The sequence below is a fragment of the Rhinolophus hipposideros genome, assembly GCF_964194185.1.
Source record: "Rhinolophus hipposideros genome assembly, chromosome: 9".
Taxonomy (NCBI): Eukaryota; Metazoa; Chordata; class Mammalia; order Chiroptera; family Rhinolophidae; genus Rhinolophus; species Rhinolophus hipposideros.
This window is the reverse complement of record NC_138055.1, coordinates 50,520,314-50,801,451: the sequence shown is the minus strand read 5'-3', so window position 1 is coordinate 50,801,451 and position 281,138 is coordinate 50,520,314. Positions and strand designations below refer to the sequence as shown.

General features: G+C 47.2%; 14 protein-coding genes across 35 annotated transcripts in view; 10 read left to right on the top strand and 4 right to left on the bottom strand.

The window, feature by feature from the left end:
• Positions 1-4,545: 4,545 nt before the first annotated feature.
• On the top strand, positions 4,546-7,664 carry C1QL4 (complement C1q like 4; the record flags this gene model as incomplete). Its single annotated transcript, XM_081059542.1, has 2 exons — positions 4,546-5,082; positions 7,198-7,664. 2 exons carry the CDS (start codon positions 4,546-4,548, stop codon positions 7,375-7,377), a joined length of 717 nt encoding a protein of 238 aa, XP_080915668.1. The 3' UTR covers positions 7,378-7,664.
• A 1,052-nt stretch (positions 7,665-8,716) lies between these two features.
• On the bottom strand, positions 8,717-14,785 carry TROAP (trophinin associated protein; the record flags this gene model as incomplete). Its single annotated transcript, XM_081060259.1, has 15 exons — positions 14,739-14,785; positions 14,506-14,657; positions 14,221-14,407; positions 13,545-13,699; positions 13,326-13,463; positions 13,048-13,130; positions 12,488-12,540; positions 11,906-12,027; positions 10,860-10,973; positions 10,669-10,752; positions 10,525-10,584; positions 10,141-10,275; positions 9,359-9,980; positions 8,907-9,100; positions 8,717-8,764 (listed from the first exon to the last, which is right to left on the bottom strand). Exons 1-15 carry the CDS (start codon positions 14,758-14,760, stop codon positions 8,717-8,719), a joined length of 2,169 nt encoding a protein of 722 aa, XP_080916385.1. The 5' UTR covers positions 14,761-14,785.
• Positions 14,786-28,659: 13,874 nt separating this feature from the next.
• PRPH (peripherin) lies at positions 28,660-34,902 on the bottom strand. 6 transcript variants are annotated; one of them, XM_081058084.1, is made up of 10 exons: positions 34,767-34,902; positions 31,377-32,108; positions 31,104-31,164; positions 30,823-30,918; positions 30,276-30,443; positions 30,050-30,175; positions 29,750-29,970; positions 29,596-29,645; positions 29,300-29,379; positions 28,660-29,053 (listed from the first exon to the last, which is right to left on the bottom strand). In XM_081058084.1, exons 2-10 carry the CDS (start codon positions 32,060-32,062, stop codon positions 28,988-28,990), a joined length of 1,554 nt encoding a protein of 517 aa, XP_080914210.1. In that variant the 5' UTR covers positions 32,063-32,108; positions 34,767-34,902; the 3' UTR covers positions 28,660-28,987. The 6 variants fall into 6 exon arrangements, with proteins under 6 accessions (XP_080914210.1, XP_080914212.1, XP_080914213.1 ...); XM_081058086.1 differs by having other exon boundaries at positions 28,660-29,050; XM_081058087.1 differs by having other exon boundaries at positions 31,536-32,108.
• Positions 34,903-44,633: 9,731 nt separating this feature from the next.
• On the bottom strand, positions 44,634-165,680 carry TUBA1C (tubulin alpha 1c). 7 transcript variants are annotated; one of them, XM_081058318.1, is made up of 8 exons: positions 150,957-151,136; positions 149,389-149,488; positions 148,317-148,374; positions 145,526-145,566; positions 74,373-74,525; positions 48,091-48,313; positions 47,801-47,949; positions 44,634-45,720 (listed from the first exon to the last, which is right to left on the bottom strand). In XM_081058318.1, the coding sequence occupies exons 6-8, from the start codon at positions 48,209-48,211 to the stop codon at positions 44,746-44,748; spliced, it is 1,245 nt and encodes a 414-aa protein (XP_080914444.1). In that variant the 5' UTR covers positions 48,212-48,313; positions 74,373-74,525; positions 145,526-145,566; positions 148,317-148,374; positions 149,389-149,488; positions 150,957-151,136; the 3' UTR covers positions 44,634-44,745. The 7 variants fall into 7 exon arrangements, with proteins under 7 accessions (XP_080914444.1, XP_080914446.1, XP_080914443.1 ...); XM_081058320.1 differs by lacking the exons at positions 148,317-148,374; positions 149,389-149,488; positions 150,957-151,136 and adding exons at positions 164,163-164,247; positions 165,543-165,680; XM_081058317.1 differs by lacking the exon at positions 148,317-148,374.
• On the top strand, positions 114,208-118,298 carry TUBA1A (tubulin alpha 1a). Its single transcript, XM_081058315.1, has 4 exons — positions 114,208-114,348; positions 116,413-116,635; positions 116,775-116,923; positions 117,108-118,298. The coding sequence occupies exons 1-4, from the start codon at positions 114,346-114,348 to the stop codon at positions 118,086-118,088; spliced, it is 1,356 nt and encodes a 451-aa protein (XP_080914441.1). The 5' UTR covers positions 114,208-114,345; the 3' UTR covers positions 118,089-118,298.
• TUBA1B (tubulin alpha 1b) lies at positions 151,302-154,660 on the top strand. The gene is made up of 4 exons (XM_081058314.1): positions 151,302-151,492; positions 152,879-153,101; positions 153,243-153,391; positions 153,576-154,660. The coding sequence occupies exons 1-4, from the start codon at positions 151,490-151,492 to the stop codon at positions 154,554-154,556; spliced, it is 1,356 nt and encodes a 451-aa protein (XP_080914440.1). The 5' UTR covers positions 151,302-151,489; the 3' UTR covers positions 154,557-154,660.
• Positions 165,681-165,853: 173 nt separating the features above from the next.
• LMBR1L (limb development membrane protein 1 like) lies at positions 165,854-178,030 on the top strand. 5 transcript variants are annotated; one of them, XM_081058789.1, is made up of 18 exons: positions 165,896-166,264; positions 168,862-168,946; positions 169,362-169,415; positions 170,039-170,072; positions 171,095-171,234; positions 171,400-171,503; positions 172,050-172,176; positions 172,697-172,765; positions 172,908-172,972; positions 173,308-173,380; positions 173,456-173,539; positions 173,636-173,712; positions 174,543-174,620; positions 174,769-174,842; positions 175,057-175,147; positions 175,247-175,313; positions 176,725-176,886; positions 177,088-178,026. In XM_081058789.1, the coding sequence occupies exons 1-18, from the start codon at positions 166,193-166,195 to the stop codon at positions 177,153-177,155; spliced, it is 1,524 nt and encodes a 507-aa protein (XP_080914915.1). In that variant the 5' UTR covers positions 165,896-166,192; the 3' UTR covers positions 177,156-178,026. The 5 variants fall into 5 exon arrangements, with proteins under 5 accessions (XP_080914916.1, XP_080914915.1, XP_080914918.1 ...); XM_081058792.1 differs by having other exon boundaries at positions 166,015-166,264; positions 169,362-169,918; XM_081058790.1 differs by lacking the exon at positions 169,362-169,415 and having other exon boundaries at positions 165,854-166,264; positions 177,088-178,030.
• Positions 178,031-179,496: 1,466 nt separating this feature from the next.
• Positions 179,497-184,267, top strand: DHH (desert hedgehog signaling molecule). Its single transcript, XM_081059256.1, has 3 exons — positions 179,497-179,947; positions 182,694-182,955; positions 183,237-184,267. Exons 1-3 carry the CDS (start codon positions 179,645-179,647, stop codon positions 183,860-183,862), a joined length of 1,191 nt encoding a protein of 396 aa, XP_080915382.1. The 5' UTR covers positions 179,497-179,644; the 3' UTR covers positions 183,863-184,267.
• A 1,088-nt stretch (positions 184,268-185,355) lies between these two features.
• On the top strand, positions 185,356-198,106 carry RHEBL1 (RHEB like 1; the record flags this gene model as incomplete). The annotated part of the gene is made up of 9 exons (XM_081058962.1): positions 185,356-185,500; positions 195,086-195,214; positions 196,223-196,290; positions 196,572-196,654; positions 196,743-196,799; positions 196,999-197,046; positions 197,375-197,471; positions 197,608-197,901; positions 198,044-198,106. 9 exons carry the CDS (start codon positions 185,356-185,358, stop codon positions 198,104-198,106), a joined length of 984 nt encoding a protein of 327 aa, XP_080915088.1.
• A 2,914-nt stretch (positions 198,107-201,020) lies between these two features.
• KMT2D (lysine methyltransferase 2D) lies at positions 201,021-241,206 on the top strand. Of its 7 annotated transcripts, none has more exons than XM_081060893.1 (55): positions 201,021-202,350; positions 206,639-206,724; positions 206,979-207,105; positions 207,291-207,514; positions 207,640-207,749; positions 207,909-208,071; positions 208,410-208,575; positions 208,676-208,790; positions 208,932-209,089; positions 209,295-209,440; positions 209,579-211,168; positions 211,261-212,369; positions 212,818-212,928; positions 213,272-213,382; positions 213,995-214,099; positions 214,832-215,013; positions 215,187-215,351; positions 215,447-215,556; positions 215,649-215,696; positions 216,356-216,577; positions 216,798-216,917; positions 217,018-217,131; positions 217,349-217,485; positions 217,570-217,717; positions 217,915-217,980; positions 218,159-218,269; positions 218,475-218,612; positions 218,718-218,802; positions 219,029-219,270; positions 219,380-219,453; positions 219,663-219,713; positions 219,836-221,653; positions 221,760-221,942; positions 222,028-222,164; positions 222,373-224,315; positions 226,006-226,129; positions 226,269-226,353; positions 226,425-226,506; positions 226,617-226,849; positions 226,950-229,847; positions 229,970-230,110; positions 230,234-230,401; positions 230,560-230,719; positions 231,373-231,448; positions 231,609-231,784; positions 231,875-232,005; positions 232,698-232,830; positions 232,909-233,036; positions 233,210-234,350; positions 235,213-235,349; positions 235,450-235,580; positions 237,286-237,571; positions 237,797-237,870; positions 237,995-238,103; positions 238,258-241,206. In XM_081060893.1, exons 2-55 carry the CDS (start codon positions 206,676-206,678, stop codon positions 238,348-238,350), a joined length of 16,884 nt encoding a protein of 5,627 aa, XP_080917019.1. In that variant the 5' UTR covers positions 201,021-202,350; positions 206,639-206,675; the 3' UTR covers positions 238,351-241,206. The 7 variants fall into 7 exon arrangements, with proteins under 7 accessions (XP_080917019.1, XP_080917020.1, XP_080917024.1 ...); XM_081060894.1 differs by having other exon boundaries at positions 212,818-212,931; positions 217,018-217,122; XM_081060898.1 differs by having other exon boundaries at positions 212,818-212,931; positions 219,929-221,653.
• An 88-nt stretch (positions 241,207-241,294) lies between these two features.
• PRKAG1 (protein kinase AMP-activated non-catalytic subunit gamma 1) lies at positions 241,295-252,028 on the top strand. Its single transcript, XM_081060913.1, has 12 exons — positions 241,295-241,398; positions 245,331-245,379; positions 249,049-249,158; positions 249,347-249,428; positions 249,527-249,585; positions 249,726-249,771; positions 249,872-249,926; positions 250,196-250,322; positions 250,429-250,594; positions 250,749-250,786; positions 251,050-251,196; positions 251,303-252,028. Exons 1-12 carry the CDS (start codon positions 241,390-241,392, stop codon positions 251,405-251,407), a joined length of 993 nt encoding a protein of 330 aa, XP_080917039.1. The 5' UTR covers positions 241,295-241,389; the 3' UTR covers positions 251,408-252,028.
• Positions 252,029-254,975: 2,947 nt separating this feature from the next.
• Positions 254,976-259,073, top strand: DDN (dendrin). Its single transcript, XM_081060905.1, has 2 exons — positions 254,976-255,186; positions 255,590-259,073. Exons 1-2 carry the CDS (start codon positions 254,978-254,980, stop codon positions 257,487-257,489), a joined length of 2,109 nt encoding a protein of 702 aa, XP_080917031.1. The 5' UTR covers positions 254,976-254,977; the 3' UTR covers positions 257,490-259,073.
• Positions 259,074-269,232: 10,159 nt separating this feature from the next.
• Positions 269,233-272,291, bottom strand: WNT1 (Wnt family member 1; the record flags this gene model as incomplete). Its single annotated transcript, XM_081060912.1, has 4 exons — positions 272,172-272,291; positions 271,204-271,457; positions 270,255-270,520; positions 269,233-269,721 (listed from the first exon to the last, which is right to left on the bottom strand). Exons 1-4 carry the CDS (start codon positions 272,273-272,275, stop codon positions 269,233-269,235), a joined length of 1,113 nt encoding a protein of 370 aa, XP_080917038.1. The 5' UTR covers positions 272,276-272,291.
• Positions 272,292-279,281: 6,990 nt separating this feature from the next.
• The window catches only part of WNT10B (Wnt family member 10B), a 5,616-nt gene continuing 3,759 nt past the window's right edge, over positions 279,282-281,138 (top strand). The window contains exons 1-3 of the mRNA XM_081060911.1: positions 279,282-279,456; positions 280,390-280,509; positions 280,639-280,901. Coding sequence (XP_080917037.1) covers positions 280,436-280,509; positions 280,639-280,901 — 337 coding nt within the window. The 5' untranslated portion in view covers positions 279,282-279,456; positions 280,390-280,435. The remainder of the gene's footprint in view (positions 279,457-280,389; positions 280,510-280,638; positions 280,902-281,138) is intronic.

Here is a 281,138-nt window from a genome sequence, read left to right as displayed (position 1 = left end):
CTAGCAACTGAGCACCCGTTGGGTGTCAGGCTCCATAGTGCTAGGGATGGAGGGTGGGGAGCACGCTGAGCCAAGGCCCTGCCCTGGTGACTTCTCACACAGGTCTCCCCGGAGATGCGTTCACTCCCCACTCCTTCCTGCTTCTCTGTCCTTCTACTGTCTCCGATGCCATTTCTCTTCTCCAGGGCGGTGAGAAGGAAGACAGGAGATCAAAACTCTAGTTCTAGAGCTGCCACTTACAGGGTGATACAGGACAAACCGTTTCTCCTTTCAGGGCCCCAGTTTCCTCATCTGTAAAGTGAAGACAATACATCCCCCTCTGAGACGTGCTAGGAGGATGTAATGAGAACTTTAATGTGAAAGCCCTAACATACAGTAAGCACGAAATAATGTTATTTCCCTTTCCATGCTATCAGGTGGGCCAAGTTCCTTTCTCTTCACACCACAGGTCTGGTGCCAGGTAACCCAGGCTGCTTCCAGTTCTGTGTAATCTTAGAGGTGGAAGGTGAAAGCCAGAGTGTGTGCCTGAGGTAGGGAGAGAGGAGACCCACATGATGAATGACCCTGATAAGTGAGGAACAAAAGAATGCAAGGGGGGAAAAAAGTGTTTTCTTAGATCTTAATGTAACATCAGTCAGTTGGTTCCTCTCCTCTTACAGATGAGGAAACTGAGGCTTGTGGAGGTTACACTGCAAGTGACAGGGGCAGATTGCACTCCCAGGATCTTCCCACCCATGAGCCCTCAATTGCTCCTCTCCTCACCCCCTTTCTTCCCTTGAGGGCATCTGGGTCAGTGACAAGAAATGTGGAAGAAAGAACAAAAAGAGAGAAACTTCAAGAAGCCAGGACCTTTCTGCTAGACTTCATAAAATTTTAACATGAAAACTTCCTCAGAGTAGAAGGAACACATCACATGCAAATCATATGCTAATTGCATGCTAATCCAAAGTCTGGTCCTCAGAACTCTGAGGCACACCGGGCTATAAGCCCTGGGGGAAATTCTTGGGAGACCCCTGGGTTCCATGAGAGAACAGGTGAAGATGGGTTCCATTTAGGGTGAGGTTATGGAGTTAGGATTCATTTTAGGATTGAAGAAGAGTCAAGTTTATAATTTGGGGTTAGCATCAGGGTTAGTGCAGAGTCAAGGATGGAAGTTAAAGCAGGATTCAGACTGGGCTGTGCTTTTAAATAGGGGAACCTAGAGGACTCCTTAAAGTCATCTTCTCCCCTTCCTTCCCCCATCTTCTTTATCCCCGCCTCCACTCCTCCTATGTCCTGCAGCACACCCTTTTCTGCCTATTTCCCATTCCCAACCACACCACCTTCCTGGGGCCTCCCAGTTTGGCTGCCTGAGAAGCTCTGGGTAAATGGTCCCAGACCCCAGCCTGGGCCCCAGCATTTCCTCTGGAGCCTAGACACTTAGCTTCTGGCCCCAGAAGCAATGGCAGGCCTTGACCCTACCAGGTCCCTCCTTGGTCAAATGTGACAGCTGCAGGGGAAGCAATAAGGACCTGGTGAGCTGGCAGCTTCATTCCAGAGCGTGGGGAAAGAGCAACAGAACATGAATAAATTCATGGAGCTGGCCCCTCAGCTCCCTGTGAGCCAAGCCTGCTCCCCCCACCACACACACCGGCTGCTGCCTGCAGCCCTGCTGGTCACCGCAGCTCAAAGCCTGGGCTGGGGCTGGGAGGAGAAAGCAAGCTCCAGAGGGAAGAGGGCTGGGACCTGAAAGGGCTGAGGTGAGGGGCTCAAAAAGAGGGAGCAGGAGAGCCGGGTGGGGAGTGAGGCTGAGCAAAGAGGGCCTCTGGTGAACCGAGGGAATAGGAGGAGTCAGGAGAGGGGTGGCAGGACCTGGGGTCGATGGGGCTTGAGGATTGGGCAGGGGAGGCTGATGTGAGCCCAAGCCTGCTCTCTCTTCTCTGATCCATCCATCATCCAGCCTGGGGGAGCAGATCCGGAATTAGACATGCATGGGGCCGACATGGCCCTCAGCCCCCCGAGGAAGACAAATGGCGACAAAGACCTTGAATAAAATTTGTATTTATGGTTGGAGGAGGAGGCTCCTCCCCCACTGACTGCCAATTCTTTCTCTCCCAACCCTTTCAAGCATGTAGGGGCCTCCCTCCACACAGGCCCAGCCTCAGCAACCTCTTTCTCCTGCATCATTATGGGCTGGGCGATGCAGGGAAGGGGTACAGGAAACAAGAAAGGAGGAAATCACCTTCCACCCAATAATCATGCCCTGGTTTGTCTTGTGCCCTTCACTTAACACATCACATTCCTATACATTACAGTCCAGGGTCTCCGAACATCCCCACTTTGCCATTCCTGGAGCCCCTTCTCCAGGCCCTGGCGTCCCTGTGAGCAAGAAATTTCCCCCAGAGAGGCAAGACTCTGAGGAGGAATGCAGCCACTAGCTTTTCCTCTGGACCCTGTCCCCTTACAGAGAGGGATCTATCAAAGCTTGTGTTCCTTCTTGGTCATCTGAAATGGCAGATGCGGTCACCTCTCATAGGAGGGCGCCTAGCACTTAATCTGCATTTTGGTTATGGTCATTTGCATAACCAACTTCAAACCCCTCCTCAAAACATTTATTATGTGGGGGTCCAACTTCTCTGGGTTTCCATCTAACTATAGAGATTTGAGGAAGGAGGAAAGAAGGTGGCAGAGATCCTAGGGGATGTCTGGGACAAGGGGGCTAGGCAGGGCGAGTGGGACAAATCTGCCTTCTGACTCTTTTCTCCAGTAGGTTATCTGCTCTTCAGTCCCGGGATAGAAGAGATGGCATTCATTTATTTGTAGGGTCTCACATTTAGGGACTAAGGGGAAGACAAATACAAAATCTCCCTTAAAATAGCCCTCACAAATACACAAAGACAACACACAATCCACAATCACACTCACCCAGGTACACACAAGGCCAGGGGCCCAAGGCCACATCCACACTTGCCAGCATACTGTCACAATGCACAGGCCCAGAGCTTACCACTCTGCTGAAGAACAGCCCCGCCCCCGCGTCTTCCCCACAGTTGATATGTCACATTGGAGTCCGAACACGGACCTGGGTGTCTCTCTGCAGCGCGCCATTTACATTTCTCTCTCGATCTGTCAACCTGTCTCAGCTCTGGTCTGTCTCTCTCCGTCTCTGTCTCTCCCTCTCCCCCTCTGGGGCTGTCAGTCTCTTTTCCACACTTTGTCTCTGTCTCTGTGTCTCTATCTGGCTTTCCCTCAGATTTCTGTCGCTCTTTCTCTGCTTTCCGGCTCCCTCCCACAGGCTGGTCTGTTTTCTCTCTCTCTTGCTCCCTCATTCTCTCCGCTGCTCTGCGCCCCCAACATTGGGGGGGGGTGTCAAGAGTAGGGGTGGCTGGAGATTTGCCTTTTCCAGTTCAGGCCAACGTATCTGCTGAACGCTTCACCATTTGTTATTTGGTCATGGGCACTGCGGCGTGTGGGGTAGCGAATTTCTCTTTTATCACCCTTCTTGGTTTGTTTGTTGGATTTTTATTTTCCTTTTTGTTTCTTTTCTTTTTTTGGGGGGGGTCTCTTTAGCTCAGGAATCCACCTCTGTCTTATCTATATATCTCGACCTCTTTTTATCCCATCGCTCTTTCTGGCTTTCTCTGGGCTCTGGGAATACCTAACTCCGAGTAGAGGATGAAAGTAAGGATAGGATGGGGGCAGTGAACCCCTGCACAATCGATTCAGAGAGCCGGGTAGCAACCGAGAGGCTGGGGGCCCGCTGGTGGGAGCCGCCGCCTGCCCCGCCCCCGCGCTTCCTGCTCTGGTCGCCAGGGGTCGCTCCGCCCCCGGCCGCTTATAGCGGCTCCCGGCGCGCAGCTGCTCTCACCATCCGCACCGCCGCCCTGGGAGGGAGGGGAGGAAGGTTAGGGACGCAGAGAGGCAGCGCGCTAGCAGGAGAGAGACGCGGGGCCAGGGCGCTAGCAGGGGCTGGGGCTGCGGCTGGGGTATAAAGGCAGGTCAATGCTCGCCAAGAGCCAGAGCGCAAACCTACGAGGTCGAGTCCGGTGGGCACCACCCAGAGAGCAGAGCCCGGGACGTCCAGAGCTCGGAGAGTAGTCCCCTTTCCGGCCGGGAGCAATCCGTCTGGGGACCTAGGTGCAGCCATCCTTGAGAAAGCAGCTGTCCAGAGAGCAAGCATCCTACATCTGTAAGAAACCAGCCGTCCGAGAAGCCGCAGATGTCAGGCGCCCGGGAACGTTAGGCTGAACAGGAGGGTAACAGAGGACCACGGGCTCTGAACCGTCGGGAGCTGCCCCTGGCCCAACTCACGCGGGGACCTCCGCCTTGACGGAAGGTTTGGGGAACGGCACCGCTGAGGCGGGAGCCTGCAGGGGCGGGGGGGCCGGGCGCAGCCGTCGGGGGGGTCCCGACCCAGGCCCGAGCCCGGCCACCGCCTCAGGGGCCCGCGAAGAGCCCCCGGCCTCCACCGCCATTGCGCCCAAGAGTGAAGAGGATCTTCTGGCCCTGGCCGCGTCGCGTCTGAGCCGCCGCAAGCGGGTGGTGGGCGCGGCCGTCGGGGTGGCCATGGTGCTGCTGCTGCTGGTGGCTATTCCGCTGCTGGTGCACAGCTCCCGCGGACCCGCGCACTATGAGATGCTGGGTCGCTGTCGCATGGTGTGCGACCCGCATGGACCGCGAGGCCCAGGACCCGACGGCGCGCCCGTCTCTGTGCCCCCCGTCCCGCCGGGCTCCAAAGGAGAGGTGGGCCGGCGCGGGAAGGCAGGTCTGCGAGGACCCCCGGGACCGCCAGGTCCCAGAGGGCCACCAGGAGAGCCGGGCAGGCCAGGTCCCCCGGGTCCTCCCGGCCCCGGCCCTGGCGGGGTGGCGCCCCCTGCCGGCTACGTGCCTCGCATTGCCTTCTACGCGGGCCTGCGGCGGCCACACGAGGGTTATGAGGTGCTGCGCTTCGACGACGTGGTGACTAACGTGGGCAACGCTTATGAGGCGGCCAGCGGGAAGTTCACCTGCCCCATGCCAGGTGTCTATTTCTTCGCTTACCATGTGCTTATGCGCGGCGGCGACGGAACCAGCATGTGGGCAGATCTGATGAAAAATGGACAGGTGAGATGACCCTTCCCCACCCAGCCCCAGATCCGTGGGGTAGCTTTCTAAATCTCCCTGCACTCATTACACAACCCGATCCCCTTCCCCAAACAGCATCACTGAATCCAGGAATGCCAGGCTGCCAAGAACTCAGAAACAGCTTCCTCTAGCCAAAGAGGAACAGGGGTCTGAGAAAGGAAACGACCTGCCCAGGGTCTCGCGGAGCGTTAGGAATGGTATCTGAATTAGAACTCAGGACTCAAAGCGTAATGCCTCTGCAGCTACTACCTCACACCCCAACTATAGGCAACGGTACACCAAACCTCTTTGGTGTCTTGCCCTGCCAATTAACCTCTTTTCTCATCCTATCTTGGGCTACTCTCTCTTCTGGGGCAGCCCTCCTGGCCTTCGGGTTTCCCAGCCTCGCGATGGGCGAGTTACCTGGAGTCTGGCTCCTTGAAATTAGAATGGAATCTGTGTCCCAGGCAGTGGGCAGTCAGCAGCCGTTCTGTCTGGGGTCATTCAGCTTGGATTTTTGAGGAAAAGGCAAAAAAGAAGGAAAACACTCTTTCATTTGCCATCAGTTCTACTGCTAGCCCCAGGGCCTAGGGCCAATTCTAGAGCGCGCCTTACCCTCAGCTAATACTGAGTCTGTAGGCAGAGGTGAAAAATGGTATGGCAGCTCAGCGATCAGCCAGGCGGGATGAAAGAACGGGTTTGGGGGAGGAAAAAGGCAAAGGACAGATAAAGCAGAAGCCTTGGACCCCGGCCTGGTCCAGAAGGCCGCACATCCTCCTTGGCAGCCTCTGGCCTCCGTGTTCTGTTGCCCCTGTCCCTGTGCTCAGAATCTGAGTCACTGCCGCCTTGACTTGGGAGAATAGCCCCAAGGACTTAGCTCGAAGACCGGGACACACGTAGAGCAAGTGAGAGGCCTGCAGGGGTGGGGGTTGGGTTAGGTGCCTGCGCAGGGGGTAAGGTTGGGGCTTAGCGGTGATCTCTTAGTGTAATTGGGTAGTGTTCACCCTGGCACATCAGGCCTGCTCACCCTGGCGGTCCGAAACCTTGGTCCTGCTACAGCTTCAGCACTGTCCGGCTCCAAGACCCTTAGGAACTGCATGGGGGTCTCCTCCCAGCAGGCCGCTAGGAACCCAAGGAAAGGGAGTGAGAGTGTGTGTGTGTATGGGAGTGAGAATGTGTGCAAGGGAGTGTGTGTGTGTGATGCGAGTGTGTAAGGGGGTGTCAGAGTGAAAGTGCGAGAATAGAGCATGTCTGTCTGCATGTGGCACTGAGTAGGTGTGCGTGGTCTATGTGGGGTGTCTGTGAGCGGACGGAGGAGGCAGTGTGTATCTAGAGGGTGTCGGTTTCGGAGGGGGCGGGGGCCGCTCGGCTCCCACTCTGTATTCCGCGGCGTGGGCGCTGCGGGCCCTGAGGATGGTAAACAGTGATTAGAATAATGATGAATAATTAATGAGTTAATAACCAGTCCCCGAGGGACAGAAAAAGGGGGTTGGGAGTGGGGCTGGCGGCCGGAGGCGACCAGCAGCAGAGAGGCCAGAGGGGAGGAGGGGGCTACTTGTTGGGGCAGAAGGCGACCCCACGTGGGGGAGCCAGAGGCCGCTAGGAGAGGAAAAGGGCACCCCGGAAGCTAGAATGCATCATTGCAACTTCCCATTTAAGGCCTGCACCATTGCTTACACACCTGTACCCTATCACTGGGGGAAGGGAACGCAAGTTTAGGAGGCCAGATGGGGTTCAGAATTTTAGAAATTATCCTACAGCATAACTTGAATTTTTAAATGATCGGAAGAATTGTAGCAAACTCCTATAGCGTTTTCTACGTGCAAAGTTCTGTTCTAACACGTTTGACATGTATTGTAGTAGCTCATTCAATCCTAACAACCTTAGAGGACAGGCTCTGTTATTACCTCCCACCTTATGGTTCAAATTGAGGATTAGAGAAGGCGTGAAACGTGATGGCGGTGCCTGCCGGCCTCTCCTTGTCCTTCCCCGCCCCTGGAACCCGCTACCCTTGCGCCGCCTTCCTAGGCCCAGATGCACCTCCTCGGCTGGACCTCTCTCGTCACCCCAGCTCCGCACAGGGCGTGAGGGGGTTGTTCTCTTCTCTCTCCATAGGTCCGGGCCAGCGCCATTGCCCAGGACGCAGACCAGAACTACGACTACGCCAGCAACAGCGTCATCCTGCATCTGGATGTGGGCGATGAAGTCTTCATCAAGCTGGACGGCGGGAAGGTGCACGGAGGCAACACCAACAAGTATAGCACTTTCTCCGGCTTCATCATCTACCCGGACTGAGCCGGGCCCCGTCCTCTACTCGTTTGACCCCCATCCCCCATCCTGCTCGCTCTTCGCCTCCACTCTCCTCCTCACCCACCTGCAGCCGGCACCACCCAAGGCACCACCCCATTCTTTGAGAGCCTGGTGATGGAGCGGGCCCTCCCGCTCCTGGAGGCGGCCTCAACGGGCGGGCTGTTGGTGCTCCCGAGTATAAGCGGCTGGGGAGCCGAGGAGGCCGGGCGGGAGGAGGGGGAGCAGAACAGTTTGCGCGCGCGGGGCCTATGAATGCCCGTCCGAGAGGGGCGAGGGTCGTGACCCTCTCTTCTGCCAGAAGCTGGGGAAATATCATTTTGGGAAGGAGAGAACGGAAACAGAAGGAGACCATCTAGGCGGGAGGGGACATTAGGATGCGGTAGGCACTGGTCCTCTGTCATGACAACTTTCTCTCACCATCCCCTCCTCCCCTCATCTCCATTTTCAGGCTCCAGGCTCAGGCCTTGGCAGCCTTCCTATGAACTGGAGGAACTAGTGAATTCTTTCCTAGTATTTAAAACTCATTCTGTACAGTCCCCATTTCACCCTCATCCGGGCTGGGACCTGGGGTACAGCTGCTGCTGCTGCTTCCAATAAAGTGAAGTTAGAGAACCTGTGTGCCTCTTAACTGGTGCACAGAGTGGGGACAAGCGGCTGACCCTGTCCCTCACTCTTCAAAGATTCCCACCGTACCAGAGGCAAAAGTTGAGTTCTTTGCAAGGCCTGACTCTGGGGGAAGAGGGGTCACCCAGGGCTTCTGCTGTGATGTGGGAAGGGACAGGTGGGGTGGTATCAGCTTCAGGGGAGCTTTGAGCCTTACATTGTAGGGAGACACCAACCAGAATGATACAAAGGAGAGTTCTGCTTTCTGCCTGATGCAGAGGTGCCGACCAATCTAAGAGGAGGAGCTCTAGGGGGGATGAGGGGGTTACTGATGGCTCCTGGAAGTGGCGCTGATCTCAAGGACCAGAAAGAAGAGCAGTTCCCCAAAGGCCCACATTTGTCCCCCAACACACTCAGAGCTTGCTGAGTGGGTGAGTAGGAGGACATCCCCTCTTCGGGACAGCTCCTAGGTGAGGGAGCCTGGGGGATCCTGAGACAGGGCTGGCCTGGCTCGAAGCTGGAGGACACTGCCACCGTGTGGGCAACTGGAGAACAACAGCAGTAGCTGGCCTACGTCAGACCCGAGGGAAACAGACATTCCGACACTTTAGAAACTTTATTCAAGGACAAAAGGGTGTCGGCTCCCAATCCCGTAGACCGACAATAAATAGGGCTAAAAGAAAGGAGTAAGGCAGGGCAGCAGGGGCTGAAGACAGATGCCTCATGATGGAGAGTCCTGAGGGGCAGCAGAACCAACTGGAATAAAACACTGGAGAGAGAGACGACCTTGTCACAGCCCAGCCATCCTTGAACTGATACACCCCTTCCCCACTGACTTCTGTAAAGGAGCCCAGGTCGAACCCCTGTCCCACTCCCTACTTCCCACAGGCGGCTGTGGATGGGAGGCTCACCAGGGCATCCTGCCACTCCAGTAACGTAGCCACAGGGTTGGTGCAGACCCGGGAGGGGCCTGGGGGAAGGGCTCGGCTGGTGTAGAAGGCGCACTCATCATCCAGGCGTGCTTCATGGAAGCAGTGGATGGCGGTCAGACATGCTTTGAGGCGCTGCCTCAGGGCCAGGGTTCGAGGAGCCAGATTGCTGGGGCCTGAGGGCCAAGGGCCACAGAGTTCAGGGTGGGCTCTGGAGTCCTATACTCCCACTATATACTGCCCTTTCTCACTCCCCCACCGAGGTCCAAGCCAATAGTAGCACAGGGCTGGAGGCCCAGCTCCTCCATTCTTCCTGAAGGGCAGTCAGACTGGGGCGGGGTAGAAGCCTGGGATCAGCTGGGGCAGGACAGGGGGCCCGCTCCCAGCGAGAGATTAGGACCTTTGTTCACAACCCCTTCCAACCGACTCCTTACCTGCCTGGCCTGTTGGGGGCCTCAGAGACTGGAGTGAGCAGATAGGGGGGCTGGCACAAAGGGGGCGTTGGGAGGAGAAGATCACGCTGGTGGTCGCTGGAGCCCACTGACTGCAGCAGGGCTGTGGGCTGGCCTCTGGACACTTAGGTGCCAGGGAGCACGCTTCTGATGTCCCAGGCTCTCCCCTAGGGGAGGGCTCTGGGAGTCCAGTCTGCCCCTGGAGGGATTCAGGATCCACCAGAGGGCAGGCCTCTGATACCTCAGGCTGTTCCTGGGTCATAGGCTCTGGTATCTCGAGCTCCCTCCTCTGGCAGGACTCTGGGGGCCCTGGCTCTGCTGGAGGGCGGAGTTGAGCTACCTCAGGCCCTGCTCCAGGGCATAGCTGTGGTTGCCCACTCTCTTCTGGAAGGCAGGGCTTTGGCAGTCCAGAGTGTTCTAACAGTTCATGAAGGTGGAAAGCCCCCGAATTATGCTCTGGGGCATTCAGAGTTCTAGGAATCTCAGCTAGCAGGGGCTGAAGTTCAGCCATATCCAGAGAGGAGCCTCCATTAACGGGGGTACACTTGCCCCCGGCCAGCCCCTCTACCTCTTGTTGCAAAAGCTGCTGCAGGATACTGATGCGCTGTGGGTGGGAGAGAGTACGCCAAGTGTGATGTCAAGATGTGAGTTCAAGTCTCTCTCCACTACACTGTCCTATCCCCACACCCCTCTCCTCCTGCGTCTCCCTCCCCAGCTCTCTCACTGCCCAGCAGGCATCAAAGTTGTTGCCCACACAGGCCCACCTGCATCTTCAGCTCCTGGATGTTGGGGGTTCTACTAGGGTGGGGTCCATGAGGAGTTGCCACAGGTGGTTTCCCAGTCCCCTCCTGTAACCTTATACAACTCTCCTGGTCAAATAACCGGACTGCAATCTGCTCCTGCCACATGGGAAGAGAGGGACCATGTGAGGAAGTCCCACTGGGGGAGGAAAACTAGTCTGAGTCTCACCCTCATGAGGAAGGGATCAGGTCCCTAATTGAGAAGCCCTAGACTGAGATTAGGAGAGACAGTAGAGAAGCAGGGAGAGTGGGAGAGTTAGGTAGCTTTCCAGAGAGCCCACCTGCCTCAAACTGCTGGGCCTCAGGCTAAGAGCGAGATCTCAGCATGGGAAGGCTTTCAGCACTTACCCAGGTTAGGGCAGGCTCTTCAGGGCAAGACTGAGGGGAAGGGCCACTCAAACATCGGGCCTGGGACAGAAGTGAGATGTCATAATTCTCCCTGAACCCATCCAGTCCCTTCCTCTGCCAGCTACCTCCTGTACCCTCTCTTACCTGCTGATCTCTGGGGGCAGTTCGGATGGGCGTGAACTGGGTTTTGGGGCGAATGGCGAGATGCCGTAACACTGAATATGAAGCCTGGGAAAAGATGGGGATGGCTGAGCAGGGACAAAACCTAGATCTAGCAGGGAGCCCAGCCAGACGGTTCTGCCCTTGTCCAGTCCCCAGGAACTGTGGGTACAAACCAGAGCTGAGGGGCCAGGGGAAGGAACACGCTGAGCCAATCCAAAGGGGGATGGACGGGTGACGGATGGTAGCAGACGGCCAGGGGAGGGCATCAGGTGGCAGACACGGCTATCCTGTGGAAGGGACAAGGAGGAAGAATGATCCCTCGCCCGTCGCCCTTCTAGATCTTGTTCTCACTACAGCAGCCAGTGTGATTCTCTTAAGACCTAATCAAATCATGTCACTCCCTTGTCCATCCCCCTCCCCATGGCTTTCATCTCATTCCAAGTAAAAGCCAAGGTCTTACAATGGTTTATAAATCCTTACCCAGGCTGATCCTCTAAACTTGCTTCCTGTACTTGTGTACTTGTGTCCTCACTGGTGTCGCCTTTTTGCTGATCCTTAAACACACTAGGCACATTCCCTCCTCAGGGCCTTTGCACCTGCAGTTCTCCTGGAATGTTCTTCCCCCAGATATCTGTATGGCTCCCTCCCTCAACTCCTTCTGGTCTTCACTTAAACATCACCTTCTCAATGCGATACCCCTGCCCAATCTATTTGAAATTGCAGTAGAAACCCTTACCCCTACCTTCCACTTCCCCTTTAGTGCCATATTTTCTTTACAGAGAACTTAGCATTCGACGTATTTATACTATATATTTTACAATGCATTTACTTTTTGCCTCCCCCTTCTAGAATGTGAACTTATTTACTACTGTACATCTAGAACCTAGAGCACTGCTTGACACACAGTAGCTGATCAATTAATACTTGTGGAGTGAATGAATGAATGCTTTGGTTAACAAATGTCAGATTGCTCAGTACTGATCTGATGGTGATACAAATATATACCAGACTGTGATTTCTTACGCCCAGGCCCCACTCTGGAGGCCAGTCCCACTCTGGAGAGGGCTTGGGCCCATGGAGAGCAAACCCAATCCCCATTAACATCTGACACTTAGGACTGCCTGGCTCACCCCCAATCCTCAGCGCTAATTGCTGCTGGGGAATTCCACCAAGCATCACTCCTCCCCACTGCCCCCATCCCAGGAGGGTCCGATCTCACCCTGGTGTGGATTATCTCTCCAGTTTCTCTTAATGGAACCCACTGGGCCGGACCGAGGGGGCCACCTCCTCCTTCATCTGCGTGAGTGACAATTTCATGTTCTCCTTCAGGGAGAGAGGAAGCTAGGAGAAGACAGGAAATGTGCTATAGTGTGTGGAACACCCACCAAAGTCGGCCACAGGCTTTGTAACCGCTAAAGAGGGTATGACAGTTTGACAATCCCCACTGCCCCATGCAGCCCCATCCAGCATCTCCTTGGAACCCAGAACTATCTCAATAATCACTTATTAATCTGAACACCCTGAGTGGGCTCAGTGTGGCGATGGCTCTTCGGGGCTGAGGATAGAAGAGTGAGTGGAAGGTAAATCTTGTACGAAGTGGCAGGGAGGGTAGAAATGGGGACCACTTCCTTTGACGCAAGTGCAACTGGGCCAACCTCTGGCCTATCAAAGTCTCTTCCTCTCCCGCTCCCTCTGATCTGGCCTTTCCCCCTTTCCCCTAGCCTGCTGAGCTTTCTCGTCTTGCTCCCCACTGCAGGCATCCCACCTGCCCCTGTTCTCTCCCATGGCCATAAACACTCACCAGACTGGACTGGGGTCTCCAGGAGCAATCCCGAGGCCTGGCTCACTGAAGTCCTGATGACAATAAGGGCAGCAGCTAGCAGTCACTGAGTACCAAGTGTGAGCTGGGCACTTTGCTAACTGCTTCACAAACATGATCTTATTTAATTCTCACAACACACTCTAATGATGACACAAACATTATTCTCATTTGACAGATTAAAGAAATTGAAGCTTGGAGATTCAGGGAAGCTTACATAACTAGTAAGCACTGAGAGTCAGGAATCAAACTCAGATTCCGTTTATTACACAGTCTGTGCTCTAGCCACAAAACAAAAGAGATAACACTTCTCGTTTTTGTGCCTTTCCTCCCCCTACAACCTGAAGAAACTGATGTCCTTCTGAGGCCTGGCTATAAGGGTCTGAATCCTATTCCAAAGGTTCACCCTGGGCAGTCACAGGTTTCCCTCTTCCCCTCTTGAGTTGGTAGGAAGTCTTAAAGCTACTGGAAGGCCCCCGTTTTGAGGGACCCTTGTATCAGACATTGGATCATTCTTTTCTAAATGACCCCCTCCTTCTCACCAGCTACTGCCACCTGTCTCTCTTCTTAGCTCCTGGAAGCTGGGGCGAGCTGAGGAGTAAACGGAAGGTTCTGAAGGTGGAATCTGACCCATAAAAGCAAAAGAAAAAAGCAGAGTCAGAGGTGGCTTCCAGACCTTCAGGCTTTACCACCAACCCCATATGCCTCCACAGAACCCCTCTGGCTCATCACGAGGTACCTTCTCTCCCAAGGCCAAGTTTTGTCCCTGGAGGGAGCTCCCAGAAGCCATGAGTATCATCAGCCCCCCAAGGGTACTCACCGGAGCCTCTAGCCTCTGGGTGTACAAGGTCCGACTGCGGGGTCCTGGTCCCTCCAGCCTCGAAAAGCAGGAAACTCTGGCAGGGTCCAGTCTGTGGGTGGGGGTTCTAGGGGCCAAATATGCAGAGGCCCGGGCACCCTGGGATCCCAAAAGAGGTTATCAGCTCAGGATTCCCTCTTCAGTCCACCCAAACTTGATCTCCTCATATCCTCTCATTACCTGGCCCCTCCGGATGGTGCCCTGGTTCCCTCGAACCAGTACTCTCTGAGCCAAACTGGGCTGGCGCCCCAGGTGACAGTTCTTCACCCCCTCACCTGACAGGATAGTGGCCAGGGCCTCAGGGTCAGCCACAAACTCTATAACTCCTGGAACCTCTGCAAGAGAAGAGAAGGAAAGGTGAGGAGGAACAGGAAGGGGAAAGGCTGAGGGGTCAGTTACCCGAGCGTAATCGCCTGGAGGTGCAACAGTGAGCCAAAGAGATTCGTATACTTGGACTCAACTCACCAAATGTTCACAGAACTTTATGTAACATACTATCCTAGGCGCTGGGGCCCAAAGATGAATAAGACAAAGCTCCTATTCTCAAGAAGCTATCATCCAACTATAGAGAGGTAACAGACTCAAGTCAAAGTATGGACAATTTATAAAAGAGTATTGCAAAGTATTAGAAGACAGAGCAATTGATTGTGACTGGGGAGCTGGAAAGGCTTTAGAAGAGATGACATTTTGCTGAAGAAAGGAGAGAGCTTCTAAGGGCAAAGAGCTTTCCAGGAGCAGGGCCCAGGACTCATAGTCAGCAGGAGACTGGAGGAGTGTAGAGCACCCAAAGCCCGCTATGCCCATCCCATTCTCCCACCCAGCCAAGAAGACTGCGCTCTAGGCCTCCAACAGGTACCTGTCTGGGGAGGGGGCCCAGGCCCCACATTTTGCATCCTAGGGGTAGGCCTGAGCTCCCCCAAGGCGTTTCGGAGCTGGGTGCTCCCCATCAATCTTTCTGATTTCTCTGTTTGATGTGTGGCTTTCGGCCTGGGGCCTGCTGAGTCAACCAGGGGACGCTGAATACTGAACTTCTGCTGCAATCTCTGGGGGAAGGGAGGACAAAAAGTTCAGCGTTGCAGTGCATTGCTGGTATGTGCTGCCTCGTTGTAGCTACTGTCTTCTCCCACCAGGCCCCTCTTACCCTTGGATCTTGATTCTCCTGGTCCAGGGCGCAGGGTTTGACCGTGGGGAGAGGGGGGCGTCTCTTTGAGCGTACCGGAATCTTGCTAGGGGTGGGTGATACACCCCGGAGGAGAGGATCCTTGGTTTGGAAGGTGGTCATGATGGCTACCACTGAGACAGAGAAGAAGGCAGGATCAGGGATCAAAGGTCAGGCAGTTCGGAGCACCGGTCCGGTCCTCACATCCCTAATACTTCCATCTTCGCCCAAATCCATGCGCCCAGAAGACTACGCGCCTGCAAGGCCGCCCTTCTGGGTGCCACCTCCAGGCACCCTGAGCCTATTTTTTCGCCCCAGGACCTCGAACTGCTTCTCCTCTTTAAGATCCTCCACAGCCCTCATTCCCTCCAAGATCGCCGCGCCGCACCTTCCTCGAAACCCCTCAGGGTCGCCCCCACTGCTTCGCTATTTCCCTGACTCGGCTTCTGCTCCAGCTTCTTCCCCAGTTTGTAAAATACGCCGAGCTCCGGATTGGCTGGCCCGCGCCCTGCAGAGGCGTGACACCTAACTCAGCCGTCCAATCCGCAGGCTTCGGGGGCTGGGCCAGAAACAGGACTAGTTGTCGAGCCACTTTCTGGCCTGGAAAAAACTGACAGGGCCCGGTCGGCCAATCGGAGAACGGAGCGCGGGCTGGAAGGCGGGGCAAGAGGAAGGAGGAGGCTGCGCTGAGGCCCGGGAGAGCGTGGCACCCGGAGCCTGGGCCACAACGGGCGCCGTCCTCTCGCGAGGTCTCGGGACTGGCGACGGAAGGGCCACTCTCGCGGCATTGTGGGAAGGGCTGTGGTCCCGGTGACCGCTCCCGGCGTGGGCGGCCGGTGGGCACCGTGCAGCCAGCTGCGACCTACGCGCGGCGGCAAGCGTTGGGGACTCCATTCCAGACGCTGAGAGAAAATGTCTCCTGCGGGTTGTGCCTGGGACGAGGCAGCACTCTCCCCCGTATTCTCAGCCTGTCTGACTCCACTGCCAGTTTCGAGTCCTCACATTTGTTGTGTCCCTTCCAGTCTCTGTCTGCAATGCCTTTTTTGGCTTCCATTCCGCGCAGTCGTGCCTCCAGATTGATGTTCACCGTCCCTTCCGGAAAGGCGCCCTCCTGGAACCCCTCCACTCACAACCCACCCGAGTCTAAAGCGGTTCCTTGGTGAGGTGCTCTCAGAGAGCCGTGTTTGTTTCCTCGGAGCATGTGTCCCAGGAATTGTGCACTCACCAGTGTGAACATAATACGTTTGTTACACGCGGTCTCTCTCACTGTCTCGCCTTGCGCCCGGCTGGGGAAAGCACTCAGTATTTGTTGACTCAATGGATAGATGAATAATTGATCGAATGAATGCACGGAGAGCCAAGGAAGATGGCCAAGAAGAAGCAATATTTGAACGTCCTCTTTCAAAAGAGGACGCTATGTGAGTCTCTAGGAACAGTACTTGCAAAGGCAAGCAGACAGGAAAGAATGTGGAGCGTTCCGAGTCTGTAAGAGTGGCTGCAACGTCGGACGTAAAACTAGAAAGATGGTCTGAGTTGAGGGAAAGGGAAGGTGACCTCACCCCACTGACAGGCGCTGTGAATATACCAACTCCTCGCCATCAGAGCAGCGGGGATGGATGCTGACAAGCGCTATGTGCCTGTGAGGCCCTTCGCGAGGCATTGGGTACAGAGAGGACAAGGCTGACGTTTGAAGGATGGGGAGGCAGCAGGTGGAGGTTGGCGCACAGTGGCTTTGCATGCTTTTAAGGTAGTCAGCACAGCGCAGGTTGCTCCTCATCTTCACGAACTTGGAAACTTGCATTTGTCAGACGAGCCATGGTAGACCTTCAGACTGACTCACACCAACCAAATTCATAAGAGAAACGGAGTCATTTACCAGGAGCCATACATCTTTCAATATACCCAGTAACCACCTTCACAGAATCAAGGTACAAGAGAGATTGGTTTTCTATTAGAAAAGTCTTTAAAAGAGCCAGTGCTCAGAGTATCTGTCACGTGGTCAGAATGACCTGCTTCTGTTTGTCTTTGCTGGCACCACTTCACTGTGCTTGATATATGTTCCTTACTAGGCATATATGCTTGTAAAATATGTACAGTTGTGTATTAGTTTCCTATTACCGCTATTAAAAATTGCAAAGGGAGGGGGGCTCTAGAATAGGGTACATGGGGTCTAATATATGGTGATGGAAAGAGAACTGACTCTGGGTGGTGCACACACTATGTGAGATACAGATGATGTATTACAGAATTGTACACCTGAAATCTATGTAACTTTACTAACAATTGTCACCCCAATAAACTTTAATTTTTAAAAAATCGCCACAAATTTAGTGGCTTAAAACAATACAAATGTATTCTCTTTCAGGCCTGGAGGTCAGAAGTATAGAATTAAGTGTTGGCAGGACTCCCTTTCTTCTGGAGGCTTCAGGGGAGAGCCTGTTTGCCTTTTCCAGCTTCAGGAGGCTGCCAGCATTCCTCAGCTGCTGGCCCCTTCTTCCATCTCTATAACTTCTGGCTCCTGTAATCACATTTCCTACTCACTCACTTTTGCTTCCTTCTTATAAAGACCCTGCAATGACATCAGTTCTACCCGGGATAATCCAGGATACTCTCCCTATCTCAAGGTTTTGAACTTAACCATACCTGCAAAATCCCTTTTGCCATATTCAGGGGATTCACAGATTCAGGGGATTAAGATGTGGGCATCTAGGTGGGGGGAGGGGCACTATTCAGCTTACTGCAGGTTGTTTAGTGTATGTGTTTTTCATTTGTATAAATCACATTGCTATTTGATTCTGTTTTTACTTTTTTTCAGTCAACTCCATGTCTAGGATCCATCCTTATAGCTATATATAATCTAATTCATTGCTTACAACAGCCTCATAGGATTCCATAACAGGCATCTATCATACTATACTTATCCATTCCCCATTTCCAAAAACAGTGCTAGAGAGTTATCTTTTTACTTGGTCCCCTTTGAATCCATTCAAGAATTTCCCTGGGATATGTCCTCCCCAGGAGTGGAATTTGTGGGTCACGAGGCTTATGTACGCTTAACTTCACTACCACCAGATTATTTTTCAGATCTGTAGCTGTTTACACACTTAACAATATTACTTGAGAGTTCTTATCACCTCTTATCCTCTCCAACACTTGATGTTACACAGCTTTCTAATTTTTACATTTCTAATGGACTCTTGATTATTTTCAATTGCATTTCTTGATTGCTAGTGAGTTTGAGTGTTACTTCATATTCTTGTTAGCTAAAAGAGCTTCACTGTCTTTGAAAAGCCTCCTCATATCCTTTGCACATTTTTTCCTATTGACTTTCCTGTCTTTATTCTTGTTGATTTATAAGATTTCACTGTGTGTTCACATATTAATCCTATGTCCACTTTAGACATTGCAAATATTTCCTTTAGGCCTGTAGAGAAAGATAATTGATTTTCTATCTAGCAACCTTAATGAACTCTTTTCTTGTCTATTGATTCTGCTGGGTTTTCTATAGAGATAATTACGTCTTCTGCAAATTAAAACAGTTTTATATGTTCCATTTCAGTCTTTACACCTTGTCGGGGTTTTTGTTGTTGTTGTTGTTGTTATTGTTTTGTTTTATTTTGATGGTTTTTTCTTACATCATTGTACAGATCTTCCGATACTATATTAAATAGTAGCAGTACCGGGACAACTTGGCTTGTGGGAAACCATCTAAAGTTTTACCAAAGAGTAACTTTGTTTTTCCAATAACTTTGTTTTTTGAAACTATCTTAAATGTACAGAAAATTTACATGAATGGTACAAAGAACTTTTTTACTCAACCATGTAAGAATAAGTTGCCAATATATTGCCCCATCTCTCCCCTCACCCCATACTTCAGTGTATATTTCCTGCTAACAAGGACATTTTCCTATATAACCACAATAAAACCATCAAAACCAGGAAAAGAACACTGATACATTCCTGCCATCTAAACTTCAGACCCCATTCAAGTTTCACCAGTTTTCCAAGTGATGCCTTTTATGGCAAAAGGATCCCGTCCAGAATCATGTTGCATTTAGTTGTCATGTCTCTTTAGTCTTCTGGGAAAGTTCTTCATTCTTTACTTTCATGACCTTGACACTTTCGAGGATTACAGGCCAGTTTTTTGGTAAAATGTCCCTCAATTTGGGTTTGTCTGACGTTTCCTTACAATGCTACTCAGAGTACGCATCTTTTGGTAGGACCGTCACAGAAATGATGCTGTTTTCTTTCTGCTGTATCCCATCAGGTGGTGCCTGTTTCCATCTGTCCTGTTACTTTGATTACTTGATTAAAGAAATATCTGCCAGGTTTCTCTGCTGTAAATTACTCTTTCCCCTTTGTAATCAATAAGTATTTGGGGGGGGAAGGGGAGGAGAACTTTGGTATTATATAAATATTCCATTCTCATTACACTTTCACTTTATTTACTTAATTACATCAGTATGGACTTATACATCCCTATTATATTCAGTGGATTATTGTCCACTGACTAATATGGTTTATTTTCATACTCAAGTTGTCTCTGATTTAGCCAGTGGCAGCCCTTCAAGTTGTCTTCTGTATCCTTCAGCATGACTATATCCTTTTAGCATTCATCATTTTTTAGTTTTCTTTTGTTTCTGGCATAGCAACATGTTTCAGGCTCAATTTATATTTTCCCTGAATAAGGTCTGGAATCAGCCATTTCTCCAAAGACCTTTGGTTCCTTTGAATGGAGAATGTTATTTAAAAACCAAGAACTGGACACAAGATGTGCTCATTGCTATTAGGACGTGGCTGCCTCAGGCCTCCTCGGTGGACAGAGCAAAGGAACACTCTCTACATTCATGCGTGTGCACACACACACGCCACATTTACATTTATATTTATTCTAACCTAAATAGATTGAAAACCATGAGTTCAAGACTGGTCTTTAAAAAGCATCATTTATCTGTTTTAAAATACTTCAAAGGCTTTCTATTGTCCTTACAAATATCTTAAAAACTTGCTAAAATAAGGTAGGCTCTCTTCTCTTTGCCAGACTCCAATTAATGAGTTGAAATAAAAAATTTTGCAATAAAAAGAGACCAAGATCAGCCAAAAAAGCATTTTTCTATAGTTGTTTTATTCTAAAATTAATATACCTAAATGTTAAGTAAGCATCAAACGTAACTTAGGGTGATTTCTTAGCACTCTGCTGGTGAGGTTTATTCTTTCATTTCAAATATTTGAGGTTCCTTTATCTTAAAAGAGGTAGCAAAGAGAGGTTTGTGTGTGTGTTTTTTTTAATGATCAAGTTCTATGAACATGGCCTGGTAACTGTTTCCTAAAAGAAAGGTATGTCACAATTACCCTTTTATAATCATTACTAATGTATCGCTTCTTGGCCTTTTGGCCAAGATCAACTGTAGTATAATCGTTACTTGTGTAGAAATGACTAACAATGACGTCAACCAATTGTAACTTTTCCTTTCTCATGTGAGGTATTAAGAAGCCAGCATTTTCCATTCTCTAACAGAAATCTTTAAAAATAGAAATCATACTAGTCTGGGCAAAGAGATATAAGAATTTTGTTGTATGTTGTAAAAATGTATAAATTAGCTCTTAGACTGGACAGACCTTAATTCAGTAACAATACCATGATTCCCCAAAAATAAGATCTAGCTGGACAATCAGCTCTAATGTGTATTTTGGAGCAAAAACTAATATAAGACCTGGTATTATATTATATTATATTATAGTAATTATACTATAGTATAGTATAGTATACCCAGTCTTATAGTAAAATAAGACTAAATCTTATATTAATTTTTGCTCCAAAAGATGCGTTAGAGCTGACTGTCAGGCTAGGTCTTATTTTCAGGAAAACAAGGTGGTGATAATTTATTAATTCCATTTCTTCTCCAGAAAAGGAAATATTGTAACATGGTTTATTCTAAAGTGTTTTATACAGTTGCAACCAGAATTAACCAAAGTTTTTCCAGAGTCTTATGGCTTATAAGGCCCTGCCTCCTCTCCAATGTCATTTCTCTCCTCTTTCACTGTGTCCTTTGTGTATGTTTTTTTTTGGGGGGGGGTAGGGGGGAACAGGACTTTATTGGGGAATAGTGTGTACTTCCAGGACTTTTTTCCAGTCAAGTTGTTGTCCTTTCAGTCTTAGTTGTGGAAGGCGTAGCTCAGCTCCAGGTCCAGTGGCCGTTGCTAGTTGCAGGGGGTGCAGCCCTCCCTCCCTTGCAGAAGTCCAGCCGGCAACCTTGTGGTTGAGAGGACGCGCTCCAACCAACTGAGCCATCCAGGAGGCAGCTCAGCTCAAGGTGCCGTGTTCAATCTTAGTTGCAGGGGGCGCTGCCCACCATCCCTTGTGGGACTCGAGAGTTGAACTGGCAACCTTGTGGTTGAGAGCCCACTGGCCCAAGTGGGAATCGAACTGGCAGCCTTAGGAGTTAGGAGCATGGCGCTCCAACCGCCTGAACCACCAGGCTGGCCCCCTTTGTGTATGTTTTTGATTTATCCAAATGAACACTTGAAGGGCCTTTCAATCTCAGGACATACACCCATCTTGTGTTTTGGAGAATTTTTATTGAAGTCTGGTTCGCAGCTGGTCCACCCAGACTCACTGAATGAGAATCTGCGTTTTAATAAGATCCTCACGTGACTTGTATGGCTAAAGTTTGGGAAGTTCTCGTTTTCTCTATTTTCTCCCACTAAAACTCCTGTTGGATAGATTTAGGATTTTCTGTCTCTATTATCCACACTTTGAACTTTTATACTTTCTGTCTCTTTATCCCGTTGTAAATTCTGGAAGAATGTAGCCCTAATTTAGTCTTAGTAGGATCATTCTGGGATTCTTCAGATGAACTGTGTAATATGTGACATATGTGTAATTGTTTTTCTTCTGTATATTATGATGTTTTGACATCTTAAAGAAAAAACACACACATGCTTTCTGACTGGAGAGAGACTGCCTCTCCAGGGCAGTCTTAAAGATAGCAAAGGAGCATTCCTTTGATAGGCAAATGAACCAATCCAGAGCCATATTTCCTCTATCTGGCCCACACACCCCAGGAGGCAATATTTCTTTGCCTTAATCTGTCGGGGACCAGGTATCAGGCAACTAACGACCACCTCTATAGTTTAGAGCCTGCCAAAATTATTCAGACTCGTCAATCCCAAACTATTCACCCTGCCCTACCTTGCCTTTCCCTTGGGAAACTCCAATAAACGTGGTGACCTAAGCTCTCCTCTCCTTCCTGTCCTCTGCCACTGGACAAAAACCCACAGCTTCCCCTGTGACCTTGAGTGGCATGTGGTAACTCCCCTCTCTAGGACCTGTGAATATAATAAACATCGTTTTCTGTAATCTCCTCTTGTGCCACACCTGACTAACCTTCAAATGAAAGAACACAACAAGCTAAGTTTTACATTTAAACAATTATAATATTTATTTCCAAGATCTCTATATGTTATTTTTTATAACCACCTATTTTTTTATGTAGATTTTATTATTTCTTGTCTCTCTAACATTGTTAATTATATTCATTTGAAATACTGGTTCTACTTGGTCTTTTCTGTAAGCTCTTTCTAGTTTTTTCCTTGTTTTCTCAATTGAGGTAAAATTCACGTAACATAAAATCAACTATATTCAAGTGAACAATCAGTGACATCAGCATATTCAGTGTTGTATAATCACCACCTCTATCGAGGTCCAAAACATTTTCATCATCTCTGAAGGAAAGCTCATGCCCATAAAGGAGTTGCTCATTCTCCCCTCTCCCTCAACTCCTGGCAACCACCAGTCTGCCTTTCATCTCCCTATTCCAGATATTTCACATAAATGGAATCGTGTGTGTGTGTGTGTGTGTGTGTGTGTGTGTGTCCTCTTGTGTCTGGCTTCTTCCACCTAGCATAATATTTTCAAGGTTCATCCATGTTGTAGCGTGTACCAGTACTTCATTTCTTTTTATAGCTGAATATTATTCCATCATATGGCTAAAGCACACTGTGTTCATCCCTTGATGGACATTTGTATTGTTTCCACCTTTTGGGAATGGTGCTGCTTTGAATATGAAGGTACACTTATTTGAGTTCCTGTTTTTAATTCTTTGGGGTAATATCCAGGAGTGCAACTGCTGAGGCCTAAGGTAATTCTATGCTTAACTTTTTGGGGAATTGCCAAACTGCCAAATCTGCCAAACTGCCAAATCATTCCACAGCAACTGAATGATTTTGCATTCCCACCAGCAATGTAGAGCAGTACCAATTTCTCCACAATTTCACCAATATTTGTTATTTCTTGTTTTTGTTTTCCTGTTGTTTTTTTTTCCCAATAGCATTCTGGTAGGTGTGAAGTGATGCTTCAAAGTTTTAGTTTGCATTTCTTTAATAGCTAGTGATGTTGAGCATCTTTTCATGTGCTTATTGGCCATTTGTCTATCTTCTTTAAAGAAATGTCTATTCAAGTCCTTTGCCTATTTTGTAATTGATATGATTAAGTTAAGGATTTTGAGAGGAGGGAGATTATTTTGGATGATGTAGGTATACCTAATGGAATAACAAGAATTCTTATACGAGGGAATCAGGAGGATCAGAGTCAGAGAAGATAGGATAACTGAAGCAGAAATCAGAGTGACGTGATTGCTGGCTTTGAAGATGGAAAAGGCCATAGGCCAAGGAATGTGGGCAGTTTTTAGAAACTGGAAAAGGCTTTCTAGAGGAACACAATCTGTCATCCCATTTTAGATTTCTGACCCCCAGCATTCTAAGATACTACATTTGCTGTGTTAGGCCACTAAGTTTGTGGTAATTTGTTACAACAGCAATAGGATATTAATGCAGTATGAAAAGAGTTTGCAGCACATGCTCAAACTTTCCCCTTGAAACAGAAACAAAACTTTGATGTTTAGCCATTGAAGAATAATTGGAATTGTGACCTTGAGTTCACAATTTATGACCGGTCCCCTGTTACTCTGCTGAAGGAAGCAGTTTAGGGGCCTATCACCCCATTCTCTTACCTACAGGATAGCCAAGTCCACTCAACTCTGCATGAATCATCCCATTTAATCTTTACAGCAATCCTACGAAGTAGCTACTATTGTTGTCTCCATTTTACAGATGAGGAAACTGAGGCAAAGAGAAGTGAAGAACCTTTGCCAAGGTCGTGCATCTAGTAAGTAGAAGACCCAAGATTTAAATGCAGATTCTTAACCACTATGTGATCTGTTAAATAAAAATTGTACTTTTTATACTCTTCATTAGTTGAAAAATATTCGCTTGAATTATGGGATTATATAACAAGTATAAGTGTCAAAAACAGGTTTAGGAACAAATACAGCCAACATTTGTTATGCATTTAGCAACATTTGTTAACCAATGGGAGCAGAAGTACACAGGGAAGTGAACAACCTATCAGGCCCAGGAACTTAGTGCTTTGGATATCTGTCAATATGTCTCATAGAAGGAATGGAGAGTGTCAATTAATCTGACAAGGCTAGTAAGGTGAGCATCTTCCATGATAGGAAGTGAGAGCAGAATGAAAGAAAGCCCCAGAAGTCAGCATGCAATTGTTATTAGGCTATGGAAGCCACGGGACAATTGAAGCCTATGAAAAAACTATGAGTAAGAAAAAAGCAGGGTAAATGGTGAGTTCATTTGCTCATTGTGACAGGAGCGATAGAAACAGCAGGACCCTGGGTCAGGGAGCAATGTGCTCCTGCTGATGCAGGGGCTTCCTGTTGCCTTTCAGTCTCAGAGAGGCCAGATGGGGCTGCAGAGCCCATTCTTCCTGTGAAGCCAGGTCACTCAGGTGTTTCTGGGTTCTTGTGAAGCAACTCCCATTCTACCCCAGGCAGCTAAAATTTTCTTCCTCCTTATTTCCATGTGTAACCTCAGAGTGAACTCTCCCTTGCCTGAGATAATTGGTTAGTCTCTGTTCTTTGCAACCCAGATAACTGAACTCCCTCTTCCACCCACTGCAGGTGGCCCCTGAGGAATTACCCCTGGTACAACGGTGGGCACCTCCCTGGGGCCTGAAGGTGCCCAGCACAATCTGGTTCTCTCTAGGAATAGTATGAAATAAAGGTGGCAGCATCCTTGCTTTTGAGATGACCTTCTTATAAATGTTCTGCAAACTATCACCCTTCTCCCAACACGCAGAGTACAATAAAATCAATGGGGTATAAGCTTTCTTAATTACAGTCAAATCCCAGCCCTGTCTCCTTGAGGTTAACATCAGATCCCCTTGATTAAAATTGGATTTTGAGTTTTCCTAAAACTCTTCCATCACAGCCACGTCTGAGGTTGTGTCATTTCAATAGGTGGCTGGCTCTAGACAACTTGATTCTTTCTATTTCTCCGCAGCATTGAAACATATTCAAGTCCAGTCATTTTCACTTTTTTTTTTAAAACCACAATCCAATATAAAAAATAACTTTATATCGCAACCTGGTACACATTTATACAAATATATTGAAAATAAAAGTTTCACCACGCTCTAAATGTTTCTATTCTTTTTCCTTTTAAAACGTTGATCTTGACACAATTTTATAACAATGTTTCATAATGCACAGTTTGAAAATTACTAGTCTAGTTTATCTTTTCTTCAACGTTTCGCTTCTCAAACAGGTCTTTCTTTGTTCTCTCTGGTTCTCTTTAAACAGTCACCTCTTGAGAGAGTAGTTTGCTCTCCCCTTTCTCATATCTCATTCACTCTTCAATTGACCAGGTTTTGTCTCTAACCCTACCCTGCCCAGAAGCTGCCCTCACTAAGTTCTCTTCCTTGCCCACCAGCCCCAAGTTTTCCAACTGTTATCTTACCTGAGCTTCCAGCATTCTTTGACATAGCTAGTTGCTCCCTCCTGAGAGTGTTCTCTTGCTGCGGCTTCTTGAGGCTGCAGTCTTCTAGTTTTCCTCCTATATCTCTCTCTGCTGGTTAATTCTCAAGATTATCTTCTGCTGCTACTCTAGGAGTCATCCAAGGCCCTTCTCTTTCCTCACTTTATACTCCATTCTTGGGTAGTTTCATTTCTTCTCATGTAGGACACCTGAGAGCTCCCGAACCCTTCTCTTCAGCTCAGTCACTTCTCCTGGTATCTAATACAAATCACAGGCTGTGGGGACAGAGCCCCAGAGAGCAGTTTCCAGGCTCTCGGCCTCACATAGAAAGGTGCTGGCTCAGGCCATCAGCTGTGATTGGCTGGCCATCAGCTGTGGCCAGTTGGCCGTCAGCTGTAACCAGTGAGCCATTGGCCACTAATATAACTGCCGTGGCTACACTAACAAAAAGTGGGGGCTAGCAAGAAGATGGTTGCTGGCAAGCGTGGATTGCAATTAGGACGGCAGGTTGCGGACAGTGTGGCTCCTGCTTCCTATGTCTCCAACCCAGCCACCAGAAAGAATATAGTAGTATGACTCCCCTATCTATGGCTCCTTGGGTGTTCCTTTTTGGCCTCACCATGTCCTGCGTTCTTATGTGGGGAGCGGAAGACTCTGCCTGTCACCCCGTACGACACAGGCCACAGACTCTCATGTGAAAGTTTCCATACTTGAAATTTTGTTTACTTGAAAACCTAAACATTTGAAACTCTAAAGTTTTTGTCTGCTTTTCTGTAGTGATTGTTCTCCTTTGAGGTAATAAGTGCCACTGAATGAAAGGGAGATAAGGCAAGGGGTATAAAGAATGTGAGCATACCGCCATAAAATATGATAATATATTGCCATTTTTAACAATATGGATGGATCTTGAGAGTATCATGCTAAGTAAAATAAGTCAGATAGAAAAGGACAAGAACCATCTGATTTCACTCATATGTGGGATGGAAAACAAAAAAGCAACAAACAAACAAAACAAAACAAACAAAAACTCATAAACACAGACAACAGAATGGTGGTTACCAGAGGGAAAGGGGGTGGGGGGCGGATAAAGTGGGCTAAGGGGTCAAGTATAAGGTGACAAAAGGAGGATCGACTTTGAGTGGTGAGCACATAATGGAATATATAGATATATTATAAAGTTGTAGACCTGAAAATTATATAATGTCATTAACCAATGTTACCCTAACAAATGTAATTAAAAAAAAGAATGTGAGTATATGTGTACCATGTGTGGAGGGTGATGGTGGTGGGGAGCCTGAGCAATACTTGCAAGGGACATCGTGGTTGGTTCCTAACATTTATTCCCTACCAGACAGACAGCCCACGCCTCTGTGCCTTTCCCCTGGCCACTATTATTGCTCCGGGAGTGGACACACCAATGGCTAAAAGAAAGGACTTATATCTCATCTCTGGGAGGAGGTTTTCCTCTTTCCTCCACTGGATGCTTCTGGCAGCCATCTTGGGATCATGAGGAGAACCATCCCAAGGACAAAAGTCCCCTCCAAGGAGGAAAGCGAAGAAGAACCATGGACAGAGCTTGGGTCCTTGATGACATCACTGAGCTGCTGAAATCAACCAACTTCAGAGCCTGCCTACCTACCTCTGGCTCCTTGTTACGTGAGATATTTCTTTACTTTTTCTTTTTATAAATGGAGTCATATGCTATTTGTAGCAGAAACCATCCTGATAGATTCAGTATCTCAAGATATCCCATCACACCTGAACTCCAAACCTGTGGATCTAACTGCCTGCCAGCCCTTCCTCTTGGTTGTTCCATAGTATTTCACACTCAATAAGTTTAAAATTGACCTTGTTGTCTTGCCCCCCACCCCGTTCCTGTGAAAGGTCCCACCAATCTGCCTGGTTGTTCAAGCCAAAACCTTGGGTCATCTTTGCTATTTTCCTTTCTTTCACCTGCCAATCTCTCCCTAGGTCCTGCAGATGCTACTCCTTGAATATTTCTCAAACCCATCCACTTCTATGCCCACCACCATCTCTGGCATGTTTCACTGCAACAGCTTCTGAATTGGTCCTCCATCTCCTTCCAGTAGTTTCTGCACACTCAGTCAGAGTAATCTTTCTAAAATGCATGCCTAAATACTTCATTCTCCTGATTAAATCATTTTCTTTCCCCTTTCCTTAGAATAAATTCTGAATGCCTTGATATGGCGTATAAGGCGCTCATTTCATCTTTCCAACCTCAACACCATGACTTCCTTTCTATCTTTTATCCCAGTAGTATAGAACTACTTTCAATCCCCAAACTTGCTCTCTTACCTCCTGGCTGACTTATCTACCTAGAAAATCCTCCGCCTCTCCCTGCTTCACTTGAATAACTCCTGCTTGTTCTTTGGTGCTCAGTGTGATGGCCCCAACTTTGGGAAGCCATCCTCACCCTAAGGCTGGGTTAAGCGCTCCTTTTCATGTTGCCACAGCGCTGTCTCCTTATCTCACTCATAGCACTCATCACGAGGTTGGAATTGGTTGTTTATTTGTCTATCTCCCCCAACCCAGACAGTGAGCTCCTTGAGAGGAGACTCTGGCTTATTCCCTACACCTAGCACTATAATTAATTGAAGATCATTATAAATCCAGAAGTGGATTTTGACTTGAAGACAAGGGTAAGATGGAATGGAGTTGGAAGACAGCGTGGAAGGAGACATTTTCAAACAGGGGAAGTGATGGTGGCAGCAGAATCTGATTTGCTGGTTAGGTGTTGAGTAAGTTTAGGTGGGTGGCAGAGCCAGGCCAGAGGAAAGAGACCATGAGGCAGACATTGGAACCCAGACAAGAGATGATGGTGGCCTAGACTAGTGTGGTGGCCACGGGGATGGGGAGAATGAGTTGAGAAGTAAAATTAACAGAATAGCTGTTTGCAGTGAGGGGGGAGTGTGGAGATAGGAAAGGAGTGTAAGATGAGAGATGAGGTGGTCCTAATTTGAGCAACAGAGGTGCCCTCTTCTAGGTGGGGAATCCAGATCACAGATAGTGGAGAGGGAGATGAGGGGTTCTGTTTTGGACATGTTGAATTTGAGGGACCTATGGGACACCCAGAGGCCTCTGGATGTTCTGGGCTGCAAGTGGGGAACAGAAATTAAGAAGGAATGGACCGAGAGGTAGGAGAAAATCCAGAAAGGTAGATAGGAGTCATAGGTGCCAAGATTGCAGGATTCAGAAGAAAAATGACTAGAGACGAGGGGAAAATACTGCTGAGCCTTCTCCCCACAGGTACCCCCCACTTCCATAGACACAAATGCATTGGAGAGGTTTCTCTTGACAGCAGTTTTATTTGCTTTGAAAGTGAAACTCAGACCCTGGCCCACCCCACTGATCATGGGATCATGGCAGGAGTAGATTGGACCTGGGGACCATTGACCTCTTACCAGGATGAGAAAAGGGGAAGATACGGGTCATATTTATATGTAAGGCAGGGAGAAGCCCAGCCACTGCAGGCTGGGCAGGGCTTGGCTAAAGGCCAGGGAAGTGTACCATCCCCTAGACACATGCAGAGGGAGAGGAGACCCATTCAGGACTGGTTAGGGTATGGGCTTAGAGTAGGCCTAGGGCAGGGTCAGGGAGCTCTGGACCAATGGGTTCAATAGCTGTGAGTAGACTTGTCCAGTTCACTGCGCTGTTCCTTCTGGGATTCTGTCACCACCTGCTGAGATAAAGGCATGTGAAGAGCACAAACCATTCAGCACCATTCTCCTTCCAGCTCCTTTGGGGCATGGTGTCCCCCTCTCTGACATAAGCAGCTGAGGCTCCAGTCTGTCTTCCACTTTATCTCACTTGCTCCCTCCCACCGGAAGAACCACTAACCCAGAATCCCTAAGATCAGCTGCAGCCAGGCTGGGGCTCAGAAATCATACGAAACAAAGGGCTCCTGGTCTCAAGTGACCCATCTCACCTCGCCATCCCGGGTCTCAATGGTCTTGATCAAAACCATCTTCCGGCTGTGGCTGTCCTGGGGAAGCTCCATTTCAGGCACTGGAAAAAGCAGGTGAGGGGTGGAAGGAAGGACGCTTGGGGTTTCCTTTTAAGCCCCCATTCCTGTCAGTGAGGGACGGGACTTAGGATGAGGGGCGAGAGTAGACCAGGACTCAGTAGTTCACCAATCCCAGAGCAAAGCCATAGCAAGAGTCTGGTCAGGGCAGAAGTGGACAAGGGGACAGACAGGTAGGAAGCCAGGTGAGGGAGACTCACCAGTAGTCTTTATATTTAAGGACGCAAAGGAATGGACTGGCACGGAGATCCTGCGGGGAAAGCAAGTGGGGTCAGCTGCTCTGCCCAGGCTGCTCCCTTTCCCTGAACACCCAACCCCCCACGCCGCAGCCCCCTCCCCCAGCCCCGCCCCTACCGGCTCTCCTCGCCCTCCAGCAACTTCCGGTAGGTGGCGATCTCGATGTCCAGGGCCATCTTGACGTTGAGGAGCTCCTGGTATTCGCGCAGGTGTCGCGCCATCTCCTCTTTTAGCTGCCGCAACTCCTCCTCAAGGCGCGCGGCGCCGGCCTGGTACCCTCCGGCCTCCAGGGCAAACTGCTCCTCCAGCTCCCGCAGCTGTCTGAGCAGGGCTTCGTTCTGGCGGGGGGCAGTGGGGGGCACAGGTGGAACAGCTGTCGCCGTCCACCCTAGGTCGGGCGCGCAGCCTGGTACTCACCGTGCTGCGCAGTCCGTCCACCTCGCACGTCAGGCTCTGGATCTGGCGTCGGGACTCGTTCATCTCTTGCTTGGCCTGGCGCAGGGCTTCGTGGTTCCGGTTGGCGGCGTCGGACAGGTCCGCGTACTGCGGGATGGGGGCGATCCGTGTGTGAGCGGGCGGCACACGCCCTCGCCCCCGCGCCCTACCCTCCCAGACCCTCCCAAGTTCCCCGGGGCTCTCGCACCTTGGACTTGTACCATTCCTCTGCCTCCTGCAGGTTCTTCGCCGCGATGCTCTCGTATTGCGCGCGTATGTCTCTCAGCGCCGCTGTCAGCTCGGGCTTCACGGTCGTCTCCACCTCGATCTGCTGCACCTGCTGGTTCTCCACGCTCACCTGAAGGTCTCGCAGCTCCTGCCGCCCAGGACAACACGACGTCGAGTTCGCCGCGCAGATCCCACGCGGGCCGCGCAGTTCGCGGACAGAAAAGAGCAAAAAACACTTGAATGAACACAAGGGGGCGCCAGGGAGTGCAGCACACGAGACTGCGCCGCCTGAGCGCCTCGGGCTTGGAGCCTGCGGCCAGGTTCCAGGGTGCCGCTGCGCTGCTCGCCACCAGGTGGCGCAGGGGCGGGAGGCAAACCACCTGTGGACTAGGGTTGAGGGGCTGCATGTACCCAATCTCACTTCGTTTCCCCAGGGCTATTTCTTCGCTCCACCCGCCAATCTCCCGGACCCGAGGAGACGACCCCCAACCCCCGAAGCCTTCCCTGACATCCGGGTATATACCCACCTCGTCGTGCAGCTTCTTGAGGAACTCAATCTCATCCATCAGAGATTCGATCTTGCGCTCTAGCTCCAGGCGGGCGAGGGTGGCGTCGTCCACGTCCTGCGTGGGATGGCAGTGGGGGTTCAGGAGCAGGGAGGGGCTGCTCAGCCCGAGGACGGGCCAGGCCCTCTCTGTCGGCCTCTGAAGGCTTATGGTCACCTCCCCGCACCCGCAGATGCCACCCTGCACACGCAGGCCTGGGGTCGGGGTGGAGAGACGGGCGTCGACTCGGGGCCGAGGCTCACCTTGCGGAACAGCACGAGGTTGTGCTCCGCGTCCTCCCGCTTGCGTGTCTCGTCCTCCAGCCTGGCGTGAGGAGTGGACAGACACCGAGCTGCGGGCTTACCGTCCTCCCCGCCCCCCAGGATCGGGGGTAGAGGCTGGCACTGCCCGGGACTCTGAGGAGGGGGCTCAGGCTGCCTGATGGACGTGCTCCCACTTTCTCTCTAACGGGCTGGGAGCTGAGCTGGGGCCCCGTGATACGCAGGGCAGACATAGTCACTCCCCCTCTCCCTCACCTCCCCAGAGACTCAGCAAAGTGGCCGAGGGAAGGCGAGGACGCCCCGCCCGCACACGCCCGCCGGGGCTGGCCGGGGCAGTTGCTCCCTCGGGTGGCTGGCGGGGAGGGGAGCGAGCAGCAGCGCTTCTGCGGCCACCGGCCGGCCCTGCCCCCTGACCTCTGCTTCAGCGCCGCCAGGTCCTCGGCCAGCCCGTCGCGCTCCACCTGCACCCGGTCGCGCTCGCGGCCCAGCAGCTCCAGCTCCCTGCGCAGCTCGCGCAGCTCCTGCTGGCACAGCTGGTCGGCGCGCGCCGGCTCCTGGCCCCGGGCCTGGCTCAGCTCCCCGCGCAGCACCGCGTTCTGCTGCTCCAGGAAGCGCACCTTCTCAATGAAGTTGGCGAAGCGGTCGTTGAGCTCCTGCAGCTCCTGCTTCTCGTTGCTGCGCGTGGCCAGGAACTCCTGGTTTAGGGCCTCGGCCATAGAGAAGTCGAGGCGCTCCGAGGGCAGGCGCAGGAGAGCGCCCGCGCTGGACCGGGGCACACGGAAGCTGCCCAGGCGGGCGGAGGAGCTGGACGACGAGCCCAGCAGGCGGCTGCCGGAGAAGCGGGAGCTGGACGAGTAGGAGAAGGCCCCGGGGGACAGTGAGGGCGGTGGCCCGAAGGTGCGGCGGTAGGAGGTGGCCCGGAGGCCCGACGGGTGGCTCATGGCGGCCGAGGACGGGCAGTCACCGCTGGCAGAGTTGGTCCAGGAGCTGCAGACCGCATGGAAGCGGCTTTATAGTCCTGCGGGCTCAGGGGGGGCACGGGCAGCTCCTCCCACTGGCCTGACTGTGCTGCTATGTGGGGAGGGGGACGCCCCACCCCTGCGGAGCAGCAGGAGCGCCGCACCCGCTATCCCTGGTTGCTGGCTTCCCGCCTACTTGGTTCCCCCTGTTGCTGGCAGGGAAGCAAGCAGGGATGGCGACTGCAGGCAGGCCAAAAGCAGGCAGGATTGGAGGTCAGCACCTTCCAACAAGTATCCAGAGCTGCAGCCTAGGATGGGAGGGCCTGATTTGAGCTGGGGTCCCTGCCTGAAAGAACTGGTAAAAATTGGGGAATAGGAGGACTGGAGGTTGAAGGACAGGTGTCTGGTACATGCGTAGGGAGGAGGCGGCCCAGGTGGATGGAGAGCTGGCCTGGCCAAGGCCCCACAGCCTGTACCTCCAGTTGTCCCCTAAAGGCTAAGCTCTGCTTTCACCGGGTGTCAGCTACTCCCTTTGTCACCACACCCAGGGAGATATGGGGGACAGGAGGGCAGAAGCAGCTGAGGAGGGTGGGGAAGGGCTGATCTCTCTGTAATCCCTAGGGCCCTGTGAACGGTTGCTGCCTGGCGCCAGCTCTGCAGCTAATGGACTGGCCACTTCCCCTCCCCCTCCCCTGGACACTTGGCCAGGGGATGCCTGCTGATGTCTCAGCTTTAAAGACACAGTTCCCAAACCTGGACCTACCCTGGGCTGCAACATGGTGGGGACACCAGAAGGGCCTGAGGGAGACTGGGCTGGGCTCTGGGTCCCTCTAGGCAGGGTCTGTGCCCTGCCAGAAGCTGAGCTGAGTGAGCACCAGTGTATGCTGCCTGGCTTTCCTGGATTCTCCCTTCCCCCAACCAACTGCTGCTCAGTCACAGCCTTACGGGAACCAGGGCTATTTGTGAGAGGAAGGGGAGGGGGCTGAAGGGTGGTACTAGCTGCTGCCAAGGCTCAGAGATGGACAGACTGGCAGGAACTGGTTCCCAGTGTTGGGGAGTTGCAGGTACCCAGGGATGGAAGGTGCTGGATGGGGAAGAGATGGGGAAAGAGAAGGTGCCCATCCCTAATGGTTCAGGGACTGAATGAGGAGAAAGAAGGCCCCAGAACAGATCTACAAGCCTGTGCACACAGATACATAGATCTAGTAGCACTATGTGCACACACATTACACAACCACACACATCACATATCCCTTCCTAGCCTCTCCCACCCTGGAGTCAGCGGAAAGGCTGATGTCTGGCCTTTGCACGTCAAATGGCTTCCACTACACAGGCACAGGCTGCCCAGGAGTGGACAGAAGCAGCTCGGATGGTCTGCAAGAGTCAGGGTGATGAGGCCTGCTGGGTTTGCCAGGAGCCATGGGGCTGTGGCCGCTGAGGACTCCAGGGCTCTCCAGTAGGGACAGGTCTGCCTCCGATTGGCCCTGAGGACAAGAGCTGGGTGTCTGGGGAAGCAGATTTGGGACTCTGGGTTGGATCTCTGGCTGAGACAGTAAGGAGGGCGGCTCCCTGGCAGCCAGCTCCTTCAGCATTGCAGGGCAGAGGAACCTCCCTTCTTTGTGTGTGTCCTCTGAGATGGGCCAACGCCTGCCTGCCGGCTCACATCCCTACCTCCTTCCTCTCCTCTCCAGGCCCCTCCTTCCTTCCGGGCCATTAGTCTCTCCCTGCTCAGCTGCCAGGTCCTTCTCCTTGATGGGTCTGGTTTGGTTGCCAGGGGAATGGGAAGAGGGAGGATGGGAGACAGTGGACCGATGGATAAATCAGGGCCTGTCCCTACTAAATCCTGGGAGCAGGGAGAGATAGGGTCCTGCCTGGGCCTGGGGGTGGGGTTTTGGCAGGTGTGAGGAGGGGACTGAGGAAGGCTTGGTGCTTTCTGCTGCAGCCCTAGGCTCTGAGGCCCTACTGCTGTGGGCCTGGAGCCCCACTGACTCCAGCCTAGGCCCTGCCCTGCCCCTGTCTGCCATCCTCCAGGAGCAAACTGGGAGTCTGAGCTACTACTGCGTGCGGACAGGCAAGCAAGGCCTGGGAGGACCAGCTTGGGCCCTGTCTTTATAAGGAGCTGCTGGTAGACCTGGGCCTTTGCGAGTAGGGGCCCCTTGGGCTGGGCCTGACTTCCAGTTGGGATTCCATCCCCTCCAGTGCTTAAGCTCCCACCTCCTCTCCCAGATGCCTCAGAATGGAGGGGACCAGGGCTTCCTCTCAGGGCTCTGGGATCTGGGGAGGGAATAAGGCTGGGGCCTGTGTGGGGGAACCAGGCCTGCTGGCAAGGCAGAGGAGACTTGTCCCCCTTATTCAGAAAGAGCCAGGCCTGAGAGGTCTTGAGACCAGAAGGAAAGTAGGAAACAGTCATGGTTGAGAGCCAGGGCTCTGGTATCCAGCTGCCAAGCTTCCCGTCTGACTCAACACTATTGTGTGAATTTAGGCTTATTACTATGGTCTTTCATGTTTTTTGGTAAAATGGAGATAATGGTAACTTCTACTTTATATTTTAATCCTTATTTTAATCCTTTCTTGGAAGGATTAAATGAATAAATACATGTAAAATACCTAGAACACACACAACAACAACTGAAAATGTAAGCTAGTTTTATTACTATCATTATTGTTATTATTATTATTGACTTACCGAGTGATATTGTCAGCTCCCTAATACAGTGAGGATCTGAACTTCTTTTAGATCGTCCTCACTATTGGCTACAAGCAGGTCTGGACCCAGGGTGGAAGGAGCCAAGTACTTCCTGGCTGAAGGGAAGGTGGCCTCGTCTTCCTGTGTGGGCAGGTAGTACACTGATTAAGATGGAGACTCTGGGTTCAATCAAGGCTCCACAACTTAATTAGCTGTGTGCTTTGGGTTTGAGTGAGTGACTTAACCTCAGTTCACCCCATTGCCTTTATCCACAGGTGGGGATGATAATTATAGTACCTCCCTCATAGTGCTACAATCCTTACGTAGTGCTTGGCACACAGGACTTGCTGTATAAGTATTAGCCAGTGTTATCAGCAGCCTCCTCCTTCTGCTGCCCTTGGCTGCTCTGGTGAAGTCTTGGAGAGAAATGGCAATTGGATGCCTTCAGAGATTTGCAAGGAAGGTGAGCAATGAAGTTTAGGTTCCTAGCAAGAGAGCTACAGAATGATGGGCCTTGGACTCAAAGCTGAGTGGGGGCATGAGAGGGTGGGAGATTGGCAGAGTAAAGAGGTCCATAGCTAGACTACCAGGCAAGGCCAAGGAACAGTCATAGTACAAAGAAATTGAAAGAGGCACTGAGGGTGTGGGAAGTTGTTTCCAGAGAGCAGGATGCATGAATTTGTGATTTTGGAGCTGGGGTTGGGGTATTCATGGATAAGATTCTCAGGGCATTTCTAAGGGAGTGAGCAATTGAGGTAGATTGGAGGAAGAGGTCAGAGAAGAAAAGATCAGGGCACCAGCCTAGGCACTGACGAGCTGTGTGACCCTGGGCAAGTTACTTGTCCTCTCTGAGCTTCAGTTTCTTCATCTGTAAAATTGGGAGGATGACACCTTTCTCCCAGCAGTGCTGTGAGATCTACATGAGTTATTGTACATAAAACAATTAGCAAGTTGTGAGACTCATAGTAGGTGCTCAACACTGTTGATTGCCTTCTTCCCCTTCCATGTGACAAGAAACAGACACAGAGGAGCAAGGCTATAACCCTAATTACTTGAAACTAAGTGTCAGCTGGGCTGTCCCCGCCCCTTGAGGTCTAAGATTGGCTCAACCTCCATCCTACATCCCGGGGAACGTCCAATGTCTTCCCCCAGGATCTCTGCTTCCTCCTTATATCCCTAGCTCATGGCCCTGCTGCTCCTGAATTGGCCAGCTTTACAGCTGACTCAGCAGTGTCCCAGATACGGATTCAGTACTGCCCCTGGGTTCCCGCAGTCCCCCTCCCCATCACATGTAGGACCTGAGGCTCACAGGTGCAAAGCTGCCTGTCTGAGGCTGCACAGTTAGCTAATGGTGGCGGCCTTTCCAGGCAGGCTCATCCTGCTGCTGTCCAGCGCTCTGTGCCTGCTGGAGCCAAGATGAGCCTCCGCCATAAGGAGTCCAGCTGCGGTCTGGCTGACAGAGTGGCTCCACCAGAGTGGAATTCCTTCCCTATTATCTCCATTTTGGGATTCCACTCCTCCCAGTTAGGGAGCATTCTGGGTATCTTTTCCATCCTTTTCTCACCGTATCGTATAGTCATAGCTAACCTTTCCTATGTTCCAAGCATTTTACACATTATTACTTTTTTAAAATCTTCACAATAACCATATGACAAAGGTGTTATTATTATTCCCATTTTACAGTTGAAGAAACAGGCACTGAGAGATTAAGCAACTTGTCCAAGGTCACACAGCTAGTAAACTAGTAATCTGTTTATATGTCCGACACCCCTTCTCCCTGAGGGCAGCTATCAGGTCTTATTCACCTTTGTGTCCACGGTGTCTAGCACAAGACTTTGGTCAAATAACTGTTGGTTAAACTGAAAGGTAACCCTGAGGCACCTGAAAAACATCTTCCCCATGGATGTCAGTCTGGAAAATAAAGAGATGTGTTGCTGCCACCTACCGGTCAGAAGCCAGAATGACATATCTGCAGTCTGAATGCATCCCTACTTACTGAGTTCAAGACTCAAGGCTAAGGGAACGTTGGAATTTGGAGGATGCTTCAAAATTATTACGACCTCCTTTTTACAGATGAGGAGAATTAACCCAGGGCATGTAAAATAGAATAGCAGCACTGGTACTTGGATTTCAGAGCCCTGATTTCATTCTTCCCATGGGCTCTAGGACCCTCCTCTGCTCCCACCCCCAACTCCACCCCCAGAAGCCAAAAGCCAGGGAAGGGGGGCGAAATCTGCCCTCAGCTCCCCGGTGTCCTCTACTATGTCCGCAATCTCCAGTCCTGTATTAACCATCAAATCGCATCTCCACCTGCCTATCTGACCCTTCCCACCAGCTACCCCTCAACTGAAGAACAGAGAGCAGCCTATGGCCCCAGAACGCTAAGTGGACCTTCCTTCTCCTGGTGTGGCTTGGGGACCTGACTTTGAATCACCTGGGGCCCCACTCAGATCTTCTGAATCCCTGGAATCTGCATGTTAACAACCTTCCAAGGCGATTTTAATGCACATGAAAATTTGAGTTTATCTGGATTATGATTTTTCTTTAAATTGTTCACCTTTTCCCCCATTTTATTTGTATTTTGAAACCCAGAGAAAAGTTGAAAGAATGCTACTATGAACACCTGTATACCCTTCTTCCAGATTTACCAATTATCAATATTTTGCCACAATTCCTTTGAAAGTAAGTTTCAGACATCATGATATTTCACCCTGCAACTCCTAGGAAGAAGGGCATTTTCCTACATAACCATGGTACTGTATATTAACCCATTCTTTAACTCAATATACAGTCTATGTTCAAATTCCCCCAATTGTCCCAATAAAGTCCTTAATATCTATTTTCCCCAATCCAGATTCAAAGATCAGGAATTATATTTGGTTGTCACCTGAGCAAAGGGAAGAGTCAGAGCATAGGGGTAAGGCTGAAATGAGCTTGGCATGTTTGAGGAATTGGAGAAAGGTTGGTGAGAGAGGTGGGAGAGGAGAGAAGGCGAGGTTAGAGGAGTGGGAAGGGGTCAGAACACGTAGGGCTTTGTAAATCAGAGTACAGTTTATAGCTTATTTTAAATGCAATGTTCGAACCTACTTGGGATCCTGGATTTAAAGAAAAATAAAGGCTCTTGCAGAAATTTGTGTGTTATATGCTATGGAATGATTATCCCTGTTTTCAGGTGTGAAGATGGGAATGTGGTTGTGTAAGGGAGTGTACTTGTCCTCAGGAGGTTCTTGCAGGAGTGTTTAAGGGTCATGAAGAGCCATGCCGTCTGCACCCTCTTTCTAGTGGGTCAGTCCACTGTCTTCAGCACCACTGCACTGCAAAGCAATGGCTCTGGTTACTGGGTGAGTGAGACCAAAAAGGAGCAGTTGCAGTTAGTCACACTGCTTGTCAGAATAGAACCTGGGGCTCGCGTTCTGGTCTCCACTTGATTCTGCAGTTTTTTATCAGAGATTGTGCCTGATGAGAGTTTCTCCCTATTCCCTGGCAGAGGATGTGCAAGAAACCTGGTCCCAGGCCTGGGCCAGTCACCGGGCCTTGCTCTCCGCATTAGGAAAATAGTAAAATAAAGGGCGTGGATGAAATTTCTGATGTTCTTTCCGGGCATGTAGGTTGTTGAGTAGGGGAGTAGGTAATCAAAGAAGCATTCAGTAAAGATTACGGTGGCTCTCAGAGCACTGACCCCAGTGGCTTTCAGCTCTTCCTTTACAGGGTGATGGCCTCAGATCCTCCAGGGGGGAGAGCCGCAGTCCCCACACAAAGAGGGAGGGGAGGGGTACAGGAAATGGGGCAGCCTGTCATGGGATGATGTGAGCCGTAACACCCATGTGATGTCATCCCCAGTCGAAGGTTCATGTTCAGAGTAGACCACAGTCATGGAGTCCAAGGAGGGCAAGGAGGGCAGAGATTTCTTCCCATACCCTCAACTCCATTTACTGGGATTGCTCGAAGGAACAGACTTTATGCAGGCCCCCCTGGCAGACACACTCCCTCCCACTACACAACTTCCACGAGTCCCTCAGTTTGGAACCCCAGAAGGTTAGAGCAGATGGGAAACTCTGGGATCATCTAGGGACCCCTCCCTCATTTTCCTAATGAAGACACTGAGATGGGAGGCAGCACTTACAATTCTGTGGCTGTGAAGAGATATGGCCCTGGCTTATGGCCCCTGCTAGAGACCTCAGTCACCCCTCTCCCCAGGCAGGGACAGGGACTCCTCCCCATCAGGCCAGCCGCCAGGAGGCTCTTTTCTGCAATCATGACACTTTTGCCATCCATCTCACCCCATCTCCTGCAGGGAGAGTCTAGGTGACAGCTGAACAGACAAGTTCAAAGGGTCTGATGCCCTACAAACTGCCCTGCCTGCCCTCTGCCTGCAGACCACAAAGGTCGTTGTCTGACACCTGGGATCTCCCAGCCAGGAGATCTCCCAGCCAGTGAGGGCCAGTTGTCAGCTTCGGTTAGATGTTCTCACTCCCTAGGAGATTTCTCTCTGCAACACACTTCTGTGCTGGTGCCTAGCTGGAGGGAAGGGAGGTAATGGAGGAAATAGAGATGGAGAAAGGGAGAGGGGAGGGAGAAGATGAGGGGTAGGGTAGAGAGGGGAGAAGGAAGGAAGAGTAGAGGAAACCAAATTGGTCAGAAAAGGAGAAAAAGCCTTTCTCCTTTCAAGGACCCAAGGACCCCACACAAGGAAACAACTAGAAGAGTGAACCCTATTCACACCCTAGAGTCCCTGGTATCTGGTCTGGTCCTTGTTTAAAGAGTCATCTGGCACCACCCCCCTTGTCTGCAAGGGCAGCTCACAGCTCCTTAGGCTCTGGAAGATTTGGGATTGCATTGGGATCAGGCTCTTTTGGGCCAGGCTTCCTCGAAGGGGTGGTTCTTTCCAGTGGGCCTCCTGGCTCTTCGATACTTCGCAGACTGCTCCCTCCACAGTTGCATGTAAAAGGGAAGGGGCATTTTTTTGGGCCTGCAGATATTCCCTGTCTGCTTTCAATTTATCGTTTAAGTTCAGCGAAGACTCCTGGAAACACGGACAGGAAGAAGCAGATCAATTTGGTTGACTAGGAACTTCAGGCAGAGGAAGGCCAAAAACCAAAGAAATGGAGGGACGCATGGAATCTTTACTCTCCTGGGGCAATATTTGCACTGGAGAAGGGTTATACAAACTTAAAAGGGTTAGAATATCATTATTTTACTAAACGTTTCTATGCACTATTGTGTAAGGCTTTAATATTAAAATGCTTTTGGCAGGAAGCAATGGAAGACCCAAATCAAAATGTCCTAAACAATAAGGGGGTTTATAATCTCACATAATGGAAAACCCAGAGGAGGAGAAGTTTCAAGGCTGGTTAATTCAGGGCTCAACATCCTATCAAGGACCCCAAGCTCTTTTCATCTTTCTGTTGTGTCACACTCAGGGTATTAGCTTTTGTCCTGTTTCCCCCTCGTGGTCATAAGATGACAGCAGCAACTTCAAGCATCATGTACCCAAGGGTTGCAAAACTAAGAATCCTTTCCCTGCATTCCTTTTTAAGAGCAAGGAAAATTTTCTAAGAACATCTTTCCCCTGGCCCCCAACCAGCAGACATTACCTCACCTCTCATTCCCATAATTGCACCACATGCTGGTTCCTTAACCAATCCCTGACAAGAGAGCTGGAATAACCTTGATCAGCTTAGACTAGGATTTACTCTGGTGGTGGGGAGGCCCAGGCCCCGCAATGCACATGGGTGCCCAACACCCGAACAGAACCGGGTTATGTTGGCAGGTAAAACAACCAGCTGGGATGGCTTTGGGGTAGATATGCAATAGTGGCTGCCACAGGTGACCACTCTTCTGACTTGTGCCATATACTGCCTTGAATTAGGGTTGTGCCTATGTGATCTGTCTTTAGTCCGACAGGGACAAAAAAACTAAATGTATTCTCTATAGTACTCAACAAAGTGACTTGCACCAAATAGGTTCTCCCAAAATAATGGAACTTAAAAACTGAAATGATTATTATTATAAAGGCATGATTGAATATCATTACTTTTGCCAAGAGCATTTCAATATTAGTTTACTGTCAGGCTGGACATCTCCTAGAAGCCAAATGAGATATGTGATAAAAACAGTGTGGGGAGGGGTGAAAGCAGTGAGATTGAATTGATATCCAGCCCCTTATGAATTAAACTAACTTGTGTAATTATGAAACTAGTAGACAAAACTGTGTAATTATGAAAGCTTTATATTTTGTTCTCATTTTTAAAAGAGAGGAAAAGTAGTCTGGTGATGAGACAAGTGTTTAAAAGCATTTTTGGTTTTAGGACTAAAGAAGACACGTCTCTAGTTCTGGAAGGCTCATGGCTGCTGAATATTTCTCTCCTACTGCAGACAGTGAGCAGTATGAGAGGAAGAAAGAACTGTTTCCCCAGAAACTGCTCAGGGCTGACAAACTCAGGGACACCAGGCTCTTGGAATGAATGGGGCAGTGACAGGCTGAGATATCAGCAAAGGGGACTTTCTATCACGGGGCAGAGGGTGGGAACCTTTCCCACCCAACACATTGGGTCTGTTTTCCCTTCGCCTGCTGCAGCCCTGTGTCTCCCAGACAGCTGCCCTGGCATTGGGCTCCCAGAGCCATCTGCCTGGATCATCTCTGCCGTCACCCCGAGGCCTGGCTGACAGAAGCTAACCATTCTGGGTCCAGTGCGCAGGGGAGTGATGCCCTAGGTGTGAGCTGTCCTGTCTCCATGGCAGCTGGTATCTTGTCAGTAGGCGTTCAGAAAGATGGTAGCAGCTACCCTGCAAGGACACTGTATCTCCACGACCTGAGCGTTGATGCACTCAGTCCAGAGGGAGGCCTGGACAAAAAAGCCTCCTCACCGGGAAGCTACAGTTTGCCTACTGGGGACCAGCTGGCTTTGCTTCTCTGGAACAGTGTACTGTCACCTGGGCGCTGGAATAGGGCTCCTGGGAAGTGATCTAACAATCAACGGCATAACAAGATCTCCTTTCTGAGGCCATCGCTCCAGCCAGTGTTCCACACAAAGGCTGGCCACTGTGGCCCTCGTGCCTGACATGGCCCAGGACCTGGCCCTTCTCACCCAGAACTGGAAAGGCTGCCAGGTGCGATGGCCACTTCCCCTGGCACTGCTCGTAGGCTGTTGGGCAGAGTGGAATCAGAGTTCTGGGGTCAAATTTCAGTTCGGCCACTTACTCTGTAGCCTTAGGCTGGATACTTAACCTCTCTGAGCTTTGAGTTTTCACTTCCTCCACTATGGAAATGGGTATAACAACATCTCCTCACAGGGCGGTTAAGATCATGAAAAACTCCCACCCTGACAGAACCTCCCCTTCCTCCCACAGCCCCACTCAGGGTTGCCACACATCTTCCGGAAGTCTGAGGCCCGAAGACAGGCACTCCCCAAGCTTGAACCTACCCAACCACCTCTGTCCAGACTGTGGGCTGCTTGACAGATTCCGCTGCAGCAGAAGCGTTTGCCAATTGCTTCCCGCTTAGGGTGACAAGTGGATAGGCCAGCACGTGGCCCCTCACAGCCATTCTCTCCCCTTCACCCCATCTCAGAACAGCCATGCCTGGGGCTCATAAGGCCCCCAGTGGCCAGGGGCCTCCACAGGGTGGAAGCAGATGGCTTCTCAGGTCAGGCGAGGGCAGTCCGAGCCAGAATCTGGGGCTCCAGCCAATCTCAGAGCCTGCACCCACTCTCTTAGACTCTCTCCATTTATCCCCATCAAGCCTCAACCATCGGCAATGGCTACATCTGAGTCCAGACTTTCCATTTGTGCTCAAGGGCAGATCAGATGATTGTCAGATACAAAGCAGTGACCTAGACCTTGGGATATGTTTGTTCTTGCTGCAGGCTAACTTCTATTCACTCTCTCACCAAGCCAGAAGGGAAAATCATCTTTGCAAGGACAAATCCCTCCCCAACCACGAGCACTTTGCTCTTCCAATGCCCCAGGCTCTGTTCTGCTGGAATATCTTTTCTCAGCTACTCTTCTTTCTCCCCTCTCCCCCACTGTTGTGGCTGCTTCAAGGTTTCCAACCTTTTCACATCTTAGCATGAAGAAATGACTTACCTGTAAGGCTTACTGAAGTAATTGGAAGGGCTGCTCCTGAACAGGGTGACTGGCCCAGGAAACCCCTGAATCCCATCTCAGGGCGCTGTGCTCAGGAAACACTGGCTCAGAGAATGGACCTCTGCTATTGTGGGGTGTCACACTCGGATGAAGCTGGATGATTCATCTCCTCCAGTACTCACACTGTAATTGACAGATTTCCTATCTTGGGCAGGTCTTCGGGTGCCCCTCTAGTGGCTAGGCTGGCTGGCCGGCCTGTCCATGATTTCTTTTCTTCCCAGACCCCCCCATGCTCACGCTGCAGAAATCTGGTCCATCTGAGAAGCAGCAATAGCTGCCTTTGTACTCAAGGATACGACAGGGCTACGCCTTGCCCTGCTGGGCATAAGGCCAGGGGTGCTCTTGTGATGAATGAGGTGAAACCCTCCCCAGCACAAAGTTGAAGCATCTCAGGCTGGAAGCAGTGCCCTCAGTGCTCCGAGATAGAATGGGCCCATTTTTTTGGATGCTCTCCTCTAAGAGTAAGGGGTGTAGGTGAGCAAGGCCAGGGGTGAACACACCAGTCAGGACAATGACTGAGCAGCATCAGGTCAGTCAGGGAGGAAACGTGAACACGCCTGCAGCTAAACACCTGCCTCCATCTCCTGCTACTTGTGGGGCATTCCACTCAGACCACCACCCAAGCACCAAAACTGCTTCCTCCCTTCTGCATGACGCCTGGCCTTTTGGCCGTCCTTCTCCTTTTCCATTGCTCAGCACAACTTTATAGGCCACACAACAGTACCCACATACTAACCTCCAAGCTGTCCAGCCCCCCACTTTCCCTTTTCCCCCCACCCTCACCTTACACTTAAAAACCACTTCTAACAGGTGCTTAGAAGAGGGTCCAAATTGGGGCACTCTCCTCTCTCTAATCTTTCCTACACATTCTTCAATTTTCCTTATTATTCCCCTATCTCAAACATTCCTCACGACATATACTGGATCAAGTACCAATATTACAATCCGTGACTACCGGTATTGTAATTTTGTGTCTCAGCAAACTTCAATTTCTCCAAGCAGTTAACTTGTAGATTTTGGCAATATATGGACTGTATTAGCACAATTCCAAGTTCTTTCCATGTGACAAATATTTTATTAAATACTGACAGCAATAGTGAAGGCACTCTGGCTAGTTACTTGAATTTTGGCTCCACCATTCACTACCTATTTTGCCTGCCCTTGCTATCACAGACGGTTAGACCAAGCACATCAGACAGAAGCTTGTTAAAATATGCAGTATCTGAAGCGCCACCTCAGACCTATAGATTTGGATCTGCATTTTAATATCTACGGGTGATTCACATCTACATTGAAGTTTGAGACGCACTGGCCCAATCTATCTGAGCCTGTAGCCTTATGTAAGATGATTTCATCACCATTCATCAGTTCAGGTCTAGGGGCAGCTGGTTAGCTCAGTTGGTTAGAGTGCATTGCTCTTAACAGGGTTGCTGGTTCGATCCCCACATGGGCCAGTGTGAGCTCCGCCCTCCACAACTAGATTAAAACAACAACTTGACTTGGAGATGATGGGTCCTGGAAAAACTTAAATAGAAGTTTAAAAACAAAACCCATTAATTCCGGTCTGTGTGAAACAGAGAAATTACTTAGCACAGTACACTGCACACAGAAGCCATCTGAAATGTTGATCGAATGACTGGGTGGATCCTCTGCCAGCCTCCATCCCCAACTGGCCTTGACCAAGTGGGGCAAGTATTTACTGGGATATAGGTCAACGTGACATTCAAAATAATAACACCACTTTTATTGACAAGTTAGGGACACAATGGACTTCACAGAACAACAGAAATAAGACAATCCCCACATGCTGGAGTGTAACATTGCAGCAGACAGATTAATACTCCTCACCCTCATCATCTCCCTCAACACTATCTGCTCCAACCTCCTCATAATCCTTCTCAAGGGCCGCCATGTCCTCACGGGCCTCAGAAAACTCTCCTTCCTCCATACCCTCACCCACGTACCAGTGAACAAAGGCACGCTTGGCATACATCAGGTCAAACTTGTGGTCCAGGCGGGCCCAGGCCTCAGCAACAGCTGTGGTGTTGCTCAGCATGCACACAGCTCGCTGTACTTTGGCCAGGTCTCCACCAGGTACCACAGTGGGGGGCTGGTAATTAATGCCAACTTTGAAGCCAGTGGGACACCAGTCCACAAACTGGATGCTGCGCTTGGTCTTGATGGTGGCAATGGCGGCATTGACATCTTTGGGAACCACGTCACCACGGTACAACAGGCAGCAAGCCATGTATTTACCGTGGCGAGGGTCACATTTCACCATCTGGTTGGCTGGCTCAAAGCACGCATTGGTGATCTCTGCTACAGTAAGCTGCTCGTGGTAGGCTTTCTCAGCAGAGATGACAGGGGCATATGTGGCCAGAGGGAAGTGGATACGGGGATAGGGCACCAGGTTGGTCTGGAATTCAGTCAGGTCAACATTCAGGGCCCCATCAAATCTGAGGGAAGCAGTGATGGACGACACAATCTGGCTAATAAGGCGGTTAAGGTTAGTGTAGGTTGGGCGCTCAATATCGAGGTTTCTACGACAGATGTCATAGATGGCCTCATTGTCAACCATAAAGGCACAATCAGAGTGCTCCAGGGTGGTGTGGGTGGTGAGGATGGAATTGTAGGGCTCAACTACAGCTGTGGAAACCTGGGGGGCTGGGTAAATGGAGAACTCCAGCTTGGATTTCTTGCCATAATCAACAGAGAGACGTTCCATCAGCAGGGAGGTGAACCCAGAACCAGTTCCCCCACCGAAGCTGTGGAAAACCAGGAAGCCCTGAAGACCTGTGCACTGGTCAGCCTGCAAAAGAAAAGGGTTTTAATTTTAGCCTTGGTGAAAGCTGCAATGACTTCTTTGAATCCATAATTACGTTGATCAAGATTTTAAAAATCTTTTGAGTATTTGCTAAGAAAGCAGTCATAAAAAGCCTCTAAAGTGCTAAGTGATTCAGAGAAACTTTTCACAATCAACTCCTGACTGGCAGTGGGGTGGGGTGGGAATCTGCTAAAACGCTATTTATAAATGAACTATTTTCACTTATGCAAGCAGAAGAACCACGAGGTCTGGAATGGATGCAGGGCCCAAGTTTTAGTGACTGGGAGGGCAACCTCTGGTGCCCCTGCTGTGACCACAGAACAAAGGCAACTTCGTATCAGTTAGAGAGCTACCAAGTATAGGCCTGGGACCCCCAGCCCTGTACAGTGGATGTTTTATAGATCTGGCAGCTGCTTTCCGAGCATAAAACAGAACAGCCGGACTCCAGTGCCCTGGTACTGGAGTCAGGTTGGATCCGGATCCAGCTCTCCTGGTTCCTTGCTGTGTGACTTTGACCAAATTCAATTCTCAATCTCAGTTTTCTCATTTAGTGAACGAAGGAGAATAGTAATCTAGTAATCCACCTCAGGTTGTTGAGAATTTAACAATTTCTTGGAACAATGCTTGGCACAGTAAGCACTAGTTACCAGAAAGCCTATTTATTCTGGGAAAGGTGACTTACTGTCACAATTCCATGAGACTTTATGTCACTGATGCTTTCCACCACATAACTGAGCTATTCTGGTTAGCAACCTGCAACTCTGCGAAAGAATGATTTTGACCTTTCAAATGAAGTATTCTGTTGACAACCCTCACTTCTCAAAGGTGCTCAGAGACATGTGGACATTCTCCACCAATCCCTCAGTTCCCTTTTCCTGTGGGTCCATACACTGAATGAGATCAAGGTACAGGGAAGACCCTAGTCTACCAATCACATCCATTAAGCCTCATGAGGACACAGTAATAACACCAAGGAAAAATGCAACTGTTTTGGTTTCACGCCAGAACACTCAATGGCTTTTACTAGGCTTATTTGTGCCGAAAGGCAGGTTCTGATTTCCAAGCCAGTGCTTGTAGCCAAAGCTTGAGTTGTAAACAGGAACCATCAGCCCAATTTTGCTGGGAAGACTATGATCAACATCTGGAAAGGTAGGAAGCCATGAATGATGCAAATCCATCCTTTTTAGAATAGACCAGCTGTGGCTGGGCTTAGTATGTGATTTTCCTAAGCTCCTCTAACCCAGCCTTCATTCTTGGTGTTTATTTAATTACTTACAAGCTGCATAAATGTCTAAGGAGCAAAGAGTCAGCTTATCATCAGACTCTTAATTAAAATGACCCAAACAGAACACTTATCAACTTCACGGATATGAATACAGCTGCCACAGGGCCAGTCCACACTGCCCTGAACTGTAGGAGAAAAGCAAGTCTACTGCTTTTTGTATTTGTATCGCAATGCCTCCAAGCTTCAAGGACTGTAATAAAGGAATGCCCCTGACTCCTCTTTCAATGTTGTTGGAAGTTTCCAGTGTTGGCCATTTCTAGTCAGTCTTATACTGGCTTCTTGAACACTGAACTTTTTGTATTAACATAAGGCACCAGTCCAGTTTTTTTTTTGTTTTTTTTTTTTACTACTATGATCAATTAGTTGCATGTCAGATCCAGCCACCTACTAACTCAGTGTGACTTAAGATAACCTGAAAAGGATGTCTCAGCTTGAGGAAGGGAAGCTGACTGATTAACATGAACGAGGATGTTTAGTGGTCTTAAATGTCAGTAAAACTGTTAAGGCCTCCCAGTTCTCCCCTTGACGCCAGGTAAATTGTCCTCACTGAATGAGCAATTGACCAAATCTGCTTTGTAAGACATAGAAATAAGCAAAAGAAAACTCAGCCCCGCACCCAAACAGTTGTTCCATAACCCAGGACTGTCTGGTTTAGAAGTTCAGTTACTTAGTGAGTAGTCTAAGGCTCATTCTAGTGTGCAAAGAATGATTCTGGTAGTTTGATCTCTCTTAAAACTGTAAGAGAAACTCTCACCCCACTTTAAATAAAGTACACTTTACCAGCTTCCGAATTCGGTCCAAGACAAGGTCAATGATCTCCTTGCCAATGGTGTAGTGCCCACGGGCATAATTATTGGCAGCGTCTTCCTTGCCTGTGATGAGCTGCTCGGGGTGGAAGAGCTGGCGGTAGGTGCCAGTGCGAACTTCATCTGGAAAAGGGAAACAAAGCAGACACCCATCACCAACAACCCGCACAACCTGCCCAACCCCAGGGCATCAACAGAGCCCCCAGGACACACATCCTGTCCCAGACCCCTGGGATCTCACTTGGGTGACTGAGGTCAACTCACCAATGACCGTGGGTTCCAGGTCTACAAACACTGCCCTGGGCACGTGCTTGCCAGCGCCTGTCTCACTGAAGAAGGTGTTGAAGGAGTCATCTCCTCCTCCAATGGTCTTGTCACTTGGCATCTGGCCATCGGGCTGGATGCCATGTTCCAGGCAGTAGAGCTCCCAGCAGGCATTGCCGATCTGGACACCAGCCTGGCCAACATGGATGGAGATGCACTCACGCTGTGGGAAGGAAGAAAGGAAAATGTCAGAACATGACACATCAAGTGGGATATTTAGGAATGATTCACACCCACATGACTAATTAAACTTCAGGACAGATAGATATGTTAATGAACTACTAGGCCAGATCAGAGACCAGACCCTTCCTTTGTAGTCACATTAGCTATTCAAGGTCAGGTTTCTACCATTTCAAAAAGACAAAGCTGCTCTATAGCAATAGACTTCCCCCAGTTCTGGGGAAATATGCCTGATTCCTTAAAGGCAGGCAAAACTCCCCCTGGTAGCTCTGATTCATTTCTGTGTGATTGTGTAACTACTGAGCTCATTCTGGTCTCTCTTTAATCCTATTCTTTAAAAGACAAGAGCTTCTCCCTCTTACTTGAAAACCAGCTTAAACCAGCAAACTACAGCTGTATGACTCATGGAGAAAACACCAGAGAAGCAGCAGTTAGCTGTATGTTAAAAATTATGGTCAGGGGCAGCTTTTTAACCCTGTGGAAGAATTTAATCTTAAGGGAAGAACATTTTTCCTTCGCTACCAACTTATATTGAGGGAGGGGAGATGGGGGGTTGACACATGGTGATGAAAGTTCAAAGTGTCACCAAGACTTTCCTAACAGTTTAAAAAATTAGCTGTTTCCTAGTAAAGTGTACATATACCTCTGGCACTAGGAAAAAGTCTACAGTTTTAAGAATTTAAAGATACTATAGGGAAAATGTTTTACTTGCTGAACAAAATCATTTATAAGTTACCAAACTCATTCCTGCTCAGTAAAATAAGGCACTGAACATGTGTACCCACAGACTTGAGGGAAACAAAGAAGGATGTTTATTGTATTTCATCATAAGTTAGATTAGCTACCTTGGAGACTAGCAGAGGGCTTTCAAAGTATTGACACTAAATAGCTCCCATTACATTTTCTCCCAATAAGAGGGTTTCAAGTTTTTAAAAGTCACTAATAGGAAACTAGTCAAAGAAAATTCAACACCAGCTAAGATCTCAGTCTAGTTTCATAACCCAAGATAATAAAACCCCAATCACTCACAACCTTTGACTTTCGGTCCCCTCCTTCCCACCTACACTCCCCATAAAACAATCATGGTCTCCTGACCACATACATCAGCAAGCTCACGATTCACTATTGTCTCCTCACCCCGTGCTATGGCTGTGGGAGAAAAGGGAGTTGTTTGTTCTAATGAACCCATGACTATTTACCATTGCATCATGTTTACCTTTAACTGGACTTGGGAAGTTCCACAGCCAGAGAAAACTGGAGAGAACCAGAGACCTGTCCATGACAGACCCAGGCCCAAGGAGATACAGTATCTGAGAAGATACTCTCAACCCAATGAAGTACTTCTTCTGTTGAAGCCTTTTGAGCCCCCCAATTTTCATTCATTGTGCAACCATCTGGCTTTCTCCTTTAGACTGTGCTTTCCACTCTCCCCTGGCCATTAGGAAGATGGAGAGACACAGGTGATGGAGTCAATTAGTCTAGCTTTAACTGGATAAGCTGCCACTGTCTCTCATTAAAAAAATAAATAAAATAAAATGAGGCCGGATGGCTCAGTTAGTTAGAGAGTGGTGCTCATAACACCAAGGTTGCGGGTTCGAATCCCACATGGGCCATTGAGCTACACTCTCCACAACTAGATTGAAAACAACAGCTTGACCTGGAGCTGAGCTGGGCCCCCCACGACTAGATTGAAAAACAATGACTTGACATGGAGCTGATGGGTCCTGGAAAAAATGTTCCCCAATAAAAACAAAACAAAGAAACAAAACTAACCTGTGGTTACTGAAATAGGTCTGCTGCTGCTCTCCTGCCCTTGTAACAGTCACACTACTTTCTGAATCACACTTTTACCAGTATCTTTTTGGTCTTGCTTGGTGACAAGCACTCAAGCAAGTTGTTACAGTCAGACATACTTTTGGTTAACTGTGGTAGTCCCTCAAGAGTTTAACTGGACTATTCACTGTATTCCTTTTTTAAAAAAGGATACTATTTTGAAACATTTGATATACAAATACTGGTTTAAAAGCGTGTCTTATTTTAGGCAGACCGCCAACAGAGGTTCTCTAAGACAACTGTGTTCAATACCTCTGCAAACTATATAGAAAACGCTCAAGTTGTGTATAATTTCATGTTTCTTTAAAACTAAGAATACACTGTCAGTACTAGTTTACCCTGTGGTTTTGTAAAATATCCTTTTATGGACTTGTTTTTTAAAAAGCTTCAGCTATAAACAGCCCATTAAGTAAGCACCAGAAATGCGGAATTAGACGTGAGGAGGAGCCTGCCTACATCCTTTAGGTGGATTGGTGTGGTGCAACTGGAAGCTCTCCCCAGAGCCCCACCACAGGTGACTCAGCAGCGAGTCACAGGGCGCTGGAGAGGTGGCGCCAGAGTTTGCACCTTCCGTGCGGAAGCGCCCGAGTGCTCCAGGTGCTTCCACTGCGCAGGGGAAGGTGAGGTCATTTGGAGGGGTATGGGTCATTTTCAGTTTCCACAAACCCATGGGGGCCGATGTGAAGGCTATCTAGCCTCTCTTGCACAGTGGCGGGCCATGGGACGCTGCCCTCACTAGGATCAAGAGGGCTTTTTATTTCCACCGAGGGCACTGCTCGGGCCGCGTGTTGGAGCCCGACGAGGTGTCTGCCGGGTGAACTCAGCTTTCCCAGTATGATCACCAGATGCCAATTTGCCTGGAGGGGTCCGGGACACGGTCCCACGTGCAACCCGGGTCCCGCCACCCCTTGGGACTGCTCACTCTCCCCTCCACACCACCACCCGGCCCCCGCTGTCCCCCCCCCCCAACTCACCATGACTGGACTTGTAGGGCTCCGCGGGGCTGGAAGTGGCGAGGGGTACGGCGACAAGAACCTCCCACTGACAGACTACCAAGGAGTCCGGGGGAGAATGACCGGGCGGCCCGCCCTCAGGACTTTATGTACCCCTTCCCCGGCCACGTGTCGGCAGGGCGGGCACCGGACCCGCCCTAGGCCCCGCGGCCCCACCTCCGAGCTGCGCGGCTCCGGGCCGGACGCCCAGCCCTGAGCGGCCGGCGGAGAGAGGAGGGGCGCGCGGTGCTGATTGGTGGATTCAAAAGTTCAAACCAAACTCTTCGGAAGGAGCCCCAAGTCCGGGAAGGGGAGGAGACATCCTGTGGCCCGAGAGTGGGCATGTTGGGTGGGGCAGAGCATGGTGGCGGCGACTGGAAGGGCCGGGAAGGCGGGGCGTCTTGGCGGGCTGCAGTGGGGTGCGGTGGCACGGGGTGGCAGGTATACGGAGCCGAAGCGAGGAACAGCGCCAAGTGCTGGGGCAGAGCCGGAGCCCCGGTCCCGGACCCTCTAGGACGGCACGTGGCCTCCAGCCAGCCCTCTCCGCACAGCTCCCTACGAGGCCCGGCCTGTGAGCCGCCGGCCGCTCCCGCCTTGCCGATTCCCCGGGGCCGCCGCCCTCGCCGCCGTCGCTTCCGGACAAGGCTTGTTCCGCGTTCCAGGTCTTAATCACCACGAGCCAGCCCGAAGCCCTTAGTCTCACCTTTTTGGTTGCTTTTCTTTACTCGTTTTCCTATCTCCATTTTTAAATGACCCTTTTGGTTCCTAACACAAATCGCTTTACAGTTGATGCAAAGCAGGTTGTTTTTTTCCATCAGAATACTAGCTTCCATTTTTGATTGCTTACTCTGCAGAGTAGCCTGGGTTGTTTTTGTTTACACTATTAATCACATTCCATGCACGCAACAAACCCAGTGAGTTATCTCTACCTTGTACTGCCTCATTACATACACCGCTTGCACTATCCCGGCTACGTTTATTTCTCAGAAGTGTGGGGGTCTGGAGTGAGCCTTCCCCAGAATGTGCAATCCTGGCATGCAGCTTATTTCCAGCTGAAAACAATGAAAGCCCAACAAACTCAAGAGTTTTTACCTCCCCCTTACCTGCCTAAAGAGATTCAGATAGAAAAACCTGCTTAGAGAAGGGAACCTTAGTATATTCACCTTAGCACATAAACATCAAGTGGCAGACAGAATCCAAGCACAAACCTGTTTGCTAGATTCCTCTTTGTGTCCCATTGTTTGTAGGTGGCCCCCAAATGTTTGCTCTTTCTCATCTACTTGTGAATTGCCTACTTTCCCCTCCTTTGTCCGAAGTGACATACATTTCATTTTGTCTTGCTGTTTTTGGAATTTCCAGGCTTCTGTGAATTCTCCCATGCACTTGTATTAAAATTTGATTTTCTGTTGTTCATATGCTGCATGTCATTTGAATTATTCGACCAGCCAGAAGAACTGTTACCAAACTTAGGTTTGGTGCCACTTGCCAACGAAGAGACCCCAAAAATTAGAGTGGCAAGGGTTGGTGAGACAAAAAGTGTTCTTTATCCTAGATGCGGGCAGCTAGGGAAGATGGCAGACTAATGTCTAAAAGTAACCCACCTTCCTCGAGCTAAAAGGATTAAGAGGTTTTCTAGGTAGGTAGGTAAATGGGAAAAAACAAAGGAAAGCAGGCTTCAGTGCTAATAGTTGACAAGTCGTCTCCTGGGGTCTTCTGAGGCCTCAGGTCAGCCTCAATGTGATCTTTAATCTCTTTGTATGTAGCCATCTATGGAAAAACTGTTAGGGAGTTGTCAGAAACTGGTAAAGTTGTGATCGTGGGTCCTGATGTCCGGACATCTGAGGATTAAAGAAGCTGCTCTTTTCAGGGTAAGACATTGTTAATTAACGAGGTGTGGGTAGCCTTGAAAAAAATGGCCTCAGGGTTTTTGAAAAATAATTTCGGGAACGTAATCAATAATGTTGTAAAGATTTTGTAGGGTATCTGATGGACACGTGTCCCATTTGGGAGACCACCTCAGGGAAGATGTAGATGCTTGATCAATGTACTGTACACCTGAAGCTGAACAATAATGAATGCCAACTATAATTTTATATATATAATGTGATGGCTCCGTGCGATGTCGGAGGGATAGTGGAAGGGGGATTGGGGGGGGGGTTCACAGTGTGAGGGATATAAATGATGAATGTCTAAGTATTACCTTGTCTTGTGCACCTGAAACTAATAATAATAATAAAAAAAAGGGAACGGAGTTCTTCAGTTAATCAGTGGGAGGAGAAACAATGAGGAAACAGCTGCATATCAAGATGGATCAAACTGCAAACTAGCTAAGTTTAGTTACATTACTGATCTACCAAATCTCACCCTCACAGAACTAACGGGTAAGGGGCAAGTCTCCCTGCTCACTCAGAAGCATCCTTTATTTCAATTGTTTTTCTTTCTCTGCGACTTCATCATGTTATCTTAGCTCTTAAATTCCTTAACCAGCTCTGGGTGAGAGAGTTCATGGAAATATGCAGAGAACAAAAGTGACTGCTATACAGAATAGAAGTTTAAGTGCTTTTTTTCTGAAGTAGAAAAAAGGCAAAAATGAAAGCAAAAATGGGTTTTGGATACAGAACTCAAAGTATACTCCAACTTATACACACAAAATGGATACTGTGGAAATATGTACAGAAATTCTTTTTCAATATACAGTACATAGTTCATTAAATGTTTACTAAATACTTATTGTATGGCAGGGTATTCTGAAATTTGAAATAACTAGCAATTTAGTCTGTTGCTAAATATTTTAGTCTTAATTAGAACTTTCCCACTTTGATTCATTTCACAAATATATTTAGCACAGTTCCTAGGTGCTTAGGAATATGTATGGGAACCAAACTGACAGATCTCTGCCTTGTGGAGAATAGGGAAGAAAGACAATGAACACAAATAAATAGGTTATATAATTTGTTAGCAGGTGTAGAGTGCTGTAGAAAAATAGAGACCAAGTAAAGTGGAATGGGAGTTTTAAGTCGAGATGTTGACGTCTTTGTGGAGGTGGAGATGCCCAGTACACAGCTGGATATGAGAGTCTGGATCTCCAGGGAGAGAGATCTGAGTAGAGACATACATCTAAATGCCACCCTAAAGTCATGACATTGGGTGAGATCACTGAGGCAGTGAGTATAGAAATAGAAGAGAAGAGGACCAAGGACTGAGCTCTGGGAGAACCATCAAAGGACAGTATGAAGGAACAGGAAGTGAGTTAGGAGGAAACCCAGGAGTGTGAGATCCTGGAAACCAAGGAGGGAGTGATCAGCAGTGTCAAACGCTGTCAAGTAAGATGGGAACTCAAAATATGACCACCTGATTTATCCACATAGATGTCACTAGTAACCTTGAGAACAGTTCAGCATGGCAATTTAAAAATAACAGGCATTTTATTTTTAGATTGTGTTTTCATATGATTCATTACAAAGTATTTTAATTTTTCTTCCTCTCACTGCCTACCACCTCACATTCAAGCAGATAACCCCTGTGGAATCACAATATGTTTAAGGGCTTTGTAGTTTTGATTACCTTGGTTTGGATTCTGGATTTTCTTTTGTTTTCTATAATAGCTGTGGATCTTTGAGCATATTTCTTAATCTCTCTAAAGCTCCTCCCTTGTAAAATGGGGAGAGTATATAACTCATCGGTGGATACATTGTTATGAGGATTAAGTGACATAAATAATACATAGTACATACACATACTAAGACACTAAGTAACATCTGTAGTTACTAAAAGATGGTCGTAGACAAAATTAGAGATGAAGATGCATCCTCTTCCATTTTAAAATCATTTCAAGTACGTATTGGGATCCATATTTAAGTTTGCTGCCCCCTGCTGGATTTTTTTTTTTTTGAGGAAGTGGTGAATCTTTCCTGGGTAGACAGTTAAAAATGTAACCTTTATCAAAGTAAACAGGTCTTTATGGGTCTAAAAATTACTGAATGAGGAGAAGCAGAAACTAATCTTAGTTTCCATTGGAAATTTTCCAGAAGTCACCACAAACATGTTGTGTTATTAACAGAGCCAGTGCTCTACCGTTTTGGGTGACAGAACTGTGGATCGCACTTCTCCTTGGGTTCCAGGTGTCACTGCGCCATATGAAGGGATTGAACAGGATTATCTTTAAGGCCCCTCCCAGCCCGTATTTTTGTGATGTTGTGACTTGTGAGCTGTACATGTGAGCTGTTCAAAATAAGCAAAGTTGAAAACATGCTTCATTCAGTGAGTCTTCTAAGAATCACAAGTATACTACTGTATTTCCCCGAAAATAAGACCTAGCCAGACCACCAGCTCTAATGTGTCTTTTGGAGCAAAAATTAATATAAGACGTGTTGTGTTGTGATGTTATATTATAAAGACCTGGTCTTAATATCTATAAGATATCTATTAATATCTATATGACCGGGTCTTATATTAACTTTTGCTCCAAAAGACGCATTAGAGCTGATGGTCCGGCTAGGTCTTATTTTCCGGGAAATACAGTACATAAATACTTACAGGTGGGGCTTTTGCTGGAGTCTTACAATGTTTTAGGGAAAGAAGTGCTGCATACCTATTCTGGGGATAGGGGGAGCTTGGACTTTAAATTGCTGTCACATAGCATGTCCATAAAACATTAGTAAAGAGAAAAGAATTCAGAGAAAACTGAGCCTTACGTGTTTTCAATCTAACTCCTGTTTTCTATGTTAGGATACCAGTAATACTGAAAAATCTGTCTTCAGTAACAAATTACATGTTACAAATAATAATAGTATAGGGATATTTTGTGCTCGTAGAGCAATTTATAACAAAATATGTTCTACTCCAATAGTGCCTGGAGGAGTTTTCAAAAATAAGTTTTTAATAAAGGTATTTATTATGGAACTGTGGAAAATAAGGTCCTGAGACTTAAAATAATTACCCTAAACCACAAGAGGTGGAACCCAAAATAAATGCTTAAAATGACAGTTGCCTCTTCCTTCTATGTCCTCCTTAGAAGTTGCTCTAATTCACAGGGAAAGGAAGTTCTAGAAAAGGCACTTATTGAATTTGTTGTCTTAAGGCAAGGCTACTACTAATATAACAAAAAGGGAATTTGTTTGACTTTCAAGACCTCCAAAGGACAGCTAGGACTTCTTGCAGTTAAGTTCAACCACCTTCTATATGATAAGCACCTTTTAAATCTATGTATTGCAAGGAAGTTTGTTTTTTCTTCTTTTACCCGCCCCCCCTCCCCAAATACAGAAGAGCAGAACATTATCTTCTAGGTAATAAGTTATTTTCTTTTTTGGGAAAAATAATCCTTAGATTCTTTAACTTTCACTTACTGCTCTTTTTATCCTGCAAATATTTGCAAACTTTATAACTTTCTTACACATTCTTTCCAAGTTCTCCTCCCCCGTGATGGGAGGAGCAGTGTTTTGGACTTCTTCCCTTTCCTCAGGATTCTTCATGTGAAATGCTAGCTCCATTCTGGGAGATTACCAGAGAAGATTGGCTTTCATCTCTGAAATTTCACATTTTATTTCCACTGAGACATCATTTGGCTTGTTCTAATCTGCTTTATATTCCCTAAAAATATAATATTTCGAATTGTTTCCTCACAGTGACTAACTAAAACAACTGAGTAGGCTGTGTTTCCCTTGTATTTCCACTGTATATACTACAGCTAGGCAGGCTTTCTTACTCCAAGCTCTTTCTGGCCTTTCTAATTAATAACCATTCCCTTGCTCCCCCCCACCCCCATCCCTTTAGGATAGACAGGTAAAATTCTCTTGCAGAAAATTAAAAGGATCTACTCTCATTCTTCAATTATCTACATTATTTATCTAGTAAGTGGACCTTATCCTGGAATCTGAAAATCTTTTCTATTTATGGCAATGTTTATTTAAAACTTTTATTTATTCATATACCTTAAAAGTACCCAGGCAGCCCAAAGTGGAAGGCCCCTGAGGATCTTCTTTCCTGTGACTATAACTTCTTGCCAGCAGCCCAGACAGGGGGATTTACTTAGAGCTGTGACACTCAGGATAATCTTTCCCCTTTCACTTTTCCAGGTATCTCTCTACCTGTCCCCTCCTCCTCCTCCCAAGACACAGTCAGCCATTCTCAAGTACACTAACTATTTGTTTTTTCCTACCTAATTAGTACAATAATACCTAATACAAGGGAATATCAGTGCATAAATTATACACAGTTAGGAAACTTAGACGTGAAACAGTCTCATGTTACTCAGGTAGTTCATTTAATTTGGCTCAAAACATTCGGCCTCTTCCAGTGCCTGTTTCTACCTACTTAAGTCAGTGGGCACCTCCCTAACTAAACCCCTTATGATTCTTTTGTGGTGATTCCCCTACTCATTGGCCTGCTAGAGCCTGCTAGAACTAATTGTTAGATTTTTCAGGAATTTTGTGGGCCAGTTGGACATCATGTTGGTAGCTTGATATCAGTAATGGTGGATGTATTTACACCATGGATATCGGTGACTACTACAAATTAGCCTCTCACCTCCAATCCCAGCTGCTTGTTAAACATTTACCAGCACATCACTGCCCCTCCTTCCACACTAGTCCAAGTCAGGCCATTTCTCTTAGTTCTTTCAGTTCTGGCATAAAAAATGTCTTTTTTTGTTTGTTTGTTTTTTGTATTAGAGCTTAGCTAATTCCCTGGCTTCAGGCTTAACCCTCTCCTCACCGCCAACCAAAGCCCAAAAGTCAACCTGGCTTCTCCCAATTCGAGCTTCCAGGGCTATGAAAAGCTTACCTCTTAGCCCTTCCAATCCCACTTAACTCATTCATCATTCTTTTCCAGCTCTTCTATCTCTCAGGTCCTCAAAGCCCCCATTCCTCTACTGCCCCACACCCTCCACCCAATATCTCCACCACTGGTACCAATGTTACACTCTGGGCTTTCATCCTCAGACTGAGACGTTTACATGCTTTACTTAATTCTTCACAATAACCCTGTGTACAGAAACTATTGTTACCTTCATTTTACAGCAGAGGACTTTGAGGCTTATGGGGTGAAGTAAATTTATCTAAAGACACATTGGCCCAGGCTGCCTTTCGGGGAAATACAGGGATTTCGAGGAAATCCCAGGTCCTTCTCTGGGATCCCCACCCTTTTCCTTGGGAGGTTGGCTTTAAAGCTCTCATTTTTGAACCACTTTTTCCCTCAAAAACATTAATATGAAACGACTTTTATATCTACAACTCTAATTCCATGTTTATTTCCCCAACTCATCCACACCTGGAATGATGCCCAAACCCTTCAGCTATAAGACACAGGGAAGGATGGGAGGCTGGCACATAGTTCTAACAGATGTGGGCCTGTACTCATAGGCCTCTATTTTTACAGCATTTGCTATTTTGATCCACTAGTCCATGTACTTTTACCCTTACTGTCCAGCTTTTTCTGTTCCGATAGAGTCAGGAATGTAAAACCTTTTTAGAAACCCCCAGAGAGTTTTGCTTGTTTCTGCTAGGTTGAGAGTTCCTCATTTTAAATTACGTACTTCTTTGTATTGATAAGTTGTGGTCCCTACTGACCTTGTAAATGGTTATGTGGAACAGCCTGTAACTACAAAAATCAACTTGCTTATCCTGTTCCGTTTATTTGTACAGAACCCAAGGGACAGAGCCCAGTTCACATGCTCTAGTGAGGGTGGGGAGGGAAGGAATTCTTTGTGTTCCAAACAGAAACAAATTTTACATTCGGGCTGCTATTCGCCTTTACTCTGCCTGAAACGACCGATAGTAAACCAGAATGGTTGCAGAGGAAAGAAAAATTAACTCGGAATGTAGGTCACTGAACAAGCTATGAAACCTGTTTTCTTGATGTTGGTTTGCTTGATTGCATTGGAGGTTTCATGGCCTCTGGTTAGGGCCCAGGCAGCCTGCAATAGACTGAATGTTTGTGTCATCCCCAAATTTTTACGTTGAAGTCCTTTCACTGTGATGGTAATAGGAGGTGAGGCTTTTGCCAGGGGAGCCCTCATAAATGGGATTAGTGCCCTTATAAAATGGACCCCAGAGAGCTCTCTTGCTATGTGAGATACAATGATAAAATGGCCGCCTGCAACGTGGATGAGGGTCCTCACTAGACCTTGGCCATGCTGGCATGCTGACCTTGGACTTCTAGCCTCCAGAATTGTGAGAAAGAAATATCTGTTGTGTGTAAGTCACCCAGTTTATGGTATTTTGTTATAGCAGCCTGAGCAAAGACACAGCCTAACCACAAGCACACTGTTATGGAAGCAGAGGAAGATGACGTCCAGATATCAGGGAAAGCAGTGGTTACTTACTTAGCAAGTAACAGAGTTATTCTGACCTCTAGAGAGAGGACAGAATAAAATGCAAAGACCCTGGGGGACAGCGAAAGACCCTAGGGAGTAGGGAAAGTGAAGATTATAATAACAAAATATTAAAGTAAGGACTCTTGACTCCTCAGGGACAAGAGTGTGAACTCTCCAAGTCATTATAACTAGTGGGGACTGGGAATTCTGGTTTCTGGTGTGATTAAGTAGCACAACCTTTGGCAAAGTACCTAGCTGTATTGCATCTGAGTTTCCCCATTTGCAGTATGAAGATAATACCTGCTGTAAAACAGCCTTGTAAATAGATCACTGGATTAAGATTTAGGAGATCTGGATTCTAGTTATAGTACAACTAACTAAACAGGTCATAGTTTCATCATTTGTAAAATAAGATATAGCCTCTAAGATTCCTTATATAATTCATTTTATATAATGCCCTGAAAGATTTTCTAGAAATGTAAAATTACATTATTCTTTCTTTTATTTAATAAATATTTATTTGGCTCCTAGTGTATACTTGGCACCGTACTAGGAACTGAGGATAAGACAAGGCCCCTCAAGGAGTTTATGTTGCATTTAGGGAAGAGGTGGGATGTAGGAAGAAAAATAAAGCCAAGTGAGAAGTCTAGAGAGTAATGAGTGCTACTTTACCTAAGGTGGCAAAGAAGGCCTGTCTGATTTGAAGGAAAAACTGAGCTATGTGGGTGTCTGGGGGAAGCATATCCCAAGCAGGGGGAATGGATGGAACAGTGTGAGTGAGGGGAAAAAAGCAATAGGAGATCAGGAGCGAGATAGAGGTAGAGGTAGAGGTAGAGGTAGAGGTAGAGGTAGAGAGAGAGAGAGAGAGAGAGAGAGAGAGAGAGAGACGCCCAGACTGTGTAGGTTCTTAAAGTCCACCATAAGGAATTTGGCTTTTTCTCTGAGTGAGATTGGAAGTCACTGGAAGGTTCTAAGCAAAGTGATGACAAGATCAGACTTTTGTTTTAACACGGTCACTCTGGCTTCTATGCTTAGAATAGACTGTAGGGAGGCAAGAACGGAAGCAGGCAACCCAGGCAAGTGGCTACTGTAACCATCAGGGCAAGAGCCCAGGGTGGTAGCAGAAGAGATGGTGAGATGTGGCCAGATCCTGGGGAGGAGTTTCTGGTGCATTGGATGTGGGTTGTGAGAAAAAGAAGAATCAAGAATGACTCCTAGGGTTTGGGCCTGAACAACTGGAAAAATAAGAGTTGATGCTAAGATGAGGAACACTTTGGGAGAACAGATTTATGGGTAGTAAGGAGCAAGGAGATTAGGGTTTGCTTTGGGGATGTTAAGTATGAGATGCCTGGTAGGCATCCAAGTGGAGAATTGAAGAAGGAAGTGAATATGCATGTGGATCCCAAGGTGGGAAGGGACCAGAACTTCCAACCCAGATTCTTGAGTTTCTATATTAGGGAGTCCGGTCTGGGTAGACTAGGAGTGCCTGACAATAATAGCCTAGTGGCTAAAAAGGACACTGAGACCCAAAATAAAGTCACCTTGAGGAAAGGGGATGTCTGGGCTAGGGATGCACTTTAAGACAAGACTCCAAGTATTGACGTGGGACCACAGCTTGTGCTACTGCACAAACAGCACCAGAGACTGGAAGCCCTTTAGAGCCCAGCCATCCAAGTGTGTGTGCAAATGTGACCTGGGAGAGCTAGTTCCCTGAATGCCTGGAGTTGGAACACCACCAATCTGCCTAACTCCCCGGTGCCCCAATTTGGAATGTACACATCCCAAGATTTTTGGACAGTTTGTGAGCCTTCCTAATAGGAGGGACACGCTTTGAGAGGTGTTGTCATGCGGGACGTCAGGCGGGGTCTCTAGTCCCGCTCCCCACATAAGAACGCAGGATATGTTGAGGCCAAGAAGGAACACCCACGAAGCCACAGGTAGGAGAATCATACCACTATATTCTCACTGGCGGCTGGGTTGGAGAAATAGGAAACAGGAGCCACACGATCCGCAACCCTCACTCCACCGCTTGCTAGCTCAGCCTCCATCTTCTTGCTAGCCCCCATTTGGTGCTAGCGTAGCCACAGCAGTTATATTAGTGGCCAATGGCTCACTGGTTACAGCTGACAGCCAACTAGACACCGCTGATGGCCATCCAATCACAGATGATGGCCATTTACTACCCGAGTGAGCACCTTTCCACGTGAGGCCGAGAGCCTGGAAACTGCACTCCTGGCTCTGTCCCCACAGGTGTTCACAGTGTAGAAATTGGTGTTTAATTGGATCGGAGCGTGAGGGACATGAAAAGGTTTTAATCTCTGGAAACTGGGCTGGTAATCATGATAGGAAATACCTAGAGGAGGTGTGTGTTTGGGGGTTACTTCTATTTTTTTTTTATGTGAGGCTGAAGAGAGAGTGCTTTTGGCCTTCCCGTAGAGAGTTTGGATTCCTTCAGAACACACAAGTAACGAGGTCTAGTAAGCATGGGAATCTGGACCTGAAGCTCAAGAGGAATGCAAAGACACCACTGTTGTAGGGCTGTCATGACAAACACTCGTAAAATTTCTTTGTGATCAATCTTGAAACCTATGTAAATTATATAAATTAACCCATATAAATAGCTCATTGTGTTTTCCAAATTTACAGAGAGACACAGGAAGTTAAGATACTCTCTCATCTTCCTCAAACACTTCTCACATTCTTCTCCACCCACAACTATTGTATGATTCTTTTACCCATCTCTTTCACTCATTTCCCAGCTCTGGGAATAGCTGCTCCCAATCTCTCCTATATCCTTCAAGATCCTAATTACATTTACCTGTTCACTTCTGGCAGATAACCTAGATTCCTAATTTAGTGACAGGATTACAGGATCAAACCTGACCTCTAACTGCGTCCATCCTATCCTCAACAAAATGTCTTTCTTGTTCCTGATATTATCGTCCCTTTCATCTCATTAGGGTCCCCTCCAATTTTATTAATACACTTGTGCCCTAGTTTTTATTCCTGCTCATAGTCTCTGGGATCTTGCTTTATAAATTAACCCCTTTTCTTGACCCTTCACTCTCTTTATCTACATAAATTAGAACCAAACCACCATAGTGTCATTTCTGCGTGAGTTACTCTCCTGTGTCTCGTCCCTTTTATTCACACTTGTGGCTTTTCTTTCCATCTTCCCATTCACCTCTGAGCTCTAACAGTATCCCATTCCACTTCCCCCATCATGATTTTAATTTTAAACATCCCACTATCCAACCACCATCTCCATCTTTCCAGCAAGAGAAAACCAAACCCAACAACCCTTCTGCTTAAGGGGGACTGACAAGCCATTGATCCTCCCACCTTTTCACTGTCCTTTACCTCCTTATGTGCTCAGTCTCTCCTTCCATAGTTATTCTATAAGTATGCTCTTGCTTACACCTGCAACAGCTCGTGCTCCATTTTCTTTGTTGGGCTTACTTAGCAAAACCTCAAACCTGATTAGATCTAACCCTGCCTACCCCCTGCCTGGAGGCATGGCTGTGGCATGTTGACAGACCATTTAAAATTCCTAACTACTAACTCCAGTGGGCCTTACATTGCTCAGCAGACATACTATATTTCCCTTCACTTTCCCCCTCTCCTAAAAATCTTTTTATATCTTCTTCACCTCTCACCCCCCAATTCCCTCCCCATTCTCACTCTCAGTTTATAACTTTGTATCCTTATTTGCAGAGAAAATCGAAGCAATCAGAAGAGACTGTCCACAAGCCCTCCCTACTACATCTTCCTTATTAAAATATAATTTTCAAAAAGTTAAAATTGTGACTCATAGAATAAACACGTGTCCAAGATTTATTAACTAAAGAACCAGTAAAAGGATAAAGCAAAGAGCATATGAGGAACAGGAGTTGATATATTTCATCAGAAAAGTTGCTTTAAAAATATTAGAGTAAGATTGCTAGGTTAGATACAAAACTGGTTAATATCCTACAAGGCAAAAAAAAAAATCATAATCTGTATCTTTTCCATAAAATAAAATCATTTATATTTCTCTCAGATAAGAACTATTTGCATTGCTATAAGTTTTCTTTAAGAAACAGAGTTGTAAAATACCATAATCAATAGTAAGTAGAAAGTCAAGCAAAGGTACCTGCCCCTAGAAAAATCGGGTAATTCCCAGAAAAACTGCTGGACAGAGCACAGTCCTTTACTAAAAAGATACCCAGTGATCCTGTTTGCCTATTTCCAGATTTGGGGTGATTCTTAACAATCTACCTATTTGTGACTGTACCCATGTATTCTTGCCTGTCTTCTAATTACTGAAGGCAAACTGTCCATGCTCTTATTCAACGTCAGCCTTTTTACTTGTATATTAGATCCCACCCACTTTTGCCTGCTCGAGGAGATCACTCTAGGGATTCTCTTTTCTTCAATGTTTAGCATCAAGACATGATCTTCCACCTTCAAAACAACCTCTCTTGATTTCGCTTCTGCCTGTGGGTATTATCCCACCATTCTTATCTATATAGCAAAGAATTACCTACAATCACTGCCTCAGGTTTGTCTCCTCCATTCCTTGATCCTACTGGACTCAGGTTTTAATCCTCACCATTCCGCCAAAACTGCTCTCGTCAAAGTCACCCAGGACCTCCACATTACCAAATCCAACGGTCAGTTCTCAGCCCTCATCTTATTTAACCTATTAGCATCATCTGACACTTGATCACTGTGAAACACTTCACTTGAAGTACTTTCTTCACTAGGTTTCCAGGACTCCTCTGGGTTTTTCCTGGTGGTTCTTTTTTCAGTCTCTGTTGTTGTTTCCTCCTTAGTCTCCTAAACTCTTAACGTCAAGGGCTCAAGGGCTCTTCTCATTCCTATCTACACCAATTCCTTGGCTGATCTCCAGTCTCTTGCTCTATATACGCTCTATACACTGATATAAACATATGTCTCCAATTTAGAACGCTTTCCAGAATTCCAGACCGACATACCCACTGTCTGTGGGCTTTCTCTGCTTGGATATATGATAGATTCCTACACCTAAGCTCCTAATGTTCCTGCCTAAACATGCTCCTCCCCTTTATCATCTCAGTTAATGACAATTCCATTCTTCTAGAAGCCTGGGCCCAAAACCCTGGAGTCATCATTAGCTCTTAGCTTTCTATCACTCCCATCAATCCATCAGCAAATCCTGTCAGCTCTGCCTTTAAAATATACATATCAGTAATTTCAGCACTTTTCACTAGCTCCAATGTAGCCACTTTGGGCCAGTGCCACTGTCCCTGATTCTTCTGCTCCTGCCTACCGTCTACCCCTGGCAGAGCAGCCAGAGTGATCCTGTTAAAATGTCAAGTCATATCGCTTCTCTACTTAAAGTCCTCTAATGGCTTCCTATCTGTGGTAGCTTGTCCCCAGGATGGCTGCCATCAGTTCCTTAATCAATTGCCAGCCCTTCACGGACAGAGAGCCCAATCAAGCCTGCTCTCTGCCCTATGCAACTACTGATCTGCTTTCAGTCTCTATAAATTTTTCTTTTATGGCCTTTTCATAAAAGTGGAATTACATAATATGTAGCCTTTTTCATCTGGTTTCATCTTTGACTTAGCATGCTTTTGAGATGAATCCATGTTGTAGCATGTATTGGTATTACATTCCTTCTTATTGCTAAATAGTAGTCCATTATATGGATATAGCATATTTTGTTTCTCCGTTCATCAGTTCATGGATATAGGATGTTAGCTGTGGGTGTTTTGTAGATCTTTCATCAGGTTGAGGAAGTTCCTTTCTAATCTTTGGTTTTTGAGTTTTTATCATAAACAGGTTGTATTCTGTCAATGCTTTTTCTGCATGTATTGGGATAATCATGTGGGTTTTGTCCTTTATCCTATTAATATGGTATATTACCTTGATTTTAGGATGTTAAGCCAACTGTGAATTCCTGAGATAAATCCTACTTGGTAACAGTGTATAATCCTTTTTATATATTGCTGGATTTGGTTTGCTAATTTTGTTAAGGATTTTTGCAATGATATTCATAAGGGTCTGTAGTTTTCTTATAGTGTCTTCATCTGGTTTTAGTAACAGGGTAATGCTGCCTTCATAGAATGAATTAGGAAGTGTTCCCTTCTCTGTTTTCTGAAATTGTCAAGTATTGGTATTATTTCTTCTTCAAATATTTCATAGGATTCACTGGTGAAGCCATCTGGGACTGGGCTCTTCCTTATGGAAAGATTTTTTTAATACTAATCTTTTTTTTCTCTTTTTTTTACTCGATATAAATCTATTCAGGTTTCTGTTGCTTTTGAGTTGCTCTTGGTAATTTGTGTTTTATTAGGGATTTTTCTATTTCATTTAAGTTGTCTAATTTATTGGTATATTCACAATATAACCTTGTAGTATTTTAATTTTTGTAGGGTAGACATTGATATCTCCTTCTTTATTCCAGATATTGGTAATTTGTATCTCATCTCTTCCCCCCAACCCCCCACCCCCCACACAGCCACTCCCCCACACCCCCACCATCACCCCTCCCTATCTTGGTTAATCTAATTAAAAGTTTGATTTTTTTTTTTCAAAGAACAAACAATACAGAAGCATTTTTTCCTTCTGTTTTTGTATTTTATTGATTTCTGCTCTAATCTTTATTTCCCCTTTTTTTGCTTGGCTTTGGTTTACTTTGTACTTTTTTTTTAGCTTTTTACTTTAAGGTAGAATCTTGGGTTATTGATTTGAGACCTTTCTTCTTCTCACATAAGTGTCTCCCTAAAAGCACTTCTTAGCTGTATTCCAGAATTTTTATGTTTTCATTTCATGCAGTTCAAAATATTTTAAAATTTCCCTGGTGATATCTTTTTTGAACTGAGGACTATTTAGAAACCTGTTTAATTTCCAAATACTTGGGGATTTCCCAGATTTCTTTTTGTTGTTGGTTTCTAATTTAAGTCCATTATGGTCAGAGAATGTAGTTTATATGATTTGAATTATTTTAAATTTATTGAACACTTGTTTTATGTCCTGATATATGATCTATTCTGGAGAATGTTCCATGTGCACTTGGAAAGGATGTCTATTCTCCAGGCCTTGGTTGGAGTTCTATACATGTCAATCAGGTCAATTTGGTTAATAGTGTTGTTCAAGTCTTCTATATCCTTGCTCATTTTCCATCTGGTTGTTCTATTTGTTATTGAGAGTGAGGTATTGAAATCTCCAAATATTATAGAATTGTCATTTATCTGTTCAATTCTGTCCATTTTTATTTTATGTATATAATTATTATCTCTTCCTGATGAATTGATCCCTTTATCATTATTAAATGTCCCTCTTTGTCTCTAATACCATTTTTTTTTTTACCTTAAGTCTATTTTGTCTGATATTAATATAGCCACTCCAGCTCTCATCATTACTATAGCCGTGGTATATTTTCTTTCATCCTTTACTTTTATCTATTTATGTCATCGAATCTAAGATGTAGACATCTTATACTTAGATCTTGCTTTTTTATCCAACCTGCAAATTTCTTTTGATTGGGATGTTTAGACCTTTCACAATTAATGTAATTATTGATATGATTTGATTTACATTTGCCATTTTGGTATGTGTTTTCTATATGTTTCCTTTCTTTTTTGTTCCCCTATTCTTCTTTTATTGCCATTTTTTGTGTTAAATATTTTGAAAGTGCTGTTTAATTCTTATGTAGATTTTTTAATCATATATTTTTTAGTTTTTTTCCTTCTTGGTTACAATATACACTTAGTTTACTATTATCTATATTAGATTAATACTAACTTAATTTCAGTAAAATATAGAAACTTGGCTGCAATATAACTCTATTCCTCCCCCCTTTGTGTTATTATACTCACATATCACATACCTTTATACTAATATTATTATTGTAGTTTTATTTATATTACATAATATATTCCTAATGATTACCGTCATATATATCACATACATGTTATAACCCATCAGTATGTTGTTATAATTATTACTTTATACAATTTCACATCTTTTAAAGAAGTTATGTGAAGAAACAAGGAAATACATATTTATAGAATATTCTATATTAACCCACATACCTACCATTTTCAGTGCTCATTTTTTCTGGTGGATTTGAGTTACTATCTGATGTACTTTACTTTCAGTTTGAAGGACTCCCTTTAGCATTTCTTGTAGGGCAGATCTACCAGTAAAAAAATCCCCTCAGATTTGTTTATCTGGGAATATCTTAATTTCTCCTTCATTTTTGAAGGACGGTTTTATGAGATATAAAATTCTTGGCTGTTAGTTTTTCTTCTTTCACACTTTGAATATGCCATTTCACTGTCTTTCAGAGTCCATCGTTTCAGATGAGACATCTCCATTGTTTCAGGTGAGAAATTAGCTGTCATATTGATGTTGCATATGATAGTGGTTTCCTCTTGATGCTTTTAAGATTTTTGTTTTTGTTGTTGGCTTTCAACAGTTTCTATGTTGTGTTTAGGTGTGGTTATCTAGTTGGGTTTGTTGAGCTACTTGGATGGGCAGATTAATGTTTTTAATCAAAGTTGCCAAGTTTTTGGACATTATTTCTTCAAATATTTTTTCTGACTCTCCTCTTCCATTACACATATGTTCATATGTTAGATGTTGTCCCACAAGTCTCTGAGGCTTTCATTTTTTTTTCCAATTTTTATTCTTTCTATTCTGCAGTGGATAATTTCCATTGATCTCTCTTCAAGTTCACTGATTTCTCTTCTTGTGCCATCTTGAATCTACTTTTGAGCCCCTCCAGTGCATTTTTCATTTCAGGCACTTCTTAGCTGTATTCCAAACAAGCTGTATTAGCTTATTTTCACCTCTAGACATTATACTTTAAAATTTTAAAAATAATTTTAATACTTTCTTGTGGAGAATCTTTATTTGTTTATGCATTATTGTCCTACTTTCTTTTGATCCTCTAAACATGATTGCTTTTAGTTCTTGAAACTTATTTATAATATCTGCTTTGATGTCTGCCTGCTAAATCCAACTTCTGGGGACATTCAGAGATAGTTTCTACTGACTTTTGCTTTCTCTGAAAATGAGTCATACTTTCCTATCTCTGTGTTTTTTATTTTTATTTATTTATTTTAAAGATTTTATTGGGGAATGAGAACAGGACTTTATTGGGGAACAGTGTGTACTGCCATGACCTTTTCTAAGTCAAGTTGTTGTCCTTTCGATCTTAGTTGTGGAGGGTGCAGCTCAGCTCCAGGTCCAGACGCCATTGCTAGTTGCCGGGGGCACAGCCCACCATCCCTTGGGGAGTCGAACCGGCAACCTTGTGGTTGAGAGCCCACGCTCCAACCAACCGAACCATCTGGGAGCTCAGAGGCAGCTCAGCTTAAGATGCCGTGTTCAATCTTAGTTGCAGGGGGTGGAGCCCACCATCCCTTGCAGGACTCGAGGAAGTGAACTGGCAACCTTGTGGTTGAGAGCCTGCGCTCCAACTAACTGAGCCATCTGGGAGGCAGCTCAGCTCAAGGTGCCGTGTTCAATCTTAGTTGCAGGGGGCGCTGCCCACCATCCCTTGAGGGACTCGAGGAATTGAACTGGCAACCCTGCAGTTAAGAGCCCACTGGCCTATGTGGGAATCGAACCAGCAGCCTTCGGCGCTAGGAGCACGGAGCTCCAACCGCCCAAGCCACCAGGCTGGCCAGCTTTGTGTATTTTATTGAAAACTGAGTATTTTAAATAATATCTTGTAGCAACTCTGGATTCTGATTTTCTCTCTCAAGGCTGTCTTTTGTGTTTGTGTATTTAGTAACTTGCCTGGGTTAAATCTATGAAATCTGTCTCTTCTGAAGTGTATGACTACTGATATTTCTGCTCAGTTTATTTTTTCTTGTTTTTATTTTTGAATCTGGTTTCCTAGGGGTTGCCCATGTCTAAGTAGCCTAATAGTCAGCCAGTAATGGGACAGAAATTGTGCTCAAACCCTTCAAGCCAGTAAGGATTCCATCCTCTAATAATGAATTTGTATGCGGGCAGGGAAGGATATTCAAAGTTCAAGCTGTTTTCAATTATATTTGGGCTTTTACTTTTACTTTCCATTGAGCCCTTTCACAGCTTCTCTATGCACAAACCCTCCAGGTCAGCCAGAAGTATAGGTCAATCTTAGGCTCTCTGTTCTTAGCTCAGCCAGGAATACACTTGCCCCAACCACAACTGTAACCACAGGTAAGAAGAATCATTGGCCTTCTCCTGCTCCAAATCAAGTCGGAGCCCTCTTTGTGGCAGCAAAGCTGCTGGTCCCCCGACCTGGCAAAATCTCCATGCTGACTGGGCTGGAGGGAGGGCTGGGAAATGGGATTCTTACTCTTGGTAAGAATACCACAGATTCCCACTGTTATTTCTGAACTCCAGTAGTTGTTCAAGCACAACCACTTCGCAGATTATTACATGCTTTTGGTCGATTTTCAGAGTACTAAAAATGGCTGTTTTCATCAATTTTTTCCCCCCAGTTTTGTAGTTGCTTTTTAGGGGAGAGGATTTGCCCACCTCCTCACTTGTCATAGCTGGAAGTCCCACTGTCCTCAATAAATATATGATAAGTGAATAAACCCCATGTAATCTGTCTCCTACCTTTACCACTCTGTGGAAACTGTCCTACCAAAAATTATCAGTTGCGTCCCAGGCACTAAAACAAGCTCTGGGTAAGAAAGACCTGGGTTGAATTCCAGCTCTACTCAGTAATTGTGCATTTAGCAAGCATACTTATCTCTCCAAGTCTTGTTTTTCCCCCCTTCTAGTAAATGGTTAAAATAATGCCTATGGTGTTACTGTGAGGAGGGTGGGGTCTGAGTCAGCATCTGGGTGGATACTTCAGGGTTCTTTTCCAACATAGTGTTTAGCAAGAGGCCTGAGCTCCTATTCAGACTGTGAGTCTGGGACACCTCTTGATCTCTGTTATTACCCTTAACTCATTGGAGACATAACTAGTGGGAATGCAAGGATAAGATCATGAAAATCCTTTGAGACTGAATCTATTATACAACTAAAAGGTATTATTATGCCTTATTGTGATGTTCTTTAGGAACTTTGAGAAATCCCTCTCTCTGGGAAATTTTGGTCAGTGTAGAATTTCTAAAATTAGGGAAGCTCCTAAAATTACTCCCCTAGCTGCCTTTTCCTCTGGACATTTTAACCATTATAATGGTGCTATCTTCTGAAATACCAGGATTACAAATGTAAATCCTTCTTAATCACAAACTCTCACATTTTTAGGTGTTTCTTTTTCTAAGAACGGAAGGACATGGCTCCCACATCAGAAATAAAACATCAATTTGTTGGTTAAAAATGCAGAAGTAGGAACATGGCCAAATAGAATGCTTGGAATTTGAAATGAAAACAGTGTGGCGAGGCCACCACCATTTAGGGCCTTACTGGAAATATAGCTCTTTCTGCAGGAAATGCATGTTTAAAAACAGAATGAAAAACAATTGCTCCATGTTCTCTTAAATTTCTTCCTTATTGTCCTTCCTTTAATCAGCACGCACTATTTACCATTCACTGATGTTACTTGTTTTTTCACGTGTTAGCCAGGCTGCCAGCTCTGAAGACAGGCGTGGTAATTCTATGTATCCTCCTCGATGCCTGGCACTGTTCCTTGCTATCACCTGCAGTCAACAATTATGTTCATTTTTATTCCCTTACTCAGAAACCTTCAGTGACTCTCCACTGCGCCTAAAAGTGGTCCTCAGACTTTTTTTTCTTTTTTTGGTTGCATGTGCTTATCAACAAACTAATATATACACATCCTCTCTCTAATACAGACACAAGTAATTTATTTTAAAATTATTTCTATACGACTGTACTTCTATTTTATGTAAATTATAAACATCTACCAAAATAGAAAGTTTAAGAGGATGACATAAAAAAGTATACATGGGGTTTGTAATATTTTCTCTCTGCATCTCTTGCATATCTCTTCTTGTAGGATAACATCTACTTTCTTTTAAAACTATAGGCTTCAAACTTGAGAGTATACAGCATAGCACATGTAGTATTAAGGGGCTTAATTTCCAAATTCTGAACTACCAAGTATCCCATCTCCTGAAAATTACCTGCCTGCCTGATTTCTCTTTTCCAGCCTCCGCTTCCCAATTGCTCTGACCCTTCACAACAGAAAGGCAACCCTCAGCCATCCTGAACTTTGTCCCCAAATGAAGGGATGATTTGAGAATGCATCATGCTTGAGGGAGAATCTCTTGAGAGCCAAGTAGGAAATGCTGACAGGGTAGTTGGTAGCTTATTTCACCCCCTGGACAAATTCCCGGCAAGCTTCTGTGCCTTGGACAATGGCTATCTTAGAAGTCACAAGTGAGGTGGTGGAAGACATTGTACCGATATATTGTTTTTAATTAAAAAATGAAGCTAAACTTTTTCTGATACAAAAATAAGTCTATTTATACACCTGAAACTAGTATAAAATAATATTGAATGTGAACTATAATTGAAAATTTTTTTAGAGAACAAGAAATCTATTTACTGACTAGTTTGACCATGCAGACTGGTTTTGTCAATTAAGTCATATTTTCCACAAGTGGAAAGAGCTAGATCTGTGACCCAGGTTTTTGATGAAAATATATACACTCAGGCTCCCAGGTTCTCTGTCCTGTCTATGCCTGTGGATGTGCTTATGTTCCTCCATTGAAAACACCCTTCCCTCCCATCTCCAGTCTCTGTGTGTTGAATTCCTATCTAACACCTCCTTGGTCTGTGAGGCTAATTAGGCATTGAGAATGCAAAATGAACATAATAAAGGCCTTCGCCCCATTTTCATAGGCTATAAGGATCTAGTACAGGAGACAGACAGATAAGCAGTGACAAGATAGTATTACAGAACGATGATGGGAAACCATGAGGTGTTGGGAACTCAGCCAGGGGCACGTGGGGGCGAGGGGAGGTCAAGGAAATCTTCTCAGAGGAAGTGGCCAGAAAGTCAAGTCCTACTGAGGAGCAGGAGTTAGCCTGATGTTTTGCAGGGAGGGAAGACGAGAGGACTTATCTACGCTGAGAGAACAGGAATGAGTTGAATTCACATTGTTAAGGCAATTTCTCTGTGAAGTCAGAATTTTGACCACAAGAGACAAACTTATCTAACTCTAGGGTCCAGATATAAATTTCTACCAAGTTCAAGCTGTTTCATGTTTTTGAGAGAATCGTTACATTTACATTCTCTCAAAAGCCCAATTTAGAACAGGCTAAAAGTCAAGGGAGAGGTCATCTCTAGAAAAAAATGTCCTCACTTTTTGCCAAACACAAAATATCTGAACCCCATCCTCAAATGCTGGGGGATGAGTAGCCTTTTTATACTGGTTCACCAGAAATAGTGCCCAGCAAATACTCCTGGGACATCTGTGAAGAAAGTGACAGGTAGTTTGTGTATACGGCTCTGTTCTGAGGGTGTAAGCACCCTTTAAACAAACAAGTTAATGAAATAAGGAGAACCACCGAAGAGAAAATATTCAGTTTCCAAGGACTGCCTTTTGTCACACAAGAGGAAGAGACTGTGAGGGTGCAAGGTATCTGCTTCTCACTGCTGCACCTCTGATCCCCAAATAAGAGGCCCTGAAACCACCTTCACTAAGGGATGTTCAATTCTCCACTTCATGCCACCACTCACAGTGCTGATTTGTTATCAAGCTATTTATTTCTACGAAAGACTCTCTTCTACAGATGCATTAATAGAAGGGAGGCGTGATAGATGTGGCATTAGCCATCAAATATTTCCTATACTGGTCACAATTTGGTGCCCAATAACTTTTTGTTCATTCAAAATAGAAAACATACTCAGTCTTCTAGTTCTCTGATACAGTCCACCCATGCACCATCAGAATAAATTTTTATTTTATTTCTCACCCTGTTTTCTTAGTTATCTCCTTCAAACACCCATATGTAGGGTTAACATTTTCTCTATGACACCATTTACTATGGCAGTAGAATCAGGTAGGTCTCATCCATGAGGGCTTAGTTACTGAAGCACCAAAGGGTGTCCTTATAAAACACTGACTGTATCTGACAGTCACATGACATTGACCCCAAGGACTACATAACCAGTGAGGTTCCAACAGGCTATCTTGTTGGTAAAGCTACTTCATCTCTTTCAGGAAAACCATTATAAGCTCATCCCAGAACACAAAAACTCATTTTTGTTAGAAAGTTACTATCAAGTTCCGGAGGGTTAGAACCACGTTTGATAACATTTTTCCATTACAAATGTTTCCTATCAGTGATACCGTATTTTTCCAGATGGGTGGGCCAACTGTAATGTTGCTCTAAAAACTGGATTTCTATCAGTTCCCCAAGCATTTTCTGATTATGGCCTTTAACAAAGTTTGTAACAGTGGTGTCTGCAGGTTTATGTTGATGTCTATAAATGTGTGTGTGTATGGATTTAGACCGTTGTGTAGAAAGGGTCTGAAATCTCCTAAATAAAAAAATCTTCAAGTTAATCAGAACTGATTTAAGAGTTTGGAAAATGGTAGCAGGGCTTAGGGAGCTTATATCAAAACATGACCAAGGCCACATTTTAACATCTCCCCACTCTCAGATTAATTTTATGTCTGTCATCCTCTTCACCTTTAAAATTCCTTCCATTCAGCAAAATCAGTTCTATTCAGGAGAGCAAATACATTGTGACTGATGTTCCTGATATTGCCCTGTGTGCAGTGATGGAAAATTAGTTTTCCTTTTCAGCCCTGCATCTCAGAGACGTGCAGGTGTAATGAAATTATGTCTCCTTTTCTACCAAAGCCCCAGGTTTTCCTAAGAAGACATGTAAAAAACACATGCCAGTTCATTTACACCTCAAAACTGAGACCATTTTCTTGCAGAGGTCAGTTTAGTTGTTTTTTTTGTTTTTGTTTTTTTTTTGATAGGTGACTGCATGTGAATGCTACCTTGGTGCCAGAGCCTTTCCTGGACAAAGGCTGGGCCTTCACCCACAACGCGACCTCTCTTTCTCCGACAGGGCCTTGCAGTGTCGCGGCGTGTCCAGCAGATGGCGCCGCAGCTGAATTTTCGCGAGCCGCTCCCTACGCCTGCAGAAGAACCTGGAATAAACAGGAAGGAGAATTTTTTTGTTTTCAAGCACGCTAGTTTATAACATATATTGCCTTCTCTGTCGGGTTAGAAGATATTTTTATTTGACTAAGTTGAACTGCATTTGAGATATGTAAAAAGTCAGTGATTACGCAATCCTTTTTTTTTTTTTTTTTTTTTTTTTAGGGTTTCCACTCTTACAAAGGACCCAGTTAGAAAGTTTGCAAGTAGCATAAACTATCACATGGACATAGTGGTTCACGTCACCAGGGAGCGCTGGGGGAAAAAGGGCGGCCTCAGAAAAGACCAGCAAGGCGTGGCAGGCGGAAGCTTCGTTGGGCTGCGGCGGAAGTGACCTTGGTGGCGGGCAGGGCGGTGCCGCTGGCGCCCCGGAAACAGCGCCGCCTGCTGGTGAGAGGAGAGATAGCTCGGATCTCGCCAAAGCCAGCGGCGGCCCTGGGAACGCTTCGACCCGACACAAACATTGCAAACACCGCTGCACTCCGGGTGCGGGACGGCGTGCCCCCACCAAACAAAACTGAAAGTCCCGGGCACAACCACAGCAGCCTTTCTCTTGAGAAGAGAAACCTAGAAGCCCGGAATGGTTTTGGTACACGATGTTTCAAAGGGTTGGACTGTTTTTAATGCTTCCTAAAGCTAAACAAGGATGGATTTAATTTTTGTGGTATAATTGTCATTTAAGACAATCCAAATGAAAGTGAAAAACAGAACCTGAGAGAAGCTCCCTTTCATTTATCCTATCCTACTTTAAGTTATTCACAAAATATGAAAAGAAATGATCAGAAATCAAACTGGAAAAAACAGGCAAGGGGTTGAGTTTCAAGGTGGTTGCCCTTATTTCTCACTATGGCCCCTCATTTTTATTCCAGGATTGTTGCAATGCCATTTCTAGAGTCCCTCCTCCTCTCCCCACTTCCTTTTTCTCTTCAGTCATTTGACAGGAGCCTCTGCAACCATCTGCTTAGAACACGTCATCGTCATCCACTGGGAGAGAATTGTGGTACCACCTTTCTCCCCCTATGGCTGAAGCGCACAGAAAGGAGATGAGTTGCGCTTCTGCTCTTGCGCCAGCGTGATTGCTGGGAATTGTAACCTGCAAGATGATGTCAAAGTGCAGCTTCTCCCTTTTTATGCTGCACATAGCTTAATGTTGTCCTTCATTAAACAATCGGATGCTTTCTCCTACAGAGCCCTGTCCTCCACGTTGCCCAAATGATGTGCTAATAACCTTCTCGTCCTTCTACTTACAAAGACTCAGTGCATTAAGTGTAAGAATCATACATCTCCATTTTTCTTCGAGTAAGGGAGTGAAGATCCATAGCTGGACAGTTTCATTTGGACTAGTCATGCAGTTTATCAGGTCCCTGTTCTCTGATGTGAAAATTCCCGTCCTCCTTCAGGGCATAACTATCGGCATAAATTACAGGCTCTGGTTTGAAACAGGGCCCTTTCTTTTGTCCAGTAGCACCAGAAACACCACAATTAGGAACCCAACTGGAACAGAAGGCTTCTTTAGGGTCCTGGAGATGGAAGGTTGGGCCCCCAAGTCCTGTACATGACCATCTAGGCTGTAGCCTTCACAATCTGGATCCAAGTACGTGAGCAGCGAGAGAGCTCAGCATTTGGAGGACAAAGAGCAATGGGTATACAGTAATTTAGTGAACCAGGGTGTTAAACAAAAGTTTTAACTTCCACGGCTGAAAGTCTTTTTAAGAGAAAGGGTTTATTAGGCCATTGCTAGCAGAAGGAGGAGGAGGAGGAGGAGGAGGAGGAGGAGGAGGAGGAGGAGGAGGAAGAGGAGGAGGAGGAGGAGGAGGAGGAGGAGGAGGAGGAGAAGGAGGAGGAGGAGAAGGAGGAGGAGGAGGAGGAGGAGGAGAAGGAGGAGGAGGAGGAGGAGGAGGGTGAACACACAGTGTGATTTATAGAGGATGTAATACAGAATTGTATACCTGAAATTTATGTAACTTTACTAACAATTGTCACCCCAATAAACTTTAATTTGAAAGAAGAAGAAGAAGAACAACAACAACAACACTTGGGGCATGGAGTCTAAACCACCAGCAGCATGGTTATGCAGGAAAGACAACATGTCTGTCTTCCCAGAGTTTTGCAAGCACTTTCATACATCAAGCAGGGGGAGAAAGATGTAAGCCAGTCTGAAAAAATTTACATTAGCTATAAACAAAGGGGATGGAAAAAGGTGAAACAGGGCTCATTTTGGGATAGGCTCAACAGAGTCCTCAAGGAAGAAGTGTTTGCTCCTGTGGACTAGCTCTGGAGAGCAAATTGGAAAGTTCATGTGTAAATAAAAAGTGGAAGCTCCTGAGGTTCTATGGTGCCTGGCTGTCTTCTCTTTTGGGTAATCGTGGAAATAGCCACCTGGAAATTAATCCTAAATTCCAACAGACATACAGAAAATGTGAGCAGTCTTTTGTCAGAGCTGGTCCACAGCTATTAACAAGCTAAACTATTCTGTCTCTTCAGCCACTGTAATTTTAATTTAGATCATCTCAGAATTTTTTTTAATTTTTTTTTTTTTTTGTCTAGGGACAGGCTCCACGGTGATGCCTGACATTTCTTTATTCCCAGAGAAACAGAAGTAAAGGAGAGGAATATCTCCCTAAGTGTTACTGTGATATAAAAGAATCCTTCCGGGAGAGGATACATGAACAGGGCAGCTGATAACATTAATACTGTGCGAGCAGGCACACATCTCCCCACGTCCCCAGGACTGCTGATCCAAGTGTTACTAATCAGTAGGGATCCAGCTCTGAGTCTCTCCTGCTACAGTCCTCAGAGGGAGTTGGCTCGGATAGCTTCTCCAAGGGGGAGGGGTGCCCACTTTCTCTTTGTTCTTCATTGGAAAATGGGCTCTCTCTCAACTCTCATACACCAGCTGCTTTCACCTCTTGCAGGAGGGCAAAATAAATTAATTGCCAATAATGATTTGAAAAGCACATTTTTGGAGCTCTGAACACTGCCTGTGAAAAAGCAAGGTCAAACTATAGAATTCTAACATGCTGTAAGTTTTTATTCTGGGTTTCTAGGTAAAATTTTCAGAAATGTGCAACTCTTTATCAACTCAAATAAAAAATAATGGTGGTGGAGATAAGAGTGTTTTGAATCCCTCGTAACCTAATAATGACATGTCCTGCACCTTACTCTTAAGAATCTCTTCATTCAATGTATTTTTAAAATTTTCTCTTTGATTTCTTCATTGACCCATTGGTTTTTTTTAATAGCAAGAATCTCTTCTTCACAGAGGTATGATTTGTTTTTACGTATTTTATTTATTTTTATTAGTTTCAGGTGTCCAAAACAATGTAATAGTTCGACGTTTACACCCCTCACAAAGTGATAACTCCCCTCCCCCATACAGAGGTCTGATTTAATGAGCAAATTCCTTTGTCTGCTAATAAATCCCTTCAGCAGCATAATAGAAGGGCTCTCTAAGAAATTACACATTTTTATGCTGCACATGATTATTTTTTCTCATTAAGAATTAAGAATTCTTTAACATAGCTCCTTTAAAAGTAGAAACATTGAGAATTGTCTACCCCTGATTTAAGTGTGGAATTAAGACAAAGGGTGCTTGTTCTTATATTAGGAATAGGCATGCCACTCCCCAAGCACTCAGAACATCTGCTGCCTGGACTGATTCTTAAACCAAAAGCCACACATGGCTTCTGCACTTGACAGCTGAGGTGGCCTTTTATGTCCAGTTGGAATTTCAGTTTGGGCTGGCTGGAATGGGTGCACACACCCAACAGAATGTGGGCTGTGTGGGTTAGAGAAAACTTACTGGGCTGAGATGGACTAGGCTGACATTTTGGAAGTACTATAGGTTTATTTTCTGGGAATTTACCTCCCAAAATAGGTACTTTCAGTTCCTTCAAATGACATTCTTAGGCTCTTTAAGACAGTTCCTACTCTTCCGGGATTTTAATCTGCTCACTAAATATCAGCTATTTTGTCTGGAACAAGAGAATATCTGCACGTTTCTATTTAACCAAGCCTTAGGCCATATGGAAAGCAGCTCCTCACCAGCTCCAGGCAGCTTCATTTTTTCCAGCACTCTCAAGAGGAAGTGAAAACAACCCCCAGCCAGGAAACCAGCCCTGCATTAGGATCTGAGGGCTCAGATTCTATAGGTGAGGCCCAGGCCAGCTTCTAAACCAATTCTGAAGCTAGATAAGGAATAAGTAGGTGTTAAAGGTATATAAGTGTATACCTTTGTAATTAACAGAATTTTTTTTATCATGTAGCCACTGGGCATGTATATTCAAAACACTACCCTGTGTTTATGTTTCTGTCTGTTACCCAGAGAGCGTATTACCTAATGCCTTTCTCTGACAGGTTCAAAGTTCTCCCTGGTGTTAACCTTGGACATTAAGGCACTTAACAACTGTAAGCACTCTGAGGGCACGAGCGTGTCTTCCACTTCCTTTACATTTCACATAGTACTTAACAGGGTATTAGACATATAGTAGGTACTCAGGGAATACTTGGTTTTAAAAAATATTATGGATTAAAGGAACAATGAATGGCTGTGCTTTAATCCTGAGGTTAGGCCTGCTTTTATTGTCACGTCTGAGGAAACTGGATAGTGATACTTTATAGACAAAAAATGGAAGTGGGGATATTGCAAATTCTCTGACTTATAATGACAGCCTCTGACTTTTCTATATACCAGAAACTATATAAGTACTTTACATAAATTATCTCACTGAAACCTCACTACAACCCTACAGGCGAAGTTTACTATTGTTACTACCCTTATTTTACATAAGACAAAACATTACCCAAGCTACACAACTAACACATAGCCACATCAGAACTTGAATCCAGAGATCAGTCTCCAAAGTCCATGCTTTTAGACACATCCTTGCTCCAGAGTATCTAATAACAACATTCATAACTCCATTTACTAATTACCCTTCTTCGAGGAATTGCCTCACAACGGAATATCTGAAGTGGGAGGGAGAGAAGAGGGTAAGCAAACACAATTCATAACTTACAGGTCTCAGTCTGCATGGTTTTGATGGTTTTTCCTATGAATTATCTCATTTAGTGCTCACAGCACCCTGTCAAGTATGTTACTACTATCTCTTATATGTAAGAAATACACCTCTGGAGAACAGGTATGGTAAAAACAAAGCAAATGCTAAAATTCAGAGGCTGAGAGGTAACAAATCTACTGATAACACTCTGCCTGCTCTAGGCTTCTCATCTCAGCTCAGAGGGCCAGTGTAGGTACTTCTTACATTTTTTTCCTTTCTTATTAATACTCCAATAAGCCATAAAGCTTATTCTGTCTCTACATGTTGCATAAATACAAATATAGTTCAATGTTATTTGCTGTGTCACTAAGGCATTTCAAAAGCAGAGGCAATGCAGAGAGGAAAGAATAAAAATGACAGTGCATAGAATGCTCTGTAACAATTTAAAAGAATCAATTAGATTTAAACATACTGCCAGGAAAAGATCTCCAGAAGGCATAGTAAATTCAAAAACAAACAAACAAAAACCCCCACAAAACACAAGTTCAGAATAAAAAGTACAGCACGGTACCATTTATGTTTTCTAAAGTCACACAAAACAGCATGACACACACACACACACACACACACACATCTATGCAAGCTCACATAGAAAACAAGTTGGTTATACCCCAAATTGGTAACTGGTTTCTCTGAGGAGAGCACTGGGTCCAGGGTGAAGGTGTATAGCATTGGCAGACTTTTCCTTTATCTTTTACAAGATAATTTATTCAGATAACATGTGTGTAAAAGAAAAAAAAAGAAAGGACAGAAAAGGAACAAGTGATTCTGTTAAAAAATAAAAGGTTAGCAACATGCAGTCAAGGCAACTACATCTCAAGGTATGAATACACCAAACTGAAATCCACTGCGTCATTCAGGTCCATAAAAAACCAATAGATTAGAAGAGAGTCCTCAGATTGGCATTATTATTATGAATTGGATGATTTTTAAAATGTACTGTCTTCTGGCTCTACCAGAAACACGGTACTGAGAAGTACAGTAGAATTGGAGCGCGATGACAGGGGTTCAAGGTCTGAGTCTGCATTTCTCTGCAACCTTGGACAAATTTCTCAGGGCCTTTGTTTCTTTTATTTATCAAGTGAAGATAATAGTAACATACTTCACAGGATGCTTCAAGAAATAAATGAGACTTCGTGTGTCTCGCCCGACCGCCAGCAAGAATACAGTGGTACGACAAAAAAAAAGAAAAAAAGATAGAAATGAGATAAACACAGGAAAGAACAGCAAAATCATGCAGACTGAGGCTTATAACTTATAATTGTGTTTGTGTTTACTCGCTTTCCACTCTCCAACCTCAGATAACGGTTTTTTCTCACACCTTTAAGATGTCTGAATGCTCCACAATGATGCAGAGTAAAATTAACACACCACTAATCTTTGGTGTAATATTTGCTGATAAGAGATAGGCCTCTGTTATTTGAGCCTTTAGATTATGCATATGCATAATTTTTAAGCTTCGATAACCTGTATTCATGTATTTATTTAAAGGAATATATTTATTTGATTCCATTTATAAAAATAAACCTTTTTCCTGTGAAATCCATTTTTGGTACTACCTTAGTATCAAAGAACTAAAATACCCAAATCAGATAGGCCATTGAAAGTATAATCCAAAAATTTAATTTTTTTTCGCATCTTAAAATGTGCTTATTTGTGGACCTACTGAAATTTTAGGTTGTTCTGAAATTTTGAGAATCCAATTATAAGCCTATAATAAAAAGGATTACAAAAATAATAGGAGAAACATTAATATCACCAATATAATTAAACACAAAAGAAAAACATGAACAAATGAATAAATATCAGTTGCATGCACACAGCACCATGTCCAGGCTGCACAATGTAACTATTTTCAATTATAGCCTCACCTTTGAAACAGAGCCAGCTTCTCCTCTGCTTTTGTGGGACGTACATGTATTAAAAAGCAAAGGGACCTGAAGATTTCTGGTGAAGTAAATAAGAATCCAGTTTAAGTTGTTTTGCAATTTGAGCTCAGAAAGGAGCCATCTGAAGGAACCAATTCCAGGCACACAAAGCACACAGCCCTCCCAAGCGCCTCCACCCCATACCCTGGGCTGTCGTTTCAGAGCGGGGCACCCATTGTTCACTTTCTTCTACTCTAATTGGACTTGACAGATTGCTCTTTCTAGCTAGCCTGGCTGTTGCCGAGAACAGAGAGAAGAGATGAGGCTGACTGTGTCATTATGCTCTTGGGATCACTGCCCGCATCCCCCATCCTAGTCCACAGACACGGAAATGCATCCTCAGAAGTTCAAATCTGTTACCCTTCTCCTCCTCTAGCCTTGGTCTTCATGCCCTCTGGCAGTCTCCACGCCATCGACTTGTGTTACTTTTAATACTGTGAGACTGTGGGAGTGGAATAATTGTGCTCTAATATTTTTCATGTTAATACTCTGACCTTTTGTTTCCTGCAGGCCTGGGGGGCAAAGAAGACCAGCTTTGGAAAAGGGAAAGATACTGCAGTTCCACCCGGAGCCAAGAAATACTGACGGCTAATGAAACCGAGCCTGGGAAGGATTCAGGCCCTGGAGCTGCCTCCATGCGTCTGAAGCAAATCCTTTACCCTGCTGCCCTCAGCTTCCATATCTGCAAAATACCACTAATAATTCTGGAACCTATACCATATCAAAAACATGTTATACTAGTATTATAAAAGAATTAGATAATAAAATGACACAGCTGGAAATGATCTTAGAGATCATCTAGTCCAATATCTTTGGTTGAAAGATGAAAAAAAACACAGGCGAAAAGAGGGAAGTGACATGCAATGTCATAAAACTCGTTCACAGACTTTAAACACCTGGCACTGAATAATAGCCTAGGTAACCAGCTTTGTCACTAACCTGCCTTTCCCCAGTTTATCCTATGCTTGATAATATATTACATTGGCCAGGAAAGCAACTTCATTTGAGGAAGGAATTCTCCTCACCCAAGGGTTATGTTTTCAGAAATGCTTCCCTTTACTGAGAATCCAATGGTCTTGTACTAGAACCTGAGTTAGTCAATGTACATTACTCTCAACCGGCTGGAGGTCTGGGGCCCTGCTCTCAAACAGGCATGGCCCTGGCCTTGACCTAAATCTGTCTGTACCCACAGCGTCAAGAGCTGTGAGCAGGAGAGACTGTTAGGAATTTCTTCTTGGAACAACTCTAGTGTTTCACAGGTTGTAATGTAAACCCATTCATTTATCATTCCTCACCTACTCATAAGCATTTGTTAAAAGCCACTGTTTTGCTATGCCCTGAGGGCTGATAAGAGTACCACATTGAGTAGGACACACTCAATAAGCCTCAGAAGGAGCCAGCAGTGCAAACATTTATGTGCAGTGGTGCCCTGTGGGGGCCGGAATGGAAGGAAGAGATGGTCAACTTTCCTTGGTTGGGATTTAAGGAATCTGAGAAACATCATAGCAGAGGTGACACTTGAGCTGAGCTCTGGGAAATGTAGGTTATTCTCCAGGAAGAGGTGAGGCAAGTACATGATTTTCCGGCAGGGAGTGAGCCAAGTGTTTGGGGAAAAAAGAAGTTTTTGGTCTGCATAGTGTGAGGAAGTGTCAACCAAAGATGAGATAGAGAACTCAAATTTAGGTAGAGATCAGAGAAAACATTATAAGACAAAGGAAGAAATTTGGATTTTATCGTGTCAGCGCCTGGGAACCATTGAAGAGTTTCAAGCAGGAAAGTAACATGATCCGAATTGCACTTTAGAAATTTGGCTCTGATGACTGTGGAAGATGAACTGGGGCGGGGGTGGGAAGCAGCAAGGCCCAAGGCAAAGAGACTTCAGGAGCCAACTGCAAAAGGTTAGGTACCCCTCGCTTAGTCTCTTCAACAAGTCCATGGGAAGGATCAAAGGGAGGGGACTATTTCAGTTTCCAAGGGGCTTCACCTACACCCAATGTGTGGACCTTGTTCCTGCTTCAAACAGACCAACTGTAAAGAGAAAATTTGAAAGACAAACAGAGTAGTAGATAATATTAAGGAACTCTTGTTAATTTTGTTAGATGTTAACAGCAATTAATGTTACTGTGGTAATAGAATAAAACAGTGTATTGAAGCATTTATGGGTTAGATGTCATGATGTCTGGATTTGCTCTAAAATACTGTGGAAATAATAGATGAAGTAAATATAGCAAAAAAGTTAATAATTATTCAATCCAGATGATGGATATGTAGGGGTTCATTGTACGCTATGTATATGTGAACATTTTCAAAATAAAAAGCTAACATTGTAGGCAAAGGAGAATGAGTACCTAAATTAAATAAGTTAAATGGAGAGGAGGAGAGAGCGTGATAGTAAAAAGGCAGAATTAACAGCACTCAGTGACTGGTTAAAAGTGGTCATTGAAATTGAAGAGTTGGAGTGATTTCCAGGCTTTTGCTTGGATGTCTGAGTACATGGGAAAGTGTCTACTCTTTCCGGCATGTAAAATTGGAGTTTCAGTGAAACGCTGAGTTAGTCTTGTCCAGTAGGCAGTTGGACTAGAAGATTTAAAGCTCAGGAGAGAGCCTGGGCTGGTAGAGTGGATCTGTGAATTGTCAGCTCACCAACACTTAGGTTGTGATTCAAACCATTGGTAGAACATCAAGGGTGAGAGAAAGGAAGACGTCTAAGGAAGAAGCCCAAGTCACACTTACATTTTAAAAGTGGGGAAGAACTTGCAAAAGAGGCTGAGAAGAATATGAGAAGAAACAGAAAAAAATAATTTCTGGTGAATCTCAAGAAACAAGGGGTTAACAGAATCAAATACCCCAAGTTAAAATATGAAACCCATTGGATTTAGCATCTAAGTGACAATTACCAAAGAACTTTCAGGAAAGTAATGTGCTGAAAGTGAATGAAAGGAGAGTTCATTGAAGCCTGGAAGATGGGGGGAGGGCTGGATTGCATGGTCCTCACAGCAGGAGGGAATTGGCAGGGAGGTGGCTAGAAATGGTTTGCAAATGGGCAAGGTCTGGGTCCAATGGGATGACCAACAACGTCTGTTCAAGGAGGCGAAGTGGAAGTGGATTCCTGTAAAACCAAGTTCTGGTTAGGCAAGTAGGAGGGTGCATTCTGTAAAGAGATTAAGAATATAGGGACGGTACAGTGAAACAAAGATTCCCGAGGGCACTGTGGAGAGAGTTTACCTTAAGATCAGCAATATATGAGAGTCAGGAGGGCAGAGGGGATTGTTTTGACCTCTGACTGGCATATCTTAGCAATTTCTTCAATGGTCTCTCATATACAATGCTCTCCACTCCATACCATTTTGCAGGTATCAAATCTGGGAAATCTTTATAAAGTACAGCCTAAATTATATCAAACCCTTGCCCCAAAACTTCTTTCATTAGCTCCCAATACCTACTGGATTAGGTATAATATAGGTATTTAACCTGATCCCAAGCTGCTTTTTTCAGCCAGGTCTTTTTAGGTTTGTTTATTTGCATGTTTTTATTTTGTTTTGTTTTCCTTTTCATGAAACTTCCTTCAAGAATGCTAGGCTATTCACTATTTTCTGAACATATTAATTATATGAAATATTATAGAAAAAAGGCTGAGAAGTGTCTAGCATACAGTAGCATTCAACAGTTGCTAGTTTTTGGATACTGAACTATTTATAATTCCCCTCCAACCACATCATGCAGTTCTTTTTTTCCTAAAGTCTCTTTCTTTATGTCCCACAGCAAGATTCATCCCAGGTGTCACCTATTCTATCTGGGAGGCCTTTCCTGAGTTCTCAGGCTGGGCTGTGGGTGCCCTTGTCCGGGCATCAGCAGCACCTCTACCTCTCTTGACGCTCAACCTATTAGATCTGCTTGTATGTCTTTCCCTCAGCAGAGTATAAGTTTCCTGAAGGCCAAGTCTGGTTTTCTTTGTTTTGCTTTTACATATTTATAGCATCATTATAGCATTATAGCAGCATTATAGCTAGTTATAGTAACTAGCACAGTACATGGTACTACATATGATTTTTTAAAATGATATATTGAACAGAAATTCACTCCCTTTCCTCTTTAACTGCATTTTTATATGATATATGATATGGTTTCTTATACGATATCCTCACCTCTAGTCCTGAATGGCAATGGACCTTGTTTTTATCACCCCAGTGTCCCTTGCTGTTCTTCAGGCAACAAGCCTGAACGTGTTTGTGAATTCTCTGCTCTTGGTCTTTGTGGTCTGCATGAGGCTCCTCCACCCCTAGCCCCACGGTGGAGAATTAGACCCAGGCCTAAATCATCCAGTTATGGTGGCATTCCTGTGGTCTCACGGATTGGCTTGTGTGAAAATGTGCTCTAAGCCTTCCCAGAGTAAATCTCAGGACTGCAAAGGTATTGGATAAGGGGTTTTTTTTTTCTCTCTCTCTCTCTGCTGGACGTGGAGTCAATAGGGGGCAGGGCTGCTGTAGTCATTTTGATACAAGGGACAAGACTGTTTAAAAATGAAAGCAATACGTGGAAAGCACACAAGCGAGAGAGAAACAGAGTCTTGGTGATGGAAACAAAGCTGAATTCAGCCATGAATTCGGGGGGGGGAAAATACACACACACACACACACACACACATATATATGTATATATATGGTGCCAAAAAAATGTATACACATTTTAAGCAAGGAAAATTGAAATTGTATTAAAATTATAATACTCAATATATACCGATAACAAAAGATGAATACAAGTCACGTTTGACTTCTGCAATTACAAGAGGTGCTCAAAGTGGTTACCATCAGCGACTCTGAGCACCTCTTGTAATTGCAGAAGTCAAACGTGACTTGTATTCATCTTTTGTTATCGGTATATATTGAGTATTACAATTTTAATAGTTTTTCCTTTCTTAAAATGTGTACACATATTTTTGGTACCCTCTGTATATGTCAGTTTGTGTTGGGTTTTCATTTGCAACAAAACCATCTTAACTGATATGATATTTAGGGATATCTTGGCACATGTGAGTTTAATAGATAAACAAGTTGTGAGGAATAGCAATTATTTATTTCTATAGGGGTAACTTGACAATATGTACTTACAGCCTTAAAAAAGATCTTCCTTCCGCAGAAGGATGGTGGTGACGGTTGCCAGCAATGTGAATATAGTTAATGCCACTGAACTATACACTTAAAGATGGCTAAAAATGGTAAACTTTATGTTATATATGTTACCACAACAAGAAAAACAAATAAAAGAAAGAAAAAGACCAGGAATAAAGGCTTATAATCTAGTTAATACATGAAAACATAGGAACAGGAAAGCTTGCTGTGCTGTACCAATAATACTAGTAATCATTTTCTACTTATAAAAAATGTATTGGGCTGGCCTGGTGGCTCAGGCGGTTAGAGCTCCATGCTCCTAACTCCGAAGGCTGCAGGTTCGATTCCCACATGGGCCAGTGGGCTCTCAACCACAAGGTTGCCAGTTCAAATCCTCAAGTCCTGCAAGGGATGGTGGGCTCCACCCCCTGCAACTAAGATTGAACACGGCACCTTGAGCTGAGCTGCCGCTGAGCTCCTGGATGGCTCAGTTGGTTGGAGCACATCCTCTCAACCACAAGGTTGCCAGTTCGATTCCTCGACTCCCCCAACGGATGGTGGGCTGTGCCCCCTGCAACTAGAAACAGCAACTGGACCTGGAGCTGAGCTGCGCCCTCCACAACTAAGACTGAAAGGACAACAACTTGACTTGGAAAAAAGGTCTGGCAGTACACATTGTTCCCCAATAAAGTCCTGTTCCCCTTCCCCAATAAAATCTTTTTAAAAAAATGTATTGAAGGGAAATAATTAAATAAATATACAAAGTATGTTTATCTGAGCATTATTTATAACATTAATAGGGACTGGCTAATAAAATTATGATACATTCAAATAATGGAATATTATGTAGTCATTAAAATGATAAAGTAGATTTATATGCCACTACTTATGAATATACATATTACAGTGCTAGAAATATTGGAATTATATTACTATCAAATGGTTTCACAAAAATAAGGCAAGGCTTCTTAGATGATTTATGAATTGGAGCCAAATGGTCGCAGGAAGGACACCACTCAGTAACTGGTAAGAGCTAAACTGATCACTCAGAAAGAATTTACTGTTCCATTGACTGTTAGATACCACTGGTTATAAGATGCTTCCTGATTTCAGAGATGTTAAAATGTGAAGTATTTATCTTACAATCAACCAAATATAATATATTTGGGGTAGAAAATTGTGCATGGAGATGAGTGGGATGGAGGGAAATGAGACATGAAAATCATTAAAATAAACTCAAGAGGAAAAGTGTTTTAAGGTTTATAGAATAAAATTATTTTACACCTGCTGAAAAAAGGCTAATGAAAGGCTTTGAGGAGGGATATAATAAGGTGGTCACAAAAACATGCACTGAAGTTTAATTTTGTCACTAAAGGAAGCAAGCAGCTCTCCCTGCTAATTTGGACACTATATATTAGGTAATAGTAAGTGTTAATTCATTTACATTTGTGAGGTTTCTTTCTCTATTTTTTCTTAAATGGAGAGGAGGCTTGTAATTTTAGCTTCCCCCTCTCCTGTTTTAAGAAGGGGTTTGACAGCTGAAGAGAGAGAAAAAGGAATGGGAACAATTAATTGCTAGCACTCAAGGAGAAGGATCAAATGCTTACATTTTTCATGTAAACAGAATTTAAGAAACTTAAGACTTCCCGGTAAAGAGTGGGTAGAGTATTCCTGTATTTCATTTATCTTGTTCAAAGCGTTATTCTGTTGCAAAACTCAGCTACTTCTATCCAAGCAACCTCACAAGTTAGGAATTTGACCAGCTGTCCATGAGGAAATGGGCTTAAAAAAATGTCAAGCATTCTCTTCCTCTCTCTCTCTGTCACACACACACACACACACACACACACACACACACACACACACACACACACACACACAGATTTCAGTGCTTAGCAATAAGCCACACATATACTATTTACTCACAAAGCTTGCTCCTTATTTTCAGTTATTTTTCTTCTCTGTAAAGTGGGAGGCATTAGGGAAGGCAAATTGCTCTTCTTTAGTTACTATGATTCACAGTGAGTTCAAGGCAGGCCCCCAGGACCACTGCCACCAGCAACTGCTGCATCCATCACATTATTGTAAGGTCCTCCCATTTGACATAATTACTAGCCACAGACAGAGGGACTTGACCAAAAGCCACAGGTGTGGCTCTAGGCAAAATGCATTGGTAAATAAATTCACCTGATAGGATGTTAGATCTAGAAGGAAACCTAAAGAACACATAAGCCCTGAAATTCCTAACCTTTGGTAAGCAAAAAAAATTCACCTTAGGAGCTTTTGAAACATCTCAGATGAGGTCCCAGGTTGTATATTTCTCAAAAAGCTTCAAAGGCAATTCTGCTGTGCATTAAAGGCTGAGAATCACTCTTCTAAACCCATTCCTTTTATTTTACAGATGGTAACCTGGGACCCAGAGAGGTTGCTGGCTTGCCCAAGATCACGTACCTGGTGAAAAGCAGAATCAAGACTAGAACTCAAACCTCCTGATTCTCAGCCCAGGCTCTTTATTTTTACTCTAGCATCCTGTCCCACTGACTTTTTTTCCTCCCCGAATATTTACTATTATTCCTTCCTAATACATTTGAAAATGTGTAGTTTAACCATTGGCTATTTAATCAAATCATAGTTCCAAAATCTAGCATTTATGAAAGAAGTCAGCCACAAAGGACACGTATGATTCCATTTATATGAAATGCCCAGAATAGGCAATTCCATAGTGATAGAAGTAGACCAGTAAATTACCAGGAGCTGGGGATGGGGGTGGGGTGGAAATGGGTCAGGGTTTCTCTTTGGGGTGATGAAAATGTTCTAAAATTAATTGCGATGATGGTTTGCATGAGTCTATGAATATACTAAAAAACATCAAATCATACACTTTCAAAAGGTGAGTTGTATGGCATATAAATTATATTCTGATAAAGCAGATAAAAAAAATCTAGCACTAACTCCCCACTTGTTTCTGAAGAATAATTCAAAAAAATTATTTCTTCATTCTTCGACATTTCTTTAAAATTATAGGCAGTCTCCTTAAATTTAGATCCCTACTTAGCTCAATTTCCCAGCACTCTGTACCCCCAACAATAGATTAATCTTTCCAGAGCTTAGTCTCACATTTAGGATCCTTGTCCGTCAGGCCACCAGACTCTGTGTCTTTGCCAAGATTGTTCTTTCCACTGAGACGTCCAATTTGTGTGTTCAAGGCCTAGCTCATATGTCATCTTTTCAAGCGTGTTTCCTCTGCACCACACTAGAAGTGGTCTGCCTTCCAGAGTAAAAGAGGTGACATTTTGACCAAAAGTTTTGATATCACATAACAAGCGTCATCAGCCTCCCAATCTGGAATCTTTGGGCCCTTACCACCCACCAGTGACCCCTTTCCCTAAGTGAATGCCGCATTTAAGTTTTCTTATTGCAGCACCAGGTCTAGCATCCAATTCTGTATGTTATTTTGTTTGTTTTTTGCTTTCTTCTTCCCATTAAGCAATCCTTCCCCCTCCTCTTTTTCCCACCTCCTCCCTCCCTACTTGGCTTACTCTTCCTAAGTATTCAGGACTCTGGAAAAATGTCATCTCTTCCTGGAAGTCTTCTCTGACACCTTCCCTCACCCTTAGGATGGTGGCCAAACTAAAGTACTGTAATGTCAAGGGAAGAATAGACAAATAGATGAATTTGAAAAGTACTAAGAAGACAGAATTGGTAGAACTTGCTAATATGAAATGTATGTAAAAATAAATAATGAAGATCAAACAGAATAAACAGCAAACCTGGAAATAAGAATTGGTAACAATTTAGAGTAATTTCATAGTATATGTTTTCCAAGCTTTATTTATGTCATCTGAAATTTTAATAAGATGGATCCTCTGTGTCCTTCCAACCACTTCCCTTTGCTAATAATATTACTTTATTGAACCAGGGCTTTTAATGACTCCTTGCTAATGCACAAAGCCTAAGCTCTGCTTTGTTTTAAAGGCCTTCAGAGCTGGTCCAGCCCTTCTCATCAGCTCCACCCAGCTGTGGTCAGGCTGGCTACTCCATCCTCCTGCACAGGTCTTGCTCACTCCTGCTTCTAGCACTTTTGTACCCCTTTGCCCGGGGCAGTCCTTCCCCTATGCACATCTCACTGGCCATTCAAAGCCCAGGTTCATGGACTCTTGCCTGCCTGGCCCATGCCTCCCTGTGCCCTCTGAACTCCTGGACCATTCATAGTTGATAGCATCTAATTTAGCACGTAATTATATATGCTCATCTAACATAGTTTATTGTTGTTTTAATGTGTGTTAGTCATGTTTCCCCAACTAGGTTATAAATTTATTGAGGGTAGGAACCATGATTTATACTTCTTTAAGATCGTAAGTTCTGTAATTAAACTATGCTCCACTCTTGGCTCTCCAACTTTCAAGCTATGTGACATTGGACAAATAGCTTAACTTCTCTATGCCTTAGTTCCTACTGTTTAAAATGAGATAATAGGAGCAGCCGCATGGCTCAGTTGGTTAAAGCATGAGCTCTGAACAACAGCATTGCGGGTTCAATTCCCACATGGGCCAGTGAGCTGCGCCCTCCACAACTAGATTGAAGACAACGAGCTGCTGCTGAGCTGCCGGAGGGGCAGCCGGATGGCTCAGTAGGATAGAGCATGAGCTCTTAACCACAAGGCTGCCAGTTCAATTTCCGCATGGGATGGTGGGCTGCACCCCGTGCAACTAAGATTGAAAATGGTGACTGGACTTGGAGCTAAGATGCGCCCTCCACAACTAGATTGAAGGACAACTACTTGGAGCTGATGGGCCCTCGAGAAACACACTGTTCCCCAATATTCCCCAATTAAAAAATAAAAGAGAGAGAGATAATAAAAGTCCCTATTTCACAGGGGTGTCCGTACGGCTACATGAGGCAACACGTGCACAGTGCCCACCTGGCACACTGTAAGAACTCAGTAAACAGTAGCTATTACCATTGCCCTCACATTGCACAGCATATCATCACTGACCACTGAGGAGATGCCTAAAATTTATTTTTGCTGATTTATTAGGTTGGTGCAAAAGTAATTGCGGGTTTTGCAATTATTTTTAACCTTTTAAACTGCAATTACTTTTGCACCAACAGTAGGTTGCACGTACATCTCTTTTAGGGACCTAAGAGAATTAGAAACTCTTGTGTGGAGGCACAAAGGTGCACTTGTACAGATAATAATTATTTTTAAATGTTTATCAGGATGATTCTACTTCCCCAGTTTTGAGGAGCATCTCATCATGGCCCTCATGTCTTCCCTCACCTGGGTCCTGGCACCCAGGTGAGGGAATCAAGAGGGTTATCTCCGTTACTTCATAAGAAAACAGGGACAGAGCATTAGATGGCAAAATAGAACTCAATTAGATGCCTGGAGTATTCTGGGTGCCAAGTACCAGTCATCTGCTAAGAATTCATATTAACCCCCATTTATGTCGTTTTCTGCATTGGATTGTACATACCTCAAAGAAACAAACACAAATTACTGTATTTACCTGTTGGTAGTTGAGGAGACAGTATGTCTAGTAGAGTGCAAAACAATAATAAAGGTGCTAAGGAAATTAAAGACCGGAGGCCAAGCTCTAGGCACACACTATTATTATATTTTATATTCTACCAAGTATCATGCACGCCTCTCCCCTCAATACTCTGCAAACGGACTGGCTTCAACCAGCTTATCTGGAAGAGCCAAAGACTTGAGCCCCATGTGGTCCCCGGAAGCATGCTGGTAAAATCCTTGGGACTCATGTGACTATGGGAAAACACATTACTGCCGTTGGGGAGGAAAATGAGACTGCAGCTGATACTACATAGATAGTCGTGGGAGCTGTGCGGGATTCATACCATCATAAAAGATCATAGAACGTGAATTGCTTTGTAAAGAAATTCTTTGAGGTTATTCCTCTTCTTTTACATTTAAATGTCGTATTTTCCAAATGAAAGATTAAAAACTAAAAGCTGCTTGAAAAACAGAATTGATTTACTTATTTTAGGATGTTTAGGAAGATACAACACATGGGGGCAAATGCACTGAAGCACAATCCCATCTGCGGATGGTTCCCTTTGTCCAAAACGTCTTCAGAGTGGTGGATGAGGGGCCGTAGCTGTCGGGCGGGTGGGAATCAGATGCAGACGTGGAGGGAAGCCAGGGGTGTTGTGAAAAGAGTGAGCACACCTGGCTTCCAGCCTGGTTCCGCCACCTCCTGGCTCTGCCTCTTCATACAGGTCACTCCACTTTTCTGATCCAAGTTTCTTCATCAGTAAGATGACCCGTGAGGGACAGGGAAGTCATCTCTAAATCTCTTTCCGGCCCTCACATTTTATGATTCTGTTGAGGCTAAAAAAACCTAGGCATTATTCTGCACTTTAGATTTACTATATCCCATCAATCTTTCTTTCTCCCCTCCTCCTCTCTCTCCCTTCTTCCCAAGCCCTCCCAGCAGGCACTTCCAGTTCAGGATTTGAAAAACAGTCCCAACCCTAAAAATATTGGTTACAACGTGCTCCTTACATTTTTCCCCCTGGAGGTTTCTAGAAGGTATTCGCTGAAAGCTTGAATTTAAATTTGTAGTTTCAAAGAAACAGGAAGGATGATGACACCAAATGTCTGATCTCAGGGCAGTTTCCCTACATGAGCTGAACAGTAGTTCCACACAAAGCTAATGAATATACTGCTTCTCTATTTCCCTTGAAATGGTTCCTTAGCATTAGGATTTCTCTAAAGTCTCTGTAATTGTTCTAAACCACACTGAGTCTTTCAATACTGTTCTCTGATATAATTTCTGAACAAGCAGTCAGCATGAAAAAGGACTAGGTCAGCTCTCTTTGTGTGTCAATGGTTGGCAGCACAGCTCCTCTGGGATGTGTCTCCTGGCATCCACCCAGCCCAGCTATCAACAATAAAAGCTTCTCTTTGTGCTGCCCGTAAGTCATAAATAAATCTCCTCAATCCCACCTGTTTTCTGAGAAGAACGTCAACTGTGTCCTTTACTTTGGGTTAGAAAAAGAGACAGGATTGCTGCGTTAGAAAAATAGTTTTCAATGTCCACTAAGCAATTGTTCCTTTCATTGTTTCCGTACTGCCAACATTTAGATGTGTAATTTGAGTTACCGTTCCTTTAGTTGCCAGGTTCTGAGACTGAACTGCTTTCCCACTTTATGCTAATTGCCTTTTTGAAGCTGCTCAGCCCTAAGCAATTCTCCTGTGTATGGGAAATTAGTTGTGGAAGAAGAGCTCATTACCTGAGTGGCAGGGAAGGCATACCCTGCAGTGGGGGAACACCATACGAGGGCAGGGGCAATGACCCACCTGGCTGTGGCTTCAGGAACTCTAGTAAACATCCCCCAGAAGGCGAGAAGGCCAGGACTACTGGCCTCTGGGAGCATACCAGGCACCAGGCTGGTACTAAAGGAAGGACAAAATAGAGTTCCTGTTTAGCTAAACAAGAAAACAGTCAATCTCAGTTGCAGCCCAAACAGGTTGGATTTCTTAAGTGCCTCTCCTCAAAAACCTCCTCTGAAACATTAAGTCTCAAATTACTGTTCTGAGGTAAACATTAATTTTATTTTCCAGTAAGATGTAGAATGAGGTCAAGCACATTATTTTCTACTGCAGTCAATGTTGGAAGTAAAGAAATCTGCTGAATCCATTTTCAAAACTACATGAATGAATCGTTCCAGCTGATTCATCATTGAGGTCATATGAGCAACATGTTTCCTGGGGCATTCAAAATGAAAGTAGGGATTTCCCTCCCACCCCGTCACATTCCACTGGCTATAAAAGAGGCCCAGAAGGACCAGAAGTGAATATTACCAAACAAAGTCTCCTTCGATCCCTATAAAGGGAAATAGATTTCTGTGTTTGTATTTCCTTCTCTTCTTTGTTGTTGTTGTTGTTGTTGCAGCCTTCGGAGTTAAGAGCATGGGGCTTTATCCACCTGAGCCACCGGGCCGGCCCTATTTCCTTCTCTTCTAATGCCAAACTCTCTGCAAGAGAACTTTGCACACATTCCCACAATTCAGACAGATTTTTTCACCTGACTTTTTCAAAGTTATGAAATATTTTATATAAACAGAAAAATACATTTTAAAGCCTAATAAAACCAGTGTCCATGAACCCACCAACATCTCAAGAAGCACACCACCACGAACTGATGAAGCTCCCGGGGGTCCCCTGGATGGCACCCCTGACTCCCCCACGGAAGAATGAGGAAGAATGAGCCTCTCATTCTCTTGTTTTTCTTGATGGCTTTGCTACATATATACGCATCCCTGGACAAAAGTGTTTGGTTCTGCTTGCTGTCTGTATTAGTTTGCTAGGACTATCCTAACAAAGTACCACAAACTGGGTGCCTTAAACAATGGAAACGTATTGTCTCACAGTTCTGGAGGTCAGAAGTCGGAGATTGAGGTGTGGGCAGGGTTGGTTCCTTCTGAGGGTCATGAAGGAAGGAGCTGTTCCAGGCCTTTCTTCTAGGCTTGTAGATGGCCATCTTTTCCCTGTGTTTATCTTCCTCCTAAGCGTGGCTGTTTCTGTGTCCAAATTTCCCGGTTTGTATAAGGACACCAATTATATTGGATTAGGGGCCTACCCTAATGGCCTCACTTTAACTTGATTACCTCCTTAGAGACTTTGTCTCTAAAAAGATTGCGTTCTGAGGTACGGGCAGTTAGGACTTCAACATATACACTTTAGGTGGGAGACCCAATTCTACACATTAAACTGTCACAAATAGGGTTCCCAGGGAAGCAGACTCTGAGATGTAGTTTAGCACACACAATGCTTATTAAGGCTTGTGCTGGGGATCAACATCTGGGGAAGAGAGGGCAAGGAAGCAGGATCAGGTAGAGGAATGAGTCAAATTGTGATGCAGGCCCAACAACTGCCTTAGCAGACCCTACAGGGTGCTCTGGAGCAACAGTGGCCCTTCAAAGTTGTCCCAAGTTGGGCCAAGATGTCCTAGGCTTCATACTACCACACCAATCAGTCATCGGACCTGGCCATGTTAGGACCTGGGCCACCTGGGGTGAGGAAGCTTTCTGCAGCTGAGGTGGTCTCTGCAGGGACTGACAGCTGGGGCATCTGCCAACTCCCAGCAGCTGGGGCAACAAGCCCTCAGCTGGGGACCTGGGCAGTGCAGCATAGAGCCCAGCACACTAGCTTTGAATTATACAAAAATGGAATATGCTGTATGTCTTCTGCAACTTGCTTTTCAAAAACTTTTGTGAATATTTTCAAACATATTCAAAAGTAGAGAGAATAGTATAATTAACCCCTATACACCCATCACCTAGATACTTGTACATCAATTATCAAGATTTTGCAACACTCTCTTCAACTATCCCTTTCTTTTACTTTGATTTATTATTTTAAAGCAGACTTCATATCATTTCACCTCTGCATACTTCAGTATCCATCTCTAACAATTATGGACATTTTCTTACATAACCTCAATGTCATTATCATACCAAATAAATAAACAATTCCTTGGTCCATATTCAGATTTTTCTGATTATCCAAAAGGATTATTTTTATAATTCATTTGTTTTAATTGGGATTCAAATAAAGGGAACACATTATTTTGGTGATGTCTCATCTCTTAATCTAAAGCAATTCCTTTTCCCTTTTATCCTCATGCCATTGTTTTGTTGAATAATTAAAATAAAAATAAACAAATTAAGAATGTGGTTCAGGTTGTGACAGTTTGAGCCCTCTATTTTACAATGCTCTATTGAGCTTTCTTGTAATGGTATCATCCTTTGACGATCTCGGCCTGAATCAATGATTTGACAGTAAGAATTGCAAAGTGATTTTCTAATTCTGTACTTTTTCTTACATTAGCTGAAATTATTTTGTAAAAAAGTGCAATTTGGTTGTCTGAAACATAATTCATATGAAAAACACAGGATAAAGCTTAATTCTTTCCCTTTAAGTTGTCTGTTTCCAGAATATAATGATGAATGTTTTTCGTTCTTCCTCTTTAAAACCTCATTATGAAATCATGATTTTAAAAATATTATCAGGCCGGCCGAGTGGCTCAGGCGGTTGGAGCTCCGTGCTCCTAACACCAAGGCTGACGGTTTGATTCCCACATAGGCCAGTGAGCTCTCAACCACAAGGTTGCTGGTTAGACTCTTTGACTCCTGCAAGGGATGGTGGGCTGCGCCCCCTGCAACTAGCAACAGCAACTGGACCTGGAGCTGAGCTGTGCCCTCCACAACTAAGACTGAAAGGACAACAACTTGACTTGGAAAAAAGTCCTGGAAGTACACACTATTCCCCAATAAAGTCCTGTTCCCTTTCCCCAATAATAAAATATATATATATATGATCAGTGTGCTTTCATCAATTGCAGTAATTGTTCTTTTAAATGCTTATCTTGTTGTTTTTGACCAATAGGAGCAGCCTCTTCATGTTAGCTCCTGTGTCCTTTGGACACAATCCCACTAATTTTTTGAGAACTTCCTTGCTTTCTGGAATAACAAAATGTCTCAGGCTTATCTTGCACATTTTATGCCCCAGACCAGGAATTACCCACTTCTCCAAGGAGCCCTGATTTATTTCTTTTTAAGTAGGAAATATTTGTTTTTAAATAAACTTTTGTTGTAGAATAGTTTTAGATTTACAGAAAAATTGTGAAGCTTGTACAGAGAAATCTCATATAACCCACACACAATTTCCCCTATTATTAGCGTCTTATATTAGTATGGTACATTTGTCACAATTAATGAAGCAATATTGCTACAGGATTATTAACTGAAGTCCATATTTTATTCGGATGTCTGGTTTTTACCTAATGTCTTTTTGTGTTCCAGGAATCCATCCATCACACCACATTACATTTAGTCATCAGGTTTTTTTTTACATTTACTCTTCAGGCTTCTCTTGTCTATGACAGTTTCTCAGACCTTCCTTGTTTGTGATGACCTTGAGTTTCAAGGAGTTCTGGTCGGGTATTTTATAGACTGTCCACCAACTGGGATGTGTCTGATTTTTTTTCTCACGACTGACGGGGTGATGGCGTTTGAGGAGGAAGACCACAGAGGTAAAATACAGTTCTCATCACATCATAGCAAGAGTACCTGCTATCGACATGCCTTATCACTGACGGTGTTAACTTGGTCATCTGGCTGAGGTGATGTTTGTCAGGTGTTTCCACTGTAAACTCACTCTTTGCTTCCCTTTTCATAGTGCAGTCTTTGGAAGGAAGTTATTGTGCACAACCCTAAGAAGTGGTCCATTATGCTCCATCTCCTTAAGTGGGGAGTATCCACATAAATTATTTGGAATTCTTATGCATGGGGGCTTTGTCTTTCACCTCCATTTATTTATTCAATTATTTATTTATATCAGTATGTCCTGATAAATATTTATTTTATATCCTAGGTTTTAATCCAACTACTTGACTTATTTGTTGCTCAGATTGCTCCAGCTTTGGCCATTGGGCTCTTTCAGTTGTCTCCTGTTTCCCTCCTGTGTCCCCATCATTGTGAGGTTTTGAGCACTTCATTACTGTGTAGCACTAAAAGATGCTATATTTCTTGCCCTAGTCCTATAATAATCCATTTCTCCAAGGAGTCCTGGTTCCTTTTATTGGAGAATGTTATTAGCAACACAAACTAGGTGTACTTGTTGCTCCTGGGGTGTCACTGCTTCTAGGCACCGTCAGCTGACAAAGGCAATATATGTGTATGTAATAATCTGTACATGTACACACAGTATTTCTATATGTAACATTGTATCTATATTAGGCTAAACATGGGTTCATACCGATGTTTCCAACTCTCACATGGATCATTTCTGCTTTCTCCTCTTGCTTGTCTGTAACTTCCAACTCCAATAGTAAGAAAGAAACCTGGCTCCCACCATCTGCCGTCCATTTACTTAATTGTTCAATTCCAGTATACATGTATAGTGGTTTCAGAGTTGTTAACATGTACCCTCATGGGAAACAACTTTATTGACTATAGTGCTTTTGTACAGTTCTTTTGCCTTTAGTCTTACAGACTCCACTCATTTCCAAAGTTACTTAGATCAACACCTTTTCTTCCAATCTTCTTCAGTGAGGTTGTTTCACACATTTGTAATACAATTATATTATTTTATCACATTCTATTCTGGGATCCCCGGGCCTCATAAATGATTTAGGAATAGTTTTTAAAACTCACAATCTTGGTGCTAAGGGAGCTCTTTTTTTTTTTTTTAAATAAATAATTAACTTAAAAAAAATTTCTATTGGGGAATCTTGGGGAACAGTGTGTTTCTCCAGGGCCCATGAGCTCCAATTCGTTGTCCTTCAATCTAGTTGTGGAGGGCGCAGCTCATCTCCAAGTCCAGTCGCCGTTTTCAATCTTTAGTTGCAGGGGGCACAGTCCACCATGCCATGCGGGAATTGAACAGGCAACCTTGTGGTTGAGAGCGCTCCGACCAACTGAACCATCCGGCCGCCCCTCGGCAGCTTGTTGTCGTCAATCTAGTTGTCTTCAGTCTAGTTGTGCAGGGTGCAGCCCACTAGCCCACATGGGAATCGAACTGGCAACACTAGCCATCCGGCCTCTAACCAACTGAGCCATCCGGCTGCCCCACATGTGAGCTCTTTGATCCTGGGATGTCATTATTTCTAGGCCTATTCAATGAACAGAACCAGGAAATAAATTTTTTTCATGGCTATAAAAAAAACTTGATGGGCTATTGCAGCTGGCTATTGCCCCATGGCTCCATACCTTGTGTTTCACCTCTCTGCTCAGTGTGAACACTTAGGACATTATCGATTGTATCACCTGGGGAGGGACATTAGACCCTCCTGTCCTGTCAGTTGCCAAATCTTGAAAATCTGCCTCCAAAACTCTTCCTTTGGATTGTTCCTTTCCATTTTCACTGCCACTAGCCTAGCACCAACTTCCTCTCTTGAATCTTTTAAAATCATATGTCCATTTTCAGGTGAATTTGTCACAAGACAGTAGGGTAATTGGAAAAATAATAGGGTACTGTTAATTTTGTTTTAAAATAGATACCAGTAGTATGCTGAGCCATGGCATGGGGCCACATATATAAAAATCTATGCAGTGAATTTCAAACAGTCAATTTACCACTGATTAGTAGGTGAAGAAATCAATTTAGTGACTTGTGACCAGAAGTTTAAAAAGTGAAATAGAATAGAATAGGATACAAAATATCAATGAATATTATGCATAAGAAGAGTACTTTTTTGTTTTGGGTCTATAATATAAATGTAAAATGTATTTTTTACAATGGGTCAATGGTCAAAAGGTTAGAATAACACTGAACTAGTGGTATTTTATATGTTCTGTTAGAAAATTATTGGAAATAACCTAAACATTACTCTTGATCTATATTTAGCAAGAAAAATTATACCAGAAGGCCTATAAAGGATTAGAACTCAGACTTCTTGGGTTTGAACTCTACTCTTTTATTTACTTGGTGACTTTCAGTAACTTACATAAAAGTTTTGTGCCTCAATTTCATCATCTGTAAAATAAGGATAATCATAGTACCTATCTCTGAGAGTTGTAATTTGGAACAAATGAGTTAAAACCAACTAAAGTACGTAGCACAGACCCCGGCATGTAGTAATAAATTAAGACATGTTAGCTATTGTTATAAATATTCTCAAATCATTCAGCAACATGTCAGGATTTTAAAATCCCATTTTTCTAACAATTACCATTCCAAGTCAGGTTATAAGGCTTCTCACACATAGGGACTAGGCCTGTCATCTATAGATTTCAATAAAGATTGTTTCAGTGACCATCACAGAATCCAAAAACCCACCTATAGAGGCTGTTATGAGAAAACCATGCTGTCGCTGCAACCTGCCTCGTACCTTCTCTCTTGGACACTCCCAGATATACTCAACATTCTGAAAAGAGATGGATCATATCGTAGCCTGTCCTGTGTCAAATACTGAACATAACTTCTACCAAGTCTTCTGCTTGAGGGCACATACTGTATGCCCTCATTTACTAAAACTTGTATTAGTACACATCACTGAGCAGAGACTTCCTTTCTTTCTACTATAATATGAGAAGTCCAGCAACACGATGCCCAGGACATGAAGATGGACTACATTTCACTGAAGTTACATTGCTCAGGCATTGCTCTTTGAGAACTCTTCTCCTAGTGGTTTTTCTGGTAAATATTTAACAACTGTCTCTGAGAGAGAGAAAAAAAGAATCCTGATTAGTAGCATCAGCTAATTTCTATGGTGTAAATGCTCCCACCCTGACTAATTTCAAGCGACCCCTGTGATGTCTGAACACAGATTTGGGCAGAGGTGCATACAATCGGTTCGCAGGCCCCAGCACACCCCCTGCATGGGACTATTTCAAGTTTTCTGCCCAGTGTGGATGTAAGGATTAATGCTTTCATTTTGTTTTTAATTATCAGATGTTTCTTTGTTCTGAAAATACCATTCAGCGGACTTTTTGGTTATGCAATGTGAGAGGAAAGATTTTATTCTGGAATGAAGATTTTGAGACAATGTAGCTCCAAGGCACTGAACCGAGCTCTGGATAATGTAAAATGTTACAGCTCTCCAGATTGTTCTTTTAAAAAGGCATTCCTTTCTAAATTAGAATTCAGAACACACAGTCCCTAAAAATGATCTCCTGTTCATATTAGATAAGGAAATCAGAAGAGGAAATCAGATGAATTCAGGAAGGTTCTAGGGGCAAGTCCGCCTCACACTGAAAAGAACCACCAGGTTAACTGGACTGGGTTGCAGAGCCTAGTCAGAACCATCCATCTAAAGACCCCCTGGGGTGTTATTACATACCAAATAATCTATATTTGGGGAAATGTGAGGATGGGGAATTGTGGGGTCTGGAGGATTGTCCTGGTGGGGCCTTTATGACAAAGCAAACCCCAGAGGCAGCAGACATTCTGAGCTTCAACTACCCTACCCTACAAAAGGACGGAAGGACTCCAGAGCCTATGCTGTTTACCTTGACACCATGATGTACTTACTACGCAATTTATTCCCATAGAAAAAGCATTCTCGGGGCCGCTGAATGGCTCAGTTGGTTAGAGCTCTTAACAACAAGGTTGCGGTTCAATGGGATGCTGGGCTGCGTCCCCTGCAACTAAAAGATTGAAAACGTGAACTGGACTTGGAGTTGAGCTGCGCCCTCCACGACTGCATTGAAGGACAATGACTTGGATCTGATGGGCCCTGGAGAAACACACTGTCCCCCAATATTCCCCAATAAAATTTTTTTTTAAATTGTGTTTTTTTAAAAAAGCATTCTCTATTAAACAGAATACATAGAGTAGTGGTACGGAGTCAAATACTGGAGCTAGATAGATCCAGGTTTGAATTTTCATTTTGCCATTTATTAGCTCTGAGAGACCTTGGGTATATTATTTAAGTCCTCTGAACCTCTGAACCAGTTTTCTCAACTAAGGGAAAAAGTGAATATTATTGTTCCTACTTTCTAGAATTATTTTGAAGATTAAATTAGATAATACAGTACTTAGCCTTGCTTAGGTGCTCAAAAATTAGTAATAATCACATTTAGACACATTTTCAGAGGCTAGATGCCTGATACGAGTAGATATTTATGTCATCTCAGCATCAGTCTTTCCTTAATATCAGCCCAGATTTGCAGATGTTCCCAGGTAACTTCAGAGATATAACTGTCTACATCTGGAAAGGCAATTTGCAAAAACCAAAATTTAAAGTCTACACTTGCACAAGATGGCTTAAGTGGGCTGTACTGATCTATGAGGTTCATCTAAATGTTTAATTTCAAGACATGATGTCATTTATTTCTGGGGATGATGCTGACATGAATCTTTATCAGAATCTTCTGGACTCCTATTTGAAATAGTACCATCATTTGTACCATGGCTTCTGTGGTCACTAAGGTGATCTCAAGCTCTCATTGATGGGACCTTCTTGCCTTCAGAACTGGAAGTCGTCCGAATGTGACAAAAATGTTCTTGTCTGTGTTCCTTGTCTCAGACTCTTTCTTATGCATTTAGTTAACTCTGGTGACACCAGAATATAAACCTTATTTTAATTACACCATCCTGCAGTCTCCTCTCAGCGTTCTGTGCTGAGAGAACTGGCGTTCATGAAGAGGAAGCTGAGGATGAACTCTTTGTGTGAAGTCTCCATTTTGCACTGATTTTCACTGCACACAAGATGGACTGTGTGCAGTAGGACCATTGAGGATAACAGGCACTGGATTTTGTGTAACGATTTTTATCTCTGGTGTTTCTGGCACTGATTAAGGTTTCAGGCAAACAGAGGCACTGAGGACCTAGCAACAATCGCTAGGCAGCTTCCTGGTTGCCAGCAACAGTAAATACCACAGAGACACAAAGACTCAACCTTTCACATGCCCACAATGAAACCTGGAGCCTGGTTTCTTATTTCAGATACAACAGGGTCCTCCAGGTAGAGACAACAGATTCTTCTTTCCCCCAATTATATTAGATTTTCAGAATTTTGTACAGAAACACATACTTCCCAGGAGCCTGTACGACAATCTTGCTTCTAAATTTATGCAAGAACACTTATATTCTAACCTCCCTCTTAGTGCTGCCCCTGTTTTACTCTTTTGAGGGAGAAATGAAAGGAAATAGTGTTGTATACTTGACTTTGGAATTTTAAATAATGCATGACTTGTTTAATGTGTCTGTAATTGCCAGTCTTCTGTAAATTATCATTGATTTCCACCCTTCTGAAAATATGCAGGAATACCATCTAAAAGATTGTCCTCACCAACTTTATTCTCTAATTTGTTTTTAGAAAGATAAAAGCAAACCGAATATGAAATAGAAGAACCCTGGCAATTTAAGGTTTTTCCATGACTCAGTCAAGGAAATTGCGTAATAGCCTTCCTCTGCCAACCTCACACACACTTATTCTCAAATACCTCACTAATTTCCTGATTCTATTTCTCCACCCCTATCATTCTTTTTCCATCTTTTCTACATACCATTCGCTTTTCACTTTTTTCTCTAAGGCTGTAAAATTCTCTAGAGTATAGTCATGTAGTATGCAAGGTGATAAGGAAAAACTGAAGTACCCCCAAGCTTGCAAGTCTGTCTCCTAGCAACTGTATATGTTGCTTAGTAACATGAAGGGTTAGGAGTAGTCTCTCTGACATATCTAAACATACTAAAATCATTAAAAAAATTAATAGTGGGACTTACGTGTTAAAATATACTAAATCCAGAGACAATCTTACCATGGAGGGGACTTATTTCGGGCCATGCTATCTTGAGTAAACCTCTACATCTCTTATAATCTGTATACTACAATAACAGATTGCTGTTCTTAAAAGCAGCACAGCCTTTTCTAATCCTTTCTCTTCAAGACAATGTTTGAGGGAAATAAAGAAATATTTCCTACATGATATTTTAGGCTGGGCAGATGAAGAAAAATGCAGCCTTTCCTCTCTTCTGCACATGCATAATTGATTTTTAAATCTAAAGGAAGATGGAGAAATGTTTCCTAAAACACCTTTTTAGGCTGAGCATCATTGAAAGTTGCGTCTTTCTGGATTACGGTTGTCTAGACAGTAATTCTCTGTCAACTTATCCAGGAGTTATCAGAATTTAGAAATAACTGAACCATACCACCCGAAAGCATTAAAACTCTTTAGTTCCAAAATGGTAATTAATTCTAAGAGAACACTACTTAGTAATTCTAAGAGAATTAGATCTACTAAATCAGACTCTCCAGTGCAGGAACTGGAAATCGGTATTTTTAATGAGCACCCGAATTTCTTCAGCACATGTAGGAAATACTGGTGTAGAGGATGATTCCAATATGTTACAAAGGGTTGTCTTCTACTATTTGGGCTCTTGGATTTATAGTACATGTAACACTTAAAGAAGAACCTTCAAAGACCAAGTCCTAAATATTCTGCCACATCCTCCCTTTGAGCTAGGCCCTTTGGCTAATAAAATTGGTCAAGTTTTAGACAATTAGTCATTTGTTCATTATGCAAATATTTATTAGGACAATTTTGAAAGATAATTGAAAGAATTTGGTGATCAGCTGGGATTAATTTAAATGAGTTAATATACATAAAGTGCTACAAATAGTGCCTGACACATAGTAAGTATTATACGAGGTTATTATTTTAATCTAGCTTGTTAGACTAGAAAGATGGTGACAGTGAACCGATAGTGAGACTATAGAAAAATTTAGAATATAGAATAATGAGGAGGGTAATGGAGAAAAATAACTAATTCCGTTTGGATAGACTATATAAATTTGAGATGCCTACAGGTCATCCAGGGGGTTAAAACTAGTAAAAAAACAAAAAAATAAAAATTAAATTTAAAAATATATATATGTGTGTGTGTGTGTATATATATATATATATATATATATATATATATATATATATATATATATATATCTCCAAAATGGGGGCATATTGCATAAAACATTTTTAAAATGAATTCTTACTTTTTGTGTGGCTAGCTCCATATAAAAATGGACCAGTTATAATTCCTCAGTATTTTATTTCTAACAATATCAATACATCTATAAACACTTTTAGAGATAGTACATTTTTTTATTCACTAGTAAATCAGTCTCACCCTGGTTTATCTGTAATATGGAATTAATTAAGACAAGGATTTGAGAGAAAAAAGAGAAATACACATTGGGATGGTTGGGGGAGGGGATTATGGAACTTCTTTTGATTACTATTAAATCCCTATAGCCACGGCACCATGGCAACCTTCCCAGTCTGCCACCTAATTTCCATCCGCTTTGGGGGCACGGTGGAGGGACGACACAGAGGTGGTTCAGTGTGCATTCTTCTGAGTGTGTGTAATTTGAGTTAATGAAATGCAACCAAATTATAAATTGAGTTTCATGGAAAACTGAGATCATCTGTCTTTTCCACTTCCTTCTCTTTCTTTTCTCAGGATGCTTCTGAGCCTCTTCAAGTTTTGTCCCTTTTTCCAAATGCCAGATTTCATCAGTAGGCTTGGGTAAACCACTTCCCCAATGTACCAGAGCAAAATTACAAATTAAAATGTGTAGCTCTGGACATAATATATTTTGTTTAAAAGAGTGGTTCAGTAAATTACTGAACATCAATGAGTAACCTCAAAGCATTTTATTATAATACCAGATATATATTTTTAACATTACAGAGTACAGGAGTTTATTGTGTTAATTTATGTCTTACTTCTGGAACAGAATTCATTAATATTTATCTCTGTTACATACATAAAATTCCTACCTAAAATAGATGAAATGCAGTTACCAGAAATACCAGAGATAATTCTTACCTTCATTATCCAGAAAAAAACTAGTATTTAGTAATATTGCATTGTGTTGACCAGTTTGAGAAAGATAATATTAAGCTTTAAATAAAACTCTAAACCCAGGTGTGGGGTCATATTCTCAGCTAAATTGCTAATGTTGGAATTTGGCCAACGTAAATGCAGCAGATAGTCTTTTAAGGCCACACATAGTGAGAACCAATTCACTCCATACATGGATCAGTACTGAAGCCTAAAATAAAGATAAATGTAAATTCAGCATGTCAGCATAATCATCTCCATCTTCTTGTTTAAATTTAGTCTTTGAAGTATGTTTTTGTTAGAGAATTTAAGGAAAACCTACTTGCTTAAATGTCTCCTTTTACACTCAAACCGACACAAGGAAGGCAGTGTGAGGTGGACAGGTATGGCCATTCCACAAAGAATGCAGAGGCAGTGCTGTGGCGTAAAACAGGCAACACCATAATGGGAGGAAGCTGGGGAATGTAACCCAGTTCTTTCTGTCCGGAAGCTCCTGTGCTGATCCCGCTGTCACAGAACTTGACACAATGTATTGAAATAGTAGTTTCCGTCCTTGGACCTTGAAACAAGTTTTATGTCTTTTGTATCAAACCCATTGCTGTACATTTATTTCCTCTTGCTAAATCTAATGAACAGTCTTCTGTCCTTACTAACAACCCCTCTGCAGTATTTGATATTACTCAGCACTCTACTTTGATACTGTCCTTCCTTTCTTTCTGCAACATCAATGGCTTCTGCTTTTCCTCCTCCTTCGGCCAGTGCTTCTTTGTTTCCTTTTCTTTTTTCCCCCTTCTTTCTTCCTCCTCCACCACCCCCACTCCAGTTCAAGGTGTTGTTTCTCAGTCTAGTTGTGTAGGACACAGCTCCCTGGCCCATGCTGGTGTTATGAGCCTTGCGCTCCCCCCACCTGGTCGTCAGTCGGCTGCTCACAGCAGCTCACGGCAGCTCTCTCCGGCTGCCGGCCACTTACGCTGGCTGCCAGCCACTCACACTGGCCACCAGCCATTCATGGCAGCACACAGTAGCCCACGGCAGCACATAGCAGCCCGTAGCAGCACACGCCAACCTCCGGTAGCTCACGGCAACCCAGCTCCAGGGAGAGCCGTTGTGCACAGTCTTAGCTGTGGAGGACGCAGCTCACTGGCCCATGTGGGAATCCAACCAGTGACCTCGGTGTTAAGAGCAAGGCACTCCAACCGCCAGAACCACCGGGCCAGCCCTTGTTTCCTTTTCTGACACTTCTTTCTCTTGCAGTCTTTCATTGTCTTTAATTTACTAAGTGTGTTCCCAAATCTGGTAAATTAACCTAAATATCCCCTAAATCCATCTCTTTCCTTCCAATCTATCTCTTTCCTTCCATTAACCTTAGGCTGTCATTGTGAAGCCTGGTTGACTACAATAGCCTCCTTAATAGTCTCCTTGCCCTTCTAGTCCATTCTTTAAAGCTATAATGGTCTTCCTAATCTGGTATAAATTGTGACAAAAACAATTGAACCCAGGTCTGCCTGACTCTGGAGCTGGTAACCCCATCCTTCACACTTTGCTGCTCCTTATTCCTACATATCACCAGCCGCTCTAGATTCAACCTTCTATATATTTCCTAAATATGTCTATTTCTTTCCATTGCCATTACAACTTCCTTAAATCAGCTTATCATCTACTAACCAGCAATCTTCTAACCAGTCTCTTTGCCTTATGTTCCCCCATCCCCAACTCTGTTCTATCTATTCTCTCTGCACACAGCAATCAGAAGAATCTTTCTGAAATGCAAAGTTCATTATTCCTCTTTCCTTTAATGGCTTTCATTGAATTTAGAATAAGTTCCTTTCATAATTGATTATTTGCATAGTCCTCCAGCCTCATCATTTTCTAGTCCCCTTTTCTAACACGTTATGTAACAAACCGTAACAAATCACCTTCAGTTTCTGAAACTCACCCAGTTGTCTATGCATTTGCATATACACTCTCTTCCCCATTTATACCTACTACTATTTATTTTTCAAGACAGTCCCAAGTATCACCTCTTCCAGGAAGTCTTCCTGCATTCTCTACACCACACTATCCCACAAAGACCTGGAGTTTGTCTATAAAAGCTGAACATGTACATGCCCTATTACCCCACAGTTCCACTCCTAGCAGAAATACATATGGCAGAAATTTGTAAATATATTCACCCAAACACATGTACAAGAATGTTGGAAACAATGCAAATATTCATTAACATTGGGAAATGTATAAATTATGGTATATCCATAAAATGGGGTACTACACAGCAATAAGAACAATTTTCAACTGTATTCAATGGTATAAGTAAATTTCACAAAAATATTGAATGAAAGAAGTCATATATAAAAGAGTATATTCTATTGATATAAAGTTCAAAAACAGGCAAAATGAATCTATTGTGCTAGAATTCAGTGAGGATTACCTTTGAAAACGGATAGTGAGTCAGTAGTGGAACAAGGGGAAGGCCCTTCAGATAGTGATAATGTTCTGTTTCTTGATCTGCATGCTGGTCACATTAGTAATAATGTTAAGTTTGCAAAAATTCATCAAGTTGTACATTTATGATTGGTGAAAATTTATGTATATATGTCATCTTTCAATAAAAAGTTTTCAAAATGAAGACTAAAAAAGAAAAAAGGCTTCTCACTTGGTAAACATAATTATATGTGAATTGTATTTCCCATTCAGTGGCATAACTTGAAATTCTGGGTTGCACTTGGAGAATTCTATTCTCATACAATACCACCAGTGTATAATGCTGTTGTCAGTAGGTTCCAAATTTACATCTCCACCCCTCTAATCCTGACCTTTATCTGAGCAGTGCCAATCTCAGATTCCCAGTGGCCTCCAAGACTTCTGCCCTCAATCCTTCTATCACCTCAAACAGTGCAACATTCAATTTGTAAAATCACATCGACTGATTGGTCCTGCCCTCAACACCCTCTCCATAACACAACACACACCAACACATTTCCTACTTAAACTTGCATCTCCTCTCCAAGTCCCTATTTCTGTAAAGAGCACCATTACCGTTTCATTTTCCTAGTTCTTCAGGTTCCAAAGTTTAAGGGTTAATTTTGACTCTTTCCTTTTTAACCTCATGTCCAACCAATCACCACTGGAATTCTTCCTTTGGATGTTCTTTTCTATTATCTCTTCCTATCCATTCCCACTGTAATTACTATGGTCTGACACCTTCTGCTTAGAGTATTGCAATAACCTCCTTATTGGTCCCCTTAGCACATGTCTCTTTCCCTATTCCACTTACCTGTCAGATTAATTTTATAAATATGCTGTTCCCTTCCCTTTATTCTTTTTTTCCCTAAAATTATAAAGGCTTCACACTGTCTATGGAAACAAGCCCAAACCCCTTCAGACTGGAGTTCAAAATGCTTTGTTAACTAGCTCCACTCTCCCCATAAAACACATTACTCATAATTCCTTTGCATGCCCAAGTTAATTTCTTTGCTAATATTATATTCCCTATTTAAAGTACAATGGTATCAGATGATTACTTTTAATTCACTTTTGTTTCTCCTTTTTATTTTCCTTTTCCTTTGTGGGAATATCTTTATGAACTCATGGGTTTATATTGTTAAAAGTTTTATTATAAAAATTGCATAAATACAAAAATGCATAAAACACAACTTTACAGCATAACAAATAATTATTAAGCGAACATTCAGTTTTTATATCCCTTTGCCTCCCTTCTCACTATCAAAATCAACTCAGGAAATGATCTGAACTTTAATGTAACTTAAAAAAAATATGTCCTCTCGGAGATTTTTAAATATAAGCTTTACTTCTATTATGGAATTGAAAGAGCCATATTAAGGATTTGGGATCTTCATCTTAAAACTAACAGGCAGCCATTGATCTGATTTATGTAGTAGAGTGACATAATCTATTACATTATATTATATATACACGATCACTCTGGCTGTTGTGTGGAGACTGGACTGGGCAGGGGTAGAAATGAACATAGAGAAAATATAAGGGGACACTGAGTTTGTCCAGACAAGAGATGATGTACTTACCAGAGTAGAGGCAGTAGCGATGGAAAGAAAAGAATAAGATTTGAGACACATTTAGGAGGTAAACTTGACAGGACATAGTGACTGAGTCTATGGTGGTCAGAAAGGAAGGGGAGATGTCAAGAATAATTCTCATTTTGGATGTAAGAAACCAGTTGTATGCTGCTCCATTTACTGAGCAAAAGAACCTTGTAGGAGGTGCGTGTTTGCACCTAGTAAAGACAACTCGTTCAATTTGGGATACCTGTGAGAAATCCAGCCAGAGATTGAAAGTTTATGACATAATCTGGATCTAAGAAGAGATGTCAAGAAGTCATTAGCGTACGGAAAGGATCTGCAGCCTTCGGAATGAGTGCACTTACTATCCACTAGGAGTGGATGAAATCGCATAGAATCAAATGAGGAAAAGGTCTAGGACTGCTCCTTGAGGAACTTCAACATGTGAGGATTAGGAGAGGAGAAAGAAACAGCAGAGACCGAGAAAAAAACAAAAAATGTAGGAAAGAAACCCAGAAAATGTAGTTTTTGAGGCCAAGGGAAGAAAGTGTCTCAAGAAATAGGTAATAGGGGGGTGGGAGGGAGGTAGACAAAGGTAAAGGGGATCAAATATATGGGGGTGAAAGGGGATTTGACTTTGAGTGGAAAACACAATGCAATATACAGATGATGTATTATACAAATGTACACTTGAAACATAATTATATTAACCAATGCACTCCAATAAATTCAGTAAAATTTTAAAAAAAATTTACAAAGTGAAAATAAAAGAGAGATAATAGTCAATTGTGACAAAGCTTTCACAGGTCAAAAGGAACTAAAAAGTATCCAATGGATTTAGCAACAAACATGGAAGGCATTTGGTTTTAAAAAAATGGTAGGAGCAGAATCCAGACTGGAATGGATTTAGGGATAAATAGGAGGTGAAGAAGTAGGAAAAAAGTGTTAGACACCTCTCTTGTTTCCTACATAAGTTATGATCCAACCCCCCCCCCCAACACACACAAACACATGCCATTCTGAAACCTATATACATGTACTTGTTTTATTTCTTTAATTAGATTGGATGAGTGTGGTGAAAAGAGACCATGTTACTACCTATAAATTCTCATAGTATATAGAATGGTCCAGGGCTTACTGTGGACACTTAGTACATGCTTATTGTATAAAAAAATGTAAAATACTTTATTAAATACTTTTAAATTACTAATCATGATAATAATGAAAATAATGAAATTAAACAGAGAAGCTGTTTAATTCAACAAACATGTATATAACGTCTACTGTATGCTAGGCACTTTGCTAGTGGCTAGGAGTCACAAATTCATGGAGAAGAGGCATAGACACACAAATAAATAATTTAAATTCCACAATATTATGAAGGAAAAATGTTTTAAGCTAATCTTACTGTGTACAAGAATGAATCCATTAGTAGAATATTTATTCATGTACACTGATATAAGTTAAAGAAATTGGGGGCCAGCCCGGTGGCTCAGGCGGTTAGAACTCCATGCTCCTAACTCCAAAGGCTGCAGGTTCGATTCCCACATGGGCCAAAGGGCTCTCAACCACAGGTTGCCAGTTCAACTCCTCGAATCCCGCAAGGGATGGTGGGCTCCGCCCCCTGCGACTAAGATTGAACACCGCACCTTGAGCTGAACTGCCTCACTGATGGCTCAGTCGGTTGGAGCACCGGCTCTCAACCATAAGGTTACCGGTTCGACTCCCGCAAGGGATGGTGGGCTGTGCCCACAGCAACTAGCAACGGCAACTGAACCTGGAGCTGAGCTGCGCCCTCCACAACCAAGACTGAAAGGACAACTTGAAGCTGAACGGCACCCTCCACAACTAAGATTGGAAGGACAACTTGACTTGGAAAAAAGGCCTGGAAATACACACAGTTTCCCAATAAAGTCCTGTTCCCCTTCCCCAATAAAATATTTAAAAAGAAAAAAAGAAAAAAGAAATTGGCAGTAATAATGAGAAGTGAACTAGTAAAAACATTTTTGGGGGGCCTCCCATAATTTGCATACTATTAAATCAGATGAAGAACAAAAAGATTAGTTATTTTCCCTGCTCTCCCATTTATATATTTAAGATTATCAGTGCTCAAATAGTCTATTTCTGACCTAGATCTTATTGTTACTTATGCCCAAGGGGAGAAAAAAAATCCTCATTTACATAAGGAACAGAATGGCTCTGAGATAGAATTACAAAGAAGAATCAACTACATGAACCCTTCTCTCTTTGATTTAATTCTCAGTGTAAATGGCATAAGAAATTGAGGCTATTGGAGAAATGACATATTTCTTTTATACTGTAAAGAAAATAAAATTCAAGACTACCCTTCATTCCCAAAATGAGATTGTACACTTTATCAAGGTCCAGCAGTGTCTGATTTATTTCATTATTAAAATTTTGAAAGAAGTATTTTCAATGAGCTACTTATTTAATCCTTACACTCCCCCATGGCATTTTATTCTTACTTTTGTTAAATGGACTTCTGAGTTCAGAAAGAAGCATTCAAGTTGTCCTTAATTTTCCTGTGTTTTTACTGAAATATACTTTTGTTTTCTAAAGAAAGATAAGATGATGTTGAAGATTATTTTTCCTATGAAATGTGCAAGAAGTGAATCATTTGTGTGTTGGTTTTTCCCCCCTAGGGAAGACTCTACTGCAGCAAATGTGAACAAGTAAAGCAGAGCTGTGGGTAGCCGGCTAGAAAAATCCACGGCCACTGCCGTCACACCACAACCTGCAGCAGCTGTCTCAAGTCCATCCCTCCCACGCCGGGCTCTGCCTGTCAACCCAGCAGGAATGAATGCGCTCTGCGGAGCACTTCAAAAGGTGCTGCAGACCCTGAAAATCTGTCACTGAAAGCCGAAGGGAAAATACAAATTTTCAACTTTGTGGTCATAACAAACCTCTTAACCTTTGAAAATTCATTAGCAACGTCAGGTGGTACCCAGTTCAGAGTCTTAGTCTGCATAGCCCTTCCTTGTTGAAAATGGAGCCTTTCAAAGTAGCAAAAGAATGTTACTGCAATCCATTTCCTAGGGGGTGAAAGCAAAGCCTTTTTGTCCCAAGAGGCAATTGAGCAACCACCAGTCTCTAGTTGAATAGCCAGCGTGTGAGGCTGGCTGCAATTCCCACAGTTAGAAGCCTAATCTCGGAGGAGATTTACCAAATTCAGATAAGAACAACATAAAAAAGAAATGCAGTTATTGAGCTGACATCACAGACTGGTCTGTAGATGGAGGCAACATTCCAAAATAGTCTTCTTTTTACATTGTGCAGCTCTCCTCCTTTTAAATTTGGTGTCAGTTATTGTTTTCATTCCAGGAAAAAGAACAATGCAGAATATAACCGCATGCACAGGTAGTATTAGCTTCTGAACTCAATTCTTTCTCTTTATATTTTCTCAGTTCTATATCAGGAAACAATGATTCATTTTAAGGGAAAATACACTACATAAACTACTATTACATAGACTTCTGGTAAAGGAATATTTCTAGTAAAATTATTTACAGTATGTTAATTAGAGCGTAATTATTGCCACGTGAGAACTACTTGTGTGCTTCCATATTTAGTATGGTTATTCTTTCCATCTTCCGTTTTTGTTTAGCTATTTGGGAAGGGGTACAAAAGATCTGAAAATAAAACTTGAACCTGAGAAACCCTTTTGGATGACTTTACTATTAAACTTTTTAAAAACTAAAACAAACAAACACATTTACCCCAGCCATTTGAAGCACCATTCCCCTCTTCTCTCCTACTTTATTTTTAAAGCAATTATCGATGTTGGCTCCTCACGGAATGTGGTCGAGTTTAGTATGGACTTTAAGGGAGAGACTGGAGCAATTTTCCATTAAATATTTCATCTGAACATAAATTCTGCGACTGAGAGTTGGGAAAAAAACCTTACATTGGTGATTTTAGTTGTAGTTTGAGGTTTAAGCAGCATAAAATCATCCCAGCCTCTGTTCTCTTTCTTCCCTTTTGCACCCCCTCCTCAGCCCCACCCCACAATGGATGCTCCGCTGACTGTTTTCGCTCCGTCTCTTTGTCTGAAGGATGCAGTCTATGGATGCTAGGGAAAAAGGGGTGGGGGAGAGATTACCTCATCCCATGTCGCTTGCACCAATCACCACTCTTCTGTCGTGGCTTCTCCGGGCAGATTGAGGGGTCTGGACCAACAGGAAAAGGCCCCAGCCCATCCCCATGGTGACCGAGTTGTATATAGGGAGCCGCATCCACCCATGTGCCGCAGGTTCTCTTACATCGACCGCCTAAGAGTCGCGCTGTAAGAAGCAACAACCTTTTCCTCTCAGCCATCCACCCGGCAGCCGCAAAGCAGCAACCATGGTAAGAAAGACTGTGTTCTCTCTGGTGCTCTGTGGCCATTGGGTGGGGTCAGCCCCCCACGGTCTGCTTGGAAAATCTTAAGCTCTTTTCCTTTACAACTTCTTTGGGTCAGGGTAGGTCGCCTTACGCTTTGTCGGAGAGGTTAAGCGTTGTGTGCCCCAAATCCTTGAGCCTGGCCGCTGCCGCAGTGCGGGGTGCAAGCAGGAGCCCGGCAAAACTTGCGCCCGGGGCGCGGCAGCACCGTGGGGGAGAACAAAGGCGGCGTGGAGGCGGGTGTCCTGCGAGGCTTTCAGAGGCGCCAGAAGCCCATCTGTGGGCGTTGAGAGGGTCTGGAGCAGGGAGAGGGGGCCGCGGCGTCTCCTGCCGGCCCGTGTACGTGCACACTGTGTTCGTGTGAATCGGGGAGGCTCTTTATTCCCCGCGTTGTTCCCCAGGGGCAGGGAGAGGAGGCGTCGCCCCTGAAGGTCTGGGGTCTGTGGGTTTAGCTGGGAGGGGTGGGGAGAGGACGACGGCTGAGACAAAGCGGAGCCTTGGGTGAGTTTAAAAAAAAAAAAAAAGTTCCCTTGCCGGTTCGTTGGCATTTTAGAAAGATACCCGCGTATTAACGGGAAAAAAGTGGTTGGTTTCTGTTGGAGCCAGCGGCAGCCGGCGTCAGGGCGGCGCGGGGCGGAGTTGTTTGTCTCGGGCTCCTCTGGCCTGGGAGCCACTGGGCGGGGCTCGCTCTCGCTAAATCTCTTCTGTCAGGAGAAGACTTTGAATGTCTTTCGTCGTTGTACAACTGTAGGCCTTAAAAGGTTTTTCATTCACTGCTAAAACTTGGATGAAATGTTTTTTTTTTCTTGAGAAGCAAAATCACAATTCACTTGACAAGTCCTTTAAGGTCTGGTCCGGGGCTACCCAGACCTGGCGGACTTCATTGTGTGTTTGTCTGTCCCGGCCACATGTTCACTGAGAAAGACCACTTTGTGAAGCGGGGTACCCTGACGCTCAGGACCCAGGGAAACGCCCCGCCCCCCATATATCAGTGAATAGACAATGGATAGACAATGCAAGTTGTAGCCACAAAGACCATAGAGTAGAAAATACCTATTGAATGTGATGAGTATGAACATTCTGTGGTGGGTAGAGAGAATCGAACCAATGAAAATACGTACTGTTTTGTTTTAAATAAATATTTAATTATCCTTTCACTGGACTTTCTTGTTTGTTTGGTAGCATCTCATGTGATAGTTTGTTTCCAATTTAGGAACTGATGTTTTAAAGATACTCATAATTTTTCACTTTTCTACAGTGGAGAAAATTCTGGAGAAATTTTTTAAAAGTAATGAAATTAATACAGACAAAGAAGAATTACACTCTGTGTCCAGCTGTCTTTTGTTCGACCGAATTTCATTAATTCATTTCAATTTAGGCGTATGGTTCCAGCCTGGCTCAGAGGAGGGAAACTGGCAGAATGGCACAATGAGATCATGTGGGTAGTTTCTGGAAATAGAGCTTGCTCTGTTAAATAATGTAGCAGATAGCACAGGCTAGCACCAGGCACAGCAAATACAGCAATGCAGCAGTGCAAGGAGTCAGCCCTTGCTTAGCTTCCAACCCCCTAGTACAGATGGGTTCTGCAGATAGACTGCAAAAGGGTGTGGCTTCTAGCCTCAGCTGCAATACAGATGTCCATATGGAAATACCAAGTCATATTTAGAAGAAATTCTCATCTGTATTTAAAGGGGAAGGAGGTAGTAATATTGATTCCAATTAATAATTGAATTAAACTTCATTCTACAGAATCTGTGTTTTGAATGTTTTTTTAAATATGAAATATCTTCTATTCAAGCATGGCCATGGGAACAATAGGCTTGCACTCTGCTCTGTACCGTGCAACAATTTTCAGGCCACGCCCACCTGCAGCTTTTGTAGCAGGTGCTTTTCCTTATTGTGTTAGGGATATGACCTCAAATAAATTTGAAGAATACCTGTATATAACTAGAAACATTTATAGAAATCTACAAAAAATTCAAAATGGTAACACAACCTAATTTTACAATTTTTCTCTTTTCCTTCCCACAGCGTGAGTGCATCTCCATCCACGTTGGCCAGGCTGGTGTCCAGATCGGCAATGCCTGCTGGGAGCTCTACTGCCTGGAACATGGCATCCAGCCCGATGGCCAGATGCCAAGTGACAAGACCATTGGAGGAGGAGATGACTCCTTCAACACCTTCTTCAGTGAGACAGGCGCTGGCAAGCACGTGCCCAGGGCAGTGTTTGTAGACCTGGAACCCACGGTCATTGGTGAGTTGACCTGTCACCCAAGTGAGATCCTAGGGATCTGGGACAGGATGTGTGTCCTGGGGGCTCTGTTGATGCCCTGGGGTTGGGCAGGTTATGCGGGTTGTTGGTGATGGGTGTCTGCTTTGTTTCCCTTTTCCAGATGAAGTTCGCACTGGCACCTACCGCCAGCTTTTCCACCCCGAGCAGCTCATCACAGGCAAGGAAGACGCTGCCAATAATTATGCCCGTGGGCACTACACCATTGGCAAGGAGATCATTGACCTCGTCTTGGACCGAATTCGGAAGCTGGTGAGTACCAGTTTGAAATATACTTAAAATGGGGTGAGGTGATTCATTGCAAGTTTAGTGAAGAGACCAAACTATAGCGTTCATTCTTTGGTGCATGCCCAAATGTGAGATGCACTGCTCACTATGTTAACTGAAAAGCATGCCGATGTTGAAGAATTACATTTTATTTTTTCTTCCTTCACAGGCTGACCAGTGCACAGGTCTTCAGGGCTTCCTGGTTTTCCACAGCTTCGGTGGAGGAACTGGTTCTGGGTTCACCTCCCTGCTGATGGAACGTCTTTCTGTCGATTATGGCAAGAAATCCAAGCTGGAGTTCTCCATTTACCCAGCCCCCCAGGTTTCCACAGCTGTAGTTGAGCCCTATAACTCCATCCTCACCACCCACACCACCCTGGAGCACTCTGATTGTGCCTTCATGGTTGACAATGAGGCCATCTATGACATCTGTCGTAGAAACCTCGATATTGAGCGCCCAACCTACACTAACCTGAATAGGTTGATAGGTCAAATTGTGTCGTCCATCACTGCTTCCCTCAGATTTGATGGAGCCCTGAATGTTGACCTGACTGAATTCCAGACCAACCTGGTGCCCTATCCCCGCATCCACTTCCCTCTGGCCACATATGCCCCTGTCATCTCTGCTGAGAAAGCCTACCACGAGCAGCTTTCTGTAGCAGAGATCACCAATGCGTGCTTTGAGCCAGCCAACCAGATGGTGAAATGTGACCCTCGCCACGGTAAATACATGGCTTGCTGCCTGTTGTACCGTGGTGACGTGGTTCCCAAAGATGTCAATGCCGCCATTGCCACCATCAAGACCAAGCGTACCATCCAGTTTGTGGACTGGTGTCCCACTGGCTTCAAAGTTGGCATTAATTACCAGCCTCCCACTGTGGTACCTGGTGGAGACCTGGCCAAAGTACAGCGAGCTGTGTGCATGCTGAGCAACACCACAGCTATTGCTGAGGCCTGGGCCCGCCTGGACCACAAGTTTGACCTGATGTATGCCAAGCGTGCCTTTGTTCACTGGTACGTGGGTGAGGGTATGGAGGAAGGAGAGTTTTCTGAGGCCCGTGAGGACATGGCGGCCCTTGAAAAGGATTATGAGGAGGTTGGTGTGGATTCTGTTGAAGGAGAGGGTGAGGAAGAAGGAGAGGAATACTAAAGTTAATATGTCACAAAGGTGCTGCTTTTACAGGGAAGCTTATTCTGTTTTAAACATTGAAAAGCTGTGGTCTGATCAGTTAATTTGTATGTAGCAGTGTATACTCTCATACAATTACTGGCCTATGCTTTAAAACACGACACTTTGTTACAGATCCAACCTGTCCATTTCTCTGATGGATTTGAATAAAGTATTCCCTGTCTTAAATGAGTTCAGACTTGTGTTTTCTATTTGGATGTCTGAAAAATTTTATGTATTCAGTACATTGAGAAGAAAGAATTAACTGTTGATGTGGTATATACATACATTATGAAATGACTATTTTACATTGTCTTAGTATATTATAAAACTTATAAATTATGAAATGTATATCTAAATACTATAACATCCATGCTATTCTTAAGTGTTGACTCCATGACAATAGTTACTTAGAATGCTAATACTTTTTAGAATTGATATTTGCTAACACACTGCCAAAGGACTGATTGGCTGCTGAGTGTCATACAACTAACAGAAAGTGGTGAGTATTCCAAATGCATCATCAGGTATTACAAGCTTATTTTCATGCCCTCTCATCTCCTTGGCATGTGTCTATCATTATGCTTCCTCTACCCTGGGTTCTCAAAAGAATTCTGCTCTGTCCAACCATCTGTTCCCCATACTAGACCTATTTATTACTTTCTTCCAAACTTATTTTTAGCAGAATGTGACAATGGAAAAGCTTGATAGCGGAACTTTCCAGAACCCTGGGGTAGAGGCGGAGGAGCGGCGGCTGCCCAAGGTGTGCACAGCAACGCGCTCCTTCCCGCGCCCCCACATTGGCCTCGGCCCTCTCACGGGCTGTCAAAAATGGTGAAAGAAACCACTTACTATGATGTTTTGGGGGTCAAACCCAATGCCACCCAGGAAGAATTGAAAAAGGCTTACAGGAAACTGGCCTTGAAGTACCACCCTGATAAGAATCCAAATGAAGGAGAAAAGTTTAAACAGATTTCTCAAGCCTATGAAGTGCTCTCTGATGAAAAGCTTGATAAATTTATTCACTGTGTTAATTATACAGAGGGTGCCAAAAAAATGTATACACATTTTAAGAAAGGAAAATACTTGAAATTGTAGTCATATATACCAATAACAAAAGATACAAGGCATGTATATACATTTTTTTGGCACCCCTGGTATATCTGAATTTTAACTCCAAGAATATTCTTTTTTTTAATAGGGGCTATCAACTTCAAAGAACAAACGTAATCTTGCCTGATACTACTTGTATGAGGTACCTAAGATAGTCAGATTCATAGAGATGGAAAGAATAGTGGTTATACTAAAGACTGGGGGAGAAGGATATAGTGGAAAGCTATTTAACAGATAAGAGTTTCAGTTGGAATGATTTAAAAGTTCTGGAGATGAACAGTGATGATGGTTGCAAAATAATGCAAATATAATTGATATTGAATTGTACACTTAAAACGGGTTAAAATGGAAAATTTCATGTTATGTATATTTTACCACAAGTTAACAAACAAACAATGGAAGTAGAAATGAAGAACTGAAAAATGGTTACCTATAGGGGGAGGGAACATAGTCCAACTAAACTTTGAATGTATTTGTTGTATCGTTTTATTATAGAAACATGTAACTATTACAGTATTATTATAAAGAATTAAATCAAGGTAGAAAAACATCTCTAATAATTCAGCAAAATGAAGCAAATGAACCTAACCAAGTATCCAGTTAGTGTCTTACCTACTAACTGGGGAATTATTTCATGAGACTTGAAAACAGTCATTTGACAGTATATCCATACTGAGATGTATTTGAAAGAAAAAAGAAACTCCAAAAAAACAAACAAAAAAACCTTCAGTAATCATGCTGCTAGTAATAATGTTGATATTATTTTGAAACTATACAATGAAATTCATTAGTTATTAGAATACAAAAACCTTGAAAGTTACAATTATATCACATATATCAAATCATGGGTGAATTTTAAGTGGAGATACTGGAAAAAAGCTAAATTAAAATTCTAGAGATTGAGAGACCGGCCCGGTGGCTCAGGTGGATGGAGCTCCATGCTCCTAACTCCGGAGGCTGCCGGTTCAATTACCACATGGGTCAGTGGGCTCTCAACCACAAGGTTGCCAGTTCAATTCCTCGAGTCCCACAAGGGATGCTGGGCTCTGCCTCCTGCAACTAAGATTGAACACGGCACCTTGAGCTGAGCTGCCCCTGAGCTCACAGATGGCTCAGTTGGTTGGAGTGCGTCCTCTCAACCACAGGTTGCTGGTTCGACTCCCGCAAGGGATGGTGGGCTGTGCCCCCTGCAACTAGAAAAATGGCAACTGGACCTAGAGCTGAACTGCACCTTCCACAACTAAGACTGAAAGGATAACAAATTGAAGCTGAATGGCACCCTCCACAACTAAGATTGAAAGGACAACAACTTGACTTGGAAAAAAAAGCCTGGAAGTAAGCACGGTTCCCCAATAAAGTCCTGTTCCCCTTCCCCCAATAAAATATTTAAAAAAAAATTCTAGAGATGAAATATATATCTGAGATTAAAAATACTGAATGGGATTAACAGTATCCCATTCAGTGTCCAAAGGACACTGAAGAAAAAAAATTAGTGAAGACATAATAAAAATTCCAAATGAAGCGCAGAACTAAAAAAAACAATGGAAAAAATGAACAAATAAATAAGCATATTGAAGATGACAGCATTTTTAGACAGTCTGTAAAGCTTTAAGAATGAGACTTTAATCTTGTTGGTATACTTTCTCAATTATAATCTGCTTCCAACATTAAATACAGTGCTATAAATTTAAAATAAATTTTATAAATCTATAAAGAGGTATTTTTAAGATTTGAATTATATAATGTTAAAATACTTTGTTTTGTTTGCTTATATTTAATTATGGTAAAATACACATAGCATAAAATTTACCATCTTAACCATTTTTTAAGTGTACATAGTTTAGTAGTGTTAAGTGCATTCACATCGTTGTGCAACCAATCTCCAGAACTCTTTCATCTTGGAAAATTAAAATTCTATACCCATTAAATAACTCCCATTCTCTGGGGAGGTGAGACTGTTCCATGACTTGACACTGCTGGACCCTTGAGTCAGACCTGAGCCGTAACAGAGATTGCTTCCCGTAAATTTCCTCTGAGACTGTCTGATCCACCCCTCCTCTATGCCCCACAGCATGGAACAGGTCATTGCCCAGCCCTGGACAAACATGTAAGGTGTTCTCCCCTTATCTGGGGTGGGTCACAAACCAGTACCCCCAGCCATCCAGCCGTGTTCTATATAATTCTTTAGTGCCTGCCATGTGGTAAGGTTATCCACATCATCTTTGTGCTCCCAAGATTCACCTCATACAAAGTGTGATCACAAAATATGGTGAATGTTTAAATTTAAAAAGTTTATTACAGTAAAAGACACATTGCCTCCCTCAAAATACTCCCCCTTGCTTCGAACACACTTATCCCATCGTTCTTGCCACTTTCTGAAGCAGTTCCGGAAGTCTTATTTCATCAGTGTCTTTTTTTGCGCTGTCGTGGCTGCCTCAATGTCCTGAATCGATTCAAAACTTTTACTTTCAATGGTTATTTTGACTTTGGGGAAGAGTCAGAAGTCGCACAGTGCCAGATCCAGTGAATAAGGTAGATGAGGACACACTGTAATGTTTTTGACAGAAATTGCCACACCAGAAGCGATGTCTGATGTGGAGCGTTGTCATGATGGAGGATGAAGTAAAGACACTCACGAAAGAGGACTTCCAGGGGCCGGCCTGGTGGCGCAGGTGGTTGGAGCTCCATGCTCCTAACTCTGAAGGCTGCCGGTTCGATTCCCACATGGGCCAGTGGGCTCAAAAAAAAAAAAAAGAAAGAGGACTTCCAGAACTGCTTCTGAAAGTGGCAAGAACGATGGGATAAAGTGTGTTCGAAGGCAGGGGGAGTGTTCTGAGGGGGATTAATGGCAATATGTATTTTACTGTAATAATTTTTTTAAATTTAGTCACATTTTTTATCACACTTCATAGTTATAATTGTTTTTATCGTGATAAAAACTTTTAAGATTTACTGTCTTAGCAACTTTCAAATATGCAATACAGTATTAATAACTAGTCACCATGCTGTACATTATATCCCCATGACTTATTTATTTTATAACTGAAAATTTGTACCTTTTGACCCCCTTCAACCATTTTTGCCTACCCCCACCCTCACTATTGCCTCTGGCAATCACTTATCTTTTCTCTGTGTCTTTTATTTGCTCACTTTTAAATTGAGTGGTTAATATTAAAACACTTTTATCCTGCTACTTAATCTATGAGGATATAAGAATCGAGATAACTAAAATGTGAAAAAAAACTGACAGCAAAAGAATATTTTATCTTGAGACTATCATACACATTTTATAATTCTGTTGTTTATTAATTCCTTCACATTAAAAAGTAAAAAATAATAATAGTGGCTATCGAGCTCATCCTATCCTTTCTTCTAGCTTTAATTGGAATGTAGCTTTTGACCTTGAGACATGTTTTATAAGTTCTTTATCAATATACGAAAAGGATACATATCAATATAACACTTTCTATATTATTTATATATTATTAAACATTTTTAAGTTCCAGTCAAGATGGTAGAGCAGGTAAACGCTATGCTTACTTCCTCTCACAACCACATCAAAAGTACAACTAAACTACAGAACAACCATCATTGAAAATCCCCTGAAGTCTCGCTGAACCGAAGTCCTACATCTAAGGACATACAGAAGAAGCCACCTCGAGACTGGTAGGAGGGGCAGAGATGCAGAATGGGCTGGTCCCACAGCCGCATGTGACCATTAAAAATCAGGAGGGCGATCTCGGTTGCGGAGATCCTCCTGAAGGAGCAAGGGGTCCCAATTGCACGCCAGACTCCCCAGCCCAGAGTTCCGGTGCAGGGGAAAGAAGTCCACATAACTTCTGGCCGTGAAAACCAGTGGAGTTTGTGACTGACTGAGACAAAGGTTGTTGCAGTCCTAGGTGCTCCTCTTAAAGGGCCCACACATGGACTTACTCACTGATGGACTCACTTGCTCTGAGCTACATCACTGGGGCAGCTACTCAAAAGGCATGGGGAACATACAGTGAGAAAATGAATTGTCTGGCTGCAGGGCAAGAGCTGGAGGGCAGCTTTCTCCTGGACAGAGGTGCTGGCAGAAGCCATTGTTTCTTTGTTGAGCTCACCCCCCTCCCAACATGCAGATGCAGGTGGCCGCCATATCTGAGTCTCCATCAACATGCCTAACATGATTTGTTCACCCTGCCCTGGTGATTCCTGAGACCTCATCCCACCCAACTTTTGGGCACACCCAAGCTGCTTCCAGTGGCTTTTCCATACAAATGGCCTGTCTTGGCTCATGCTGCAGACTTTCACAAAATCTCTCAAAGGTTCACAAAACCCAAACAAGCAGCATCTGGCTTCAGTGTGTTCCATACACCTGCTGAGTAGCCTTAACTCTAGCACTAGCTACAGCCAGCCTGGTTTAAGGCTTGGCCTCTTGGCACCTCCAAACCCAGCACAGGCAGTGGCCGTCTGCAGATTGCTTTGTGGCTCATGCCAGCTGGCGCCAGGGAGAGTACAGGCTGCTGCTGTACTTGGCCTGCAGCAGGTCCCTTCCCAGGAGGACCTAGGGCTGGTACTCCCAGTGGCCACGTTCGGACTGAACCGGAGCATCACCTGGCCGCCTCTAAGTATGAAACACCCAAAGGGCAGAATGAGCAGGCACCAGAGCTCTCCTAAAGCGAACCGTCAGCCTATGCACCACAGCTCCTCCACAGCCAGTCCTTCCAACATATCAGCTTGAGAGGCAATCCTTCCCATTGACATGCAAACAGCAACCAAGGCTCAACTGCAACAGGAGGGCATACACAACTCACACAAGGGACACACCTAGAGCACCTGGCTCTGGTGAGGAGACTGTACCACTGGGCCCCACAGGACATCTACTACATAAAGCCACTCTACTAAGACCAGGAGGCAGAGCAGCCCTACCTAATCCATACAAACAAAGGGAGGCAGCCAAAATGGGGAGACAAAGAAACATGTCCCAAATAAAGGAACAGAACAAAGCTCCAGAAAAAGAACTAAACAAAATGGAGACAAGCAATCTACCAGACACAGAGTTCAAAACACTGGTGATAAGAAAGCTCAATGATGTCAGGGAAAATGTCAACAAAAAGACAGGAAACATAAAAATGCAGGTGGGAAACATTAAAAAAAGAACCACTCAGATGTAAAGAATACAATAACTCAAATGAATAATTCATTAGAGGGAATCAACAAATTATACGAAGCAGAGAATCAAATCAGCGATTTAGAAGTTAAGGTAGCAGAAAACACTCAATCAGAACAGAAAAAAGAAGATAGAATCCCCCTTCCTCAAAAAAAAATGAGGACAGTTTAAGGGGCCTCTGAGACAACATCAACCTTACCAACATTCTCATCACAGGGGTACCAGAAGGAGAAGAGAGAGAACAAAGAACTGAAAACCTATTTGAAGAAATAATAACAGAAAACTTCCCTAACCTGGCAAAGGAAATAGATATACAAGCCCAGAAAGCACAGAGAATCCCAAACAATATGAATCCAAAAAGGTCAATACCAAGTCACATCATAATTAAAATGCCATATATTAAAGACAAAGAAAGGATCTTAAAAGCAGCAAGGGAAAAGCAGTTAGTTATCTACAAAGAAGCTCCTATAAGACCATCAGCTGATTTTCAACAGACACTTTGCGGGCCAGAAGGGATTGGCAGGAAATATTCAAAGTGATGAAAAGCAAGGATCTACAACCAAGAGTATTCTGCACAGCAAAGCTATCATTTAGAATGAAAGGTCAGATAAGGAGCTTCCCAGACAAGAAAAAGCTAACGGAGTTCACCACCAAACCAGTATTACAAGGAATCTTAGAGGGACTTCTTTAAGATGAAAAAAAAGGATAAAAAATATTAATAAAATGGCAATAACTACAAATCTATCAATAATTACTTCCTATGTAAATGAATGAAATGCTCCAATCAAAAGATAGGGTGGCTGAATGGATAAGAGAACAAAACCCTTACATTTATTTGCTCTCTACAAGAGACTCACTTTAGTTTGAGAGACACACACAGAGTGAAAGTAAAGGGGTAACAAAAATATATTTCGTAAAAATGGAAATGAAAAAAAACAGCTGTGGCAGCAATACTTATATCAGACAAAACAGACTTTAAAATGAAGGCTATAACAAGAGACAAAGAAGGACCCACTAATCCCACTTCTGGGTACTTATCCAAAGAAACCCAAAACTCTACTTCAAAGAGATGTGTGTATCCATATGTTCACTGCAGCCTTGTTTACAATGGCCAAGATGTGGAGGCAGCCTGGGTGTCTGTCAATGGATGAATGGATCAAGAGTAGGTGGTACATATATACAATGGAATATGGTTGGGCCAGGGAAGAGAATGGGTTCTTGCCATCTGCAGCGGCGTGGATGGACCTGGAGGGTGTTGTGCTGAGTGGAATATATCAGACAGAGTAAGACAGATGCAATGTGATTTTGCTCATATGTGGAATCTAAAGAACAAATAAACAAACAAACAAAACAGAAATAAACTCAGATACAGAGAACATTTTGATGGTTGCCAGATGGGAGGGTGTTTGGGGGTGTGGATGAAAAAGAGGAAGAAATTAAGAAGTACAAATTGGTTGTTACACAGTAGTCATGGAGATGTAGGGCATAGCATAAGGAATATACTCAATTATATTGTAATAACTATGTATGGTGTCAGATGGGTACTAGATTTATTGGGGTGATAGATGGGAGGGGGTTTGGAGTGCAGGGTGAAGAAGGTGAAGTACAAATTGGGGGCAGACCGGTGGCTCAGCTGCTTAGAGTGTGAGCTCTGGGCAGCAGGGTCGCTGGTTCAATTCCCACATGGGCCAGCGAACTGCACCCTCCGCAACTAGAATGAAAACAACGAGCTGCCGCTGAGCTGCCGCTGAGCTCCCGGGCGGCCAGATGGCTCAGTTGGTTGGAGTGTGTCCTCTCAACCACAAGGTTGCCAGTTCAACTCCTGCAAGGGATGGTGGGCTGTGCCCCCTGCAACTAAGATTGAACAATGGTAACTGGACTTGGAGCTGAGCTGCGCCCTCCACAACTAAGACTGAAAGGACAACAACTGGACTTGGAGCTGATGGGTCCTGGGAAAAGCACATTATTCCCCAATAAAGTCCTGGAAGTACACACTATTCCCCAATAAAGTCCTGTTCCCCTTCTTCAATAAAATCTTAAAAAAAAAAAAAAAGTACAAATTGGTAGTCATAAAATAGTCATGGGGATGTAAAGTAAAGCACAGGGAATACAGTCAATAATATAGTAATAACTATGCAGAGTGCCAGGTGAGTACTAGGCTAGTCAGCGGGATCACTTCTTATATTATATATTATATATTAGACATTATATGTCTAACCACTGCTGTACACCTGAAATTAATATAAAATAATATTAAATGTCAAAACAGAAATAAATATGTGTATAATTTAAAACATAAAAAATAAATGCAGAAAAAAGAATTTTTGTCAGAACAAATGTTAAATTTTATTAAATGTCTTTTCAGTAATATTTTGAGATTGACATAATTTTTCTCCTTCAATATGTTATGATGAATTACTTTCAAAGCTTTCCTAATGTTGAATCATCATTGTATTTCCAGTAAAAAAAACAAAACAAAACAAAAATACACAGTCACGGTGATCATTCTTCTAATATGCTGCCCAATTCTATTTAATGATGTGAATTTTCATTCCCACCAGCAGTGTATGTGAGTATACAGCTGAGTCTTATATTACTTTTCAATATATATAGACTGTGGCATCACTCCAGAGTACATCCCAGGAAAAAAAAGGAGACTCCACCAGAAGTCAATATAGTGCAGTGCAGGCAAATAGGCCTTTGATGATCTACCTTGATTCAGAGACACAGTTTAGAGTATCAAACGCAGATCTTGATGACTAGAGGTAGGAAGAGCAGATACCCTTGTCGTTTCCAATCCTAGGGAGTGTTTAATATTTCATCATCAAGTCTGATGCTAGCTGCCAGTTTTTATAGACATTCTTTATCACCCTGAGGATGTTTCCTTCTAGTCCTAGTTTTGTTTTGTTTTGTTTTTTAATGGATGATGGATTTTGTCAAATATTTTTTCTGTATGCGCCTATTGAGATGATCATATGGGTTTTTTCTTTTTTTTTCCTATTAATATGGTGAATTGGATTCATTGCCTTTCAAATATGAAACCAACCTCACATCCTGGGATAAACTATAGTTGGGTTATAGTTTAAGGCAGGGATTCTTAACCCAGGGCTCTGGAAAGCACAGGGTACTTCACAGATGATTCTCATGGATTGGTGAACTCCCTGATGTTGAATACAGAATTCTGTGTGAATTTCCTCACAGTCAATTGTCTTCAAAGATATCCAGTAACCATCTCTCATCCCAGTACGTACATAGTACTTTTCCCATCAAGAGGTGGAGTCTATTCCTCTCTCCTTAAATCTCAGTTGGTCTTGTGATTGCTTTGACTGATAGAATGTGACAGAAGAGAATTTGTGCCAGATTCAGGTCAAGCCCTTAAGAAACCTGGCAGTTTGCTTTCATTTGGAGAAGTCATGTGAAAGAGAACCAAGCACCCCACCCAACAGCCAGCACAAAGACCCCAGACATGTGATTATAACTATGTGAGGCATTCCTGTCCCATCTGAGATCCCAGCTGAAAGCAACTGCATGAGTGAACCAAATGACATCACGTGGGACAGAAGAACTTTCCATAATTCATGGAATCATGAGAATCAATGATCACTGTTTTAAGCCAATAAGTTTTGGGGCGGTTAAATTCATAGCAACAGATAACTGAAACAAGGTTTACACACACATCTGGAAAGAGTTTTCATCAGATTCTCCACACAAAGAAAACACACACACAAAAACTAAAACCACTAGAGGAATGAAACACTGAAAATTCTTTAGGAAATACAGATGCTCCTCAGCTTTATGATGGGGTTACATCTAGTTAAATCCACCGTAAGTTGAAAATGCCATAAGTCTAACATGCATTTAACAGTGCACTGTAGAGTGTTGATTATTTACCCTCATGGTTGTTGGCTGACTGGGAGCTGTGGCTCACTACCTGTGCCCACCATAGGAGAGGATCGTACTGCATATCACTAGTCTGGGAAAAGATCAAAATTCAAAGTAAGGGCTCAATGCGTAATCACTTTCATACCAATATAAAGTTGAAAAATCCTAAGTTGAACCATTGTAAATCAGGAACTATCTGTACCTCGTAAATATTCCTTTTTCAGTGTTTTTAATAGGTATTAGCAGTATTGTGTTTATATTAACATCAAGTTTTATAATCTTTTGCCCTGTGTAAGTGGAGTATAGCGATTGAATTTGGCAATTAAATGAAAAGTCATATGCTTTAGCAATCTAATAGGACTGCAGAATGAGAAAACTTACTACACCATCTGTGGGGACAGAGCCAGGAGTGCAGTTTCCAGGCTCTCGGCCTCACATGGAAAGGTGCTGTCTCAGGTAATAAATGGCCATCAACTGTGATTGGATGGCCATCAGCTGTGTAGTTGGCCGTCAGCTGTAACCAGTGAGCCATTGGCCACGAATATAACTGCTGTGGCTACGCTAGCAGAAAATGGGGGCTAGCAAGAAGATGGTGGCTGAGCTAGCAAGAGCAGACTGCAGTTAGGACGGCGGGTTGCAGACAGTGTGGCTCCTGTTTCCTGTGTCTCCAACACAGCATGCCAGCAAGACTATAGTGGTGTCACTCCATTATCTATGGCTCCGTGGGTGTTCTTTTTTGGCCTCACTATGTCTTTCATTCTTATGTGGGGAGCGGCACCAGAGACCCCACAGGCCGCCCCGCATGACACCATCCCTCCTCTGCTCTGAAAGCAGAACAAGTTTAGGTAGTATTTTGAGGCTAGACCAAAACTCTTCACAAAAAAATATACACATGCACATGTGAAAATATACACCCTAAAATTACACACAGATAAATGAACAAAAGAAGAGTTCTACAACCAGAGTTCTACACCATAAATTGTGGTAAAAATGTAGTTGCATAATGAACCAGGTGAATGTATTCTACTATCATCATAAATAGTGCAGCCATGGTAGGAACTGAGTATAATTTGAAACTGAGTTAGAACCTACCTGGGCAGAGTCTGGATAAAAAAGTGACAGAGACAAAGGGCATGGCTTCCATCTGGTGCATGAGGTTGGGTAGGGCAGAGGGAAGCAGAATGACAATACTGTAGACCACCAGATCCAATCCAGTGAAAAACATAATGGAACAGAAGGGTCTGAGATAATATGGCAAAGAGAAGCTAACCCTGGAAAAGAGAAACTTTAAGAGATCAGGCCAGGTACCCAGAAATAGTTCCAAAGAAATGATACATCAGGGATGCAAGCCGAAGCCTGCTAGCTAGGCAGACTGCCTGGCTCCCATGTTAGGCATTCTGAGGGAAACAACAGCTAAATGCTCCTCAAGTGTCCCGGATGTTGAAGGCCAAGAAATCCAAAGTCTGACCTGGAGAGGGAAGTAAAACCCAGGATTCTGGATGTTATTCATAGGAATCCTTGCTGCAGCACATCACAGAAGGAAGGTCCTATCCCAGTGACAATTTTCAGGAGATTGGACGCAATGAGTTACATGCCAGTACTCATGAGGGAACTCATGGGGAAACCCATGGGGAAACACAGGAAAACAAGGTGAGAGCCAAGAAAAGCTGATCAGTTGCAATGCTACACTGGAAAGACTAGAGCAGGCAAGCAGTTGGAAAGATGAAGTGAGGGTCAGAAATATGAGTGCAGCCAAACTGGGTTCCGAAAAATCTCTCGTGAGGTTTCAATCAATCATGTTGTTGGCCAGGGCTGCAGTCTACAATAGCAGTTCCAGAGGAGAAAAGAGAACAGAAGAAGAAAAGGCAATACTTAAAAAAATAATATAGATTGTGGATACAAAAATATAAAAAAATAGACTGCATTTTTATATACCAAAAATAATTAGAAGTTTTAACTTGAAAAGGATGTCATTCAAAACAGTATCAAAAAACATGTAAAGTGCCTAGGGATACAACTGTGTAAAACATAGGGATAAAAATAAGCAAGATGTATTTTAATTCAACTTCATTGGGAAAAAATGCTAAAACACACCTAAATGTATGGAATTATATACTTAGTCCATGGGTTGGAAGAATAACTTCATAAAAATTCAGTTATTCTCAAATTATCTGTAGATTCAATGCAAGTCCAATCAAAATAACAAAAGACTTTGAGTGTGTGTGCATGTGCACGTCACCTAAGCATGCACTTGAGAAGGGCATATATCATAGATGGCACCATACAGAGGACTTTTTAAACATATACAGAATGAATAAAGTCCCTGTGGACCATTTTATATATCACAGGGAAGAGTGCATCATGGGACAAAGTGCTTGGGGCATCTGCTCTTCTAGAACAGGCCTCCTCATCTTTCTGAGGCTTGGGTAAATATCGCTTATGTAAGCAGTTTGTTTATTTAAACAGTATGCTACAAATTGCCTTTGTCCTGATAGGAAAGCTGGGTAAGAATATTTACTATCAGGAAGCTAAATATGGATGCTTTTTTTCTGGCTAATCAGGCTAAAGTGAAGGACTTAAGTAAGATTGAATTTGGCTATGTCTGTCCTCTATGCTAACTTCCAGATTCTCTGTTATTATTGACAGATCACGTAAAGATGTAAGGATTCTTTTTTTGTCAAACTATTATGTTATTCCATTCTGGAATGTAGCCCCTTCCAGACTTGGGCTAACTGCAAAATCCTTATAATATGATTTAGAGAATTAAAGAGAGCCACAAATAGGTCTAGTAGCGGATTTTTGTTAGTACACAAATTGTACCTGCATTAATCAAATAAGCTATAAAAATGATCCTACTAGCTTTATATTAATTTAACCAATAACAATATACGTTGTATAGATTCTCTAGTTAGAAAAATCACAGATCTTGTATCTAGTTTTCTTTTTACAGGCTTACAAATTATAAAGAAATAAAGAAATGCCTCTAACAGATTCATAACCAAATATAATGCCAAGTCTTATTTTTCCATAATATATAGTATAAATCTATTTATGTAAAATGTTTGTATATATATTAATATATAGATATGCATAGAGAGATGTCTAAAAGGATTTTTAACAGTATTTCTACTAATGATGGGATTTCAGGTAAATTTTACTTTCATTATAACTTTTTAAGTTGTCTGAGTTTTCTAGAATGAGTATATAAACAAAGGAAGTGGGAAATATTTAAAAAGAAAAAAGGAATTTCTCTGGTTTGAACCTAAAAGCCAATTTATACTGGATATATAGGCTAGGTGTCAAAAAATGCAAGATATTCCTTAATGATATTCCTCTACTAGTTTTACAAGTATGTTTATAGATGATGCTAGCACGTTCTAGATGGCAGTTAAGAAACTCCCCAAATCATTTTATAAATCACTTTGTGGTAATGAGTCAGGAAGCAATCTCCTTAAAAGAACACATTAAAGGTGCTAAGCAAATATCTCACCTGCAACTTTGACTCTGAGCAATTCTCATTCTTCCATTTTTTTTTTTTTTGTAAAGAGCAAAATCTTAACTTTATCAAGATTATGTGATTTAGACAATGCAGTCTTTAATAACAGCACCAACTTTAGGAATACTCCAATGTAGATTAAGTTTTCTTTTGATGATTCCTCACATCTTTATTCAGCATTTCACTTTCTGGTATTGGCCACTCTCAACCTTTACCCATATCCTTCTATATCCCCTTTTGTTTCTTTTACCAAGAGCTTTAATTTCTTTTTTTTTTTAAGAGCTATACTATCAATAGTTCACTAGTATCTGCAAAAACAGTAGTTGATTACTTAAAATGGCATCTTTCCTTAAAGTATTGGCATTTGTACAGGGATCTTTTAGGAACTAAAGATTTGACTTTCAAAGGAATCAACAGGAAAAGAATTTCAAGTACCATCTTAGACAAAGCAGACGATATTTTGGATAGCTATTTTAAGTATGTATCTTGAGCCATTAAAATCAGAGTACACATGACAGGCTAATAACCACTTCTCTTAGCCCAATGCTAACCCTGCCTCTCACACTTTATCTTTTACTTTTATTTCTAATATAACATCTTTATTGAAATGTAATTCACATGTAATGCAATTCATTCATTTAAAGTGTACATATCAATGATGTTTAGTATATTCAGAATTGTGTAACCATCATCACAATGAATTTTAGAATATTTCATCACCCCCAAAAGAAATTGTAACCTACGCAACCACTCGCCCTATGCAACCGCTAATCTACTTTCTGTCTCTACATATTTTCCTATTCTGGACATTTTATATAAATGGAATCACACAATATGTAGGCGTTTGTAACTGGTTTGTTTCTTTTTTCTTTGTTTAAAAATCAACTTAAGTGGATATATTATGGAAATATTTCCATTTCAGTGATCCAGATTGTTACAGGAAACACCAGTGGGGCATGAAATTTTAGAATATAGAGATTTCTTTGTATTGTTATTTGATATATAATTCACATACCACAAAAATCATCCTTTAGTGTACAATGTAATGTACAGTTTAATTTTAGTGTACAATTTAAATTTTTAGTATATTCACCAAGTTGTGCAACCAATACCACCATCTAATTCCAGAACATTTTCACTATTCTAATACCAAAAACCAAAAACCTAAACTCTGTACCCATTAGCAGTCACTCCTCATTCAATCTTTCCCCTATCCCAGGGCAAACACTAATCTATTTTCTGTCTCCATGGATTTGGAAATGTCTATTCTGGACATTTCATGTAAATAGAATCGTACAATATGCAGCTTCTTTCACTTAGCATGTTTTCAAGATTCATCTATGTTGTAGCATATATCAGGACTTCATTTCTTTTTATTGCCAAATAATATTCCATCGTATGAATATACATTCATTAGTTGATGGACATTTGGGTTATTTCTCCTTTTTGGCTAATATGAACAATACCGTGAAGGACAGCAGAATTTTCCACCACAAAACATGCCATTTTGGCATAAGGATTATTTTGAGCTGAAAGGAATTGAGAAGAAGTAGTTACAAAACAAAACATCTCTCTGCTCTCCCTGTCTGGCTAACAGCAGGACATAGATTTGTATGTAAGTTTATCACTGACAACCCTAGACCTTCAGCAGCCCAGACACAACACCAGAGGATTGTGCGTAGCAAACTTCACTGACTAGCCCTTATCTTCCATATAAACTACCTCCAAATAAATGGTGCCTTCTCATAATTTGCCTCCCCTAGACACTCAAGGTCCTTTTTTCTTTATCTTGTCACTTCCCTAAAAATTTATTGTTCCTTTGCTAAGATGCTATGTAAGCCCACGTTTTAACCAAAGCTTTGAGTTACTGTTCCTGAGTTTCTCCTGTGTATATACTGGTATATATGAGATATATATGCTAATAAATTTATTTTGTGAATCTGTCTTTTGTTAGAGAGCTCCAGCCAAAAACCTAGAAAGATAGAAGGAAAAACATTTACACCCACAGAGGCAATGAACATTTGTGTGCAAGTTTTTTGTGTGGCTATATGTTTTCATTTCTCTTGGGTATAGGCCTAGAAGTGGAATTTCTGGTTATAGGGTAGCTCTATGCTTAATATTTTGTGGAACCGTCAAACTATTTTCCAAAGTGGTTGCAGCATTTACATTCCTACCAGTAGTATATGAGGGTTTCAATTTTTCCATTCTCACCAAGACTTATTATCTATCTTTTTGATAGTAGCCATTCTAGTGGGTGTGAAGTGCCATCTCACTGGGGTTTTAATTTGCATTTCCCTAATGGCTAATGATGTTGAGGACCTTTTCATGTGCTTATTGGCCATTTGTATATCTGCTTTGGAGAAATGTATATTCAGATTCCTCGCCCATTTTTAATCGCATTATTTATATTTTATTATTGAATTGTAAGAATTCTTTATATGTTCTAGACACAAGTATCTTATAATATTTATGATTGCAAATACCTTCTCCCATTCTGTGGGTTGTCTTTTCACTTTCTTGATAGTCTTTTGAAGCAAAGAAGTTTTAAATTTTCATGAAGTCCAATGTATCTATTTCTTTTTCTTCTGTTGCGTATGCTTTGGATGTCATATCTGAGAAGGCTTTGCCTAACCCAAGGTTATTAAAATTTATTTCCATATTTTCTTTGAAGAATGTTATAGTTTTATCTATTACATTAGGTCTGTGACCCATTTTGAGTTAATTTTTGTGTTTGTGTGAAGAAGGGATTCAACTTGATTCTTCTGCATATGGCTATCCATTTGTCCAAGCACTACATGTTGAAAAGACTATTCTTTCCCCATTGATTTATCTTGGCACCCTTGTCAAAAAATTAATTGACCACAACTTTAGAAGTTTATTTCTGGACTCTTAATTCTATTCCATTGATCTATTATATCTACACCAGCACCACACATTCTTAATTATTGTAGCTTTGCAGAAAATTTTTAAATCAGGAAGTAAGTCCTCTGACCTTTTCAAGACTCTTTTGGCTATTCTAGGCCCTTTGAATTTTCATATAAATTTTAGGATCAATTTTTTAATTTCTGCAAAGTGGCCAGGTAGGAATCTTGATAGGAATTGTGTTGAAGCTATATATTAATTTGGGAAATATTGCCATCTTACCAATATTAAGTCTCCTAATTCTTAAACATGAAATCTTTCCATGTATTTACATTGTCTTTAATTTCTTTCAACAATGTTTTGTAGTTAGTCCATGACTTTAACTGCAATATTATCTATTGTTAGGAAAAATGTAGCAATTATAATTCAAATCTCTCAGTTCTCTTTCAAGATTCTGAAGAGAGATTTGTTTGTCATATGGAAACTCAAAAACTTTTTGATCCTTGGTGGGTACTCAGTTTTAATTTTCTTTCCCACCCCCATATTTTTTCATTTCAGGACCACCATATCTCTATCCCCTGATGGTAGGCTTGGTTTCTTATTTTTGTTTGGTCTTAATTTCCCTAAAGAAACACTATTGTGCTATACTCATCAGGGATCCAGTGTGCTTGTTCTCCTGGGATGGCTTTTTACATCTATGATAAGATGCAGGGATTTTTTCCCCCCTTGGGTTTATTATTAAGTAGGACATTTTATTCTGCAACTACAATAGAGAACAGTATTAAGACACTTTCTGTAGATGTGTTAAGTTGGGGCAAGGTATGTTTCTAATTTGTGAGAGAGAAAGAGAGAGAGAGAGAAAGAGAGAGAGAGAGTTAACTTTTAAAGAATCCTTATTTAATATTCTGAATCTGAAGTTTGCTAGATGGAAATTTTAAATGCAGCATAAATTTTTTACCTAATGTTATATGTGTATGTGTGTGTGTGTGTGTGCGCGCGTTTGTGTGTATGATATAGAATACATATATACAGAATATCTGTTTGCTTCCCCAATATATATTGGTTGGTTGAACATATACCATGCCAACATTCTTCATAACGTACAAGGCTTCAGCTGTACATGTTTTTGTATCTCCCAATTTACACTTTGTAGGGGTACTGAAACTATAGTCAGGAAGATAATAATTTCATTAATTTTAAAGAAAAATCTTTCTTAGAGAATTCCCCCCAAAAAAAACCTCTACAGAACTAAACATTGATTCTCTTCTTTCATATATAAGATATATTGTTTTAAATTTCCATTAATTTAAATTTAACTGAAATGAGTAATTCAAAATTACCAGCTTCTCATTCATTTTTAATAGCTTGTCCTCCCTTCAAAAATACCAGAGGTAAAATCAGCATTCTTTTGCTACCTACCCAACATAATTGCTATTCTTTCTGAGTTACTAAGGTTGATAGATATTTTTACTGGTTGTTTTTTTCTAAATCCTTGTTTTCTCTACCATGCAAAAATGAGTACTCTTTGATAGTACACACAAGAATTAGTTCTTCAACCAAGATTGTGCTAAATCACTCTATAATGCCTTCTGTGGGACCAAAATGTTTAGGCAAGAAAATTGGGCAAAGGGCATCTGAATTAATTTAGAAGAAAAACAAAAAACAAAAGACAAAACAAAAACACCACAAAGTAAATCTAAACTCTAAAAATCTAAAAAATAATTTGTTATCTGACCTTCAAATTTTTCATTGGGAAGGCTTTCTATAGAGCCATTCTTATTGTTAGAAGTTAAAGAATGGAGACCCTAAAGAATCATTTGAGGTGCTAAAGATCAAGATTGAGAATCTGGGTTGCTATCTCAAAGTGAAAAGGAACCAGTCCTTACATTATACAAAATGTAATCTTCCCATATAATGAGGAACAATAAAGTACATAAGTGATACTACATCCATTCACTTATCTATTTAGTAACTTTTCAATACCAAATATATAAATAGCCCTATGACAGACATTTGGGGATACACATTTATACATTTAATTCATATTCAACACACATTTGTTCACCATCTACTGGGGCTAAAGCAGTGAACGAAACAGAGAAGATCCTCCCCTTTTACAATTTATATTCCAGTGGGGACACAGAAAATAAGCAAATAACAATAAGTGAGTTAAGAGGAAAAAGGAAGCAGGTTAAGGGGGGAAAGGAAGGAATAGAGGGTGCTATTTTAGAACAAAAGGTCAAGGTCTCTTTGAGGTGATAATTTTGAAAGAGAAACTAAGGAAATTAGGGAGTAGATATCTGGGGGGAAAGCAAACTAGGCAAAGGGAACCCCAAGTGGAAAGGCCTGAGACAAAGTAGCATAATCATTGTGTTGGAGGTTCAGCAAGAAGGCCAGTACAGCTGAAGTGGAATGAGTGAGGGAGAAAATGATACAAAATGAAGCTGGAGAGGTAGCCAAGAGCCAGACCATATAGAAACTTTTCCAACACTGTAAGAATTTGGATATTATTCTAAGAATGAAAAGAAGCCTCCAGAGTAGGCATGATCAAAGTTATATTTTTAAGGATTTTTTTTTTTAAGCCTTCAAGAATAGAAACATGGAGAGCAGTAAGTAGACTATTTTTGTGTCTGGGAGATGACAGACAATTCAGGGTATATTCTACAGGCAGAGCTAATAGGATTTGCTGGTGCATTAGATGATAAATATTTTAAAAAGAGAGGAGTCAAGGGTAACTCAGAGGTTTTTGGCCAGAGCAAATGGGTGAACAGAGGTAACATTTAGTGGGAGAAAGAACACTAGAAGAGGAAAGGAGCAGGTTGTGTGCATGTGAGTGTGAGGAGGCAACGGAATTTTGTTTGGGACATGACAAATGTTGAGTAGGCAGCTAGATGTGTGCTTCAGGGAATAGAGGAAAGGTCTGAGTGGGAGACATAAATTTGGTAGTCACCAATATATAGATAATACATATTTAAAGCCATGAGACTATATGTCTTATACAATTATGTGACCATTTCTCTAAATCAGTGATACTCATATTTTTGTTTGTGTACCACCTTAAAATTCTTTTGGAAACGATATACTTCTTCAGACATTTTTAAGTTGATATCAAAAATTTTTGAAGTTAAGTTTAAATGATTAAAGAAGAATGTAATTTTAAACATATTGTAAAATTTGACATTTTAAAGTAAAACTTATACTATTCTGTTATACATAATGGACCCTCAAAACACAGTACTTTGTTTTCACCTGTCATCATCTATTTTTAAAAGATAAGAGAAAGTTGGGTTTCCAGTAATATGGTAGGCTAGAAATTTTTATGTGCCTTCCAATAAAAAGTAAAAATGGGGATAAAATGATAAAACCATTTTCTTAAAAACATCAAAAAGCTGATAAGATAGTTAAGAATCTTTAAGCCAGAGGGAAGTGGAACACTGATGCCATTTTCTTTACAGCCTTAAGGAAAATAATAAGGTGCTGGTATTGAAGGTAAAGCCCAAGGTCCACCCAAAGTGAAAAGTACAGAGAAGCACCCACTCAAAAAGCTGGGACTCCAAATGGTTAAACCTTCCGTGTAAGGGTGAGCCAGAAGTAAATCTACCACAATCCCTCTTCCAGGGAATTACAATAAAAATTGCCTTGGTATGAGCAAGGAAAAGGGGAAATACTAACAAAAAAACAAGAATACCTGAGAAATGTCCAAAACAATCAGCTCTTGCATGAATTTTCAACTCTAATTCACACTACTTGGGTGTTCCAAAAGTCCTAAAGCCATTAACTTAAAGTCATTCTAGACTGGTAGGGCCCCTGTGCAACTGGCAGAAGAAAAAACAAATCCTTATTTTAGGATTAGAAACCACGCCCTCCCCAACAAAAAATCTAATTTCCCAAGGAAAATGAGCTTTCAAAGTTAAAAAAAAAAAAGAAGAAGAAGAAGAAAAAGTTGTTACGCAACGTAAGGAAATAACGCATCAGCCGGTATTAACTATACAGAACAGAAACAGGTCAGCAAAGGCTTTAGATATTGGATTAGGGGATTCAAATTATAAAATAAGTCTGTATACTATATTTCAAAACAGAAAAGACAAGCTTGAATATATTTGTAAGAATTAGGAAACAATAAAAGATGACCAAACAGATTGGAAAAAAGAAAAAATAGAAATTATAGAGGTAAAGAATTTAAATGATTGGATTGGTTTCCTTGAGCTGCCATAACAAATTACCACAAACATATCTCGATAACAAGCATACAAAAACAGGAAACATATAAAACATTTGAACATCCTGGTGAACAAATTCAACCTAATGGATATATAGAGACCATTGTACTCAACAATTACAGAATATACTTTTCTTTTTTGCACAAGCACACAAGGAATTATAGCCTTAAATGTATATATCAGAAAAGAATAAAAGCTGAAAAATAAAGAATTAAGTACTGTTAACCTAAAAATAAAAAGCCAACGTGAGAAGCAACAAGCGTTTATTGGAGAAAACAGAATTGCAATTTGAGGGCACAGATTCAAGTAGAAACCCAAATTGTGTCCCATTATAGAGTGAAGGCAAGAGATTTTTATTAGAAAAGAAGGGAAATAATTACATGAATAGAAGAAAGGAATTTCTATTGGTGTTAACAAACTGAGTTACTCTTTAGCTTATACATACATAGCTGTTTACAGATTCTATTTTCAGAAAGGGAGTCTATAATCAACAGTCCTTGTGGTCAGGATGTCTGCTTTCCTGTTAGTTTTACAAACAGTTGTTTGTAAGACAATGTTGGTGTGGCCCAGTCCAAAGGTTATTTCGCTCAGTTGAAACCCTCCAAAGGTTCAAGGAGCAAGACATACAAGCAGTTCCTGTGGAATGGCTGCTCTGGCTCTATTTTAAAATAGCTTCACTTATGTCAACTTTTCACAGTACTCATCTTAAAACACTAGAAAAAAGAACGATAAAAGAAATTTTAAATTAGAAGAAAATAATCAGGATAAGAGCTAAATTTATAAGATAGAAAATAAACCTACATAGCATATCAATAAAGCCAAAGTTGGTCCCTTGAAAATAATAATTGATAACCTCTGATAAAACTGGTTAAGAAAACAGTTAGTACAAATAACCAATATCAGAAATGAAAAAGGAGCCATCACCACAAACGTCATACACATTAAAAAAATAAACTAGGATATTATGGAGAATTGAATTCTAATAGATTTGTAAAGATGAACTGAGAAAAAAACTTCAAGAAGAAACAAAAGAAGCATTTGAAATCTTGCTTCCCAGAAACTGTCATCAGTTTTGGCTCAAATAAACTCTTCTAAAAATTAAAAAAAAAAAAATGAAAAATGTGAATATGCATATAGCCCATAAAGAAATTGATAGGAAGTAGAAAAAAACCCAAAACTTCCCATAACACCACCACCACCACCACCATCCAGGTTCAGATTGCTCTACTAGCAAGTTCCACCAAATTTCAAGGAAAAAATAATTCCAGTACTATACCAACTCTTCCAGAGAATAGAAAAAATGGCACATTCCTTTATGAATCAACCAAACTCTTAAACCAAAATTTGAGACCAAAAAAAGTTCAAGAAAGCAAAAGACCAATTTCATACATAAACATTGATGTAAATATCCATGAAAATATTAGCAAACTGAACCTAATAATAGATTCCAAAATATGAATCACTGAGACCTAGTTTGATTTATCATAGCAATGAAGGTTATTTTAATTTTATGAAACAAATCAGTATAACTTGCCACATTAGTAGAGTAAATGAAAAAAAAAATCATGATAAAACTTTTATCAAACTAAGGAAAACTTCTTAATCTGATGAATGATATCTATAAGAAAGCCTATAGCAAACACACTTAAAGTTGAAACAATGAAACCATTCCCTTTGAACAGGAACAAGGGAAGGACGCTCATTATTACCACCTCTTTCATCACTAAGGATGGTCACAGCCAGTAAATCAAGAAAAGCAAATAAAAGGAATAAGGAATGCAAATAATAAATGTAAATGCAAATTATAGGGTTGTGGTATAACAAAAATAAATATTTGGTCTTTGTCTCCTAGTTCCTGCACAGAGCTCACAAAATCTTTGAGTACCCTGAGTAGGAATAGTGTCTTTTGTACGCCACGAGATTATGAGGTGGGCGGGGCAGATAGCTTCAGGATGGGGGCTGGTCCACTGAAAGATCAAGCAGTGATTAAAGGGTTGGAACTTTCAGCCCCACCCCACACCCCACCTTCAGGGAGACTGGAGACCGAGTTCAATCACCAATGAACAATGATTTAATCAATCATGTCTATGTAATAAAATCTCCACACAAAGTAAATGAAAGGGTTTGGAGAGCTTCTGGATTAGTGAACACATCAAAGTGTTGGACTGGTAAACACATCAGTATGGCTACATCAGAAGAGGGTATGGCAGTGTCATGCCTCCACCCATACCTTACCCTATGCGTCTCTTCCATCTGGCTGTTCTTGAGTTGCACCTTTTATAACAAACTGGCAAATGTCAGTAATCTGTTTTCCTGAGTTCCATGAGTCCTTCTAACCAATTACTGAACCTGAGAGAAAGGGTCACGAGAACCTCTGAATTTAGCACAGGTGGGTCAGAAGTACAGGTGGCAAACTGGGACTTGTGACTGGCACCTGAAGTGGTGCACCCTTAACCAGTGGGGTCCGCGCTAACTCCACAGTTAGTGTCAGAATTGAACTGAATGTTGAACACCAAGTTAGTGTCAGGGAATTAGTGAAGAACACTATGTATGTGGGGTCAGACAAAAGCCTTACAGAATGATTATGTATGCAAAATCCCCCCCAATTTACATATAAACCTATTATAATTTAGGAGTCTAGCAAGACTATTGCTAGCTACAAAATCAATGTATAAAAATCAACTGTATTGCTATATACTCACGAGAAACAGATAGAAAATGAAAAATTTTCAGATACCATTTATAATAACATCAAAAAATATTAAGCACCTATGATTAAATCTAACCAAAAAAAATGAGATCACTGCAATGTATATCTGAAGCTGAACAATAATGAATGCCAACTATAATTTTATATATATATGTATACATATGTATGTATATACTTACAAGAGGCGGAGTACAGCATTGGGAGTGAAGACAGTGGAAATGTGATGGCTCGGTATGATGTCAGAGAGATAATGGATGGGGGAGGGGGGTCCACAGGATGAGGGATATAAATGATAAACATCTAAGTAAAAAAAAAAATGAACAAGGCATCTAAAGGAAAAATTCTGAAATTTTGTTGAGAGATATTATAAAGCTATCATGATTAATATACTCAGAAATATATCACATTCATGATTTGGAAGTATCAGGTGACAAAGATGTAAATTCTACCTGGATTTCATTTATAAATGCAATACAATGCAAAAGTAGAATAGCGGTATTTCCCTAAGTCCTCCCACTAAGTACAACTGAAAACTTTGGACATTACATATAAAACAAACATAAGACCCTGAAAGATGGAGAGAAAGCAGACTGCCTACGGATTTTGGGTCCAAGGGATAACATGGTGGTGAATTCCCTGGGTTCTTTTTCTCGGATTTTCCCTGGGTTCTTTTGCTCAGATTTTCTTAGAGCTGAAGAAGCTCTAAGCCAAAGGGTGCAGACAAAACAATAATATCAACAACAGCCTGCTCTCCCTAGCCAAAGGACCAAGAAAGGGACAATCTAGCTAAACAGAAAACTTTTAGACAGTAACTGCTCTTCTCCATCCAAACACCACAGAAAAATCTGTGGCCCCACTGCTACCCATGCCAGCAAGGCTGAGTGGAGAGCCTAGATTTGCCAACTGTAACAAGGTTCCCCAAAGAATATGCTTTTCTGAAAATTGTGCTGGAACCTTGTTTGGAGATGCAATTAGTTAAAATGACATATACTGGATTAGACTGGGTCATAAATCCAATGACTGGTATTCTTATAAGAAAGCCATGTAAAGACACAGACACATGTGGTCCCAAAGGCAGAAATTGTGATGCGTCTAGAAGGCAAGGAATGTCAAGGACTGTTAGCAACCACCCATAGCCAGGAGAGAAGCATAGGACAGATTCTCCTTCAAAGCTTCCAGAAGGAACCAACCTGGCCAAATCCTTGATTTCAGACTTCTAGCCTACAGAACCATGAGAGAATAAATTTCTGTCATGTTACCCCAGTTTGTGGTACTTTCTTATGGCAGGCCTAGGAAACTAACACACACCCCTACTTCAGACCATACACAAAAATCACCTCAAAATGGATCAACTTACACCAGACAAAATAGATTTTAAAACAAAAGGTTATAACAAGAGACAAAGAAGAATCCAGTAATCCAACTTCTGGGTATTTATCAGAAGAAACATAAAACACTACTCTCAAGGGACATGTTCATTCTTATGTTCATTGCAGCATTATTTACAATGGCCAAAATACGGAGGCAGCCTGGGCATCCATCAATGGATGAATGAATAAAGAAGAGGTGGTACATACGTACAATGGAATACACCTCAGCCATAAAAGAGAATGAAATCTTGCCATAAGCAACAACACGGATGGACCTACAGAGTGCTGTACTGAATGGAGTACGCCAGACAAAGACAACTACCATATGATCTCACTTACATGTGGACTCTAAAAAACAAAATAAACAAACAAAACACAAATAAACTCATAGATACAGAGAACATTTTGATGGTTGCCAGATGGGAGGGGGGTTGGGAGGACGGGTGAAAAAGGGGAAGGGATTAAGAAGTACAAATAGGTAATTACAAAATAGTCATGGGGAATGTAAAGTATAACAAAAGGAATATAGTCAATAACATTGTAATAACAGTGTATAGTGCCAGATGGGTACTAGATTTATTGAGGTGGTCACTTCATAAGTTGTACTGTCTAATCACTATGTTGTATACCTGAAACTAATATAATATCGTATATCAACTGTAATTGAAAAATTAAAAAATTATTTTAAGAAATGGATTAAAGTGGGTGGCCGGTTGGCTCAGTGGTTAGAACTCAGTGCTCATAACATCAAAGTCGCCGGTTCGATTCCCACATGGGCCAGTGAGCTGTGCCCTCCACAACTAGATTGAAAACAATGACATGACGTCGGGCTGACGGGTCCTGGAAAGACACACTGTTCCCCAATATTCCCCAATTTAAAAAAAAAGAAAGAAATGCATTAAAGATCTAAATGTAAGAGCTAAAACTATAAAATTCTTAGAAGAAAACACAGGAGTAAATATAATCTTGGATTAGGTAACAGTTTCTTAGATATGATACCAAAAGCACAAGCAATGAAAGAAAAAAATAGATAAGTTGAACTTCATTAAACTCAAAAACTTCTGTGCTTCAAAAGACACCATCAAAAAAGTGAAGAGAAAACTCACAGAATGGGAGTATTTACAAATCATATATCAGAGAAAAGACTTGTATCCAGAATATATAAAGAAATATTACATTCAACAATAAAAATCAAAAATCAAAAATGGGTAAGGGATTTAAATAAACATTTCTCCAAACAAGATATACAAATGGCGAATAAGCACATGAAAAGGTGCTTACTACTATTAGCCATCAGGGAAATGCAAATCAAAATACAATGAGATACCACCTCACAGCCAGTAGAATGCCCATAATCAAAAAGAAAATAACAAGTATAAACGAGGATATGGAAAAATTAGAATCCTCATACATTGCTGGTGGGATTGTAAAATGGTGCACACACTTTGGAAAACAGTTTAATAGCTCCTCGAAATGTTAAACATAGAGTTACCATATGACCCAGAAATTCCACTCTTAGACATATAGCCAATAAAAATAAAAACATATGGCCACATAAAAACTTGTACATAAATGTCCAGATCTTAGTAGTATTTTCAAAAGTAGTATTATCAAAAGTATTTTACCTCTCCTGATATCTTTACTCTTTATTATAATAGTAGTTGCCTCTTATACAATAGCCAAGATATGGAAACAACCGAAATGCCCATCGGTAGATGACTGGATTAAGAAGCTGTGGTACATTTATACAATGGAGTATTACGCAGCCATAAAGAAGAAAGAAATCTTATCATTTGCAACAACATGGATGGATCTAGAGAACATTATGTTAAGTGAAATAAGTCAGAAAGAGAAAGACAAGTACCATATGATCTCACTTATATGAGGAATCTAAAGAAAAGAATATGTGAATGAACTAATCAGAAACAGTTTTGGGGACACAAAGAAAAAACCGAGTTGTTAGATGGGCAGCAGGGGGGGGGGGGCGATAAGGGGAAAGGTGAAGGGATTAGGAAGCAGCTGGTAACCACAAGATGGCCTCAGGGTTTTTTGAAAATTAATTTGGGGAACGTACTCGATAATGTTGTAAAGATTTTGTTGGGTATCCGATGGACATGCGTCCTATTTGGGAGACCACCTCAGGGATACTGTGGATGCCTGATCATGGCATTGTACACCAGAAGCTAAACATTAAAGAATGCCAACTATAATTTTATATATATAATGTGATGGCTCAGTGTGAGGTCGGAGGGATAGTGGATAGGGGGAGGGGGGTTCACAGTGTGAGGGATATAAATGATGAACGTCTAAGTATTACCTTGTCTTGTACACCTGAAACTAATAAATTAAAAATAAAATTTAAAAAAAAATAGTAGTTGCCTCTTATCTGTGGGGAATACATTCCAAGACCCCTAGTGGATGCCCGAAATCGCAGACAATACCAAACCCTATATATACTATATTTTTGTCTATACAAACATACACATCTATGACAAAGTTTAATTTATAAATTAGGCATTAAGAGATCAACAGCAATAGTTAATGATAAAATAGAACAATTATAACAATATACTACTGTAATAAAAGTTATGTGAATGTGGTGTACTGTACTCACCCTTCTTCCTATGGGGATGTGTTGACAGTGGATAACTGAACCTGCAGAAAGCGAAACCGCAGATAAGGGAGACTGCTGTATTAATTTTAAATATTTATCAAAGAATACATGTTCTACTTGAATGTCTAACACACCGCATCTCAAACTTAACATGTCCAAAACTGAACTTTTGATTTCTTCCATTTTCATAGACCTGTTCTTCCTTCAGTATTCCCCAGTGTTGCTCAGGCCAAAAACCTTGGGGTCATGATTGACTCCTGTCTTTCTCACCTTACATCCAATGATGTAAGCTTGTCACCACTACCTTCAAAATATATCCAGAAACCCACCACTTTTTACCACCTCCACCACTGGTCCACCCTGGTCCAAGCAACTATTACCTCCTATCTACATTACTGCAATTCCCTTCCAACTCATATTCCTTATTCCACTGCTAGCCTCTTATGGTTTATTCTCACAGAAGCCAGAATAATCCTTTTAAAATCTAAAATAGAATATGTCACACCTTTGCTCAAAACTACATAATGGCTTCCCCTGGTTTTTAGAATAAAACACAGTCTTTCCACGGCTAATAAGAAAGATCCTCACATGATCTAGACATTGGCTACTTAATACTCTCCTCCTCACTTACTGTGTCCTGGTCTCACTGACCTTATTAATATTTCTTAAAAAAAGATATACACCTCAACCTCAAAGTTTTTGTATTTGATGTTCTCTCTGCTTGAAATGCTTGTTCTATCGCTTCATTCAGGTCTTTGTTCAAATAACTATCTCCTCAGAGAGTCCTTCCCAGATCACTGTAAAACAGCACCCCTCTGTAACTTTAATCTCTTTTCCAGACTTTATTTTTCTTTATAGCACCTATTAGTACCTGACATTATATGCGTATTTCATATCTCTTTGCTATATGTTCCTTTTCTTTCTCCTTCACTAGAATATAAACTAGAATATAAATATGAGAGTTAGAATATATTTTGTTCATTGTATCCATTCAGCACTTAAAAGGAATACCTGACATGGTAGGCTCTCAATAAATATTCAATAAATAAAAACAGAAGCCATATTTTTGTTTCTATATACAATGGACACTTTCCAGTCTTTACCGTACTTAATCTTTCTGCGGCATTTGACATTGTACCATTTTTTGGAAACTCTTTCCTTGGATTATGAGACCCCCAAGTTCTCCTTCTCTGATCGTTCCTTCTCAGATTCCTTTTCTACGCTCCTTTTCTCTACTTGACATATAATCATTCATAAATTCCCTACTAAGGCCAGGTTCTCTGTTAAGGTCACCACTCTCCTAAGCGCTACACATTCCCCCTTCTCTCTGTCTTTCTCACCTTACATCCAAGGAATTAATAAACCCTGCTACCACCGCCTTCAAAATATATCCAGAAACCCACCACTTTTTACCACCTCCGCCACTGGTCCACCTGGTCTAAGCAACTATCACCTCTTATCTACATTACTGCAATTCCCTTCCAACTCATATCCAACTCAGTAGTCTTATCTATTCCCATTGTTTAATTATCATTAAATCTCAAAGAATCTGAAATCTGTATCTCTTCTTCTCTCTCCATATCTGCATATATAACTGACTAATAGACATCTCTGGATATACCAGGGGTGCCAAAAAAATGTATACACATGACTTGTATTCATCTTGTTATTAGTACCGTGTTTCCCAAAAAATATGACCTAGCCAGACAATCAGCTCTAATGTGTCTTTTTTTTTTTTTTTAAAGATTTTATTGGGGAAGGGAAACAGGACTTTATTGGGAAACAGTGTGTACTTCCAGGATTTTTTTCCAAGTCAAGTTGTTGTCCTTTCAGTCTTAGTTGTGGAGGGCGCAGCTCAGCTCCAGGTCCAGTTGCCGTTGCTAGTTACAGGGGCGCAGCCCACCACCCCTTGCCGGAGTCCAACCGGCAACCTTGTGGTTGAGAGCCCACTGGCCCATGTGGGAATCGAACCGGCAGCCTTTGGAATTAGGAGCACAGAGCTCCAACTGCCTGAGCCGCTGGGCTGGCCCCTCTAATGCGTCTTTCGGAGCAAAAATTAATATAAGATCCATTCTTATGTTAATATTTGCTCCGAAAGACGCATTAGAGCTGATTGTTCAGCTAGGTCTTATTTTCAGAGAAACACGGTATATATTGAATATTACAAGTTTAATACAGTTTTTTCCTTTCTTAAAATGTGTACGTTTTTTTTGGTACCCTCTGTATGTACTACAGACACTTAAACTCAAAATGTGTCAAAAGCTGAACTCTTAGCTTCTCCTGTTTCCTTTCTTCAGTTCCCATCCATTTCTTCCTTTAGTATTCTGATCTCAGTAAAAAACACCACCATTTGATCAGTTATTTAAACCAAAAACCTGAAAATTAACCCCCATTCTTCAGTTTCCCTCAAACCCCATGTCCAATCAATCACCAAGTTCAACATTCAACAACAAATTACATATTAAGCACCTACTATGTAATAATAAATCTCAAGATAGGTGGTTTTAAGATTCGCTCAGCAGTTTCATAGTGTCATAGCACTAAGTTGGCATTTCTTTTATTCTCTTTACACTAAGACCCTCAAGGTCGTAAGTTGGTTCCAGGCATCATATCTTCACAGAACATTTCCAAAAGCAAGGAAGAGGAGTGAAATAAAAGGACTTTATACAAGGGTTCACTCTCTTTTGATCAGAGAGGAAAACCATTCCGAGAAACACTCTAGCAGACTTCCCTTTACGTAACATCGGCCACAAGTGGGTCCAATTATGAAGGAGAATGAGAAAGCAAGTACCTGGAAAAGGGAAACAGGGTCCCCTGGATTTGTCCCGAGATTGAGCATATGACTACCCCTTTAAAAAAAAAAAAAGGCTCTCTTGGCAAAGAAGAATGTAAGAAGGTGGTTTTTGGATGGTCAATTAAGACTGACTTCCACAAAAACAGAATGGAGCTTCATTCTAATTAGGAGAGAATATTAAATAAGTAAATAAATATGCAAACAATGTAATTTCAGATTCTATAAACGCTATGAAATAAGGTGATGTGATAAAAAAAGTGATGGGCATAGTTTAAAGATAAAGCTGATAGAATATACTAATGGGATTGAATGCAATGGTATGAGAAAAAGACGATGCCAAGCTAATATTGATTCCCATTCAATATATGAGGAAGCTCAAAAGGTAATTAGGAGCCTAAAATCATACTGACAAATCATTAACTGACATATTATTAACTGACACAGTTAGAACTGAATCTAATACTGTCTCAAAACAAAGCCCATTTTTCTTTCCCCTATACCATCTATCTGTGGAATAACAGAAAACAAAATAGCATATATAAATTTATGATACTGTAATAAAAATAAAAGGCTAAATGTTTGAAAATAGTTGATGTTTGGTAAGTTGTTGCTATTTGTTATTTGTGTCTTTCCTTGTAGAATTGGCTAAATGAACAAAATATTTTGTAAACTTTTGTGTCTAAACCACAACATGGAACTATCAAAAATGTTACTGACTGCTTAGAACAGTAGCAAATGGCCAGATACTAAGTAGCAAAGATGGGAGGGGCTCAAATGGCCACACAGGGTATCCCAATACATCAAAGACTCAAAGCAAATAGTTACAGGCCCTGAAACAGTCCAGCAAAAGAAAGACCTATATAATCAGTTAAAATGTTAAGACGTTGTGTAATACTGTGCTTATATTCTAGCAATAGATAATATTTAATATAGACAAATATAGACAAAGTGATATATCTGTATGTAATATAAACAAATAGACCCATGAAAGTTTAGTATGGGTAAAAAAGAAAAAAATGTCAGCCTTTTCTCTCCGGTACTAAAAAGGTAGCAAAACTAGTTAACTTACCGAGCATTATTCAACATTTTTCTGTCATAAAGATACCAGACTATATTTAAAGGTCCCTTTGGCTCTATTACTCTCTGAAATCTGAAGTAACATCAGGGACCTACAAAAAAAAACACAACCCCTCACTTGCTTCCGCATTCACAACAGAGGAATTCACAGATAACAAGGCTAGCAAAAGCTAATGGTTTTAGGAGGGTATCTGGGGAGACATATAGGCCCTCAGGAGCAAATCTCTGCAGTGAAAGCACTAAGGTCCTGCAGAGGGCTAGGAGGAGGGAGGTGCCTGCTTTCAAATGGCTTTCATCCAGAGCAGTCAGCAAAATGGAGTTCAACTGGGTGGTTCCCTAACATTCATTCTTCCCGTTAAGGCAAGCTAATGACAAGCATTCCTCAGAAATACTGCAGTATCTCTTCTTCCCAGTGAAGAGTACTGCCTTTAATTTGTAAAAAATGCAGTATCTGTAAAGCACAATAAAGCAAAGCACAATAAAATGTATGCTTGTATTTCCATCTCCTTTTAAGAATGAGACAAATAATTTTTTTAAAACTAATACATGAGACAACCTGAAACTAATAGGATATTGTATGTCAAGAATAAGTGAGACATTATTCAAATATATTGCTGTCCCCTATAACCCAGTTTGGGAAATGTGTACAAATTTGGGTTCTGAGTCAAAAACCTTTTAACAGGACTACAAAAAAAAATATTTATTAGAAATAAATAAGACTCTCCTTGTTTGCATTCAAGGTTCATATGAATCTGAGTGGAGAAAAAAATTTTAAACACACACACACACACACACATCCTAACAAACCACACACATATATTAACAGTGTAAATTTATTTCTCTGATATGAAGAGTGAAGACTTTACCAAATCTGAATATAAAGTATGAAATTTTATTCGTATGTTTACCTTTTTTGTTACTAACACACTATCACCAGGAGGGCATTTTGAATAGTTAAAAACAGTAATAGGTTTCTGTTAAAGCCACACTTTAACCTTAAACTAACCTCCTTATGCATTTCCAAGGGTTAGAAATGTAGTTTATGGCCTTGGAATAAATTGTCCTAAAAGGGGAGGTAAAAAAGTCTCTTCACTACAATCTGGGCCTCCTAGCAATAAGTTATAACCAACTGATCTATTTTAACATAACAGAAAACAATTATTAAATAAAGTTTTACAAAACACAAGGAACCCCTACTTCCTAATATCTTTGTGTCAATTTCGTTCCTAGCCAAATTTCTGTCTTCACTTCTTCAATTCAGCTACCAAATTTGAAATGTGTCTTTAAATCTCCTTTTTAAAAGCCCCCTAGGGTTGTACCATAAAGGCGGTGGTTGAGGTCTAAAAATGGGGCCCCTTTAACAGTTTGGATGTTCAGTGCTTAGTTATTACTCTTTTAATGACTGTTTTTTGCTTCCACCGTTTGGTACCTTTAATTCAAAGAACAAGTCATTACAGTAAACCAAATAAAACTATCCTGTTTTCTAAACCCCGCATCCTCAAGGAAGGACAGAACGCAGTGCCTTTAAAGGCGTTGAGAAAAGGAAAAGGCAAAACTCACTGACAAATTGTGCCCACATGAAAATAATCAGCTGAGCTATCCGGACCAGACGTTTCTGCATTTCATGGTGCTTCCTGTTTAAAATTGTATAGACTTCTTAAGTCATAGGTTTCGTCCAAACTAAGCCTCCTCTCCCATTCCCAGGATGGTTGGTTTCCGAACGCTGCCCCATCCCACCCCACCCCACCCCTCCCAGGCCCCAGCAGCCATGCGCCGCAGACTGCAGCACCGGAGCTCGCGGCCCGCAGGCGCGGAGGCCCGCGCCTCTCAGGGCCGGCGCGGGGCGGGGACCCCGCTTTGGAGCCCGCCTCTGCGGCGGCCGAGCCCGGCCCCGAATGGGCGCGCTGGGCCGGGGGTGGGGCCAGTGGCCTTGGCACCGCCTGTGCCTGTCCGCCCCTCCCCGGACCGCTACTTAAGTAGCTCCGGCACCTCCCCCGCCTCAGTGCGTTACTTACCTCGACTCTTAGCTTGTCGGGGACAGTAACCGGTATCCGGTGTCTACTCCTGTTACCTGCGCCTGCTAACCCGTAGACATGGTGAGTGGGCCGCGCGCGGCGTCGCCGTCGCTTGGGAAGTCGGGGAAAAGCAAGCCGAGGGGTCCCGGAGGTCCTTTAACTATAGAGGACTGGGACCGGCGCTGTCCATTTGGAAGGCAAAAAGCAAGGGGAGAGGCGAGGGTGGGAGTAGATGGAGCCCGGTCTGTGGAGAACGGCGGGAGCCCCGAGGGGGATCGCCACCTTTTCTTGGACTCTGGTAGGCGATTGTGGGGCGCGGGCTCCCTCCACCGTGGTTAGGGCTCTCATTTAGCCCTTAGGTCGAGGGCGCAGCGACCCAAGACCCTACAGTCTTCCCGCGCGTTCCCATCCCCTTTTCTTACCCCCCGCCTTAGGCGGTCGCGCGCGCGGGCTCTCCCCGCCCTCACTTCCTCCTCCGCGCGAAAAGCGGAGGCGGGAAGGAGCCAGACACAAAAGCGCACGCGCAACGGTTTGCCGTCCCGCCGGGGAGTGGCGGGAGGCCGCCACTGCGATCTGCGCGTGCGCGCTGCGGCGCTGCGGGTCTATAGCGGGAGGGCGTGTCTCCTCTTACCCTGAGTTTTCGTTTTTTAAAATGAAAGCAATAAGAGAAATGTAGAGAAAGGCGCTTTCCCGGTGTGCTGCACTATGCCAGTATATTGGGACAGTTAGCTCCCAACAGCCCGTAGAGGCCATCTGCCCCTCGGTGGCCTCTTTGCTGCATTAGGAATGTGTGTGTGGGAACAGGTGGTGGCGATGAGGGACTTGGAGAGAACGTAAATCCGATCATGGTCCACATCTGGACCGAAGATAATCCCTTGCTGTGTGTCTTGACAGATGTGGAGGTGCTGGGCTGAGCCCAACGCCTGGGGGAAGCTGAGGATGGTTGGCCTTCGCTGGCTGACGTGGCTGTTTCGTGCCTCTTCAACTGCGCGGCTCCGCTGGCCTGCTGGCCTCAGGGCTGGAGCGCGCACCCTGAATTGCTCATTCATCCTGTGCCGCAGAGCCCCGCCCCTCGTCACTGGGGCCAGACATTTCCTCTGCACTGCTCTGGCCACGTGCTTCCTGTGCTGGAACCTGCCCGGAAATCTGGCCACCTAGTCCAAAATGGGATTTTGCGGCCTAAGCGCAAGATGGATGGCCTCTCTATCTTGGTCCTTCAAAGAAAGAAGCTGTGACTAAGGTCTCTTCTTGGTTTGGGAAGAGGCCTTCCCAATTTATTTAGATGAGGGGAAAAAAAATCATTAAAAGCAAAGTACAGTGGTTCTCCTTTAGGAAAAAAGTGTTACATTTTAATTCATTTTAAAAAAGAATATTTGTAAGGTTAAGATTTCATGAGTATTTTGTTCTGCTCTATAGTCACTGCTAGATTTGTTTAATCCTGATTTTTTTTCTTTCTTTTTTCCACAGCGTGAGTGCATCTCCATCCACGTTGGCCAGGCTGGGGTCCAGATCGGCAATGCCTGCTGGGAGCTCTACTGCCTGGAACATGGCATCCAGCCCGATGGCCAGATGCCAAGTGACAAGACCATTGGAGGAGGAGATGACTCCTTCAACACCTTCTTCAGTGAGACAGGCGCTGGCAAGCACGTGCCCAGGGCAGTGTTTGTAGACCTGGAACCCACAGTCATTGGTGAGTTGACCTCAGTCACCCAAGTGAGATCCCAGGGGTCTGGGACAGGATGTGTGTCCTGGGGGCTCTGTTGATGCCCTGGGGTTGGGCAGGTTGTGCGGGTTGTTGGTGATGGGTGTCTGCTTTGTTTCCCTTTTCCAGATGAAGTTCGCACTGGCACCTACCGCCAGCTCTTCCACCCCGAGCAGCTCATCACAGGCAAGGAAGACGCTGCCAATAATTATGCCCGTGGGCACTACACCATTGGCAAGGAGATCATTGACCTTGTCTTGGACCGAATTCGGAAGCTGGTGAGTACCAGTTTGAAATATACTTAAAATGGGGTGAGGTGATTCATTGCAAGTTTAGTGAAGAGACCAAACTATAGCATTCATTCTTTGGTGCATGCCCAAATGTGAGATGCACTGCTCACTATGTTAATTGAAAAGTATCCCGATGTTAAAGAATTACATTTTCTTTTTTCTTCCTTCACAGGCTGACCAGTGCACAGGTCTTCAGGGCTTCCTGGTTTTCCACAGCTTTGGTGGAGGAACTGGTTCTGGGTTCACCTCCCTGCTGATGGAACGTCTCTCTGTCGATTATGGCAAGAAATCCAAGCTGGAGTTCTCCATTTACCCAGCCCCCCAGGTTTCCACAGCTGTAGTTGAGCCCTACAACTCCATCCTCACCACCCACACCACCCTGGAGCACTCTGATTGTGCCTTTATGGTTGACAATGAGGCCATCTATGACATCTGTCGTAGAAACCTCGATATTGAGCGCCCAACCTACACTAACCTTAACCGCCTTATTAGCCAGATTGTGTCGTCCATCACTGCTTCCCTCAGATTTGATGGAGCCCTGAATGTTGACCTGACTGAATTCCAGACCAACCTGGTGCCCTATCCCCGCATCCACTTCCCTCTGGCCACATATGCCCCTGTCATCTCTGCTGAGAAAGCCTACCACGAGCAGCTTTCTGTAGCAGAGATCACCAATGCGTGCTTTGAGCCAGCCAACCAGATGGTGAAATGTGACCCTCGCCACGGTAAATACATGGCTTGCTGCCTGTTGTACCGTGGTGACGTGGTTCCCAAAGATGTCAATGCCGCCATTGCCACCATCAAGACCAAGCGCAGCATCCAGTTTGTGGACTGGTGTCCCACTGGCTTCAAAGTTGGCATTAATTACCAGCCTCCCACTGTGGTACCTGGTGGAGACCTGGCCAAAGTACAGCGAGCTGTGTGCATGCTGAGCAACACCACAGCTATTGCTGAGGCCTGGGCCCGCCTGGACCACAAGTTTGACCTGATGTATGCCAAGCGTGCCTTTGTTCACTGGTACGTGGGTGAGGGTATGGAGGAAGGAGAGTTTTCTGAGGCCCGCGAGGACATGGCGGCCCTTGAGAAGGATTATGAGGAGGTGGGTGTGGATTCTGTTGAAGGAGAGGGTGAGGAAGAAGGAGAGGAATACTAATTACCATTCCTTGCATCCCTGCAACATGTCATACTCGGAACTTTAGCTTCAAACTGACAGGCGTTAAAGCTTTCTCAATAGATTGTCTTTGCTTTTACCTGTGATCATGTGTGTCTTTTTAATGTGTATCTACAAGATTTTTTCCCTCGTGTCTCAAAGTAAAGGCATTGAGAAAAAAAGTGATTTTGTACTTTTTCTAAATTGACTTCTCTACATTTGGAGGTAAGAGACTGTACAACAGGGTGTTCATCAAGGACCCCACTTCTGTTCAGCTACCTCTGGAGAACGGAGCACACTCATCTCAAAAAGCAGGAGAGCTGGATTCTGACACATCTGTTAATGTCACCTCTGTCAGTGTTAGAATCCAGATCATAGGGGACTTGGGAAAATGATGTACTGAAAGTCACTCTGCTAATCTAGGTCTTGAGGTTTTTGGGTAGTTAATGAATTAAGAATAAGGACAGGCATAGCTTGTTTTATTACACTTCACAGATGTGTTTTTTACATACTGAAAGCAAGACTCCACTACCAAAAGGTTACAACTTTATTGCAATACTCTACTGTGTTCTAGAACCAGATGCCCAATATCTCCACAGTATCCCTGTAAGTCGATTTGAATCTTCTGCAAATACATGACTGTTAAAAGCCATGTGCATTTGTGGAAGAATACTGCTTTTACAAGGGGATAAAGTGAACATTGCAAAGCTTAAGATGAGAGTATATAGCACTTGGCATAGTTTACCTCCTTTCAAGTATGTAGTTTGGCTATATCTAAAGGAATGTAGAGAGAGAAATGGGTTTAACCTATGGGAAAGTACATTTCCAATTCAGAAGTCATTAAGGTTTGTTGAACATATTGATGTCTTGTGGTTTAAAAGTAGAGATCAAAATTTTCCCAGGTTTTCTCCTAGCCTGTAGATACTATACACAGGGTGCCAAAAAATTGTATACACATTTAGAAAAGAGAATTATACTGATAACAAAAGATGAATGCAAGTCATGTTTGACTTATGCAATTACAAGAGGTGCTCAAAGTGGTTACCATCAGCGTCTGGACATTTCTGATTACAGCAAACTGCTTGAGCAATGTTGACCAAAGTGTCCACTTGTATACATTGTTTTGGCATCCCTGGTATTTATAAAACAGTTCTCGGTTCCTGAAAGGAAATCGCATTTGGTAAGACATTTGAGAAAAAGCTCTGTTGTGTGGCACCATAGGCCTAACAGCAACACAAATGTAGCCAACATACTCATAGCCCCAGAGGAAAGCCAATGCCAGGGCTTTAAAACAACTAGTAACCAAATAGAAATTCGAGTTTTGAGTTAGTGTCCAATTCAGACGGAAGACTTGAGTAAGGCCTGAAGACCCTCTAAAATATCCCTCTGTTCTTTCCACAAAACAAGGGAAGGGTAACTAGGCCAGAGCCTGGAAAGCAGCAAACCAATGCTGAGAAGAGCTTGCTTTTTAGGTAAACAATCTTCTGTGGAGGGTGTCATTATGCTTTTTTAAAGTTCTGAGGCACAAGGCAGGGACAGGATTAGGAAGCCAGGGTTTCAACTGGAGCTAATGTTTTTGTGGTAGTGGCGGTTGGGGGGATATTTAGTTTTGTTTTTAAGAAAAGATCTGTAGTAAGGCAAATGTTAAGATAACAAGCAAACTTGGGTAATAGGTACATCGGCTGTTTGCGATTTTATTATGTTGCTGCACAGCAAATTGCCCAAAAACTTCGTGGCTTAAAACGTGTATTACCTCAATGCAGTTTCTGGGGGTCAGGAATTCAGGAGTAGCTTGGCTGATAGTTCTGTCTTGGGGTTTCTCATTAGGTTGCAGTCATCTGATGCTTGACTGGGGCTGGAGGATTCACTTACAAGGTGTTTCACATGCCTGGCAAGTTAGTGCTGGTTGTTGACTGGTGACCTTAGTTCCTCAATTTACATTTACCTCTCCATAGGGTTGTTTGTCCTTATGACCTGGTAGTGGGCTTACCCCAGAGTGAGTGATCCAAGAGAGGGCAAGTTGGAAACTGCAGTGTCTTTTTTTTTTTTTTTTTTTTTTAGTTTTTACCAAAATTGTTATTCTCTTACTTTTTTTTTTTTTTAATTAATTTTATTGGGGTGACAATTGTTAGTAAATTTACATAGATTTCAGGTGTACAATTCTGTATTACATCGTCTATAAATCCCATTGTGTGTTCACCACCCAGAGTCAGTTCTCCTTCCATCACCATATATTTGATGAAACTGCAGTGTCTTAATGACAACCTCAGAAGTCACATTGTCATTTTAACAATATCCTATGTGTTACATGTCAGTCCTATTCATTGTGGGAGGAACTATAATAACAGGAAGCGAGAATCAGTGGGAGCGCCATCCAAAACCCTATGGTTTAATTTTTATATTGAGTAGAACAACACCATGGTTAGAACCTTCTTGTGGGGACAAAGCCCCAAAAAGCAGTTTCCATGCTCTCGGCCTCACATAGAAAGGTGCTGGCTCGGGTAGTAAATGGCCATCAACGGTGATCAGATGGCCATCAGCTGTGGCTAGTTGACCGTCAGCTGTAACCCGTAAGCCATTGGCCACTAATATAACTGCTGTGGCTACGCTAGCAGAAAAAATGGGGGTTAGCAAGAAGATGGTGGCTGGGCTGGCAAGCACAGATTGCAGTTAGAACGGAGGAGTGCGGGTTGCAGATTGCAGAGAAGTAGACAGCAGGTTGAGAACAGTGTGGCTCCTGTTTCCTGTTCCTCCAGCCCAGCCGCCAGTGAGAATATATTGGTTTGACTCCCCTATCTATGGCTCCGTGGGTGTTCCTTTTTGGCCTCACAGTGTCCTGCGTTTTTATGTGGGGAGTGGGACCAGAGACCCCGCAGGCCGCCCCGCACGACACTTCTGTTTTCTGTATGTTTGAAATATTTTTTTTAAAGGGGGAAACCTATAGTTTAGAGAGAAAAGTTTTCCCATTTTTTTACAGTTCAAACTCGAATTTTAGTATTTTTTGTTGCCTTTTAAGCTATCTTACAACAGACACCTACAAACTCCTGAACTATCCTATCCCCTTTATGCCCTAATTTGGTTATTGATTCAACTTGCTGCTGATAATTCAGTATTTCCCTCTGTTTCCCCTACTCCCAACCATCTTACATGTCAAGACAATGACTAGTAGTTGACTAGTAGTCAAAGCCTTTGGTGACATGCGATACCAAATATGAGACATGACAAGGATGTAGTTTGTAAGCTATATGCTAAGGCACCCAGGAAATGTCCCCAAGCATTCCTTTAGGGGGGCACGGGTCTTATTATCTATTAATATATCTCTGCCCCAGCAGCAAGCACAGTGCCTGCTTTTGACCTACAGAATGCTCCAAGGGATGTAAACATAAATAATGATTATTTCCCTCTTAGACCAGATTCTTTATTAAATATAAACATTTAACCCTAGGGTTTTGTAAAACATTTATTTACCCTCTTTCCAGACCCAGGTCTCTAAGCACATCCTGAGAAGCTGAGTCTCAGGGTGGAGAGACCTAAGGAACAGAGAGACACTTGACCTCTTGTTCTGTCACTAGTCAGACTCTTAATCTGGGCCTGTTTTCCCTTTTGCACTGGATTTCCATCCTGTCTTTCTCAGAGCAATAGAGCAATCAAATCTGGAAGGACTTGTAAGCTTAGACATGTGTGTCCAAGCTTGGGAGATGAGGGGCAGGGCACCCCAGGATGTGACAGCTCTGCTCAGTGGGACCCCAGAGCCACTGCCAAGGAAGGATGAGCCATTTACTGAGAAAAGAAAGAAGTAAAAGCCCAAGGGGGGTTTATTTAGACATGGGTGAGGATGATAATGATAATCAACTTTTAACTACTTCAACACCTTCAATTTACTACCCACCCATTTTATTGTAACACCAGAATGCTTAAATGTCTTCACAACCCAGCATTCTTGACCTCCATTAGGTGACCTTAAAATGGGAGAAGTCCAGTGCCTCATTTTTTACAGATGATAGATTTAATTGGCAGGGAAGAAGGGAAGTGATACCACAGCCCAGTATCGGGCCTTGTAGGACCAGGTGCCTTAAATATTGCCTACCTCAAGATCAGTCATAGGGATCTTTCAGCCCTATGAGGGACCAGGGCTGTGATTTAGGGGTATGCTCAGTTTAAGAGGCTAGAGGGAGAGAGGAGACAGGTGCCATTTTTCCCTCCCAATCCCATCAAATTCCTGGCAAATTCCTTAATGCCCTGCAGATGGCACCACTGACAAGGAGTTCTCTGCCCAGAAGTGCTGAGCTCAGATTTGTGAACTCTGCCCTGCCTGTCACCTTGGAACTGAGCCTAAGATACACAACAAACAGGAAGTGACTGACCTGGCATCCCTGGCATTCACATGTTTGTCACTTTTTGTTCTGTCCATTCCTGGAGGCAGCGGGGCCTCATGCTAGGCCTTCGTGAATCAGGCAGCCACAGGGAACCCCACACCCAAGGAGCTCTTGATCTCAGCTCTTGCCTCTACGGTGCTTCCCAGGGTGGGAAGGATATACTGGGGGTGCCAAATAAATGTATACACATGACTTGTATTCATCTTTTGTTATCAGTATATATTGAGTGTTGTAATTTTAATATAGTTTATTTCCTTTCTTAAAATGTGTATATATTTTTTTGCACCCTCCGTATAAATAGCCTTGGGGGTCAACATGCAATAATGGAGGATCATGTTGTTAGATTAATCTGAACTAAATATTGATACAAAGTCAATAACCATCTGACGATGTGGACATAATCATGCAGATGTTATTGCGATTCAAGGGCCAGCTTCTTCCTCTCTGTAACCTGGTCCATAAACTGAAATCAATGTCCTACCCTACCCATCCCTCAACTGACCAACTCAACTCCCATCTGACAGCCTGCTGTATGTTATTATGTCCAACTGTGATGGAATCAAGCTCATCACCTCAGTCCTGTCTGGGGCTTTCGAGCACTATTCTCTTTCCCTATATGTAATACCTTTTCCAATCATAACGGATCCCACCCCTTTTGCCCAGCTAGCTCATACTCTTCCCTCATGGATGAAAACCCAAGTGTCACCTCTTCAAGGACTTGAAGACTAGGTCAAACTAGATCAGATTATCTATTACATATTTTTATAGAACCTTCTACTTTTCTCTCAAGGCATTTATCACATTTTGGAATTATTTATTTATTTGATTATTTAATTCATATATTTTCCCCCACCAGATTTTATAAGCTTCATGTCTATTATACTTACCATATACTATCTTGGTGCTGAGTACATGACTAACACTTAATATTTCAAGAATTAATTTTGGGAAAGAGCAGAGATTCAAACTTTTCATTCTGAAAGCTAGCAAAGACTGCCCCTCCGCTGCCTTTTCCTTCCTCCTTTCCCAAAGACCTAAGATGTGTCAGGAAGACACTACGGGGTGGACAATGACATCACATGGAGCTGTAAGGTAAAGTTGCTGCTCTGTTCTAAAGATTCTTCATACATAAGAAGAAATCTCTCAGTCTCTCTCTGTCTCAACTCTAGCATTTCATGATACTAACAGGTAGGAACTTCTGCTGGCTCACACTGACCAAATGAATGTGTGCTATGAGATAGGTGTGACCCAGCTGCCAGAACAGACTGATGTCACCTTAGACATTCCTTTTATACAACAGTGTGCAAAGCTAGGTATATAAGTGTTCCCACCATCCTTTTCACTGGTTACCCTACTATGCAAACTATTATCCAGTTCTGTGTACCTCAAGAATGATACGGACATGCAAGAGAATTTCCTCCAAGGGGTGAGTGGAGTAGGTAAGTAAGTGGTCCTGGATAGAGCAACTCAGAGAACTGAGGTTGTTCAGATTAGAAGAGAGAAACCCAATGAAGAGCTCCTGTCCATAAATGGCAACAGAATCATTTCTCAAATGAAAGACTCATTTCCCCAGAGGGCACAGCAAAGGATGGGGAAGAACATTGCAGCTCACTTTCTAATAATTAGCTAGGACCCACAATGAACCACTATGGCATCCATGTTGTGAAGGGCAACTACATAGAACTGAAGACTTCTAAGATATCGCTCCATTCCCAGCATCTAGGATTTCACAAATATTCCTGCCGTCTCAAGCCAATCTTTCATTATGACTATCCTCTCAAATATTTTTGGAGAGGTCAGAGATAGGTAGGGACAAAGGAACAGAATCTCTCAAACAACGTTTCTTAAACCCTTCTCCCACCCCTGCCAACAACAACAATAATAACACAAAGTTCTCAGATCCAGGGAGACCTGGCCTGAGGGGAACCTCTGGTTTCCTTAGTACCCTAGACAAGTGGGCAATTCCAAAGTTGCTGGTCCATTTCTAGGAATTAGTCCAATTTTCATCAGAGAAAAAGAAAAAGGTTTACAGCCTGTCTTAGTTTGGGCTGCTATAACAAAATGCCATAGACTAGATGGCCTAAACAACAAACATTTATTTCTCATAGTTCTGGAGGCTGAGAAAATCCAAGATCAAGGTGCTGGCAGATTCAGTGACTTGGTGAGAGCCCCCTTCTTGGCTTGCAGATGGCCCATCACCTTCTTGCTGTGTCCTTATGTGGCTGAGAGAAAGAAAGCTCTAGTCTCTTTCTCTTCTAAGAACATTGATATACCTTATGACCTCATCTAAACCTAATTACGTCTCAAAGGCCCGACCTCCTGATATCATCACATATAAATTTTGGGGATACACAAACATTCAGTCTACATATAGTACAGCCTGTAGTATATTCATCGTAGAGTTGCATGGGTTCTTCCTGAAGACCCAGAAAGTCTGGAGAATAAAACTGCCCTGAAGCTACTAGTCTTAAAGTGAGCAGGAATTTTTCCATACTTAGGTTTTCCATGGGAAAATTAGGACATGTAGGTAAGCAAAGAGAAAGTGAAAATAACCCATAATCTGAATGGAAAGTTTCTGAAGTCTTTAAGAAAAGGGCAACTTTTCCACCCCTCTCCCGTCCCAGTCACCTCTGGGAGTGGGTGCCCTGGGTCTTCTCTCTGCTCCTCTGAAAGTGCTATTCAGCAGTAAGTCTTCCTCTCTTGAAAGCTCAAAGGTGGCCTCACAGGAAGAAGCCGAACAATGAACACTTTAGCTACAGATGGAGGGTGCTGGGGCTCTTGAGGATATTGAGATTTAAGTGTTAGCTTTCTATTACACTGAGTATCTAAGCAGTTTAGTAATGAGAAGAATATAGAAGTGGGGTGATATATCCACTAAGAGGCAGAATATTGAGTAAAAGAGAAGCTTCTCAGTCTGAAAGGCCAAGTTTAAATCCCAGCTCCACCACTTACTATTGTAGGCCCTTGCACAACATTACTTAATCTCTTTGAACTGATTCTTCATCTATTAAAAAAAAAATCTACTTTGTGGAGTCCTTGTGACATTGAATGAACTAATCTATGTAAAGTACCTGTTAATATTTAGCACATAGTGTTGCTCAATCTGGATCATTCCCTCCTCGGTGTTGCTTGAAGATGTTGAAATTTATTCCACAGTCAAGGTGGCCCCTTCCCTACCAAGAATGGGTAACTAATCTCCTGGACAGATCAAATCCATGCACATGAGTGTTTACTGTGAGAAGGGCACTGGGTTAAGTATTGGGGTTGAAAAGAAATAAGTTAATTAGAAGCTAAATACAGGTTTCTAGCTCTCTAAGAGGAGGGGAAAGGAAAAAAGACATAAATGGAGGTTAAATTAAATAATACAAAAGATTTAAATAACAGCTCAAGACAATGTTATGAGACAGTGCATATATACCTAATTGTTCATTGCTTACTGAACTATACAGCTGGATGTTGCTTTGAGAATTTAGAAGAGGTGGAAATACCTTCAGGAAAGGATGGAAAAAAAAGACATTTGGGTTGAGACTTGGAAGTAGGTAGAATTTGGCTAAAAGGAGATTTGGTAAGGTGTTTTTTTTAAGATTCTTTTTTAAAAAATTTTTTTATTGGGGAATATTGGGGAATAGTGTGTTTCTCCAGGGCCCATCAGCTCCAAGTTGTTGTCCTTCAATCCAGTTGTGAAGGGCACAGTTCATTGGCCCATGTGGGAATCGAACTGGCAACCCTGTTGTTCAGAGCTCACACTCTAACCAACTGAGCCATCCCACCATCCTGATTTGGTAAGTTTTAACAAAGGTTGTGTGGTGTCTTTTTGCATAATGTTTTGAGTGGTAATTGAGTAAACACAAATTTTCACCAATTCTAAACACAGATATTGGAAAGAAAGCTACCAGCTTTCAATGAATTTGTAAACAAGGGCACAAGGACTTGTGAGAAAATAAATCAGATTGCTGCTGAGCTCAAAACTCCTTTCCCTAAGAACTCTTCTAGATGCTTTCTCTCTGTTCTGAGCTTGAACTTGTCTTACACTATTATGCAGTTCCAAGTTCATTTGTTTATAGATATTTTACCTTTTAAAGTTTACTTCATTTGTACTCATTGGTACATTCTGGATGATGCTAAGTCTCTAAGCAGAATCTATGTTAAGCAGTTGTTGTAAGAATCAGATGTAAGAGTCTGTGACTCGAATAATGTCACAGTGTTTTGTGAACTGCAAAGGACCATGAACATTAGATTCATAGATTTGGAAGCAATATGAAGGGTCTTCTAGTTTTGCAAATGAGATCAAGTGTAGCCCAGGATGACAATTCTAGAACCAGAATCCAGCTCTCCTGATTATTAATGCCTGTCATCTTTTCTCACTACATTTGTAAATATTTGAGTACCTACATGTGTTAGGCACCAGGTTTAGGACTAAGGAAATAACCATGTTCAAGATGTGGATGAAAATGGGGTTCTACAAAAAGTATCCTCACAGGGTGATCTGATAAGTTCCTAAATGGGCAGGTCATAGTGGGTAGTTCTGCCCCAGGTATATACTTTTTTAGTGAAAGGTTTATCTTAGCCTTAAGCAAGCCCTGCCCGTTGTTTCCATGCATCCAGGTTAATACACCTTTGAAATAAATTTAACCATCCTGAAAAAAGCACATAATCTTATCAACCACCTAAAATCTGTTTTCCTGCCTTGCTTTCTCCCACCCTCATGTGATCTTCCTTACGTTCCCTCCTTAATTCCAAACACATAAAAGAAACTGAAACTGTCATCAGTTTTGGTTCAAATAAACTCATAAAAATTCTCTACAGGTTTGGATGTTCTATACAGACAAATATGATTCTTTTCCTTTAGTAGACAAATAAATGCAAACAAATTAAGGCAAGTTGTACTAAATAATATGACAAAAATAGGTTGCTTTAGATAAGGTAGTTGGGGGAAGATTTGCTCTAAACAGATTACATTTAAGCTCACATTTGAAGGAAACAGGAGCTAGCCAAAAGTGAGTTGGGAAGGAGGAAGGGAAGGGGAGAGCTCTTCCAGGTAGAGGAAACAGCAAATGCAGAGTTCTAAGAAAGAAAAGAGCTTGGCAGGGTCCATCAGGAACTGACCAAAGGCCAGGGTGAAGAAGGTGCCTGGCTGAAGCAGTAGAGAGGTGATAGCTCACAGGTCACAAACTCAAATGCACAGGTAGGCTAGCAATATAGAAGGAAAAACTGGTGAGATGTATGTGCTTACCTGAATGATGAGGGCTGTGGAAGAGTGTAGCACATCCTGCTTCATCTACAGAGCCATAGGTCCTTTTTGCCCAGCTCAGCCAGATCTTCCATTTAAGAGACAGAAATCTGAATTTTTCAGGTGTCATCTCCTGATTTTTAAATGTTTGTTCAAATTTGTTAAAAACACTGTGAGCCAAACAAAACATAGCATGCCTAATGTAGCCCGAAGTCCACCATTTTGCAACTTCTGAAAGCCTTGTAGGCTTACTTTAAGGCAGGTGAATTTTTAAGTGCATAGGGATCGCTTTCGAAGGGTGTTGAGAGGGATAAGATCTGATTTGCGTTCCAATAAGATCATTAAAGCACAAGGGCTTGAAATTAAGATCTGAGAAGTGTTAAGCACTAAGGCCGCCTCTCCCTGACAACCTGTAAGTTCTTCCAGGGCAGGGCCGTGATCCATTCCTGTTTATTCTTACAACACATTCAATAGACCCAAGCCACCTCTCCGTCCTCTCCTTTCCTTGTAGCACAGCCAAGACCACAGGAAGCTGTCATCTCCTTGTAACTGTGTCTACCCACTGTCCCTGTTGGAGTTGTTTACTTAAAGCTTGGTTGCTAAGTGGGAAATCAGCTTTTTAGGTTACCTCATTATCTTACTATCACCAAGGACAGGTATGTATATATGTAGTTATACAAATACACACTTTTGATTTCCCAAGGTTCTATTGCAAACCACTGGGGAAACATAAAGAGATATAAATAACTTGCCCCAAGGAGTTACAAGAGTACAGAATTCAGTTGTTAATTCTGGCCTCTGACTCTTGCTCAGATAGTAACTGGATGCAGTCTAAGGCCTTTAGAATTGGTTCTTCAGTGGGGGCTTTTGCAAAACTCAGACCTTTCTTTGAGTTTCTCTGCACTGCTCTTTTCAATTTAGAGGACGGATTCAACTCCACGGAGGTGTGACTTTTCAAACAGTACTTCTACCAAGGTCACAGGAAGGTAACTTGCATTTCTTGATTTTGTGACCTTGTGCACCTGACAACCTCTCACCTTTTTTTAATCTCTAAAATGCTAGTCACAACACGTTCCTCTTAACGTTGTCATGATATTAAAATGAGATAAAGTCTATACAATGAGTGGCACATAGGTCAGCTAATGTTTGATTCAGCCCCACTCAGCAATGATCCCCTGTGGGCATTTCCTCACAAAGTTTCAGAATTTCTATTTCTGTAGTTCTCTATTCTCTACTCTATTCTGTAGTTCTCTATTCTCTATTCAGTTTTCTTTAGTATTTGCTCTAGCACACATTTGGCCATCCACAAAAGTGACTGAGTGAAAACTACTGGCGGTGAAGGAGCCCTCACTCAAACATAAACACACTTGCAGAAGAACCGACCTCGGGTTCCTGGGCAGCGGTACCTTTCAGAATCCCCATGGAGCTCTCACATCCTGACATGCTCCAAACAGTTCATCTAAACACGACCAAACTAAAATTTCGGTCGCTATTAAAATGCAAGAATCCTTACTTATCAGTGGGAGGCGAGAGAGACAGTTGGTTAGTTTTAGAACGAGCACCGATTGGTCTCAAAAGTCCCGCCTTCTTCCACAGGGCAAGCCTATCAGCGTCCCTCTAGCGATGAGCGGCAGCTCTCTAGGAGCCAATGAGTTCCGCTCACTGAATGGAACCCGCCCATCCCTTGTGTCGTCACTCGGTCTCCTGTAAAATAGAACCAGGACCTACGCTTCCTCTCCGCGAGCCGGGTGGCGGGTGTTTGCGTTGAAACGTGACCGTGGGCCGACCTTAAAGGGGAGGGAGCAGAGCGGGGCAGGGACCCTTTAAAGCGAGGCGCGCTGGTGCCTGCCCCTTTAAGGGCGGGGCGACCGCACAACTGAATCTGAACCTCGGATTACCCGGAGTTTCCGTCGCAGGCTGCGAAGAAAGGCTGGCTCCTCGGCTGGGTCCGGGTGCTTGGCGGCGGCGGCTTCATCCCCGCTTGTCCTCCCCGGGCCCGGAGACACCCCCGCCCCAGTCATGCTGAGCAGAGTATGGAAGCAGCTGACTACGAAGTGCTATCCGTGCGAGAGCAGCTATTCCACGAGAGGGTCCGCGAGTGCATTGTGAGTGCGGGACCGGGCTGGAAGGGGAGGACCACAGGGGGCTGAAGCACAGGTGTCGCGGGGGAGGGAGAAGTTCGGGTCGGAGAACGACCCTCTGGGCTTAGAGCGCCGTTATACCCTGTCTGGACCAGGGGTGAGCGACCAGGGGCCCGGCCCGAACCAAGGACCCGTGCGTCAGCTGGCTGACTGCGGGATAAACAAAGCCGGTTGGTTTCCGTTCCTCCCCTCTACACGTCCCTCCACCCCCACCGGTGTTCTGGGCGTGAGTCCTGTGTGCCAGGCTCTGGTGAGTCTGCCCATGTTAGTCGGCTAGTCAGAGAAGCATGGGTTTGATTTGAATTTACTCCCCCAACCCAACTGATGTTTATTAAAGGGGAGTCGAACAGGGGACTATGGTGGGTCTCCCACTTTGGAAGATCGGACTCTTGCTGGGGTGGAGTCTACTACGTAGAGATGAACAACTAAGGTTTCCCCTTTTCTCCCTCCCCCCGCCCCATTGTTGTTTGTTACTAGAAACCCTGCATGCCGAAGTTCCTGTTCAGGGATGTCCCCTGCGAGTGGTTCCCCCAAGTGATGCAGAGGGCACCTGGCTGCCTTCCTTGCCCCCTCACTGCCCCCTAGAACAGCTGGACCTGCCACAGCAATAGACTCTTCACTTCTGGGCTGGGGGCTCCCAGTGGCGCTTAGGAAGTTGGATCTTCAGGCCTGCTTTGAACTCTCATCTCTCTCCTTTCTCTTCTGTCTTCCTTGGAGCGCCTCAGGGTAGCTCTCAACCCCATATACTAAATGGAAAGGAAAAGAGGTTTGGAAGCATAAAAGTGTTAGTGAATAGGGTCATCCGTCAGTTTTCTCAGGCTGGACTCTAGTCTGCCCTGGGCAGCCTCAGATTGGAGAAGGGGTAAAGTAAGCCATGATTTAACTAGGTCTGCCCTTATGTGTGAGGACTGAAAAGTAGGGAGTATTATCAGTCCACGTGTGGAATGCCATCTCTGCTTTCCGGAAGCCTTCCTTGTGTGTCCCTTAATGGGTAGTCTCACATGGCAGAGTTGGACGTATAGTGGAGGCTCGCCCAGGCCTTGAGACGACAGTGTAGGGCCAGAGGCCCACATTCCTAGAGAACAGGGAGGGGTGAGGCCTTGGACAAAGAAGCAATCTCCTGGGTTTCCCCCCCTTCCTTTAGTCCCATTAGCTGGGGACATCAGTGCTGGCCAAGGGCAGCCTGAAGGCTTCTGGTACCTCCTTCACCTGGCTCCCATCCCTTGCGTTAGAGAATGACCCAGCTTCTGCTGGATCTGCGTGGAACTCCAGCCTGACCTTTTGAGCCCTCCCACCTTCCTGGCTATTACGCAAGCACAGGGCAGAACAGTAGGCTGTAAAAATCCTGCAGTTACAATCTGAGTGGCTCATTCTACTCCGCTTCTCTAATGTCAAAAAGTACAACTTTGTCCTAGACCTATGGCTCTCTTAGGGTCTCTATAACTTCTTCCCTCTTTATATAGGTAGTTGTATGCAGATTTCCTGTAGGGTTAGCTCTTCTTGGGGATTGGAGGGCCCACGAGACTGATCCTGCCTTCTTGGCTTACTTCAAATGCAATAATGTCTCTTCTCAAGACTCCCTGATTGTGGAGCCAAGTTGAGCAGTGTCTCCTCCCCTGAGCAATAGCAGCTTGCTTGGAGTAGGGTAGGGATGCCTGCATGTTCAGAGTAACCTGGCCAAGTCTTGCTTTAACTGTCAATTGGAGGTCTAGTCACCTAGGGGCATGGGACAGGCCCTGAGAGGCCTGGTCCTGGAGTTAGAAGTTACCCGAAGAAGGGACCAGGGATTGATAAGTTTCAAAGGGGCTGATGCTGCCTATAGAAACTTTGTAGATGTTGGGCCCCAGCTTAGGCCTACTCTTAGGGACAGAGGATTAAATGAGGCCCACAGCAGACCTGATCTTTCAGGGCCTCTGAATAAACACAGAGTAGAAGTTCAAACTTGATCTAGAAACATGATTCCTACTTATTATCTCCTGGAGCTTGGGTCAAGGTGGCAATGTGGGTGGAGGGAGAGGGAGTAGAATGCCAGGACAATGCAGAATCTTCTTCTTCCCCTCAAACTTGCTTCCCTTCCCAGTGATGTGCTAGGAGTAAATTCTGTCTGGTTCTATGGCCCGTTTCAGGTGTGTGTACACACGCATCTCTACTTTTCTCTGCCCATTTACCAACCTATCAGCGTCCCTGATAGGGTATGGCTGAAGCCATTTTCTTCCAGAAAATCCCTCGTAGGGCTGGACCTGGTACCATTTCCCCTGGTACATGGAACAGCCCCTGTTCCATGTTCTGGTGCTTCTTAGAGGCCCCCGAGGTCCTGACTAGAAGGAAGTACCAGAGAGAAAGATGGAACCCCTAGAAGTATGGAGTCTTGTTTTGGGGGAAGTGACCCGATTAAATTAACAGAGGCCACTTGAAACTTATGTGATTTTACTAACCATTGTCACTCCAATAAATTTAGTTAAAACACAGACACACACACACAAAACAAGCAGAGAGGCCGTTGGGGCTATGGAATGTGCTGGGGATTAGAGCTTCTCATCCCATCTCATGCTCTGCCACAGATCTCAACACTTCTGTTTGCGACACTCTACATCCTCTGCCATATCGCCCTGACCCACTTCAAGAAGCCTGCTGAGTTCACCACAGGTACCTGGGACTTTCCTTCCTTCTGCCTGCCCTCTGCCAGTGTTCCCGTTGCCATGGGGTCAGCCTCAGAAGAATTGGGCGTATGGTGTCTGCTGGGAAAGGAAAGGTGGCTGTTCTGGAGCCTTTACCTCTCCTGCCTCTTCTGCCTCCTGACCCGCACAGACTGGGACAGAGTGGTATAGTGGAAAGTCTAGATAGAAGTGTCTACAACCAGTCATGCTGGTAGGCAAGTCCTGTAACTTTTCTGACCCTCAGTTTCATCCTCTACAAAATGGGCCTAACAACACTCTCTACCCAGTCCATTGTTATTGTGTGGACCAAATAAGATGGTTAATGTGAAAGCCCTCTGTGAATCTAAAGTGGGCAACTACAGGGCGAATGTAATCATGGGCACAAACTCTGTCATCTCTCCTAGTGCTTCCACACCCAGGACCAGAGACCTCCCTGACCGCTGGGGCCCCAGAACCTGGTGATGGTGGCATTAATCTTTATTGAGAGCCTAAATGTGCTCAGATTGGAGCTTTCCTTCCTGAAGGCATTGTGTAACTGGCAGGGGGTCGGGGGGACACGCTTGCCCCAGTTCCTATCCCCCGCCTGTCCAGATCATCCTGTTCTGGCCCTAGCCTTTCCTCCGGTCTAGATGGCTTCATAAACCCCCACCCAAGAAGACAACTACTCCTCAGTGTAATTCTCCTGGAAACTTTCTCTGTGAATCTCCCCTCCTCCCCCCACACTCCACATTTCCCTTTCATTGTACCCAGCCACTGATGTAACCAACCTCGCAGAGCTTACAAAGAGGAACCTGTGATAGGAGAGACTGTGGGAAGGGAGGGAAGGGAGGGAGCTTCTGGCCTGTGCTTTCTTCTCCGGGGACCACTAATCTTTAAGCTGCCACCGTGGCCAGAGAATATGAGTATGCCGTGCAGCTCATAGCATGAGCTCTTCCGGAGCCTCCTGTCCAGCTCTGCCTCTGTGGGTACAGGCCCTTCTTTCAGGGGGCAGGGAGGAGGCAGGAGGGCACATTGCAACACAGGGGTTCCCAGAGCTGCCCACTGATGTCCTGTCTTTTCCCCACGCCTCTGTCTCTTGTAGTGGACGATGAAGATGCCGCAGTCAACAAGATTGCGTAAGTGTCACCTGAGCACCGGGCACCAGTAGCCTTTAGAAGCTGAGATCTAGTGAGGCCCTGGAGCTGGGGAGGGCAGGAAGTGGGGTGTCACAAAGTAAAGAGAAAGTTTCTGCTTCCACCCCATTTCTGGCTTCTTCCAGCTTTACCCCACCCTGGGGACGCTTGGAAAAGCTGTTCTTCCTGTCTCTCTGGTTAGGCCAGGAGTTTCTGGGATCCTCATGGCCAGGAACTGTCAGCTGGGGCCTGAGTCACCAGAAATAGCTCCAGCTTGGCTTCACCTCCCAGTAGTCATTGGGAAGGGATGAGGGTGGGATGCAGGCTGATGGAAACAGCAGGGGATAGGGAAGATGGAATTCCTGAAGGAAGGGATGCTTGTTTCCAAGAGGATGGCCCTTATTCCAGGTTGCTGTTATTCACTAACAAGTATAGAGAAAAATATAGAGATGACCCTTCTGGGTCAACAGATTACAAGAAAGCAACCCTCCCCTCTTGATGGACCAAGCAGATAAAAATGTCCCTTCTTTTCAGCCATTGCAGCCCAGGACGTAGGCCTTCTCTATAAAGCTGGGTTTCCGTCCCATTTCCCCCCTTTGCTATAGTGCCTTCGTGCAGGGCATAGCCATCTGGGGTGACTCTGCTCTTATTTGGGCTGAAGAAGGCAAGCTCAGAAATCCACATCTCTGAGCAGAGAAGAAGCCAGGCCCCTTGGCTTGGCATCATGCCCGATGCACCTCCAGGCATGTGTGGGAGGATCACATTCCTGGGGACAGTCTGGGCAAGTGACATGGCAGGTGACCAGATTCCCATGAATGCCTGAGTTGTGCCTATCCTATGTGCCAAGGCTTCCCTGGAGGTAAGGGCTAGGGTGGGGGGGGAGGGAAGGGCAGTGGACGGCTCCTTACCTAGGTCTGTCACCGCTGCAGCTGTTCCAGGAGAAACCACAGGTGCGAATGGGGCTTCTTGGGCCCAGGGAAGTGAGTGTCTGAGCTAAGCAAGGGCACTACCCCTTCTCTGCCCAGGCTCGAGCTCTGCACCTTTACCCTGGCGGTTGCCCTGGGTGCTGTCCTGCTCCTGCCGTTCTCCATCATCAGCAATGAGGTGCTACTCTCACTGCCTCGGAACTACTACATCCAGTGGCTCAACGGCTCCCTCATCCATGGTGCGTGGCTCCTGCATGCAGCTTGGGTAATGACAGGGAACAGATGGGGTCAGGCAGACACACACAGCCTGGGGCTCATCAGTCATAATCACCCTATCCCCAGCTCCCCAAGTGGGTTGGACTCTCCCTTTCCTGACCACCTCTACCTTTCCTTTTTTGCTCTAGGCCTCTGGAACCTCGTTTTTCTCTTCTCCAACCTGTCCCTTATCTTCCTCATGCCCTTTGCATACTTCTTCACTGAGTCTGAGGGCTTTGCTGGCTCCAGAAAGGTGAGTGGGGGATACATCAATCAATCTAGATGGGAAATCGAATTCCACTCAGATGATTCCAGTGAAGAGATTTTAGTGAAGAGAATATTTGCAGAGGTTTAGTCAGAGTTGAGGGGACCAACAAAAAGTTTGAGGTGCTAGTGACAGCAGGAAGTCATTACCACCCCTAGACCTGTGGAAGCAGAGGGAAGAAACAGCTTCTGGAACGTACTGATAGTTGAAGCTGGGGAGCTGGAGCCGCCCATCAGAGGAGCTGCTGGTCCTTCCTACTGGGCAAACTGAACAGGAAACCAGAGGGCAAAGAGCTTGTGTGATGCAGACCAGATCTGGGGTTTGGGGGAAGATACAAATCACGTATATCTAGGAGAGGGAACGGCCCCAGATTGTGGGGTAGGAGGACAGAGTGGTTTAACAGAATAAGAGGTAAACACCCTCCCTAGCTCCCAAATCCAGTCGCCTCGGCCAGGCTGCCATCTCCCATGTTTCCTTCCTTCCCCACGCTGGCCTGCTGTTGACCACCCGCTCACCCATTGCCTTCTCCCGCAGGGTGTCCTGGGCCGGGTCTACGAGACGGTGGTAATGTTGATGCTCCTCACTCTGTTGGTCCTGGGGATGGTGTGGGTGGCGTCAGCCATCGTGGACAACAACAAGGCCAGCAGGGAGTCACTCTATGGTGAGAGGACCAGCTTCCTTCCTACTCTCCATGCTGAGTGGCTCTTCGGTTGGCTGATGGTCCCTTGCTGGGAACAATTGTATTCTTCTGAGGTTGGGATCACCTCCATTAGACTGACGTTTCCAAGTGATGGACTTCAGCCCAAATCCAACCTGTAGAAATGTTCTGCAGGGCCCATGCAATGATTTCAAAAAATATGAGTCAGTTGTTGACATGTTAACATTGGGAGGTTTCACGTTAATATCCAGATCTCTGGCTTTGCTTGACAAGGTTGAGGATCTGGCTACACTAGTCCCTGGTGACTAGAGCCGAATGGCAGTTGTGCCCTTTAGGTAAGGCTTAGGATCCCCAGTGTGGCCCTGCTACTCCCTCTTCTGCTGGCATGGGCCAGCGTTCCTGAATTGCATTATTTGCCTGACCCCTGTAGGCTTTTATGTTGTATCCTTGCCTAGTTTCCGAGGCCTATCAGCTCCATTAAGCAGGAAAGTGACGGGCTGCCTTTATCTTTTTTTACCCTTAGACTTCTGGGAGTATTACCTTCCCTACCTCTACTCATGCATCTCCTTCCTTGGGGTCCTGCTGCTCCTGGGTAAGTGGTAAGGGTCTGGAAGGGTAAGGTCCTTGGGCCAGAGCCACCAGGGTAGAAGGAGAAGGAATGGAGGGAGTGAGTAGGAGAAGTGGTGGAGAGAAAAGAGAAGGGCCTAACAGGTGACTGGATTCTGTCCCCACAGTGTGTACCCCACTGGGTCTCGCCCGCATGTTCTCGGTCACTGGGAAGCTGCTCGTCAAGCCCCGGGTATGTAGTGCTCCTTCTCTTTTGATGCTGTGGGGTGAGCTTCCTGCAAAGCTGGGGCCAAATGACGAAGCAACCCTACCTATGGTTGTGTAGGGCACACCTTGCAGAGGGCCACAGCCTTTGTTGGTTCCTGTATCTGTCCTTCATCCCATCATCTGGACCTTGCTACCAGACATACAGAGCACAAGGCAGTTGGGAGGGATGGATAAAGTTGCTGGCCACAGGGGTAGGGGAAGGAATGGGACCCTGAAGCCCTGGGATGAATGCGGTGTTCTTAGGGCCATTGGGATCTGGGAGCCTGTAAACGTAAGTCCCTCCCTTTCCCCTGCTCCTAGCTGCTGGAAGACCTGGAGGAGCAGCTGTACTGCTCAGCTTTTGAGGAAGCAGCTTTGACCCGCAGGATTTGTAGTGAGTTGAAATTCTTCCCAGCTGGGATGGTGGGCGGGACTTGGGCAGCGGCAGCACCTTCCTCTCTGCCCTCAGATCCCACCTCTTGCTGGCTGCCTTTGGACATGGAGCTGCTGCACAGACAGGTCCTGACTCTGCAGACACAGAGGGTGCTGCTGGGTATGTGGCTTGATAGGGATTGAGATACCTGCATTTCCCCAAGGAGAGTAGCCCCTCATTCCAGACTCTTGCTAACAGCTTCCCATTCCTCCACAGAGAAGCGGCGGAAGGCTTCAGCCTGGCAGCGGAACCTGGGCTACCCCCTGGCCATGCTGTGCTTGCTGGTACTGACGGTGGGTATACCAGCTTTGGTGGGGGCCCTGAGTACTATAGGCCTTCTCAGGGAAGACGGAGGGGATGCAGGGACCTAGTTATCCTCAATAATAGTTGCCTCATATTGAGTGCCTGTGCTGAGCACATCAATTCCCACTTTGTAGATGAAGAAACAGAGAAGGAGTTTGCCCAAGGCCACTGAGTAGTTAACGAAGGTTTGCTCTGGCGTGAAAATAAGGGTTGAAATACAGTCTTTCCCTCCACTTGCCAAAACCTAGACTTGAGAATAAATCTTATCATTCTGGAGGAAGAGATCCATTATTCTTTTTTCTTTTTTTAAATTTTTTTATTGGGGAACAGTGTGTTTCTCCAGGGCCCATCAGCTCCAAGTCGTTGTCCTTCAGTCTAGTTGTGGAGGGCGCAGCTCAGCTCCAAGTCCAGTCGCCATTTTCAATCTTTTGTTGCGGGGGGCACAGCCCACCATCCCATGCGGGCATTGAACCGGCAACCTTGCTGTTGAGAGCTCGGGCTCTAACTGAGATGGCTCGAACTAAGCCATCTGGCCACCCCAAGATCCATTTTTCTATTTGGGCTTTTTGCAATCCTTCCACCTGGAGAAGGTGTATCTTATAATACCTTCGAAGTTGTTCTGTTGCTAGCACCAACCTTGAGGAGGTCCCACACTGCTAATTGGAAACTGAAAATGTTGGACCAGCATATCTGCTCTTTTTTTTTTTTTTTAATTTTTATAAGAGTTTGTTTGAGCCCAGAGTGTCTGCTCTTAACATTCAACTCTGGATACAGCTGTGGGCTTGGGCCAGGATGGAATGTGTGACCTTGCCTCCCACAGGGCCTAGCTGTGCTCATTGTGGCCATCCACATCCTGGAGCTGCTCATCGATGAGGCTGCCATGCCCCGGGGCATGCAGGTACGGGGCTGCCCTCCCACCATATCTTTCGGGGAGGGCCTAGGAACGGCTGGGGTCAGGGGACCGAAGCTGAGGCCGAGGGAAGTCTGGGTGCTGGGTGGTACTGATGCTGGGGAGTGCTCTGCAGTGACACTGCTCCCTCTCTTAGGGTGCCTCCCTGGGCCAGGTCTCCTTCTCCAAGCTGGGCTCCTTTGGTGCCGTCATTCAAGTTGTACTCATCTTGTATCCTTCTGGAAACCCACCATTACCCCTGTCCATTGAACCTATCTCCTCTGGGACTCTGGGCAGAACTGTGGTGGGAGTGATGGGAAGGGGGCAAGTCTTTACCATCCTGGTATTGGTGGGTCCATTCCACTGGGGGAGAGGGGTCCATTCCCTTTGAGATGAGGCATTAATCCTCGGGAGCCTGCCAGTTCTTCCCTAACCTCAGTGGCAGTTACCTGATGGTGTCCTCAGTCGTGGGATTCTACAGCTCTCCACTCTTCCGGGGCCTGCGGCCCAGATGGCATGATACAGCCATGACGCAGGTAGCTGGGCAGGAATAGAGGAAGCCTCCTGGGGGCATGCAGGGGACTAGGTGCTGGCAGATCTGCTACCTTACCTCCCCTTTCTTTATTCCCACCCAGATAATTGGGAACTGTGTCTGTCTTCTAGTCCTAAGCTCAGCACTTCCTGTCTTCTCTCGAACTCTGGGTAAGTAGCAAAAAGAGGTAAAGGGACTAAGTATGCACTGATGCTAAGCAGGCACTTTGCATACAGGCTTTCTCTAATTTTTGTGACAAACCTATGAGGAGTTATTATCCCTCCTCAGTTTCTCTGTAAAATGCCTATGCTGAACTTCAGCGTTGTATTGCTTCAAAGTTCATCCTTTCTCCATTTGCTACATCCCACAGTCTCCCCCATTTACTTCCATTTGGTGGAAAGGCACCAGTTTCCCCCAAATCTTCCTTTGGACTGGATTATCTAATAAACATTCTCATTTTAAAAATGAGAAACAGAAACTAATTGATTTACCCAGTTATACAGCTAGTTTGAGGCTGTCTCCTAAACCTCTAAACCTCAGCTGAGTACTTTTTCCACACACTGAGGCATCTCCTATCTTTAGAGCTGTGATCTAGAATTACCTGGTAAAAATGTTCAAAAGTAACTAGTTCACCCCAAGGTAGTGTGGGAATTGCATGGGGAATCCCCCCTCCACACGTCATCACCCATATATCATAAATGATTTAGTGTTTAAATCAGTTCTATTTGGTCCTTAAGTTAATACTCTCTCCCCTATACCATTTGTACTTATACCATGAGGATTTCAAAGGAAACTAGGCTTGCAGGTCCACCAGTTAGTCCCTGTAGGTTGTATGCCTATAGGAATATGTTTTCAAGGAGGAGAGGGCCCCAAATTTTTGATTTGTGATGATATTATTAAGGGCTCAGTATGTGTTAGAAGAGTTCCTGGCACATATGGTACTTTATGTGTGCTGTCTCATTTAATTCTCACAGTCCCATTATTTTCTCTATAGTTGAAGAAGCTGAGGCATAGATGTTTAAGGAATTTGCCCCAGATCACAGTTCATTAGGGTGGAGTTTGGATGTGAACCAAAGCAGCCTGATCAGAATCAGAGCTCTTAGCCTCCATAAGGCTCCGTCTACTAAAATAATACTTGGTGACCAGTTTGTAGGTTCCTGACCCAGCGACAAATGGCAGGCCCAGGGAACTCCCCTGGAGCCAGAGGGAACCCCACTGGAGGAGAAGATGCCAAACTCTGGAAGGGAAGTTGGAGCAAGCCTAGCTGCTGACACCCTTGAACAGCCCTGCCTGCCCCTGAGTTTGGGAGGTGGGAATAATTGAAGCATACCGTGTTTCCCCGAAAATAAGACACCGGGTCTTATGTTAATTTTTGCTCCAAAAGACGCATTTGGATTTATGTTCAGGGGATGTCATCCTGAAAAATCGTGCTAAGGGTTATTTTCCGGGGAAACACGGTAGGAGAGGCCAACCTATCAATTGCAGTGTTGAGATATGGCCACCAGGAGGCAGCAGAAAGCTGGGTGCTGAGCCTGGGATGGGCTGGGGAGCCCACCTCACTTCCTGGCCTTTGTACTTCAGGGCTCACTCGCTTTGACCTGCTGGGTGATTTTGGACGCTTCAACTGGCTGGGCAATTTCTACATCGTGTTCCTCTACAATGCAGCCTTCACAGGCCTCACCACTCTCTGTCTGGTGAAGACCTTCACTGCAGCTGTGCGGGCAGAGCTGATCCGGGCCTTTGGTGAGAGGGAGTGGGGGGTGCAGGCTGGTGGGGTGGTTGTGAGGTGGAGCCCTCTGGAGCAGTGGTCATCTCAGCAGGAGAGATGGCATGCTCTCTGCTTTGTTTGTAACCTCCCTCCTCCTCCCATTCTGTGGCCTTGTCTTATCCCAGAGGGCTGGACCTATGCCCTACTTTTGACTGTTCACCTCCCTTCTTCTCCAGGGCTAGACAGACTGCCATTGCCTGTCTCCGGTTTCCCCCGGGCATCTAGGAAGACCCAGCACCAGTGACCTCCAGTTGGGGGTGGAAGGGAGAAAACTGGACACAGCTATCTGCTGCTCAGGCCTGCAGGACCACCTGGATAGGGTGATGGACCTTCGGACCTGAGCGGGTCGGTGGCAGAGGGGAGCTGAGCCATCTGCACTGTTGCATAATCTGAGCCAGAGTTTGGGACCAGGCCCCCCTGCTTTTCCAGATTCAACAATGGGACTCAGCATGGAGTGGGACTGGGTGACTGGGTCTGCCTCCTGGTCCCAAATCCGTTTACACATCAATCTGCCTCACTGCTGTTCTGGGCCATGCCCGTAGCCATGTTTACATGATTTGATGTGCAATAGGGTGGGGTGGGGGCAGGGGAGGGACTGAAAAGGGGCAGACTTGGGAGGCAGATTGTCTCTGCCTCTGGCCCAGAAGAACCTAAGCACTGTGCTATCCTGGACAAGGGCATGGGGAGGAAAAGGCCACAACCATCAGCAATAAAGTTGATCCCAAGGTTTCCTTTGGTTTTTTAAAGGGCCTGTCTCTATGTCTGTTTGAACAGCTTTTCTCCCACCAGTTTTGAGTCTACCAACTGAGAGAAACAAAGTGGTCCTGCCCACCATCCTTTTCCTTCCCCTCCATTCTCCTTGTTAGTGACCTTTGGGGACTTTGGTCTGGTGTTAAGCCATACAGTTAGGCAGTGGGAAGCTCCTCTCCCTGAGCCTTGCCTAAAGCTGGCTGGTTCCCTGACTCTTCCTTATACCCATGGCCTCATTTTGGTGCCTTGATTACTGGGGGTCGGTGGGCATGGGTGTAGGAGTAGGATAATCTCCCCCTGTACACACGTCCTCAGCCCTGTCCTCCCTGACTTGACTTGGATGTGGAATAAAAAAAGTAGCTGACTGACAAGGGTTTGTGATCTACCTCAGAGAAGAAGCTAACTCCACCTTTCCAGAGGCTATCAGTGCCTTGAATACTATGTAAGCCCCTTGCTATGTTGGGGTTAGGGGCAAAGTTTCTGCTCAGGGTTATGCAGCTTGTGCATTACACAACTTCTAGGACCACCATTCATTTCATAGTCTTATCTGTAGTGGCTATTTTCTTGAATAGCAGTCAAGTGTCTTGAAGAAGGAGTTCTTGGTTTTTTTTTCTTCTACTGTACACAAAGGAGCTGTGCATGCTAGCCGTGGAGCTGAGAGGTGAATGTGTAATACAAAAAAAAAAAGTGGGTGCCACGAATACTTGCTGAGCACCCTGCTACAGGCCAAGCCACGGGAACGCGATAAACAAGTTTGTGCTTAAGAATTGCTTTGTCTAGTAAGGGTGACAGGAATTTTAATACTGTACCACAATGGATGGCAGTTAATTACTGGTTCTCAAGGAAATAGAGGTGGGCAGCATCAGGACATTAGAGATGGCTTCTTAGAGAAAGTGATTTCTAAACAGTCGTAGATTGGTGGGTAAAGTGTCCCAGGCTCAAAGCCTCTGAGATGAGATCTGAGTGGCTAGAAACAGCTCCAAGTGGGTCCAGAGAGGGTGAAGGGTAGAGAGGTGAAAGGAAACTATCATTAGCTTGTTAGAGACTTAAGCACCCACTGCCCTCCAGCAACTTCCAATTGACAAGTTACTCTTTTGAAAAGAAACAGCCATTGGGTGTCTAGCAAGGACAAAAGAGAGGTCAAATTTTGAAGTCCTAAACCTGACAAACTACAAAGCTCAGTTCCTGATTCTGGGGGAAGCTCCCAGTAGAAGGCTGCAAAGCTACTAGGGAAAATAGTCTCCTGGTATGCACCCTTTCCAGTCCTGGTTACTGCTGATGAGATGGAAATGGTGGAGGTTTGGGGAGGGCCACGGAGAAGGGAGACTGGTTATATGCACAAAGAGCTTGGCTGGCCTTGGGCAGAAGCGGGAACCCATACTTCCTGGATGGTAGCAGAGGACATGGCCTGCCAGGGTAGGCTTTGAGAGAGCAAAGGTCCAATTCAAGTGTCGGAGGAGGGTAGTTTGGTGCCAACCTTAGACTTTGAGGTAGAAGGATGCTTCTTCAGGCAACTGACAACTGTAAAGCTACTAGATTTTCCTAGGCAGGTGACTGCCCGTTTTCCAGGATGGGACACACTTCAGTCACGAACTGGACCGGCGGTGACCGGCTAGAGCCCCCGCCCTGGTGGGAGGGGGCGGGCCGGTCCTGGGTGAAGGGCGGGGGGGCGGGGCCAGGGGCCACTTAAGGCGGAGCCCCAGCGTAGTGGCAGCGCCGGAGCCTGGCGGCAGAGCCAGGCTGGGCTGGCACTCACCCACGACCCCCCTTCCCTGCTATGATGGCCCGTCAGTAGCAGGTTCCAGACCCCCCGAGGGCATGTAGGCAGAGCTAGCGATAACCAGGTGCGCAGAGCCACAAGAGCTCTAGGGCACTCTGGGGCAGCTCTAGCTCTGCCTGCTGCGCTCTCTGGTGAAATGCCCAACTGACGGGTGAGCTGGTGAGGACAAGAACGTTCCCTTTTGGCCCGAGTCCGCTGCATCCATGGCGCTGCCGGCCAGTCTGGTGCCCCTGTGCTGCTTGGTACTTTTGGCGTTGCCTGCCCAGAGCTGCGGCCCGGGCCGGGGGCCGGTTGGCCGGCGCCGCTACGTGCGCAAGCAGCTTGTGCCGCTGCTCTACAAGCAATTTGTGCCCAGCGTGCCGGAACGTACCCTGGGCGCCAGTGGGCCGGCGGAAGGGAGGGTGGCGAGGGGCTCAGAGCGCTTCAGGGACCTGGTGCCCAACTACAACCCCGACATCATCTTCAAGGATGAGGAAAACAGTGGCGCAGACCGCCTGATGACTGAGGTAAGGAGGGCCTCTACCCACCTGCGCCAGGGCACTGCCAACTTCTCTGCTTTCCTAGGGCAGCCCCAGAGGGTGAGCTGGGCTTCATCTATAGAGACCTTGATCTCAAAGACCTTACCCTCTCCTCCAAACACACACACACCCTTCTGCTGACAACTGAGTGATCAGGAGGGATCCGAACAGGGAGAGGCTGGGATGCGGAGGGGGAGGAGGGACTAGTGAGAGTGGAGCTGGGAGAGACAGCGAGGGCGGGGAAAGGGGGATGGCGGCAGGCGAGACGGGAAATGGCTGAGGCGTGGACCGGGGGTCAGCTACCGAGCCAGGCAGGAAGGGCTGGGGTGAGCTGGGGGCCAGGAGCTGGCGAAGCAGCAGACAGAAAGCTCTGCCCTTAGCCTGGCTCCTGACCTGATTGTGGAAAAGCTCCGTGAGCCAGAAACTGAAGGGGGCTGGGAAAGGGTGGCCAAGGGTCAGGTCATCAGGCCATCTACCTGAGGAGGGGCTGGACAAGGATTGTCTCTGGCATGGAGGAGGCATCCTAGAGCCAGAGCAAGGCTACTCTAGAGTCTAAATGACTATTTTGGGGAGTGAAAAGCAGTCCTTATTGAGAAGAGACAGACCCACCTGAGAACCAAAAGGTTACTGCATCCATCAAGCTCAGTTTAGCTCAGGGGCTTTCCTTGGAATTAAAGAATGAAAATAAATTCAGCTATGGCTTCTCGGCCTTTTGGCTAAGATCAAGTGTAAAATAAATTCAGCTGCCATGTATTGAGCATCTGCTGCAGACCAAAACCTAACGAAGCGAGGGTGAGGTGAGTAGCGCCTTGGATGAGAAGGACCACCTCTGGTCAGTGATCTCAAATGTGAAAATCGAAAGGAAACGGAGGCCACATTCTTCAACCCCACCCCACCCCCCATTTTACAGTGAGAACCGGGCCCCAGGAGGAAAAGTGATTTAATCAAATCTTAAAACTAATTAGTGGCATGGCTGGGACTAGAATTCAGAACTTCTGATTCTAAGTCCTATACACTTTCCATTACACCACCTAATTGTGTATAGAATGGGGTGGTGGAGGGAGAGGGAGGGGTACGGATTTCCTCTGATTAATTGCCATAGTTTTCCAGGTTACTTTGTTAGGAAAACCTGTCCAGTGGAGAAAGCCTTCTTGTTCCTTCCCTGAAGCCTTCCTCCTATCCAGGGATTGGGAAGGGGACACTCCTTCCCCCGTTGGTCGTGGGCTATTATGGTCCTTTCCTTGGGCTGCCACCTATAGCAGAGGGGGCAGAACAAGGGACAGGCCCAGGAGGGTCTCTGACAGGCCTGGGGCCCTCCTCGGTCCTGCTTATCTCCCACACCCGGGCTGCAAAAGGCCTCCATTGAATTGGCTCTGTACTAGGCTGCTGCCCCCGCAGGTCAAGGCCTCAAGGCCTCCTATGAGGACAAAACGACAAAAAGTTGGAAGGAGTTACCACCCTTCCCTTCTCTCTAATCCTGCGGAGATGTAGAAGACTCGGGAAGAAGGGCAGGGGGAAAGTGTCTCTCTGGAAATTAGGAGAAAACCAAATCCGAGGTGAGAGGTCGGAGAAGGGGAAGAAAAGGAAACTGTCCCCTCTGCGCCTCCTCCCGATTTGCCCGTGCTATGGTGCGCGCCAAGGTCTCCGGCTCCCAGACTGGAGCGGCAGAGATAACCGTGGTCTCACTCCCCCGGGTGCAGGCTTCCAGCCGCTGCTGCTTTTCCTCCTCTCCACTCCCACCCTGCAGGGGGCCCCCCAGATCCGCGCAAGGGCAGCTCCCGTTATTCTCAGGTGTTACTCCCACGCCTTTCTGGGCTGCATCTGGACTAGAGATGGAGAGATGGGGGCTCTCGCCGTTGGCAGAGCCTGCGCTGGAACTGGGAGGGATGGACGAGCTGGGGGAGGGGACCGGCAGGCCAGAGCAGGGATGGGGGGCGCGGCTTTCTGCCCTTTCCTCTCCCAGCGCCCGGGTGGCTGAAAAGCGCCTTTGTGGATGGAGCTGCTGAGTCCGCTTCTCCCGGCGCGTCCCCGGCCTCGGCCCGGGATTCTCGCTCGGTTAAGTCATCCCGGAGAATGGCCATTGTACTTCGCGCAGCCCCCGCCACCCCAACCCTTTTTCCAGCAGCCTTGATCCCGCACGCCTCCTCTTGGTCACCTCTGTGGGGGGCACTCGCACCATGAAGGGGTTAATGCTAGGGGCTGAAAGGAGGAGGAGGAGGAAGGAAGGAAGGAAGGAAGGAAGGAAGGAAGCAGTGCCCGGTGCCAGGGAAGGCAACGAAACAAAAGATGAATCAGGCGGAGGGAGGGCAGCCGAGGCTTGGGGCGGGGGCCAGGCTCAAATAGGGGCTCCTCTCGGGGAGCCAGGCTGCTCAACCCCTCCCTGACCAAGCTTCCACCAGCCATCTCAACGCTTGCCCACTCCCAGGTTGACCTGAGGTCCCAGAACGAGTAGGGGTGAGGGACGGGCATGTAAAATGGGGAAAGAGCTAGGTATAGGTGCCCCCTCTCAACCTCAGAGGTACACCCACAATTCTCCAACGATGCTCTGGAAAAGAAATGCAGATTGGCGACTACACCTATGCTGATTCTCACTTCCCCAGGACAGTCAAAAAGCCAGGAGCCAGTGGAATGGGGACGGGAAAACAGAAAAATCGACCCTCCGGTCCAAGTCCCTTTTTGCCCCCATGCTGGTAATAGTGGTAGTGAGGAGACTGACTTCTTTATTCCTCGCCAGCGTTGTAAGGAGCGGGTGAACGCGCTGGCCATTGCTGTGATGAACATGTGGCCTGGAGTGCGCCTACGGGTGACCGAGGGCTGGGACGAGGACGGCCACCATGCTGAGGACTCACTGCACTACGAAGGCCGTGCTTTGGACATCACGACGTCCGACCGCGACCGCAATAAGTATGGGTTGCTGGCACGCCTGGCAGTGGAAGCCGGCTTCGACTGGGTCTACTACGAGTCCCGCAACCACGTCCACGTGTCGGTCAAAGCCGGTACAGTAGGGGGTGGGTGGTGAGGTCTGCCCAAAGGGGCTCTCTCAGGGAAACTGAGGCTGCACAGCCCTGTTGCGACTCTAGGGGAGACCAACGTGGGCGTTGGTGTTGTAAACAACCCGTCTATTTCGGCCCAGGTTGGAGCCAGATCTGTGGGAAATTGCAGTTGTCCCGTGACTGGTGAGGTCTGCGCGGGGCTTGACCCACGTCTTTAAGAATCTGTTCTAATATTCTGGAACCGCGGGTCTTCATCCAGTCCTCTCTATGCTTGTTCCCTGCAGATAACTCACTGGCGGTCAGGGCAGGCGGCTGCTTTCCGGGAAATGCCACTGTGCGCCTACGGAGCGGCGAGCGGAAAGGGCTGCGAGAACTGCATGGCGGGGACTGGGTGCTGGCGGCAGACGCTACAGGCCGGGTGGTGCCCACGCCCGTGCTGCTCTTCCTGGACCGGGACTTGCAGCGCCGGGCTTCCTTCGTGGCTGTGGAGACCGAGCGCCCCCCGCGCAAGCTGTTGCTCACGCCCTGGCACCTGGTGTTCGCTGCTCGAGGGCCAGCGCCGGCGCCAGGGGACTTCGCACCGGTGTTCGCGCGCCGGCTGCGCGCGGGGGACTCGGTGCTGGCGCCCGGCGGGGACGCGCTGAGGCCGGCGCGCGTGGCCCGCGTGGCGCGGGAGGAAGCCGTGGGCGTGTTCGCGCCGCTCACGGCGCACGGGACCCTGCTGGTCAACGACGTCCTGGCCTCGTGCTACGCGGTTTTGGAGAGTCACCAGTGGGCGCACCGCGCCTTTGCTCCTTTGCGCCTGCTGCACGCGCTGGGGGCGCTGCTGCCGGGCGGGGCCGTCCAACCGACCGGCATGCATTGGTACTCCCGGTTCCTCTATCGCTTGGCAGAGGAGCTGCTGGGCTGAGCGCTCCGGGCATAGCAGTCTCCAGGCGCGGGCCGAGATCTGGGGATGTGGGCAGCAGACCATGCTGACTGGGTGGGAGGGAGGGACAGGGAGAAAAATGAAGGCGGGACTGCCAGGTTTAGGGGCAATCTCCAACTTCGAGGAGGTGGTCCCGGGTCCTGGGTAGGTGGGGTTAATAATGGGTACTCCTTGAGGAGGACTGTTTCACCTCTTCTTCCCCAGTGCTTCAGCCCCACCCGATTATTTTATTTTATTTTCTATTTATAAATCGTAATATAATGATCTGCTTGCCCAGCTTGGCAAGATGAAGGGCTGGGGCACGGTGTTAACACGGTCTGGCACAGCCAGCCCATTTGACGCCTGACATTTTCCTACAGGTGGGTTAATAAAGGGAAGGCTTCTGGGAGCTTACTGGAAAATATTTCTATTTTGAGGGTGATTCACCTCCAGAGTGGAGAGAAAGGGGCACAATCTGAGTGAATCCCTTACACCCCACTCCTCCCTCCATCCCCAGCAGATCTCCGCCCCCCCCCTTGTTTTCTCCCCTCAGAGGAGGCGTCCCAATCGATCAGTAAGACTCCAAAAAAAGTCGTGCCCTTTTCTAGGCTGCTGGTCCCTTTTCCCACCTAGAGAGGGCAGCGTTCTGCCCCTACGGTTGCTTGCATACCGGCTGTTGTGGGCGCTGGGGTTGTCCAAGGAGCGAGAGGGCACAAGCTCGTCCTTTCCCAGGCTCAGGCCATTGTGGGTACTAATACTCCAAGATTTCTATCCCCCGATTGTTAGCCTGCAGTCCTGGTCTCACCCCCAAGTCAATCAATCAGCCTAGTCCCCATCCTACACTGATGTCAGGATCTGGATGGGGCCGAGGTTGGTTTTGGTTTTTTTCTGGGATGTCACTGGACCAATTGTGACCCGTGGCAAACCAGTTAAGTCATAACTGATAGTCCCCATACATTCTTGGTCAAGATAAAGAACCTGGATAGAAGGTTGGAACCTATTCCTCCTGAAGGGCTGCTCCTGGAGAACAAATTCAGCCCTGGTGTATGGAGGAAATAGGCTCTCCAAGCAAGGGCTTATGGGTATTGCAACCCGACCGCCCTTCCTGATTGATTGCCTGTCTCGGTTGTTGTTTCTACTGGTTTCCTCCGCCATCTCCCAATTCCCTCTCCCATTATTGCCGGTTCTGCTTCCCTGGCCTGGGTGTTTCTGGAATCTTTGGCTTCCAACACAGCAGACACCTGGAATCCAGGCGGGCAGGTGCCCCTGAGTTAGGAATGGAAGCCGTAAGGTAGTTGGCCTGCACTGGAAGGGGAGTGTTTAGGACCTGGGGGTAGGTCAGATGTTGGTGGTACCACCTGGACTCTGCCCTTCCCTGTAGGCGCAGTTTTCCCAGCAGCTGGTTCCTGCTATACACCGCCCTCTGGTGGTCCTCAGGATCTTCAGGAACTTCAGGATCAGTTCCCTTCTAGACCAGAGGAAAGAGAGCTACCGATATGTACAGTTGGCCCTTGCACGACCTAGAGGTTGGGAGAGCCGACCTCTCCGAAAGACGGAAGTCTGCATATAACTACTACAGAACTACTGGAATGGGTGGACTGGACCTGCGCAAAGGAGCCTTCTTGAAGGAGGCGAGAGATGGTGCTTGGGGTTTCTTAGGTTGAAAGGCTGAGCCACAGGTATCAGGGCCTGGTGAGGAGCCCACCTTTGGGAAAGCCTTTCCAAACTGGCATTTATGCAAGTCTAGTGCCTGATTTAGCTCTGTAGCTCCTGGAAGCCACTACAGGCTGCAACTACTATAGCTGGAGCCTGTAGAAGTCCAGACTTCCAGGTACATCCCGGTTGCCCCTTCACCTCCTTCACCCTTGTGACCCTTGAGTTCAGTGTCTCAAGGTGAAAGCATACTTAGGGTTCCAGGTAGTGCTTGATAAAGACAACATTGGGAAGCGGGCTAAGTTTACCTGTAGTGTCCTTCCACCCAACATGGCCCTCAATCTACATCAGGTGCCTCTTGTCATCCCAGAAATGCACTGCAAGCTGTGGATCTTTCCTACTTTGTTTCTAAACCTGCCCTTGTCACCCTCCATCAGCTGCTGATGTACTCCAGTCATGTCACTTCAAGTGATGACTAATCTGATAAACTAATTCGTCTCCCTATGTTAATGGGGTCCTTGTGTTTACTACTCTGCCCAGGTATTGGTATATCTTACTTAATGGCCTGCCGAGAACAAGTTCTTACACCATAAAACCATAATGGTGCTGATTCCTATCACCTTCTAGATGATATACCAATCATAACTTGGGCAGGGGGAACTAATTGGTTTTCCTTAAACTATATCCTATCAGCCCTGGCCTGAGGCTCACCTCTCATACACATACCCCTGTTTCTATCCCTCATTGTCCTTGTCCTATGGAGGTCCTCCCAGCTGCCTAAAAAAATCCATCATCTGCCTGCAAGTAGCGAAGAGCACCCCCTCCATGAAGCTGACCAGGAGGGCATATTCACTTGGCCACACAACAACTCTAATTGCAGCACCTCTTCTGTCAACAACATAGGCAATGGAGACTGGGAAAAGGGCATAGCTTTGAAGTCCTGCTGACCTGTAGATAATGATACTTCCTGACAGGAGGTATCGCATGTGCCCAGTGTGGAGCACTCAGTAAATACGTTGTATGCTCTGCATTCATCTTTCACTACCTTTGCCGCTTTCTGCTGCCTGTCTGCCTCTCTCCTGACCACACCTTTAGGAGCACTACTAATGATTCCCAATCTTTTTGAAGGGGTTATGTTGCCGCAATTGTTTAATTTCATAACACTCCTTTCCTCGAAGTTGCTGTGTGACACATTGGGTTTGTTTTAGAACTAATGTGTAGTTTTGAGTACTCTTGTTTTGAGAATTTGCAGAGCATTTTGTGATAATCCTGGCAAGAGCTCTGCATACTAGGAAACCAGAGTTGAAACCACTGCTTCAAGGTCCAGGTGACCTTTCCATTGCCCAGAATTCTGAACCTCCTCCCCTTCCTTTAGGCAGGATTTACTGAATGTCTACGGTGTAGCACTGTGTGAGGCACTGAAAAACACACAAAAGGCTAGGAAACAGCTTCGTTCCCTGGAGAAGCAGACATAAAGGTATAAAAGATGATTAAGTACCATAGCAACATCGTACTAAATCAGGGTGAGTTGAATAGGCAGTAAATGTCATAGTAGTATAGAGAAGACCTTGTGGAGAAAGTAGGACCTGGATAGGATGGTGAAGCATGTGTAGGTAGAGGAGACCAAAAAGGGCATTCCAGGCAGAAATAACATCGGCAAGGACTTGGAATCTGGGATGAAGACGTACAAGCTGGTTAGGGCGGGAGATGGGGAAGTATAACTATACGTCGTTGATGCTTCCTGAGAATTATGACATGCCAGGCCCTGGTCTAGCACTTTACACGCATTCTCATTTAATCCTCATAATAACCCTGTGAGATTGTATTACAGATGAGGAAACTGAGGCAGAGAGGTTTAAATCACTTGCCCAAGTTACCATAGCCAGTAAGTGATGGAACTGGAGTAGGAATAACAAGAAATACGACCGCCGTGATGTATGCGACTACATCCTAGGTGTCTTAAGCTGTCTTGGACTCTTCCTCATCTCCTTTCTCAAGCCACTAATAAGTCCTAGCATTCTGACAGTTACTTCTCTCTCTCTTTTTCATTGTCTCGTCTTCCTCCTGCTTGGATGGCTAGCTTCCCTAACCAAAGCTACCCAGTCCTCAGTTAAGGAAATATCTACACAGGTACAGGTTTCTGGTGGGAACACATGCAGACTGGTACACCCACACGGAAAGCTCTTTTTGGATTAAAGGAGAAGGGAGTTGAGCTTTGTTACAGACTGAAAATATGTGCCCTCTCAAGATTCATATGTTGAAGCTCTTAATGCCTATGTGGCTGATGGGGCCCCTAAGGAAGTAATTAAGTTATAAAATGAAGTTATAAAAGTGGGGCCCTGATCTGATCATGTTAATTTCCTTATAAGAAGAGCTTGCTTTCTCCCTCTTCACATGCACCAAGGAAAGGACATCTGAGGACAATAGTGAGAAGGCGGCTGTCTGCAGGCCAGGAAGAGAGTTCTCAGCAGAAACCAAATTGCCCAGAACCTTGATCTTGGATTTTCCTAGCCCTCAAAACTGTGAAACAATAAATGTTTGATGTCTAAGCCACCTAGTCTATGGCATTTTGTTATGACAGCCCTAGCAGACGAACACAAGCTTCTAGAAATGTTTGAAATAAGGAGAGGCTAGTGCTAAGACAGGGTCTTAGTGAAAACAATCAACTCTGCTTGAGTAACCAGCATTTCTGACCTAGAACCTTGACATGCTTATTCTGGACTGCTTTTGCGGTCCCTGCTCTATTGAAGGAAGCCTTCTGCTCTGGCTGGGAGGCTAAAGACGCTGTTTACAGAAGGCAGGTGATGGCTGGTCAGGGTATTTCCCTGTGGGGGATTTTGTAGCCAATTAGCACATTCAAACCCTTCCCTCTCTGCTATTGTCTCTATATGTGACTTTGTTGATGTATACAAATGAACCTCTCCCATGAGAGGAGGGTATCTCAAATCAAGTTTTACTGGGTGCCTACACTCTACCAAATATTGTGCTGTGCCACGGGATAGGACAGTCAAGTTGAGCACGGCTCTTACAGTTCATTTGGTAAGACAGGCGAAAGTGGTTGGAAGGTCGTTGAGTGTGGTGAAAGAGATGAGGAAGGACATTTAAGCTGAGACCTGAAAGATGTGTAAGAGTTGTTCCAGCAGAAGGAACAGCATGTGCAAAGGCTTGGAGTTGAGAAAGAGTAAGATGAATCTGAGGAGCATCCACAAGTTCAGTATAATGAGAGGGAGAGATGATCCACTTTGAGGATTTTCAATTTGGTCCTAAAGAAGAAAAGCAATTGTGGAATTGGAAGCAGGTGAGGAGGAAAAAAAAATCAAACATGAGTTTTAAAAAGGAAGTTGGCAATTGGGTGGGCTTTTTGGGTCGTCTTTATCCCTAGGTTAGTTGGTCCTCATCTGAGCACATGAGTTTCTCTAGTTCTGATCGCAAGTAGTAAATGCCCCTAGCTCCACACACAGTATCATGGGAGCAGATGGTGGGGAGCAGTGTAGGGAAATTGGAGCAGGACGGGAGAGGATAGGAATAGAATTGAAGATTGTTGGCGTAAGAAATGTCCAAACTTGTAGAGAATTTTTATGAGTTTATTTCAGCCCAACTGATGACATATGCTGGGGAGCAAGATCTCAAATGCTCAGAAGAATAACAGTTTTGCAGTTTTCTTTTATGCATTTGAAATTAAGGAGGGAACATAAGGAAAGTTGTATGAAGGGGGGAGGAAGCAAGGTGGGATTGATTACAGGATAGTTAAATTTATCTGCTCTCTTAAGGTTGGTGATGCTTTCCAAGGGGTATTACTTCTGGCCTCTCAAAGGTGTGTTAACCTAGATGCACAAGAACAATGGACAAAGCTTGCTTAAATATTGTTCACTAAAAAAGTTATAGGCCTGGGACATGACTACCAACCCTGACCTGCCCAGTTAGGAATTTATGATCAGATCACCCTGTGAGGTTACTTTTCATAGAACCCCCTTTTTCATCCACAAAGTGATACTTGTTCTCTTTGCTGTTCTCTCAAACCTACACCCAAACCATCTCTCAACTTCTCTCTTTGGGTGCACATAACCTAAGAACACAGTTGTCTGATTTCAAACCACATGATATCCAAACAGAAGTCTTTGGAACTGGGGGCTATTTTTCTGCTCTTCTCTTTTGCTTTCCAGAGATTCTTTCAGCAGAGCCTGGGCTTAGCTTGGAGCTAATAGCCCTATGCTGAGACAGAGCTGCCACCCTGAGAGCCAGGTCTGGGCTGAACATTGCAGCTGCCCAGGGAACAGCTGGTTAAGCCCTCAGCAGCTGCAGCAGCTGGGATTCCACCCAACATTTGAGCTGGGATTAATCCCATTTCCTCCACACACATCCCTCCCTTGTTCTAGTCCCTGGCTAGTCTATAGTATCTCGTGGAATCCATGAGACTAGATATTATGAGTCTCTCCATGAATTAAGCTGAAGCCAAAATCACCCACCTTCCTCTTCTCTTGGAGGCAGCTGGCCCAAGACACTTCAGGACCACCACAAGAAGGAGAGCGCGGATCTCTCTCACACACAACCTCCTTTTCCTCATTCTCTAGCCTTTGATGAACTGGCTAGAATGGATTATTTTTTGAAATGTCTGATTTTCAATAACTGTTAGAATTGTCTAAAGATGAAAGGACTTCTTTGGTGGGGTGAGGAGGTGGATTTCCTTTATCTCTCAAAGACTGTATACCAAGGCCTGGAAATGTGGTGGGAGGGTTGCAGGAGGATCAAGCATCATCCTAATGGTTGTCACTGTTAAACTGTGACTGCTTCTCACTTAACTGTGATTCTACAGCTAAGAACAATAGGGCTGTATATTCTATTTGGTGCTTATGCACCAGCTGTGTAACCTTGAGGAAATCACTTCATAAGAGATGCCAGAGGTTACAATGAGGTGCTTCTAAGAGGTTGGAAATAAGGAGGTGCTCTGAAATTCACACAAGGCAAATTAATACACAAATGGACAAGGCAGTTCCTCCCAGGTCCAGAGACTTGACTCCCTCTCTTCAACAAATATTTATTAAGTCCCTACAAGTACTAATAGGCATTGTTCTATGCTAGGGGTTTTTGATGTTTTTCTGGAGGAACACCCCAGTAATTTAAATAGATTAAATTAATTAAGTTTTAGCTTGGAGGAGTGGCCTGATCAAATTTGGGTTGTCAAAAGGTCACTCTAGCTACTGAGTGGATAGTGGATTAGAAGGAGTTATAAATATTTCCTGAAATTGTCCTTTCTTTCCATCTTCACTGCCATCTCTTTATCTCTGCCAACAACATCTCTCATCTGCACTCCTGAATTATCCTCTTTTCCTGTTCTCTCTGGACCCAGTAACTCCTTCTAATCATTTCATAGAGGAGAGACTAAGGCTCAGAGTAGTTAAGTAACCTGCCTGAGACCACATAGTGAATAAGCCAGGATTTGAAACCTGATCTGGTTAACTACAAAGTCCTTGCTCTTTCCGCTAGTATGTTTTGCTTCTTCCAAGCAAAAATATTTACGAACTCATAGTTTTGGCACTGTAGCTATGGTTTTTCCTCCCATACATTAAAATTGCACAACAACACCTCTTGTAGCTCCCCAGTGATGCCAGACTCAGAATGCTTCACTACTCTTATAAATTCTCCTTCACCGTCTACATCTTTCATTATATTCTCCTCAGTTCCCCATGTGAGTGTGCAATCTGTTTCCTCCAAGGACTCAATGATACACCTTTGAATGCTATAGTAGGGAAAATTATCAAACAAAAGATTAGAAGACAAAATTATATTAAGAAATGGTTAGGACAACAGGTAGATGTTTGTTGTTCTGGCTGCCGGCAGAAAGATGGAGTTCCAAGGTGGACAGTGCCAGTGGTACCAGCAGTGCCTTCCAGCTTCCAGTATCGGGCATCGGTCTGCAAATTGCAGTGTCTAGTGCTTAGTGGCAATTGCCACAGTGCTCTGACTGTCGTGGTTCTGTGATTTGAGCTATCGTTTCTGACTGCAGTCTCGGAACCCAGACCCCTACCCCTCCTTGTGACCCACTTAAATCCTTGGAATCAAGTACTTATTTTGCACAAGCTGGCACTCAGAGCTATCCCTGATCTGATCTCAGTCTAATTTCCAGCCTTAATTTCCACACGGCCCACACACATAGAGTGCTCCAGGTACAGGGGCTGCTCTGTATTTCCAGACACACTATGTTTTCACTCTCCCTTAGCATTTTGCTTTTTCCCCTAGGGTCTTTTCAAGCTTTAAGGCCCAGCTCAGTTGTCAATTACCATGTGAAATCTCTGATCCTTTCAGACAGAATCAATAAAATTTCTTCCCTTTCCTTCCTTCCTTCCTTCCTTCCTTCCTTCCTTCCTTCCTTCCTTCCTTCCTTCCTTCCTTCCTTTTTTCTTTCCTTTTCTTTTTTGAAGAATGTTTTCTTCCTCCAGGCTTCTAGTTACTTATACTCTGACATGAGCACTTCATCTTTATTTTGTCTCAGATATTTGAGACATAGCAATATGTGATGTTGTCATTAGAAATTTTATTCCAAGCCCATTTTCCTAGTATTAGGATGGTTTACTTCCTTTATTTGATCTTATAATGGTGATCTTTGTATATCTGTGATCTTTAAAAAGTAACCATTTAGGCATCACTTTTTCAGGTGATTGATATTTAATTAACAAATATCTTGGTCCTGAGATTGTAGATTTGTTCACTAAACATTTATTCCTAATTTCCTCTTTTTTCCCCTTCCTTTACTATAGAGGGTAGATAATAAAATACTAAAATTTCCAGGCTCCCTTGCAACTCGAGATGCCCACATGATATAGTTTTGTCCAAGGAGATGTCGCTGAAAATATCCTGTGAGATCTTCTCTTCCTGTATATGTATTTTAAAAGCCACAAGAAGAGAAAGCCCTGTGTCTTAGCCCTTTTGCTTTCTCCCAGATTGAAAACAAGAGAATTTGAGGATGATTTAATAGAGACTATTTACAAAGGGGGAGGGCAGGGTGTAGGGAAAACCACAAGGGAGGGAATTATGGAAATAGAACCAGAGAGCTGTGAGTGCATGTGGGGGGAGTGCCCTGAGAGGTGCTGTGACCTTCGGTGGGGAACACAGAAACTGTCTTCCCTCCATCTGATCTTCTGTGTGTGCTCCCCTTTGGCTGAACCCCACTGGGATTCAGGACGCAAGGTCTGCCTCTTGGACACAAATCTGAGTAGAAAAGAGCAGAAAGACAAACAGTATAAAAAGCATCTCTTATTTATCTTTATATCCCTAGTGTGCATAAAACACATAATAAGAGTGCCTGGCACAAAGTAGATGAATACATTTTTATTGAATCCAGTTTTTGGTTCTATCCTACTGTGCTTAAAACCCAGTCTGGAATCACTACCAACCTCGCTCAGGCCCATTTATCCAATATAAAATTGCTGATCACTTTTCATAGAGATACTTAAAATAGTTTCCTGGGAGCACTTCATCTTTATTTTGTCTCAGATATTTGAGACATAGCAATATGTGATGTTGGATCTTCTTTTACCAAAAGGTAAAAGGAACTTCTTTTACCCAGAAGAAAACGTATTTGTGTTCCTGAGGCCAGAATTAGAAATGGCTCTTTGAAACAACTTTCGTAGATCTAGACTTTTAAAAGCATTAGATGGTTCTATAGTTTTACAAAGTCTGTTCTCTAGTATAATTTAACTCCTAAATACCCACCTCATCAGGGCCTTCCATAAGAAATAACTTCTGTGCGCTACCTGTAGGACTAAGTATCAGTTTCCACATCTGTAAGATAAGGGTGATAATTCAAGTCTCACCTCCTCAGGCTTTCTAGAATACCACATTAAAAAGGAAAAAAAAAGGAGTATCACGTATCACACCCCAAATTACTCTCTAGCACATTAATATCTTGGTTTTTTTCCCCATTGCTAATTTTTTATTGTAACATATTTATTGTTTACTTGTAGATTGTTGGTCTTCTCCCAAAAGACTACTTGCTCCTTATGAGCAATGACTTTGTGTTGTTTGCTGCTCTCTTCCCAGCACCTAGAAAGGTACCTGGTACATATGGTTTTTTGATAAATATTTGTTGATGGGTGAATGAATAATACTACTTCTCAACCTTGGGGCTGTTGTGACTATTAAATGAAGTAACTATGAAATGCACCTGGTATGGTGTTTTTTATTCTCTTTTTCTTTCCCTCACCTCCTGTATCCAATCCTGCAGCAAGTCAGCTTGACTTCACCCTCAAAACATCCCAAATTCTCTACTTAATTCATCTCTATCACTCTAATCAAGCCACCCTCTTCTCTGACCTGGACTATACAAATAACAGTCTTCTAGCTGATCTCCCTGCTTCCCCTCTTGCTCCTGTCCCCTTCAAACCCCAATCCATTCTCCACAGCTAGGGAGGTCTTTTAGAAACACAATTCAGTTCATGTCTTGCCCCAACTTAAATATCATCAACAGCTTTCTAGATATTAGAATTAGCCCAAACTCCTTTACATGATCCCTGCCTGTCTCTTAGACTTCATCTGCTTCAGGCTACCTGGCCTCTCTTTCTCTTTCTCATTCTCTCTCTCTTTCCTGGAATTTAACAAATTTATTTCCATTTTAGCGCCATAGCATTGATGGATTCTTTATGGGAATCTTTTGCTAGCCTGGCTCCTTATTGTCATTCAGACCTGAGTTTAAAATTTAAACTTTAAATGGTGCTTGAGAGGAAGTATCACTAATTTATAAATGGTCATTTCTTATCACACCACCTTTTATAGCACTTAATTATATCTAATATTTCTTTGTCTTTATGTTTGTTTCTTCCCAACTAGGTTTTCAGCTTCGTGAGTGCAGAGACTTTGTCATGTTCATCACTCTATCTCCAAAGTTAGAGCAGTGCCTGGAACGTATAGTATATGCTTAATAACAATTTGTTGAATAAATAAATGCATTGATTACGATGATGACAGCGAAACCGCAGACTGACCTAGCCACAAATTGTAATAATTTTTCCAAGAATAAGAATTGCAGTTCCGAAGTTAGATCTGGGGCTGAAGACTGGGGGAAGCGGAGGGAATAATTTAGAACTTTGGCCTTTTTTTCCCTATCCAAGGACCCCAGAGACTTTGCAAAAAGGAGACTTAGAAGGTTTTGACCAGAAATTGCAGCCCAGCCACAACGGGTACTTTGCAACCAGGATTCTTCTCAGCCACTTCTACTAGACTGCAAATGCGCAAACACCTTTAGGACCCCGGGTTTCTTTCTGTTTCTTTATGAATGAACCGGCTCTAGTCTGCGCGTGCGCAGCTCCTAGTTCTCCCTCTCCACGTGAGGCCCACCCATCCCTCCTGCTGGTGGCCCCGCCCTAATCCTTTCTAATAGACCATTGGCGAGCGGCCTGGGGGCGGAGTCCGGAGCCCCGAGCCGCGCGGCTCTGTAGTTTCCCCACGCGCCACTCCCTTGCTTTAGTCTTGCTGTGTTGTGATCACGTGGCCAGCTCCGGGCGCGGCGCTTGTTTTGGTTTCTCTCTAGCTTGCCCCTGGCAGCTTCGCCTAAGTGACTTTTCTGTACCGGTTGCTGAGCCTGTCTACACCCTGACTTCTTCTTAGGGCTCTCTCAGCCCGCGGTTCTGCAAGCCCTTTCGGGGCCTGCTCCTGCCAGGCCGCTAGTGCTCCATAGGAAGGTGGTTATCCTTGGATACCGCTCTGTAGGTGAGTCTCGGTCTTGGGGAAAGCACCGCCGCACCGCCGCTTTGTGACCAGAGGGGGCGCGCTGCCGCGGGAACGCGACCCAGGGAGGATGGTGGCATCGTTAGAATGGGAATGGAGACCGAGGGTTGAAAGGATGGAGGAAAGACGGGTGGTGGTAGTGTGTGGAGGACTGCAGGAAGTGGGAGCACGTAAGGGTTAACGTAGGCTTGGCTGCAGGAAAACCAGAGTAGTCTCCAGCGTCACTCTGGGGTGTAGGGGTGGGGTCAGCGTTTGATGACAGGGCGCGCTTTGTGTGGGACAAGTCGCAGGTGTTTAGGTGCGGAGCAGACTCGATCCTAGAGAATCTCGGATTTTCCCAGGGGTGGGGAAAGGCTTCCTGCCGTGCTACAGAATGCGTCTGGTGGCCAAGGTGCGAAGACCCATGGCCACCACTAGACTAAGGGAAAGCATTGCCTGGGGCACTCACAGGCTAGGTTGCTAATTTGGGGCCCCCTTTTGTCCTGGGCCGCAGCCCAAAAAGACAGAGATATGAATGTGCATAGCTGATTTGGATACAACTACCACTGCTTCCCACAGGGAAGGCATCTTTGGCACATCAGTTTATGGAGGGTGAGTTCTTGGAAGGCTGTGATCCTAGTACAGTGGAGAAGAGTGAGTGGACTTCTCCCTAGGGGTGGGGCAGGGAGGGCTTGGTACCCCACCTGACCCCATGATGGGATTGTCCTGGTTTCAAGGGGATGATTTAATTAGACAATTTTATTAGACATTACATCTAATCTCTTCTCTAGCAATCCTGTGCTATGAGTGGAACTAGTGTGGATTTTGTAAGATACTGAGTCCAGAATGGTGTAGATGTAGACAATAAAAACCTTAACATTGTCTCTCCACTGTCCTGGAGAGTTCCCTGGACCTGGTCCATCTTTGTCACTCCCAGTGTTAAGAATGTGTGGGGGCACACATCGCTAGCCCTACAAGGCACATCACAGTCAAGTTTTCTTTCCTTTTCAGCTTACAGCAAGATAGTGACTCTCCGCAAAGACGAGTGTCACCTACAACTGGTGGATGCAGCAGGGCAGGTACTAATTTGGGGGAGGGTATCTATTAATAAACGTGGCAGTTCAGTGCTGCGAGATGACGTCCAGTAGCCTCTGTTGCTCAGCTGTAAAGCAGAATTAAAAGAAAAGCATTTTAGCATCTAGTAGTGTGCAGCACTCATTGGAGCTACTCTATAAATACTTGTTGAATAGAAGTAACTCTAGTAGGGAGTGCCCCAGGGAGGATCCCCAAAATGCAGCCCACCAACCTTTGCTATCTGAGTGTTGTGTATTTAGGTATTGGTGTTTCTGTTTCTTGTCAGGATGAGTACAGCATTCTGCCCTATTCACTCATCGTTGGGGTCCGTGGTTATGTTCTCGTATATTCTGGCACCTCTCTACATAGGTAAGTGGCCAAGGTTGTGAGTGCAGGATGTGCGAGGATCTAAGGGCTTCCCAGAATAAGATGATAGCTCTATTTCTTGTGTTTCTAGCTCTCAAGTCATTGAGAGTCTGTACCAAAAGCTGCATGGAGGCCATGGGGAAACCCGTTAAGTGGGCCTGGGGGATAAAGACATAGTGTGGACATGAGACGCAGGAGAGAGCAGAGGGCAATATTGATGTAAGTTAGGGAGGAGGCCAGCACACAGGTTCCCTATGGTCTGACGGGGAGTTGCCCAGCACCAAGGTGGAGGTTGGGATCTATGGGCAATTGGAGGGGATCCTGTAGTAACTGCTGTTGCCTCACAGGCTGCTGGTGGTGCTAGTGGGGAGCAAGGCAGATCTGTCTCCAAACAGGTATGGAAATCTCTCGCAGCTCAAGGAGAAAGAAAGTGAGCTGAGCTAGGAATGAGTCAGGCTCTAGTTCTGTGCACTGACTTGAACAAGTCACTTCATCTCCTTCCATGTCTAACTTGAAGGTTAAGACAAAATAATCCTATTGCAAAAGCTATAATTTTATATTTCAAGCCTCAGTTCTAGGCTTATTTTAATATATTTTCTCCTTCCCAACCCTCCTTCCAAACCTCGAAGTGGGATGCATTAGAAGTCTAGACTCTATAAAGATTTTGCAGAGAACATGGGGACAGTACTGTCCTGCATCTTCATGTCTCGAGTTTGTTTCTAGGGAGGTCCAGGCAGTTGAAGGGAAGAAGCTGGCAGAGACCTGGGGTGCGACATTTATGCTCAAGGAATCAGGTCTGGGCTGGAAGATTAGGAAGATGGTGGGGGTGGCAGTGTGTTTTCTTGTGGCACTGCTTGGTGGTGGGGATGGTGGGGGAGTGGAGTATACACCTCGGAGCTGGATGGTATTATTGGCAGTAAACTGACTTTTTTGCCCTGAATCTCTATCCCTTGCAGCTCACTCAAGGCATCTTCACCAAAATTATCCAGGAGATTGCCCATGTGGAGAGCTCCTCCTATGGGCAAGAACACCACTGCCGTCTCATGGGAGCCCTCAGGCATGGGGTAGCTGCCTGGAATCTGCCTCTGGCACTGGCCAGGCTCCAGTGGGGGCAGGTCCTCAGGACTTCACAGGTATGGTTGCCAGCTGTGTTCCTGGCCCTCTGGGCACACAATATGGTACCCTCATGTTTACACACTTTCCCCACACGTCAGTGGCCTGGTTGTCAATGTTTACAAAGGGGCAAGAATGTCTCATGGGCTCTGGCCTCAGCTCTCTGCTTTTGCTAAATGAATTCTTATAACTTGCAGGGTTGCAATATGAATTCTGGGCATTGTTTATTCAGGACCTAGTCTCCTATGTAGATTTTGGGTTTTGGCTGGGTGAAGGGAGCTGGGGACTATAGAAGTGGAGCTGACTCCTTGGGGTGACAACGTATATATGCAAATAAACTGAGAAATCTTTTTATCGTTGACTTCTCTGTATATGGGGAGAGTTCAGGGCCAATATTTCCTTTTCTTTCCTCTTACCTCATTCCTATTCCTTACTCCTCACTCATTCAGGACCTTTACCCTAAGACTTAGTACTTGCCTTTCTCAGCTCTTTTCTACTGGGCCCTCCCTGTACAGGTACCAGTTGGCTGCCACTCCCATCCAAGCTCGTAGCTCTCAAGAGTCCCTTAACTACAGAAACACCACCCTCTAGCGGCCAGCTGCCTCTTGCTGACCTAGCTTGTCTCCTGGGCCTTGGCATTTGCTGGAACTCAGAGAGTGGGTAGGATTTGGGGAAGAGGAAGGAAGCCCCTTATTCCTAATGATGTAAGAATTGAGGAGTGTAGAGGCAGGGACTAAACTGTTGTGAAAGTTGTCTAAGATAGTTGTGAGTAAAGTAAGAAATAATGCCTGTGATATATACCAATCCCCCCATACACCCATGTCCCAGTGCCTTTCATTAAAATGGATTTCCTTTGCTCTTTTCATACTTGCGGTGACTTTTTCATACTTTTCACACCTTTGGAGTTGTGCTCCCTTTTTTAGGTGTCAAGGCTATTGCTTCCTATTACCTACTACCTCAGTAGGAAGATGGATATTTCAGCTAGGAAGGCTTGAGACTAGAGTCTTATATACCTCTAGTTTCTGTGTCTTCTCTCCCCACCCGCCACCAGCCCTAATTGGTCAAATACCTCCTCCAAGGACTTTTCTGAATGGTATTCTTCACAGTCAGGGCATAGACTTCTCCTGCCAACTGGGGAAACTGAGTTATTCTGTTAACTCTAATGCACTTAGTTGGTGAGGCTAGACAAAATCTAGTATGATTTTTAGCTGTTACCTTGTTAGTGCCTGGCTCCAGGCTAGTTGAGCTTACAGTTGGGAATGACTGTTTATCATGCCGGTTTTTGAAAGTCCTGCCAACTGCTTTTGCATCTCTGATCCAAAATCTAAAGAGAAGTAAGGGATACTGGAAGAAACATCAAAAAAGCAATCTCAGTGGTTTAGGAGTCTCTTTAGGGTTGTCACCACCGTCTCTCTTTACATTAAAATTAAGTCCTTTTGTACATCTGACCTGGAATACTCATATAGGTACCTACCCTCCTGCTGCCATTTCCATGAGGTCTGGGATAGATTTACAAATGTCTGAGGCTTTCTAGAAGCCTATCAAGCAATCTCAAGGCCTGATAGCAGTAAACAATAGTGGTGAATGGCTGAGCTGGAATACTTTTTCACTTGGCTGTGTAACCTTGTATAGTTACTTAACCTCTCTGAGCCTCAGATTCTCATTTATGAATTATAATTAAACTTTCATAGGGGTGAAGTGAGAATTAAACTGAGGTGATATATGAAATGCTTAGCAGTTCCTCATACATGACAAACCCTTAAGAAATGGTGGCTATAGTGTTATTGGAGGTTTCTGGTGAGAGGTTTCTGGTTGATTCGTGGCTCTACTTCTCACTAGAGGTGGTTCATTGGGCAGTTTTACTTATTGGAGGTTTCTGGTGAGAGTTTGCCTGTCTTCAGGTGCAGAATAGGGAGGAGCCCTCCATTTTCCAACTTCTGTCTCTTGGTTTACTTATTCCACTATAGCTGGGACAGGTCTGAGGTTGCTGCTGGAACTTTTTGCTGAAATAGGCCTGAATGATCAGTTCAGGGCACATGATGTCAGTGTGTGGTTAGCACAGGACTTGCCTAGTCCTGATCCCTCATATTGACCCTGGCCAGGATGGATTTAGGTCTTCTGCACTGTCCAATGTGGAAGCCACAAGTCACATATGGCTATTTAATTTAGTATTAAAATGAAAAAGTTTCTCAGTTGCACCACCTATATTTCAAAGTGCTCAACAGCTACATGTAGCTAAGTCACATTAGATAGTGTAGCTATAGTGCATATTAGTGTAGCTATAGTGCATTTTCATTATTGCAGAAAGTTCTATTGGACAGCACTGTAAACCTACCCAACAAAAATGGCCCTGCACCTTAGTTGCCTGCCTTTCTCCCCATCTTCCTTAAAAAATCATCATCATCATCCCAGGAAAAACAGCCATGGTTGATTCGTGGCTCTACTTCTCACTAGAGGCGGTTCATTGAGCAATTTTACTTATTTTAGCCTCAATCTCGTCATCTGTAATATGGACATAATTCCTTGTTATTCATAACGAAGGTGAGGAATAACTAAGAATATATAAAGTATCTAACACAGTTAATTTGTTTCCTCCTGTCCATCCCTTGGGTACAGCTAAAGCAGAAAAGGCATTCCACTCCTCATCCGGACTTAAGGGCAGGGGCTGGGGGAAGGGGGGGGGGAGGCTACCTCCAGGCACAGGGTTTGGGATCTTGTCTAGATTAACAGTACTCGGCCAGGTAGCAGCAAGGCTCCAAGGTACAGCTCCTTTGTTTACTAAAAGGGGACACAGGTCCTGAAGATCCGGAAAGACTGGGGGTGGGGGCACCGAGGAAAGGAAGCCAAACTCTACATTTGTTTTGATGGGGGGGGGAGTGTGTGGTCATTGTGGGGGGGGAAAGGGGGAAGGAGGTCACTGACAGTCCTTTTTCCTCACGAGGGGTTTTGAGAATCAGAAGGAACGACTCGTTCCGCTTTTCTTCGGGCCCCCGAACGTGGCGAGAACCCACCCTTTGCAGCGCCAGGCGCCTTGCCTCACTTTCTCCATTTGCGGACTCCAGTTCCCAGGATGCAGAGCAGCGACCAATCTCCTGGCTCTTCTTCCATCTCCCTCCCGGGAAAGACTGCCCCTGGCCAAGGAAAGGGAGCAGCTGAAGTTTCAGGGGCCGATAACTCCAAGGGAACGGAATTAGAAAGTGATCGGAGTCCTAATTTCTCTAGCCGGGCGGCGAAGAAGGCAGTTCCAGCGCTGGGGCGAAGAGGAGGGGGGTTTCATTCCCACGTGTCTGCCCAGCGGCCGGCCCGGCGCCGTCGGGGTTAACGCGTGGCGGAGGGATCCCGGAGCGTGTGCGTAGAACTGCAGAGTCACAGCCTTTCCTCCGAGAGGGCCGTATCACTCCGCCGCTCCGCTCCAACACAAAATAGGGCCGCGTCTTCTTCTTTCTCCCCTTCTCGAGTGGGGTTCCCCAGGCAAAAGCGCCCCCCCCGGACCTCGCACCGGAGGCTTCCTGAATCTCCACGACCGCTGCCGAGATCTCGGGCCAGGAAATAGCCCCTTCGCAGGAACCACCCTACCGGCCGAACAGGAGGCGGAGGGGGGGAGGCGGAGCGGCGCCGCGCTGCACTACTTTCCTCTCCGGTTGCAAATGGCTGCCTCGTTCCCCACTTTCCGCTCAGTTTCCTGACCCCCCGGCGCCGGGAGCCGGGGTTGGGCCATGCACCTCTAGGCCCCCCGCGATCACAGCCAGCCGGGGGTCGAGGGGGTGCCTCCGATCAGAGCCGGCCAGGCCGGGGGCGGGGCAGCTCCCGAGGCCAGAGGGGAAGGGAGGCGAGCGCAGGGCCTGGAGCGGCCGGAGGGGAGCGGGCAGAGGGCTCGCACCGCCCGCCCCTTCCTCTTCCTCGCCCACCTACCCTCCTCCCTTCCCCGGGGGGAGCAGAGGGTGGGGGGCTCGAAGCCGCCGAGGGCGAACGCTCGGGGTCGAGGAGCCGGGCGCTGGGTGTGTGTCAGGTTCAGCCCCGCGGCCCCGCCGGCTCCTCGTCGCCGTAGCTCGCGCGGCCCCGGGGCGCCGGCCCGGGCGGGCAGAGGGGCTCGGCGCTCCTGCGAGGGTCTCACGTTCCATCCGGGCCCGGCGCGGGGCGGCGCGGCATTCCTTCCGGGCTGCTGGGGAGGCGCCTCGACGTTCCATCTGGAGAGCCTCGACGTTCCACCCGAGCCCGGCGCGGGCGGCCGGGGCGCTGGCCCGGCCCTAGGACTCAGAGGCCGCCCGACGACGCGGATGCGGAGCCTGCTCGCCCAAGATCAAAGCCGCCGGTGCTCTCTTTGTGTCCGCTCGGGATTCGCGGCCCTGGGGCTGTCCATGGAAACCTAAACTGCTGGAACCCGAAGCAGAGAACCCCTCTTTGGCTTCTTGCTGTTTTTTTTGGAGAGGAGGGTGGCCACTCCGACCTGGATTTACCGTTCTTGGTCCCCCTAAGCCCCCCCGTGCGGGGGGCGGCTGTGATCGCTCTGGCGGTTGGAGGTCGGGGAGCGGCCCGGGCTCTGGCCATGTTCTCGGATGAGGATTTTTGGATCGCCTTGTGAAGAGGTGAGTGAAGTGCGCCCGGCCAAGGCCCAGAAAGGGTTGGACTGGGGGCATAGCCAGATGGACTATCTTGGCCAGAGCTGGCCTTTGGGTTGGAGAACGGGGTGCCAGGGCTGAGAAGGGTTCCTTTGGCAGGGTCTGTCAAGGGAACCTGAGCCAGTGGCGGGCACAGAACTGAGGCCTGATGTCTTGGGGTGTGCCTCTTTAAAGACTGGGGGTTCAGGGAACCACAGGAGTTTGGGAACCTGGCCAGATCGCCTGTCTGCCTGTTTATTTTTGTGTTGGGGGGAGCTCTACTAAACAAGGACCCGGGCCCTGATGCCAGCACCAATCCCAGTCGGCTGCTTCTCCCTCAGGGTTCCCTGTGGGCCTTGGGAACAGAACAACTTGGGGACGGTGAGGGCGGTGGTGCGGTAGGGTGCCACAGACCTACTGCCAGGTTGCACTTTAAGGTTGTTCTTGCCCATCCAGGCACCCAGAGCAGTCTCTGGGAGAATCAAGCAACCCTAGGTTCTCACCAGGCCTTGCTTCACTGTGGAAAGGAGAAAGTGTGTGGAAACTGACTAGTGCAAGGAAGGGGGTGGCTGGGGCAAGAAGGAGGCGGGGCTGGGGGCAGCTCTGGCCTTACTGTTCAACTTTAAACTACCCTTGCCTGGCAAAGTGACCCCAGCGAGGCCTAGTGCTGTCTTAGCCTGCTTTACTTCCACTCCTCTCGGGATGGACATAATCTCTAGGGGATTATAGAGGAGGCCGTTGAGATTTGCTCCCTGCGAATGTGGGCTGCAAAAAATGGCTTTTGTCTCCCGCTTTCTCTGAGCCTGTTGTGGAGAGCTGGTTGCCCATAAGTCCTTAGCCAATCCTGCAGGCCCCTCCTCGACCTCTCTAACCCTTTTTGATCAGGGAATGTTAACTGGCCCTCTGATTCTGTCCCATCCTTGCAGAATAGGGTAGCCAGGAGAATGACCTGATCAGAGCTGTTTCTGCAGAAGCCAGTGTTTCCAGCCCTGGCAGGAGGTGTTGGGGAGAATAGGTGTGCATGTGAGTGTACAAAAAGTGAAGCATGAGCCTCACACCTCAGGCCTCTGGGCTGGGACAGCCCCTCTCACAGCTGTCATGCTGCCCAGCAGGGATTTGGCTGGTGTGTTTTGCCCCCTCACTCCATTCCCTGCAACATACCCACAGGCTGGATCTCTGAGCCTGGTCTTGGAAAGGAGAAAATAGGGGTTTTGCCCTGAAAGATTTCTGGGTGGTAACCCTGAGGTGAGAGGTAGCACAGGGGTGGTGGAGTGAGGCTAGCTGTCACCCAGGCTTTCTGCACCTGCCTCCTTTGGAGGGCCCCTCCTGTCATCTGTCCTCAAAGAACTTCCTTAGGAGAGGCCTCTCCTTGTTAGCTGTGGCTGACCCCAGGATGACCCAGAGACAGTCCAGGAGGGTCTACAGGCCAGTGTTGCCGTTTGGATTCTTCCTGGAGGGCTGACCCAAAATGGGGGTGGGGAGAGGTGTGGTTTGAGTCTCAGGCTGGGAACCAGGAAGTCTTGAGTCCTACAGAAGAGCTGTTCACTCAAGGGCCTGCTTCAGCCTTTCACCTCTCCAAGCCTCCATTTCCCCTTTGGCTGGGAAAATGGAGTTAAGGCTATTGGTCTGGGATAGAGGCAGGGAGGAGAGTGAGTTGAGATGACTCCCTGCTTTATTCCTTGCTGTTTTGAGCCTCTTAGACCTAGGACTAAGGGGAGCCAGCACAGTTTTACTCCCTAGATCTATACTTCTCTGGAATCTCTAGTTCCTCAAAGGAATTCTGGCCAGGTATTATCATAGTTTAGAATTAGGGAAAAAAGCCCTTGGGGTGTGTGTGTGTGTGTGTGTGTGTGTGCTGTGAATGATGGGACAGTGTGTGTGTGTGTGTGTGTGTGTGTGTGTATGTTTTGGCTGTGAATGATGGGACAGGGTAATGTATGGTCTTTATTCGTTTGGACCTATTCAGGGGCCTGGCAGCTTGGACTTAGCATTGGGGTGCAGGTACTAGACTGCAGGGCCAGAGAACTGGGGCCCAGGCTTCTTGGAGATGTCCCTAGATTTTTTTGGTACAGCTTGGAAGTCAGTCTGCTCTTTACTTCTTGATCGCTCATATTCCATGGCTCCATGACTGAGGCTTCAACTTTGAAGGATATTGGTACTGTCTCCCAAGGCTGGAAGAAGGTGATTTCTGTACCTCCCCAAGCAGTGCCAGCCTTACCCGCTTGAGAGGGCTGCGCTCGGGGGAGGGCAGAGGAATTTGTCCCTCTGGCCTTGTGTGAGGCAGCCCTCCTCCCACCTACTGCATTATCACTGTTGCTTTTTATTTCTTGCTGTTTGTGACTCCTTTGGCCTCAACTTTGAGAGCAGAGCGGGCAGAGGATCTTTGTGGGCATATAGTAAGATTCACATATTTAGGAAACTTGAAGCCTTCTGTGTGTGGTCAAACCTTGAATGACTAAATAGGAAGAGGGGCCTGGCTGGTGCTCAGACCTCCAGACCCTGCTTCCCATAGGTGGCTTCTAAGGGCCCCTTGAAGTTCCAGAGCAGCTTTCCTGTGGGCTGGCCAGGTGACCACCTTGCTTTCCTTTCAGGTGTAGTTGTGTGGTAGGTTTTGGAAAGAGATGATCTGGGAATGGAGGTAACAGGTATCATGTGATACTTTGTTTTCCCAATCTAGTAGATTCTGCTAGTGTGAGGTGGGGGGAAAGTAAAATAAAATTTCCTTTCCTGTGACATGTCACAAGAGGCTCATTACCAATTTCTGGAAATGAAGTGAGCTCAGGGAAGGAGGACTAATACTGTGGTTCTTAGGTAATTGATTTATTGATCCTGGGCACCTCTGAGGGTTCCCTCTGTCCCAGTTACTCAACCCCAAGTGGCTGACAAAGTTATTTAGTAGTTGGTTTGGGAAGAGGGGCTTGTCCTTACTGAGGTTGGTGCGGTCCCTCTGGTTAAACAAAAGGAGTAGAAAAGGTGAGCGAGAAACTTTTCAAACTTTTATTTAGAGTTCTGTTTTAGGGATTCCCCCCCCCCCACCTTCTCTGGAACACTATACTTTCTCTGCTTAAGCCTCTACCCCTTTCATTAAGAGCTGTTGGCACCTATCCCTTTCTCCCTTTTGTAGGATCCTTTTTCTCTTCCTCACGTCTGTAATTCTTATTCTTTACTTCTCTCTTTTTTGGACTATGCTTAGTTACCTCTGAGGTTTAGGGAAATATGCCCAAAGGTGTGGGTCTCAACCTTCCTAGGTATAACTTTATACCTAAGTTATAAGTGTTTCATTTGGCTCTGGTATCGGCAGGCATATTTTAGAAGAGGGGCCCATTACCCCCACCCCCATAGTGCGTGTGGAAACCCTGCTTGACGGAAGAGGAAGGAAGTTACTCTGCTCTGCTGTGTCCTGCCCAGTTTAGAACTCCTCCAGTGGCAGTGTGCTTCCTGAGACTACAACTCCCAGCATGCCTAGCCTCAGGCCTGGCTACACATGCTCAGTAACTCTTAAGGCCCACTTCTGTTAACTTCTAAGGATATCTGAGGAGGAAGGGCAGTTGGCGTTGCTAAGGGCAACGACCTGAGGACTTCAGTCTGGGTGAAATCCTGAGATCAGTCACTGCAGGGTCCAGGGAGTAGGCCTGGGCTGGATTTGGATGAGCAGTGGGTGGAAGTTGGGGAGTTTTCTCTGTTGTGTTTGGGATGTCCTGGTTGGAACCAATGGAGGTTGGGGAGATCCATTCATAGCTGGACTTTAGTTCTAGTAATGTGTTCTACATCCTGCAAGACCCTAGACTCAGGTCTCTGAGAGAGGGATTTCAGCTGCACGCAGACTTCTTGGGTTATGATTACCCATGGGTTGACACTGACAGACCTTTCAATAGCTGCCTTGAGACCTGAGGAAACAGCGCAGGGTTGGGACCCATCAGAAGCCCAAAACTCAGGCATGAGGCAAAAGGCAATATTAGATATGAACTGAATTTGCTTCTAATTGGATGCTATTGCCCTGGGAACTCTTAGGCAGGAGGTGAGAAGTGAGAAAGGGGAGTGGATTCTCTGAGAATCCAGAGTGGGAGAAGAGGGTATGTGTTTATCTGGGGAAGAAGTAGGCAGTGGGATAAGAGTTAGGGAGAAGGATTTTTCTTGTCGTTAGTATAGGAGTTTGTAGGTAAGGCTTTGCTCTGATTTCTGTAGGGTCATTAACTGTCTTCTTGCTAGGATTTTGGGAAAAGTATTTAGTGGAGAGACTTACTAGACATTTAGATATCTCTTTTAACTTTGACAGGTCTCCCCGAGAGGGCCCTGCCCAGTCGGAGAGAGGGATGGACAGCCAGAAGCCGTCTGGTGAGGATAAAGATTCAGAACCAGCAGGTGAGTGGAACAAATTCTGAGTTTGCTGGCAGCTTTCTGCTCTTCCCAGACAATCTTATATTTCTGGTCCTGGCTCAAGGACAAGAGCTAAGTCTGTCTAATAGACAGGTAATTGAAGGACTTTGTTCTTTGGGACAAAAGTCAAAATGCCATCACTGTGATCCACCAAGGTTTTTGGGTAATCTCATAGGTCTGATGAGTGGTATTAAATAATGGGCGATGGCTGATGCATGCTTCTGTGTTTGTTCATTCAGCTGATGGACCTGCAGCCTCTGAGGAGTCAGGTGCCACTGAGCCAGACCTTCCCAACCCACATGTGGCGGAGGTCTCTGTGCCCAGTTCTGGGGGTCCCAGGCTTCAGGAGCCTCCCCAGGACTGCAGGTAACTAGTTGGAGAAACTGAGAGTATAAGGGCACGTGAGGATTTGACTTGAGAATCTTGGGCTTGAAGGAGGAATATTTAGGAAAATGAGTGTTTGGGAAGCATAGAATATTAAATCATGGGGTAATCAGGGGTGCCTGTGGGCAGGGTCCCGGCATGGTGCTGATGCTTGTGTATGTCCACAGTGGGGGTCCAGCACGGCGTTGTGCTCTCTGTAACTGCGGGGAGCCTAGTCTGCATGGGCAGCGGGAGCTACGGCGCTTTGAGTTGCCATTTGACTGGCCCCGGTGTCCAGTGGTGTCCCCTGGGGGAAATCCAGGGCCCAATGAGGCAGCGCTGTCCAGCGAGGACCTGTCACAGATTGGTTTCCCTGAGGGCCTGACACCTGCCCAGCTAGGAGAACCTGGAGGTAAGTATTGGGGAGGTGGGTAACTGACCTGGGCAGGAAAGGAGGTCTGGGCTGGGTGGTCCTCAGCCAGTGATCATCTTTTTGTTAATTCTTCCCTTTCTGTGTACGTCTTTCCTCCTACACAGGGTCCTGCTGGGCTCACCATTGGTGTGCTGCATGGTCGGCCGGCGTATGGGGGCAGGAGGGCCCAGAGCTATGTGGTGTGGACAAGGCCATCTTCTCAGGGATCTCACAGGTGGGGCTGGGGCTGGGGCTGCATAGGCAACGCGCTGGTTGGCTTCTCAGGTCAGGGTAGAATGAGGAGGGCAGTGGGCCTACTGGGGTAGAGCTGCTACCTGACCTGTTGCTCTAGAGTGAGCCCACGGGCACTGAGGCTTTGTCTCTACCCTGGCAGCGCTGCTCCCACTGCACCAGGCTCGGTGCCTCCATTCCTTGCCGCTCGCCCGGATGTCCACGGCTTTACCACTTCCCCTGTGCGACTGCCAGCGGTTCCTTCTTATCCATGAAAACATTGCAGCTGCTATGCCCGGAGCATAGTGAGGGTGCCGCACATCTGGGTGAGAAGTCCTGCACTTTGGACATCGGGCCATGAGGGGCAAAGTGTGCCTAGGGTTTTTGTACTCTGCAGACCACTCATCGAAGTCTAATTTTATACTGCCAGTCTGCTCCACTAAAATAGGTGTGAACTTTGAGAGGGCAGGGGGTTTGCCTGTCTTGTTTACCATAGTGTCTGCAATGTCTAGAACAATGCCTGGTCTATATTAGGCAGACACTCAGTAACTATTTGTTATTTGTTCATTTTGGTCCATGGACTGCCTGTTATGTAGACAGCTCTATGCTAACTCCTGCAACGAATCCATAGCTGACCTGTATTCTCTGTCCCTTCCTACTGCAGAGGAGGCTCGTTGTGCAGTGTGTGAGGGGCCGGGGGAATTGTGTGACCTGTTCTTCTGTACCAGCTGTGGGCATCACTATCATGGGGCCTGCCTGGACACTGCTCTGACTGCCCGAAAGCGTGCTGGCTGGCAGTGCCCTGAATGCAAAGTGTGCCAAGCCTGCAGGTAAGAATGGGAGGGCAGGAGTGAAGCCTTAGGCAAAGTACAGGTTAGGGTTGAAAATGAGGGCAGGGAGGACCCTGTTATGTGCCCTGTGCCCCTGCAGGAAACCTGGGAATGACTCTAAGATGTTGGTCTGTGAGACGTGTGACAAAGGATACCATACCTTCTGCCTAAAACCACCTATGGAGGAACTGCCTGCTCACTCTTGGAAATGCAAGGTGAGTGTCCTTGATCCTGCCTAACTCTCCCTAACTCTGCCTCCTACAACATCCAGAGTTTCTCTCCTGTGACAAGTCCCTTGCTCCCCTCCAATCTCTGCTGTCTGACCAATGTCTGTTTTGCCTTCTCCCTTCCCCTAGGCATGCCGGGTATGCCGGGCCTGTGGGGCAGGCTCAGCAGAGCTGAATCCCAACTCTGAGTGGTTTGAGAACTACTCGCTCTGTTATCGTTGTCACAAAGCCCAGGGAGAACAGCCTATCAGTTCTGTTGCTGAGCAGCGTGCTGCTGTCTGTATCAGGTACGTGCTGTGGACCAGAAGAGATTGGGCTGCGGGATTGGAACTACTGAGATTGGCAGGGGCCATGTTAAAGTAAGATGACTTTGAGAGGAGAGCCTTAAGGTGGGCTGTATAATCCAAAGCATGTATGCCTTGCCCCAGTGTGCTCTCTCGGAGTTGATAGCTAATGAGAGCCACGGTATCTGTTCCCTTGTACCCTCTGTAGATACTCACCCCCAGAGCCTGGCGATCCCCCCACTGACGAGCCTGATGCTCTGTACGTTGCATGCCAAAGGCAGCCAAAGGGTGGGCACGCGACCTCTATGCAACCCAAGGAACCGGGGCCCCTGCAATGTGAAGCCAAACCACTAGGTGAGTAGGATTTGAGGGTCCCTGAAAGTAAACCCCTTCTATTCTGCGGCGAGGGACAGCTTCTGCTTTGCCCCAGACCCTGCACTTCCTGTGGAGTAGAGTTGAGCTAGGTAGGAGCATAGTTTGTTATGTCTGCAGGGAGAGCAGGGGCCCAACTTGAGCCCCAGTTGGAGGCCCCCCTAAATGAGGAGATGCCACTGCTGCCCCCACCTGAGGAGTCGCCCCTGTCCCCACCACCTGAGGAATCCCCCACATCCCCACCGCCTGAGGCATCGCGTCTGTCCCCACCGCCTGAGGAATCACCCCTCTCTCCACCGCCTGAGGAGTCGCCTCTGTCTCCCCCACCTGAGTCGTCACCTTTTTCTCCACTGGAGTCGCCCTTCTCTCCACCGGAGGAGTCACCCCCATCTCCCCCACTTGAGACACCCCTTTCCCCACCACCTGAAGCACCACCCCTGTCCCCACCATTTGAGGAGTCTCCCCTGTCCCCCCCACCTGAGGAGTTGCCCACTTCCCCACCCCCTGAAGCATCTCGCCTGTCTCCACCACCTGAGGAGTCACCCATGTCCCCTCCACCTGAGGAGTCACCCATGTCTCCACCACCCGAGGCATCTCGTCTGTTCCCACCATTTGAAGAATCACCCCTGTCTCCTCCCCCAGAGGAGTCTCCCCTGTCCCCACCACCTGAGGCATCACGTCTTTCCCCACCACCTGAGGACTCACCCATGTCCCCACCACCTGAAGACTCACCTATGTCTCCCCCGCCTGAGGTATCACGCCTATCCCCCCTGCCTGAGGTGTCACGCCTGGCCCCACCATCTGAGGAATCTCCCCTGTCCCCACCACCTGAGGAATCTCCCACGTCCCCTCCACCTGAGGCATCACGCCTTTCCCCACCACCTGAGGACTCACCCACATCCCCACCACCCGAAGACTCACCGACTTCCCCGCCACCGGAGAATTTGCTCATGTCCCTACCCCTGGAGGAATCACCCCTGTCGCCACTGCCTGAGGAGCCGAGACTCTGCCCCCAGCCTGAGGAACCGCGCCTGTCCCCTATGCCTGAGGAGCCACACCTGTCCCCTCGGCCTGAAGAGCCACGCCTGTCCCCTGCACCTGAGCAGCTGCTTCTGTCCCCCCGGCCTGAGGAGCCATGCCTATCCCCCGCACCTGAGGAGCTGCGCCTGCCCCCCCTGTCTGAGGAACCACGCCTGTCCCCCATGCCTGAGGAGCCGCAGCCTTCTCCCGTGCCTGAGAAGCTGCCCCTGTCCCCCCGGCCTGAGGAGCTGCGTCTGTCACCCCGGCCTGAGGAGCTGCGTTTGTCCCCCCGGCCTGAGGAGCTGCGCCTGTCCCCCCGGCCTGAGGAGCTGCGCCTGTCCCCCCGGCCTGAGGAGCTGTGCCTGTCCCCTCGGCCTGAGGAACCGCACCTGTCCCCCCAGCTTGAGGAATCGCACCTGTCCCCCCAGCCTGAGGAATCTCACCTGTCTTCCCAGCCTGAGGAGTCATGCCTGTCCCCTCAACCTAAAGAGCCCTCTGAGGAGCCAGGCCTATGCCCTGCACCTGAGGAATTGCCCTTGTTCCTCCCACCTGGGAAGCCACCCTTATCCCCCTTGCTTGGAGAACCGGCCCTGTCTGAGCCTGGGGAACCCCCTCTGTCCCCTCTGCCTGAGGAGCTGCCGTTGTCTCCATCTGGGGAGCCATCCTTATCACCTCAGCTGATGCCACCAGGTAAGGGGATGTTAGTACCCCCTTACTCTGAGACAGTCTTAATTCTTAATCGTACATCTAATCTAAGCCTCCCATTTTCTCTTTCCCTCCAGATCCTCTTCCTCCTCCGCTCTCACCCATTATCACAGCTGTGGCCCCACCAGCCCTGTCTCCTTTGGGGGAGTTAGAGTACCCCTTTGGTGCCAAAGGGGACAGTGACGCTGAGTCACCACTGGCTGCCCCCATCCTAGAGACACCCATCAGCCCTCCACCGGAAGCTAACTGCACTGACCCTGAGCCTGTACCCCCTATGATCCTTCCCCCATCTCCAGGCTCCCCAATGGGGCCTGCCTCTCCTATCCTGATGGAGCCCCTTCCTCCTCGGTGTTCCCCACTCCTCCCGGATTCCCTGCCTCCCCAGAACTCCCCTCCTTCCCAGTGCTCTCCTCCTACTCTGCCACTGTCCGTTCCTTCTCCACTGAGTCCCATGGAAAAGGCAGTGGAGGTCTCGGATGAGGCTGAACCACCTGAGATGGAGACTGAGAAAGTCCCTGAACCTGAGTGCCCAGCCTTAGAGCCCAGCCCTACTAGTCCTCTCCCATCCCCCATGGGGAACCTTTCTTGCCCTGCACCCAGCCCTGCCCCAGCCCTGGATGACTTCTCTGGCATAGGGGAAGACACAGCTCCTCTGGATGGGACTGACACTCCTGGTTCCCAGCCAGAGGCTGGACAGACCCCTGGCAGTTTGGCCAGTGAACTTAAGGGTTCCCCTGTGCTCCTGGACCCCGAGGAGCTGGCCCCCGTGACCCCTATGGAGGTCTATGTCCCCGAATGCAAGCAGGCAGGGCAGGGCTCACCCTGTGAAGAGCAAGAGGATCCATGTGCACCGGTGGCCCCTACCCCACCCACTCTCATCAAATCTGACATCGTTAATGAGATCTCCAATCTGAGCCAGGGCGATGCCAGTGCCAGTTTTCCTGGCTCAGAGCCCCTGCTGGACTCTCCCGACCCCGAGGGGGGCGGCTCCTTGTCTATGGAGTTGGGGGTATCTACAGATGTTAGTCCAGCCCGGGATGAAGGCTCCCTGCGGCTCTGTACTGACTCTCTGCCAGAGACTGATGACTCGCTGTTGTGTGATGCTGGGACAGCTGTCAGTGGAGGCAAAGCCGAGGGGGACAAGGGGAGGCGGCGCAGCTCCCCTGCTCGTTCCCGCATCAAACAGGTGAGGGGCTATCCAGCCACTAGATTTGGTCAGTGTCATGTCAGCTGTCAGACGTGTAGTCCTGTGTCACTGACACCTTTCCACTTGGCTTGTTGAATCCTAGATGCTCAGAGATACTTTAATCCATTCTCTTATTTTATTAAGGAGAATGTTGATAACGTAGAGGGAGAAGTGACTTGCCTGGTTTCATGGTTACCCAGTAATATAATAGAATCGGGACTAGAAACGCAGGTCTTTCAAGCTAGTATTTTTTGTCATTGTGTCATGTTGGCCTCTCTTCTTGGGAAAAGAGCCATCTACCTGTTGCTATCTGAGCTGGCTTTCCCTCTGCCCTGTCTGGGACTCGTTAACTGTTGTGCTCTGTCCATTTGTCTCTTCACTCCAAGCCTGTAGACCCAACATACTAGCCTTCGACTTGCCCCCATAATCATTCCCTTCCGTCACTCAGGGTCGCAGCAGTAGTTTCCCAGGAAGACGCCGGCCACGTGGAGGAGCACATGGAGGACGTGGGAGAGGACGGGCCCGGCTAAAATCAACCACTTCTTCCATTGAGACTCTGGTAGTAAGGAGAGGCCTCCCATCCCCCAGACACGCTTCAGCTGGCCCCTTCAATCCTGCCAGTCCCCTGCACGCTCACCTGCCTGCCTGCCTGCCTGCTAGCCTAGGGCCTATCCGGCTGTCCGTGCTCCTTCTGCCCAGTTGGCCCCCAGGCTTCTCTGAAATCTCTGCTGTGGGTCTGAGGCCCAGTTTGGGAGCTGGGGTGTTCTTTCTGCTTCTTAGTCCTGGCTCCTGGCCTTCATCTTAGCCAGGGGTTCACACCTCCTTCCCCCAACACCAAAGGGGAAAGCAGCTTGTTGGGGCAAATTTAGCTGCCTCACTTCCCACAACTCTCTGCCTATAAGGTTGCTGATATCGATAGCTCTCCCAGCAAGGAGGAAGAAGACGATGATGACGACACCATGCAAAATACTGTGGTTCTCTTCTCCAACACAGACAAGTTTGTCCTAATGCAGGTACCATACTTGACTGGTGTAGTCCTATCCATAGCAGTAAGACCTGACAGACTGATGGTGGGTGCGTGTGTTTTGGTGTGAGGGTAGATGCAGAAAACCAAGGACCTAACTTCTGGGGACCCTAGCTAATTAGGAAACAGTGAGGCAGAATCACAGTAATTTGTCCATCCCTCAAATTTCACTTGAGTGTTTCCTCCGAGCTTGGCACTGAGCTAGGAGCTAGAGATGGAGTGAAAAAAGACAGGAGTGCTTGCTCTTTTGAAGCTTATAGTCTAGGGAGCTTATGTACATTCTCACTTGAATAATCTCAAAGCTGACAGAATACTGTCAGACATATTACTCTCTCAGCCTGACCAGTATTCATCTCTCTTGTCTTCCTTTCACTTCTTACCTTTCCCCATGTCAGGCTATTTCAATTCAAGTTACCTGATCAGATAAACAAGCCTAGGAAGGAACAGGGTCCCATGATGGCTCACAGTGTTCTCATGGGTTTTTGTGATGGGTTTTTGGTTCCCTGACTCCCTCCCTCAGATTAGAGTTGTAGTCATTTGCCAGGACCGAGTGGGATGAGCAGACCTAGTTGGACACTGGGGTTTCTGTGTGTTTCCCCAGGATATGTGTGTGGTATGTGGCAGCTTTGGCCGGGGGGCAGAGGGCCACCTCCTTGCCTGTTCCCAGTGTTCACAGTGCTATCACCCTTATTGTGTCAACAGCAAGGTGAGTTGGGCCCCAGAGGCCAGGGCTGGGGTATGGGGCCACTTATTTCTTATCCTAGGCCCCTGTCCTGGCTTAAGGTGGACATTGGTCATGGAAGTCATTTATCAGTCACCAGTGGTTATCAAATTCATCTTGGGGAAAAGTACTTTGGAAATGGTGGCCATCCTTCTAGTTTCTTGGTGGTAGACCATGATTTGCTAGTGTAATTCAGTCCATCATAGAAACCATGAGAACTTTACTAGTAGAAAACATGATGTAGCCTGGGGATAACATGTAAAATCAAAATCGTAAGCAAATGTCTGCAAAGAGAAAGCAGTGTTTTTGACCCAAGCATGATCAGTCATTTTGGGGTTTTCATTAATGTTACTTTAGAACTTGGCCACTGCTAACATTCACTAACTTGCAGCATGCTGTAGCCGGTTTTAAATGTTCAAGGAAAATTGGGAGAAATACAACCTAATTCTACCTACAGTCTGTTCGGGGACTTGGCTAGTGAAAGATTGCCATTGCACTCTTGTAAGGAGGCAGTGGCTGGGTGAGGCTGTTCTCTGCGCGGCAGAGATCCCTGGGAACCTAAGTTTAGAGGCTCTTATGGGGTGAGCGTGCTCTATGTAGCCTCTCTGGGCTCGAATGGAGGTCTGGCCTGAGCATGGCGGTCTTCCGGCCCCACCCATGTAAGTCTCCCCCTCCCCTCTGCATCCGGCCCTGAGGAACTGCCACTTTTCACCTCAGATCACCAAGGTGATGCTGCTAAAGGGATGGCGTTGTGTGGAGTGCATCGTGTGTGAGGTGTGCGGCCAGGCCTCGGACCCTTCACGCCTGCTGCTCTGTGATGACTGTGACATTAGCTACCACACATACTGCCTGGACCCTCCACTGCTCACAGTGCCCAAGGGCGGCTGGAAGTGCAAGTGGTAAGGAAAGCCTTCAGAGGGGCCTGGGCCTGGGATGTCAGAGTGGAGGTGATGTTGAATGTCTGACCCAGGCTGTGTTCAGAAAGCCAGGCTGGTCGCTGGGTTCTCACTGAGGACACCTGGGTGCCTTGGGTAGGTTAGGTGCTGAGGGTCTGTCTTTGTGCCCCCATCAGGTGTGTGTCTTGTATGCAGTGTGGGGCCGCATCCCCGGGCTTCCACTGTGAATGGCAGAATAGTTACACACACTGTGGGCCCTGTGCCAGCCTGGTGACCTGCCCTATCTGTCATGCCCCATACGTGGAAGAGGACCTACTAATCCAGTGCCGCCACTGTGAACGGTGAGGGTGCCCCTTTCTCCTTGTATTGGCTCCCTCTTCTCTGTTCTCAGCTTTGCGTTGTCTGGGATTATCTTTTCCTGTCTCCCTTCTCCCAGGTGGATGCATGCCGGCTGCGAGAGCCTCTTCACAGAGGATGAGGTAGAGCAGGCAGCTGATGAAGGCTTTGACTGTCTCTCCTGCCAGCCTCATGTGGTGAAGCCTGCTGGTGCGTACCAGGTGCTGAGGAGGAGGCGGGACTGGGGTGCCCTGCGTGGGGACAGGGCTTCAAGCTGCCTTGGTTTGTCCTTCTCTCCACAGCGCCTATTGCGCCCCCAGACTTGGTGCCTATGAAGGTGAAAGAGCCAGGTGAGTCACAGAAATTCGGAATGCCAAAGCCAGAGGAGACTAGACACTGTCTAGTCCAGCTCCAACCTTCTAACTTTATCTCCTCATGTGCAGAGGAGGACACTAAGACCCAGGAAGATTGAGTAGCCTGCCTAAGTCACTCAGTAGGTTAGTGAGGAAGTTGTCACTGCAGCCAAGGCCTCTAGTTTCCCAGGCAGAGTTCCTTCCATCAGGCAACATGGCATGTGATCTGCCATCATCTCCAGAGAGCACAGGACACTGCTGTGTTTCCTCAGTGAAGGGCTGGGTTCATCTCCTCTTCCATGATGGGGGCAGTGCTCCTGGAACCTGAAGCACTGTGGGCTGGCATTCAGCAAGTAGTAGACCTCCTTGCCCAAGACTGCTAGAGAACATATTTGGTGAACATAGGGTTAATCATGCACAGTCAGGCTTCTGCAGTAAGTCTCTGAATCCCCCTGGATCACTGATGGAGAGCTCGGGCCTCAGCTAGTGCCCGGTAGTGCCCTGTTCTCCACCCCTCAGACCCCAGGCTGGGCTTTGTCTGGTCTGTCTCTGTCTCACTGCTTTTGTTTCAGCTGGGGACTTAGGCTGAAACTTGTGGAGTTCTGGTTTCCATGGGATCTCCATCCAGGAGTCACATGTTCTTCACCTTTGTGCAGAGCCCCAGTACTTTCGCTTCGAGGGTGTGTGGCTGACAGAAACTGGCATGGCCGTGCTGCGTAACCTGACCATGTCACCCCTGCACAAGCGGCGCCAGCGGCGAGGACGGCTTGGCCTCCCAGGCGAGGCTGGGCTGGAGGGTTCTGAGCCCTCAGATACCCTTGGCCCTGATGACAAGAAGGATGGGGACCTGGACACCGATGAGCTGCTCAAGGGTGAAGGTCAGGCTGGGGAATCTCAGGGATTCCCCAAAGTACTGGGAGTGCACCTGTGAGAGTTGGAAGTTGGGTGAGAGCAGGGTTGCCATCCTCAAGCCGCTGTTGGTCTTGTCCAAATGGCTCTGGCCAGGCATTCGGATCTCTGTTCTTAAGTGGCAGGATGACAAGGTTAAAAGGGCCCATGCTTCTGCTCTGCCTCCATCTTCTCTGTCCCCATATGCAGGTGGTGTGGAGCACATGGAGTGCGAAATTAAACTGGAGGGCCCTGTCAGCCCTGATGTGGAGCCTGGCAAGGAGGAGACCGAGGAGAGCAAAAAACGCAAACGCAAACCCTATCGGCCTGGTGAGGCCCTGGGATGGGCAGTTGCGGGGGGGGGGGGGGGGGGAGGGACTGCTCACCAGGTTCCCAGCAGCTTCTCAGCCTCAGCTCTGCCTCTTTTTAGGCATTGGTGGTTTCATGGTGCGACAGCGGAAATCCCACACACGTGTGAAAAGGGGGCCTGCTGCACAGGCGGAGGTGTTGAGTGGGGATGGGCAGCCCGACGAGGGTGAGACGGGTGAGGGCTCCAGTGGGGCCTGGGAGAAGGTGGGGATCACAGGGCTTAAAGGGCACTGCCAGGGAGGTCCAGCGGGAAGGTTCACTCAAAGGGCTGAGAGGGTGGTGGGCCCAGTTGGTGTTGGGGGAGGGAGTTGGCAGAAAGTGTCCCCAGACCAAGTTAGGAGCAGCGTGCTCAGTGTCCCCAGAGAAGATAACACCTCCCATTTTGTCCCCAGTCATGCCTGCTGACCTGCCTGCAGAGGGCCCTGTGGACCAGAGCTTAGCTGATGGGGATGAGAAGAAGAAGCAGCAGCAGCAGAGGCGAGGGCGCAAGAAGAGCAAACTAGAGGACATGTTCCCTGCTTACCTGCAGGTGGGCCTTAGGTGCCAAAGGGTGAAGGGGGTGTCTGCCCTGTGGGCCATGAAGAAACCTGTTTCTCCCTGTCTCCTCCCACAGGAAGCCTTCTTTGGGAAGGAGCTACTGGACCTGAGCCGGAAGGCCCTTTTTGCAGTTGGGGTGGGCCGGCCAAGCCTTGCACTAGGAACCCCAAAAGCCAAGGGGGATGGAGGCTCAGATAGGAAGGAGCTCCCCACGTCACAGAAAGGTTAGTCATGTCGGGGCGAGGTGGTCTGAAGGGACCCAGCTTTCCTCTGAGCGTAGGAGCTGGTAAGCGAATTTGGTGGGGAATGGGCTAATCTCCAGGAGTTGAAGGTGGGCCGAGGGCCCTGGCCTGTCGAGCTGGGGACTCATTCTGGGCATCAGATGTAGGGCATCTCTGATTGATGTAACTGTTGCTTATAGGAGATGATGGTCCAGATGTTGCAGATGAAGAGTCCCATGGCCCTGAGGGCAAGGCTGATACACCAGGTGAGGGCTGCTGGGAGGATTGCATCCTACCTTGGTTTTGCCTCTGTCAACTTATTCTGCCCCTGGCATGGTCAGTGTTGGGGGCTGGAAACTTGTTCCATGCCTCCTGTGGTTCGGGGTGCCCAGTGTGGTTCTTCCATCCTGGCCCTGGCTGATGGGTTTCTCCTGGCCATTGCAGGACCTGAGGATGGGGGCGTAAAGGCATCCCCAGTGCCCAGTGACCCCGAGAAGCCAGGCACCCCGGGAGAAGGGATGCTTAGCTCTGACTTAGACAGGATTCCCACAGAAGGTGAGGCTGTGACCCACACTCTTCAGGTATAAGGATCCTCTGTGGGAGAAGGCGAATGAATGTCCTGCCTGTGGGACTCTCATCTGTGCAGTTTCTCTGGTGGGGCGTCCTGGGCACCTTGCCCAGCTATGACTGTCGGTAGACCTGTGGTGTCCCCTCAACTCCCCAGGGTGCCTCACTAACATTCTCCATCACTCCCCCACAGAATTGCCCAAGATGGAATCCAAGGACCTGCAGCAGCTCTTCAAGGATGTTTTGGGTTCTGAACGAGAACAGCATCTGGGTTGTGGAACCCCTGGCTTAGACGGCAGCCGTACACCCCTGCAGAGGCCCTTTCTTCAAGGTGACATGGGTGGGAGTGGTTTGAAGACTGGGTGGGGAAGTATGGCCAGGCTGGTTCCCTGGATGGGCCACTTGCTCCCTTTCCCTGATCCTGTGCCTCTTGTAGGTGGACTCCCTTTGGGCAATCTCCCCTCCAGCAGCCCTTTGGACTCTTACCCGGGCCTCTGCCAGTCCCCATTCCTGGATTCTAGGTTAGTGTTTATGCTTAAACTTCGCGGGCTGTCCCCATTGTCCCTTCTCTCTAACTGGGTCCATGTTTAGGGAGGGAACTCCTGGGTGCTGCTGTAGCAACACTTTTCCCTGCTCCTCTCTACCCCCTTGTTAATGGACCTCCTCTGGCCTGGGGCCACTGGGCAGTTTGTCTATGGTGGGGTGTGGTATCCCTGCCCCCTGTGACTCTCTGCCCCTGCGCCCCAGGGAGCGCGGGGGCTTCTTTAGCCCGGAACCCGGTGAGCCAGACAGTCCCTGGACAGGCTCGGGGGGCACCACGCCCTCTACCCCTACCACTCCCACCACGGAGGGTGAGGGCGATGGGCTCTCCTATAACCAACGGAGTCTTCAGCGCTGGGAGAAGGACGAGGAGTTGGGCCAGCTCTCCACCATCTCACCTGTGCTCTATGCCAACATGAACTTTCCCAATCTCAAGCAAGATTACCCAGGTACCTATGGGAGGACGGCAAGGTCGACGACAGCCTGGTAATATGGCAGGTTCAGGGGTTACCTGCCACGTCTCCTAATGTCTCCTAACACAATCCCTGTGCTCTCCAGACTGGTCTAGCCGTTGCAAACAAATCATGAAGCTCTGGAGAAAAGTTCCAGCCGCTGACAAAGCTCCTTACCTGGTGAGACAGAAGGAAGCCTGGGTCAGCATGGGAACTGAGAGGGGGGCAGTGTTTTGAGGAAATTCACCTTAGTTCTCTCCCTTCCACTCCTAAAGCAAATGGGCCAGAAGGGATCAGCTTTTGGGTAGGGAGTGTGAGTGAGGTGAGAGATGGGGGCTGGGCAGGAGACTGAGCCCTCGACTTAAGGCTGTGTGTCCTCTATTCCTCAGCAAAAGGCCAAAGATAACCGGGCGGCTCACCGCATCAACAAGGTGCAAAAGGTGAGTGGGGGCCACACTGGGCTGCACTGCTCAGGTCTGTAGTGGGTGGCCTCTCTGAGGGTAGGGGGTATAGGGCCTGCCCACAGCAGCCTGATTGCTCTGTGCCTGGTCTCCTCCCGTAGCAGGCTGAGAGCCAGATCAACAAGCAGACCAAGGTGGGCGACATGGCCCGTAAGACTGACCGACCGGCCCTACATCTCCGCATTCCCCCCCAGCCAGGGGCAATGGGCAGTCCGCCCCCTGCTGCCGCCCCCACCATTTTCATTGGCAGCCCCACTACCCCCGCCGGCTTGTCTACCTCTGCGGATGGGTTCCTGAAGCCGCCGGCGGGCACAGTGCCCGGCCCCGACTCACCCGGTGAGCTCTTCCTCAAGCTCCCACCCCAGGTGCCCGCCCAAGTGCCTTCGCAGGACCCCTTTGGACTGGCCCCCGCCTACGCTCTGGAGCCCCGCTTCCCCACGGCACCACCAACCTATCCTCCCTATCCTAGTCCGACTGGGGCCCCCACGCAGCCCCCGACACTGGGCGCCTCGTCTCGACCTGGGACTAGCCAGCCAGGGGAATTCCACACTACTACCCCACCTGGCACCCCTAGACACCAGCCCTCCACACCTGACCCCTTCGTCAAACCCCGCTGCCCCTCATTGGACAACCTGGCTGTGCCTGAGAGCCCAGGGGTAGGGAATGGCAAAGCTTCTGAGCCCCTGCTGTCACCCCCGCCTTTTGGGGAGTCTCGGAAGGCCCTGGAGGTGAAGAAGGAAGAGCTTGGGGCATCCTCTCCTAGCTATGGGCCCCCAAACCTGGGCTTTGTTGACTCACCCTCCTCAGGCCCCCACCTGGGCAGCTTGGAGTTAAAGGCACCTGATGTCTTCAAAGCCCCCTTGACCCCTCGGGCATCTCAGGTAGAGCCCCAGAGCCCGGGCTTGGGCCTAAGGCCCCAGGAGCCACCCCCTGCCCAGGCTTTGGCCGCTTCTCCCCCTAGTCACTCAGATATCTTTCGTCCTGGGCCCTACCCTGACCCCTATGCCCAGCCCCCACTGACCCCTCGGCCCCAGCCCCCACCTCCTGAGAGCTGCTGTGCCCTGCCCCCTCGCTCACTGCCCTCCGACTCTTTCTCCCGAGTGCCTGCCAGTCCCCAGTCCCAGTCCAGCTCCCAGTCCCCATTGACACCCCGTCCTCTGTCTGCTGAGGCTTTCTGCCCATCTCCTGTTACTCCTCGCTTCCAGTCCCCCGACCCTTATTCCCGCCCACCATCTCGTCCTCAGTCCCGTGACCCATTTGCCCCATTGCATAAGCCACCCCGACCCCAGCCCACTGAAGTTGCCTTCAAGGCTGGGCCTCTAGCCCACACTCCATTGGGGGCTGGAGGCTTCCCAGCAGCCCTGCCCTCAGGGCCAGCAGGTGAGCTCCATGCCAAGGTCCCAAGTGGGCAGCCCCCCAATTTCGCCCGGTCCCCTGGGACAGGTGCATTTGTGGGCGCCCCCTCTCCCATGCGTTTCACTTTCCCTCAGGCGGTAGGGGAACCTTCTTCCCTAAAACCTCCTGTCCCTCAGCCTGGTCTCCCTCCACCCCACGGGATCAACAGCCATTTTGGGCCCAGCCCTACTTTGGGCAAGCCTCAAAGCACAAACTACGCAGTGTCCACAGGGAACTTCCACCCATCGGGCAGCCCCCTGGGACCCAGCAGCGGGTCCACGGGAGAGGGCTATGGGCTGTCCCCGCTACGCCCCCCGTCAGTCCTCCCACCACCTGCACCCGATGGATCCCTCCCCTACACGCCCCATGGAGCCTCACAGCGGGCTGGCATCACCTCTCCAGTCGATAAGCGAGAAGAGCCAGGGGCTGGAATGGCCAGCTCTTTGGCGGCACCTGAACTTCCAGGTACCCAGGACCCAGGCATCTCCAACCTTAGCCAGACAGAGCTGGAGAAACAACGACAGGTGAGTCAACATCATGTAGCTGAGCCCCCCATATCTCCACTGTCCCTGTGCCAGCCCTGTGATTGGAGTGGATGGACTTAACCCCTCTTCTCTGTTCTCTGCACAGCGCCAACGACTGCGGGAGCTGCTGATTCGGCAGCAGATCCAGCGCAACACGCTGCGGCAAGAGAAGGAAACAGCTGCGGCAGCTGCAGGAGCAGTGGGGCCCCCGGGCAGCTGGGGTGCTGAGCCCAGCAGCCCTGCTTTTGAGCAGCTGAGTCGAGGCCAGACCCCCTTCTCTGGGACCCAGGTAAGTAGAGTGGCAAAAGGTGGTGGGCCCAGGACACCAAAGGTGGCCCCACATTCATCCGTCTCTCTCTTACTCTCTCTCTCAGGACAAGAACAGCCTTGTGGGGCTGACCCCAAATAAGCTCGGTGGCCCCATCTTGGGGCCAGGGGCTTTCCCCAGTGATGACCGACTCTCCCGGCCACCTCCACCAGCCACCCCTTCCTCTATGGACGTGAATAGCCGGTGAGGCTCCAGGGGGTTCCCTGGGGGTTCACTGTTGTGTGCTGCCTCTAATTTACCTGTCTCTGATCCTTCTTCAGGATCGCTTACTCGTCTCCCCCGTTCCTTCCCCCTTGCTGATTTAATTCCACACTTCCCCACTACCCTAGGTCCGTGTTCTAGTTCTTCTTCATCCTGAAGTCATCTTACTAACTACTGCATATTCTTCCAGGCAACTGGTGGGAGGCTCCCAAGCCTTCTATCAGCGAGCACCCTATCCTGGGTCCCTGCCCTTACAGCAGCAGCAGCAGCAGCAGCAGCAGCAGCAGCAGCAGCAGCAGCAACACCTGTGGCAGCAGCAGCAGCAGCAACAGCAGCAGCAGCAGCAGCAGGCAACATCAGCAGCCTCCATGAGACTTGCCATGTCTACTCGCTTTCCATCAACTCCTGGGCCGGACCTTGGCCGCCAAGCTCTAGGTTCCCCCTTGGCAGGACTTCCTACTCGCCTGCCTGGCCCTGGGGAGCCAGTGCCTAGTCCAGCTGGTCCTGCCCAGTTCATTGAGTTGCGACACAATATACAGAAAGGACTAGGACCTGGAGGGGTTCCATTTCCTGGTCAAGGCCCCCCTCAGAGACCCCGTTTTTACCCTGTAAGTGAGGACTCCCACCGACTGGCTCCTGAAGGGCTTCGTGGCCTCGCAGTATCAGGCCTTCCCCCGCAGAAACCCTCAACCCTACCTGCACCTGAACTGAACAACAGCCTCCATGCAACGCCCCCTACCAAGGGCCCCACCCTGCCCACTGGCTTGGAGCTGGTCAGCCGCCCCCCCTCAAGCACTGAGCTTGGCCGCGCCCCTGCCCTGGCCCTGGAGGCTGGGAAGTTACCCTGTGAGGACCCTGAGCTGGACGATGACTTTGACGCCCATAAGGCCCTCGAGGATGATGAGGAGCTTGCTCACTTGGGCCTGGGCGTGGATGTGGCCAAAGGGGACGATGAGCTGGGCACCCTGGAAAACCTGGAGACCAATGACCCCCACCTGGATGACCTGCTCAACGGGGATGAGTTTGACCTACTAGCCTACACTGACCCTGAGCTGGACACTGGCGACAAGAAGGACATCTTCAATGAGCACCTGAGGCTGGTGGAGTCAGCCAATGAAAAGGCTGAGCGGGAGGCTCTGCTGCGGGGGGTGGAGCCAGGACCCCTGGGCCCTGAGGAGCGCCCGCCCCCTGCTGCTGATGCTTCTGAGCCCCGACTGGCCCCGGTGCTCCCTGAGGTGAAGCCCAAGATGGAGGAGGGTGGCCGCCACCCTTCTCCTTGCCAGTTCACTATCACCACCCCCAAGGTAGAGCCAGCACCTGCTGCCACTTCCATAGGCCTGGGGCTAAAGCCGGGACAGAGTGTGATGGGCAGCCGGGATACCCGGATCGGCACAGGAGCCTTTTCTGGCAGTGGGCACACAGCTGAGAAGGGCCCCTTTGGGGCCACAGGAGGACCACCTGCTCACCTGCTGACTCCCAGCCCACTGAGTGGCCCGGGAGGGTCCTCCCTGCTGGATAAGTTTGAGCTAGAAGGTGGGGCCCTGACCTTGCCCGGTGGACATGCAGCACCTGGGGATGAGCTGGACAAGATGGAGAGCTCACTGGTAGCCAGTGAGTTACCCCTGCTCATCGAGGACCTGTTGGAACATGAGAAAAAGGAGCTACAGAAGAAGCAGCAACTTTCAGCACAGCTGCAGCCTGCCCAGCAGCAGCAGCAGCAACAGCAGCAGCAGCAGCAACAGCACCAGCACGCTCTACTGTCCACATCAGGCCCTGCCCAAGCCATGTCTTTGCCACATGAGGGTTCTTCTCCCAGTTTGGCTGGGCCCCAGCAACAGCTTGCCCTGGGACTTGGAGGTTCCCGACAGCCAGGCTTGGCCCAACCACTGATTCCCACCCAGCCACCAGCACATGCCCTCCAACAGCGCCTGGCCTCATCCATGGCCATGGCGTCCAACCAAGGGCATATGCTAAGTGGTCAGCATGGGGGGCAGGCAAGTTTGGTGCCCCAGCAGAGCCCACAACCAGTGCTGGCACAGAAGCCCATGGGTACTATGCCACCATCCATGTGCATGAAACCCCAGCAGCTGGCCATGCAGCAGCAGCTGGCTAACAGCTTCTTCCCTGATACAGGTAACAACAGCTGGGGGCCCTGGCTTAGTTACTCAGGTGTGATCACTGTCTCCACCAAGCGGGCACTGAGGCTGCAGACCTAAGATAATCCACAGATAAGGGAGATGGGACACAAAGCTTTGACTAAATACCAGGCTAGTGATGTAGACAGAAGCGTTGTAGCTTTTAAGAAGGGAGGAGCAGTGCCTGGCATATAGCAGGCATTCACGTTTGAGTGAATGAATGGGGTACATGCATGAAGCCTGATTAGCAAAGGCTTTGGAGCCATGTTGAGACTGAAAGATTAGGATTTGGAGAAAAGTGGTGCAAGAGAAAGCACTCCAGGTAGGTGAAAAGACTTGTGGCAGGAAAGCCAGTGAGGGGATATTTGGAGACAGAGAGTGAAGTGGTTATGCCGGAGTAGAATTTGTGTAGAGGGAATTGAGTGGGCATAACCATAATTTTGGAGCGGTAAGAAGGGCAGGGGGGCAAAAAAAAAGGGGGGGGGCGATTGAAGAAGACCTCAAATTATAATAGCATTTATTGAGTAATTACTATTTGCCACGCAGTGTGCTGAGTGCTTTACATTCCTTGTGTAATCATCACAACAAACTCGTTAAACAGGTACTATTATCTTCAACTGCAGAAAAGGAAACTGAGGCATGGAGGTTAAGTAACTTGCCCACGGTCACACAACTAACAGAGCTAGAGTTTGCACCTTGGCCCTCTGACCCTCTTGTGTTAGTGCCTCAAAATACCAGGAGGGGGCGTTTGGTTAGTCCTTTAGAAAGTGGGGAGTTAGTTTTCTGAACAGTGGAGAAATACACAATGCAGGAGTTTAGGAAGATTGAAGTTTTTGGTGGTTGCGTATTTCTCCTTTCTATTTAGCACTCTGGGCAGGCAGGAGAGTGGGCTGTGGGTGATGCATGTTGGGCCCAGAACAGCTTTGGCACAGGGCCCACATTGTGTTTTCTTGGGCTGCACGATTTGCTCTAAGAACACTATTTTTGAAGAATGCTTTCTAGGTCATAAAGAATATAGTTAACCCTTGAACAATGTAGGATTAGGGGTGCTGACCCCCCACACAGTCAAATCTGCATAGAACTTTTGATTCCTCAAAAAACTTAACTACTAATGGCCTATTGTTGACTGGAAACCTTACTGATAACGTAAACAGTTGATTAACATATATTTTTTGTTTTATATACTGTATTGTTACAATAAAGTAAGCTAGAGAAAAAATTATTAAAGTCATCAGGAAAATACATTTACAGTATTCATTGGGGGAAAAAATCTGCGTGTAAGTAGACCCATGCAATTCAAACTGTGTTGTTCAAGGGTCAACTGTACTTTTGTCATATGTGAGCCTCTCAGTAGCTCCATGAGGTAGGCAGAATAGGGAGTTATGATCTCTATCAAAAAGAGGAGTAAACTGAGGCTCAGAGAGGTGAAATAACATTGATATATTGGCTCAACAGGTATTTACTGAGTACCTTTTCCTAGCACTGTGCAAGTAAAAACAGGGCTACATGTCCTATGAATAATAGAGTGGAGTCACCCCGGCTACCTAGCTCCCAGTCCACTGGTCTTTACATCATGCCATGCCATTGTTTTGGTTGGCTTGGTAGAGGTCAAGGTGTTGAAAGGAACAGCAGACAGAGAATGGAGCATTCATCCAAATACCCAGCTCACTTGGCTCTTCCCTCTCCAGACCTGGACAAATTTGCTGCAGAAGATATCATTGATCCCATTGCAAAGGCCAAGATGGTGGCTTTGAAAGGCATCAAGAAAGTGATGGCTCAGGGCAGCATTGGAGTGGCACCTGGTATGAACAGGTAAGACTTGTGGGATGGGGTATTGGTTGGCCCTTTCCTTTCTCAGTCCTCTCCCCTCCCTGATCCCCCTTTTGTTTCACCTCTTTGCTTTTCAACTTTCCCATCACCAACACATCCTCTTTGCTTTGATGGACTCTAGGCAGCAAGTGTCCTTGCTAGCCCAGAGGCTCTCAGGGGGACCCAGCAGTGATCTACAGAACCATGTGGCAGCTGGGAGTGGCCAGGTAAGTGGTGAGGTGTTACATGCCATGGGGCCACCCTCAGGGCCTAGTATGGAACAATGACCCTTTATCAGTCTCTCTCATCACAGGAGCGGAGTGCTGGTGACCCCTCCCAGCCTCGTCCCAATCCACCCACTTTTGCCCAGGGAGTAATCAGTGAGTATGGGGATGGGAAGGAGTGTACAAGAAAGTGACTTGGGGCATGTGGAGATCGAGGGATTGGGATCACCATTTTGCAGGTCCTGACACCCAGCTTCCTTTCCCAGATGAGGCTGACCAGCGGCAGTATGAGGAATGGCTGTTCCATACCCAACAGCTCCTGCAGATGCAGCTGAAGGTGCTAGAAGAGCAGATTGGTGTGCACCGAAAGTCCCGGAAGGCTCTGTGCGCCAAGCAGCGTACTGCCAAAAAGGCTGGCCGGGAGTTCCCAGAGGCTGATGCTGAGAAGCTCAAGCTGGTTACAGAGCAGCAGAGCAAGATCCAGAAACAGCTGGATCAGGTAGGAAAAGCAGGCTTCAGCCTAGCAACCAGGAGCCCGGGAAGAGGGATGGCATGGGTGGGCTAGCTTGAGGCTGAGGTCCCTGACTCTGCCCTGTTAGGTCCGGAAGCAACAGAAGGAACACACGAATCTCATGGCAGAATATCGGAATAAGCAGCAGCAGCAGCAGCAGCAGCAACAGCAGCAGCAGCAGCAGCAGCAGCAGCAGCACCACTCAGCCGTGCTGGCCCTTAGCCCTTCCCAGAGTCCCCGACTACTCACCAAGCTCCCTGGTCAGCTGCTCCCTGGCCATGGGCTGCAGCCAGCACAGGGGCCTCCTGGTGGGCAAGCTGCAGGTCTTCGCCTGCCTCCGGGAGGCATGGCACTACCTGGACAGCCTGGTGGCCCCTTCCTCAACACGACTTTGGCCCAACAGCAACAACCACAACATTCTGGTGGGGGTGGGGCCCTGGCTGGCCCCTCAGGAGGCTTTTTCCCTGGCAATCTTGCTCTTCGAGGCCTGGGACCCGATTCGAGGCTTTTACAGGAAAGGCAGCTGCAGCTACAGCAGCAACGCATGCAACTTGTCCAGAAACTGCAACAGCAGCAGCAGCAGCAGCACCTCCTAGGACAGGTGGCAATCCAGCAGCAGCAGCAGCCAGGCCCGGGGGTACAGGCCAGCCAGGCTCTGGGTCCCAAGCCCCAGGGACTTCTGCCTCCCAGCAGCCATCAGGGCCTCTTGGTCCAACAGCTATCCCCACAACCACCCCAGGGGCCGCAGGGCATGCTGGGTCCTGCCCAGGTGGCAGTGTTGCAGCAGCAGCAACAGCACCCTGGAGCTATGGGTCCCCAGGGCCCTCACAGACAGGTGCTTCTGACCCAGTCCCGGGTACCAAGTTCACCTCAGCTGGCACAGCAGAGTCAGGGCCTTATGGGACACCGGCTGGTCACAGCCCAGCAGCAGCAGCAGCAGCAGCACCAACAGCAGGGATCCATGGCAGGGCTTTCTCACCTTCAGCAGGGTATGATGCCACATAGTGGGCAGCCCAAACTGAGCGCTCAGCCAATGGCCTCCTTACAGCAGCAGCAGCAGCTGCAACAGCAGCAGCAGCAGCAGCTACAACAGCAGCAGCAGCAGCAGCAGCAGCTACAACAGCAGCAGCAGCAACTGCAACAGCAGCAGCAGCTGCAACAGCAGCAACAGCAGTTACAACAGCAGCAGCAACAGCAGTTACAACAGCAGCAACAACAGCAGCAGCTTCAGCAACAGCAGCAGCTACAGCAGCAACAACAGCTACAGCAGCAGCAGCAACAACAGCTACAGCAGCAGCAGCAACAGCAACAACAGCAGCTTCAGCAACAGCAACAACAGCAGCAGCAGCAACAACCATTTCAACAGCAGCAGCAGATGGGCCTCTTAAACCAGAATCGAACTTTACTGTCTCCTCAGCAACAGCAGCAGCAGGTGACACTTGGTCCTGGCATGCCAGCCAAGCCTTTGCAACACTTTTCTAGCCCTGGAACTCTGGGCCCAACCCTCCTCCTAACGGGCAAGGAACAAAGCATTGTAGAGACGACGGCTCTTCCTCCAGAGTCCACCGACGGGTCCTCCACACATCAGGGGGGGCCAGTAGCAATAGGGAGTGGACCTGAGGCAGTGGCCACTGAACCAGGGGAGGCAAAACCCTCTCTTTCCGGGGACTCACAGCTCCTGCTTGTCCAACCCCAGGCCCAGCCTCAGCCCAACTCTGTGCCGCTGCAGCCGCCGCTGAGGCTCCCAGGACAGCAGCAGCAGCAAGTTAACTTGCTGCACCCGGCAGGTGTGGGAGGTCATGGGCCACCAGGCAGTGGGTCATCTGAGGCCTCTCCTGTGCCCCACCTGCTGGCCCAATCCTCTATTTCCTTAGGGGAGCAGCCTGGGCCTATAACTCAGAACCTTCTGGGCTCCCAACAGCCCCTTGGACTAGAGCGGCCCATGCAAAATAACGCAGGGCCACAGCCTGCCAAACCGGGGTCTGTCCCCCAATCTGGACAGGGCCTGCCCGGGGCTGGAGTCATGCCTACGGTGGGTCAGCTTCGAGCACAGCTCCAGGGAGTCCTGGCCAAAAACCCTCAGCTGCGGCACTTGAGCCCTCAGCAGCAGCAGCAGCTCCAGGCCCTCCTCATGCAGCGGCAGCTCCAGCAGAGTCAGGCAGTACGCCAGACTCCACCCTACCAGGAGTCTGGGAGCCAGCCCTCTCCCCTCCAAGGCCTCCTAGGCCGCCAGCCCCAACTGGGGAGCTTCCCTGGATCCCAGACAGGCCCCCTCCAGGAGCTAGGGGTAGGGCTTCGACCTCAGGGCCCACCCCGGCTGCCTGTCCCCCAAGGAGCCTTACCTCCAGGACCAGTCCTTGGCCCTGTGCATCCCACACCACCACCATCCAGCCCCCAAGAGCCAAAGAAACCTTCCTCACAATTACCTTCCCCCAGCTCCCAGCTCCCCTCTGAGGCCCAGCTCACCTCCACCCAGCAAGGGACCCCAAAACCCCAAGGGCCACCCTTGGAGTTGCCTTCTGGGAGGGTCTCACCTGCTGCTGCCCAGCTTGCAGATTCCTTCTTTAGCAAGGGGCTGGGAACTTGGGAACCCCCACACAATCTAGTGGAAGCCCAGAAGCCAGAGCAGAGCGGCCTGGTACCTGGGCATCTGGAGCAGGTGAATGGGCAGGTGGTGCCCGAGCCACCCCATCTCAGCATCAAGCAAGAGCCTCGGGAAGAGCCGTGTGCCCTGGGAGCCCAGGTGGTGAAGAGGGAGGCCAACGGGGAGCCAGTAGGGGCACCAGGTACCAGCAACCACCTCCTGCAGGCAGGCCCCCGCTCAGAAGCCGGGCATCTGCTCTTACAGAAGCTTCTACGGGCAAAGAATGTGCAACTCAGCACTGGGCGGGGGCCCGAGGGGCTGCGAGCGGAGATCAACGGGCACATTGACAGCAAGTTGGCTGGGTTGGAGCAGAAACTACAGGGTACCCCCAGCAACAAGGAGGTGAGTACTCCGGCTAGAGGAGGGCCTCGAGCCCTGGGCAGGCTGAGCAGGTGTGGGTCAAACATAAGAAGTGAGGGCTCTGAGGAAAACAGCAGCCTTCACTGTGGGTTTATTCGGCTTAGGATACAGCAGCCAGGAAGGCTTTGACGCCGAAGCCCAAGCGGGTACAGAAGGCATGCGACAGGTTGGTGAGCTCCCGAAAGAAGCCGCGGAAGGAGGACGGGGTCAGGGCCAGCGAGGCCTTGCTGAAACAGCTAAAACAGGTGACCCCCGGGAGCCACTACCCTGGTCCCATCCCAGGATAGGGGGTACCCTGGCCCCCAGCTGTGCAGCGGCAGAGACATAGGAGCTGCAGTTTTCCAACCTTGTCATCTTGCCCCTCTTAGGAGCTGTCCCTGCTGCCCTTAACGGAGCCTACCATCACCGCCAATTTTAGCCTCTTCGCTCCCTTTGGCAGTGGCTGCCCAATCAATGGGCAGTGCCAACTGAGGGGGGCCTTTGGAAGTGGGGCGCTGGCCACTGGCCCTGACTACTATTCCCAGCTGCTTACCAAGGTCAGAAAAATGGCAATACCTTTTGGGGATGATGAGGTTCTTCGGGAGGTAGAGGTGGGAGTGGGAGACTTGAGGACATTGCGGATGTAGTGTGGGGCCAGGGGATTATGTCAGTCTCCCTATGCCATCTTGCATACGACACCCGACCCCACCCCCAGAATAACCCGAGTAACCCGCCGACACCACCCTCGTCGCTGCCCCCCACCCCACCCCCATCGGTGCAGCAGAAGATGGTGAATGGCGTCACTCCATCTGAAGAGCTGGGGGATCACCCCAAGGATGGCACTTCTGCCCGAGATACTGAGGGGACGCTGAGGGGTAAGTCGAGCAGAGTGGGCCTCTCCTTCCCTAGTAGGATGTGGTGGCTGGGTTCCATTCCAGTCAATGTGCCCTGTAATACAGTTTGAGATAGGAGTGGTTGCAGATGGCCCCGTGTGCATACACAGCTGGTACCTGAGATAGGAAGGCCGCTTCAGGACTGATTTATTGGAGGCAAGAGCAAAGGCAACAGGGGAGATGGATGAGAGGGAGTATGTCAATGAAACTTGTTTATAAAGAACAGCCAGCCTTAGAGGGTACGAAACCACGGTCAGATCTGGATTTGAATCCTGCTCCTGTGTTCATTTAACTGTGTTTTACTTTAGCCCAGTAACTTGATTGACTTGTGTGAGCCTGAGTTTTTTTCACTGTAAAATAGGTATTATAACACTTGCTTGATGCAGGTGTTAAAAGATGATAAACAAAGAATGTACATAAAGCCCAGGGCCTGGCACATCGGAAAGATGCAAATACAGCTCGTCTGCCCCAAACTGATAGGTGGGTGGATGGAGTCATGAAAGACAGTCATGGAGACAGTGATCATGAAAGCTAAGCGAGATCTTACACTAGTCAGGCCTAAAGTGTGGGGGAGAAGGCACCGTCAGATCTGGCCATCCTCAGCCTGACTTTTCTTCTCCCTACCGACCCCTCAGATGCTTCAGAGGTGAAGAGTCTAGACCTGCTGGCCGCCTTACCTACACCCCCTCACAATCAGACTGAGGATGTCAGGTACGAGTGGGGCCGGAAATTGGGATGAGGAATGGGGATGGGGGACAGGTTGCCTCATTTTCCTTTTGGCGAATGACAGGTTTCAAGCAAGGCTGTGACACCTACTAATCTCTAGATTTGGGAGTGGCTATAGCAACAAATGTCTACTTTTGGCCCACAGGATGGAGAGTGATGAGGACAGCGATTCTCCTGACAGCATTGTGCCAGCTTCATCCCCTGAGAGCATTCTGGGGGAGGAGGCCCCTCGTTTCCCTCAGCTGGGCGCAGGCCAGTGGGAGCAGGAAGAACGGGCTCTCTCCCCTGTCATCCCTATCATTCCTCGGGCCAGCATCCCAGGTAGGTAGGGGCTGCTCTGGCCATGGGCCACGCCAGGCTGAGCTGGGTCGTCAGAGCTGGGGTTTACACAGCTCCCTCTTTCTCATTCAGTCTTCCCAGATACCAAACCTTATGGGGCCCTGGACCTGGAGGCCCCTGGAAAGCTGCCTGCCACAACTTGGGAAAAGGGTAAAGGAAGTGAGGTGTCAGTCATGCTGACAGTCTCTGCTGCTGCAGCCAAGGTGTGTCCTGGGGGTGCCTCAGAGGCCTAGGGGATGCTGGTCAGAGGGCAGTCCCTAGAGCTTGTCTGGATAAATTCAGTTGTTCAAAATTCAGTTGTTCAAAACTATGTACTGAGGACCTACTATGTGTGGAAGCTAGAGACTAGAGGCTGTGAGGTTAGGGTAAATGAATCATGAATGGTCCCTGCCCTCGGGGGTTCATAGTCCTGTGCTAAAGACACAACTCAACAAGTAAGTGTGTATAATGCAACGTATGCTATAAGACGGCATGTCCCCGTCACATTTGGTAGAACTGTTATTTTGAAATTGTTAGCAGGGTTTTATGGTCAAAGAAAATGGGAAATCCCAGTTAAAACAATAAAACGGTTCTTTACTACAAGATCCCTGAGACCCTTTAATTTTCTGATGAATATCATGGATCTTTCCCAAGTTGTGGATGTAATTCGTATCATTTCCTAAAGTTAGTCGGCACAGGCCCCTTTTTGTGGTGCTCCTGTTAATAACCACAGCCGTTTGGGAAAGGGCACTGTAAAACAAGGGTCTGAGAACAGCTGGATGGCACAGGTGCAGGACCAACTGGCCTCTTGGGGAGTTGTGTTCTAGGTGTCCGTGTTCCCACCAAGCCATGTGGCAGTGCTCACTGTACACACTCTGCTGACATGGCTCTCTCCTCCCCTTCCCTGCCCTGGCAGAACCTAAATGGTGTGATGGTAGCAGTGGCAGAGCTGCTAAGCATGAAGATCCCCAACTCCTACGAGGTGCTGTTCTCAGAGAGCCCTGCCCATGCAGGCATTGAGCCTAAGAAAGGGGAAACTGAGGGTCCTGGTGAGTGTGGCAGGAAAGCTCCTTGGGACGTGAGGGAAATGATTCTGGTGAGAGGCACTGACCCTCTCCTTCCTGCAGGTGGGAAAGAAAAGGGTTTGGGAGGCAAGAGCCCAGAAGGTGGCCCTGACTGGCTGAAGCAATTTGATGCCGTGCTGCCTGGCTATACCCTCAAGAGCCAGCTAGACATCTTAAGCCTCCTGAAACAGGTGAGTCTAGGGGAGAAAAAGAGATGGGTATCTGGCTAGGGCAGAGAGGGCTTTTGGGGGAGTGGAATCTGGGTGGGAGGAGGGAAGGGGTTAGGGCCAGGGCTAGTTAAGTGAGGAGCTGGCACTAACCATACAAGGCTCATGCCCTTCTTCCCTCCCCCCCCCACCCATAGGAGAGCCCTGCCCCAGAGCTACCCACCCAACACAGCTACACCTACAACGTCTCCAATCTAGACGTGCGACAGCTCTCGGCCCCACCTCCTGAAGAACCCTCCCCACCTCCATCCCCCTTGGCGCCCTCTCCTGCCAGCCCCCCTGCTGAACCCCTGGTTGAACTCCCAGCTGAACCCTCAGCTGAGCCACCAGTCCCGTCGCCTCTGCCCCTGGCCTCATCCCCTGAATCTGCCCGGCCCAAGCCCCGAGCCCGGCCCCCTGAAGAAGGTGAAGATTCCCGGCCCCCTCGGCTCAAGAAGTGGAAGGGGGTACGCTGGAAGCGGCTGCGGCTGCTGCTCACCATCCAGAAGGGCAGTGGCCAACAGGAGGATGAGCGGGAAGTGGCAGAGTTTATGGAACAGCTTGGCACAGCCCTGCGACCTGACAAGGTGCCTCGAGACCTGCGGCGCTGCTGCTTCTGTCATGAGGAGGGCGATGGAGCCACTGACGGGCCCGCCCGTTTGCTGAACCTGGACCTGGACCTGTGGGTGCACCTCAACTGTGCCCTGTGGTCCACGGAGGTCTATGAGACCCAGGGCGGGGCACTGATGAATGTGGAGGTGGCCCTGCACCGAGGACTGCTAACCAAGTGCTCCCTGTGCCAGCGCACTGGTGCCACCAGCAGCTGCAATCGCATGCGTTGTCCCAATGTCTACCATTTTGCCTGCGCCATCCGCGCCAAGTGCATGTTCTTCAAGGACAAGACCATGCTGTGTCCAATGCATAAGATCAAGGGGCCCTGTGAGCAGGAGCTGAGCTCTTTCGCTGTCTTCCGGCGGGTCTACATTGAACGGGACGAGGTGAAGCAAATTGCCAGCATCATCCAGCGGGGAGAGAGGCTGCACATGTTCCGGGTGGGGGGCCTTGTGTTCCACGCCATCGGACAGCTGCTGCCTCACCAGATGGCCGACTTCCACAGTGCCACTGCGCTTTATCCCGTGGGCTACGAGGCCACACGCATCTACTGGAGCCTCCGCACCAACAACCGCCGCTGCTGCTACCGCTGCTCCATCGCCGAGAACAACGGGCGGCCGGAATTTGTCATCAAAGTCATGGAGCAGGGCTTGGAGGACCTCGTCTTCACCGACGCCTCTCCCCAGGGTGAGCACTGGGCCCTGGACGTGGTCATGTGGGGTTGGGCAGGTTTCTCCTGGAATCACCTTTATGGTGTTGAGAAGGGATCTGCAGGATCCTTGCAAGTGATCTTCCTCCAGAGAAAGTATTTTAGCCTCTCTTACCGTAAATTCCCTTGTAATTGAAGATACGTTGCTTGTCTAACTTCATTCTGGCTCTATTTCCTATCCTCAGTGGAACAAAGGACTGCAGTTCTGAGACCCTGTTATCTGGCTCACCCAACCTGATCCTAACCAAAAGTTCCTCTGGTTGCTTTTCCTTGGACAAAATTCTTTTGATCTTAGTTTTAGTGTTAATGGTGAAAATAACAGTAATAACAGTTACCTTTTAGTGAGCATGTACTATATGCCACAAAATAAGCTAAGTGATTTATATAGGTTATTTTGTTCACCCAACCCTCTGAGGTAAGTACTATTATTATGCCCAGTTTATATATAAAGAAACTGAGTCTGAGAGAGATTTAACTTTTTGGCTTAAGGTCCCATGGCCAGTACTAGAACCTGCACCCAAGTCTTCCCAACACCAAAACGTGCCTGTTCTCTGGCTCTCAGCAAGACCTGTGGCCTCTGCTCAGTCTCCTGGGCCTTGGCTTCATATTTCTGTGTCACAAGGCACTCTGATGTCCCTCCGGGGCGGGGGGGGGGAAGGCTCCTGGCGTATTGAGGGAAGTGGAATTGCAAGGCCAGGAAGGGGTCCTGAATTGTCACACACCCTCGTGACAGGGAGGTGTGCAGCCTACAGGAAACAACCAGTAGCTCCAGATTCAGGTTAGGGCTGCAGTCTGAGCAGAAGTTGCCTCTAAGGGCTGCTCTCTTTCCTTGCCCCTTAGCTGTGTGGAATCGCATCATTGAGCCTGTGGCTGCCATGAGAAAAGAGGCTGACATGCTACGGCTCTTCCCTGAGTACCTGAAAGGCGAGGAGCTTTTTGGGCTGACGGTGCATGCCGTGCTGCGCATAGCTGAATCAGTAAGGAGGGGCCAGGGGCTGGGGGCCAGGTGGGCACTGAGAACTTGGGTCCTGCCCCCAAAAGCACTCGGGCTAAGGTGAGCACGGCCTGTGCCCACAGCTGCCTGGAGTGGAGAGCTGTCAAAACTATTTATTCCGCTATGGACGCCACCCCCTAATGGAGCTACCACTTATGATCAACCCCACTGGTTGTGCCCGATCGGAGCCTAAAATCCTCACACACTACAAACGGTGAGCTTGTGGGGCTGGGACCAAGGCCTGTGGGTGTGGAGGTTGGTAGGGACCCTCTGTCCAATTATGAGGGTTCGGGGTTATAGGTGAGATTTTCCTTGGAGAGATTGGGGGGTCACGCTAGGCCTGCTGATTAGAGGGTGCACAGGTATCACTAGGGTATCCCTTCTCCCCTCATCCTGCTCAGGTATCCTGGGTTTACCTGGGGTCTAGAACAGACTTATCCTGGGCATCCTGGGAATGGCTGCTGGGAAGGTTATGGGTAGACACAGTGGTGAAATTTTGTGAACTATGTAAGGGACCCAGTCAACCTCCTTCCTCTCCTGTTTTGCTTCCAGAGGGCTTGTGATTCTCCTAAACCTCAGATGCCCCGTGAGTGCTAGGGTCACCTTTCCCTTCCCTAGGCTGAGTTGGTTTCAAAAGTAAATAATTAGAAGTATAATAGAAAAATAATAAAACCTTAAATTTGTATAGCACTTTATACTTTTTTTTTCAAAGCGTTTTCACATCCATTATCTCATTTGATCCTCACAACAACCTTATGAGGTAGGTAGGGCAGGTGGTATGACCCCAATTTTACAGCTGAGAAAACTGAGACCCAAAAAGGTTAAGTGACTAGATAAAGGTCACATAGCTGGGACCAGAACCTTACTTGTTGACTTGTGGTTCACTGTTCCTTCTGTGTACCATTGTGGCCTGAACCTGGTCCCTGGGTAGAGGGAGGCAGAACTCACAGTAGCAGGGCTTTTGTGAAGGCCTTCAGTTGCTCCACGGGCTGTTGGAGAGCGTCACACTCTACCCCAGTCAGCCCTAGTCCTCGATGCTCTATAACAGTGGTTTTCAAACTGTGTGTGTTCCAAAAAGCCCTGGAACACACAAACCGAGCGGGCAGAACTTGGCCCCCCGTGTGTAACTTCCCTTCCCCCAAATTGGATTCAACCAGAAGAGTTCGTTTCCATCTAGTTTATGTATTGGAGTTCCAATAACATTTTGTTAAAGCAAAAAAGAAAAAAGAGAGAAAAAAAGATTTTTGCTAAATAAGACTCAAAATGTTTGAAAACCACTGCTCTGGGATGGGCAAGAGTTTGGCTGGTGCCCTAGGGTGGTGAAAAGGCATCCTGCCAGGCAGCAGTCATTCCCCTGCACTGAGCCATCTGCACAGAGCCCAATATTATGTCAGAGAAGGGGACAGTGTGAAGAAAGGAAAGGATACCACTTTTCGGCTGTGAATTCAGAGCCAGTTTTAATTTAAATCTAGCCCAATGTGGTAGACACGGCCCCCATTTTCAGGGCTTCTGGTTACGTTCAGGAGGTAGGACTCAGACATTTGAGCAAACCGTGAGCTTAAATTCCAGGCCTGGGCTGCTTGGGGAATTCCTCCCAGAGGAGCATGGCCTTGTACGGTTTGGCAGGAGGGTGGTAGAAGGCAGGGAGATGGGAGAGCGGGCTCAGTGTAGGGGAATTGGTGCCTCCCCTCCCTCCACGCCCCACCCCCCACCCCCATCCTGGCCTGTGTGCCACCCAGGCTGTCAGAAGGGTCCCTGTAGCTAGTTGTTGCCTCACCAAAGCCAAGACCCAGATGCCTCCACTCCACTCCCAAGGTAGCACATGCCCCTAACTGGCGTGCTGCACCTCCGAGGGAGGAGGCGGGTGGGCTGCTTGGTCGGAGGGGGACCTCCTGGTCATGGACGGTCTCACCTCCCAGGCCCCACACCCTGAACAGCACCAGCATGTCCAAGGCATATCAGAGCACCTTCACAGGCGAGACTAACACCCCGTACAGCAAGCAGTTTGTGCACTCCAAGTCATCTCAGTACCGGCGGCTGCGCACTGAGTGGAAGAACAACGTGTATCTGGCTCGCTCCCGCATCCAGGGCCTGGGGCTCTACGCAGCCAAGGACCTAGAGAAGCACACCATGGTCATTGAGTACATTGGCACGATCATTCGCAACGAGGTGGCCAACCGGCGAGAGAAGATATATGAGGAGCAGGTATGGGCTGACAGACGGGTCATCCTGGGGCATGGTCCGCTCTCAGCCGAGGAGCAGGGGCAGGATGGGGGCCAGGGGAGCAAGTGCAAAGCTTGTGGGAGGAGGAGGTGAGAGGCGGAGAAAGGAAAACGATGCGAGGCCACTGCCTGAGTCTGCTCCGCATCCCACCACCACACCAGGGCCGTTCTGACACTCTTGCCCTTTCTGCAACTTCTGCCTTTCTAGAATCGAGGCATCTACATGTTCCGGATAAACAATGAACATGTGATCGATGCTACATTGACTGGAGGCCCTGCCAGGTGAGAGAAATGAGAAAGGAGGGATTGAGGGGTTCCTGAGGGTGAAACGCTGGGGGTGGGCCAACAGGGAACCAAAATCATCCCAACTCAATCACCTGGCATCCCTGACTGTCCCACTGCCTAGGTACATTAACCATTCCTGTGCCCCTAACTGTGTGGCGGAAGTTGTAACATTTGACAAGGAGGATAAAATCATCATCATCTCCAGCCGGCGAATTCCCAAAGGAGAGGAGGTGAGAGGAAGCACGCTGACTGAGGGACAAAGCAGCTGTCTTCTCTGCCGTTGCCCAGAGCCGAGTCCAAGGCCCTGCCCTCAGATCAGATCTGCTCCGCCCGCCCCACTGCCCCTGGCGTGCTGGCACTGATTCTGCCCTCTTCTCTTAACAGCTGACCTACGACTATCAGTTTGACTTTGAGGACGATCAGCACAAGATCCCCTGCCACTGTGGAGCCTGGAATTGTCGGAAATGGATGAACTAAAAAGCTTTGAGGCTACCAGGCAGGGGCGTCCCCCCACCCCCACCCTCTTCCCTGAAAGGGATGAGGGGGAAGAGAGGTAGCGGCGAGAGCCAGGACCCAGGGCTGGGGCTGCCGGCTGACCGGAGCCCCTGGAGTAGGAGGCTGGGGCAGAGGGCCCTAGGCCAAGCCCACCCTGGGCACCAGGGACAACCCTCTTCCCCGCCACCGGCCCCCAGGCTGGCATCTCTGCCCCCAGCTCCAGGAGGGGCCAGACAGAAGCAGCCATTGGGCATCTCAGGTTTGAGGGGGATATGGGCCGGGAACTACCCAGAAGCATCTGGGAGGCAGCAGGGAGGGGGGAGGAGGATATGTGGCCGGGCCTCACAGCCCTGCTGCTCCCACCGACCTCTCCGGCCCAACTCAAGGCTGCAAAGAGACTTGACTAAGCTTGACAATCCCAAAGGCCGGGTCCCACACCTGGCCCTGCCTGCCAGGTCCTGCCCCCACCCTCACCCCATCCCCTTTCCTCTCAATCTGTCTCTGTCTCCCTCTTCTCCTCTGTGTTTGTCTCTCTATGGGTTGTGTTTCCTTGTTTTCCACTCTGACAAATGCAACATGAATGGGAAAGAGGCGCCCAGCTGCCCAGGAGGGCGAGCCAGGCAAGCCGGGCAAGGAGACCCCGCACCCACACCTACCTCATTTAAGTGTTGGATTTTTTGCTGTTTTGAAATGTGAGACCCTCTCCAAGCCCCCTACTGCCCCAACCCTCTCCCCCACCTCACTGCCCTCTTCTGAGTGGGTGGAAGGGGGGTAGGAGGAGGAAGAAAACAACAACAAAAAATCCATCTTTGTTTTTAATTCTGGGCATGGGATGGCGGTTGAGGCTAATGATGATGAAGATTGGGGATGACTGGCCCCTAGTTGCTCTAGGACTTCCTTCTCCATCTGGACATGGGGGCAGGAGGGGTGTGCTAAACCTAGGACCAGGCTATCTCCTTCCTGTTTTCCAAACCCCATCATGAGCCCATTTGCCCTCCAGCCCCTGGATGGGGTGGGTGGGTGGTAGGGTTTGGGCTATCCCTGAGTGGCATGCCCATACTCAATGAGGCAGGGTGTGGCCCGGAGCTCCCACTTTCCCTCAGTCACCAAACTGCTGCTGGTCTGGTGGGAAGGGGTGGTGATGTGGGGGTGGGGAGCTTAGTGTCAGCGAGGGGAGGGTGGGGGGTATTTATCTATTTATACATGGGATTGTACATAGTCTTGTGGGGCATGGGGGAGCCGGCTGGAGGTGAGAACCCTCCCCTCTCCCCCACCCCCGGGGAGAGCAAATGTAAAACTACTAATTTTTGTGCTTTATATATTCTATATAAATATATCTATTTTCTTTTTACAAAACCAGTTTATAAATGGTAGGGGGGCGTGGGGCAGACACACGGAGCTCCCCTTGTGGGGGGGCCCCCTCCATTACCCAACCTACCGCCCTTTTCCTCACCCCCTCCTCACCACCCCCTGGCTGTGACTGCTGTAAGGTGGGGGTATAGAGGCTGGGCGATTCCCACCCCTATTGTAAAGTTGGACTATGTTATAACGCACAAAAAGTGAGCTGGCCCCAGGGGGAGCCAGAGGGTGATGGGTTCCCTGCCTCCCTTTCCTTCCCCTTTCTGCCCAAGCTTGTGCTGCAGTTGAACCTCTTCCTGGGGGTAGGGGTAGATCGGGGTGGGTGAGGCCCCAGACCCCTCTCTGGTAGGGAGCCGTGGGGATGAAGATGAAGCTTATATGCAGTTCTCTCCTAGGGGCTGTGGGCAAAGGGCATTTTGTAATTAATATTTTCAAGAATCAAATGTCTGGAGTGTAGGGTGGGCTTGGTGGCGGTGGATGGGCAGGCCTGCTGGAGGGGGAGCAAGGTCGCTGTTGTGATTTTAGGTTTGTTTTTGTTTTGTTTTTGAATTTGGGGGGTTGCGGATTGATGGGGGTAGGGAGATTTTTTGTTTTGTTTTAAGCTGCTTCCTCAACTGTTTCAAGCTGCAAACGTTTAAGAGAATAACACCCCCCCCCACCCTCACAGAAACCACTGTAATTAAATCAGACAGTGGGGAGACTGGGCTGCTGCCCCCAAAGCCATTGGATGTTCCTTTTCCAAGAGCAAAAGGTCTAGGCTACAGGGAGGGGGAGATTGGCTCCTGTGAGTCAGGCTCTCGTTAGAGCTTGGGCCCTGGGACTGGGAACAGGGGAGGGGGCAGACTCTGTAAGCATATGCTAGGTATCCGATAGTCCTGTAGAATTTAGTGGAGAAACCTTATACAGTTTTTAATTTTTATATAAACTAACTCAGACCCAAGCTACAAGGTTGGAATTTTGGTTGTTGGTTTTTTTAAGTACCCCGCCTGTATAATTGCATCAGAATTCCCTCCTCCCTCCTCCTCCCCCCCCCCCCCCCCGTGTTTGTATTTTGGGTTGGTTTACACTTGCACATATTCAATTTTCAGTTTTTCCCCTTTACAGTCTTCTCCCCTCACCTCCAGGACCCTCCCCCTTTTTAAAAAATAAATCGCTGACAAGTGTGAATCCCGTGAAGACTTTATTTTGTGTTGTGTGTATCCTGTACAGCAAGGTTGGTCCTTCGTAACAGCGGATGAAATGATTCCCCTTTTTTAAAGCGCCCTCTCTCTCCACCCCCCAGCGCTCCCGTCCTTGGCATGTTTTGTATCAGCGGTCATTCTGAACTGTACATAATTTATGTTGCAAGAGGCAAAGGGCAAGTTTTGGATTTTGCTTCTTCCAAGTTTGTTTTTAAACGACAAATAAAAAAAAAGAACATTTTAAATACAAGCGACTCCGTCCCGTCACCCTCGCCGTCGGCCGGACCTGTGAGGTCGGAGAGGCCCCGGGGAGGGCGGTTACCGGCAGGCCGCGCCGGAAGGGTGAGCTCCCCGCCTTCCGCCCTCGCCGGGCGTCTCCTTACGTAAGCGGAAGTGGCTCGCGGCGCCGGACGTGGGGCGGGGCCTCCCCCGTAGCCAGCGAGCTTCCTAAAGTGAACGAAGCCGGCGGGCGCCGCTCGCGATGGAGACGGTGAGGAGCGCGGGAGGGCGGCGGGGGGCGCCGTGGAGCCCGAGGCCCCGCTGGGGGACGGGAGGCCCGGGCAGGGGCCGACGCGGGGGCCCAGGGAACGAAAAGCTGGGTGGCTGTCCTCTCGGTGACCCTGCCACCCCGTGCCTTCGCCGGGTTCGTCCCCCAGCCCTGGGCCGCGCCGTTGCCTGCCTTCCGTCCGCGGTACGCGCAGTCGGGGTGGCAGTGACACCCACTTCCCTCCTTGGCTCCCGCGCGCACCCGCGCGACCTCAGGACTGCTCTCTTCGCCGCTCGGGCCCCTCGGGGTTGCCTGAGCGCGCAGGGTTGTGACTCGGCTTTCCTGGGGGAGGCACGGGGGGTTCCCAGGGACCCCCGCTTGCAGGCAACACCAGGCCCCGGTTGTCTGAGAGTGATCCCTGCAACCCCTGGCAGGACGGTCATCTGAAAGACCTCTGCTGCTTCGAGGTGTCCAGCGAGGTCACATTCCCTTAATAAGACTGAAAAGGAGGGTTTCCCTGAAGGAGGGGATCAGTGGTCGAGGCCGCTGTGTCCCTGGATGAGTTTTAGGTCATGCCCCGCGCTGAGATGCTAAGCAGGCATGTTGGCATAACCATCACCCATTCTTGGCGAGCTGGCATTGACCAGTTGTGGCAGGTCCCTTCGTTCTCAAGATGCTGCAGCCTGCCTGCTACGTGGAGCCTTTTCCAGTACCCTGGAAGCCTTCCCATTCACTTCCCTCTCCAAGAGTTTATAACCATGGAACTCTTTCTGTCTTTATCACTTGATGCTGCAGTTGTGTCTCTTTGTAGTTGTGTGCAGCAGGTTCGCCTGTCTTTGGGTCGGTTACCTGCCCAGTAATGATTTTACCTCATCCTTTCTCTACCTGCGGAGAGATCATGTCCCTCAGGTTAGAAAGAAGAAAACAAACCAAAATGGTAAAGTGATTTGCAACTGACTCCAGGCAAGGGAGTCAGTTCATACAGATCAAGAGAATTTTGAGCAAAAATAAACGGTCTGATTCCAAAACTTCAAACTAATACACTTTACAAGACAGTTTTTACTTGTAAATGTTGACAAAGTATTTTTAGAATAGATTTTCTAATTTAAGCCTTACATTTTATATACTGGATCGGGTTCTTGGGATAGACGTTGTTTTAAAAAGAAGCAGAAAAGAAAACCCCTGCTTTGAAAATGCTCAGCATAACTGGAGTGGGGGGTGAGGGCAGGCCAGTGACAGCTGTTATTTAAGGTAAACTATAATGAATGCTATCATCAAGATGAAAAAAAAAGGGGCAGCTGGATGGCTCAGTTGGTTAGAGCACGAGCTCTGAACAACAGAATTGCAGGTTCGATTCCCACATGGGCCAGTGAGCTGCGCCCTGCACAACTAAACTGAAGGACAACAACTTGGAGCTGATGGGCCCTGGAGAAACACATTGTTCCCCAATAAAATAAAATGAAATGAAACATGCAAAAAAAAAAAAAAAGGGCTGTGGAAGCATAGAGGAGAAATAAATTACTATCAACCTGAGAGAGGGCATTGCAGGCTGAGAGAACAGTGTGAGCAAGGCCATAGAAATTGAGGTATACAGATTAATCGGGGATGAGCTAGTCGCTTAATGTTGCTAGAGTTTTGGATTTCGGTCACAGTGGGGGAAAAAAGACTGGAAAAGTAGGCTGAGGTCAAGTTGAAGGTATTGCATACCTCACTAAGTTTGAGCTTTGTTTTGTAATAAGATAACCCATGGAAGATTTATGAGCAAGGCAGGGAGTGTGCTTTTAGAATGTTCTTAACAGCTTTCTGTAACTGGATGGATCTACTTCAGGAGGTAGTGAGGTTGCTAGAGATGAAAGTCCTTTCCAAACCTAAGAAGCTTGGTGAGAGAACTTGGTAACAGCATGAAAGACAAAAAGGAAATAGATTTAGGTCCAGGAGACCAGTTTAGAGAATGTTGAAGTGAGAGGTAAAAGCCTAAATTAAATCTGTGAGCGTGGAAAGGAGAGAGATGGACTTGACGCATTTCTAACATATCAGTTTAGCTGATAGATGTTAAGAACAAGTTTAAGTCATGCCCAGGTCTGCGATTCTCAGCAGACATGTTATGTTGGCATAGCTCATTCTTGAAGGAATCAAGACTACAGTTCTAGGCACCTGGGAGAGAGTAGTGCAAAAAACAAAGATGGGAACCACAGTAAGAATAATAGGATTGGAGGGACGGATGCTGTTTTGTTCCGTAGTGAAGCATTTGAGGAGTTTCTGTGACATCTGTGGTTGTCCAGCAAACAATTAGAAATGTGGATCAGGAGTTTGGGAGAAATTGTGAGTCTTTGTGTCAGATCTAGCCTGTGTCTCTGTTAGTATTTTGTGATACCTTCTGTTATTAAAAGTAGAGGGGAGTGGACATAATTACCCCATTTCTGAGTGGAGAAACAGGCAGAAAGATAAAGTAATACTCAGTTGTGTCTGACTCACTTCTGTAGGTATCTGTCTCTGTTTAGCTGGATGTCTCTTTTCTCTTTATAATGTAGTCTTAGGTCTCTTTTCATATCAGTTGGCAGAATTATCATCAATTTGAGAGTTATAAAACAAAACAATATGCAAAATCCCATGCTGGATGGTATGGGGGATACAAAGAAGTTAGTTCCAGGCTTCCAGGAATTTGTAATCTGTTTGGATAGATAAGGAACAAAATAACTGTAGCACAGTACAGTATGTCAATATTATATGATGGATACAATCATTGCTACAAGTAGCTGTTTCTGCGTCTTTGTATATAATCTTTGCTAGACTCTTATATAGCCCTGAACAGCCCTCTCTCCCACTTACAATTGATGAGGTTGTTGTTCCAATAGCCTTGCCAAAATTTCAGGCCGCGTTGATAGTGTTATGCAGCCGAGAGAGGAGAGAGGGAGATTATCCCTGTCCCCCCATGGCCCATTAGGGGAGGGAAGTTTAGGGCTGTCCTGCCAACTTGACCCTCCCTATGCACCAACTTCCCAGGTTCAGGCTAAGCCCTTTAACTTCATACTACTACAGCAGCTACGGAGGTGAAGTATGACTTTAAGTTAGTTTGAGAATATTACCCAAATTAAATGGAGCCAAACTGTTGATTCCAGTGGATGAAAATTATCATGACACCTCCTGGGTTCCTAGATAGCAATGAAATTTCCAAATGTTCCCACTTGAGGGAGCATAGCGATAGTTTCTGAAGGTTTCTGTGTATTCATAGTACTCTCTGAGCTCAGACTGTCATGAGCAAGGAAACTTAGAAAACCAGCATCCTCTGGGCTGTGGCAGCCTTCGACTCACAAGGGTGCTGAGAGGACTCATCTCCCCAGTTTTAGACCATTTGTGCTGCTCTTCCTCCCCTCAGTCGTTCAAGCTCTGACTACCTGTCTCTGACAGTCAGCTGCTGGGATCCTCCCCAGATGTGGTCTTCTCCCCGGTCAGGGGTATGCCCGTGATGCCAGTGCTCACAGCTCTGCTCAGTGTTTGGGGGGAAGCCATGTTGTCTCTGGCTTCTGGGTTTTTATAAAGTAGATCAGTGAGAATCTCACGGGGCCAGCCATAAACTCAGATTTTCTAGTCTCAGCTTTTAGGACCTAATGTTTCATTAGGCAGTATAGTATATAAGGACTTGAGTTTGGAGCCACACAGATCTGTATTCAAATACCTATTCCACCTTTTACCAGCCATGTAACTTTGGGCAGGTTGCTTAATATTTCTTGAACCTCAGTTTCCTGATCTGTGCAAATAAGGCTAATAATAGTGTTTACCTCAGGGTTGTTTTGAAGGTTAAATGAGATAATACTTCAAAAGGGTTTTATAGTGCTTTAAAGGAAGTCGTTAGTTCACCAGCCCTTCTCCTAATGCTAGGCTAAAGTGGATGGAGCCTAGAATACGCTCAATCTCTGTTTCTCGTATCTCTCCAGGTCACTTCTTCAGAGAGCTTCCTAGCTGTGGAAAACGAGCATCTCCAAGGTAAGTTTACTGAAAAAGGGAAATTGGGTATGAAAGCGGTAGCCTCATCCTGTCGTCTTCAGCAGTGCTTTTGTACCTCCCTGAGGGTCTCCCCTGGGAAAATCGAAGCTGCGCCAGATAATGTGCCAAACCATACACATCAGGCACGATAATTTGACAAGATCACCCAGGAATAAATCTTGGGCAGGATGGGGATGATCAATATCTTCAATATTCAAAGCACTTGAGAGAAACTTTTGAGATATAGGGAAAACTTCCATAGGCAACTTGAGCTGGCTAACCAGGTTTTAGAAGTCCCTGGTGTTTTATGAGTAGCCCAGAAATAACGCCACTAGGATTTTATCATCCAGCAAGCTCACTGAAGCCACTAAGTGTATACAAGAAATTATAGAAAGGCTTTGAAAGCTCTTAGAACTAATCTAGAAATAGAGGTACGAAACCCTAAAATCCAAGCAATCCCAGCGCCTGCCCAAATACCTGGTTAGGATGGAATGGTCCAACTCAAGGTCATCTAGAAAAGAGGCAGAATTTACAGGCATCTCTGGTAAAGGATTTTGTCCAGGATCACTCTTAAGTTTTGTAAGGACACATTTATGGCATTAGGCCACTTTCTCAGAGGCTTGAAATATGGGCTGAGATCCTAGGACATACTAAGGGTCTATGAGTTCTCCATAAGAATTTTTTAATGTTCTGTTTTCATTTTGTTGGTATCCAAAAGAAAGTTAATATACTCATATTTTGAATGATCTGGATGGCTCTTCATAATTGAGTACTGCCGCCTGGTATCAGTGTCTGTGTTAGGTTTCTGAGGACATTTGCATTAACACCAGGGCAGGGGTCAAAAGCTCACATTGTCTACATGGACCGGGCCGTGATGTGAGCTGCATACAACTGTGACAACCTATAGATCTCATGGCATCTAAAAGGAGGCAGCAGCGATCCAGATCTGGTCATCTGATACTGTTCTAGAATTCAAGACCCAGTTTTGTCAGATCTTCTGATTTTGAAAAGAAACTAAGAATTTGGATTTGTATGTAAATCTTCAGATCTTTAAAAATTTGGCATCTTGATTTATTTTTAAAACCCTGGGAAAGCCAAATCAAATATGTTTGTAGGCCTGTAACCTAAAATGGTAGTATTTTACTGTAAATGTAATGTGTCTTTTAAAAAAAAAAAAAAAAAAGATTTAATTGGGGAAGGGGAACAGGACTTTATTGGGGAACAGTGTGTACTTCCAGGACTTTTTTCCAAGTCAAGTTGTTGTCCTTTCAATCTTAGTTGTGGAGGGCGCAGCTCAGCTCCAGGTCCAGTTGCCGTTGCTAGTTGCAGGGGGCGCCGCCCACCATCCCCTGCGGTAGTCGAACCGGCAGCCTTGTGGTTGAGAGGACGCGCTCCAACCAACTGAGCCATCTGGGAGCTCAGCGGCAGCTCAGCTCAAGGTGCCGTGTTCAATCTTAGTTGCAGGGGGCGCTGCCCACCATCCCTTGCAGGACTCGAGGAATTAAACTGGCAACCTTGTGGTTGAGAGCCCACTGGCCCATGTGGGAATCGAATCGGCAGCCTTCGGAGTTAGGAGCATGGAGCTCCAACCGCCTGAGCCACCGGGCCGGCCCCAATGTAATGTGCCTTCAACATCTTGCAGAAAAATAAATTCCAACGTAGAATTCTGTATCCAGCCAAATTCTAAATCAAAGATGAGGGTAAAATAAAGATATCTCTAGACTGCAAGGTCTCAAAAAATGTACTTCCCATGCAGCCTTTCTCAGGAAGCTACTGGAAGATGGGTTATACCAAATACCAAAACAAGGGAGTATTCAAAAAGATGAAAACATGGGACCTAGGGCTCAGGAGAGCCAATACAGGGGAGCTGTGCAAGGGCTCCTCTGCATGGTGATGAAGGAAGGCCTCAGGGTACAGCTGTGCACACCAGGCCTACCAGCTCAGATCTGAGCAAGTCAGAAGGCTGCAGAGAGACTGCTTTGGGCAGTTTAAATTGATAGATTATCTAATGCTTCTGAACTTCTTGAGAGGAGATTTAAACAACTGGTGAAGAGTTAGGGGGTTGAATTAGTTATAAATACCACACATAGAAAATTAAGCAAATGAAAAGAGAATTATTGACTCCAGGGAAAACAAAATTGACAAAGAAAGGAAAGAAAGGAAGAAAGAAAGAGAGTCAAGAATTTACTCTTTGGCTTAGCTCTGAATAATGAATATCCGGTCAAAATTATTTAAATATTGATGTAACTAACATTCTAGTTTAACTTCTGGAAGGTTGGGGGCATGGGTGGTACATGTTTTGTAATGGGATCCTGGTGGAAAAGAGAACTGAAAATTCTCATCTTCCTTGGATGATGATAAATAATGCCCCAAAGTAAAACAATCAAAAAGGAACAATCTGAGTCTGTTACGTACGGATCTTGAAATAAGTACCAAAAAACGCAGCTGAAATAGTTCTCTTCTCTGGTACAGGGAAGGGGGTGCCAGGCACTGCAGTTTTTCTTGACAAAGAAAAAATTTGTAGAATTATTTGACTCTTTAAATTATGTACCTGTGCAACTTTGGTATAAAAAATAAAGACAAACAACTGGGTAGTGTTTAAGCGCATGAGCTTTGGAATCAGGTAGATCTGTGTTTGAGTCTTTCTTGTCACTTACTAATGGTGTGAACTTGAGCAGTTGATTTAACTGCTTTCTCCCTGTTTACTCATCTGAAAAATGAGGACACAATTTACCTTACAGATTTGTTGTAAGGATTAAATGATGTAATGTTTTTAAGTACACATAGCATAGTAGGTAGCACGTTTAAACTATTATTTTGTGGGTTGCTTCTCCCATTTAGAGCAAGCAATTAAAATCAGAAGACTGGGGGGCAGCCGAGTGGCTCAGTTGGTTAGAGAACAAGCTCTGAACAACAGAGTTGCCGGTTGGATTCCCACATGGGCCAGTGAGCAGCATAGGCCAGTGTCCTAGATTGAAGGACAACGACTTGGAGCTGATGGGCCCTGGAAAAACACACTGTTCCCCAATACTCCCCAATAAAAATTAAAAAAAAAAAATCAGAAGACTGGAAAGGTAAACACAGCCAGGGTCTCCCATTTGTCTAGAATAGGTGGGCTGATTTCTTATTCACAGGGTCTTTCATCACAAGATGGACTCTAAGGGTGTTTGGGGCCAGATTGATTGAACACTGAGCTCCGAGTTCATGTTGATCAGAAGTGGCCTAGCTTGGACCATAACTTTCTCACATGCAGGTCTTAGAAGAATTTTAAGAGGTTTATTTGAATTTCAAATAATTGCATCTTAATTGAAAAAGAGTACAAGTGAAAATGTGCTAAATATCTGAAAGGGAAAATTTGAGTTAAAGGTGAGAAAAAAACGTTTAGACTTAAAACAAGTTAATGAAAGATATAAACTTTCTGTTTTAGTCAGCCATCTTTTGCCTAAGAAGCCATTTGATAGAGTCCTACCTGGAGATGGGGGTTGGATGGAATGGTTTCTAAGGGGTTTGTTTCTAATGGAACAGTAGAGACAAAACAGATAAAATAGGGTCCTTATAAAAAATTATGCTCTAAATATTTGAGCAACTACCACACTGTTTTATTTTCTGCTTCTTTTGACTGTGAATTGTTGTATGGAAGGAAGCTACTAACTATCCCACCCTATGCAGAGACTCCAGAATCCAACAATAGTGTGTATACTTCCTTCATGAAGTCTCATCGCTGCTATGACCTGATTCCCACAAGCTCCAAATTGGTTGTATTTGATACTTCCCTCCAGGTGGGTGAAATCCTCTTTTTCCTTCCCTCTTGGAGCCTCTAGTTCAATACCTCTCATCCTAACTCATCCCAAGGATAATATCCTTGTCGTTCTCTGGGGTTAATCTCATGTTTTCCCCGACATACCCAACCCCTTTTCTGTTAAAGCCCGTGAATTTCCCTTTGTGAATATAATTCTTTCGGCTATAGGTGAAGAAAGCTTTCTTTGCCTTGGTGACTAATGGTGTACGAGCTGCCCCTTTGTGGGATAGTAAGAAGCAAAGTTTTGTGGGTAAGCAAAGGTGTCTAGAACACGGTATTATTGGTGTGTTGTGCTGGGCACAGGGACACGTTTTGCACAGTGCTGAGGGCTCTTGTCGTGGCCTCTAGGTATGCTGACCATCACTGATTTCATCAATATCCTGCACCGCTACTATAAATCAGCCTTGGTAAGGAACCTTAGTCCAATGACCAAAGCCACTTCCCCCGCCCAAAGCCCCTACTTCTCATTTCCTTTCTTCCAAGCAAAACACAAGGGGCTCAGGAAGCAGGGAGATCAAGTCTCAAGTTCTGTTGCTCCTGCTTCCAGGTACAGATCTATGAGCTGGAAGAACACAAGATAGAAACTTGGAGAGGTATGTAGAGAATTGGGGGTTGTGAGAGGATAAAGAGATGGAGTTTCCTGAGAAATGGTGTTATTCTGTGTTATTTTGTGACCTTTCTTTTTGCCTTCAGAAGTGTACCTACAGGACTCCTTTAAACCACTTGTCTGCATTTCTCCTAATGCCAGGTGAGTTCCAGCTACCCATTTGTCTAGGAAGGGAAGAGCCTTGCCAATGGCATAGCTAGACACCCAGAGATCCAGGGGCAGCAGAGAGAAAAGACACCACGCACATACAGACACACACACACACACACACACACACACACACACACACACACACTACTTCCCTCCCTCAACCGTCACTTTTCCCTGTTTATAAACACACTCTACAGAGCTATTTAACTACCCTCAGGCCCAGTATGTGGAACTTATCGTTATTCCCCACCTTTCCATAGCTTGTTTGATGCTGTCTCTTCATTAATTCGGAACAAGATCCACAGGCTGCCAGTTATTGACCCAGAATCAGGCAACACCTTGTATATCCTCACTCATAAGCGCATCCTCAAATTCCTCAAATTGTTTGTAAGTGATCCTCGTCCCAGTTTTTACTTCTTATATTCTGGGTTGGAAGGATATCCAAGGGTGGTGTAGGGGGCCTTGAAAATCAAGCTGATGTTTCCTTCCTCAGATCACTGAGTTCCCCAAGCCAGAGTTCATGTCTAAGTCTCTGGAAGAGCTACAGATTGGCACCTATGCCAACATTGCTATGGTCCGCACAACCACCCCTGTCTACGTGGCTCTGGGCATCTTTGTACAGCACCGCGTCTCAGCCCTGCCTGTGGTGGATGAGAAAGGTGAGAGATTGGGTAGAAGGTGAGGGAGGGCTCCAGGGAATCCAGGGTGGCTCTGGGAAAATCTGCCCCCTCAGCTCCGCCTGGAGGGGGATTCTGTGGGCAGGGGAGCCTTGGATGCCAGATCCTCCTTGCTGAGCTGCCTCTGTCCCCCTAGGGCGTGTGGTGGACATCTACTCCAAGTTTGATGTTATCGTGAGTGATTGTGGAGGGCTTGGGAGGTAGGGGAAGGGGTGGTGTGTTGAATGTGGAGAGGGAGAAGAGAGCCTCTTCTGGGACCGAAGAGTTTTAAGAAGCTTCCAAGCTTTCAGATCCTATTTGAAAAGGAATTGAATGAGCTGGGTGTGGCTTGTGGGCATGGCTAATAACTGCTCTAAATCCCTCTGGCGTTGGGTGGGCTCAGGGTTTGGGGGCTGGCTCCCTCACTTCCCTGCAAGCACCTTCTCCTCTCTCCCCAGAATCTGGCAGCAGAAAAGACCTACAACAACCTAGATGTGTCTGTCACCAAAGCCTTACAACATCGGTCACATTACTTTGAGGGTGTCCTCAAGTGCTATCTGCACGAGACCCTGGAGACCATCATCAACAGGCTGGTGGAAGCAGAGGTGGGGGGGCAGCCGTGAGAGTGGGGTTCGGCAAGGTGGGCATGAAGGGCTGCCCCTAACCAAGGCTGCCACTAAACGTATCTTTCTCTCTTGTTCCTCTCTGCAGGTTCATCGACTTGTAGTGGTGGATGAGAATGACGTCGTCAAGGGAATTGTGTCGCTGTCAGACATCCTGCAGGCCCTGGTGCTCACAGGCGGACAGAAGCCCTGAGCTGGGGGTGGGGGAGGCGGCACCGGGCGGAATGCCCACTCACTGTCTGCCCAGAGCTCTGCGAACCACAGACGGAACCTTGAGAGACTTGGGACTCTGTTCCCTGCTCAGGAGCCCCCTGCCCTTCTACCTGGGAGCTGGGGAAGGGAGTAGGGGAGGAAGGAGAATGGATTTTTAGCTGTCTTAGCCTCACACATACACATGAGGAAAACTTTTCAGCCCAGCCCGTCCTAGCCCATCCTCTTAGGCGTAGCCCATCTTCTGGGTGAGCTATGGACTCTGTGCCCCTCGGGCAATTCTGATCTCTAAGAGATCCCAGACCTCAGCCAGCCTTTGCCTCTATCTCCGTCCCTGACTCCACCCTAAGATAATAGCACAACAAAACTCTTCATAAAAATATTTTTATTCATCTGTTTCATGCTATATGGAGGAGGCTGAGTCCATTTAGTGACATTTCTTCCCATAAGGGGCGTGGGGAGGATAGTGGGGAGGACGGCCTTTGGGTTCCTGTGCTATATATGAAGGGAGGTAGCTTAGGTGGAGGAGTGGGACAGAGTGCTTAGCTGAGGTTATTGCTTTTCATGGCAAACTTAATTAAAATGACAGGAACCTCTTCACGGTATTGCAGTGTTTGCTTTTTGTAGTTGATACTATGGCTCCAACCTTCCGACTTCATATGGCTTCTTCAACTCAAAAACAATAATAATAGCACATACGCTCATATAAAACTGTGTCAGACACTATTCTCAGTGCTTGACATATATTAATTTATTTAATCATCAGAACAATAGTGGATATTATTCCAGTTTTATAAATTTAAAAGAAATGGCACAGAGAGGCTATGTAATTAGCCCAGGGCCACACAGCTATTAAAAAGTAGAGCTAGGATTTGAACTCAAACAGTCTGGCCCCAGAGCTCATGCCCTTTACCACTACACTAGACTTACTACTACCTTTCTAGATCTCTGTTCATAACTGTTCCCCACCGTATTCCTTGCAGTCATCCTTAATTACCCCACTTTCACCTCTGCCTGGACCATAGCTGGGACCCCAGGAAAACCTCATAACAGTGTTCGGTCTCCAGAGTAGACAGAATACCTGTATCCTTTAGGGAGAGAGACATGCCACTATCATTAGACTTTCTTAGGGAAGGTTGGACTCTGGATTTTGCTGAACTGTCTTTGAACGTACAAATTCCTTGTGATTCTTCCAAAAAGGGAATGAGCTGGACGATAGGGGGTGGGGAAGCAGCAGGACTGTGGTCTCCCCATCAGACCCTTTTCCTGTGCTGAAACCATGTGAGCCAAAACAGTAGTACCAAACAACATAAGGACACCTAGATTGTTGGGTAGGAGCCAAATTCTGGGTACCGTCTCACCACTGCCTTGTAGTTATGCTACCATTTGTCTTGGATATCAAGACCAAAAGCAATTTCAGAGCAACTCCTTTCCCCGACCTGCACTGTGCCTATGAACACAGCCATAGCATACAGGTCCCTCCAAACCAGGCTTCTGAGAGAACACGGGGAAGGAAAGCATCAAGGCAGCTTTCAGGGCTACATCATGGCCTCAAAGAAGCCCTGCTTGTGCATTTACCTCTTCACAGCTCTCACAGCACATTCCCAGACTTGAGGGAGGGAGGCATTCCAAGTTATTAGAATTAGGGTATGTTTATGTGTGTGGGGGGGTGCATGGAGGAAAGGGCAGATGTGTCACATTCCATCATGAAATGGGGTTTGCCTAGGGAGGAGGCAAGGGTTTTAAAAAGCCTTAGGACTCGGGGAACCTAGGTGGAAGGAGGTTCTCTTCAAGCAAAGAGCCATCAGTGCAGCTGGTAGGTGTAAAGGGGGGTGGTCAATGGATGGGACAGGGAATGTGTGGGGTTTCTCTAAAGGTCCATGTAAAGGAGCAGGAGGCCTGGGTTTTGTTACTCTGGTTCTCAGTAAGTCAGTCTCTGCCCAGCAACAACCCTCCTGGGCCATATCCCCTTAACAGAATAGGTCTGTACTCAAAGGGCTGCAGGTACTTTAACGGAAAACCAGTTGGGATCTCCTGCTTCTCCCATTCCCCTCTAAAACCCAACCAGTCTCAGAGTCTGAGGATGGAGCAGAAGGAAAGACAAGTAACAAAATTTGGGAGCCGCATAGCCTTCTCTTCTTACCTATTCCTTTCAGGAGAGGCAAATTATCCCTTCTATCTCAGGAACCATTGCCATACACTCTCTTCCCCCACTTCCCCAAACCCCTCCCCTCCGCTGGAGCTGCTGCCATGGTTGCCAGGCATGGTTGCTAAGTCTCTGCATGGAAGGGTTGGCGTGGGCTGTGCTGCCACTAACATTACCATGGTGAATCAGGGGACACCTGGTATAAGCTTGGGGCGGGGGAGGGATCATATGGATATAAGCAACAGTCCCCCAGGACAGAATGAGGCTAAAAGGTGAACATCTTGAGCACCACTTCAGGTGAGGGCTGAGTGAGCTAGGCATTGTGATCCTGGTGACAGGGAGCTCTACGCTGAAAAACAGGGGCCACTTTTATCATCTGGGTTGCTAGGGGATTTGGTTTTGGCCAAGGGAGCACACCGTTCCTCCTCCAGCCCCTCTGAAAGGGTGCAAATGCATAAGCACCCTAGTCCTCCATAAGGCTGGCAGAGCTGTGTGGGCACAGAACAGTATGACCCAAAAATTCTGGCTTCTGGTTTGGGGGAGAGAGCATGCTACGGGGAGAGGGCTGCATGGATGCCCAAGGACAAACATCTGCAATGGAAGTGTAGGGCAGCTTCTATGGCCAAGACACACTTCTGTGTCCAGCCCTGGGCTACAGTTAAGGGTATGAGGGTCATCCTTTTTGAGCTTGGAGAAGGTAGCTACCCCCACCCCAGACTTGCACAAAAGCTGCATGAAAGCCACTACCTCCTCCCTCCACCACATGGAAGCTGGTTACTCATCTTCTCTCTGCACCCGAACTGCCACTGCTGCTAAAAATAGCCCCCCAGCCGTGGGCCAACTCCTCCTGCACCCCAACCCCATGGAAACCAGCAAGAGTGGCAGGCAGAGACCTTGAGTTTCATTTCCATCACCTGCCTGTCAGAGAAACTGAAGTCCGAGGCAGGAAGTCAAGGGTAGAACCCTGGTGGTCAGGCACCCTGACAAGCAGAGAAGTGAAGGGTTAAAACGGCAGGAAGGTTGAAGAAATGGGGGCGGGGCAGGTGGCACTGTCAGCTGGCATGAAGAAGTCCCCTGCCCACTTGTGCAGGTCCCATCAGGCTTGGGGGACAAGAGCAGTGGGAAAGGGCGCCCAATCCCGGGCCCCAGGGGGCGGCCGTGCACATGGGGGAGGTAGCAGTGCGGAGCCGTCCGCGCTGTGTCACATGCTCGCGCGCGCGAGCGCGCGCACACACACACATACACACACACACACACACACACACACACAGGCATACACGTGTGCCTGGGTATATATAGTCCCCAGTCGCTGGGCCCGCAGCTCTGCAGTGGGCGCCGGTTTCCTGGGCTGGGAGGGGGCTTTCGGGGCGGGTGGGAGGGTGGGGGGCCAGGGTGGGGTGGGGCAGGATGCTGGATGGCCAGCTATTCTCCGAGGGGCCCACCAGCCCCCGGGAGTACCAGGATGAGGAGTCTGGCAGCTGCCTCTGGGTGCAAAAATCCAAGCTGCTGGTGATCGAAGTGAAGACCATTTCCTGTCATTATAGCCGCCGTGCCCCCCCTCGACCGCCCATGGACTTCCAGGCCAGCCACTGGGCCCAGGGGCCCCAGAGCCGCACGTGAGTGAAAAAGGGGCGAGGGCAAGAGAGTGGTGGGGGTGGAATGGGGTCCGGACCTCCCCTTAGGCACCAGCCAGGGCTGCTGGTCCCCCTTCTCTTTCCCACACCCCCCGCCCCATTCCAAGGGCTGGGGCCTTGACCTATTCCAGCGCTGTTTTGGGGGGACAGGAGTGGGTGTGAGAAAGGGCAGGAGGTGAGATGGGGCAGGCGCTATTAAAGTGTGCAAGGAGAGATGGTGAGGAGTCCCGCTTCGACTTCAGCCCTCACATATATGCACGTGCACACACACTCACACACATACCTTCACACGGCTGCCCCAAGGGGTCGGCAGCGCTTTCAGCTCCCGGACCTCGGCTCCCTTCCCCCACAAACTGCTCACCTGGGTTCCTGCTCATTGTCCCAGGTGTGGGCCGCGCCCGGGATCCCCTGAGCCGCCGCCCCGCCGGCCCTGGGCCTCCAGGGTGCTGCAGGAGGCGACCAACTGGCGGGCTGGGCCCCCGGCCGAGGCCAGAGCCCGGGAGCAAGAGAAAAGGAAAGCGGCATCGCAGGAGCGGGAAGCCAAGGAGACCGAGCGAAAAAGGCGCAAGGCAGGTGGGGCCCGGAAGAGCCCCCTGGGTCGGCCCCGCCCGGAGCCTCGGAATGCCCCTCGGGTGGCCCAGCCTGCAGGGCTCCCAGCTCTGTCAAGGCCAGAGCGCCTGGGGCAGGTGGGGAGACCACCCGGTCCCTCCGCTCAACCGCGGAGCATCCCAGGGGCGGCGTGGGCGGGGCCCTGGGGAGGTCGCAGGCCAGGGCCCCCCAGCTACGAGGCTCACCTGCTGCTGCGAGGCGCTGCCGGGACGGCCCCGCGACGCCGCTGGGACCGGCCGCCACCCTATGTGGCTCCACCCTCTTACGAAGGCCCACACAGGACCTTGGGGACTAGTAGAGGCCCCGAGCCCTCCCAGGCGCCCGTCTCATCAGCCCCAGCTCTGAGTCCGGCCAGGACAGACGGTGGGTGCGCAAAGAAGAGGCTGGATCCTCGAATCTACCGGGACGTCCTCGGGGCTTGGGGTCTCCGACAGGGGCGGGGTCTCTTAGGGGGATCCCCAGGATGCGGAACAGCCAGGCCAAGGCCGGAGCCCCGCAAGGGGGCCGCGGAGAGACGCCTGGGGCTGGCTGCTGCTGGCCTGAACAGTGGTAGCGACGGCCACCCCCACGCCAAAGCTGCTGGGAGCCCAGGGACAGCGACAGCTCCTCCCAGGGCTACAAATGCGACTCCCAGACCCCCGCGTCCCGCTCCCAGATCCAGGCCCCATCTCAAGGCCTCTGGGGAAGGGAAAGAAGGTAGAGAACAGAGCTGGCTCCCCAAATGCTGGATTCCTTCCCTTAAAAAGCAGCCACCCCGACACAGCCAGACCCTCCCCAGACCCTGGGCTCCAGGAGGCACAGGATGGAGAGAGTCCCTGGGTCACGGAGAGGGGGCCGGACCCGAGACTTTGGAGGGTGGGAAGGCAACCCGCCGCGCCCACACCCTTCCCCGCAGTTCTCGCGGCCCCTGTCGTGCAGAAGGCATCTTTGTTATTGACGCCACGTGCGTGGTGATCAAGTCCCAGTATGTTCCCACCCCTCGAACCCAGCATGTGCAGCTTTTGCCCGCTGGGGTGCCACGCGTTGTGGGGGATGCCCCCAGCCAACCGAAGCCCAACAAGGAGTGCGAGGGGGCCGCGGTCTTTCCTTCCCCTTGCCAAAAGCTGCTGTTGAGCAATCGCCTTTCACACCAGCCGGGTGGGGGGCACGGGTTCGAGGCTGAGGGCGGGAAGCCAGCGGACTCCTCATTGGAGGAGCGCGCCTCCCGCATCTTGGGGCTCCCGGTGGGCGAAGTAAAGCTGCGGCACGCTCCCCCGCAGCCAGGTAGCCCAGAGCGCTCAGCCTCAGGCCCAGCGGCTGTGGAAGGCGCGGGCGGTGCCGAGGGCTCGGGGCAACTGGCGGCGGTCCCGCGGCGGCCCGCAAACCACGGCTGGGCGCGGAACCCCGGGCCCTACGCCGGGGCCCTGCGGGAAGCCGTGTCCCGCATCCGCCGCCACACTGCCCCGGACTCGGACTCGGACGAAGCTGCGGAGCTCAGTGTCCATAGCGGTTCTTCTGACGGAAGCGACACAGAAGCCTCGGGTGCCTCCTGGCGGAGTGAGCGGACCCGGACCCGGGAAGGCGGGAAGACAGCAGAGCTGAGCGACAGCATCCCAGACATTCTAGGTGTCATCGGCCGAACCGAGGAGGTCCTCTTTGGGGCGAGGGACACTAAGGGGGACCCCGCAGGGAAGTAGGGAGCGGCAGTAAGATGCCCTTTCTTGTATTTGTGTCCCCCAGCACATCCATCCTTGGGCCCACTGGTCCCGTTTCTTCCTCACAGACTTCTTTGTACCTCTACCCATACCGGTTCCCATACCCGAAATAGAAGCCGCCCAAGTGGAAAGAAAGGGAATATCTGCGACGTATGATTTTTTTTTTCCGGTCAGGTGAGGGTGAGCAGTAGACTTTAATGCCTGCTCCATTCAGGGCACTCGGGCAAGCTCTTCAGCAAGGGTGGCTGCACTGGGTGTGGAGCTGAGCAGAGAGGCCTGGCCGGGAGCAGGCAGGAGGGCAGGAGTGGTATAGACACGGGAAGGCAACTTCAGGGCAGAGCCTTCCCATGAAGAGGGAGAAAGTGATGGACAGGCTTCAGACTGAGGCGACCACGTGACAGAGAGGCCCTTGGCAGAAAAGGAAGGGGTCCAGAAGTAACCACCAAAGTGCACTTCGGTGTCACAAGTCTAGGTTTCCAATCTCCACTCTGACACTGACTTGCTGGGTGACCTTAGGGAAGTCGCTTCTCCTCTCCAGGCCTCCTAGCATGTAAAATAAGGGGATTCTAGAGTCCATCCCCGACGTTTTGGCGTCTTTGAGGAAGCTTTTTATCTCATCCTCCCTTCAAAAGCCAAGAAAGAGTTAGGAATAAGTGAACAGTCTGAGGCTCCCTGGGTGGCTTTATTGTCACCTGCACTCACTCTCAATTCAAGAGACTTTCCAGGGTTTGCAGAAGAACTGAGTAAACGAGCAAGGGCTCCTATCCCAGTCTCTCGGGTTTACGTGAGGGCTCTCCAAGGAGAGGCAGGACGGTGGCCTTGTCACTGTCCCTGGCCCGTGGTGGTCCCAGCAGGGGAGGGAAGGAAGCTAATGAATCAGCTTGGAACCTCTTTACAACTTCCTCTTTTCCCCCTCCCCCCATTGTTAATTAGTAATGTTCTGAATCGTTAACACGATTTATCACCCAGGTGGTATCACCCATCTGAAGAACCGAGAATTTCGTACGTCTCTGCCTCTTCCAGAAACCGGCCAGGGAAAAAAGAGAAAGGCTAGTCCCAAAAAGCCTGTAGGTGTGGGGTGTGATACTGGCTGTAGCCACTACGGGGCGCGTGCAGGTCGCGGATTTCTCGGGGAGCTAGTCCTCGAGTCCCTCCTACCCCGGTACCGCCAGTTAATCGATTGATCCCGTTACCGCTCGGGGGTCCCCCGCCTTGCGGCCTCCAGGCGTGCAAGGTCCGGAGCAGGCCTCTGGCCTTTCAGACCCCTGGAACGTGCCGAGCCCTCTTTGTACTCAACCATGCCAAGCGGCTTGGGACCTAGACACTGAAGTCTTTTTTTTCTCTCTGATCTTGGACACTTCCTCTCTCTATTTACTAGCCATGTGAACTTGGCCAAATCACTTCACCTCCCTGAGCCTCAGTTTCCTCATCTGTCAAATGGGGGTATATAAACACCTACCTCGCAGGGTTGTTGTGAGGATGTAATGCGGTAACGTACGTAAAGCGCCTTGCACAGTGCCTGGCACACAGTAGGTGGTCAATAAATCTAAGCTTCCCTTTATCCAACCTTGGCGTCTTCTTCCTTTCACTGACCCTTGCCCCACAGTGTCCCTCCCCCAGGACTCCACAGCTCCTTCCCGCTTGGTGGGCGGTGGGGGGGGGGGTGACTCGTTTATTTGATGGAAACTCCCGGCCCACTCCTGTCTCCCCTAGTCCGGACTCTCCCTTCCTTGCCCCCCACCTCACCCCCGCTGGCTCTTCCCACTGCCCCGGTGCACTCCCCCCACCCCACCCCCCCATTCCGGGCAAGGGCTGAGTCAGCCTAGGTAAATTTAGCCAGCGACTCGGCCGGCCTGCGCGGGGGCTTCGCCCAGACTCAGTCGCGGAGTCCTGGCCCTTGGCCCCACCTCTGCCCCCCACCCCCAGCGAGTCCCGCCAACTCCAACTCAGGCTCAGCGTTCAGATCCCCAGTCCCGCTCTCAAACCACTTCTGGTTTTGGTCTCCAATTATCTCGACGTCACTCTCCACCCGCACCCGTCCCCGGAGAGGAGAGTCCAGGCAGGACTGGAAGGGGGCTGGGCGCTCTGAGAGGCCATGGGACCGGACCCTAAGCCAGGCCACCTGATCTTGGTTCACTGGAGGGAAAAATGGGTCCATTTTGGGCTTCTGAACCTGAGGGGAGAACATTGGCCAGTCACCCAGGAAGGTCCATCCTGGAACCCACACTACCAGGTTTCAAGTTAGCTCCTGTCTGACAGAGATCAAAGGTTCCTGAGTTCTGTCTCCCTTCCACCTACAGTTCTATCTACTACCGGTTCTAACTACTGAGCATGCACTGAGTACCTGAGAGGAATCAGACACTGGGCTGGGCTCCAGGAAAGAGATCGGTAAGACCTGCCTGACAACGGGGTGAAGGTGAAAACCCATAAATAAGGATACTGTTGATCAGTAAGTGCAAATCACTTCACCAAAGTGAGTCTAACAAGGGAGAATTTGGGGAAAGGAGTTCCAAGCAGAGAAGCAGCAAAAATAAGAGGTGTAGATATGGGGGAAATGGTCTGGTTTGACTAGAGTTGAAGGTACATTCAGGGGAGTTATGGAAGATAAAGGCAGGAGTGAAAACCGAAGCCAGGCTGGGGTGAGCCTGACCAGCTGAGGAGTGTGTGCCTTGGACTTCTGGGCTCGAGAAGAGGATGGAGTCAGGCTAGGAGGACGATAGAGGAAGGTCAGGGCAGCCATAAGAGCCTCTGCCTGGATTTGGCTGTAGCTCAGGGGCTCCACGGCTCTGGATCTGGTAGAAGAGGTGAGCCGCATGGGCTAGTGGGGGCTGGCCCTGAGCAGGTGGGCTCCACCATGCTGCCTGAGCCTCTTTAAGGCTGAACTCCCAGGAGGCCAGCTGCTAAGCGCTCACCCACGCTGCTATCATTGTGAGAGAACTAGGGCGGTGTTGTGTTTAGAACGTAGACCCTGGGGCCTGGCAGCCTGGGTTTAAACCTTGCCTCAACCTCATACAGCTGTGTGACCTTGGGCAAGTTACTCAATCTCTCTGCCTTGGTGTCCTCAGCTATAAAACAAGGTTATTAATAGTGCTCCTTTCATAGGCTTGTTGGGAAGATTAAATGATTCAGTAGGTAAAGCACTTAGAACAATGACTGGTACCTAATAAGTGATGTATAAATATTAAGCTCTGATTATTATTTCTCTCTAGGGCTACTTCATCAGTGTTGGGTGTATAGGAACAGGAGGATGGGGAAGAGAGAAGTAGAGATAGAGAAGAGGAGGAAGAGGCAGCAGAGAGAAGAGGGGATCCCTGGGGTGGAGATACACCCCTTGAATGGGTTAATGGTATAGAGGGAGTACTTGGTGGTTAGGGTGTCATTGTAACATGTCCCCCTCCCCCAGAACTTCCTCCATCTTTGCCTAAGGGTGGAATCAGCACCATCTGCTAACATCTGAGGAGAAAGGGAGAGAGAGAAGAATGGAAGGAGTGACTGCTGGTCTGGGGGCCAGCACTTGGTGAGCCATATCTCAGACTGGCCCTGCTAGGCCCTGTGGGTGGGAGGCTGGAGGCTCCCTGCTGCGAAAATGACTTCTAAATCTGGCTCTGTCTGCCAGCCAGCCAGCCTCACGGCCACACCCACTCCCACCTCACCACCCCCCACCTTGGGACAGCATCACAGGTCAGGAGTAGGGACAGATGCAGGAGGGCATGGTCAGGATGGAGCAGCAGCCCTCAGATTAGCACAGGATCCTACTACTCTCCCCACAGTTGAGTTCTTCCCAGGGAAGCCCTTTTCTGTCCCAAATGGGGCCCAGTTAATATGGCTTTCAAGGAACTTAGAGCCTCCTCTCCTTTCAGACTCTTAGGAGAGCCCTGGGACTTCCCTAGATCAGCCACAAATTAGTAAAGGAAACAAAGAACCAGGTCATAACTCTGGGACTTTAGGAGATGCAGGGTCAGGAGTGTGGGTGTGTATGTGGGAGTAGGAGAGGACCAGGAGAGATGTCTGAACATGAGCATATGAGAAGTGTGAAACATGTGACTGGGGTAAAAGAGTCAGCATTCATTCAGTTATTCATTTGTTCATCCACATGTTCAGTAAACATGTATACCAGGCTGTAGAGATACACAAGAGACTCAGATATGGTTCCTACCTTCAGGGAGCTCACAATCTAGGGGAAGGGATGTGGAAGAGGAAACCCACAGAGTCATTACAGTGCAGGCAGAACAAAAGAATATATGTTAATGACAGCATTTGAGAGGGTCCAGAGGAGTAGGAAGGAAGGGGCAGCTCACAGACTGTGACTTCTGGGGAGTGGGAATATACGCAGGCCTCTGGGAGACAAATCAGTGAGGGTGCATATGTTAGTGAATGAAGGTTCAGCTTGGATACTGTCTGTCTGCTCCTCTGTCTGGGGCAGGCTCCCTCCCTGGGAGCCCCTGGTACTACATAGTCTTTTGTAAGTCCGTTCAGAGAACAGTTGCTCCATCCATCCAACCTTTTGTTTGTCCATCTAAACATCCCACCAACCCATCTCTCATCCATCCATTGGTTTATCCATCTATCCTTTCATCCATTCATCCATCCATCCACAAGGATGGGCATACGATGTGCCTGAACAAAACACAGAGCCCATATCCTCAGAAAGCTAGAAGCCCAGTAGGAGGATGGGATAACCAACCATTCATGGGACAGCCAGTATATGCGGTTAATGAAAGCCCTGCCACGAAGGTGCTTCAGAAGGCAAGGACACTTTGCCAAGGGAAATTAGAAGAGCTCCAGGGAGGAAGGGACATTCGAGGTGGGTTTCCACAACGAGAGATGGGGAAAAGGTGCATTCCAGGGTGTGGGCAAGGCAGAGAGGTAGGAGAGCACACAGCTTTCACAGGGAACAGAGACACTGAGGAATGCAGAGGTGCAGAGCGATGGGCCCCTGGAATGATGTACAGGAGCCAAATCATGAAGTGCCCCTAGAAAGCAAGGATAACATGTTTGAACTTTAGTGAGAGGAGCTGAGGGAGAAGTGAGGGGGCAGAGAGCGTTTGAGCTGTGACTGTCCCAGATGATTCCTCAATGCCTTTTGCATTGTTTTCTCTGCTGCTTGATTATGACTTTTGTTGGTCTTGCTACTTTGTGGAATTCCCCACTGGACCATGAGCTACTTAAGGGTAGGTCTTTTAATTTAGCTCTGCATCCCCTACAAGCTTGGCCTGGAGAAAATGCTGGCAGAGGAAGGCACAAATGATAAAACTGTGCCACAGGAACACTGGCATGGCAATTCAGCGTCAGATATATAGTGGGAAGGGTGGCTGCTGCCTGGTGTGACCTCACCCCCAACCCCTCAGAACCCTGCCTTCTTTGCTGGGGTCCCTACAGGGGCGCTCCCAAGAGGCACCACAAGGTGGCGCTGTTCCAACTATAGCTCTGAGTTCTGCCAAAGTCCTTAACATTTGCCGCTGGTGAAGTGCCCCTCCAAGAACTGTCCCTGGATGGACTAGATATTTCCTTCCAGCAAGTCCTGAGACTGAATGAAGAGCCTGAGTGCATCTATGGAAGATGAGAACCAACAGACTTCCAACCCCAAAGCAAGTACGACAGGCCTCATCTGTTCACCCATTCATTTGACAGTATCTAATATGTGCCAGGTACAATGTTAGGCTCTTGGAAAAACAACAGTGACCAGACACAGACCCTTCCCTCAAGGAGCTCACCATCTAGTCCTGTCCAAATCTTCGTTTACTATCTTTCTCTCTCTCTCTCTTTTCACACACAGACACACACACACACACACACACACACACACATTCAGACACACACAGACACACACCTGTTCTATACAGGGCCATTCCCCTTGATCCCAGAAACCATCTCCATGTGAAATTTACTCTTTGGCACTATTTGTCCCTCCAAATCCTAGTTTCTCCCTAAGATTCCTTCATGGCCACATTAGTGTGACCCCTGGATGCTCTTTCCTTCAATTGCTCTTCTTGCCCTTCCCCTGAGCTCCCTGACGAACCCTTTTCTATTCTCTCCCCAACCTCCCCCATCATACTCATAGCCACTCTGCTAGCACTGGTAGCTTTAGGGACCTCCCCAGAGTATGCCTCGTCTGGGTTGGGGCCTCTCAACACCCTAGAACTCTGGAGGCTAGAGGGATATAAGGGCAGATCCACAGAAGGGCCTTGTGAGACCCTTGCACCACCAGCTCAGAGATGAAGAGTTAGAAAGTCCAGAAAACCAAAGACCTCAGACACATGCACCTTTGGGGCCTGAGGGCTCCACCAGCCAAACCTGTCCCCAGACAGACTGCCTTCTTTTCTCATGTATTTTGAGGGGACCCGGCCTCTCCTTAGCTGCAGCTCCACAGTGGTGGCTGTGGGAGACACTAGTTGGGAGGTGAAGCATTGTGGGACATTGTCCACTTTCCCGACATGCTCCAGGGCCCAACTTAGCCCTTGGTGCATTTGGGAGAGGAGGGAGGGTTGGTGCTGAGAGTGGGAGCCAGGCACATCGAGGTCCCAGGAGTGAATGCCGCATTGTTGGCCAGGCCAGAGTCACAGATAATTACCTCAATTAGTGACAATGGGAGAGTAATAAATACAGGCTTAGTGTCTCCTACCCCACCAGGGCTCCAAAGATTAATCCAGGCTGACGGGCGGGCCCTGAAAGACGTGATGGACAATTCATTAAACTCCCCAAATGCCGCACAACCTGGGCGTGAAGGCTGAGTTAGCCCCCTGGGGGCTGTGCCTTTGTCCCAATTGTGTGTCTCCGCCACAGCAGAGCCGGGCAGCCCCCAGAGATCGGGGAGGTGAGTGGGGCTCCCTCAGCCGGGCCAGGCGGCAGGGGGATTAGGCCTCAGTCCGGCCCTGGTTGCCCTGGCACAGCAGCCCAGCCGGGCTGGAATGTCCGTGGGGGGGAGCAGGCCGAGCGGAGGGGCGGGGCCGACAAGGTGGGGTAAGGGGGGCACACAAAACCGGGGGCAGGAGGAGTTAATTAGACGCCAGGCCAGGAGGGTGAGGGGCCACAATAGGGGCCTCACTTCCGAGGATTAATAAGGAGGAGGGAGAAAGGAGGGGTTCAATCCTGGGGGAGGAGAGCTGGAAGCTTCCCAGGGTGGCACTGCCCCCTCTTGCCCAGCTTGGCACCTATTTGGCAAGTGGCTGGGAGGCAGGAGGCTCTGGCAGCCTGGGCAGGTGCCCCTCAACATCCCACAGAGTGTCTCTTTTTTCCTCACATGGCACCTACGTTGGGAAGATGATTGGGCAGGGAGGAGAGAAAGGACTCTCATTTATTAGGAAGTAGTGGAAGCAGGAATGTTTAAGGGCCCTGTTCTCAACCTCCCACCCCAACACTTACTCTGAGGCAGAACCAGGAGCCCGAAGCTTTACCCTTCCTAATGAAGCTGCCAGGTTAAAGCCGAGTCCCTAGCAAGGGCTGGAGCTGGTATAAACACATGGCAGTGGGGGCCGCTGTGCGCGTGAACATACATGTGTGCACAACTGCACATGCAAGTATGCTTAAGCACAGGGCCTGGCCTTCAGCAGGCCCTCGGTAAATGCCGGTTGAAAGAACGGATAAACTTGGGTTTTGCTGAGAGTAGATGGGCCTGGCCTGCACCATGACACAAAGCAAGTGGCCTTGGGCCCTTTCATTCTGAACTCCCAGCCATGGCCCAGGAAGGACTGGGACCTTACCTCTGAGAAGATGAGCAAATGTCCAGGAAAAATGAAGTGGCAGTGGTTCCTTCCCTTTGAAAAGGGCAAAAAAAAATGCAGTAGCCTCTTGGAAGCCCCACTTCCTCCTGTGCCCCAGGGAGCAGGGCAGCCCTGGCTCCTCCCTAGGAGCCACCCCACCCTATCCCCTCCCAGGGGATGACAAGGGAGCGAGTTGGCGGCAGTTCCCTGGGCATATTTATAACCTGCTGCTCGCTCACCAGCGTCTGCTTTTAGCCCAGACGGGGGAGGGGGCAGAGGGGTGGTCTGTCTCATGCTGGGCGCCCCGGCTGGGTGTGGAAAGAGTGAGTAAGGGTGAGTGGTGGGCAGCTCTGCATGGATATTCCTGCTCACACCACAGCCAAACAGCTTATTTTCTCCTCATTTTGTTATTTTTCTCCCTCTGGCCTGGAGAGGAGGACTGAACCAGCCTGAGGTGTGTGTGTGGGGGGTGCTGGACCCTGGGGTATTTGCAGCCCCACTGACAGGGTTTTTCCAGGGTGCATGTGGCAGGGTGTGTGTGGTGCCGGCTTGCTGACCCCCCAGGGACAGTGCAGTCCTGCCATCTCTGTCCTCTCAGGTTTTCCGCTCCCCCCTCCCCCAGGATATTTCAAGACCAGCACCTCCCTCATTTGCTGAGGCCAACCAGGTGTTGGGGTCCCTGGCAGCCTCAGATTCCCCTGTGTGTGTGGCGTCTGGCACCTGAAGATCAGAGGTGGGTGGGAGGATAGCCTGGGTGGAGAGGGCAGGGCTTAGGCCTCAGGCTTGTTCCTGATAGTCCTATCCTATGGAGACCCCCCTGAGCTGCTCTGGGTCCTGAGACCTTAGTAAGGCCTCGCTCCAGGCACAGCTGCCTTTCTTCCCTGGATTTACCTGTTCTCGCTCTGCGTGAGGATGGCATAGATGATCATAAGAAATAATTAGCTCCTGTGTGGTGCTTTGCAGAACCTGCAGCCCCTTCGCATGCTTTGTTTATTTTATTAGTGCATGTCCCGTTGAGGGTCAGTGCTCATTCTGCACTTCCCTACCACCCCCTCAAAGTCCTGCCCCTGGAAGTAAGGGGCCTAAATGCTCAGGACTTGACTCTGGAGTCTGTCCTTAAACCTCATGTATGTGCAGAGGGTGTCACAGTTCCCTAAGCCTCCATTGGACTCCCCCCGTCATACTGACTATCTGTTGATGTGCTCGACTCCCTGGCCAGACCACAAACTCCTGCAAGAAGGCACTACGGTGGTACAAGACTGTACCCCAGCGTTTGGCATGTGCCTGGCACAGAAGAGGTGTCAGCAAGTGTTCAAATGACCCGAGCTTTCATGTATGTGATTGCCTCTGAACATCATCACCTTCCTGAAGAAGACTAAGTACCCTTAACTGTCCTTGTTTAATAGACAAGACAACTGTTGCTGAGAAAGCAAGAGATTTGTTGAAAATCTAGCTTGGGTCACAATAGGATTCACTGCTTCCTCTTGCTCTTCTTTCAGCTCCTACAGCTCCTACGTGTCAGCTCATCCCAGGGCCAGTTAGGAGTTAGGAAGAGTGGTTGAAGCCAGCTGCCAACACTTTGACTCCCTACCCTGCTCAATCCCCAACTCTGGGCATTGTTCAGCGGGAGTCCAAGCCTCGTCTCCTGCCTTTGGCAGCCCATTAACTTCTTGCTTTAGGAGCTGGGGGATCTAATAGTTCATTAGATTACAGATTGGGCATTCTCTGCAGGGAGTTCTTTACTGGAAACCCAAGGCCTGTCAGGTGCCTCCTACCTTGATCAATAAGGTTTCTATTCTCCTCCTGACTGCCCATCAGAGTTGAGCTGGTGCTAGCTTGGTGGATGGAGAGAAAGGGAAAGGGATGGCGTTGCAGGGTTTAGCAGCTCCTGGCTCCACTTCCCTACCCCCACACATATCCAAAAGGCCAGCTGGGGTCAGAGTTCACACATCCAGGGAAAGGTGGGAGGCAGCAACAACAGCAAAAGAGTCCTGGGGAGAGGGGGATATTCTCCAGTCGGCTAGGATCAGTTGTTGCCCTTGGGGGTGGGGTGCTTCATAGTTCACCCTGCCCTTCAGTTCTTCCCCTAGGGGGAAGTGTTGGGATTAGGGACAGGCATTAGAGTTGAGGAAGGGGTTAGTGTTCGTAAGAAGTTAGGGTTAAGGTTAAGGTCACACCTAGAAGGGGAGGGGAGGAGGATTTAGAGTTAGAGGTTAGAGATAGGTACAGGGCTGTGGGCAGGGTTAGTACTCCACCGACTCTGGTGAAAGCACACACAGAGATGTCAGTGTTCATTAGTAATAGAATCATCAATGGGCTCTTTATGGGAATGGCTAGCTTCATGGTTTGGTTATGGGCCACACTTGGGTGTCTTTTTGGTTATATTGGTTTAAGTCTAGGTTGTATTTGGATTCTAGATCTCCTGCATCTTTCTTCTTCCCCACCATCATCTTTGAGCTTCTGGGTCGGGGACTACTGAGGTTCCCAATAAGGTGTTTCCTTATTTTTTTGGAGGGTGCCTTCCCCATTGTGCATTGCACTGACCACAGCTGAAGCAAATACACATAGGCTTCAGGGACCAATAGCTCCACACTGGCGGGGAGTAACATCCTTTCTGCTTGGGTTTCTCTTCCTTTGGTTTCTTTTCAGAACGCAGTCATGGCTATCATTCAATTGTAGCTATTTTCACACCGACTCTTCCAGATAGGAAAGGCAGGCTCAGAGTTTGTTTCATCCCCATTCAGCAAGGGAAGAAAGTGACACGGCCATGCACTTGCCCAATATGACATAACCAGTTGGTGTTCAAATAGGAAAAAGAACCCTGCAGGGTCTTTGGGCTACTGACGAGGTTCTTCTAGAGACCTGGATCCCCAGTAGCCTTATTAAGGTCATCCTAGGGTTAGAATCTTAGGATTCTCTTGCAGGGCCAGGAAATCAGCCCCCCACCAATATATCCTATTTGTTTAAGAGAGGTCAGCAATGATGTGTTCTGGATTCAAGGAAAAGCCATCAAATCATTGATAAAAATAGAGATTTTATTCTGGAGAGGAAGGTGCTACATCGGTGGGGGCGAGCAGCCACTAATAGCTACAGTGGAAGGAAATACTGATTCCGGGAGGCAAAGGCATCTTTGAAAAATTGAGGAGGGGGGAAGAGGGAGCAGAAATGGCTAGAGGGCAAAAGGAGAGAAGAATGGAAAGGGATTGGGTGGGGTGGAAGTGGTCTCTGCAAACCAGGCTGGAACCCAGCACAATAAATAGTTTTATTTACAACAACCAAACTCGTGGCTTTGTATCCACGTTTCAGTGCAAATTATTTACACACTGATGAGGAGGCAGGACAGGAAAGGGTAGGAGGTGGCCGAGGGAGGCATGGCTCACAGCTGTTCAATGGCTCCACGACAGAGGCTGGGAGAATGGGGATATTTCTGCTGGGTCCCCCAACCTCATTTTCCACATCACCACAGCTGCAGCTGCCCTTTCACCCTGGAATCTCCCGCTTCAGCTGTAGGCGGGGAGGAGAAAGACCCTGACGCCCAGGTGTGTGTTCAGGGTCTGCACTCTTGTCAGGAGAATGCGAAAGGGCATGTGGGGACCTGGTGAAAACATAGGAAAAGGGGGAGGGAGGGAGAGAGGCAGAAAGGTCGCTGGCCCGGTGGCAGAGGTTGAGCAACACCATTTGGAGCTGACCCCTCAGGAGAGAGGGGACGAATCCGTTTCTCACTTCCTGGCCAAGCAGGGGGCAGTGCAACGGGGTCTCCCGCGGAGAGGAAGGGAGGTAGGTCGGGGCAGGTCCCTCAGGATGGCAAGAGGGTTCGTGCTGCCCCAGGCAAGTGGTTGCAGGAGTCCCCAGGTAGGAGAAGGTGGGAGAAATGATAGGATACGTAGGAATCGCGGGGAATGTGGCTGAACGGACTGGGTGTGCGCATATCAGGGTCTTAGGTACCAGCGAATCTGCCGGAGGGGGGAGATGTGGTGGGGAGGGGCTTGAGGAGAACGCTCCTGAGGGCGAGTCCGCATAGCGCCTCACAGACACTCGTGCAGTACGCGCGTGTGCGTGCAGTTACGGCAGCTGACGTGACAGCACCAGTGGAAGGTGCAGTTGCAGCGCTCGGTGACGCGTTGCGTGCGCGTGCGGTGGCCGCGGCCACAGCAGAGCAGCTCGCAGCCGTCCAGCGCGGGCGACGAGCTGTTGCAGGCGCGCCCTGCCGTGCCCGCTGTACCCAGGCGTCCACTGTATGTGCAGAAGTTGGGCGATTTCTCGAAGTAGACGAGATCTTGGGGAGAGGGCGGCTTGTGCGCAGGGTCTTCCGGCTCCAGGCGGAGCAGTTCGGCTCGCGAGGCGCGGTTGCTGCCGCGGTTGCCGTAGAGGACACGCGAGGCGCCGTCGAAGCGGTCACGCAGCACGTCTCCCACGGCGCGCAGCGTGGGCAGCCGCATCCAGCACGTGCGCACCGTGCACGAGCCGGACATTCCGTGGCACTTGCATTCCTGGCGCATCTCGGAGAACACGGTCTGGGGGGAAGGGAAAAGAAAGGCTATCCCACCGCATTGCCAAAGCCAGAGCCGCCATCCCGGATACCGCCCCCTCCCGGACGCCGCCGGGACCTCAGCAAAAGTCCAGGCCTAGCTGAGCCCAGGGGATGAGAGGCAGGAATACCTCGCAGAAATTTAGACACCAGGACCGACTCTGCTCCGCACCGGAGAATCTGTCATGGCCTCTCAGCCTCTTTTATTTATTTATTTTTGCCTTATTCTTTGAATCTGTACAATGGAGGGGCTGTAGGCAATATGTTCTATGGGTTGCATGACTTCTAACCTCTTCGGTTCTACCAGCCCTCAGTGCAGGAATCCCTTTGCCCCCAGCCACTGTGTCTTACATTCTCTGGCTTCCTTCCAAGCTTCCCGCTCCCTCAGGACGCCCTCTCCTGGTTCCCTACCCTAACCCCTGGCCTTATCACGGACCGTTACTTCCCAAGTCCGAGGTTAGCCCATGCGCATATCCCTGCCACTCCGCTTCGGGTGCGGAGCCCCTCAAGCCCGCTCACCGTGCGGCCCGCCTCGTTGTTGTGAAGGTTCATGAGGAAGCGCAGGTCCCGCCCCTTCTCCCCGGAATCCACAAACTCCCGGCCGAAGAGGCGGCCGAAATCGATGTTATCGCTGCAGCCTCCCCAGTGCCAATCGGGGCCCCCAGGGCCGCGCCGACGATAGTCGCACGTGCAGGACTCGATGGAGCCCTCGGAGCAGGAGCGCGCCACCGAATGGGTAACACCGGCGGAGGTGATGGCGAAGATAAATGCTGTTTCCCGACAGCCTGTGGGGGAAGGGACCGGGGATCAGCGACCGGACACGCGGGGTGCGGCCAGCACCCTCAGTGGAGGGCTTGGGACCCTTGAGTCCCACGCCCCGCCTCCGCCCTTGGAGTCCTGTGAGCCAGGCGGCGGGCTGTGTTGGGAAGCTGGTCTCACAGGGAAAGCACGTGCGTGAGCATGCAACCACGTCCACGCTTCAATCACGCGTTGCTGAGACTGAGGGCGCTTCAATAGAAGTAGGACAGCTCCAGAGAGAAAAACTGAAAAGAGGGGAGCGAAAGAACTCTGTAACGCTAAGACCTCTCCGCAGAGCAAACACCGCCCATGTCAGCGATGCAAGCCTTCCTGGGCGCGAGGCAAGACGCACGCCTGCAGAGAGCAGCTTCCCGGGCACCTTTGAGGAGGTTAAGGGGAAGCGGTCGCCGGCCAGCGTCCACGACTCAGAGCCCCCTTTCTATGAGGCAGTGGCTCAGAAAAGATAAGCTTCGTGCCCAGGGTGCCCGGCTTGAAAGCATCTCGTAGACCGAACCTGGTCCAGAGCTGGCGCTGAGCTTAAAGTTCCTGGCCGGTTGATCGCGTGACCCTGCAGGAGCCTGGGATATCTTCCCTGCAGTCGCCCACCCATGCCCTGGGGGTGACCCCGCGTTCCCCTGGTCCCGGAAGCGTCGCCTTCCAGGGTACCCACCTCGGTTGACGATCTTGCCGAAGAGGTGGGGCCCCGAAGCGGTGGGGCAGTTCCAGCGGCGGTTCCGGAACTGCCACTTGCACTCTCGAACAGCGCTCTGCAGACCCCCGCTCACACTGTGCAGGATCCCCGGGTTCTGGCGGATCAGCCGCCGTTGTTTGCGGCTCAGCAGCTGCAAACTGGGTTCCAGCACCAGTTGCAGACTCTTGGAGTCGGTCAGTAGGTTCGTGGAGGAGGCTACGTTCACGATGCCCCTGGTGAGACGCATGATAACTCAGGCTCTGGAAGGGGACGTGCACCCTAACCAAAAAGGTCGTGCCCACCCTGCTCTCTCCCTGGGGCTATTGGTCCCGAAAGAGTGGCAAGTCATAAGGTAATGACTTCGAGCTCCCGGGCTCACTAGCTTGAAAGGACTGGTCGTCCAGACTTTTGTGTGCCCAGGAGTCCTAGGGCTGGTCGGAGCCCTGGGTCCGGGGACTGGACAGGGCAGACATGAGCGCTCCGGAGATTAGATGTCCACCTTGGCTCTCAGAGCCTGCTTCCGGTAGCCTAGGGAAGAAATCCTGGCCCTCAGTTCATGCCCACCCAAGGAGTGAGATGCTTAGGAGTCCCACCCTCTTCTTGCCTTCTAAGCGCACGCCTGACCCCTTCGCTTCCCGAAGCAGGGGCACCTGTGATGTGGCTACCGCTGTGAGGCGGGGTTTGGGGCTCAGGGAAGAAGGGCGGTGGGAGTGGGCTCCCTGCCTGGAGTACAGTGGACTGCCGCGGCCGGACCATTCACCCCACTTCAGCAGAGCTGGATTCTCTGGAGCAACTCCGCTCCAGAGCGCCCCTTGGTGTCTCGGAAGGAAGTCCGAGCGCTGGAGGGAGTCTGCTTGCAGACGGATCCCAGAGCGTGGGAGCTGGATAGGGCTGGCCCCTGGCTCTGCGCCCCGGGACAAGTGGCGACCCCGCACCAGCTCACTTACCACCATCGGCCACTGCTGTTAGCGGCCAGGGCTGCAGGCAGAGCGGCCAGCGCCAGCAACAGTGTAGCAGAAACCCAGCCAGGCAGCAGCGCCCAGTGCCCCATGGCCTGCCCGGCCTTGCCTGCTCTGTGCTGCAGTTGGGGCGGCTTTGGCTGCTGCCCGCGACGGTGGGACGGGATGCGGCGGTGGCGGCAGTGGCGAGAGTTCGCAGTCTGGCTCTAACAGCCCTGGGGGCGGGCGGCGGGCTGCATGGCTCGCGGTCCCAGCTGGTGGGCTGAGGCAGCCACTGCGGGCGGCACCGCCTCTTATAGTTGCGGCGCTGGCTGAAGTGACGATGGTAGGCTGCCCCGCCGGGCCTCACTGTGGCACCAGGGCGCACCGGTCAGGGGCGCAGACAATGGGCAGCGAGCCGGCCGTGGCTCCCGCCCGTCTGAGCCGAGAGCTGACGGGCTGGCCGTCGGGGCTCACCCCCGCCCCCTGCACGGTGGCTCCCGCCTCCGGGCCTGCACTGGCCGCCGACCCCTCCCCTTAGGACGCCCTCCCACGCGCGCCCGCCTCACTCCTCTTCGCGTCCGGAGCCCGTCGGGGACTAGCGTCCGCCAGGGGGCGCGGCGACAATGTGCTCTGGTTTTTCTTGAGAATCCGTGGGAGCCCAGCTGCTTTGCCTCCCTCCTTGGGGCTGTCCCCTCGACGTCACCCCTGGCCCCGCCGGCGTCCCCTCTCTCCCCCATCCTAAGTGGAGGAAGGAAAGCTGTGGTTCTGGGCAGCGACTCCGGGAGACGCCTCCCCTCCCAGGAACCCCCATGGCTGCACAGAGAAGGAAAAGGGGGAGACGGGTGGAGGTGGGGCTGTGGTCAGGGAAATCCCGGGGGTGGGTTGGGGGGTGAGCTGACCAAACAGAGCCTGGCCATGAAGAGAAACCTGAGGAAACAGCAGTTTGTGCTTATGGGCCAGAAGGCGCACACTAGTGGCTGTGTCTGTGTGGTGTGTATGTAAGTGGGACAGTGCCAATGTGAGTGCATGCGGGGGAACGTGTGTGACTGTGTTGTGAGTGTACACACTCATGTGTGTCCTCATGTGCAGAAACTCCATGTTCTGAGGAGGGATGTTAGAAACCATTTGAAAGAATCTTGGAATTTGGCTCAGGTCAGAAGGGATCATCAAGTCATCTTGTCACAGCCCGGGGCAGTGCATCAGCTATGTGTGGGAAGGAGGTGGCAGCTGCTGTCAGGAGAGACCCAGTTGACTGAGGCATAGAGAATGTCTGGGACTGTGAGTGGAGGTGGGTGGCTGGGTAGATGAGTATGTGCGTGGGGAGATTAAATATGCATATGTGTGTCACTCTTGTCCTGTGTACCTTCCATCATTCTATGGTGTGTCACCCTGTAGCATGTGTCAACCTGTGCATGTCACTGGGAGAGGAGGCTGAGCCAGCAGCCAAGGTGATATCAAGATGGAGAAGACCCCGAATGGTTGAATCTCTGAGGAATAGGCTCAGAAAGAAAAGGGCAATGGAGTAGATGTCAGTTGTGTGTAGGGTGGGAGAGGACTGAGAAGAGAAGGGCTGCTGGCTACACTGAACCCATAATAGGGAACTTGTGCCTCCGTGTGTTTGATTTCTTTGGGGATTTTTTTGCCAAGTTTCTATCTTCCCCCCAGAATCTGGATCTCTCCACTCTCACTATGCTGGGATACCTAGAGCACCTGCAACCATCCCCTCTGTTGTATGATTTTCTCTTCCCTCCCAGGGATTCCAGCTCAGCTTCAAGGCCAGCTTGGCCTCTTATTGAAGAAGTGGCTGCTGTTGCCTATTCAGGGTATAGCACTGCCGTCTGGTTATTATACCCCACTAGCACACACAAATGGCCCCTAGAAGGAGGGAGGATCTCCTCCTTTACATTTCTTCCCCCATTTTACAGAGGAAAAACTAGATTAGATAGTGATCCAAGGTCCACAGAGCTGATAAATGAATTAATGGCAGAGCCAAACTAAAACCCAGACCATTTGGACTCAAAGCCCATGCCCTTCCTTTCCACCTGAGCAGCTACTTGTGAGTGTGCAGCAGTAGCAGTCAGGGGGCTTCTCAAAATTGACAGAAAAATAAAAATGATCCCCAGGATCATCCTGCCTCCCTTTTAGATCCTCTCTTTTTCATGTTCCTTGCCTTTAGGATTCTTTCTAACTGAGTAATGTACCCAGGCCTGATCCTAAAGAGTTCCAAGTCCCATAAATGATCTCCCCTCCAAGGAATAGGTGCCTGATAAATTTAATTAATCTTCCTGGGGCACTTGCATTTTAAATGAGATACATATTAACCCAAATGAATCCTGATGGAAGTTATTTTGGAAGGAAATGTCCTTCCCAGGCCTTTTGCCCAGTCCATTGTACTTTGCTTTTCTAAGAATTCAACCTAGAGAGACAATATGTACTGTCCCAGCATCCTCCACGGGTCCAAAAACCAGTAGTCTCTGCAGAGGGCATCCAGCCCAGATGGCTCGAGTAAATAGACAATGGACCACAGGCAGTTTGTCCCTTATCCTTAGATGTTTCTTCTCACTGGGGCTAGGTGAAGAAATCTTTTGGCCTGGTGGATTGATAAAACCCCAGGGAGGTGGGAGATGGGCCAAAAGACAAAGAAGACTTGTTTGTGACCACTGGTGACAAGCAGAGGTAGGATGAGAAAAGGAGCCAGTATCCTTTGTTCCATCATTCCACCCACCCGGAGTAGTGGGGAAGAGCGGAAGGGCTCTAAGTCTGGGTCATGCTATGTATGACCTGGCCCAAATTTCTATTTAGGGCAAATCATCACTCTAGTAATTGACCTCTGTTTCTTTCCTGCATCATCAACTTACCTCTTTACTGGATCACACCATCAGCATATAAATATGCTATAATATCTTCTGTCTAAAAAAAAACCCAAAAACTTTATTTGATTCCACACTACTGTCCAAGATTGCCCCATTTGTCTGTTCTCTTTCACTGCAAAACTCAAAAGTTTGCTTTAATCACTAGCACCAATTTCTTTTCTTTATTCTCTCTTTCCACCCTCATCACACCTTTGAACCCACTACAGCTCCTTAGCAAAATCATCCATGACCTCTGTGTTGCTCTACAGTTGCTTCTCAGGGCTCATCCTAAATAGCAGGCAGAATTGAACACTCCCTCCTTCTTGAAATATTCTCACTTGTTTTCTGGAGCATCATTCCTACCTCCTGGGCTGCTCACCTTCTCAGTCTCCTTAATCTGGTTCCACCTTGTATACTCAATGTACCCTCTAAACTAAATTGGGACTGCACCCCCAATTCAGTCTGGAGCTTCTTCTTAGTCTATACTCACTCCTTTGGTGAACTAGCCAGTCTCATGCTCCCTAATTTATATCTCTAGCCCCGAACTCTGTACTTGCACATCTTCCACTGGAATAAGCATCTCAAAATGCACATGTCCAAAACTGAACTCCTGATCCTTCCCTCAGCCTAACCTACTCTGTGATCAGTCATCCCCATTTCAGTAAGTGGCAACTCCATCCTTTAGTTGCTCAGGAAAAGAATTTTAGACTCATTTTTGACTCATCTGTTTTCTTATACTGCACCATCAAATCATTCAACAAATCCTGTCCTTCTGTCTTCAAAATATATGCAGAATCTGATCCATTCTTACCACCCTACTGCTACAACACTGGTCAGAGCCACTATTACCTCTCTCCTGTATTATGGCAATAGCCTCCTAACAACTCTCCCTGCTTCTACCCTTACTCCCCCCAGTCTATTCTCCACACAATAGTCAGATCCATTCGTTCTAAAATGAAAATCAGATTATTTCATTCCCCTGCTCAGAATTTCCCAGTGATTCCTCATCTTACTCAAAGGAAAATGCAAAATCCTGACAGCGGCCTACAGAACCTGATATGATCTCACCCTTCTCCTTCCTGTCCTCTAACCTCATTGTCTGCTGCTCTCTCCCTGGTGGATTCCTCCCTCCAGCTACACTGTCCTCCTTGCTAATCCCTTGAATATACCAAGCAAGCTCCTGTCTCAGGATCTTTGCACTACTTTCCTGTCTTCTGGAATGCCCTTCCACAGGTATCTCCATGGGTTTGTTCCCTCACTTCCTCTTCTCTCCGGTATATAAAATGGAATCCCACTACCTATCTTTTTTACTCTGCTGTATTTTTCTCTGTATCACTTTTGACCACGGATAACCTTAAAAGCTTGAAGTAGAAAATCAGTAGCAAACCACCAGCTCCCTAGGATGGGAACAGAGGAGAGTGATGTCAGAGGGGAAAAGGGTTTTACCTTGATCTTGGGGTCTGGAGAGAAAGCAGGAAACTAAAGCTGAGTGTGCCGGCAGAGGAGCCTACTTTCCTTTGAAGCACCAGCAGGCGGCACTGCCTCCTTGGACTGGGAAGGCATCCGCCTCTGGTAGAGAAGGGGGCAAAGTTCTGTCTAGAGTAATCCCACAGACTTTTTAGGGCCATCTGCTGAATGAGGGGGTGCTTTCTGAGAATCCGGCGCCGTCAGGCTGCGGACCCTTTGGTGCCTCCAGGTGGTGGCCTATGGTACTGCAGCAGAAGGAGTGAGAAGCGGAGGGTGGGCAGCGCAGCTGAGCTCACCGCTGCGGGCGCATCCATCCCTCCCGGGCCTATAATTTGGGTTCCCCGGGCCTGGCCGCCCCTATCAGCGGCTCAGCAATAGATGACTCACCCGGGACCCTGGGCCAAGGCAAACACAGCGGGAGGAGGAGAAGGAGGTTCCCAAGGCTGCTCTCGCCTTTAGCCACCGCCTCAGTTGCTCGATCCCCCAATCTCCAGGGGCCCCCACGATTTTCTCTGACCCCCGCCCTCCAGGGCCTCAGTGTTCTTCCCAGATTTCTCCCACTACACCCTCCATCCCTATAATAGGAAGGCAGCCCTCCACTCTTCTCATCAAGGGGAAGGGGGACCAGCTTGTTCCCACTTGCTCCCTGAAGTAATGACAACCCCTCACTTTCCCAAGTCGTGGCCCCAACCCTTGTCAAGGTCTCTCTGGTTCCCGCCCCTCCCCTTTCCTGGAGCTGGCCGCGTGCTTGGGGTATTAGGCAATGGGTGTGTACCCACAGCCCTCTCCAGGCCCCGCCTGCCCCACCACCCTCCAGTCGCCTGCCTGCGGGTCAGTGCTCAGGCCAGCCGGTCGGGCTGAGGGCACTGAGGGCCAGCTCAGGCCACCCAGTCTGCCTGCCTGTGGCCTCCTGTCCCAGAGCTAGGCTTCTACAGGGTGAGGGAGCAAGAGTGAGGGTCTTTGGATGTGGGACAGGCCAGGTTGGGGAGCCCTGGGGTCATTGAGAAGTTAGAATCCATAGTTCTGACCTGGCTCTTCCTTGGCACTTGACTATGCTGCAGCCCAACAAGGGTAGGATCAGAAGAAACAATCCCAAACCTGAGGGAGACCCAGAGACACATAAATGTCCAAGCAGTCCCCATGGGAGAAGAGGGGCATAGGAAACCTCGCCCCCCTCTCTAGGTGTAGACCTGGGTGTAGTTCCAGGCTGACATGCAGGAAGAGAAGGACAGTGGCAAGGATCACCAAATCCAGGAGGAAGGACGAACGCTACTGACATAGGGCTTGTGGATTATGGTGGCCTCAAAATCCACACATAGTTTGGTTCTTGGCTCCTAAACAGGAAGGATGAGGCAAAGACTCTAGGGTTCCTTCCCTCCCTCTCCTGCCCTGTCCCCACTCAGGTGGGAAATCGAAGAAAAGCAACCCTCTGTGGTCACAGCTGTCCAGTGTCAGGAACCACTGCACATTCACCTCCCCAGCCTGCTCAAGGTCTGGCATATAAATGTGGTCAATCAATATCCCAGTAGATGAAAAATCACTGATCTCTCTCAGAGGGCTCTGCCCCCTAGACAACAGTGCCCCCTACAGCACGGTGCGGGACTAGCGTCAGCACAGGCTGAAAGCTGGCTGCCCAGCGAGCTGCACGGTCACCACCAAGGAAGAGATGACTGTGGCTGTGGGTTTCAGCCCCGTGGCTCTGCTTCCCTGGGGGGCCTGTCTCTGAGTCAACGTGCCAGCCTTGGGCTTGCAGGGCCAGCAGTGCCTTGGGCTGCGGTCTGGCAGGGGCGGGAGGGGGGGCGGCTGGGAAGCCTGGGGCCCCTCTCTGGCAAAAATAGCCCGAAGTGGTTAGAGCTGGGAGGGTGAGTCAGGCAAAAGTGCAGTGGTGCCTAACCCCTTCGCTGCCACCGGAGCTCCCTAAGGTGGTTTGGCTTCGTCTGTGCTCCCCAAGATCAGGCTCTTTCCCTGTTCTCCTAGGGCTGGACTCAGTTTGGGATCCTGAGGCCCTCCTCTTTCCATGTGAAACAAGTCTGCGAGCCTGGAGCAGGAATATGGGCCACCCAAAGTGCAGATCCTGGATCCCAGGAAGGGCAGGAGACCTCTGCCAGCAAGGATGCCTGCAAGCCAAAGGAAGGATAGGAGCAGGCTGAAGATCTTTGGGGCTACCCCCAGCCTCTGCTAGGGCCAAACTCTGAGGCCAAAGCTGACCCCTCCCAAGGGGCAGGCACAGGGCTCAGAGGTGGGTGGAAGCCAAGCCACCCAGAAGGGAACTTCTCCCACTGGCTCCCAGTGCCCTGCGGTGCGCTATTGCTGAGGGCTCAGTACGCAACTGTCCAACGAGGAAGTCAGTAAGCTCCGTCTTCATCCTGTCAAAGGCACCCTCCAGCCATTCAGCTCTTGTGGAGGAAACTGAGGCAAAGAGAAATGACCACTTGGGACCAGGGTCCTGGCTGCCTAGTCTGGGTCACTACACCCTCCTTGCAGCCTTGGCGACTCCAGAGCAGGTGAGAGGAACTCTGGTCACCTCCTCCTTCAGTGGTGCCAAGCCTGAACCCCGGCGTCGGGGGAGAGGGTGTGTGTGTACGCTGGGAGGAGGGGGAGCGACTGCGCTCTCGGGGTCAAGGCGGGGGGTGCAGAGGAGCCGGGTGGGGATGCCCCGGGCTCGGGGAGGGGCCGCCGCTCTGTCAGCCGCAGCAGAGCAGTCCGGGAGCTCCGCGCGATTCCAGCCAGAGCCCCCTGTTCTTTGCTCGCCCGCTCGCTCGCGTTCTCGATCACTCCCTCCCTTCCTCCCTCCCTTCCTCCCGGCGGCCGCGGCGGCGCTGGGAAAGCGGCGAAGAGGAGTGGCCCTGCCCTGGAAGAATGCGGCTCTGCCGAGGGGGCAGAACCCGACGCAGTCTCCCCACTGTTTGAGCAGCACGAGCCCAGGCGACCCGATCCCGCCGGTCGCGGACCCTGCCCCAGAGCAGCTGGAGGTAATGGGAACTGGGAAAGCAGGGAGGGCAGGGACACGCGCACGGGGACGAGACAGGCACTCGGATAGTCAGACACACAGACATGCATCCGCCCACAGGGGCACAGCGATGCAGAGAGAGCCAGAGAGATTGCCCGAGATAAAGACCCAGCAAGTAAAGGAGTGCCCCCGGATTTGGAGGGCAATGAACGCGAAAGCAAAGGGGTGGGGACTGAGGCTGGGACCTGTGAGCACCAGATGGGAGCACTCCTCTACGCGGAGGCGGAGAACATGTAGTTGGGAAAGGTGACAGACGAGGAAGAGGACTGAACCTGCGCCACGGTCCCTTTCAGGAGGGAACCAGGTCCCCTCCCTGTCTTGGCCGCACCTGGAGCCTTCCCTCTCTCCCGACTGCGGAGGACTAGGGTAGAGCCGGTGGGGAGCCCATTCCTCCACGCTTCTCACGGAGGCTGCCTGCCCTCGACGGCACCTGGAGGCGACACTTCCCCCACCCCCACCCGGCTGGCTGTAGGTGGCGGGGAACCCCCTCCCATCCCGCCCTCTAGCCCTGTGCGGGCGTGAAGCTGTGTAGGGTGGGGGAAGCGAGTCGTGAGGCCCTCGAAGAGGGAGCAGTGGGCGAGGTGGTGGAGTGGCGTTTGTGAGTCTGTGTGTCTGAGTTTGAACGTGAGTGTGTGCCTGTGTGCCTGGCGTCGTGTCTGGCTGGGTTGGCTCCAGGGGAGCTCGAATAAGTCCCAGTTGCGGGGCGAGGATTTTTCCTCCAGGGCCCAGGAACTCTGGAAGCCAAGGCAGTGATTCTTACTGTATCGTTTGGGGAGGGAAGAGAAGGATTAGCGGGGTGACCTTGGTGAGTTAGGATCTCGAAGTTGGGCATCCTTCGGTTGGCCGGGCGAGCCACCCTATTCCGGAGCCGTCCTTAAGTCTCCCTGTCCCGCAGGCCCTGAGCAATTTGCCCACCGGCGCCTTCGGGCCCGGGCTTCGACATGCCGGAGGAGCCCCGGCCGCGGCCTCCGCCCTGGGGCTTCGTGGGTCTCCTGTTCCTGGCCTTGTGCAGTCGGTGAGCAGTTTTCCCTCTCACCCAGCCCTGGAGAGAAAGCCTGGGCTAGAAGCACGCCCCGGGGCGGGAGGAGTCGGAGGGGACGCGAGGCCTGGACCACAGACCCCTAAACGCCTTCTCCGTTCCCAGGGCTCTAAGCAATGAGATTCTGGGCCTGAAGTTGCCGGGCGAGCCGCCGCTGACCGCCAACACCGTGTGCTTGACGCTGTCGGGCCTGAGCAAGCGGCAGCTAGGCCTGTGCCTGCGCAGCCCCGACGTGACAGCGTCCGCGCTTCAGGGCCTGCACATCGCTGTCCACGAGTGTCAGCACCAGCTGCGCGACCAGCGCTGGAACTGCTCGGCGCTCGAGGGCGGCGGCCGCCTGCCGCACCACAGCGCCATCCTCAAGCGCGGTAAGCCTGGCGGGGCGAGTTCGTGCCGCCGCAGGGGCTGGGGGTGGGGGCAGGCCGAGGCGAGAGGAGGAGGGAAGGGATGGGTTCACGACTCGGAGAGGGGCCTCTCTGGGAATTCCCCCCGGGAGCCTCGCAGAGCTGGGTCTGGCCACCAGTCTGGGCCCCTGCGCTTCTGACTTCCACCTGCTCGCTGCGGGCAAGGCAGCTGGGTCCCTGCTCCCCTACCCTAAGGCCCCC

Excerpts from the sequence above, each read along its gene's own strand:
- PRPH (XM_081058084.1), bottom strand. The coding sequence starts at position 32,062 with ATGAGCCACCCGTCGGGCCTCCGGGCCACCTCCTACCGCCGCACCTTC. Across the intron at positions 29,971-30,049 it reads TGGACGGACTGCGCAGCACG|AACGAAGCCCTGCTCAGACA; the intron begins GTGAGTACCAGG and ends GCCCCCCGCCAG. Across the intron at positions 29,380-29,595 it reads CTTAAATATAAAGACTACTG|TGCCTGAAATGGAGCTTCCC; the intron begins GTGAGTCTCCCT and ends TGCTTTTTCCAG.
- TUBA1C (XM_081058316.1), bottom strand. Across the intron at positions 47,950-48,090 it reads CCTGGAACCCACGGTCATTG|ATGAAGTTCGCACTGGCACC; the intron begins GTGAGTTGACCT and ends TCCCTTTTCCAG. Across the intron at positions 45,721-47,800 it reads TGGACCGAATTCGGAAGCTG|GCTGACCAGTGCACAGGTCT; the intron begins GTAAAGTGTACT and ends TTTCTTTTGCAG.
- TUBA1A (XM_081058315.1), top strand. Across the intron at positions 116,636-116,774 it reads CCTGGAACCCACGGTCATTG|ATGAAGTTCGCACTGGCACC; the intron begins GTGAGTTGACCT and ends TCCCTTTTCCAG. Across the intron at positions 116,924-117,107 it reads TGGACCGAATTCGGAAGCTG|GCTGACCAGTGCACAGGTCT; the intron begins GTGAGTACCAGT and ends CTTCCTTCACAG.
- TUBA1B (XM_081058314.1), top strand. Across the intron at positions 153,102-153,242 it reads CCTGGAACCCACAGTCATTG|ATGAAGTTCGCACTGGCACC; the intron begins GTGAGTTGACCT and ends TCCCTTTTCCAG. Across the intron at positions 153,392-153,575 it reads TGGACCGAATTCGGAAGCTG|GCTGACCAGTGCACAGGTCT; the intron begins GTGAGTACCAGT and ends CTTCCTTCACAG.
- LMBR1L (XM_081058788.1), top strand. The coding sequence starts at position 166,193 with ATGGAAGCAGCTGACTACGAAGTGCTATCCGTGCGAGAGCAGCTATTC. Across the intron at positions 169,416-170,038 it reads CGCTGGGGCCCCAGAACCTG|TGGACGATGAAGATGCCGCA; the intron begins GTGATGGTGGCA and ends TGTCTCTTGTAG. Across the intron at positions 175,148-175,246 it reads ATGATACAGCCATGACGCAG|ATAATTGGGAACTGTGTCTG; the intron begins GTAGCTGGGCAG and ends ATTCCCACCCAG.
- DHH (XM_081059256.1), top strand. The coding sequence starts at position 179,645 with ATGGCGCTGCCGGCCAGTCTGGTGCCCCTGTGCTGCTTGGTACTTTTG. Across the intron at positions 179,948-182,693 it reads CAGACCGCCTGATGACTGAG|CGTTGTAAGGAGCGGGTGAA; the intron begins GTAAGGAGGGCC and ends ATTCCTCGCCAG. Across the intron at positions 182,956-183,236 it reads CCACGTGTCGGTCAAAGCCG|ATAACTCACTGGCGGTCAGG; the intron begins GTACAGTAGGGG and ends TGTTCCCTGCAG.
- KMT2D (XM_081060892.1), top strand. The coding sequence starts at position 206,676 with ATGGACAGCCAGAAGCCGTCTGGTGAGGATAAAGATTCAGAACCAGCA. Across the intron at positions 217,132-217,348 it reads GCCCGACGAGGGTGAGACGG|TCATGCCTGCTGACCTGCCT; the intron begins GTGAGGGCTCCA and ends TTTTGTCCCCAG. Across the intron at positions 237,572-237,796 it reads AGAAGATATATGAGGAGCAG|AATCGAGGCATCTACATGTT; the intron begins GTATGGGCTGAC and ends CTGCCTTTCTAG.
- PRKAG1 (XM_081060913.1), top strand. Across the intron at positions 249,159-249,346 it reads TATTTGATACTTCCCTCCAG|GTGAAGAAAGCTTTCTTTGC; the intron begins GTGGGTGAAATC and ends TTTCGGCTATAG. Across the intron at positions 250,323-250,428 it reads TCAAATTCCTCAAATTGTTT|ATCACTGAGTTCCCCAAGCC; the intron begins GTAAGTGATCCT and ends TTCCTTCCTCAG.
- DDN (XM_081060905.1), top strand. The coding sequence starts at position 254,978 with ATGCTGGATGGCCAGCTATTCTCCGAGGGGCCCACCAGCCCCCGGGAG. Across the intron at positions 255,187-255,589 it reads CAGGGGCCCCAGAGCCGCAC|GTGTGGGCCGCGCCCGGGAT; the intron begins GTGAGTGAAAAA and ends TCATTGTCCCAG.